The sequence below is a fragment of the Globicephala melas genome, chromosome 20, assembly GCF_963455315.2.
Source record: "Globicephala melas chromosome 20, mGloMel1.2, whole genome shotgun sequence".
NCBI classification, from domain to species: domain Eukaryota; kingdom Metazoa; phylum Chordata; class Mammalia; order Artiodactyla; family Delphinidae; genus Globicephala; species Globicephala melas.
The window spans coordinates 36,592,306-36,819,631 of NC_083333.1; the positions used below are offsets into that span (position 1 = coordinate 36,592,306).

General features: G+C 43.1%; 4 protein-coding genes across 16 annotated transcripts; all 4 read right to left on the reverse strand.

Annotated features, from left to right (window-relative positions):
- Positions 1–17,992: 17,992 nt before the first annotated feature.
- Positions 17,993–28,477, reverse strand: METTL2A (methyltransferase 2A, tRNA N3-cytidine). Of its 8 annotated transcripts, none has more exons than XM_030843142.3 (9): positions 28,345–28,471; positions 28,047–28,138; positions 25,973–26,331; positions 24,826–24,875; positions 24,431–24,491; positions 22,832–22,971; positions 21,252–21,358; positions 19,758–19,823; positions 17,993–18,897 (listed from the first exon to the last, which is right to left on the reverse strand). In XM_030843142.3, exons 1-9 carry the CDS (start codon positions 28,452–28,454, stop codon positions 18,743–18,745), a joined length of 1,140 nt encoding a protein of 379 aa, XP_030699002.1. In that variant the 5' UTR covers positions 28,455–28,471; the 3' UTR covers positions 17,993–18,742. The 8 variants fall into 8 exon arrangements, 5 of the variants coding, with proteins under 5 accessions (XP_030699002.1, XP_030699000.1, XP_030698999.1 ...); XR_004036416.2 differs by lacking the exon at positions 19,758–19,823 and adding an exon at positions 19,824–19,978 and having other exon boundaries at positions 18,775–18,897; XR_009560413.1 differs by lacking the exon at positions 19,758–19,823 and adding an exon at positions 19,824–19,994 and having other exon boundaries at positions 18,775–18,897.
- Positions 28,478–31,913: 3,436 nt separating this feature from the next.
- EFCAB3 (EF-hand calcium binding domain 3) lies at positions 31,914–116,306 on the reverse strand. Of its 5 annotated transcripts, none has more exons than XM_060291041.1 (26): positions 116,256–116,306; positions 101,260–101,397; positions 92,867–93,014; positions 86,013–86,117; positions 85,654–85,707; positions 84,887–84,991; positions 82,499–83,659; positions 80,261–80,314; positions 79,694–79,798; positions 77,992–78,045; positions 77,289–77,391; positions 76,722–76,775; positions 75,282–75,386; positions 70,656–70,709; positions 69,472–69,570; positions 68,210–68,362; positions 66,220–66,417; positions 60,928–61,018; positions 58,292–58,368; positions 52,311–52,454; positions 50,531–50,602; positions 49,335–49,455; positions 44,990–45,183; positions 44,458–44,642; positions 37,231–37,353; positions 31,914–33,932 (listed from the first exon to the last, which is right to left on the reverse strand). In XM_060291041.1, the coding sequence occupies exons 13-26, from the start codon at positions 75,340–75,342 to the stop codon at positions 33,612–33,614; spliced, it is 1,893 nt and encodes a 630-aa protein (XP_060147024.1). In that variant the 5' UTR covers positions 75,343–75,386; positions 76,722–76,775; positions 77,289–77,391; positions 77,992–78,045; positions 79,694–79,798; positions 80,261–80,314; positions 82,499–83,659; positions 84,887–84,991; positions 85,654–85,707; positions 86,013–86,117; positions 92,867–93,014; positions 101,260–101,397; positions 116,256–116,306; the 3' UTR covers positions 31,914–33,611. The 5 variants fall into 5 exon arrangements, with proteins under 5 accessions (XP_060147024.1, XP_069900627.1, XP_060147023.1 ...); XM_070044526.1 differs by having other exon boundaries at positions 75,282–75,422; XM_060291040.1 differs by having other exon boundaries at positions 116,194–116,274.
- A 5,066-nt stretch (positions 116,307–121,372) lies between these two features.
- ITGB3 (integrin subunit beta 3) lies at positions 121,373–175,484 on the reverse strand. Of its 2 annotated transcripts, XR_009560401.2 has the most exons (16): positions 175,376–175,484; positions 159,877–159,962; positions 152,074–152,269; positions 150,298–150,550; positions 148,939–149,101; positions 148,138–148,299; positions 146,213–146,308; positions 145,490–145,579; positions 144,633–144,772; positions 142,754–143,178; positions 137,186–137,408; positions 136,165–136,265; positions 133,777–133,896; positions 128,075–128,241; positions 124,356–126,584; positions 121,373–122,811 (listed from the first exon to the last, which is right to left on the reverse strand). XR_009560401.2 is itself a non-coding variant. In XM_060290772.1 (15 exons), exons 1-15 carry the CDS (start codon positions 175,440–175,442, stop codon positions 126,519–126,521), a joined length of 2,355 nt encoding a protein of 784 aa, XP_060146755.1. In that variant the 5' UTR covers positions 175,443–175,484; the 3' UTR covers positions 122,854–126,518. The 2 variants fall into 2 exon arrangements, 1 of the variants encoding a protein (XP_060146755.1); XM_060290772.1 differs by lacking the exon at positions 121,373–122,811 and having other exon boundaries at positions 122,854–126,584.
- Positions 175,485–197,545: 22,061 nt separating this feature from the next.
- On the reverse strand, positions 197,546–211,273 carry MYL4 (myosin light chain 4). Its single transcript, XM_060290422.1, has 8 exons — positions 211,251–211,273; positions 208,718–208,874; positions 205,611–205,638; positions 200,850–200,999; positions 199,220–199,393; positions 198,657–198,734; positions 198,066–198,110; positions 197,546–197,639 (listed from the first exon to the last, which is right to left on the reverse strand). The coding sequence occupies exons 2-7, from the start codon at positions 208,838–208,840 to the stop codon at positions 198,082–198,084; spliced, it is 582 nt and encodes a 193-aa protein (XP_060146405.1). The 5' UTR covers positions 208,841–208,874; positions 211,251–211,273; the 3' UTR covers positions 197,546–197,639; positions 198,066–198,081.
- Positions 211,274–227,326: the final 16,053 nt, after the last annotated feature.

Genomic DNA, 227,326 nt, shown 5'->3' on the forward strand with positions numbered 1-227,326 from the left:
AAATCCAAGCCTGAATCCTGATTCTGCCGGGTGACCTCTGGCAAGTTATTTAACCTGTCTGCCCTCAGTTTCCTCTTGGGGTTAATAATACCAACTGCCAAGGGTTGTCATCAGGACTAAGTGAGACCATCTGTGTGAGGCTTGCAGCACACAGCCTGGTGCTTAGCAGTGACGCCAGACGTGGAAGTCCCAGCACAGCGCTCGTGGCTCGGCTCTCAGGGGCTGAGAGGCTCCTCCCCTTGCCCTGGCCTTCTGCCTGCCACTGGGGAGCCAGTGATGATAGGCAAGGTCTCTGCCTTCAGCGGCCTGAGAGGCCTACTGTTGACAATGCTTTTAGTTTCTTCATCTATAAAATGGGGGTAGTGGTGCTAATCCTCCTTGGAGGATCAGGGAAGAGCCTAGCACAGAAGCCTGCAAATGCACTTTGCCGAAGGAAACGACTCTGGGAATATTAGATGCCGGTAGCAGCCTCTGGCTTGTCATTGGATGCCACGGCCCCTGCAGGCTGTCTTTAATAATAGATACTTTCAAATTCCTGAACCCGCTTCAAGCTATATTTGCTCACACACGGAGGTTTATTCAGTGTTAATCACATTAATGTGCTGTTTCATTTCACGCTGTGCAATGCCAGCTTCAGCGAGAGCCCAGAGACAGCAGAATTTACGCTCAAAGGGACCTCGTACTGCGTTTATCCAAGCGTCGTCAAGGCATCTCAGCGCCCCAGCAACCTCCGGGCCACCCCCCTGCTCCCCCAGGGGTGCCCTCAAGCCTTAAGCAGTCTTCCTTTCAAGTGTCTCTCTGTATCTCTTGGTTTTTACCCTCAATTAGAAACCTCTTAGGCAAGTGTCCAATTTTTACTAGCCATCTTTAATCCTTTAACAACCCAAACACATGCTATTCAGTAAAAGCTCTCCATCAGGTATCATAAGGGACCCTGAGTGAACAGGAGTTTGCAGGGTCCTTTGAGAGCCCCCAGTTCAATCCCCTCATGTTACAGATGGAAAAACTGAGTAGCAGAGGGGTAAGGACTTAAATCTCTCCCCTGTTGGCTCTTTCCCTAAGCTGATGAATAATCGCCATTCAGATCTTAAACACCAAACAAATTTGCCACTTTTTCTTTGGCTCTGCGCCTCAATCTGCTTGAAACAACCACTTGCCCTCCTGACTCTTGTCAGCTGAGAGCCTCAGATCCTACTTCCTGAGGGGTTGCCCCCCCTGCACCGATCCCAGGGCCCAGCGCAGCACCTCAGTGCGGTGTCCCCTCCAAGCTTGGGGCCACCCGTCGGCCAGCCTTCCCAAGGACTTTTTCCGGCACCTCTCACCCCTTTCTTACAACATCAATTTCTCCCTTTCCACGGGAACATTCCTGTCAACATACACTCTTGCTCTCATTTTAAACATTTTTGTGCAAAACCCTCCCTTGACCTCACGATCCCCTCCTGGTACTATACCATTTCTCTCCTTGAAAACTTGGCTGTTTCCACTTCCTCTACAACTGCCATTAACTTCTTTTTTTGTTTGTTTTTTAGAGTAAACGGTGTTTATTTTTTGTTGAATTTTTTCAATCAAATGAAATTGCTTAATTTAAAAAAACTTCTCTCTTTTCTCTTTAAATACTACAATTTCATTTTACCTCAGCAGACACCTAGAAACAAAACACTGGACCCACCAGAGAAAACAGGGCAATAAAAGCATCAGAAATTCAAATCAACTATGGAAGACCTACTGTTAGCTGGCAGCTCTCAATTCTAAACAGAAGTGTCCCAGAACCTATCGGGTTTGACAAAAGTTTCTTAGAACTTGGGATTTGGGAAAGTTGGACTCCAACTGAATTCTATTACAAAGAAGGAAATTAAGGTCGATGCATCAAATGAACACCCAAAGAAACATTTAAAAAATGTGTTTGAGGGACTTCCCTGGCAGTTCAGTGGTTAAGACTCCGTGATTCCACTGCAGCGTACGTGGGTTTGATCCCTGGTCGGGGAACTAAGATCCCACATGCCGTGCGGCCAAAAAAAATAAAATAAAAATATTTTTAACAAGTGTTTGACTAAAACTCAGTATGTGAGATTATTAATAACGTGTCCTCCTAGTTACTTTGTCCTGGAATATATATAGGTTATTTGTAGCTATCACTGCTACAATATCTTCTGAAAAATGCCAAGCTGTATGCAAGATCTTTTTGCTAAAGTCCAGACTGTCGACACTGATCTCGTCTTTTCTCTGCTTGCCCCTCACGCACACTGCTCAGTTTTAGGATAGCTTGGGGTTTGCTGTTTTCCCTCAAGGCCTCGAGTAACATCACACTTGCTGTTTCGGTCAAACATCCTGAAGAAGTTGTTGTAGGAGCCTGTTATAATGACACTGTCTGACCCATTCCACACACACTCAAAGTTATCAAAAATGCAGTCATTTTTGTAGAGGGAGCACAGCCTGCTGCAGAGGTAGCTGTGAACCAGGTAAGTCTCAGTGGGGCGGTTTTCCATGTTGAGATCCCAAACTTTGATGGTCAGATAGTCTCTGGTCATGATATACCTCCCACTGTGGCTGAACTTCACATCCGAAATCGGAGAGATAATTTCAGAGAATAACGACCTGTTGCCTGGATCTTCCGGCTCTTCAAAAACTGGTCATGGAGGGTCTCCGGGGAAGCAAGGGGTGTGGGGGGCAGCTGTGGTTCACTGTGGGGGCAAGGACACTGGTGGCAGAGGCACTGGGGACCAGTCATCTGCGTGAGCTCTCTTGGAGGCCGCCACCCCCGCACCACCCAACAACCTGCAGGCTCCGGTGCTGGGACGCCTCAAGCCAAACGACAAACAGGGTGGGAGCACAGCCCTGCCAGTTCACTCTTTCTATTTTTTTTTCTTTTTAAAATTTATTTATTTATTTTATTTTTGGCTGCCTTGGATCTTTGCTGCTGCGCGCGGGCTTTCTCTAGTTGTGGCGATTTTCGTTGCGGTGACTGGCTTTCTCATTGCGGTGTCTTCTCTTGTTGCCGAGCACGAGCTCTAGGCACACGGGCTTCAGTAGTTGCGACTCGTGGGCTCTAGAGCGCAGGCTCAGTAGTTGTGGTGCACAGGCTTAGTTGCTCCGCGGCATGTTGGATCTTCCCGGAGCGGGGCTTGAACCCGTGTCCCCTGCACTGGCAGGCAGATTCTTAACCACTGCGCCACCAGGGCTTCTGCAGTGGAAGTGTGGAGTCTTAACCATCCGACTGCCAGGGAAGTCCCTAGGAAAAATTTAAGCCTACAGGAAAGTTGAAAAAGTGTTAAAACAGCCCCCCACCTAGATTTTCCAATTAGCATTTTGCCACATATGCTGTCTCTCTCTCTCTAATAGATATATATAAACTATATATAAATCTAATACCTATATATAAACTATGTATATACCTATGTATATACCTATATATAACATAAATACAATTTATATAAATATTACATATATTATATGTAACATATACAGATATATATGTATAGTTTGTTATTGTTGAACCACTGGAAAACTTTCAGGCATCTTGCTCCCTCACCCCTAAATACTACAATACTACAACATGTGTCTCCTAAGAACCAGACCTCTCTCACGTTAACTGAAACTGCACAACTCAGATGGGACTCGAACCCATGGGCTGGGACTCGAACCCACTGTCTTTTAATTGAGATCACACACCAGGTCTCAGGACTTAATGAAGCTCAGATTCTTTATGTCTCAGTGCAGAAGTAATTCAGCAAGAGGCAAAGTGATAGGTAAGAAGTGGATTTATTTAGAGAGATACACATTCCATAGACAGAATGCAGTCTTCCTCAAAAGGCAAGAGCGACCCCAAAATATGGGGTGGTTAGTTTAGGCTGTTGTTTTTTTTTTGCCACATGGCTTGCGGGATCTTAGTTACGCGACCAGGTATTGAACCCAGGCCAAGGCAGTGAAAGCGTGGAGTCCTAACCACTGGACTGCCAGGGAATTCCCTGGGGTGGTTAGTTTTATGGGCTGGATAATTACATAGGCTAATTATGCAATTACCCAGCCCATAAAAGTGGGAGAATTATTCCAACTATTTGGCGGGGGAGGGCAGGGGTTTCCAAGAATTGGGCCACTGCCCACTTTTTAGCCCTTTATGGTTAGCCTCAGAACGATCCTGGTGCCCGCGAGTGTGCCATTTAGATGCTAATGTATTACAATGAGCGTATAATGAGACTCAAGGTCTACTGGAAGTGGAATCTTCCACCAGCTTGGGCCTAATCAGTTCTAACCAGTTTTTGTGGTATCTTCAACAGCTATGTCATTCTTTTAAAGGTTGTGCCCTGCCCTCTTCCCTCCTGTTTCTTTTTTTTGGCTGCACCACGTGACATGTGGAATCTTAGTTCCCCCACCAGGGAATGAAACCCCACCCCCTGCAGTGTAAGTGTGGAGTCTTAACCACTGGATCGCCAGGGAAGCCCCTTCCCCCTGTTTCATAACCACATACCATTATCACACCCAAGAAATTAAATGCTGATACAATAATCTAATATAAAGTCCATTTTCATATTTCTTCATTTGCCCCCAAAAGGTCCTCCATAGATACTTTTTTTTTTTTTTTTTTTGCGGTACGCGGGCCTCTCACTGTTGTGGCCTCCGCTCCGCGGCATGTGGAATCTTCCCGGACCGGGACACGAACCCGCGTCCCCTGCATCGGCAGGCGGACTCCCAACCACCGGCGCCACCAGGGAAGCCCCATAGCTACCTTTTTTTTTTTTTTTCTTTCTTCTTTTTTGCGGTACGCGGGCCTCTCACTTCTGTGGCCTCTCCCGCCGCAGAACACAGGCTCCGGACGCGCAGGACCAGCGGCCATGGCCGCGGCATGTGGCATCCTCCCGGACCGGGGCACGAACCCACGTCCCCTGCATCGGCAGGCGGACTCCCAACCACCGCGCCACCAGGGAAGCCCCCCATAGCTACTTTTTAATCCAGCTTTCATTCAGGGAAGAGGCCCACCCCAATTTAACTTTCAGATCCACCACTCCACCCAGAGTGTTCAAAGTCGGGTGACTTCTTTACCAAATCTAAAAAGCCCTCTCTGGCCTTGGCAGGGGGGTAACCCAGGGCAGTCTCCAATGTGGGCTTCTGGGTCAAAACACATTCGGTTCCCCCCCTCCCTTCCTTGCTCCGTCCCCTCTACCAGTCCTGTGAATGTTGGGGGACCCCAGGCCTTTGTGCTGGGCCCCTTCTCTCCAGTTCCCAGGTGGTCTCATCTAGGCTGGTGGCTTTAACACCAGCTGCATGCTGATGCCACCCATATTTCCAGCATCCAAGCTCTGACATCCCCCAACTCCAGACTGATGTACCCCACTGCTTTCTTCTCAGCATCTCCCCTGTGACGGGCCATCAACATCTCAAACTTAACATGTCCAAACTGAGGTCTTAACGTCTTCCCTTCTTTCCCATCTCAATAACAGCATCCCCCTCACCTATCATCTGCCCCGATTCCACCCTTCCCTCACCAGCCCCCCAACCACTGGGTCTTGTCTGGACCCCTGCTCCCTGCATCTTCCCCGCCGCCTCTGACGTCTGGTCCACCCTCAGGGGTCTGCATAGCGCGGGAGCCTCCAAACTGCTCCTTACGCTTGCCCCCCCCCCCCACCGGCACATTTTCCAGCATTGCTAATCTTTTAAAATTGTAATTCAGGTCAGACCACTCCCTCTTTTTAAAACCCTCCAACAGCTTCTCCTTGTAATGAGAAAACCCCCAACTCAGCGGGGTTTCTGAGGCCCTTGGTGGTCTAGTCCTGGCTTTCTCCAATCTACTCCACCATTCTTTCCGGTGACCCTACCCTGGCCTCCACTTAGTTCCTTAAATACCCAGGCTTTACCCCCTCGGCCCTTTTGTTTCTACAGGCTCTCCCCTCTGGCTGCTACGCCCTTACCCTGGGTCTCAAGGTCGGCCTGCCTGTTGGAGTTCGCCCCGGCTCTAAGCTCACGCCGCCCTCTCCAGGCAATCTCCTGGGGAGGGCTCTGATTGGCTTAGCTGGTATCACATGAACACCCTTGTCCAATCATCTGTGGCCAAGAACAGGTCACTGGGAGGAAAACACGGCTGCCAGGAGTTGCACTGGTTCCCCTGGGGGTTGGAGGTTTGGGGCAGGGGAGCGGTTTTGGGGGAAGAAGGTGGGCAATGTCTCTAAGTCTGCTCAGCCTTCAGTGCGCTTGGCCTCTCAGCAGCGCTTAACCTATTGGGAACTACCCCTTTTATTTTTCCAATAAAATGTCTATTTTAGCCAAAAAGGGCAATATATACTTACTGATAAAAGAGTTAAAAAATACAGAAAATAACAAGGGGGAAAAAAAACAGGATTACACCAGCTGAGGACAACCACTGTTAGCCTCCATCGGCTCTGTTGTCGCCTCCCTGGTCAATCTCCAGCCATGAACCTTGAACGGATCCTCACCTTCCACCGCTTCTGCTTTTTCATTGTATATCTGGATTCTTTCTCCCATTTTTTTTTTTTTTTTTCGGCTCTCACTGAGATATCACCCACTGCAATGGCTTCAACCAACCACCACGTTTATGCAGGTGATTCCCTAACTGAAATCCTTTCCCACCAATTTCTTGGTTTCAGATTTGTATCTGGCTGCTAGATGGCCCCACAGGATGGCCCCACAGGATGGCTGTGGGTGGCTCAAACTGGGAGGCTCTCCTTCCATACCCTGAAGTCTCTTCCTTCTTCTCTGGATTGAAGCCCTACTTATGGCATTGATGAAGTAAAATTCATATTCTATGGCAAGACGAGAAAAATTTAAACAAAATTTTTCTTTGCCTGTTTGGGCCTCCTCTCTCCCCTTTAGTGTGTAGTGTGCATCTGCATCAACCAGACCTTCTTAAGCAATAACCTTCCTTCTTAATCTTGTAGGGGGCCACAATGACCCACGACCCACTACTCACTGTGCATGTGTAGGTCTGGATTGTGTCAACTGTCAATACTACGTCATTTGATGTAGGACCCTTTGTCTCAAAAACTTATATAACTGTGCTTTGACCTCTAACTGATGGAACAGTCCTCAGAGTTTTCTGAAAGACTGTCTCCAGGGTTATAATCCTCAGGTTAGCTCCAATAAAATTTTCCATTTCTTTCTCAGAGAACTGTCCCATGTACCATCCTTCCAGAACAGCCACGATCCTGTCCATTTGCTGCTCTTCCCCCATAAATGGGTCTTTGTGAAATTCCATTTCTTTGGCTGGACACCATCATCCCATCCCCATCCACTTGGTAAACTCATCTTCCAAGACCCTGCCCAAGGGTTACCTGCTCTGTAACATCCTCCCGAGAAGTCCTGCTCTTCTGTGCTCCAGGAAAATGCCATTTATGGAAGTCACTTCTGTACAAATAAATGTAAAAAGCCTGGATTTTTTCCTCGATACCACGGATGCCACCGTTCCAAATTCCTGACCCACTGAGACTTTGCTCAAACAGTTAGACTGCCCTATATGCATACAGAAATGCTAAAGACTTTACACAACAATTCTCTCCACAGATGTTTCCCTGAGACACAGTGTGGGCTGGGCAGAGGGGGAAGGTAGAGTGAGGGGTTCACTCACATCTACCTCCATCAACTCTGCCCCTCCATCTGGGAGGCTGATGCCACCTGAGGGGCCTAGTCACACTGTGACTTTCATGGGCTCTGGGCACTTTTGATTTCATGAGCCCTTTCCTCCATTCATTAAAATTTTTTTTTTTTTTTTTGCGGTACGCAGGCCTCTCACTGTTGTGGCCTCTCCCGTTGCAGAGCACAGGCTCCGGATGCGCAGGCTCAGCGGCCATGGCTCACGGGCCCAGCCGCTCCGCGGCATGTGGGATCTTCCCGGACCGGGGCATGAACCCGTGTCCCCTGCATCAGCAGGCAGACTCTCAACCACTGCACCACCAGGGAAGCCGCCAATTTTTTTTTTTTAATAAATGTATTGGTATAAAAACAAACATAACCTAGGCTGCCTTCATTATCATATATTCATTTCCAACTATTCATTTTTTCCTTCTGTTTTTTTTTTTTTAATTTACTAAAATTTTTTTTTTTTTAATCTTTGGCTGCACCAGGCGGCTTGCGGGCTTGTGGGATCTTAGTTCCCCGAGCAGGGATTGAACCTGGGCCCTCCAGTAAAAGCACGAAGTCCTAACCACTGGAAAACCAGGGAATTCCCCTCTTCTGGTTTTAAAATAAAACAAATTAAAACGTTTTCAAGGGCCCCTGAAAGTATTGTGGGCCCAAGTCAATGCACTGTAGAGGAGATTGTGCCCTGTGCCTCATGAAGAAGCTGACTCTGGCTGAGGGCAACAACCTGAAACTCACTGAAAGCTCGAAGGTTTTATCTCCTCTTAACTGTTCTTTGAGACTTGAGAGATGTAGATTAATGCTTCTTGCTACAATCTTATCAAGACTCAGGGACACATGGTTATTCTCTCTAGGCAAAAGTCGCCAAGGGACATACCATCTATATAACTGCTAAATACACAACATACGATAAAGCGTGCCTTGCGCAAACTAGCCTTATAAATACATAATAGCCCACAGAGGCTGGCTCTCAATGCTGTCCCCTCAAGGAGTTAGGATGGAGTTATGGGGGCCGCTTGGGCTGCTGGATGATTATTATTGTTCATACCTGACTGACAGTTGAGGAAACTGAGAGGAATCTGGTCACTGAGCCAAGATGATGCAGAGCACAAATGAATTAGTGACTCCAGGATTTCCATCCTGGTCTGTGCTCTTATGAGTTGCTTTGGACAGACAGACAGAGTTTGAGGTGCCTGAGGGCCTTCTAGGGGAGAGAGACATCAGGAGGTATTTAGATAAACTAGTTCAAGGATCAGGTGAGATCCCTAGCTCGTGACATAGATTTGGGAATTATCCAAGTGTTGGTGGCATTTAAAGATTCAAAGTGGATCAGCTTGCTCACTCTGTTGCAATCTCTGTACCATGAAACCACCCTGAGTGGGCCCCTTCCCTTGGGGAGATGAGCAGCTTTGCTCTCTTGTGGGCTCTTACTCCCTACTCTTTCCCAGGTATGCCTGGCTCCTGAGAAACATTTACAGGGCAACTTCTGTCCACAGGCCCTGGGCTACCAGTTTGGGCTTCCATCTCCAGCCCCACTATTTCCTGCTGGATTAGATGCCAGAACTTGACTTTCCTCACTTTGATGCCTGATCTCTCTGTGGAACCAGCACCTCTGTGCACTCACCCACACAGTAAGTATTTATTGAGCACCAACTATGTGCAGGACACCATTGTAGGTACTGAGGATACAACTGTGCACAAAGTTGACAAAGTCTCTTGAACCCAAGGAGCTTATAGTCTAGAGGCAGGAGGCAGACAATAAACAAATAATAGTTCCAGGTGTCAGGAATACAATAAAGCCTCATAATGTGGCGTGAGTGAGGGCACAGGAGGGCTCTGAGGAGTGGCGGTGACACTGGTCAAGGTTGTTGGTGGGAAAGGAGTCTCAGAGGGGGGATGTTGCAGCTGAGCCCTGAATGAGGAGATGGTAGCGGCTGTGAGGAGATAGGGTGCGCGGAGGGCCCTTCCAGCAGGAGCAGTGAGCTGTGCAGGTCCAGGCTTGGTATGCCTGGAAGGCCCTCCTGATGCGGGGGAGGGGCTTGGAAAGGCAGAAAGAGCCAAGGCAGGCAGGGGGTCCTGCCCTGGGTGAAAGGCCCAACCTAGGGCCACCAAGGACCAGCTGACAAGATGGGAAGAGAAGACCCCTTTTTCCTGGGGAAGGAGAAAGAGGGAGGAAAAGCAGCAAGGAAGAAGCAGCAGCAGGATCGGGGCCCTTGTTAAAAAATTGTTAAGAATTTCAAGATGGTGACAGCAGAGCATTGAACCTGGTGAGGGCCCTTCTGAGCACGAGCATGGTGCCACTCAACAGGACACGGTCCATGACACTGGTCCCAACCCAGTGGAGACCCTTGGGAAGATGAGGCACGGAATCCAGGTCCTCCTTTCACCCCAGGCTGAGCCTCACCTCGTAGGCAGGGCCACAGGACACACGGTAAAGGTGGTGGGTTAAAATTTTCTATTTTGATGAAAATGTTGCAAACTGTACAATGTTGCAAAACCAACATAATTTATGTAACTGATTTCATGGACTTTTGATTACACTTCTGACAGTTGCAGTGTTCTTCTTTCCCTTGGGAGATCTGGGGCAGATGGGGCCCGGGAATCTCTCCTTCTCACAATAGGGTTAACCTCTGAGCAGGTGTGACATGTTCCCGGGCAGGCACAGTTGGTTGGAGCCAAGAATGTTTAACCCCCTATATTATGTCAAATATCATTTATATCAAACCACCCCTCCTTAATCTTAGGCTAATTACCTTATGATTAACACTAGTCCTCTGACCTTGGTAAACCATTTATTCTCCCCGAACTTCAGATTTCCTCATCTGTAAAAAGGAGATAATTATACTTCACAGGGGTGCTGTGAGGATTAAACATATGAAAAGCCTTTTTAGAGTATTAAGGTCTAAACAAATGCCAGGTAGTGTTACTACAGATCTGCTCAGTGGTTGCCTCACCCGTGCAGACAGGGGATTCGGGACAGCCACGGCTTGACAGAAGCCTCTCTTTGTGCCACTGACTCTGAGGCTCTGGTGTATTCTTAGCAATCAACTTCTGATCTTCAGTTTCTCAAGCAGCTTCCTTTCCTGGGGAGATCCCCTTGGCTTGTCAGGTATGCCTCAGATCACAGATCAATAATCCTGGTTTATATAAGAGACTCTCGTGAGTTGGGCTGCCTTCATAATTTTAATTGTCCCTAAATGAACCGAGAAGAATCCAGATCCTGGACCTGAGGGTCTGAAGGAGAAAAGTAATCATTCTCTCTAATTTCTTAGTGCACTTGGGTAATACTCTTATTAATTAGTTTTTTAAATTAATCGATAGTTGCGGCATGCAGGGCTCTCTAGTTGTGGCGCGCGGGCTGTAGAGCAGGCAGGCTTAGTTGCCCCGCGGCATGTGTGATCTTAGTTCCCCGACCAGGGATCGAACTTGAGTCCCCTGCATTGGAAGGTGGAGTCTTAACCACTGGACCACCAGCGAACTCCTAGTAATATGCTTATTAAAAGGTGCTAAAGGCAGATACTTTTATTACAAGAGTGAGCAATGGTCCCCTAAGCTTCTATTTGTGATGCAGTGTTGCCCATGCCGTGGGGTGGAGTCTACCAAGATCCTTAGGCCTTTGCAGTGGCCGTTCCTTCTGCCTTGAAGGCCCTGCCTCCACACATCCCATGAAAAATGTCACCTCCTCCAGGAGATCTTCTCTGCCCATCCCACCTCAGAGGGCCCTTTCCCCTACTCCGTGTCACCTCTCTATCCTCCCTACCCTGCTCGATTCTTCCTGGCATATGCCCACCTGACTCATGTTTTATAGGTTTACTGTTGGAATTGCCCCATTTAAGTGTGAGCTCCGAGAGAGCTGTGACTCTGCTCTGTCCACTGCGGTGTTTCCAGGCCTGGGGCTCAGAGCTTTTGACCAGCAATGGGATCCAGATAGAACTTATATTATTCTCGTTTTCATTGTATTTATTTTTTAAAAATACTTTTGTTCAGGACAAATACTTATTTTACATTTATCACAGTGATATTGTTTCCTTTAAAAATAAATTTAAGAATGTAATTTTAAAAGATCAAGTAAATAATGGTGGTGCCCAGATGTCACATAAAGGGTGCTCTGTGGATGCCTTTTGGGGACTCTGCTTGGTCTGTAAACCCATCCTGGCAACTGCTTACTCCTAACTGTGTGTGCGCGTGCAAACACACACACACACAGAGAAACACACTCATATTACAGAGACATCAAGCCTTAGGGTTGATGGTCGCCTCCTACAAGTGGACCAAGGAGCAGGGAAGGTCCTTGGCCAGACTGGGGAGTGCTGGTGAGTACACACTTCCCAGGGCTCCTGAGGCCCCTCTACCTTTCTGCCTGGGCGTCCATGAGACACTCTGTGTCCTCCTACCTTCTGTTTTCTCCCTTAAGCCAGCTTGAGCTGCTGATACTTGCAACCACAGTCCTGTACGCTACGGTCTTCTGAAGTTAAATACAAACTGTGTGCCAATGCATGTCTGTTGTCGGGGGTGGGGGCATGGCAGGAAAAAGCTATTTAGTCATTCAGTCCTCATGCATCGTGCACGACCGTGGGCCAGGTGCTGGCTACTCGGCTAAGTGCTGAGAATACAAAGTTCCCCCAAGGAATTCATCATTTCCTGAGCTCCACTGAGTGTCAGCCTTAATCACCCAATAAATGCTGAGCAATGGGAAGCAAGGCTGAGCAGGGCATGGGGGGCTCACTGGCGGCACAGGACATGAGGCCTTTCTCCAGTCCTGCTCCTCCCCGTGGAAGTGTTTAAAGTGTGGCTCCTTCTAAGGATTTTTTTTTTTTTTTGCTGCGCCGTGGGCTTAGTTCCCCAACTAGGGATTGAACCTGGGACCTCAGCAGTGAAAGCATGGAGTCCTAACCACTGGACCACCAGGGAATTCCTGGATATTTTAAGTTTTAATGGAGAAAGGAAGGTGGGGGATGAATGAATGAATGCAATTTGGGGCTTACCTCAGGGTGAAGATGCCAAGTTTGAGCCCTTGGTCAAGGTTACTGGCTACTGTGTCTCAGGGCCCCCACTGGAGCATGGAATCTGACTGTGGCTGTTTGTCCTGTAACCTGGTCATGTAGTACAGTCCACTGACTACAGTCAAGAGACAATCGATATCCAATCTTGCACCTAGAAATTCACTGGAGTAAAGTGAGGTGGCTGTGACACACCATTTTGGTGTTTTTACTCGCAAAATTCATCACCAGCACTCCTCCCACCTCTCAACCCAGGCTCCCAAATCAACCTGCACGCCAAATTAAGAAGCATATAAAAATGTGCAACGCATCGATGCAGCCCGGCACTGAAAATAGCAGCTGCAGCCACAAACCAAAAAAAGGCCTTTGTGAAGAGTGAAAGAAGCGGTTTGTCCTGAGTTCATCTTTTAAGCCACAGATAGAACCCCCTACTATTACTAAAGTAACGTCTTTAATCAAAGATAGGAATCAATTAGAGGAAAGTAGGATGTCTTAGTACATTAGATTTTCCTTTTCCTACTAAGTTTCCAAGGCCCTAATTTCCTAGTCAGAGCCAAGAGAGTATGAACTCACACGAAGGCAGGTAGTGGACCCACTGCATAGATTTGACAGCATTAGCAGAGGGCAGGTTCAAGATGAAGCACACAAAATCGGGCGATGAATCACTTCTGAGGTGTAAGAACCCATGGTCTCCAGGTGACAGTGTTACACCCTGACCCTGGGCACCACCTTCAGGAACACGGCTTCTAATAGCTCTGGTGCACCTGTCTCAAATTAAACTGTCCCTCATGTTTCAAACAACGTTGAATTTATCTCCTCAGCCAAATTAACACCACTTAAGAAGATCAGTTTCAGAAACACTTCTCTACTAGACTCGAATCTAAACCACACAACTTCCTGAGCAGTTTCACATGTGGAGCTACCTTCCCAGCCAACACAAGCACTTTTCTTCTTTAAGAGTATTGAGTCAGACAGACGTAGAGAACAAACGTATGGACACCAAGGGGGGAAAGTGGCGGGGTGGGGTGGGGTGGGGGGTAGTGGCATGAATTGGGAGATTGGGATTGACATATATACACTAATATGTGTAAAATAGATAATAAGAACCTGCTGTATAAAAAAGTAAATAAAATAAAATTCAAAAAAAAGAGTATCGAGTCAGACTGGAGTCAGACTTATAGTCCAGGCAGTCTGTATTTTTTTGAGTGGCACTGAGGTCATACTTTAATCTACCCTAACCATATTTAATTGTCCTCTGCCCCCCATTAGTGATTCCAAGGCTGAAAAATTATGCAAAGTCCCTTACAGAGTTCAAGTTAGCTTGACAGATAAAGAGTCAGAGAGCTTGGCAGGTGGCAGAGAGGTACAGGGAGCGGGAGAGGGGGAGGAAAAGGCTCAACTTTTATACCTAAGCCCAAGGCACAAGGCAGGTACTAGGATGATGGAATAAAAATTGTTCCTGTTGCTTTGAAATGCTTCAGCGATGCCAAAGGAAGGTTTTCTTGTTCTGTTTTTGAAAGCTACAAATCATTATTCATCAAATGAAGCCCATGATCAGGTGTACCAAATTAAGTGTCCCCAAACTATAATTTTTCTCTTGTGAGGAAAGCTGCCTTTACTGGAGTGCACAGACCAAAAGATAGAAAAGCCTTTTTGTGACTAGTTGAACCTTCTTATAGAAGTCCCACCAATTTTTTCATCTCCTGGCACATGGGATATGCTAATTCTTTGGCTTTTGCTGACCCACCTTGTAAAACCTTCTCTAAGTGGTCTTTGTTCATCTTCAGTTTCTCAATTTCACTCTTAATTGAAGCAAATTTCTCAATCACAGTATCTGCCACCATCAGCTTGTAGCGAGTGGTGTTGATGCCAGCACTGAGGCAGACCACCTCCTCTGCTGGGAGTCCCGTCACTGCTGCATGGATGGAGACCTTGTTGGAGATGCCCCCTCAGCTGGCTGGGTGTAGGTGACCTCTGAGGTGAAGTCTATCACAGCCTTGCGGACTTCTGCAAGGAAGGTCTTTAGTGGATCATTTAATAAAGCTGTTCTTCATTTCAAAAGACAAATGAAATACATTCCAGTGACTCAGTGTTTTCATTTTATTTTTAAAATTTATTTATTTTTGGCTGCACTGGGTCTTCGTTGCTGCGTGTAGTCTTTCGCCAGTTGCAGCGAGCGGGGGCTACTATTCATTGCGGTGCACAGACTTCTCATTGCAGTGGCTTCTCTTGTTGTGGAGCATGGGCTCTAGGCACATGGGCTTCAGTAGTTGTGGCTCGTGGGCTCTAGAGCGCAGGCTCAGTAGTTGTGGTGCACGGGCTTAGTTGCTCCGCAACATGTGGGATCTTCCCGGACCATGGCTTGAACCCGTGTCTCCTGCATTGGCAGGCGGATTCCTAACCACTGCGCCACCAGGAAAGCCCCAGTGTTTTCATTTTAAATAAATTCATTACAATGGAAAAGATGGGCGCTCCTTTACTCCTACCTTTTAAAACAGGTGAAACCAAGCAAGGTAGGTGTTAGTGCAGGGGCAGAGGGGTTGTGGTGGCTCTGTGGGGTGCTGAATCCAGGGCAGGAGGGTGTCTGGGTGAGGAGGGTGACTAGGTGAGGTAATGATGGAAACAGTGGCTTGGAGAGGGTGTCAAAGAGCCCAAGAGGTGAGAGGGCATCCATGTGTGGTGACAAAAGAATGGTTACATATGACTGGATTATCCCAATATGTTGAGGATTGTGGGCATTTGGGATTGTTGGAAAAGAGAACAAGTACAGAGAGAAAGAATAAAAACTAGAATAAATCCTGTGGTGTTGGATTGGAATCAAAGGTACTGGTTTGAACTGGTTTTCAACATATATATATGTATTTTTTTTTTTGCGGTACGCGGGCCTCTCACTGTCGTGGCCTCGCCCGTTGTGGAGCACAGGCTCAGCGGCCATGGCTCACGGGCCCAGCCGCTCCGCGGCATGTGGGATCTTCCCGGACCGGGGCACGAACCCGTGTCCCCTGCATCGGCAGGCGGACTCTCAACCACTGCGCCACCAGGGAAGCCCTCAATATATATTTAAGTACAGAAATACAGATGCATGTATGTATACATATACATATATCCCTGAGCTCCATCCACTGAGGGGCCTGGGAATAGGCACCACAATAGCAATGAGCACCCTTGGCTTGGTTTCTAAATACCTTGCTCTAGTAAAAGGAACTAGAACTCCTTGGGGGAAACAGCTGGTTCAGACTGGGGCAGAGAAAGGACAAGGTGAGCCTGGAACAACTTGTGCTTGAAGTGCTGGAATGGTATTTCATTTGTCCTTTGAAATGAAGAACAGATATATTAAATGATCCACTAAAGACCTTCCCTCAGCATCGCTAAAGCATTCATAACAACAGGAACAGTTTTTATTCCATCTTCCCAGCACCTACCTTGTGCTTTGCAGCTAGGTATAAAACCTGAGTCTTGGGACTTCCCTGGTGGCGCAGTGGTTAAGAATCCGCCTGCCAATGCAGTGTAAATGGGTTCGAGCCCTGGTTCAGGAAGATCCCACACACTGCAGAGCAACTAAGCCCATGCACCATAACTACCGAGCCTGCGCTCTATAGAGCCCGTGAGCCACAACTACTGAGCCCGCGAGCCACAACTACTGAAGCCCGTGCACCTAGAGCCCATGCTCTGCAACAAAGAGAAACCACCACAATGAGTAGCCCCCACGTAGCAACAAAGACCCAATGCAGCCAAAAATTAAATAAATGAATAAAAAATTAAAAAAAAAAAGCAGAGTCTTCCTGCTTCCTGCACATATCAAAAGGTCACAGAAGCATTTGAAGGGGCTCCCACTGGCCAAATCTGGGACAACATGAGCATCAATATCATAAAATATCAAAATGATAGTAATATATAATAATCATTGAGTAAAACAAACCCATGAGTCCATAAGCAAATGAATAGAGAAAAGGAAGCCTTCCTTATGGTAGAATGCCAACCAATAAGTATAGGAGGAATGTGGGATTCAAAAACATTACTTGGCTGCCATCATAGTAGTAATTCAGCCAAGAAACAGCAATAGATGCTTAAACTAAGGGGTAGAGTTTAACGAGGAATGGGATATTTAGTCTCAAAGCACTACCCTACAAAGTAGTTATTAGGAACTTTTCAGTGGAGAAACCCAGCAGGCACCACCCCAATTAAGTGATCAAAGTTAACACCACCACCACCAGGGTTCATCAAAATCATGGATCACAATAGCATCACTTCTGATATTCCTGCCCAAAATATGTACTTGAACCAAATCATGAGGCATTAACAAACCCTCAAATTTGAGGGCAGTCTGCAAAATAGCCTGTAATCTTCAAATGTCAAGATCATGAAAACAAACTTCAAGGATTGTTCCAGACTGAGAGACTGAGAAATGACTACTATATGTAACAGAAGGCCTTTTTTTTTTTGATGATAAAGGATATTATTGGGACCATTGGGAAAACTTGGTTACCTGTGGATAGTAGGATTTCCATGTTAATTTCTACTTCCATGTTAATTATCCACTTCTGATGGATATATTCAGTGATATAGGAGAACATCTTCAGTTACACGAATTACACAGTATAAAATATGCAGCAGTGTTGGGATATCACCTTGCAACTTACTCTTAAAAATGATTCAAGGGGACTTCCCTGGTGGCAGAGTGGTTAAGAATCCACCTGCCAATGCAGGGGACACGGGTTCCAGCCCTGGTCTGGAAAGATCCCACATGCCGCGAAGCAACTGAGCCTATGCTCTAGAGACCGTGAACCACAACTGCTGAGCCTGGGTACTGCAACTACTGAAGCCCATGCTCCTAGAGCCTGTGCTCCGCAACAAGAGCAGCCACCACAGTGAGAAGCCCGTGCACCGCAATGAAGAGTAGCCCCCGCTCGCTGCAACTAGAGAAAGCCCGCACGCAGCAACGAAGACCCAACACAGCCAAAAATAACTAAAATTCAATCTTTAAAAAAAAAATGGTTCAAGGGACCTCCCTGGAGGTCCAGTGGTTAAGACTCCGTGCTTCCACTGCAGGGTTCACCGGTTTAATTCCTAATCAGGGAAGTAAGATCCCACATGTCATGTAGTGTGGCCAAAAAAAAAAGAAAAAACAATTCAGAAAAAAGTTGACTATTCTCACAGTATTTCTGGTACTGTACTTCTCTGTAAGTTTGGAATTATTAAAATAAATGCTTATGACTTATATTTTTATAAATAAAATAAACAATTATGAGAATATTAAAGTTTGAGTTAAAAACCCAAAATGTAGGAATGAAGAATTGAAAATTCTTAATTCAGTAAAATGAAGAACACATCATATAGTTTGTGGACCATCAACGGGGGCGATCACATTAAAAAAGTTAACAGGGATGAAAGGCTCACATTCAGAAATGAAATGGCTAAAATGTCAGTCAAACATTTAAGGGCACACACAGAAAGACAATTTGCTAAAAGTGAAGATCCTTTTAATTTTTTTAGATGCAGGTTACTTAGATGGGGAAACAGTACTTAAAATTCCATGGAACTAAGGTCAAGCAGAGACCATGACCAACTACTTAACAAGGACACCGTATTTTGATGCTCTTTTTTTGAGTCAGGACAATATCCAAAGACAGGTGATTCTTCCTAATTTGTATCTCTGATGACCAATGAATGAGGCCTTTAGTCATCTTTGTATCAATTTCTTAGTCTAGGCATTTGAATCCCCAACTAATTTAATGCAACTTAGTTATTCACTTCATCATATATAATACTTACACATGGAAATAAATTCTTTGATTCCCATGAATAACATTTCAACTATTAAGTTACAAAATGGCAAGAAAGATTCTTTGAGATCTCCAAGTAAGAAAAAAAAATGAGAAAAGTATATACCACAGGGCTTCACAAATATGAAGCAAAAATGGTTAGAATCTTTTTTTGTTGTTGTTGTGTTTTTTTAAAAACATCTTTATTGGAGTATAATTGCTTTACAATGGTGTGTTTCTGCTTTATAAAAAATGGTTAGAATCTTGATATAAAATAATTCTTCCTAGGTTCAAATCTGTTGGAATCCTTGAATGGTTTAATATCTACAAGACACCATTTGTGGGCGTTCTTTTTAAAAAGCCCCAATGACCTCGCCTGTCAGGAGCAGGTGCCTCTCAGCTGGTGCTGGACAGAAGAGGCTTACGATATTTGCACTGAATCCAAACTCGGTACATTGTCAGTTGTTTCCCTCGATTCACTTGCAACCGGCGATCCACCAGGTTCTGAACCTTTTCCAGTCCAGCAGTAGTGAAAAGTGCGTCCAGTTCATCTAGTTTGGAAAGAGATGTTTATATATTTTCCCCTGAAGAAAAAGCACTGTGCCTACCACTTCCCACGTTAAATGGCACTCTGTGAGATTGCTGTCCTTATTTATAGATTTTAAATGGCTTGAGCAGTATTGTTTAGTTACACATGCAGTAGTGGCTTGGTAGCAGGAAGTCCACATTTAGGTAGGGGAAGGCAAACCATGAGTGAATGGCAGCCTGGAACCCACAGGGAGAACCTCTCTAAAAGTTAAGCTGATGAGAAAGAATTTTCTAGGGTTCTACGTACACCTTACAATTATATGCAAAAATTGACATATATGGCATGTCAAGGCCATTTTTTTTTTTTTTTTTTAGGAGAGAGGTTCCATCACTAACTAAAGGTTCAAAAAAGTATGTGACCTGACAAACGGCCCAGGAATGAAGTATTCATAAGGCACTGGAGGAGGAGGAAACCGGCAGCAGGACAAGCAGCAGAGGAGAGCAGTTCTGAGTTATACCTAGAACCCAGGGGGCCATGAGTTCACCGTAACTAAGGTGCACCTAAGGTACAACCCAGCTTAGAGCCTGAAACAGCTACAGTGGAGTCTTGCAAAATGGGCAGGTTCCTGTTTTGGACAAAGTGATAGAGAGGAAGAGCAGCCAGTAGAAGAGCAAAGGAGGGACAGAAGGATCCGACAAGCTGAGCCTACTTGGAGCAGTGAGTGGTTCAAGGTGGCTGAAGGTAGGCTGAGAGGTGGGGAAGGGCAGAGAAGAGGCTGCGAAAGATAGAAGGGGCCAGATGATTTCACTTCTGAAAGCACACGGAGGAACATGTAATCTGGCCCTGTGGGGGCTGTCAGCATAAAGACGAGTGCTTTCATACCTTGTGTGAAGAAGTACACTCTGGTGCCATCGCCTCTCACATAGAAATTTTCAGACAGACACTGACCTGCAGAGTGGTGTGGTAAAGACCAGAGAAACTTTAAAGCACTTCTTTGAATTTCATTGCCAATCAAATGTGCATCAAGATATCAATTTCTTGGGCCAAGAACGGATCCTTTTCTTGGTTACACTGGTACTTTGCAGGAATCTGCAATTTCTCTCCTACAAAGGAATGGTGCTTTGGAGAAGAGCAGCCCAAGGGGAATAATCAAACTTCAGTGTTAGCTAACACATGCAATTCTCAGCCCCCTGTTCTACAGTTCCGTTTCATGATGAAAATAGCTTGTTTTTCCCTCCCTCCCCGATTAAATAAATAGCGCATACACTTTGTTTAAAAACAGAAACAACTTTCTAAACAGCCTTCTGCCCCTCTAAAAACACGTTTAAAAAAACCTCAAGGAATATAGCTAAGTTTAAGGAAATCTGAGACAGCCACTATTCCTGTTTTAGTGACTGTCCTTTTGCATGTCTCTCTACGTACCCACATGCACATTCATAAATATGATCACATATATACTGTTTTTATCAAAGACACACACTTCCCCTCCTGCTGCTAAGCCCCCTGACCTTGTCAATTTAACAACCTGATATGTAATCAATCCTTCTATACCTTTTGAATGTCCAAATAATCTTATTTTTCCCCAGTTACTGTTATACATGGGATTAAGTTTAAAATACCCATGTGCACATTGCTTTTCTCACTTGGTAATATAGCATGGAAACCCCCCCAAGACCAGTGGTATGGGGTCTATCTCATGTGATATGCACAACATTCCCCTATCCAGAGGCAGTCACTTTGTTTCCAAGATTTTGCTTATCATACACATAATATGTGCTGGTTCTTGAATAAATCCCAAAAGGACTGTTGGATTGGAGAGATAACACTAGGATGCTTAAAGAAAGGCTGTAACCATTTCTATTTCTACCAATAATGGAAGAGTGTATCTCTTTCTCTGAATCAGCCAGCAATAGGTATCTCATTGTTATTTTTATTTTCTTGAAATTTTGGTTTCAGCCATTTGGATCTGCTCTTTAGTAAATCAACTCTAAAACACTTCTTGTCTGTTTTTTGGTGGGTCACTGATCTTTTCCCTTATCAATTTGCCAACAGCCCTGCTTGAAGAGCACTGACATTGTCTTTATCTGTTCCTTTAACTGAAAATATTTGTCCTCAATCTGTCATTTGTCTTTTAACTTTAGTGGCATCTTTTGCCATACCACACTTAAAAACTATTTATGTAATCAAATGCCTTTTTCTAAAAAAGACCTCCCTAACGCCTAGATTATACAAGTCTTCAAAAACATACCACCCTTATCATGTATTAAATGGCTTTATGTATGGAGCTATATAATTTGAGAGTCTCTATTTTATTCCACTAATTTGTATGACTATTCTTATGGCAAAACCGTTGTTTTGATTATAGTGGGAAAATACCTTTTTTAAACCGAAGCTGAGCCATGTCATAGCGGCCATAATCTCGCAGAAGCATCATCCCTCCAGGCTTCAGAAGCCTGCTTAGCCTGTTGATAGCGTTCTGCATCCTGTGGGGCAGCAGGGAACGAAGATCAGATCTCTTTAAGGATAGGGTTCCTCTCCCCTGTAGCATATCCCGAAAAGCCCTGAAATCTCCTCCGCTCTTGTTTCAGTTATAACCTGAGCACATGCCCAAACCTCTGCTGTGCCTTCTGCTGCCTGCTCACAACTGTGCCTCCGATCCACTGCCTTCAGTATGAAGAGGTCTGAAGAGGCCTGCTTCTTCAGCAGAGGTCCACCGTGGGGGAAGTTATATGCTCTCTGCCTGATTCACTTCCCACTCCTCATGGGGAAGCCAATCCTACACCAGGCTCCCATGGATCTGAGAGGACCCCTGACCACCCGGTATGGAGACTGCTAGTTGACCCATCTGCCTGCCCCACTAGGCCCAAGCTCTTTGAATGCAGCCTGCATCCTTCCATCTGTTAAATGAAGACTGAACCTAGAACTTACAATTTACATGGTGATACAGTCTGTATGCAAATGAGTACTCTGGGCAGACTGCTTTACACTTCTGACTGCACTTTCCATATACAGAGTCTCAGTGCAGGTTTCAGCTTTAACCACTGCAAAAGTATAAATGCTTAAAACTTACAAAAACCATTTGAAAGTCTATTTAAATACTGAATAATGAATTTTTAATTTTAATGTTTTGTTTCAGTCCATATCAGTTTTTAAAAGTGTACAGCATGTAAGCTTCTGCAATTAATGTTTAAACCATGCCAGGCTGTTTGGGCTGCCCTCCACCTGCCTTTATTTCTCACTCACAATATCCCTGTCAGGTCAGATGACACAATGCTATCCTAGAGGAAATGTGGGCTAGAGAAAGTCAGTCACCCCCCCACCCCCTGCAACTGCCCCGAATGCTACTGCCTCCTTGAGACAGTATTTCACCTTCGTCGGGACAACTGGCTGCCTGTCTAGGAGACTTTAATGGTATCTTTTAGGGTAAACCAACCGACTTTCCTTTTATCTAATTGTGATTTTACGGAATTCTCCTGTACTATAGTTTTCTGAAGAAGTTAAACAGAGAACACCTGAGTTAAACTTCACTGTAAATTTTGTGCTGTTAATAAGCTTGTTTTATTGAAAGCATTTAAAAGGCCAATAATGGGATGTTCTCTAATAGCTGTGGCATCCACAGTTCTAAGACATCATGCTATGTGATGGTCAATAGGAAATTTCCACATACCCACTAAGACAGCCCCCTCACTCTCTGGGGATGTTAAACCATAATCATGAGAAGAACCGAGCACTGCAGTCAACAAGCAGAGGTTTAGATGCTAAACCAGAAGTTGGACTCCAAGACAAATTTAGAAAAATAGTTGAGAAGCTCCTACTGCTCCTAGGATGGAGGAGCTTCTTCCTGCCTATCAGAACATTAATAAAATCCTTCTTATTTAGGTTCCAACTCTGACATCCAGGTCCCTGACCAAAGCTTTGTTTTTGCTATGCTACTGGCTAAGGGATCTAAAACTTACTTGTCTGGAATGATTGCTGAGAGAACAAATATGAGGATGATGACATCAAGACTATCCCCGGGCACTGGGTAACTCTTATCTTCATCACACAGGTCGTGAACAAAGGCAAAACACCGAGAAGGATCATATGCTGAATTTGTCTGCAGACAGATGGAAGAGAGGACACAGGCTAGAAAATGTTCACATAGCCTCAAGAAAAGCTATCTTGCTTTAAACATAATCACCGCCTCTTCCCACTGAGGAGATAGTCTTGCCATTATGGCAAACATTCTTACTCTTAGGGTAAGAATCAGGAACAACTCTAGGACCCTGTGGAATCTAACTGGTATGCTTAAAATGGAATGTTCCCAACTCCTCTAATTTTAGTCTTTATTCTGATGCGGAGTCAGATCTGAGGACTGGAAAATGACCAGGAAGGTAAGTGACCAAAAGGGCAAAGAGAAACCTCATAAGGAGGAAAACAAAACGTACTGAAAAAGCATGATTTAAACTCCTACTACAGCGTATTACACAGATCATAGAATTCTCCAGGAAAATCTCTCTCTCTAGATGTGGAAGATTTAACCTACAATTTATTATCATTAAATTAACTAAGGATAAGCCTCAATATTCGTCTGGTATAGGTTTGCAAGAATAGTTCCAGAAGTGGGAATTCCCTGGCAGTCCAGTTAGGGAATGCTTTCACTGTTAGGAGCCTGGGTTCGATCCCTGGTCAGGGAACTTAGATCCTGCAAGCCAAGCAGTGAAGAAAAAAAAAAAAAATCCAGAATTATTACCAATTCCTGAGCTCCTATGCTAGGAGCATCATACATTATTGTAACACGCACATTTTTAGGGTAACTTCCCTATCCACATCTCTCTTCTCCAAAAATGTGACTTTGTTCCTCATTGGCCACAGCTAATTGAAACAGGGCAAGTAGACTGTCAGCTGGGTTGAGTCAATCAGACTTTCTGGGGACTTTGGAATCAAGACACTGTCATTGAGGGGAGGTTTTGGGAACACGTGAAGAGGGGAGACTTGTAAGGGACTGGGAGGGGCAAGTATGCTGAGGCCAAGGCCACATGCAAAACCAGGAAAAACTTATTAGAGAAAGCTGGTCTGCAAAGAAAAAACAGAACAAAAGGCAAATGGGCAATGAGAGATAAGACACTGTGAACTTGAGGGAGGTATTGTGATAGGAGCGGGCGGCAACATCTCACCAGCCAGCCAGTTTGCCTTTGGTATCTGACACCTTTTCAGGGCTGAGTTTTAGTCCTGGCTACACTTTTCGCCCTTGAGTTCTATGACAATCCCTTTAGCTGAGTTTGTCTAGAAGTTTCTGTAACTTGTAACTCAAAGAATCCTGAATGAAATAATCATCTCATTTTAATCCTTAAAACATGAGTTTGGGTAGGTCAAGAGACCCGCCCAAAGTTTCACAGCAGGCAAGCAACATATTCTGTATTCACATTTGGCCCTTTCCTCTACTCCATGCTGTTTCAGTACATCTTTTACTTTCAGACCACAGTACAATAAGAAAATAGCTAGAGACCTTGATTTTTAGCAGACCCTTTCCCCTTTAAGTCAGTGAAAATTAGTGACAGGAGCACTGCACTTACCTGGACCAGTTCTACAGCTGTGGAAGAAAAATCACAACAGTAAACAAAGAGTCTTGGATCACTGAAATGGGCAGAAAAACAGCAGAACAATTAGATTACAAACTGTACTATGTCTATTCTCTTTCCTATGTAGCAGAGTTAAAATATGAAGGTACCATATATTAACAATGCAACAGGTTTAACGCCCACTAATTTCCCTGATGACAAAGATAACTCATAAATAAAATTAAGTCAAAACAATCCATAAATGGATAATGTAGATATCTAATCTCCTATAACCCACAATTCCCAATAACCACTATTACCACTTGGATGCAGTAAGAGTTCTAAGAAACAACAACCCCTCACTTTTCTCTTCTTTGCTGTCATGTAGTTAAACTTTACAACAAACTTACTTGTTAGTTTGTAAAATTGGAAAGACTGTGTTTCCCACACCACAACCAACCTGTAGACAGAAATGAACTATTAATCACAGAACTTTCCAAAGAATTAATTCCCTAAAGCTAGATAAATAATCAACAACGGATAATCTTGTCTAATTGTATTAGGGAAGGTGTAGTGACCAGAGCTACATAGTACCCATGACATTCCCTGCCCTTGACCTCGGGAACCCTTAAAGAGATAGCCATAAAAGATGAGAGCACGGGCTTTCACTAGCGGGAGGGAGATGGTCTGGAAAAAAGGGCATGGGCTGCTTTTACTTTCTGAGTTTTGGCAAATGGTCCTGTAAACAAAACATTTTCTTACTGAGCTCCACTATTTCATTATTGGAAAAATGTTTCTAGCAGACTGGGTTGAAAAATTCATGAAAGGAGGACCATGGCAACACTGTCCTAAATTCAGCGCTGCGTGTGGTAATAATAAAAACAGCACCATTTACTAAGGGCTTACTGCGTGCCAGACACTATTCTCAGTCATTTTACATACCTTACTTCAATTAACCCCCGTAACAACTATGAGGCAGAGAGAGGCAGAAGTCCCATTCTGCTGGGTAAGGGACTAGCACAAAGTCATGCCAGAGGACTCAGTCCCAAAACTAGTCAGCTTCTGGTGGAGTGTGTTGTCACTTCTGTGAACATTTGTTACAGTGGCCACCCTAGGCACTTTTTCAGGTCTAGCCTAGCCTCTGCCACACATCCAAACTGAGAAAACAAGAATTCTCCCACAATTGAGAGTAGGTACCACCGCAACTAACCTCTCCATCTCATAACTATCTTAGAAGTAACAAAAGTTGTCTTCTGACCTGGGACTCTTTACTAGATGGCAGGTACAGCAGGATGCTACAACTTCTGGATGCAATATAATGCTCCCAATAGCAGGTGATCTGTCTTTGTTTGCCATGACCACCAGCTATCTGGTCTGCATCTAGGGCATTTCATTAGTTCAAACACCTGGAGGTGTTTCCAGGCCAACATAAGGGTCCAGTCTAGTCAGGTTCATCAGTCAGAAGTTACTTTGGTGGTCAGCCTCTCTACTGCTACCCTATGTGCATAGTAAGACAGCCTCATTAAGCCCACTACCAGGATAATAAAGGGAGGTTACCTCCAGTATTCGGTAGGTGGCTGAGGATCCAGGAAACTCATCAGCACAGATTTCCAGGTGACGGAGTTTCTGAGTTACATTCTCTTCCACAGGAGGTGGCTGTGTTTTACGTCCAAGGCTGACTGAAGAACAACTGTGCTGTGCTTCTATTATTAAACCAGATCCATCCTCACTGCTTCTACACACAGGTACTTCACTCCCCTTGTTCTCTGAGAGCAAAGCCTTCAAGTGATTTTGGTTTTGGCTAGGTGCCAGCTCTGGGAATTCAGTAAAAAGCCAATGTCTATCCTTGAAAAACCCATTTTCATGGATTTTGTAGAAGTCATTCCAGTATTTGTTGGCATTGATCTCATAATCAACTGTAAATAGTTAAGAAAGAATTTTAAGAACCATCTCTCAATATTTTATCTGTATATAGTGTAAATCACCATCCTGCTTCACCAAAATTTGTACTAAAAGTTATATTCAAGTAAAGCCACAGTCTCAGAGCTGGTGGTCATTTAGTCCTACCACCTATCACACTTGAATTTGCTGTGTATCTTGTCCTTCCAGGGAGTTCAACTTCTGCCAGAGAACTTACTACCTATCAAATTTCCCCTCACATCTTTGGATGGCTCTTAACTACTAGAAAATCCTAATATTAAGCAAAAAATCTGTCTAATCATTTCTGATCAAAAGGTCCTACTATTTCTCAGGGCCAAAGAGAACAACTCTTTTGTATTTGAGGACAATTATTTCCCCTTCTAAATCCTCTTTTACAAGCTAAACGTCCCAGGTTCTTCAGTTACTCCCCATGTGAAATCAATGGTTATGATACAGGTAGCTCTTTACATTATGTTCCTCTGTCAGTGATTCTTTAGAGTGTGGAGCCCAGAAATAAATTCTCTACTACTAATAGAGACTAAAAATGGAAATAGAAAATGCTGACAAGAGGGGAAAATGTCTTCAGATGAGAAGAGATTTGATGATAGAGTACAGGAGAGACTAAGGCACGGACTATTTAAAAGAAAGCTGCTGTTTAACGTAAGCAGACCTAGATTTCAGTTTTTCCTTTTTACTAATTTATTATTTTTTTGAGATAACACTGGTTTATAACTAGATTTCAGTTTTCTCCTCTTTTCCAATACAGGGCCTTGACTAGTGTAGTAGGAGAATAAAAACCCGAGAAACTGGATTTCAATTCCACCACTACTAACTGCTTACCTCTGGGCAAGGCACTTAATGTCCTGAGGTCCAAGATTCTTTAACTGTAAAAAGAGGATATTGGACTATATGATTTTCAAAATCCCTTTCAACCTTAACTTGCTTTGATCTAGTCTTTGTCAAACTATGTAGGGTGAATATTTTGTAACCGGAATCTTCTAATTGTTGTTCAGAACTCTTTCAGTGGGTACTACTCTCCCATTCCTAGCGCTACCTTCAATTGTCACTTAGGACACAGGCCCAACCAGTCCTAGTTTTTTAGTATCTAGGGAGACATTGCAGTGAAATCATCCACCTCTGCAGAAGGGGCCTCTTTTTCTTTGGCCAGACTTATTTCCACTCTGCTTCATCCATCTTTCCTTGGCAGAAGCCCTAAATCCTCATAGCCATCACACAAAGAAAAGGCACATAATTCACTACTCATTAGCCATCCCCCCAACAATATTTAGAATCTGACCACTTGAATCTAGCTTTAATGGCAACATTTCCTCAGGCGAAGTGTAATGATGGAGAAAGTATCGATACACCCTCTAAGACAATCATGTGACCACACGGTTGCCACACGCCAGCCATATTAACAAGGATCTAGTCAACATAATTAAAGACTTAAATCACTAGAAAATACTATCAAGATGGTTATCTTCTTCCAAACAAAAAACCAAAACTAAACCAAAACACGCTCTACGCCCTAACAAGATTTTAAGGCGCAGCCCTTTCCCATCCTTGCCCATCCCCTCCACTCCCGTTCTACCTCCGAATTCTGTATCAGTCCACTAACAAAGACCCGGCGGCCTCGGTTCTCTGGCCTCTCCGGGAGAACACGTCCAGCAGTACTGGCTGTCTATACCACTGTGGGCCCACCTGGGCGCACCTTGTTTCTCCTGGCACACCCGCTGGGTACTGTTCTCCTGGACTTTCCTCTCCGCCGCCGCGGCCTGCTCTTCTGACCACTCCACACTGTCCCTGAGAAAATCAAACGGGTAGCTTAGGGGCCTCAGGTTCCCGCTGCGGGTAGGTGAGTCCATGGCCCCGGAGCGCCTCTCCCGTGGGAGGAGAGCGCCTCGAGCAGGGCAGCGGGACTCTGGCCGGCGGTCAAGGGTTTCTCGGAGCGCTCCACGGCGCCGGGACAGAGGGCGAACCGCAGGCCGGGCGAGGGGCAGGGCGGTTACCAGGCATTGTGGTGGAAGACGCGCGCCGGGTCGCTCAGAAACCGGCTCCCAAACTGCTGCCTCTTCCCGCAGACCGCGGTGTGTTCACCTTCAGTGTAGGAGGCGTCCATGACACCGGAGCCGGAAATCCCTACCTTTCCCTAACGCGAGCACTTCCTGCGAGGTCACGCCCCCTTCCGGAAGGCGAGCGGTCTGGGCGGGAAAAGACGGAGGCGGGGCGAGGCGAGGAGGGGCGGGGCGGGGCGGCCCTGGGGGCGGGGCGGCCTTGGAATTGGGCATCCAGGCGGCGCTCGGGGTCCGTCGGGTCGCGCGGGGCTCCTTGGGGAAGGAGAGGTGGCGGGGTGTCGCCCCAGAGTCGTTTGTCCCTGAAGAGGCCAGCGAAAAAGTGGGAGACGTTCTACTTGAGCCTCCTTTCTAATGCTGGGATCCTCTAACAGGTTCCCTAGTTTCCCTTAAGTTGTAAGGCTGGAAAAATCTAGAATCACTTTAAGAATTAAGGGTACCTAGTTCCACTGTAGAGCTAATGACCAAGATAATTGAGGAAGGTAGCAAGCAGGGTGACGAAATAGGGCAGTTTTCCAGCTTCTATAGTCAGATTATCACAGTGTGAAAAAGGAAAAAAAAATGTGTATACATGTATATTTAACAAGTATATATATAATAGTGTGGAACTATATATATATATTTTCTGGGGGAGGATATGAAATGAATTCTGAGAACACGAGGTTTATTCGTCAAATGAAATCGAATATCCAAGGACAAGTTTAAAAATATAACTACCTTTTTGGATTATCTGTATGAGAGCTTATTTGCACAATCAGAATTGTAATACATACACATATGTAGTTATATTAATGCATTTTCAGCCTTACATTTCTATTTTGATAATTACTACAAACTGATTCTCAAAAGAAGAAAGTGTGCTGTCAACATAAGGTAAGGTTAATTAAGAAGACTTCCAGAAGAGTGATGACTACCATTTGTAAGAAGAGAAGGGAAGAGTTAGTTATTTAAGTAATGTAGTACTAGGTTTAGCATACTGGTAACCAGTGATAGTTTAACTCCACTGCTTAGTCTTTCCATAGGCAAAACCAAGGGGAGCAATGAAAGATTCTATACCTTTCCCACCAAAGAAATGGGAACAAGCTCTAAACCCTCTGTAATCAGTAAGAAAAATACAGGAGTGAATCAAAAAGATAAGATAGCAAAGAACTTGTACTACTTTTTTTGAAGACAAAATACTTTTGCCATTCTCAAGGTCTTTTGAAGCATTTTGAACAAAAGCTCCTTTCCAAAAAACAAGTACAAGGATTTTTATCTTTTCTCAAGGCCTGCTGTTTGCAGATAAGGTGGTTGGTTTATATTTATTTTTGGCATCTTGTTCCTTCATCTACAGGCTTTTTTTTCCTCCCCACACCAGAAGCTGTTTGTGGTCCCAATCAACAGTCCCACTGCGTATCTTCTTGCAGATAGCTCACTCTCTGTCTTCACTTGAAGTTGCTTGCTATATTAGTTCCAATAATTAGAGCCATTAAAAATGTCAAGCAGGTCTTCCTTGGTGGCGCAGTGGTTGAGAGTCCGCCTGCCGATGCAGGGGACACGGGTTCGTGCCCCGGTCCGGGAAGATCCCACATGCCACGGAGCGGCTGGGCCCGTGAGCCATGGCCGCTGAGCCTGCGCTCCGCAACAGGAGAGGCCACAACAGTGAGAGGCCTGTGTACTGCAAGGAGGGAAAAAGAAAAAAAAAAATTAAAATGTCAAGCAACTTGGGCCTTTTAATAAAATGTGATAGAGTATCCTAAACTTAACTTTTATACAATTATCTTTGGTTGACCTGTACAACTCATTTTTCTCCATCTTTTTTTTTTTTTTTAATATTTATTTATTTAGTCGCACCGGGTCTTAGTTGTGGCATGTGAGCTCTTAGTTTCGGCATGCATGTGGTACCTAGTTCCCTGATCAGGGATCAAACAGGGACTCCTGCATTGGGAGCGTGGAGTCTTATTCACTGCGCCACCAGCGAAGTCCCTTTTTCCATCTTTTGAAGCACCTAAAATAATATTTCGGAAGGAATTTGGAAGACATGTATCTGTGAGTCCTCCGTGGTATCAACTGGACTGTAGTGTCAGCAAGCACTACCCTTTCAGAGGAGATAAGGGTCCCTCTGCTGGTGAGTGTTGAGAACTCTTCCAGCTCAGTGGGTGGCATGGGTTCAAAGCATGGAAAGGTTAAGAACTCTTAGGCTGGATTATTGCTTTGAGTGTTTAACCCTAGACAGGGGTAGTTAATTGTTTCAGGCTTTCATTCAATTCCAGTCAGTGGAAGTTCTGGGCTGTGTAAGCATGTGCTCTAGAGCTGAAGGACTGGTGAAGGTATCCTAGTGTCCTAATTTGCTCTCCTTAACAGTTTCATAGAACCTGGACAGCCTTCGTAGCAGCCCTAGATATTGAATAAGCTGGTTTAACAACGTTAATTTTAAAGCAGCTTTTGTGGCTTTTTCCTTATTGCAAAATACATATATGTTTATTGTAGAACATTTAGAAGATATAGATAAGACCAAAAAAAAGAAAATATCCCATCCTACCTTTAATTTAATCCATTAGACAGTGTTTTATATCCTTCCAGTTTATATCCTTCCAGTGTTTTTTTTCTAATTTATTTATAGAAATAATTTTTAAGTTAAACAATTTCAGAACAAACTGCTTTGTGCCCTTCTTTTTTTACAGTTTCATTGAAGTATAATTTACATACAATTAAATTCATCCATTTAAAATGGAAAATTTGATGAGTTTTCATAAAAATCTGTATTTGTGCAACCACCATCATAGTTAAGTTTTAGAACAATCCCATAACGTTCTCTCATGCCTTTTAGCAGTTGTAGTCTGCCTTGTAATTGTGAATATTATTCTTTTGTTTGAAATATGCTTTTTTGAAAAAAATTATTTAATTAATTTATTTTTAATTTTTGGCTGCATTTGGTCTTCATTGCTGCATATGGGCTTTCTCTAGTTGTGGTGAGCAGGGTCTAATCTTCATTGAGGTGTGAGGGCTTCTCATCGCATTGTCTTGTTGCGGAACACAGGCTCTAGGAGCGCGGGCTTCAGTAGTTGCAGCACGTGGGCTCAGTAGTTGTGGCGCATGGGCTTAGTTGCTCCGCGGCATATGGGATCTTCCTGGACCAGGGCTCGAACCTGTGTCCCCTGCATTGGCAGGGAGATTTTTAACCCCTGTGCCACCAGGGAAGCCCTGAAATATGCTTTTATGACATAATTTTAATGACCCTTGTATTGTTTTGTATAGCTGTATCATAATATATTGGACAATTAGGCTACTTTAAGTTTCTTACTATTAAAAATTCACCATGAGAAAAATCCTTATAACTAAATCATTTTGTACATTCATAATTCTTTTTTTTTAAACATCTTTATTGGAGTATAATTGCTTTACAGTGGTGTGTTAGTTTCTGCTTTATAACAAAGTGAATCAGTTATACATATACATATGTCCCCGTATGTCTTCCCTCTTGCGTCTCCCTCCCTCCCACCCTCATGATTATTTCTTTAGGATTAATTTCTAGAAGTGGAAGTGCTGAATGAATGGTTATAATTAGCTCCGTTATTAAGCTCTGGGAGGTCAGAGCATTTTATCTGTTTGCTCACTGTTAGATATCCAGGTCTGAGAACAGGGTCCACCACACAGTTTGCAACTCAGGAAATAATTGGTGAATGAATGGCTGAGTACCTGTTGCTATACTGTATTCCATCAGAGAGAGGCCAATTTATGCTGTCATCAACAGTGTGATAATTTAATAGAATATATTACTGCACATTTAAAATTTTCCAAGACAGATGTACTTAAAAATATTCTGTCCTGTTATCACACTGATCCAAGGAAATATTCCAGGAATTCTAATATTTTGGCATCCAAGTTAAATCTCTTAGGTTGCCTGTTATACTCACAGCCATACCAAAAAAAAAAAAATCTCTTGTCAAACCATAAATTTTGTCTTTTATTTAGAAAATATAATCACTTATCTATAATGTTATCTATTTTTGTCCCAAACATAACATTATAAAGACTGGCAAATATACTTAGACAGTTTTGAATATTCAAGGTAACACAAAATTACTTCAAGTTTATTTCATTAAACAGTTTTGGGATCCTTCACTATCTTCATTGTTTCTTACTGGCATGTTATAATTTTACATTATAAGCCACTGTCTCCATCAATATGGAACATGTATTTTCCTTTTTCTAAAAGGAAAAAAAAGTAATGGATGATATACACTTAAATATAAAATAATAAATTTTATATTATTTATATTTTTCCACAATAAAAAATTGCAACCCCTCCAACTTGTAATACAGTTATACATGTGCTCCTTTATTAACTGCATTAAAGAACAACAACAAGCATAATGGATGAGATCACCTTAAAAAAAATTTTTTTTGGTAAATACCTAGGAGTGGGACGGCTGGTTTTCTTGCTTATAAAATTCCTATCTAGCTATCCTTCATTCTGGGAATTTTTCTCCAGGCATACATAGCACTGATCAAAAATAACACTACTTTTGTTTAGCAATGGCCAGAAGTCTGGTCTGGAATCTTTTTTTTGAGTGATAAAACTTGAAAAGAATATTCTTTCCAACCAAAATCCATCTTTAATCACAACTACTACAAAACTGTTACTCACTCATTGACCTTAACAGTGAAGAGTGAGTGAAATCAGCTATTCTTTAGGGTAATCCAAGAGATCAGTCTGAAAGTGTGTGGCTAAGGAGCCTTACGAAAACCCAAATCTAATCAAGGTTCCTTGGGGGATTGCGAAATTATTCCCTGAAACTGAAGGGTCATTGTCATCTGCTGCCTCTGGCTTCTTTCACAAACGATAAAAAAACTAATGCCACTTAAGTCACATAAACTCAGGTGCTTATTGCTGAGAGGGCTGTTAGGAGGTCAGAAGGGCAGCCCTGTGCTGAGGTAAGTGCCAGCTTTGCTTTTCTCCTTCCTGCTGAGGCCCAGGCAGTTTTGAACCAGGTAGGGGCAGCGGAGTGCAGCTGGTTGCTAGGGGAATAACCGCAAGGCATCTATCTACTAGCAAGAATTAGGAAAGGGAAACCATACTATGACTTAAACTTTTTTACTGGTCAGAATTCCAAAGATGTCAACATTTCCAGCTGCTAAGAATGTATTAGACAAAAGCAAGAATAATTTTGATATCTATGAAAAAGTAGTTTGCAATGAGCTGTTTAGAAAATGTAGAAATTTCATTGTCGAAACCCTTTGAAGCCTTTCCATTTTCTTCTTCTTCCTGTGGCACACTCACTAATATCCGAAGAGGAAGAGAATGTCGAGTTGTGGAAGGAATTTCTATTCACACAGGCATCATATAACCTTAAGTCCTTTGGGGAAAGTAATTCTTGGCAGACATTCCAGGACCATGTATAAGTAGAAAAGGTGTCATAAAAGGACTCATTTTTACTGTCTATCCCAATCAAATCCCCTCGGATCTTCCGCCAGAGGTTTAGCATTTGTTCCCGGTGCTCAAGGGCAATTCCCAAGTTATAGGTATCTGTAGCTCTCTTTACCTGCAGTGAGAGAGCAGAAGTTTACAGTAGTTACCTTAAAATGTCTTTGGTTTGTGGACCACAATTCTAGATATCCCAAGAGTTATGTTCCCAGGTTACTTGAAAGTCACTGAATTTATATATTGGGTAGTGCCTCTTGAGGACATGTGAGTTAGGAGTTGATGGACAATGAAAATGTATTACTTGGGAATAATGAGATTTTAAGAAATTTTATAAGAATTTAAAAACACAGTAGGCTACAACAGGAGGAAAGTGGGATGGAGATAGGCTCTGGATATAATAGGAGTGCCAAGGATGGCACTCAGTCCAGCCTAGGGCAGGGAGGGAGAAGATGCTGAGCTGAGTAGGTCCTCAAGGACTTGATTAAATCGAGGGAGTGGGTGGTGATGGGAAGGTGTTCCAGGGAGAGGGAATAGCATAAACAACGGCTCAAAGGCAATGCATCCTGGAGCTGGTAGGGGGAGTCCAGGCACTTTGGTATTGCTAAAGTGTCAAATTTGAGGAGAGGCAGGCCAGGTGTTGTTGCTGTAATCAGGCCCTGAGACTTGTTCTCAGTGAGGTTGGGCATAGCCCTTTCATCAGTGAAAATCATGCTGTAGTGAAACACTTTTCTGTTAGAAGTGAGATAAATCCCTCAGTTGTATGGAGCAAAAAATATAGTTGAAAAACCCTGTCATCTCTGAGAAGGAAACATTCATTTCCTAAGCAGGACAGTGACAGGCTGGATCTTCTTTGGATTCATTCCTCACAGCAGCTGTGTGGAGGTTGGGTGGTGCTCTGAGGAAGGGATAATCATTGCAGGTTGCTGTTTAGGTAAAGCCTAATGAGGACCTCAGCTGAGACAGTAGTAACAGGATGGAATAAAGGGGACAGATGTGAAAAATCTTTGGGAGAATGAGAGTAGCCAGATTTGGTGATTGGTGGATGTGAGGAGTGAAGAAAAAGTATAAATTAAGGATGGCTCCTGGCCTTCTAGTTTCAGTGCCTGGATAGATGGTAGTATCAACAACTGAGATATGGAATCCTCAAGAATGAGCCAGTTTGATATAGAAGATGATGAATTCGGTTTTGGACATGTCCAGTTTGATATGTGGTGAGACAGCAAGGTAGAGATGTTCATCAGGCAATCGGTGAGATGAGGAAGAAGTACTGGAAAGAAGTCTAGGCTAGTGACAGCTAAGAGTTATCAGGTATATAGGTGGCAGCTGAAACAAGGAGGGTAGATTGAGATAGCTCAAAGGATACTCACCCTAGCTGTTCCTTTACTTAATGCAGAGATCCCCAATGTTCTGTTGCGACTGGGTTATAGGGATGCCAAATTATTGGTATTCTCAAGTTTCCTAGCCCTTGAGGCAGCTAGCACCTCAGGGCTGGAGGCCTTTGGCTATAAGCGACCTCCATTTACGCCAGTGTGAATTTATGCCATGATGAGACAGAGGTTGGGAGTCTACTCCTTTGCATTCTTGTGGCATGCTGTACTGACCTCCTGTAGTTCCGTTTATCCCAATGTATTATTACTGCTCCTTTCCTTCTCCGTGTCTCCCACCTTACTGCTAGCTCATTGAGGGTAGGAACTGTGTTTTTTATTCTGTGGTATCTCATAATCTCAGAACTTTGTTAACACTGGATAAATATTTACTGAACAAATGAATGTATATAATAATAAGAGCAGTAGGATGAGACTAGAAAACTAGGAACCATCAGGACTTAAGGAGGGACATCCCTGGTGGCCCAGTGGTTGAGAATCTGCCTGCCAATGCAGGGGACACAGGTTCGAGCCCTGGTCCAGGAAGATCCTACATGCCGTGGAGCAACTAAGCCCGTGCGCCACAACTTCTGAAGCCCACACGCCTAGAGCCCGTGCTCTGCAACAAGAGGAGCCACCACAATGAGAAGCCCACGCACCGCAAAGAAGAGTAGGCCCCGCTCACCGCAACTAGAGAAAGCCTGCGTGCAGCAACGAAGACCCAACACAGCCAAAAACAAAGACTTAAGGAACCTAAATGTCCATCGACAGATGAATGGATAAAGAAGATGTGGTTTATATATATACAATGGGATACTAATCAACCATGAAAAAGAATGAAATAATGCCATTTGCAGCAACATGGATGGACCTAGAGATTATCATACTGAGTGAAGTAAGTCAGACAGAGAAAGACAAATATCATATGATATCCCTTATACGTGGAATCTAAAAATAGATATAAATGAACTTATTTACAAAATAGGAATAGACTCACAGATGTAGAAAACAAACTATGGTTACCAAAGTTTGAAAGAGGAAAGGGGGGAGGGATAAATTAGGAATTTGGGATTAACAGATACATGCCACTATATATAAAATAAACAAGGGCCTACTTTACAGCACAGGGAAATGGAAAAGAATCTGAAAAAGTATATATTTATATGTGTATGTATAACTGAATCACTTTGCTGTACACCTGAAACACTGTAAATCAACTATACTTCAAAAAAAAAAAGACTTAAGGGATGAACCTTCAGGAAAGAGAAGAGAGAGGAAAGGACACAGAACTACAAGGAGAATTAAAGATGCAGTATTGTAAATGTTAAGGAAGTAGCAAGTGTCTAGGAGAGCCTGATCATTAGTGTCAAATGCAGAAGGGAGGTGGCATAAAATAAATACACCCCAGTCTGTCTCTAGAGGACAAAAGTTGCTAAGAAGTCAGGGCACAAAAGTAGACAGGTGGCACACAGTTGTGGTTAATCCACAGTTGTGAATTCTGAAGCCAAGCTACCCATGCTTATAATTCTGGCCCTATTAGTTTCTAGCTGTGTGCTTTTGGGCAAGTCACTTAACCTCTCTGTGCATATGTGTAAAATGACAAAGAGTAACAGTGCCTACCTCGAAGATTTGTTGTGATAAGTAAATGAATTAGTACCTGTAGAGCACTTGTAGAGTACTTATAGAGCACAGTGCCTGACACCTAGGAAGCATACTTAAACTACTATTATTACAATTATTCTTTTAGCTGCCATAATAAAGATGCATTCACTCATCACAATTCCCTGATTACACCACTCACTGTGACCGTTGGTTTACTGCCTTAATTAGTTGCTATTTCCAGCATGAAACAAATGAATGTCCCAGAAATGATGCTGGGTATGACTCCATAGGTGATTAGCAGGATGAATTATAACAGTTAACACTTGAACCCATTTGATTATAGAGCAAGAAATATCATTACAATGGATGAAAATAAGAAATGATCTGGTCTTATTTTAAAGACATAGCTGTCAGTGGTTTCTCTGAAGGTGTTCAACAGAGAATACTCACATGCTGTTTAATAGCAGCTGCATCAGCCACTGTCCAATTCTGCTTTTTCTTGAGTATTTGGTCGATGGCGAGGATGTCAGTTGGGTAGCCTGAGGCACGGTCGATAGACTTTGTATTTGCTGCCTTTATGAACATTTAAAAAGGAAGGTTAGTAATATATTTTAGTTGAATTATATAACAAAGACAAAAATACACGGAAGTGTATTGTATTATGAAAGGGTGTGTATATGATTTACAAGGTTATTTCTACAGCACTTGTCAGTTGTTTTGGGGTACCTGGTATAGTGCCATGCGTAAATGGGCATCTAGCAAACTCTCTTTCTTAATAGTGAAGCTTACTCATAAGAGGAGTATAGACCACAGGATGGTTTATGTTGGGGATGGATATGGAGGGTAGAGAGGAGTCAACTCCATCCTCACCCAAACTTCCAAAGCACTAAAAATGAATGTGCCCTCCACAAAGTACAACATATACTACTCCCAAAATTCTCACAGGGAACAAGCCATCTGTTATTTTTTACTGTTCCTGGGCTACTGAACAATGTTGGTGGAAATCATGTAAATATGCAGATTGCTTTCTTTGAAAATGTGTATGACCCAGTGTCATCCAGGCCCTCAGTATTGCTTGACATTACTTTTCTTCATTTGCTGTAAACTCTCTTACAGTCCTCATAGCGGCTGCTGGAAAACCAGACCTTCAAACTCCCTTAGCTGCGCTGCACTGGCTTGTGGGATCTTAGTTCCCCGACCAGGGGTGGAACCCAGGCCCTTGGCAGTTGAAAGCGCAGCATCCTAACTACTGGACCGCCAGGGAATTCCCCTAATATGAATTCTTTCAGCTCTTCTTTCCACCTTATGATTTCTCCATCCTTTAACCCATTTTTTCCCTCCTTCCCTCTTATATCTGAGAGTTTTTCTTAATTCCCAAAGTCTCCTCCTGTACCTTATCCCTTCAATTTTCCTCTTTCCGGGGCTGGCTTCATGGGTGTGTGATCTGTGCAGTTACACAGGACCTTATACTTAGAAGGGTCCTAAGTTTGGTTTAATGTTTTATCGTTGCTGTCTTTATTTTTATTTTTTTAAAAAAATATTTATTTATTTATTTGGCTGCACTGGGTCTTAGTTGTGGCATGCGGGATCTTTATTTGCAGCATGCGGACTCTTAGTTGCGGCATGTGGGATCTAGTTCCCTGACCAGGGATTGAACCTGGGCCCCCTGCATTGGGAGCGTGGTCTTAGACACTGGACCACAAGGGAAGTCCCTGTTGCTGTCTTTAAATTCTTAATTATTTTTGGACAAGGGGCCCTACATTTTCATTTTGCACTGGGCCTAGCAAGTTATGTAGCCAGTCTTGCCCCTCTCCTACATCTTCAAACATCTTCAGTTTCTCTTCTCTTTGAGCAGTGGTGTTCAGCTTTGGCTGCATGTTGGAACTTTAAAAAATACTGAGCCCTGGGCCCCGTTCCCAGAGATCTGATTTAACTGGACAGGGTTGTGGCCTGGGCACCAGGATTTTAAAAGCTCTCCCTGGTAGTTCTGTTTTGCAGCCAAGATTGAGAACCGGAGTTCTAAGGGTTTTTCCTCCTGGCTACAAATTGTGCTCATCTCTTATGTCCTGAAACAACTTTTTCTAGACTCTGATTCTACATCAAGCTATAGTTTCATGTTTCTGTTAAACTTAAATTTTTGTAAGAGGATTTGATCCCCCCAACCGCTCCTTTGCATTATCAGTTTCTGAAGATGCATAAAAATCTCCTACTGTACTTATGGATTTGCTTATTCATTTAGTATTTATTTTTACCATGTATAATGCCTTAAAAAGTCTAAAGCCAAAAAAAAAAGTTTAAAGCCAGGGCTTCCCTGGTGGCGCAGTGGTTGAGAGTCCGCCTGCCGATGCAGGGGACACGGGTTCATGCCCCAGTCCGGGAAGATCCCACATGCCGTGGAGTGGCTGGGCCCGTGAGCCATGGCTGCTGAGCCTGCGCGTCCGGAGCCTGTGCTCCGCAACGGGAGAGGCCACAACAGTGAGAGACCCGCATACCGAAAAAAAAAAAAAAAGTCTAAAGCCAATCCTTATTCTGTTAATTATCACCTTATCTGTTAATTTGCTAGGTGTGTACAGATTCAGAATAGTTATATCTTCCTCATGATTTAAAATTTTTTTTCCAAAAAGAAAAGGGACTCCCCTGGAGGTCCAGTGGTTAAGAATCCACGCTTCCACTGCAGGGGGCATGGGTTGGATCCCTGGTTGGGGAGATAAGATCCCGCATGCTGTGTGGTGCAGCCAAAATAAAAAATTAAATTAAAAATAATAAAAATTTAAAAATATGTATTTTTATTTTATTAAAAATTTTTTAAATTGAAGTATAGTTGACTTACAATATTATATTAGTTTCAAGGGTACAAACAATAATTCAATATTTTAATAGATTACACTCCATACAAAGTTATTATAAAATATTAACTATATTCCCTGTATTGTACATTACATCCTTGTAACTTATTTATTTTATATCTGGTAGTTTGTACCTCTTAATCTCCTTCACCTATTTTGCCTCTGTCCTCATCCTTCTCCCCTCTGGTAACCACTAGTTTGTTCTATGTGAATCTGTGTCTGTTTTATCGGTTTGTTTCTTTTATTGTTAAGATTCTCCTGATGATTTTTAAAAATCATTAAATAGCATCTTTATCTTTAGTTATATTTTCCTTAAATTTTCTTTTCCCCACACTAATGTATGGATAACAACTTATTTTGATTTGTATTTGCCTGATATATCTTCTTCTGTCCCTTTGAAGTTTCTGTGTAATAATTTAGGTGTCTCCCTTAAAGAATATATATCTTAAAATTAGTTTTTAAAAAATCAGAATCTTTTTTAATTTGAAAATGATCCTTTCTTCCTTCCTCCCTCCCTCCCTCCCTCCCTTCCTCCCTCCCTCCCTTCCTTCTTTCCCTTTTATTTTTTTAAACTGGTGTGTTTAATCTTTTATTGTGATTACTGATATATTTGGATTTTCTGCCTGTTTTGTTTTGCACTTTCTATTTTCTCATGTTTCTCTTTTTTCTTATTTTTTTCTTCCTCTACTGTTTTGTTATTCATTTTAGCTTTTAGTGATTGTCTTCACATTTTTAATACTTAAAATTAATGTAACAAATTATAGATTTAATCAATATCATAAGCCTCTCCCCAAACAATAAAAGGAATTTAGAAAGCTTTAATTCTGGGCACTGCCCTCCTCATCTTCCATGTTACCATGGTATACTATTTTAGTTCTTATTGTCTAATATTCTTCAAACCAGTACTTGTTTTTTTTTTTTTTTGTGGTACGCGGGCCTCTCACTGTTGTGGCCTCTCCCGTTGCAGAGCACAGGCTCCGGACGCGCAGGCTCAGCGGCCATGGCTCACGGGCCCAGCCGCTCCGCGGCATGTGGGATCCTCCTGGACCGGGGCACGAACCCGTGTCCCCTGCATCAGCAGGTGGACCCTCAACCACTGCACCACCAGGGAAGCCCAGTACTTCTTTTTTATTTCAGGGTTTTTTTAGAGGGTAAAACATGCACATGGTTCAAAATTCTGAAAGTATGGTGAGTATACACTGCGATCTCCCTGGCACTTTTCTCTCCCAACCCCCTAGTTTCCCTTTCTACAGGCAACCAATGTCATAATTTCTTGTGTTTCCTTCCAGCCCATTTTACAAGAAAAAAATGTCCGTATTTCATATTGACTTTTCCTCCTTTTACACAAATAGTTGTGTACTATTCATACTGCCTTGTATCTTGCTGCTTCCATTTGGAGATCTTTCACATCATTGCACAAAGAGTTTCTTAGTCATTAACATGGCTGCAGAACATTTCACTGTGTGTTTGGAGCCTAACTTAACTAGTCCCTATTAATGGTTATTTAGTCTCCCCCCCCCACCCCCCACCAATCTTTTGCTAGCAGAAATGACCCTGTAATGAATTACCCTTTTATGGGTGGCATTTGGAATATGTGCAAGGATATCTGTGTATCTTAGGTGGTATCCCAGGAGTGGAATTGCCAGGTCATGAAGGTGACAGAATATGCCACCCCCAAATATGCCACTTTGGCATAGGATTATTTTGAGCTAAAGGCACTTGAAAAACAGCAGGTGTAAGAAGGGTACACTGAGTTCTCCTTTTTTTTCCCTAAATACAGGAGATAAACCCCCCATATGGAAGATGTCCTCCCTATACCAGGAGGAAAGTAACATTCATATCATTAGGGACAAGGATTCAAGGCAAAGAGAAAGCTGTACAAACAAATTTTTTTATTCTGTTTTTTATGATTTTTTACATTCTTATTTATTTTTTGGCCACACTGTGCAGCTTGTGGGATGTGGGATATTAGTCCCCCAACCAGGGATTTAACCCAGACCCTCAGCAGTGAGAGCATGGAGTCCTAACCACCGGACTGCCAGGGAATTTTTTATGATTTTAGAAAAGTATTTTATTCTTATGCAGTTACTCTTAACATACCTTATTAAACTAACCCTTATCTTCCTATTCACTTCTTCACTCACTTAACTACCCTAGCCAAGCCTCTTTGTCTGGACACTTTTTCCTAATTTACTACTCTGTCCATTTCAGTACATAAGCGTTCAATTCTAATTGCTTCTTTGGGTCTTCATTCTCCCAGGTACATGTAAAATTTAATAAAATGTGTTTACTTTTCTCCATTTTAACTGTCTTATGTTAACTTAATTCTCAGGCCCTGCCAAAAACCTTAAGAGGATAGAGGAGAAATTGTACCTCCCCTATAGTCAAAAGGAACGAGGTCTGTCATTTTGGTAAATATTACCAAATTTCCTCTGTAGAGGTTGAATCAATTTAAACTCGTATCTACAATTTAGGAGTGCCCCATGTGTTTTTCAGTGTTTTGGTCTTGGGCAATCTAATATGGAAAGATAATATCTCAGGGTAGGTTTAATTTGGATCTTTAATGAAGAGTGAGATTGAATATCTTTTCATGTTTCTGAAAACTGTTCATATCCTTTGCTCATTTTTATATAGGTTAGTTTTTTCTAATCAATTTGAAGCTCTTTGATGTATTAGAGTAGTTAGCTCTTTGTGTTATGTGTTGCAAATGTGACTTTTTTGGCCATGTAGGGATTTTTCATCTTGAAGTACTTGAATTAATATCTTTCTATTAAAAATTACTTTTGTGTCATTGTTAGGAAGGCCTTCCCAGAGTTTCAGTATTTTAAAGATTTCTTTTATTCTCTTCCTCTTTCCATTTTTTCCTTTTACCTATATATCCTTGATCCATTTGGAATTTGTGGAAGGTGTAATTTATACATCTCAATTTTTTTCTCAGATGGCTACCTAGTACACTGTTTATTGAACAATCTATCTTTTCCATGTTGTATTGAAATGTCACTTTTTTTTTTATTTGATTTATTTAATTTATTTATTTTTGGCTGCTTTGGGTCTTTGTTGCTGCGTATGGGCTTCCTCTAGTTCCAGCAAGCAGGGGCTACTCTTCGTTGCGGTGCGTGGGCTTCTCATTGCGGTGGCTTCTCTTGTTGCGGAGCATGGGCTCTAGGCGCATGGGCTTCAGTAGTTGTGGCACGCAGGCTCAGTAGTTGTGGCTCGCGGGCTCTAGAACGCAGGCTCAGTAGTTGTGGCGCATGGGCTTAGTTGCTCTGTGGCATGTGGGATCTTCCCCGACCAGGGCACGAACCTATGTCCCCTGCATTGGCAGGCGGCTTCTTAACCACTGTGCCACCAGGGAAGTTCCAGAAATGTCACATTTTTTAAAAATTAAAATTCTCTGTATATTTTTATCTATTTTTGGATTTTATATTTTGTTCTTTGGACCTATTAATTTGACAATAGCTCCACTATTTTAATTATTGAGACTTTTAAATATGCCTTAATATTTAGTAAAATTACTCCCTGTGTTCATTAAGTTTTTCTTTCAGATTATTCTGACTGTTGTTATTTTTTGTGTATGAACCAGATTATTTAGTTATAAAAATCCTTTGGGTAAATTCAAAAAATCACACTAAAGTTATAGATCAAGCAAGAAAGAACAACATCTTTATGATGTCAAATATTGTAAATTGAGAACATGGTCTGCCTTTCTGTTTGTTCACATTTTCTTCTGGGTCCTTTAGGAGCATCTTAACCATTTCTTTATACAGATATTTTATATTCCCTAAGTAATCTCTAGGAGTTTTATCTCTTCTCTTACTATTTTAAATGAAGTCATTTTATCTTCTTATGTCTTCTAACTGGTTCTAACTGGTGGTTGTTTGTGTTGCGCCAGGGGACTCCTCCTTTCACTAAAAGCGCAGCCCATCCAGATTCTGGTTTTGTAGAGGTTTCAGTCCTAGCTGCTCACCTACAGGGTCCATATCTCCTGACCCTGAACAGTTATCAAAACCCCAACCCCTTAGGGAGGGTGGGAGGGAGGGAGATGCAAGAGGGAAGAGATATGGGGACAGATGTATATGTATAACTGATTCACTTTGTTATAAAGCAGAAACTAACACACCATTGTAAACCAGCTATACTCCAATAAAGATGTTTAAAAAAAGACATAAAAATAAATAAATAAATAAACAAACAAATAAATATTCATTCCCACTGGGAAATAAAAACAAAAACCCCAACCCCTAGCCATCAGGGTCTAGATCCATATGAAGGATCCAGATCCATGTGAAGCCCCATGAGGGCTTCACCTCTCACCTCTCCCTCAGCCACTCACAGGGTCATTTATGAACATACCATTCTAGCCTTAGGTTCTCTCTTCTTTCTGAAACAAAGGGGTCCTTTTCTTTTGAATGCATTTTTATATGTCACTTTATTTCATTTGGTATTTTTATGTGGTCACATGAGTCTGTGTGATGGGTTGGGCATGGTGAGTGAGTAGCTTGGGTGGGGTAGTGTTCATGTTAGCTCAGTTACTTTCATTCTGAAACTTCCATTTCTTGGTTTGTAATTGACATTTATTGTATATTAGATTAGATGTTGTAATGGACTAGATTAGAATGATAATATTATGTATTTTTAGTAAGTTTAACTATTTGTTGAAATTAAATGAAATATTTATACCTGGGCTTTAAATTTAGGAACATGGCTATGGAATCTGGTTTGAAATATCATGACTGAAAATATTTGTCATTAAAAAGCACATTACTAGTTCTGTTAAGTTAGAACTTGAAAACCTAAGTATTTAACTGATATGATGTAATATAAATCTCACCTGTGTTTTCCAGTCTTTTTTATGGAAAAAATAGTTCTCAAAGAAATTCAGAGGCTCCGTTCTCCTTAGCATTTCTAATTTCTGTATGTCTTTGAATGGCTTTCCCATCACCACCCCATCCACATTAGGAAACAGTGGAAAGACGGGTATTTTTGAATATGGGCTATCTGAAGGACGATTGCATCCTAAGAAGATAAAAACTGGTATCACAAATAATGTAAGAAGAAATTCACATAAAAGACATACATGTGGTACCTATTTTGCTCTTTGTCTATTCATCTCCTCAGAGGCCATGCCACCCCTTCTTCACTCTCCTGCTCCTACCACCCACACATCCACAGACTTTCAGCTTCATACAGGTGTCTGGGGATTCAGGTACATTTGCTTTCAAATGATATGTGTGACAGAGACCAGACACTCAGAATAGGCTGTGGCCTTACTCTTAAAGCACTTGGCATTTAGTATTTAATTCTGACCAGTAATATACAAATAAATCCTTTACAACAGTGGGGAGAGGACAAATGGCTCTTACTTTTGAGCTCTTCAAGAAATTTAAATAAATCCTTTTCTTTCGTTATTGCAATCCGGGCAGCATTAGCAAAGGCGGCTGTGCTTGAGCTTGGAGGTGTGCATATGTCTGGCTTAAATCTCCTTTTTCCATAACCTGTAGCATAAGGGCTCCACACCATTTCCGAGGTGGTTTCCTGGAATTTTCTTCGGAAATAGCTAGGAAAAAAAAAGTAATTCAGAGGTGGTTAAAAAGTGCTAAAGTCCTACTGAAAAAAAGTGCCTGAGTGTTGGACAGAAAGAAAAAAAAGTCAAATTGCAAGTTATATATGCTGAATGCATTCATTTTAATTTGTATATTCATTCAATATTATTTATTGAGGGCTTGTTTCTGTGACATTTATAGAACATCTACTGATATTTTCCACAGGCCATTTAATTACTTTATATATGCAGTCCCTGGGCTTTGCCTTCCTTCCTCTTCCCCAAGATTTCCCAGTCCTGTCTAGAACAATACCTATCGATTATGATCCATGTTAGGTTGCTTCTATGTCTTGGCTATTGTAAATAGCGCTGCAATGAACACTGGGGTGCATGTATCTTTTTGAACCATGTTTTTCTCTGGATATATGCCCAGGAGTGGGATTGCTGGGTCATATGGTAGCTCTGTTTTTAGTTTCTTTAGGAACCTCCATACTGTTCTCCATAGTGGCTGTATCAGTTTACATTCCCACCAGCAGTATAGGAGGGTTCCTTTTTCCCCACACCCTCTCCAGCATTTATTGTTTGTAGACTTTTTGATGATGGCCATTCTGACCAGTGTGAGGTGATAATTTACTGTAGTTTTGATTCGCATTTCTCTAATAATTAGCGATGTTGAGCATCTTTTCATGTGCCTCTTGGCCATCTGTATGTCTTCTTTGGAAAAACGTCTATTTAGGTCTTCTGCCCATTTTTGGATTGGGTTGTTTTTTTTTTTTTTAATATTGAGCTGCATGAACTGTTTATATATTTTGGAGATTAATCCTTTGTCCATTGATTCATTTGCAAATATTTTCTCCCATTCTGAGGGTTGTCTTTTCATCTTGTTTGTAGTTTCCTTTGCTGTTCAAAAGCTTTTAAGTTTCATTAGGTCCCATTTGTTTATTTTTGTTCTTATTTCCATTACTCTTGGAGGTGGGTGAAAAAAGATCTTGCTGTGATTTATGTCATAGAGTGTTCTGAATATGTTTTCCTCCAAGAGTTTTATAGTGTCTGGTCTTATGTTTAGGTCTTTAACCCATTTTGAGTTTATTTTTGTGTATGGTTTTAGGGAGTGTTCTAATTTCATTCTTTTACATGTAGCTGTCCAGTTATCCCAGCACCACTTATTGAAGAGACTGTCTTTTCTCCATTGTATATCCTTGCCTCCTTTGTCGTAGATTCGTTGACCATAGGTGTGTGGGTTTATCTCTGGGCTTTCTATCCTGCCCCATTGACCTATACTTCTGTTTTTGTGCCAGTACCATATCGTCTTGATTACTGTAGCTTGGTAGTATAGTCTGAAGTCAGGCAGTCTGATTCCTCCAGCTCCATTTTTTTTCCCTCAAGACTGCTTTGGCTATTTGGGGTCTTTTGTGTCTCCATACAAATTTTAAGATTTTTATTCTAGTTCTGTAAAAAATGCCACTGGTAATTTGACAGGGATTGCATTGAATCTATAGACTGCTTTGGGTAGTATAGTCATTTTCACAATACTGATTCTTCCAATCCAAGAACATGGTATATCTCTCCATCTGTTTGTGTCACCTTTAATTTCTTTCATCAGTGTCTTATAGTTTTCTGAGTACAGGTCTTTTACCTCCTTAGGTAGGTTTATTCCTAGGTATTTTATTCTTTTTGATGCAGTGGTAAATGGGATTATTCCCTTAATTTCTCTTTCTGATCTTTCGTTTTTAGTGTATAGGAATGCAAGAGATTTCTGTGCATTAATTTTGCATCCTGCAACTTTACCAAAATCATTGATCAGCTCTAGTAGTTTTCTGGTGGCATCTTTAGGATTCTCTGTGTATAGTATCATGTTACCTGCAAACAGTGACAGTTTTACTTCTTTTCCAATTTGTATTCCTTTTATTTCTTTTTCTTCTCTGATTGCTGTGGCTAGGACTTCCAAAACTATGTTGAATAATAGTGGCAAGAGTGGACATCCTTGTCTTGTTCCTGATCTTAGAGGAAATGCTTTCAGTTTTTCACCATTGAGAATGATGTTTGCTGTGGGTTTGTCGTATATGGCCTTTATGATGTTGAGGTAGGTTCCCTCTATGCCCACTTTCTGGAGAATTTTTATCATAAATGGGTGTTGAATTTTGTCAAAAGATTTTTCTGCATCTATTGAGATGATCATATGTTTTTTATTCTTCACTTTGTTAATATGGTGTATCACATTGATTGATTTGCGTATATTGAAGAATCCTTGCATCCCTGGGATAAATCCCACTTGATCATGGTGTATGATCCTTTTAATGTGTTGTTGGATTCTGTTTGCTAGTATTTTGTTGAGGATTTTTGCATCTATATTCATCAGTGATATTGGTCTGTAATTTTCTTTTTTTGTAGTATCTCTGTCTGGTTTTGGTATAAGGGTGATGGTGGCCTTGTAGAATGAGTTTGGGAGTGTTCCTTCCTCTGCAGTTTTTTGGAAGATCCTTTGGAGAAGGATGGGTGTTAGCTCTTCTCTAAATGTGTGATAGAATTCACCTGTGAAGCCATCTAGTCCTGGACTTTTGTTTGTTGGAAGATTTTTTAAAATTAATTAATTATTTATTTATTTGGCTGCATTGGGTCTTTGTTGCTGCATATGAGCTTTCTCTAGTTGCAGAGAGTGGGGGCTACTCTTCGTTGTGATGCGCGGGCTTCTCATTGTGGTGGCTTCTCTTTTCGTGGATCACAGGCTCTAGGTACGCAGGCTTCAGTAGTTGCGGCTTGTGGGCTCTAGAGCGCAGGCTCAGTAGTTGTGGCTCATGGGCTTTGCTGCTCCACAGCATGTGGGATCTTCCTGGACCAGGGATCGAACTCCTGTCCACTGCATTGGCAGGAGGATCCTTAACCACTGTGCCACCAGGGAAGTCCCTTCTTTCCATTTATATTTTAAGCTCCTTAAATGCAAATGCCACCTATTAAATACTTCTGATCTCCTTAGGAACCAGGTATATGATAAGTAACTACCACAACCATAATAACAATAAAAACACCAACATCTGCTAACATTTCCTGAGCACTTACTGGATATAAGCCGCAATACAAGGAGGTGGAAAAGAGCATGGTTTCTGGAACCAGACAGTTTGTGCTAAAATCTAGGCACCCCTACCCCTTTGGGCAGGTTACTTAACTGACCTGTGCTTTAGCTTTTTTAATCTGTAAAGTGGGGATGATAGGGCATATCAGTAGGTGAGGATTAAAATAAATAACGTGTGTATTCTATGCTTATTCTAGTTACTTTCACATAATAATAATTGCTAACATTTATTGAGCTCTTATGATTTACTGAGCACTTTACCTGCATTATCACATCTCACAATTTCCCTGTAATTGTGTTATGGGTATTATTATTCTCATTTTATAGATGAGGAAACTGAGGCTGAATGGTTAAGGAATGTGCCAAATTTGTGTACCAACAGCAGGCATTTAATAAATGTATTTGACTTGGAATGAAATGTAGAATGTTGTGCACCCTCTGTTCCACATCTGACCGAGGTGTAGGATAGTATAAAGAGATTACCTGTTGAGCAGCGGAAGGATATTTTACATTGTTGGTGGCATTCTGTATTTTTAAGTCTCTCTAAGTGGGATAGTAGAATGCTTTGAGAGAGTAAGAGTTGAAAAGATTGATAACAGAAACATTTAATTTTTGTAATACAATGATAGACATAGATTGAGGAAATGTATCTTTCGTGATATTTGCTGGAATAAACACATTTGGGTGTGAGAATGTTTCCTTATCCTCTATTCTCAAGTCTAATTCTGGCTCTGGTCCAGTCCAAAGACTACTTTGGGAAGTATGAAATTGCTGTACCTCATCCCAAAGGACCTTTTGACAGCCCCTGGTAGATCCAGTGTGAATGGGAGTATCTTGTATTCAAACTAGATTTCCAAGCTCACCCAAAATCATTCCTGGAAAAGTCTCATTCCTCTGGGATTCTCTAGCCTAGGGTAGGAGAAGCTGAACTTTTGGCTGTCTTATTGTGGCACATGACTATTTATTTGCCTATACACCTTCTCCTTCGTTTTGGAGCAGATCCGTGGAGTAGGATGTTTGGGAGAGGTGGCTGCCTTGTTAATATCCTCATAAATGCTGCCGAGAAGGTCGTTTTTGTTCTTTCTTTGCCACCTACCTTACTATTTCCATTAGAGCCTTTCTGGGTAAGGCTGAAGTCTCTACAAGCTTTGATAGGATTTCAAACAATAGGATCCCTGGGTTGCCAGCTAAATCTAAACAGCTCTCCGTTTCTGGAACTATGGAGGGAAAAAAAAAATTCAAAATGCCTTCTGAAAAAAAATCTATCATAAAAAGGATTAAATTGTTTTACTGTATATACAGTATTAATACCAAGTCAAGAACTACAGAATTATAGAAAAACATTCGAAGTCTGTTCTATTTGGTAAAAAGGTCATTTTGATTACTGAACAGACAAAATAATCATGGAATTTTAAATGAAATACTTTTAGTTCAGTGACTTCTAAGTAAATACAGTAATACATTTAACATAAACATGAATTATGTGTTAAGGACTATTGTTCTGTTCTTCTATGTAAAGGAATTGTTGATATACATACTTCTGGTGTGCAGGCAAACCCTTGTTACTATAGTGATACTTGAAACAGTAACTTCTGTTTATACTAAAACAGTTCATAGCTTATGAAAGGATGTATTTTTCAAAACTGTATACAATATTTGGAATTTGGAATGCATTTATCCTAGAAGACATGATATGAATAGGGTTAGATTTTCCAAGGCAGCTTGTTAAACTCATAAACAAACCGTTAGAGGACTAACAACAATAATTTGAGTACCTCCACTTCATTATAACCTTGTGTGAAAACATGCTCTCGAACCTCCAGCAGACTCTCCAGCCCTCACACTGAGGGCAGAGGCTTCACCAGGGTGAGGAAGATATTTTTCAGGAACAGTGAATTATCTATACTCAAATTTGCCTGAGAGAGAGAGAGAATTTTTCTTTTTCTAAAAAGACAATTTTTCTTCTGTAGGAGGAGTACCTCCCAAAGTAGCACAGGTACTGGTAAAGAATTAAAGTACTATAAAAGGTGACCAAAATTTTCTACACCACTGCCTGAGTGTTCTCATTGGAGTCCAAAAAGCAGCGTCTTCTGCAGAAGGACTTGATGCATTTAAGTTAAAATTCTAAAACTGTATCAATTTCCTTAGCAAATTTTGTTTTAGAGAAGCAGTACAAAAGTAAATCACATCCCAGACTACACCTTCCTGATTGGAGACCTAAATGAATAATCTTTACAGTGCCATGAATTGCAACTAACCATCTGCCATCTATTCAGCAATATTTCTACTCACCCACAGCCTTCAGGAAGCGGTTGTTATCTGTTAGCACCTTTATAAAGTCTGAGAAATTCACCTTCCCATCTCCTGCAACAGAGATCTAAAGCTCAGAACGAGGATATATTTACCTTCCCACTTCACTCCCACCTCTATATTTCTATTATTAGAATATGCCAGAGTTTTACCCTGTTTCCACTAAAATTAAAGGATAGCGAGTGCTATTAGAGTGTTTGTGTTTCAATGAAAGAATAAAAATTTGGGTAGAGTTAGTGGAAACAAGTGACACTTTAATTAAATGGTAACTGACACACATGGGATGCTGCTGATTGAATGGGGCACTGGCAGGTGGGTGAGGAGAGGTGCGATGAGGTACTGTGCTGAATATATATTCCACACAACATACCAGCTTGGGCTACTAGTCACTAAATCAGTATATTCAGGACTTCCCTGGTGGCGCAGTGGTTGAGAGTCTGCCTGCTGATGCAGGGGACGCGGGTTCGTGCCCCGGTCTGGGAAGATCCCACATGCCGCGGAGCGGCTGGGCCTGTGAGCCATGGCCGCTGAGCCTGCGCGTCCGGAGCCTGCGCTCCGCAGCGGGAGAGGCCACAGCAGTGAGAGGCCCGCGTACCGCAAAAAACAAACAAACAAAAAAAACCAGTATATTCAAAGAAAACATTACCTATATGCTTTAAAAATATCAATAAAAATGCTGTGGCATTTAAGATTCAATATAGGTGGGCTCTAATGATGGAAGGAAGATCTGTACTAAAATGATTCAAACAGAAACAAAGGGCTTGGATTTCCTTGGCAATGTAGGCAGATAGGGTAGGGGGTCCCGGAGGAAGAAAACTAGGCATAACTTTCTTGACATAAGAGAAGCCATTTTAGGCCTAAGCCATTTTGTCATCTAAGCCTGGCCACAGTGCTTGCCCTTGCAGAAGAATATGCCTCATAGTTAATGATTTGAAAGGAACAAAGAATGTAAGAACAAACTGGTATTACCAGGCCAGGAAAATAACTTAACCATATTGGAAACAACATACCAGTTGTAAAGACTCCCAGTTCTGTTTTGAAAGTTGAGATTAGCCTGAAGCACATTCCTGAGCTGTTTTGCAGAATCCAACCCCCCTTGAGCACTCAACCTTTACCAGAATACCTAGAGCCTAAGGAATGATGCTGCTGACCTTTGCTGACTCTCATAACCCCAATCAACTAGAGCCTGGACTCTGTCGACCTTTGCCCCAAATCTATGCTGAATTCTCCTCTGCTCCAGCCCCTTCATGAATATGCATGCTCCCTTAGCTTAAAACCTTCCCATTTTTGCTGTCTGGGGAGACACTGCTTTGGGAAAGATCTCCAGCGTTCTCCTTACTTGTTGCAAGTAATAAATCCTTCCTTCTGCTCTTTGGCTTGGTTGTGTCTTTTGCCTCAACACCCACCAAGAGGTGAAGCCAGTTTTTGGGTAATAGTAACAGGTTATTTTTGAAATTGCCAATGCCTTTGTATCTGTTATTTCAAGGCACCCTCCAAAATGTACATTAGGACAAGTAATCTGAATTTGACATTAAATACGACAGTCACTTTTCATTTCCACACAGGCTTTTTCAAAGACTAGCCCATTTTGTAGCATTAATTTGATTTCATAACTTGTATACCGATAACTTTAAAGAGAAACACATATATGTGCTTTTGGCAAATGAATGAGGTTTACTTCTCATGTTTGTGTAGTCTGAGAAAAAATATATATTTATAAAAATTTTTTATGAAAAAAATAATGACAAGTCAAAGTACTCACGATCAATATCAGCACATCTTAGTTCATTACAGACATCATGCTTGGTTAGATTCACTCCCAATTTAGCTAAAGTGCGCATCATTCCATGTAAATCAATACAGCCAGTTTTATCCTTGTTAAAGAAGTTGTAGGCATCTTGGAAGGCTGGGGAAATGGAATTAGGTTAGGACAGGAATAAATACATATTCTTATGGAACTAGAACAGATATTACCGTTGATTGGAGGTCATGTTCTGAAAAACTAGAGAAATTTGGGTATTTAGTAGACATTTCTTATAAAGGACAGTGTCCTTCCATGAGATTTGAACTAGAATAAACTAATTGGTGGAAAAGCAAATATATAGGCAAAATGGCTCTTGAAAGATGTTCATACCCTAATTCCTGGAACCTGTGAATGTATTAATTTACATGACAAAAGGGATTTTGCAGATGTCATTAAGGTAGATTACCCTGGATTATCTGAATGGGTCCCTTATGAAGCAAGAGAGATGTGGCAGATGAAGTGAGAGATTCAAAGCAGGAGAAGGACTTGACTCATTGTTGCTGGTTTGAAGATGGAGAGGGCATGTGATATGGAATGCAGGCAGCCTTAAAGGTCTGAGAGAGGCTCCTGGCTGACAGCCAGCAAGGAAGTGTTTTTGTTTGTTTGTTTTTCGTTTTTTTGGCTGGGTTGGGTCTTCGTTGCTGCGCGTGTGCTTTCTCTAGTTGCAGCCATCGGGGGCTACTCTTCCTTGAGGTGCGCGGGCTTCTCATTGTGGTGGCTTCTCTTGTTGCGGAGCACGGGCTCTAGGTGCGCGGGCTTCAGTAGTAGTGGCGCACAGGCTCAGTAGTTATGGCTCGTGGGCTTAGTTGCTCCGTGGCATGTGGGATCTTCCTGGACCAGGGATCTAACCTGTGTTCCCTGCATTGGTAGGAGGATTCTTAGCCACTGCGCCAGCAGGGAAGTCCAACCTTGTCAGTTTTGAGGAGTGTTGTTCAGGTACTTTGTAGAAGTCCTTCAATTTGGGTTTTTCTGATGTTCTTCTCATGGTTAGCCTGAGATTATGGGTTTTGGGAAGGAAGACCACAGAACTGAAGTGGTGTTATCATCATTTATTAAGGCTATCAACATGACTTATCACTGGTGATGGCAACCTTGATTAACTGGCTGAGGTAGTGTTCGTCAGATTTTTCCACTGTAAACTTCCTTCCTTCCTTTTTCATATTCTACTCTTTGGAAGCAAGTTACTAAGGGTAGTCCAGACTCAAGGGACAGAGGGCTCAGGGGAATGGGGAATTAAGCTCTACCTCCTGGAAGAGGTAATATCTACATACGTTATTTGGAATTGTCTTGTAAGAGAGGTTTGTCTCTTTTTCATTTAAAAAATTCAATCATGGGACTTCCCTGGTGGTGCAGTGGTTAGGAATCCGCCTGCCAATGCAGGGCACATGGGTTAGAGCCCTGGTCCAGGAAGATCCCACATGCCATGGAGCAGCTAAGCCCGTGCACCACAACTACTGAGCCCACATGCCACAACTACTGAAGCCCGTGTGCCTACAGCCCAAGCTCCACAACAAGAGAAGCCACCGTAATGAAAAGCCCGCGCACCACAACCAAGAGTAGCCCCTGCTTGATGCAACTGGAGAAAGCCCATGTGCAGCAACGAAGACCCAACACAGCGAAAAAAAAAAAATTCAATCATTTATTTCTATCACTAGGGGCTTAACGATATTTATTTTATACTTTGAGTTATAATCCAATACTATTCTGTTTATTTTTGTTGTTCAAACTGTTCCAGCTTTGGCTGTTGTGAGCTCTTTCAGGTTCATTTCTGTATCTCCTTGACATGCTCTTGTCCTTTTGTATTTTGAGCATCTCCTTACTTTCTGGTACTGCAAGATATTCCAGGTTCATTTTGTATATTCTCTGCCAAAGCCCTAGAATCAGCCATTTATCCAAGGAACTCTGATTCTTTGATAGGAGACTGACATTGGAAGTCAAGATTTGGGTGCTGGGTATGCTTGTTGCTATGGGGGTGTCAGTGCTTTTAAGTCCTCTCAGCAAACAGAGCTAGGAAATATATGCACATATACTAACCCATGTATACACACATATCATATTATTTCTTGATCTATCCATCTGCATCCATTAAGTTAAACATGAGTTCACACTAATGTCTCACTCTAATCCAGTTCCACTGCTTCACTTTAGCCTTCTCCCTTTGTTTATCTGAAACTTCCTACTCCAACAGAGAGAAACCTGGCTCCCACCATCCACCATTGAGTCACTTATTTATTCAATTGTCGTATACATGTACAACAGTTTCAGGATTGTTAATGTATACCCCTAGGAGAAACAACTTTACTAATTAGAGTATATTGTGTGTTGTTTATGTATAGCTCCTTTTGTGTTCAGTCTTACAGTTTCTAGTCAAAATGTTGTTTTCAGAGTTACATAGGTCAGCGCCTCCCTCTCCCCGACCTGACTTATATTTTAACAGGATCACTGTGGCTATTGTTAGAACAGACTTTTGTAAGGATTTGGGTAGAAGCAGGGAGACTAGCCTCAGGTAGGAGGCTATTGTGGGTGAGCAATAACAGTGCTTTAGACCAGGGTTGTAGCAGTAGAGGTGGTATAAATCTCGATATATTTTAAAGGTAGAGCCAATGAGATTTCCTGATGGATTTATTTTATTTATTTATTTTTTAAAATACACATTTCTTCATTTATTTATTTATTTATTTATATTTTTGGCTGCATTGGGTCTTTGTTGCTGCACGCAGGCTTTCTCTAGTTGCCGCGAGCAGGGGCTACTCTTCGTTGTGGTGGGCGGGCTTCTCATTCTGGTGGCTTCTCTTGCTGTGGAGCACGGGCTCTAGGCATGTGGGCTTCAGTAATTGTGGCATGCGGGCTCAGTAGTTGTGGCTTGCAGGCTCTAGAGCGCAGTCTCAGTAGTTGTGGCACACGGGCTTAGTTGCTCCACAGCATGTGGGATCTTCCCTGACCAGGGCTCAAACCCGTGTCCCCTGCGTTGGCAGGCGGATTGTTAACCACTGTGCCACTAGAGAAGTCCCTCCTGATGGATTTAGAGGTAGGGTGAGAACAAAGAGTCAAGGATGACTCCAGAGTTTTTCCAGAACAAGTGGAAGGATGAAATATCATTATCTGAGATGGGGAAGGCTATGGGTAGGTCAAAGTTTAAAAGTAAGAGGCTGAGGGGAGGGGAGGATGGGGAGTTACTGGTTAATGGGTCTGGAGGTTCAGTTTGGGATGATGAAAAAGTTCTGGAGGTGGATGGTAGTGACGGTTAGAGGACATTGTGAACATATTTAATGCCACTGATCTGTGTGAACTCTTAAAAATTGTAATTTTTATGTTATGTATATTTTACTACAATAAAAAAAAAAGAGTAAGAGGAACATATCAGGAGTTCAGTTGTATTTTTTTTTTTTTTTTTTTTTTGGCCATGCCGTGTGGCTTGCAGAATCTTAGTTCCCTGAACCTGGGACCCCGGCAGCGGCAGCGTGGAGTCCTAACCACTGGACGGCCAGGGAATTTCCCAGGAGTTCAGTTTTTGACATGTTGAGTTTGAGGTGTCTATTAGACATACAATTGGAGATGTCAGGTTGGCAGTTAGATATGAGCCTGGAGCTGGGGAGAGAGACCTGGCTGGACATATACATTTGGGAATTGTTGGCATATAGGTATTTAAAGCCTAAGACTAGATGAGATCACCACATGTGTGAGTGGGATGAAGAAGAGAAGAGGATCAAGGACTGAGCTTGATCAGGAATGATATACTAGAGAGTGAAAAAAATTGGTGTTGGAGAGGGGGGCACAGTTTCTTTGGTCGTATCTTTGAATTTGAGAGAGGAGATGTGATCTAGTCCACAATGGAAGGATTGACTTTAGATAAAAGTATAAAGTTCATTTGTGGAAGAGGGAGGAGGGCAGAGTTTGTGGGTACAGATGCTGGTGGGGGTAGATATGGAAGTGGGAGTCTGTGGAAGTTCTATTCTGATTGCAGAATCAGAATTCTCCAATTATAAAGGGGCAGGAAGCAAGGATATCAATTGAGAGTGAGGATGGTAGCAGATGTTGGGGATTTGGAGGTGTTCAATAAATATTTATAAAATGAACAAATTAACCTGTCATAGTGCTTAATCCTCACGACAACCACATTTTCTAGTTTCTGTATTTGATGCTTTGATATCTGGGGCCTTGCTGATCCTGGAGGGCCTGCCCCTCCCATAACTAGCCAGTTCCTAGCGATAGTAAAAGACTTGACTGTGAGTATGTTCTTCATATATATACAAACCAACCAGTCCAGAGACCGTATCCCCAGTCACCAACTTTCTTAGGCTCTTAAACTCTGGGCTACTGTTCCTCTGTCCTAATCACTGCAGGGCAGACAACTAGGGACAGCCCTGAAACCCAGAGCTCACTGAAATGATTTACCTAGCCAATCCTAAACCTGCTTATCCTGCCTTGTCTATTCCTTCCTGCAGAAACCAAACTAAGGCTCTTGCCCACTTCCCTCTACCCTTTGTCTTTTGACTGACTCTGGTGCTTCCCTCTTCATGGTGTGCTGTGTCTCTTACTTTTAGGGATCTCTGAGAATAAAATACTTCTTCCAGGACAGTTGTTTCTATGTCTGTATGTATAATACCTGATTAAAACAAATAGTGGGTACCCCTAAAGCACCAATGTATATTAATGTACTTCAGAAACCTTGAAGTTGTATAAAGCCATAAACTGTTACTATTAAGGCATTTAGTTCAGTTTTACAGTGAAAAATGAAGTTCTGATTCTGACAATCTTTTGTGTTTCCCAAACCAGCTTTCCCAGCAATAAAGGTGTTTTTTTGATTCCTGTCTCTTGGAGGAATGTCTTAGTTGGTTCCAAACTTGGAGGGGTGAAGCATTAACCTTCTCAGAACCCAAACACAGCCACGCTTGATTTTTTTTTTTTTTTTTTTAGTTTTTCTAGTGTGTCATGTTTTCCCTTTTCTCTGGGTCTTTGCAGATTCCACTCTTTCTACCCAGAACACTCCCTTCTGTGCTCTTTGTCTGATTTACTCATTATTCAGCTTTCGCTGGGACTTCCCTCCTATCCTTACTGAGACTAAGTTAGGACACTTTCTTTTATGCTCCTTTAACTCTATACTTTCCCTATCATAACTTGTGTCATGTTGTAATTTAAATGGTTCAATCAACAAATTCATGGTTTAACTGTCTTCCCTGTAAGACTTCCTATTAGGGCAGGGAACATGTCTGACCTGTGTTTCGCCTAGTACACTGTTGGCTTTAAGTAATTATTTGTTGTTTGGATGAATGAACTGTAGTGAGGGTAGCTCATTTTATCATTATAATTTTTTTCTATGATAAATTCTGGGACTTTAGTTGTGTTGATACTGCTTTGCTACTTAATTTCTATTTGACCTTATATTTTTTCTTCTCCACACCACAAGTTCTCCTTGGAATAAAAATATTTGGCCAGGACTGTATAAATTCTTGAAGATGTCTATTTGAAAGTAATCCCCCAGGACTTGCCTGGTAGTCCAGTGGGTAAGACACCACGCTCCCAATGCAGGGGGCCCAGGTTCGATCCCTGGTCGGGGAACTAGTTCCTGCATGCATGTGGCAACTAAGAGTCCTCATGCTGCAACTAAGAAGTCCGCATGCTGCAACTAAGAAGTCTGCATGCCACAACTAAAGATCCCACATGCTGCAACTAAAGATCCCGCCTGCCACGATGAAGATCCCACGTGCTGCAACTAAGACTTGGCACAGCCAAAAAATAAATAAATACTAAAAAAAGTAATCCACCTTCCTTCCCACAAATTAGACATTGTATCATAAAATATAGATATTTTTTGTTTTTAAATAACAGAGTACTGTAGACAACCTTTGAAATCCCAGATCTCCCTTAGAGAAAAAAAAATGCTAAGATATATTAAGGGGCTTTTGTTTATGCTTTTATTTTGGGATGGGTCTCATTACCTCGCATTTGTGAAGGGCTCAACTTCCTTTCTTTGTGCTGTAATTGGCTTGGCAGAGGTCCTGGTAAATCTTTATCCCTAAGAAAAGAGATACTTATTGAAACCAGCAAATATTAGTTCCCTTCATCAGTTTCTGCTGACTGGAGTGACTGTAAACATCAAAATATATCCAGAGTCACACCACCTAAGGGCCCTGTTACTGTCAATTGCCAATAGCTACAGGATGGACAGTGATGTTGGCCACTGAGGTCCACCTCTCCCCTATACTTGCCCATCAACCTTATCCCCTTAAAAAATCTGATTTCTCCTATTTTACAAAAGAGGAAACTGAGGCTCAGAGGGATTAAATAACTTGTCCTGAGTCACACAGCTAATAACTGGAAGCCCTGGGATTCAAATCCAGGTTTATTTGTTGCCAAAGTTGAAGAATATAAGCCTCACACTATTCCTATTGTTAGAAATATAAGTTGTTTCAAACTTTTAACTAGTTTAAATAATCTTATGGTGAATATACTTACAATGAAATTTTGTATTCACATTTATTTTACAACTTTGCTAAATTGTATTTTTACCAGAATATGAGAGAGCGAGAGCAGTAGATCGATCTCTTTCTTTCTCCCTCTCTCTCTCTCTCTGTCTCGATGTCTCTATATCAACCATATCTATCTATCTCTCATCAAGAGAGAAAAGTTCTGGAAAGTTTGGAACCCTAGGTGACCTTTTATTTCCTCAGGAAAATAAAATCTGGAAAAAGAGGAAAATATTAATACTTTGGGGATATTTTGTATATATCTGCAGCAATTTATTAGTTTAGGAACATAAAAATGTATTATGCAAAACTGGGTTTACTTATAATATGGTAATTTAATAGTAAATTTATAATAATCATAATTTTATGGATTAATTTTATTTAAAATACATTTAATTTTGATACTAGTAGAACTAAAAGTTTTAAGAAATATGTCATCTCTTAGTTTTTGTGCTTTTACAAGAAGCAATTAAAAAAGTAAAACTATAAGAAATACTAAACATGGTAGTTAAATAAAAAAATTATAGTTTATGAATTTAGTATCCTCTACAGTGTCTACTAGATTCAGCCTATTTTTAAAGAGGACCTGGTAAAATAGGAGGTGAAATGCACCATTCTCAATTTTTCTGACACGGAATTTGATCTAATTAGTCTTATTTTTCTCAGCTTTTACTATCATTGATATCTTCTAGTGTTTGCTTTTCATTACCAACTTGATGCCTTTACTCAGATTGGTTATTTTATATTTGTTGTATTTCTAAATATAAACAGATTTCTTTTGCATGATATAAAAGATGCAGTGGGGCTTCCCTGGTGGCGCAGTGGTTGAGAGTCCACCTGCCGATGCAGGGGACACGGGTTCGTGCCCTGGTCCGGGAAGATCCCACATGCCGTGGAGCGGCTGGGCCTGTAAGCCATGGCCGCTGAGCCTGCGCGTACGGGGCCTGTGCTCCGCAACGGGAGAGGCCACAACAGTGAGAGGCCCGCGTATCACACACACACACACAAAAGATGTAGTGGATGGAGAAATATGAAGTTCTCAAGAAGAAAGTAGAAGCCCAGGCAATGCAAGTTCTTTATTAGCTACGTTTAAAAAACCATACTCTTGGCAGAATTTCAAATCTTATCTTGGATCAAACATGGGAAATAGATTTTTTATTTTACAGTGTTTCAAAGGTTCAAAGAACTTTAGATTTGGAATGGACCCAGTCTAGCCTCTCATCTCATGTAGGAATTCCCTCTACATGTGGTATTATCTAGTCTTTGCTTGACTACTTTCAGTGACAAGGAAGTCACTACTTCAAAAGACAGTTCGTGATGAAGGGTAAGGGAACAATGAGATCAAGGAATTTGGCTGCTACAAGGTTGTGTTACCCACATCCTGATAAAAAAGTCTGTAATATATTCCTGTAGAATGGCATAGTCAAGGACACTAGGAAAAATATTCTCAAAGTGGCAAAGAAAATGGATAATTGTGAGGGAGGAAAGAGGCTTTTCTTTTTATGATCTGATAAAATTTGCATCAGGCTTTCATTTTCAGTCACTAGTGGCTACTGTTTATTGGAATTTGTAGTTACCAGGTTGAGAAAAAGCTATTGTTAATGTCACAGGCAAACCTCCCTTCCCAATTTTAGCTCAAGGTTAGTCATAGCTAATTTATCAGATTTCATTTTACTGGCCATTTTTGAGCTACATACTCTTTTTCTATATTCTGACACTTAGGGGTTTATGATCCTCTGAGTTTTTTCTCCTTTAAACTGGCACTTGAAATGTCTTAATGTGTAACTGACAACTCCTCTAGCCTTCTGACAACCTTCTTCTTCTGGGGTATTCTGTCCCCTCACACAAAAATAGCCTCTCATTTGGGAGAATAGAAAGAACTCTTTGTTTCTCTAATCAAAAAGTATATATACATATCTTTCTTTTCATAAAAAAATCTTTATCTTCAATTCAGATGTTTTGTTTTATAATTAACTTTATCACAGAATAGATATTTGAAGAACATTCTAACTTGTTTCATTATAGCCTTTATGAGTATTTAATATATTCATCACCTTAATAATTCTTTATCTTAATATATTGATCACATTAATAAATTCATTACTTACCTCTTGCCATGGAAGTTGGGTATTTTTGTTGAAGGATTCAGTTTAAGTTTTGCTTTAATATCAGAAACTGCCATGTGGCCAGTAACTCTGTCTGGAATTCAGAAGATACAGTTAAGGATCAAATCACAGATTAATTTGTTTATATTCTTTTACAACTTTCCCAGTTGGAGACCTGGAGTTTGAAGTCCAGGGCCTCATGGAATGGAAATATGTGCAAATGCAAGTTAGAGGCATGTGCAAAGTTGGAAGGCCAAGTGGACGGGTCCCTTTACTATCCCAAGATCTCTAAGCGAAACTTCTTGCCATTGCTCCTCCTGCAAATAGTATCATTCTGATCCTATATAAAAATAAATGGTAGAGCATTCTGCAAATATGTAGAAAAAGTTATTTAAAGACAAAATTTATTTTTAAAATGTGCTTTTCATCTCATAATTGACAGAGAATAAAATGTTATAGGATTTGCAAAATATTTACCTAATTGTTTATATCTTGGATAGCTGCTGGGTAGTAAGTAGATTTTCCCAGGGTTTCCTTCTGGGAGGTCCACCCCTGCCCTATCAGTTCTTATGAACCCACTGGTCTTTTTAAAAAATAAGAATGGGGTGGGATATAATGCTGTTTTGCTACCTTAGATCTCCCTGAATGGACTATTAACCACAAAGGACTCCCTAGTCCTTCCTTTCTACTTCTGCATAGTTTAAGAATCAGAACCTATGGACCAGAAGCTGGGTTGGTAGGGCTTCTCCCTTTTATTGTTGGTCTTATCTAATTATCTTTTTTAACATCAATTTATTTATTTATATTTATTTATTTTTGGCTGCATTGGGGTCGCAGGCTTTCTCTAGTTGCGGTGAGCAGGGGCTACTCTTTGTTGAGGTGAATGGGCTTCTCATTGCGGTGGCTTCTCTTGCTGCAGAGCACGGGCTCTAAGCACATGGGCTTAAGCAGTTGTGGCACATGGGCTCAGTAGTTGTGGCTCGCGGGCTCTAGAGCGCAGGCTCAGTAGTTGTGGCACACAGGCTTAGTTGCTCTGCAGCATGTGGGATCTTCCCGGCCCAGGGCTCGAACCCATGTCTCCTGCACTGGCAGGCAAGTTCTTAACCACTGCGCCACCAGGGAAGTCCTCTAATTATCTTTTTAATATATAGAGTGTATTAGGTAGTTCACTGACAAGAAAACTGGGTTGCTGACTTAGGAACAGCAGACAATCACACACTATTAAACCATGAAGAAAAAGTCTCTGAATGTTTGGTTAGAGTTCAGTCAATTTTCCTAAGTCTTTACCTCAGACTCTGGAAAACTGTTGCTTCTAAACAACTCAATTACATGTGCTCAAAATCTGGAAACCTATCACAGAGCTCGGAACTCCGGAGAGGCTTGACAATGTAGGCAGTTGAAAGGTGCTGTGAAATCATCCTCATGGCTTAAAATAATCATTACTTTAAAAAAACTACCTTCAATCTCTCACTGAGATGATAGATTAAAAAAAAAAGGTCTCCTTGTAGATTCCTACAAAATCTGGATATTTACCTACTTCTGGGTGGTGCTACTTTACAACTTCTGGGCTTCAGTCAGATCAAGAATCCATAAAGGGTTTGTTCCATCACACAACTGTGACCTCATTCACTTCTCAGGCTCAGGTCCAGGTAAGAATGACCCACAAGCTCCTTCCAGCTTTAGAGCAACTGTGATTTCAATGTGGTTCATTCGGCACCCTCAGGGTATGTGTGGGTATGAGTTACAGAATCAGAATATTTTGACACTGATTGGATTTTGGGGAAGGGGAGGTTTTTAAAAAAATTCTGTATTAATATATTTTCATGTTAAACATCGGTGAATTGAAAGTTGTTGAAGTAAAAAATTTTACCCAGTTCCCTTGGTTGAATGCTGATTGGGAACCATTTCATTGTTTACATCCAGAAAGAGGGAAAAATCAAACTCTCACAGGTTTTAGTCTATAGTGTTATCGAAAAGAGTGATTTTAAAAGAGCAATTAAGGAAAGTATTATGATTGTTTTAATCAGAAATTTTCAAGATCTGACAGGTCTCACGGTATTTAAATCATCTAAGCACAGAAGTTAGGAGTGTCTCTAGTCTTCATGATGGCTAAGCACAGATACCTCTGGCAGCAAAGGCTTAGCTTGAGCCCCCCAAGTTGTTTCAGGCTTCACTTGTTAGCTGCAATTCTAGAGATTTTCTATTCCTGCTCTGGGGGATTTATTTATTATGTGCATAATTTGACTTTTCCTTAGTCTGTCCAAACTTGTTATATTACCTTTCATTCTGGCTAGGGATACAGGGGAAAGAAAGAGAAGGTTTAATTTACAAATTACACAAATATTTAATTAGGGCCTACTATGTTAGGGGCTACCAAGACTTAAAATGAAGTTAATGACCACCATTCTACGTTCTGTTTCTATGAATCTGACTACTATAGGAACCTCATATAAGTAGAATCATACAGTATTTGTGACTTGCATATTTCACCTAGCATAGTATCCTCAAGGTTCATCCATGTTGTATCATGTATCAGAATTTCCTTCCTTTTTAAGGATGAATAATATTGCATTATATGTACCACATTTTAAGATAAAGCACTTATTTATCTGTTGATGGACACTTGGGTTGCTTCCACCTTTTGACTATCATAAATAATGTTCCTGTGACACATTGGTGTACAAATATCTCTTCAAGACCCTGCTTTCAATCTTTTGAATATACATCAGAAGTGGAATTGCTGGATCACATGGTAATTCTATTTTTAATGTTTTGAAGAAACATTGTTTTCCATAGTGGCCACCATTTTACATTCCAACCAACAGTGCATAAGAGTTCTAATTTCTCCACATCCTTACCAATACTTGTTGTTTTCTGTTTGACAGTAGCCACCCTGATGGGTATGAGGTGATATATCATTGTGGTTTTGATTTGCGTTTTCCTAATGATTAGTGATTGTGAGTGTCTTTTTATAAGCTTGTTGGTTATTATATATCTACTGTAGAAACATGTCTATTCAAGTCTATTGCCCAAGTCAAGTCTTTTTATCACTTGTTGTTGTTGTTATTGAGTTATGGGAATTCTTTATATATTCTGGATACTAATCCCTTATTAGACATGTGATTTGCAAATGTTTTCTTTCTGTAAGTTGCCTTTTCACTCTGTTGATTGTGTTTTGTTGCCTATGCTTTTGGTGTCATTTCCAAGAAATCATTGCCAAACCCAATGTCATGAAGCTTTTCTCCTATGTTTTCTTCTAATAGTTTTAGGTTTTGTGTGTAGGGAGAAGTAGAATTTTAACACGTAGCATGTAGCTCCTAGGGAACAGTAGTCTAGAGTGAAAGAAGAGCAAAAGCATGTAGAGTAATCATGGGAGCTTAGGAGACAAGGAACTGTTCAAGACTGCATGAAGTGAGATAATGGGAGCAAAAATGATTAGGTATTTGGGCTAGGGTTGGTTATTAGAACAGAGATTGCAAATTTGATCCCCATACAAGTTTTATTTGGCTTAAATAACATTAAAATTTTTTTTGAATTTCATAAATGAAAACATGGGTAATTTAAAAGTTATCAGTTTATGACTTCTGAAAAGCCCAAAGATCAGAGAACACATGGCCCCCATTCCTATTTAGCAATAATTGGCAGGAGCAGAAAAACTGTCACCCTTTTAACTGGAACCCAAGGTTTCCTGATTGCCACAGTCTCCCTCATTTTTTCTAGTCTCTTATACCCAGCATGTCACTCATTTAACATGTTTTATTTTAATACACTTATTTATTTATTTATTTATTGGCTGTGTTGGGTCTTTGTTGCTGCACGCGGGCTCTCTCTAGTTGCAGTGAGCGGGGGCTACTCTTTGTTGTGGTGCATGGGCTTCTCGTTGTCGTGGCTTCTCTTGTTGCAGAGCATGGGCTCTAGGTGCGCAGGCTTCAGTAGTTGTGGCATGTGGGCTCAGTAGTTGTGGCTTGCGGGCTCTAGAGCTCAGGCTCAGTAGTTGTGGCGCATGGGCTTAGCTGCTCGGCGGCATGTGGGATCTTCCCCGGCCAGGGCTCAAACCCGTGTCCCCTGCATTGGCAGGCAGATTCTCAACCACTGCACCACCAGGGAAGCCCTTAACATGGTTTTTGTGTATACATATACATCTTGATTGTTAAGCTAAGGGAGTCTAGACTTTAGCATTAGCATTGGGGAATTCTGAAGATATTTAAGTAGGGATGTTGCATAAATATAGCTGTTTTCTATAGAAATTAATTCAACCATATCAATCTAAGAATCGCCTAGGCTCATATTCCCTTCTGATTTTACGAAGAATAAAAAGGAAGTGACTATTAGATGAGGGAGAACATCTAGTATTAGGCTTCTTCCTATGCAGTACTGTTCACCAAAGGAGAAAGGGGTTTTATGGGAAAAGGTTATGTCTCAATGTGATTTATAATTTGTGGCCTCTGAAAACCTAACATTTCAGGGTAATGCCTAATTCATCCTGTATAGTTAAAGATATAAGAGCCTGGGCTTCCCTGGTGGCGCAGTGGTTGAGAATCTGCCTGCCAATGCAGGGGACACGGGTTCGAGCCCTGGTGTGGGAAGATCCCACATGCCGCAGAGCAACTAAGCCCGTGAGCCACAACTACTGAGCCTGCGCTCCGCAACAGAAGAGGCCGCGACAGTGAGAGGCCTGCGCACCGCGATGAAGAGTGGCCCCCGCTCACCGCAACTGGAGAAAGCCCTCGCACAGAAACGAAGACCCAACACAGCTAAAAATAAATAAATTAATTAATTAATTAAAAAAAAGATATATGAGCCTTAAGGAGAAGAGAATCTCACCAGTTACTTCAGTTACCAGAGCAATGGGAACTGGATTTTTCAGGGGGGAAAAAAGTAGCTACCTCCCTCTTAGAGATGCTGCCCCTGTAGGCGAATCAGGCTTTACAGGCAGATGCCCTTCACTTCTCTCCCTGGCTCTTTTGCTTTCACTAAGTGTGTAAGTACCTTGAGGTGAGAAGCTTAATATTCTATTTTCCCAACATTGGCTCTGTCCATTGAACATAGGTAGTCAATGAATGACTAGGGAAAGGCAAGATGTTCCTTCCTTTTGGGGCAGAGATTTTTGTGCTTCACCACTTCTCCCTCCTCTTAGGCTTTTCTCAAACTCCATCACCCACTTCAAGTCTGGTAACCTGGGTAGGCAAAATTCTCTGGGTTGGCCTAATCCTGATGAGCCCCACTTCCTCTCTTGCTCCCTCCTGACTAGTCTAGATTAATAATGGAGATATTTGCAGAAATTAGAAGGCTTACTCCTGGGACTTCCCTGGTGGTCCAGTGGGTAAGACTCCATGCTCCCAATGCAGGGGGCCTGAGTTCGATCCCTGGTCGGGGAATGAGACCCTGCATGCATGCTGCAACTAAGAGTCTGCATGCCACAACAAAGAGTCCACATGCTGCAACTAAGAAGTCCGCATGCCACAACGAAGATCCCATGTGCTGCAATAAGACCTGGTGCAGTCAAAAATAAATAAATAAATAATAAATAAATAAATTTGAAAAAGAAGGCTTACTCCTCTTTACACAATACCATTTAAGTTATTATGCATGCAAACCAACTAGTTATAATTTTTAAATTTAGTGTACACCAACAGGGATGGTTTTTGGAGCAGCAACTATGTAAATGTACAGCAAAAACCCCTTATTCCCATACCACCCAACCAAGTCAGGGAAAGCAAGGATGTGAGAGGGCTTACAAAATCACATATAGAGGCAATAAGAGGAAAAGGTAGAGAAATATGTGGCAATCACTTGCTCATCCTCATTGGTTTTTTCTTGAGAGTCAATCCAGAACGTCAGAAAATTTTCCTAGCATCAACTTAATAGCAAGTTATAATAATAGATTGCTTAACTCATGTTCTGCAGATCACTAACTACTCAGATTTTTAATATCTCCTCTTTATATAATATTTGAATCCATATGGATTTCATTTAGTTTCTTCACTAGTTCAACAAATATAATAGCATTTAGCCAGTCTCTTATTCATTCATCTGTTCATCTCAGGAAATGATAATTGCATCTTTCCAGGCCTATGCTCCATCCTCTGTTGAAGCCAAAATGCTTGGAATATGCTTCAATCCTCTTCTTTTGTGTTCTACATCTAATCCAATTCATCCATTTCATAAGTACATTTTTAGTGCCTATTATGTTCTCGGCCCTGGGATATCTATCAGGAAGTACTGTTGATTCCATCTTCAAAATATATATGTAACTCAACCACTCTCACCACCTCCACCTCTACTTCCTGCTCTGGGTTACTGCAAAGACCTCCTAACTGGTCTCCCTGCTTCTGCTCTTGCTGTATTCACCCCTGCCAAGTCTCTTCTACACAGGAACCAGGACAGTCCTTTAAAAACTTAGGTCAGATCATGTCCTATCTCTGTTCAAATCCTCATTTTCCTGTGTTACTCAGGAAAAAAACCCAATCTTTACAATAGCCTTGAGGGTTTATATGATCAGCTACTCCCCACACCTGCACCACCCCCTTCCCCCAAAAGGAACATCTCATTGCACAATCCTGGAATTGTACAGTGCATAGCTTATGTAGCTCGATGTGGTGGTCCCGTCCCCTACCTCTATGACCTTATGTCTTCCTACATTGCCCTCGCTCACTCTGTTCAGCCACAGTGGCCTCTGTACTCTTTCTCAAATATTATGAGCATGCTCTTGTATAAGGGCTTTTGCACTTGCTCTTCCCTCTGCGTGGAGTGCTCTTGCTCCAGATTTCTGCTCCCTGGTCTCCTTAGCTTTTTGCTTAAATGCCCTTTATCAGTGAGTCTTTTCTTGATTAACTTCCTCCACCTACAGTATCCCCTATACCCATTTTCTTTGCTTTATTTTCTCTGTAATCTCTGTCATACTATTATTTGTTTATTGTGTATATCTCTTCACTAGAAAGTAAGCTCTATGAGAGTAGTGAGCTTTGTCCCAAGCATGTACAGTAATACTTGGCACACAGTAGACTATGATTGTTAAGTGAATGGATACACGCATCCCTTCATTGCTTCAGCAGACACCTACTAACCGCAGGTACAGAGAATAAAAAGACTTACAAGATGGCATGTCTGTGTAGGGGATTAAGAGGTACAAACTACTATGTATAAAATAAATAAGGATACATTATACAGCACACGGAATATAGCCAATACTTTATAATAACTATAAATGGAGTATAATCTATAAAAAATTTGAATCACTGTGCTGTGCACTTGAAACTAATATAATATTGTAAATCAACTATACCTTGGGGCTTCCCTGGTGGCGCAGTGGTTGAGAGTCCGCCTGCCGATGCAGGGGACACGGGTTGGTGCCCTGGTCCGGGAAGATCCCACATGCCGCGGAGCGGCTGGGCCCGTGAGCCATGGCCGCTGGGCCTGCGCGTCTGGAGCCTGTGCTCTGCAACGGGAGAGGCCACAACAGTGAGAGGCCCGCATACCGCAAAAAAAAAAAAAAAAAAAAAAAAAGTGGGAGATGATCAGGTCAAGAGGAATGGATTTGGAAGGGTGAAAAGAACCTCTTCAACTGAAGAGAGGAGAAGGACATAGTATATCTTCCTGAATAAGAAGAAATGATTAACTGGAGAAAACAGAAAATGGAGATGTTTGCAATGAATAGGTTCAAATTTATCAAAATCATGATTTGAGAACATAATGGTTGTGTTTTATTTCCTACTTTCTGTTGGGTTTAGCAGAGAAAGTCAAGTATGTATTCCCTTCTTCATCCCTTAGTATAGTTCCTGGACATATTCAGTGATCAATAAATATTTGTTGTTTGAATAAATCAATATACAATCTTTTCTTTCAAGGCCAGAGCTGTACAGAAGCTTTCTAGAAACATCATTATAGTAAGAATTGATAATCCCCAAATGCTCCTAGATCATCTTTTTTGTATCAGAACAACAAAGAGGGTAATAGAAGTAAAAAGACGAGTCTAATCTAAAGTAGTTATATAACAGAAGAGCCAGCAGATAAGTCATGTAACTAGACTCAATAAGCAATAATAAAAATCTCAATAAGCAAACAAATCAATCAATCAATCCCTAACTCCTTCTGCTTTCCCTGTGTGTCTCTCCCTAATACTCATTTTTATTTGTTAATTTTAATTACTCTAATATTTTTCCTTCTTATTTTGGGGATGGAATCATGCCCTCAGGCACATAATATATTGGTTGTACTTGTGACTTAAGAAATGAAAGGCCAGGCACAATCTTAATATATCATTTCTTCATATTTTAGGTCTTAGATAGGCAAAGTGTGGACCTTGGACCAGCAGCATTGCCACCATCTGGAAGCTTGTTAGAAATGCAGAATTTCTTAGGCTCTACTCCAGACCTGAATCATAATCTGCATTTTAACAAGATGCCCAGGTGATTTATACACACATTCAAGTTTGAGAAGCATTGTTCTAGGTGACACAAGAAAGATAAGGATCATTTCTGAGAGGCTTATATACAAGATAACAAAGGTAACTTCTAGGAAGACAACAGAATTTAACAAAAAACTCACCATTGAATGTCAAATGAGGCATTAGTTTCATTTCTTCTTCTGTGAGCTCAACCCCCTCATTTGCTAGGAAGTTGTCTAAGTCCTGGATATCAATCACCTCTCCGTAGAAAAGGTGAGAAATAAATTGCAGAAATATTATATAACTGTCTACAAAGGATGAAAACACTATTTGTGCTTATATATAACATTACCCATGTATACCCAGAATTAACAGGAGGATCAGAAAAAAATTCTCTGTTTCAAATTCTGGTTCAGAAAATCAGAAAGTGGCTACAAAAAAAATAATTCACTGGTGGGTTATTGCAACCCATAGCAAATTAAGCTACATATAGGTATTTGGCTTTATTTTTTTCTCTTCCTCCTACCCCACTGGAAAATTCAGTTTTTTCTATAGACCAGTTTTTGAAATTTTATTTTTATTTATTTTTTTAAAAATGTTTGCCTAGTTTGCTTCTCTGAGCACTATGCATTCCAAGAATTTCATTCATCTCAACACAGTCAGAAGTAATTTTTCCTCATTCATTGTAAAATATAACAACATTTAAGATTATTATAAAGTGGGAAAAATATAATTCCACCACCCTATCACAAAAACCATTTTTAGGTTTTCATATACCAGCTTTCCATTATGAAAGCTGTACTTTCATAATGCAGAAATCTAATATACATACAATTTTGTATTCTGCTTTTCCAGCCTAATATAATTACTTCATAAACTTGCTTCCAAGTTGCTACATAATTTTTACAGTTAACATTTCAACAGATGATATCCCATAAGCCTGACTTACCATGATTTACGTGGTATTCCCATACTGTTAGATATTTAGACTGTTTCAAATTTCCCTGAAGGTCTTTAGGAAGAGATTTTTTTCTTTTATTCAATTAAATTATTTCCAGAGGATAAATTTCTAGGATTGGGGTTAATGGGGAAAATGAATAGTTCTGTGGCTCCTGAGATCTGTAACTATGTTGAAGAATTCTTTTGGGGAAAATGTCAGAGAATATTATGGGTATTGATATATAAGTACAGATTAATTACTGTTTACCCAATTTCAGTAGCATCCACAAAACTGGAACATATATGAAAGAATTTAAACATTTATAAGGGGATATATTTTTCTCCACCAATTGCAGAATATTAAGACGCTATTTATAACATCTTTTCATCATAGCTCGCAACTCACCCTTGATATAACAGAGAGCATCCATCAAATCATTCAGACCAACTGTATTATCACCTGTAAGGAAAGGGGAATAAACCTCAGAATCAGATAAGCAAATATTACTGAGACTCACAAAATTTAGGACGCATAAAGTTCTGAAATTATGAAGACCGTAAGAATTCACTAATTTTTTTCTAATTTTTCTTAGAATTTTATGATCTTATCCTTAGAGATAACAGTATTATCTTAGAAACAAAGCTTTCTATCTGTAATGAATCATTCCTGTATCTTCCTTTTTTCTTTCCTTTTATAGACTACTAGAATAAGATTAAATTAAGAAGTGATTGGTTACAGGTAAGTGTAGGGAGACAGGAAAAATAAACCTGACCCTGAGTATTTTTATTTAGTAATTAATCAACAAATACTTAGGAGTACCTTCTATGTGCCTGGCACTTTGCTAGGCTTTGGGGATACAAAAGTAAACATGCTGGCAGTGTTCTTGCTATTAAGGAGTGTACAGTCTGGTAGAGGGAAACAGACAACGAGCATGTAAACAAATGAGCAAAAAGGTACTGTTGTTCTGAGGTATTGTTAAGATGCTATCAAAGATGAAATAGGGCAATATAATAAAGAGTAATAGTGGGTGGGATTTTTTAGACAGGGAGCTGAGGGAAGGCCTCTCTGAAGTGGCTCTATTTGGGTTGAGGTCTGAATGATGACAAGAGCCATGTAAAGAACGGAGAGAAGAACATTCCAAGTAGAAAAATAGTATGTGTGATAGGCCTAAAATGGGAATGAATTTGACATGACTGAGAGATGGAGAAAAGGCCAGTGTGAAAGGGGCCAAATTATGCAGGGTCTTGTAGGCCATGATGATAAAGTTTGGATATTATTCTGGTTGCAATGGAATGTCACTGGAGGTCTTGAAGAAGGGAGTAACTTGACTTGATTTCAGCTTTCAAAAGATCACTCTGGCTGGTGTATGCAGGATGGGGAAATTGGAGGAATGAGGACTAGATAGTAGACTGTTTCAGTGGCCCAGGAAAGAGATGATGGTGGCTAGGGCTATGGGTACAGCAGTGGAGATGGTGATAATGGATGGATTCGGGACCTGTTTTTCAAGTAAAGCCTAGATTTGAATGTGGGATATGAGGGAAAGAAGAAATGAAACCTAGTCTCTTCTCCCCACCCTCCCCCTCAAAATTTGAAGAGAGAAGGTGTGAAATTGTCTCTGAGAGTGAGAAAGTGAATTTATTTGGAAAAGGTAGTAGGCACTTTGGCCACATTAAGGGCTGACTTGATATTCGTGGCCATTATGTGGAAGTGAGTTCTATTAGTGTAGTTTTGTGATTTTCTTCAGCAATGTTAAAGCTGTTCAGGGGCAAGCTTAGAGTAAGGTGATGGCTGGGTTTTTGCCAAGCAAGTCTGGTAGGAGTTTTGAGAGTTTGTAAGATTATATGATGTTGAAGTATTGAATCTAATTTAAGGAAGGAAGTGAGGACATACGGGGAGGAGTTGTTGAATAATGAAACAATGGTTGAGTTAAAGACATTGAAGGTCTCCTTGTGGCTGGAGAGTTGGAGTTCTATATTCTGTTCTGCTACAGCCTATGTTTAATAGCACCGATTCATCACATTCAATCGGTGAGTGAAATAATGTCACAATAATGTGGAAGTTGTATTGGTTCATAAATAATTTTTCCTAAGTAAGAGAATTAGAATTATAAACCTCAGCAAGAAAAGAAAAAATCCTGGGTTGGCTATAGCAGGGGCCCTCTCAGCTCTATTTTAATAAAATTAAACAATAAGTGCGTACAATGCATGAGGGGGAATCAGGTTCACTCGTTCAGAATTCTACTTCCATCTACATTATTTCAGCTGCATGTCAGCATTTCAACTCCTTTTTGGGTTGTGTGTAAGTGTGCATTTTTAAATGGCTTCCAGCCATTCTGAGCTGGTTATTTGGGCTTTTCCAACTTCCTCACAGTATCAATTTCTGCTTTTGTTAGTGCTCTGGTTACAAAGTGGCATAGATTTTGAGTGGGCTTCCCCAGTTTTCCCCATAAGCTCAGTTACTTTGGTGGGCAATTTTACAGAATGGGAGATTTCCAGGCATTCCTACATTGTGTTATGGAAGAAAAGTCTGCATAGTAAATGAACTGGAAGGATAAAGGGCAGAGAGTGGTTATATGAAATAAAGATTTTGGGGGTGATCAAGTATTAGGCGAGGACAAGGTTTAGGTCATCACCATGTGAGTGGTAGTTAAGGGAGGGGAGGAAAAGATGACTGAAGTTAAAGAGGTCAAGGAGCAGGAGGTCAGGATGTTGGATGGGTGACCTATACCAGGAGTTCTTAATCTAGGGTCCATGGACCCTGTATCTATAGATTTATAAAATTGAGCTCAAATGGAAAAAAATACATCTTTATTTTCACTAATCACTAACTTAACTTTAGCATTTTCTTCAATTATTCATGTAGTCCACAAACCATAGTAGTACTAGGAGAATCTGTGACGTTGTTACTAATATAAATCACTAACATTTTCATTTCATTTCAATGTATTGAGAAGTTGCTTATGCTCATCACTACTTTAAAATGACAATAATTATTAGACCTGATACTAGAACTTGTTAAATGTATTAATAAGTACTAATAATTTATATCTTTAATGTTTTGATAAATTATATTTTAATATAATTAGCTTCTCAGTAATCTTATGTATTTTATTTTATGCATTTAAAAATATTCAATATTATATTCAGACGTGGTCCAATTCATCAGACTGTCTAAGGGGTCTATGGCACAGTAAAGTCAAAAGCCTCTGATCTGTATGGAAGGTATTGAACTTGCCAAGAATAAGGACAGGAGAAGTGGAGGAGGAACCCAGTGAGCCCAGTGCTATTTCTTGTAAAATATTCTAAGTTGTATTTTACCTCATTTATTTATATAAAGGTCATAATTAGTAATAAGTATTTATTCTACTAGGACTTATATTTTTATAACAGGCAAAATTGATTCCTAGATCATAGAATTTCCTTTTCTTTTTCCTTTGTTCTTCAACATTTTCTCCATCTTCCCCATCATCTTCACCACTACCACTGTCATCATGACTAACATTTACTGAGTATTCTAAACACTGCATTAAGACCTTTATGTGTATTATCTATATTAACTTCAGGGCAAGAAGTGACCATAGAGAATCATTTAATTCAACTCCCTATTTTTCATGTGAAGACACTTAGATTCAGTAGGGTTAAATTGTTGGCAAGTTAGTGATGGAATAGGGACCAGGCCTCAGCATAAAGAAATACTATATACTACAGATGAAGCATGTAGGCTAGATTCACCAGGGAATAGGGAAGATTTTTTTTTCCCCCAAAATACTGCCAAATGATTTTTCCAAGAGCAATGGCAACTCTCACCCAAAATGTACCAGTAAGTTCCTTTCCCCTTACTCTCACCAGAACTAAGTGTTGTCAGTCCTGTTAATTTTTGCCTGTCTGAGAACTGAAAATATTTCTGTATCTTGTTTATTTTGTATTTTCATGATTATTGGTGAGGTTAAATATCTTTTCATATGTTATTGGGCATTTACATTTCCTTTTTCATGAATGATCTATCTGTATATTTGCCTATTTTTCTACTGTCAGTATGTTTTAATCAATGTATGAGGGCTTTTTCTACCTTAGGGATCTTGCAACCATTCTCTCCTAGTGCATCATCTGACTTTTGACTTTCTTAAATGTTCCCTTATTAACATGTTCCCTTATGAAATGTTCCCTTATGAATGAAATTTTTTAAAAAAATTCATTTTTATTTTAGCTCCTTAAGTGTATGGTATTCCCAGGCATGGCTGAGTCCTGAAAGCGACATTCCCAACATATCTTTTTTTTAAAAATTACTTTAAAATAATTAATTAATTAATTTGGCTGCATTAAGGGCGAAAGCTGGGGGGGGTGTGATGAATTGGGCGATTGGGGTTGACATGTATACACGATGTGTATAAAATTGATGACTAATAAGAACCTGCTGTATAAAAAAAAAAATTTTCCAATGTAAAAAAAAAGAGTTAACCTTATTTTAGTGTATGGTATGACTTATAAATCTGACTTAAGGTTTTGCAAATAGTCACTCATTCCAACACTATTTTTGACTAGTTCATTCTTTTCCCACTTGTATAAATTGCTACTTTTATCACAAAATAAATCTTCATATATTCATGAAAAAAAATTGGCTGCATCAGGAGCCAGTTGGCATGGGGGCTCTTCATTGCCATATGCGGGATCTTCGTTGTGGCATGCAGGATCTTTAGTTGTGGCATGCAAACTCTTAGTTGCGGCATGTGAACTCTTAGTTGCAGCATGTGGGATCTAGTTCCCTCACCAGGGATCAAACCCAGGCCTGCTGCATTGGGAGCACAGAGTCTTAACTGCTGGACCACCAGGGAAGTCCACCAACATATCTTTTTTTTTTTTTTCAACATATCTTTTTAAAAGTGTTTTTGGAGATAATATTTCTTCATGAGTCAGGATTAAGTCTTTCTATTTACATTTACTTCATTATGCTACTAAAAAGGCTGCTTTCAGCAGTTCCAATAGAAGGGCTTAATGTTTCTCTGAAGAGCATAATGATGTCTGTGACACTCACCATCAGCTGACAGTTGGGTCATTAGTTCCTCAAATTCCTCATCCTTGAGTCTAATTCCCATGTTTTCCACAAAGGAGTCCAGTTTTCTGATTTTGACCCTTGGTCCTTAAGAAAGAAGGGCATGGAATAAGAACAAGAGTACTGGAAAAAAAAAAAAAAAGAAGAACAAGAGTACTGATGCTTAAGAGTGAAAGATGCTAATCATGATCATGCATCAAAAACCCCAACTGGAGGGTTAAAGCACAAGGGCACAGAGAAACTATAACATATATATATGTCCCTAGATCTAATTTGTCTATTGAAAGTAGGAAAAAATGGAGAAATATAACCATTGAGACAAAGGTAAACAGTAAACAGTATTTATCTTTATGGGGGGGATTAGATCAGTGGGAAGTAGGGGACTTTCACTTTTTTAAAAAATTGAGATATAATTGACATATAACGTTAATTTCAGGTGTACAATGTAATTATTCATTATTTGTATATATTGCAAAATGATCACCACACATAGTTAACCTCCATTGCCACACATAGTTACACTTTTTTTTTCTTGTGGTGAGAACTTTTAAGATCTACCTTCTTACCAGCTTTTAAATATAAAATAAGGTATTATTCACCATATTCACCATGCTGTACATCACATCCTCATGACTTGACTTTTACTTCTTTATATCAGTTTTTGTAAGTGGTAGAATCAGATAAGTTTCTTATAGTATTTTGTGTTTTAAAATATTTTTTTCTAATTAAAATTAAAAATATAATTGTCTACATAGAATTAGTATAGAAAGTGAAAATAGGATATCTTCCTTAATGTCTATCCAGGAGACTCTGTTTCAGTTTTCCATGAGAGGTCATTAGAGAGGAATAGGTAACTCTAATGATTCATGATTAAAATAACCACCAATTTATACAGTTCTAGCCAGAAAACAGTGTTAGAAACTTCCTATGGTCATATACTTTAACTTATATTCTAATTGATTTTTTAAAATTAATTAATTTTTGGCTGCGTTGGGTCTTCGTTGCTGCATGCAGGCTACTCTTTGTTGCAGTGTGCAGGCTTCTCATGCAGTGGCTTCTGCTGTTGCGGAGCATGGGCTCCAGGCCCACGGGGTTCAGCAGCTGTGGCACGTGGGCTTCAGTAGTTGTGCCTCCTGGGCTCTAGAGCACAGGCTCAGTAGTTGTGGCGCACGGCTTAGTTGGGATCTTCCCGGACCAGGGATTGAACTTGTGTCCTCTGCATCAGCAGGTGATTCTTAATCACTGCGCCACCAGGGAAGTCCCTAACTTATATTCTAAAGGCCAATGTACCCAAAGAAGGATGATAGGTTAGGAGTCATAACAATGGATCAATAAATTGGCAGGAAGCAAACTTGGAATATTTAAAAGAAAATGCTAAGGATTTTATCTTTTACTTGCTCTTTCACCATGCTTTTCACTCACCTTTGAGGGCTTTCACACCTTTTAGCAATCTATTCTTATATATTTTTCCATCAGCTGTAATGTAAGATACAATAAAGAATAAAGGTTAAATGATGGCAAGGTTAACAAAGACAGCACAAAGACAACATAACACCCATAATTTCAGTGGGAAAAAAACCCTTCAGATTTGTTAGAAGTTATTCTATTTTACCCTCAAGTAAGAATGAAACCAAAGCTGAAGAAAGCTTTCACTGATATAGATCCACCTATTGGTTGAATTTAAAATAGTTTTATTTTCTTGTTTCTTCCTTTTTCCTTACTTCTGTTACTCCCTTGGTTTCCCTTTTTGCCTTGGCCATGATTTAGGTTAGGCAGTGCTCCCACAGGATAATTTAGCCTTTATGGTGGGAGATCAGTGAAAGATGTCAGTTTTCAGTACAAAAATGTAAGCAACAAGAACAGAGTTTCTTCTTGTGTGAGAACTGTGTTTTCCAAATAGGATTTATTGGATATACACATATATAATTTCATCAGTTTTCACACACAAGCCCATGACTCCAAGCTTCAAAGAATGTGCTAAATCCTCACCGTGAATTGGCCGTTTTCAGCAGCTCCTCATGCCCCTCAGCAGTGAGCACGAGCCCCACTGTCCTCAGCGCATTGTCCAGATTACTGACATTAACTTTCTCTCCTTTGGAAAAATGGGAATTGTTAACATGTAATAATTTTAGGAATGGAATAATTATTTCAAATTATGAAAAAGATTACCTATGTGGCATCATCTTTAATTAGAAGAGCAAACTGACAATGAAACTTGTTAAACTATGTAGACTAAAAGGACATGTGGGTGGGTAGATTGAGTCAGAAATAGAATTCATACTTTTAATTCAAGCAAAAGAAGAGCTTATATAATTCCAGATACAAGTCAAATGCCATTAACTTTCCTGAACTATTGGGTCTTCTGACACAGTAATAGTATTTCCTAGCTACCCCACAAAAACTTCACCTTGCGATTGGACAGTGTTGACCTATATTTTGGTTGTTTAAACAATGGTGAAGTGGAAAACATCATTGGTAAAAACTCCACAGAATATAGGTCCATTCAGGAAAAATCCCAAATCAAACAGTAAGATTATAAAACAAACATTTAACCACATTATATTTGGAGGGAGTCAACTTAGCATGTTAGTAATAGCCCAAACAGAAAACTACCATTTAAAAACATCTTTAAAAAAAAGCATTAAGGCCTTAGTTAATAATGAATTCCCTTTCACCACAGCTTCTTACTCACCTGTGAAAGCTTTTGCATCATCCATCGCCACATCCAAATCAACCATTTTATTCTCTGTAAGAAAAGACAATTCAGGCACAGAAAAAATTATTAGACTTAGAGAAAAATGATATGAAACATTTAAGTTGTAAAGAGAAAAATGATATGAAACATTTAAGTTGTAATATAAAGTGTTGGAATTCAGCTATTTTTCATGATTTTCTTTAGTAACTCTTTTAACTCAAAATAAGCAAGAAACAGGAAAGAAGATCAAAATGTTATTTAAAGGGGGCTTCCCTGGTGGCGCAGTGATTGAGAATCTGCCTGCTAATGCAGGGGACATGGGTTCGAGCCCTGGTCTGGGAGGATCCCACATGCCGCGGAGCAACTAAGCCCGTGAGCCACAACTACTGAGCCTGCGCGTCTGGAGCCTGTGCTTAGCAACAAGAGAGGCCGCGATAGTGAGAGGCCCGCACACTGTGATGAAGAGTGGCCCCCACTTGCCACAACTAGAGAAAGCCCTCGCACAGAAATGAAGACCCAACACAGCCCCAAATAAATAAGTAAATAAATTAATTAATTAAAAAAATGTTATTTAAAGTGAGCATCCACTTAATTAATATCACTTTTTGTATAGTATCAAATGACCCTTAAAGTAAAGATGAAGCAAGTTTAAAAGCAGTGCCTTCTAATAGGCCTCTCCCTTTCTTCACACCCAATAATGGGAACATATTTCAATAGACAAGATAGAATTTGAAAGTCATTTATTTACATAAGCATCTGACCATCAAACCTTAACAATATGCTATCTTCCCACTCTCTAAATTTTGTTTATGTTCCCCACTGCCACTCCCCAGGACTGTAAACTATTTGAGAGCAGGGATCATGCCTTATTTTTCTTTATACTACCAGGTATAACTTTTCCACTCTATAGTTCAGTGTTTTGCATATAGTTTGTGCTAGCTAAATGAATGAATTTCAGTGGTACAGAAATAGTCACACTGTTGGATTAGAAAAAATTATTCTGTCTTTGTTCTTGAATCAAGGATTCTAAAAATACTTTATTGGTAACAATATCTTTTCCTGTAGGAAGCATTTTGAGGACCCCTAGCTAATATGTGGGGACCATGATTCCCAGCATTATTAAACCCAGGGAGAGTGAAGTTTTAAACTACAAGCTAGGCCAAAACTGTTTTCTACATTAAGGCCAGATACAGGTAAGAGTAGCATAAAAGATGGTTCACTTTGATTGGCATATACTGGCTCTGCTGAAAGATATGCTGTCTGGCTTTCTGATGGAAGCTTATTTTTCATCAGGTTTTTATTCAAAGCCACTGGATCTGCATTTGAATCCAATAAGGAAATCTTAGGCTGGGGCTCATCCCTTAGTAATTTCTTCCTAATGAATTATCCTAACTTTGCCTCTTTGACATTTTTATCAAGCTTAATTGGTCTTATTGGGTCATTCATGAAACCTTATCTTATTAAATAAAGGTATACATGGGAGGGAGAGAAGAAGGGAAGGAAGATGTATGAAGCAAATATGGCAAAATGACAATACTTTTTAACTCTAGCCAGTGTTTGTTATATTGTCCTCTATTTTATATATATTTGAAATATTTCATAAGTTTTTCAAAGAGATTAAAAAAGAAGTGTACTTTCAGAAGCCCTCACATAGAAACCTAAGATCCCCCCTAGGTACAGTGGTATCTGAAATACCTACCATCAGCTGGCAGATGGGTCAGTAAGTCTTCATAGTCCTCTTTCTCAAGCTGAATTTCCATGTTCTCCATTAGCGTGTCTAGGTTATTGACACTGACTTTTTTCCCTTAGGAAAGAAGAGGATATACATAAGAAATACAAGCAGGTCCAAGAAGTGGAAGATGCTATCTTTGAGTATGCATTCACCCTAAACGAAGAGGGAAACAGTGGCCATTTAAACGAACCCAGAGAGTTAGTGTTGCAGTCAAGAAGAGAAAATGCTCTCTCAACACTGTACTGTAGCTTTTAACTGAAGTAATCATGGATGAAAAAGAATTAGACAAGTATGATGAATTGTGATAAAGATAATCAACCTAAATGAAATCAAAATTTTAAACTTGCTACATATTACTAACAATGACTTCTTCAAATGTAGTTATACCCAAAGAAGAACAGTAGGTTACAAGGCATAAATTCAGTATCAGTAAACCAGTAGAATATTGAAGTAGCAAGATTCTAATCAGAAATTTTAAAAAGCAAATGCAAAGCACCTACAATAAATTTTAGGTGCTGTTCTCATGATTCTTACCTTTGAGAGGCTTCACGCTATCCAGCAATCTTTTCTTATATACCTTTCCATCTCCTGGAAGATATGGTAAAATTCAAGTCAAAAGAAAAAGGATAAGAAACTCTATCATTTTATGAGACATTTTATACAATTCACCTAGAAATTTATTGTATTTCACCTTCAAATTATAACAAAAGGTTATATGTTCTCAATGTGGTCAGTCTAGCCTCTATTTGGAACACCTGGCAGTAGCTGATGCAGGCTACACACTCACACTCACACATCTTTCTTCTCATTCTTCTCTCCTTTAACTGCACTTTGACTCCTTTGCCTTTTTCTTTTTTCCTTGCCTATGCTCTAGACCCATGAGGCATTCCTATAAGTATATGTTTATATCTAATGGTAGATCCTATAAAGTGGTGATATTAAAGATAGATATCAACCCAAACAGTAACACAAAATAATACTGAAATGAGAAAAAAATTGTTTTCTAAACAAAATCTTTTCATAAACGGAGGTGAAATTCAACAGAGACAGAGAACAAGGGACACCTACCAGCCTAACCCAACCCCACAGGTGCTATCTGTCCCCAGAGTCCGCCATTCTGTGGTAGGAGTGTCTGCAGAGTTGACATAACCCTCAGCACCTGGCATGTGCCTGCAGTCGTCTCCATTACAGTCCATCTGCTTCTTTCTGTGTCTCTATCCTGCTCTCTCAAAGCCAATATCCTAAGAATGCTGCATTTCTCACAACTGGCCCCTTGAGAGCAATCTGGGGACAATGCTAGACATAGTGAGTTGCCACAGCCTCAGGTGTATGTGGGGAGGATTCAAATAGGCATTGAGCATTTGCTGCCCAGGGTGCTAATTCTGCCACCAGGGGCGCTAGCCCCCTTAGTGATGTGTAGGCTCTCTCTTGCCTGGGGAACAATTAGGGACAGGAACTATTGGGGCAGGAGACAGAATATCTACGTGTCGGGGTCTCTGAGATTGGGCAGGAGGTACAGGTGAAGCACAGGTTGGCCTCTAGGGTCTTTGTGGGCGAGCCTACACAGGTGCCCAGGAGGTAAAACTTTTGAGGAACTGACTGGTGGGGCCACTGACCAATCAGAATGGATATTGACAATATAAGCACATGGTCCTAGAGGTCCTCTGCTCTTAGGTGTTTACAATTTAGTTGCTGGATTGTGGGGAGATGGGAGGGCTACTGGAGGAGGGACTGAGGATGTGGGGTGCATTCAGGGGGCTACAGAAGAATTTAGCTGTGTAGCTGCTAAAATAAAAAAAAAGTTTATCCATTGGCTGAATAGAAAAGAGAGAAGTTTCTCACTTCTAAATGAAAACACAAGTAACAATAACAAAGTTTCTTATGTCTGAACTGCATTTTTCTTAGGGGGTTTCTTAGGGCACTGGACAGTTCTCACCCAGAAGCCCACAGTACCACATTTCCCTGAGCACCATGATGGTATGTTAACTACTCACTAGAGATTGGCAGAGTTTTTGACAGCATCAACTGTTCTTTTCCGGTGAGCTCGATTCCCATGTTTCCCAGCACATTTTTAAAGTCACTGGCTTCAACCTTTTCTCCTTTGAATCATGGGAATTGTTTCAGGTGATAATATTAAGAGATCTAATTATTCTAAATTATCCAGTACAACATTATTTTTTAACTGCAGGATGAAGTTTAAATATATGAGCTGACTTCACTTACATAGAGTTATTGTGAAATTCAGTACTTGAAAAGGTTTTTTAATTCAAATAAGAAGGTAACATTTTTATCCTGTGTATGGGTCAATATGGCATGGAGTAACAGAGGGGCAGTATAACTACCCAATAACTTATGATGGTAAGTAGAATCTACGTAATTCTACAGGCAAGTAATATCTCTGTAACTACTTCGTAACCTGAATTATAGAACTGACTGTTCATAGAGATCATATTTCCTGATGCAAAAACTTCATGTTGAGATTGACTGTGGTCACCTATATTTTGATTCTTTAAACACTAGAGAAATGAGAGCACATTACTGGTCAAAATATTAGACAAGTTAATACTCCTTTTGGAGAGTGCCCAAACTTTCCCTAAATCTCTAATCATCTAAACTGCTGTCAATAAGACAAAATTACCAATAAATAGGTAAAAGAGCAGAGTGAACTTACTAATGATGACTGGAGGGAGTAAACTACTGCTTTAAGAAGGTAATCCTCTATAAAGCATCAAAATCTCAATTTTATAACATCTTATACAAATTCTCACTCACCTGTAAAAGTGCTGCATCCATCAACACATCCAAGTCAACCTTTTCATCTTCTGTAAGAAAATTCAGAATTTAGACTCAGGTGAAGATAATAAGATTTGAAAAATTAAATACACGAAGGGAAAAGAGAGTCTCTTCAGTCAATAAGTGGTTTGGGAAAACTGGACCACTTTCTTAAACCATATACCAAAATAAATGCAAAATGGATTAAAGACTTAAGTATAAGGCCTGAAACCATGAAACACAGGCAGTAAGCTCTTCGACATTGGTCTTAGAAATTTTTTTTTTGGATCTGTGTCCTTAGGCAAGGGAAACAAAAGCGAAAATATTAAAATGGAACTACATAAAACTGAAATGGTTTTGTACAGCAAAAGAAGCCATCAACAAAATGAAAAGGCAACCTACTGAATGGGAGAAGATATTTGCAAATGATATATCAGTAAGGGGTTGATATCCAAAATATATAAAGAGGGACTTCCCTGGTGGTCCAGTGGTTAAGACTCCACGCTCCCAATGCAGGGGGCACGGGTTCGATCCCTGGGCGGGGAACTAAGGTCCTGCAAACCACCTGGTGCAGCCAAAAATAAATAAATAAATAAATAAAAATAATCAATAAATAAAAAGTATGGGCTATTTGTTGAAAAAAAGCAGTTACATTAAAAAAACAAAACCCCCCCAAAATATATAAAGAACTCATACAACTCGATATAAAAAAAAAAACCTGATTAAAAAATGGGCAGAGGACCTGAATAGACATTTTTCCAAAGAAGACATACACACAGCCAGCAGGCACATGAAAAGATGTTCAACATCTCTAATTATCAGGGAAATGCAAATCAAAACCACACTGAGATACCACCTCACACTTGTCAGAAAAACTATTATCAAAGACTAGAAATAACAAGTGTCCGCCAGGATGCAGGGAAAGGGGAACACTCGTGCCTATTGGTGGGAATGTAAATTGGTGCAGCTACTATGAAAAACAGTATGGAAGGTCCTCAAAAAGTTAAAAATAGGGCTTCCCTGGTGGTGCAGTGGTTGAGAGTCTGCCTGTCGATGCAGGGTACACGGGTTCGTGCCCCGGTCCGGGAAGATCCCACATGCCGCGGAGTGGCTGGGCGCGTGAGCCATGGCCGCTGAGCCTGCGCGTCCGGAGCCTGTGCTCTGCAACGGGAGAGGCCACAACAGTGAGAGGCCCGCGTATAGCAAAAAAAAAAAAAAGTTATGAAAGGGTTTAAAAAATCAGAAATAATGTCATTTTTGGAAAAACTGCTTACCTCTTACTAAGGCAAAGGCCCCAAGGGCCTAGAACAGTGCCTGACACATCATAGGCATTCAATTAAAGTTTTTCTTTCTTTTTTTTAACATCTTTAAGAATGAAAGAATGAAAGGTACTGGGGAGAGGGATGGGGGAGGGGCACTGTAGGGGTGGGGGGAAAAGGGTTTTTGTGAGATTATATGAAATCATGTGTGTGAAACTTCTGAAAATTGTAAAGCACCACAGAATTTAAAGAAACTTTAATTAAGTAAACAAAAGAAAGAAAAAAGAATGAAGGTACTACTAATTTGGAAAAACCCAGATTCATTGACTTGTGTAAATTTTCCATCTTTACTACTTCCTCAAGGGGGCAAGTGTCCCTCAAAATTTCCTGATAAAATTTTCTCAGTTCTACTAGCATGAGAACAGTCTTACATATGCCAAATTTAATTAATCCAGTTGGTAACTTCACTATACATCTTCTTAAGTTCACTAATTCTGTAGTCCATGGCAGTATAGCACAGTGGTTAAGAGATAGTTTCTGGAGCCAGATTGCCTGTCCACCACTTACTAGCTTTCTGACTTTAGGTAAGCTACTTGTTTTCTCTGTGCCTTAATTTCCTGATATGTAAATTTAGGGTTAAAATGGCACTTACCTTATAGAGTTGTTTGGAAGATTAAATAAGATTATATATGTAAAGTGCTTAGAACAGTGCCTTGCACATGTCAGGACTATATAAGTGTTGGTCATTGCTATCTAATGCTGGATTAGCAGTAGGGACACTGGATCATATGATTTTGTGAGTTCTTAATGCTCTGAAATCTGCAAAATCTCTAGTCTAATAAATCCTCCACATTCTTTTAAAAGAAAACCCAAAACCCAAAGATTACAGTCTTAAGTATTCTCGTTAGACCTTGGCATTTCCTATGGAGAGTGACACTTGCCATCTATATTGGGTAGCATTCTTGGTGATCCTTCTCAAGTGATAGCTATTTGGTTTCAGCTATGCTGAAGGCCTCACTCTTTCTTTTTCTTCTTTTCATATACATCCTATCTTTAGTCTTTCCAGCCCTGATACTGGCCTCATGTGCAAAGTTTTGCTAAGAGGTATATTGATATTCAAAACTCTCACCATCAACTGGTAGGTGGTCCTTCAATTCCTGGATTTCTTTCTCCTTGAGGTCAATTCCCATGTTTTTAATGAAAGTGTCCACCTTATCTAAAGATACCTTTGTCCCTTAGGAAAGAAAGGGGCAGATATGAGAAATATTTGTAATGATGTAAAGAGTGGGTCATTGTAGCTCATGCCTAGGCATCAATACTGTATAGAGAATAAAGAGCAAAGAACAAACTGTTCAAGTAAATATGGTTTGGTGTCTAAGTCAGGAATTCCTAACCCTGATCTCTGGGACTTGGAAAACTTTTAAGAGACGAAAGTGAGGGGTTAGAGGTATGTGGTAAGTCATGGCAAAGACTAAAATCAACCTTTATAAGTATGTCTGCATAGTAGGATTTGAAACTTGCTAAATTAATGGAGAACTATCCATCCAATCCATGGATTTACACTATCATAATCCTATACATTTAATAACATATGTTTCTAGGTGCTATCTCTGGAAATTGACTGAAAGGGGCCTAGTAATCTGAATGCTAAATTCCGCCCCCCCTCCCAGTGACTCTGATGTACAACTTTATTTGGGAACCACTGCTTTTGGGCTTACTGTAGTTAAACAATTTTTGGTGACTGTAGAGTACCTAAAGCTTATAAAGAATAAATACTGAATAATTGGGACAGCGGGATTAATCATCTGAAATATGTGAAATAGAAAGTTTTTGAAAACAAGAACAAAGCTCCATGATCTCAGTTTTAACTGCCTTTTCATCATACTTCTCACTCACCTTTAAAAGACTGCAATTCTTTCATCAATCTGTTCATATACACCTTTCTTTTGGCTGCAAGAAAGGGAAAAATTCAAGTCTCAGACAGCAGTGCAGATATTTTAAAATAGAATAAAACATGCATAATTTTAGAAACATAAATACTTAAATGTTTTATTCTAGACATTTATATTATTTCACTTAAAAGAATAAAACTCAGGAACAGAAACAGCTCTCAATTTGGTGAAATCATTTTGGTGGGGAAGGGGTGCATGAAAGATTCCTTAAATAGGGAGTATTAGTCACCTAAGTCCGTATACTCAAGTTTCCTTGAAGGCCACTGTGACTGTTTACCCCACTGTGATATTTTTAATGCTCACCATCAACTGGAAGATTGTTCAGTAATTCCATGCCTTTATCTTCTGTGAGCTCTATCCCCATATTTTGCAGAAAAATTTCCAGGTCACTAGTATCAACCTTCTCACCTTTAAAAAGTAAAACATGGTAATGGTTGAAAATTTGAAGAACGATGATTCTTTATTATTAAAAAAATGTCTGCATGGCATTTGTTGATTAAGCAATGAAGTAAACCTGGCAAGAATGCAAGCTATTGCTAAGATGTAATCTTGAGCTTTTTGGCGAAAACAATGATGATCAAAGTTAGGCTGTGAGTCAGTAGATGGAAACATTCATCAGAGTGAGAGAATACATCAATAAGGAAAACACTGCTATTAAAATATAATTCTGTGCACACATTAAAATCTTGGTTTTTTTAGAGTCTGCTTAATCACATATCATAGAACTACGCCGGGCTTTTCTCCAGGGCCTTCTTTCTTAACCCAGCCTGGCTCTCTGTCACATCTCAAAAATTTCGTGGCCTTGTCGTCCTCTGTTCTTAGCAGCTACCACCACCCAGTATATTTTTGGGCAGTTAGAAAGTTAGATGCAGTCTTCCAAGCTCGCCTCTTTTTTTGTGTCCCAGGAAAACGAGCACATAGAGATTTTTTATTTTTAGTGTTTTAATGTAAAGTGGTAGAGTGAAATAGACAGGGATCACCAAACTATCACAAGCATGGGTAAGGCATAAAGCTAACAAATTTGTTTGGTAACTAATTTGTTTTTTGGTTCCTGGTTATGAGGGTGGAAAGCCCCACTTACCCTTGCCCCCTGCAACTGTTTCCCCATCTGCTTGTAGGATGGCTATGTGTAAACTTTCCTTTACATGGCTCTTCTCTTTAGTTTGAAGATACAGTTTAGCAACAAAACAACAAAATGGTAATTGTGTGAGGTGAAGGATGTGTCAACTAACCTTATTGTGGTAAAAATACATGTATCAAATCATCACAGTGTATACCTTAACCTTAAACAATGTTATATATCAACTACAGCTCAATAAACCTAGGAAAAAAAAAAGAGATGCAGTTTAGGCAGGCAATTTGGACATCCTAATCATTTCCAGTTCCTGCAAAAGAAAACTCTGCAGTGCTACTATTGGTAGGAGAGTATCTGGGGAGTTAGCGAGCTTCTGCACAAGGGCCTGGGAGGAAATGTCCACAAGGGTTGTTTTCCCCAAGCTGCTTCAGAACACTTTTGTGAAGCCTTGGACCACAGGAGTCCTAATATTCCCCTGTAACCAGACAAAGGAATGGCTCTTCAGACACACAGAGCATCTTACCAGTCTGCTAACTTGATCAGGCTTTTGACAGACATCGGTCTTCTGCCTCAAGGTTATTATTCTAACCATATCTTTTATTTGTATTATTTCCACTCTCTAAAATGTAAGCACCTCAAAAATTTCTACGCTCTCTCTATATTTGAGTGTTTTACTACTCAAAATTTTCTTTCCATTGATAGCTTTCTTTTCCACCCTTCCTATAGTGCCCTCTTGGACTCTTTGAATTTCTCTGTATCATCAGTCTCCTTGAAGACTCTTACCTTCTTTCTTAACTGAACTTCGCCTCCTCCTAATAGACTTTTCTATTATTTTTTTAAAATTTAAAATTTTTATTTATTTATTTATTTTTAGAGAAAGCTACTCATTATTCTATATTCCATTGCCTTAGGCTTGGCATTCTCCTAGATTCCAATTGCTGCTTTCCAACAATACTCAAACCTTTCCTCTTTTGAGATTTATGGCTTTCTTTTTATTGTCACTTATTGACTTGGTCATTTCAGGAGTTTGTCCTATTACTCACAGTCTTCCTCTGCACTGAAACTCCTGGCAGCATTACAGGGAATTCCCGTCTTTTTTTTTTTTTTTTTTTTTTTTTTGCGGTACACGGGCCTCTCACTGTTGTGGCCTCTCCCGTTGCGGAGCACAGGCTCCGGACGCGCAGGCTCAGTGGACATGGCTCACGGGCCTAGCCGCTCCGCGGCATGTGGGATCTTCCTGGACAGGGGCATGAGCCCGTGTCCCCTGCATCGGCAGGCGGACTCTCAACCACTGTGCCACTAGAGAAGCCCTATTTTAATAACTTTTTATTTTATTTTTCTTTCTTTCTTTTTTTCTTCCTTTTCTTCTGAGCTGTGTGGCTGAGAGGGTCATGGTGCTCCGGCCGGCTGTCAGGCCTGAGCCTCTGAGGTGAGAGAGCCGAATTCAGGACATTGGACCACCAGAGACCAACTGGCCCCACGTAATATCAATCGGTGAGAGCTCTCCCAGAGATCTCTGTCTCAACACTAAGACCCAGCTCTACTCAACAACCAGCACGCTCCAGTGCAGGACACTCCATGCCAAACAACTAGCAAGACAGGAACACAAACCCACCCAATAGCAGAGAGGCTGCCTAAAATCATAATAAGGTAAAGGACACGCCAAAACACATCACCAGACGTGGTCCTGCTCACCAAAAAGACAAGATCCAGACTCATCCAGCAGAACACAGGCACCAGTCCCCTCCACCAGGAAGCCTACACAACCTACTGAACCAACATTACCCACTGGGGGCAAAACAATGGGAACTACGACCCTGCAGCCTGAAAAAAGCAGACCCCAAACACAGTAAGTTAAGCAAAGTGAGAAGACAGAGAAATACACAGCAGATGAAGAAGCAAGGTAAAAACCCAGACCAAACAAATGAAGAGGAAATAGGCAGTCTACTTGAAAAAGAATTCAGAGAAATGGTAGTAAAGATGATCCAAAATCTTGGAAATAGAATGGAGAAAACACAAGAAAAGTTTAATAAGGACCTAGAAGAACTAAAGAGCAAAAAAACATTGATGAACAACACAATAAATGATATTAAAAATTCTCTAGAAGGAATCAATAGCAGAATAACTGAGGCAGAAGAACGGATAAGTGACCTGGAAGATAAAATAGTGGAAATAACTACCACAGAGCAGAATAAAGAAAAAAGAATGAAAAGAATTGAAGACAGCCTCAGAGACCTCTGGGACAACATTAAATGCACCAACATTCAAATTATAGGGGTCCCAAAAGAAGAAGAGAAAAAGAAAGGGACTGAGAAAATATTTGAAGAGATTATAGTTGAAAATTTCCCTAATATGGGAAAGGAAATAGTGAATCAAGTCCAGGAAGCACAGAGAGTCCCATACAGGATAAATCCAAGGAGAAACAAGCCAAGACATATTAATCAAACTATCAAAAATTAAACACAAAGAAAAAATATTAAAAGCAGCAAGGGAAAAGCAACAAATAACATACAAGGGAATCCCCATAAGGTTAACAGCTGCTCTTTCAGCAGAAACTTTGCAAGCCAGGAGGGAGTAGCAGGACATATTTAAAGTCATGAAAGGGAATAACCTACAACCAAGATTACTCTACCCAGCAAGGATCTCATTCAGATTCGATGGAGAAATTAAAATCTTTACAGTCAAGCAAAAGCTAAGAGAATTCAGCACCACCACACCAGCTTTACAACAAATGCTAAAGGAACTTCTCTGTGCAGCAACACAAGAGAAGGAAAAGACCTACAATAACAAACCCAAAACAATTAAGAAAACGGTAACAGGAACATACATATCGATAATTACCTTAAATGTAAATGGATTAAATGTTCCAACCAAAAGACATAGACTGGCTGAATGGATACAAAAACAAGACCCATATATATGCTGTCTACAAGAGACCGACTTCAGACCTAGGGACACATACAGACTGAAAGTCAGGGGATGGAAAAAGATATTCCATGCAAATGGAAATCAAAAGAAACCTGGAGTAGCAATTCTCATATCAGATAAAATAGACTTTAAAATAAAGACTGATGAGACAAAGAAGGACACTACATAATGATCAAAGGATCAATCCAAGAAGAAGATATAACAATTGTAAATATTTATGCACGCAACATACGAGCACCTCAACACATAAGGCAAATGCTAACAGCCATAAAAGGGGAAATCAACAATAACACAATAGCAGTAGGGGACTTTAACACCCCACTTTCACCAGTGGACAAAACAACAAAAATGAAAATAAATAAGGAAACACAAGCTTTAAATGACACATTAAACAAGATGGACTTAATTGATATTTATAGGACATTCCATCTAAAAACAACAGAATACACTTTCTTCTCAAGTACTCCTGGAACATTCTCCAGGATAGATTTGTGATTTGGGTCACAAATCAAGCCTTGGTAAATTTAAGAAAATTGAAATCGTATCAAGTGTCTTTTCCGACCACAACACTATGGGTCTAGATATTAATTACAGCAAAAAAACTGCAAAAAATACAAACACATGGAGGCTAAACAATACACTACTAAACCAAGAGATCACTGAAGAAATCAAAGAGGAAATCAAAAAATACCTAGAAACAAATGACAATTAAAACAGGATGGCCCGAAACCTATGGGATGCAGCAAAAGCAGTTCTAAGAGGGAAGTTTACAGGAATACAATCTTACCTCAAGAAACAAGAAAAATCTCAAATAAACAACCTAACCTTACACCTAAAGCAATTAGAGAAAAAGAACAAAAAAAAACCCAAAGTTAGTAGAAGGAAAGAAATCATAAAGGTTGGATCAGAAATAAATGAAAAAGAAATGCAGGAAATGATAGCAAAGATCAATAAAACTAAAAGCTGGTTCTTTGAGAAGATAAAATTGATAAACCATTAGCCAGACTCATCACGAAAAAAAGGGAGAAGACTCAAATCAACAGAATTAGAAATGAAAAAGGAGAAGTAACAACTGACACTGCAGAAATACGAAGGATCATGAGAGATTACTACAAGCAACTACATGCCAATAAAATGGACAACCTGGAAGAAATGGACAAATTCTTAGAAAAGCACAACCTTCCGAGACCGAACCAGGAATAAATAGAAAATAGAAACAGACCAATCAAAAGCACTGAAATTGAAACTGTGATTAAAAATCTTCTAACAAACAAAAGCCCAGGACCAGATGGCTTCACAGCCGAATTCTATCAAACATTTAGAGAAGAGCTAACACTCATCCTTCTCAAACTCTTCCAAAATATAACAGAGGGAGGAATACTCCCAAACTCATTCTATGAGGCCACCATCACTCCGATACCAAAACCAGACAAAGATGTCACAAAAAAGAAAAATACAGGCTAATATCACTGATGAACATAGATGCAAAAATCCTCAACAAAATACTAGCAAACAGAATCCAACAGCACATTAAAAGGATCATACGCCATGATCAAGTGGGGTTTATCCCAGGAATGCAAGAATTCTTCAATATATGCAAATCAATCAATGTGATACACCATATTAACAAACTGAAGGAGAAAAACCATATGATCATCTCAATAGATGCAGAAAAAGCTTTCGACAAAATTCAACACCTATTTATGATAAAAACTCTCCAGAAAGTAGGCATAGAGGGAACTTACATCAACATAATACAGGCCATATATGACAAACCCACAGCCAACATCATTCTCAATGGTGAAAAACTGAAACCATTTCCTCTAAGATCAGGAACAAGACAAGGCTGCCCACTCTACCACTATTATTCAACATAGTTTTGGAAGTGTTAGCCACAGCAATCAGAGAAGAAAAAGAAATAAAAGGAATTCAAATCGTAAGAGAAGAAGTAAAACTGACTCAAAATAACTCAAAATTGAGTTATTTGTAGTGAGGTGAATGGACCTAGAATCTGTCATACAGAGCGAAGTAAGTCACAAAGAGAAAAGTAAATACCATATGCTAACACATATATATGGAATCTAAAAAAAAAATGGTTCTGAAGAACGTAGGGGCAGGATAGGAATAAAGAGGCAGATATAGAGAATGGACTTAAGGACACCAGGAGGGGGAAGGGTAAGCTGGGACAAAGTGAGAGAGTGGCATGGTCATATATACACTATCAAATGTAAAACAGATAGCTAGTGGGAAGCAGCTGCATAGCACAGGGAGATCAGCACGGTGCTTTGTGTCTACCTAGAGGGGTGCAATAGGGAGGGTGGGAGGGAGATGCAAAAGGGAAGGGATATGGGGATATAAGTATACGTATTGCTGATTCACTTTGTTACACAGCAGAAACTAACACAACAATGTAAAGCAATTATACTCCAATAAAGATGTTAAAAAAAAGTTAATGAATATGAAATATGAAGATGTAAAAACAAAGAATAGCTATCTGTTGGGTCAGGAAACTGGTAATAATTTAGACTACAAACCAGCCACATAGCAGAGTCACTGAGCTCCCAGTTCCCTGAAGATATTGATAAAGGCCTAACACATATTCCTCAGTTGTTTTTACAGGAAGCAGACACCCCTCAGATGAAAACTGCTATGCAAGCACATAGAACCCAAACCAATTAAAGCCAGAGGATTGGTGTTGCCTGAAACTTTACCTTGATACCGACCAATCCGAGATTGTGCACAAGCCATTCACACGCCCTGCAGCCCCCTCCCCGACACTGATTGTAAAACCTTTGTCTCCTAACCAACAACTTGGAGATGGTCCTAGGACATTGGTCCACCATCTTCCCAGGTTGCTGGCCTCCCAAATAAAACAACTTTTCCTTTTCCACCAACACTTGTCTCTTGAGTATTGGCCTTTCAATCAGCAAGAAGCCAAACTTGCTGGCCTCATCCAGTTACAGTCAATACGTATTTGATCAGTGTAGAGTAATAATATATTAGATATTAATATTTTTCTATAGGACAAACAATCTGAGCTTTCTTTATATTTCCTAAATGTATATATTGGCATATCAATCAGATACAAGGACAAATAAAGACTGACAGAAGATAAAACCATATATCTTTTAATTTTAGTATTTGGAATACTCACCATCAACTGTTGCTAATTTCAGTGCAGCTAGGAATTCATCTTTTTTTAAATTACTTTTCAAACTAGAAAGAGTATTCCACAGGTCAGGAGCACTCATCTTCTCTTTGCTAAGGTTGTGGAGGTTTTCAATAGCATCAGGCAATAAATACTAAAGGGTACATAAAACACAAGTTTTACAACATACTTGTCCAAGAAGTTAATACAGCAAACTATTATCTGGAATAGTTAGGAACTGAGATTTTTATGGTTAAGAAGAATAACAAATACAGTATAAATTAATTGCCAATTTTCAAATATTAAAGCAGAATAAAATAACACAAAATTAAGTATATCTTTGAAGATTATAAAATATTTCAAGAACTTATAATGTCTGCACCCCTAAATAATCATTATAAAGAATAACTTTCATTGAACTATAGATTTACAAAAGGCTGAATTCACAAACATGTCCAACTGATAAAACCATGAATTAAATAGCTTTTGCTATTCCCCAAAAAATTCTTTCCTGGATAACTACTTCCTCTTTAATATACCACTGCAGACCATGGAAGGAAATTTTGTTTGATTAAAATTTCAATAGAAAACCTTTGGAAAGTTTTAACAGGGGAGTGAAGTTATCATATTACAAAAGTATAAAAGATCACTCTGTTGCAATGTAGACAACGAACTTTCTGAAGATCAAGCAGTTAGGAAGCTATTGTAGTAGCTCACACACAAAAAAATGATAGTGGTTTCAACAAGGGTGAAAGTGATAGAGATAAGGAGAAGTGGACAAATACAGGATACATTTTGAGCATGAAGCTGAGAGTATTTAATGATGAATTGAATAACAGTCTAAGGGGGCGGGGGCCATGAAGAACTTATAGGTTTGAGACCTGAGCAACTGGGTGGAGAGTGGTATCAACAGCTGATATAGGGAAGACCAGGGAAAGAATAAGAATTCTTTTTCATACACATTAAGTTTGAGATAAATAAATAGGGTGTCAAAAGGATACAGATATTATTTTAAAGCAATAAGATCACTCAGGAAAAGCCTTAGAGAATGGGACTCAGAATGGAATCTGGGATCACACTAATATTTAAAAGTCATCCAGAAAAGAAGCAGCCAGCAAACAAGACCAAAAAGGAAGGGGTATATATACAATGGGATATCATTTAGCCACGAGAAAGAAGGAAATTCTGCCATTTGCGGACTTGAGGGTATTACTTTAAGTGAGATAAGTCAGACAGAGAAAGACAAATACTATAAGATCTCACTTATATGTGGAATCTAAAAAAGCAGAACTCATAGAAACAGAGAATAGAATGGTGGTTACCAGGGGTTGGGGAGTGGGGGAACTGGGGAGATGTTGGTCAAAGGATACTAACTTGCAATTAGAAGATTAATGAGCCCTGGGGATCTAATGCACAGCATTGTGATTATAGTTAATACTATATTATACACTTGAAAGTTGCTAAGAGACTAAATCTTAAATGTTCTCACCACAAAAAAGAAATAATATTTATGTGATGTGATGGAGGTGTTAGTTAAACACTACGGTGGTAATCATACTGCAATGTATAAGTGTATCAAATCAACAGATTGCACACCTTAAACTTACACAATGTCAATTATATCTCATTTTTTTTTAAAGGAAGAGCCAATAAGATGAGAGGGACATTAGGAGACTACAGTGTCACAGAAGACAGAAGAAGAGAAATTTTTAAGAAGAAACATATTAAAACCTGCTAGAGGTAAACAAGATGAAGACAGAAAATTGACCATTGGATTTAACAAGATGAGATTTAACTTTTCGTAAAAAGCTAGTATGAAGTGGCAAGGTCAAAAACCTGAATGAGTGCTTTTAAAGAGAGAACTGGCAATATGGTAGACTGAGAATAGCCAGATTCCCCTTCAACCTCAAAAATAAAACATATTCTAATACTAAATTAAGAATATCAATAAATATAATATTTGCTGGTGCTTACGCAAGCAACACATCAGGAACAGTCCAGTTCTTTGAGGGTGGCCACTCTACCACAGCTCACCCCCAATACACCCTGAGAGTCCACACAGGCCCCGCCTGCCCTGTGGTGTGGCTCCACAACAGGGTGGGGGCAGTGGAGGCTGGGGGCAGTGATTGGATGTGAAGGACAAAGTAGACTTGCACCCAATACTGCATCTGAGTGGAGTGACGGAAACAATTGCTGGCCCCTGCACAGGCAGCATATTGGAGATACCTCAGACCTCTGTCTGAGATCGATACAAGCCGAGAACCTGCATGGACTCCACTTGCTTCAGCTCTCCTCCCCTTTCAGGCAAGTGTCCCGGAGAAGGAAGAAGGGAAAGCACACACTTAAAGGGAACAGAGCCAGGCCTGGCCCAACCCTCAGGGCTTCTGCTTCAGCAACTTGGGATCAAACCCTGCCCTGATAGGGCAGGGATGGCCACTGAGCAGAGAAGTCCTACCTCACACCTCACTCCATCTCTAGCCCCTCCATCTCTAGCCCCACCCCTACGAGGTGATAGCTACCAGCACACTCTGAGAAAAGATGTGACCTGTGTCCATGCCAAATCCAGCTCTCCCACCAAAGGTATTGTGCACACCCTGTCTGTATAGGGATGCCCCCACATAAGAAAACCCCTTCAAGACCACAGTAGGTAACTGTTTTACCTAAACAGAGGCAGAGAAAGTTAAGCAAAATGAAAAGGCAGAGGAATTGCTCTCAATTGAAAGAGCCAAAGAAAACCCCTGAAAAAAATTAATAATGAAACAAATAAACAATTTACCAGATAAAGAATTCAAAGCATTGGTAATAAAAATGTTAACTGAATTAGGGAAAAGAATAGATGAACAGTGAAAATTTTAACAAGGAACTAGAAAATATAAAAAAGACTTAATCAGAAATGAAGAATTCAATAGTTGAAATAAAAAAAATACTAGAAGGAATGATTGGCAGACTAAAGTGATACAGAAGAATACCACCTGGAAAAAAATGTAATAGCAACTGTAAGTACAATAAACAGTTGAGAGATAAACATGAAGATGCAAAATATGACATCAAAAACACAAAATGTGGGGGAGGTGAGTAAAAACTGTAGACCTTTTAGAATGTGTTTGAACTTAAATGACTACCAGTTTAAAACAACCCAATCAAAAATTGGGCAGAAGCCCTGGATAGAGGTTTTTCCAAAGAAGACATACAGATGGCTAAAAGGCACGTGAAAAGAAGCTCAACATCACTAATTATTAAAGAAATGCAAATCAAAACCACAGTGAGATATCACCTCACACCTGTCAGAATGGCTATCATCAAAAAGTCCACAAATAACAAATATCGGCAAGGATACAGAGAAATGGGAACCCTTGTACACTGTTGGTGGGGATGTAATTTGTTGCAGCCACTGAGGAAAACAGCATGGAGGTTCCTAAAAAAGCTAAAATAGAACTACCATATGTCCAGCAATTTCACTCCTAGGTATATATTTGGAAAAACAGAAAACACTAATTTCAAAATATAGATGCACCCCAATGTTCATAGCAGCACTATTCACAATAGCCAAGATATGGAAGCAACCTAAGTGTCCATCAACAAATAAATGGATAAAGAGGAAACGGTATGTGTGTACACACACACACACAATGGAATATTACTCAGCCATAAAAAAGCACAAAATTCTGCCATTTGCAGCAATTTGGATGGATCTAGAGAATATGATGCTTAGTGAAATAAATCAGACAGAGAAAAACAAATACTGTATGAAATCACTTTTGTGTGGAATCTGAAAAAATAAAAGAAATGAATGTATACAGAAGAACAAAACCAGACTCACAGTTATAGAAAACAAACTAGGGGTTATCAGTGGGGAGAGGCAAGAGGGAAGAGGGGATGGGACAAGACAGCTGTATGGGATTAAGAGATACAAACTAGTATGTATAAAATAGATAAGCAACAAAGATATATTGTATAGCACAAGGAATTATAGCCATTATCTTGTAAACTACAAAAAATAAAAGTAAGTAAATGAATAAAAACCAAGATAAAAGAATAAAAACTAAAATTCTATGACAGCCACATGGAATGATCAAGTGGCTTACATAAAATCTGAATGAGTACACAATGTAAAAATATATGTCCAGTCATTGGATGTGCTTGAAATGGTTTCATTAAAATTATTTTCTATTGGCATTTACTTTAATTAAAAAAGTACTTGAAGAAAAAAAGTGAGAAAGGAAATATAACTACAGATATGAATAAGATATTATACAACCCTGTGCTAATAAAATTTTTTATCTCCATGAAACTGAAATTCCTAGGAAAAGTGCCTGACAATGCAAATAATCCTTGCATCCAATTAATCAATTGTGTTTCCTTGTATAGGAGACAAATTAAATTGATATATAAGGTAAAAATAGCTGTTACTTAAAGTGCACTATTACCTAATATGTGGCACAAAACAACGCATTCCTACTTTTAGCCCCAATCTTCAAAGTACTAATTTCACTCCAATATACATATATGACCTTACATTTTTTTACAGTGAGCTTCTTAGTGACAAAGACTGTCTTCTTCACCTTAGCACTCTCACAGCTTAACATATAATCTGGTACATAGTAATGGTTCAATAAATGTTATTGAATAAAGTGGAAGATGAAAAAAAATATGAATAGCTGAAACCAGAAATTCTGCATTATAGTACTCAGCTATGGTCACTAGATGGCATCACTTTCCCAAAGTAAGAAAACATTTTAAACCTTCCCAAAATATGAATTTCATATATGTGGTTCTAGCTCTTTATAATAAAGTATGAGGTTGAACAGTAAGATTATGATAGCTTTCAATTCATTTGCATGTGGAAGTTCTAGATTTAGGAATCAGTAATGGAGAAGATTAAGATCAAACATAGCACGAAGCCAGGCATTTATTTGCCTGACGATCTTTAGGATGGCTAGCTCTTCTAAAATCTGTCAAACCATTTAGTCCACAAAAAGCACAAGATACGATGTTCTAACATAATTTTTCAGAGAAGCGTTCCGTGTTGCTCATCATAGTATCAATGAATTCTTTAAAATTCACTTTTTTTGTTTCTGAAGGGAAAATAACACATTTTCTTCAGTATCTTCAAGTATTAAATTATTATGATAAATACTGAATTATATAAAATAAGTTATATATTCAGGGAGATAACATAATTATATCCAACAGCTAATACTAACCACTAAAGATATATGGGTATAAGGGGGAAAAGCAATTCAACTTACAGGCAAAAGCTAAACCCTGAAAATACCAAGAAAATTTGTCAAAATCCTTCTAGCCACAAGTGTACAACATTTTTAACTTTAAACTTATCTTGTCTTGGTCTTGCAACAACTCAGTAAAATATGTAGGTAAATATAAAGCAGAAACTAACACACCATTGTAAACCAATTATACTCCAATAAAGATGTTAAAAAAAAAAAACTACAATAAGATATCATCTCACACCAGTCAGAATGGCCATCATCAAAATAAAAAAATGTAGGTAAAGAATTAGTATGTTATTTTACATGTTTTAAAAAAACACATACGTGATATGATTTTTTTTTCTACGTTCACAGTAGGAAATGCAAGATCAAGAATTAGAAGCGAGCTCTCTTGACTCTCTGTTTCTTCTACATCAGGCTAACATTCACATTGATATCTTTAGTATACTGTTGAAACCATTAAACATCTTAATAGTCATTTTATACCTAGACAATGGCTTTCCTTGATTATGTATAACTCTTCATAATATCCCAACGTTAGAATGGATAAAATATTTCTAAGAATTTTCTAAGGCCAGATATAAAGGTTTTATATAAATATAATGAGCTTTTGATAACCCTAGTCCTTTGCTTACCCCACTGAGAAAAAAAATTCTAATGCACTGTAAAAAATACAGCACAGTATACTTCCTATTCCCAATATTAAAAATCTTTGAGCGTTTACTTCAAAGAGCACCAAATCACTTTGTATTCTTAGCCAAATTTTTGGAGACAAAAAAAAAGAGACCTTGAAAAGTTCTGGGGGAATTATAGAGTTAGTTAAGATTTACATTCCCTAACAGGAACATATAACTTTCTAAATATTTGCAACATATAATCGTTATGAAGCGTGATTATACACCAAACCACTGGGAAGCCACCACCCAGCTGAAGAAGATTATTAATACCATTGCCTCTGTGCTTTTCCCATTCCATTATCCTGCTTCCCCCACAAAGAGAATATTACTGAATTTTTAAAATTTACCAATCTTTTGCTCTTTTACATATAATTTGTAACCAGATAAATAAATTATTTTAAATTTTGTTTTCAAGCTTTTTTTACACTATAGCGATCTGAGACTTGCTTTTTTCATTCAATATTATATATCCAACAATCATCCATATGCTATATTGCTATGTTCATTTTCACTCATGTGTACACCATTAATATTCCATTATACAACAAAGGTATATACCACAATTTATACATTCTGTCACTGATCATGTTGTTTCTTTTTTTGTTGTTATTAAGATCAGTGTTGCCATGAACATTCTTGAATATGTCTCCTTGTAAATCAGTGCAAGAGATTTCCTTGAATTTATAGCTAAAAATGGATTTTTCTAAGCCACAGGGATATGAAAACCTTACAAAATACTACGTTTTTCAAAGTTGTTTTATCACTTTCACCATATTTACCAACACTTAGATTAACAGACAGCTTAATTTTTACCAGTTTAGTGCGTATAAAAAGTTATCTCACTGTGACCTAAATTTTGCATTTCCCTGATTACTAATGATATTGAGAAGCTTTTCATATGATTATTAGCAATTTGTGTTTCTTCACCTGGAAATGACTGTTCTTGAAATTTAGCCATTTTTCTATTGGGTTGTTAATTTATAGGGGTTTCCTATATATTCTCTACAACAATCCTTTGCTGTTATAAGTGTTGCAAATAATCTTTACTCAGTTTGTGGCTTGTTCTCCTTGTATTATGTTTTATTAAAGAGAAGTTCTTAATTTTATGTAACCAAATTTATCAATCTTTTCTCTTCTGCTTAGTGATTTTGTATTTTTTAAAAAATCCCTCCTAACTCTAAGTCAGAAAAATTTTCTTCTTTTTTTCCTAAAACTTTTACTGTTCACATCTGGAAATTATTACTGAATATGGTATATAGATAAGGATCCAATTCCATTTTTTTCATTTGAATAATTATTCCAGCACCATTTATTAAGTGGTGCTTCTTTTCCCTGCTGTGATCTAACACCTCATTATATATGTTGCCATATATGTATGTAGATAGATTTGGAAGTTCCTTATCTTGTCCTATTGGTCAATTTCTCTATCCCTGTGCCATTCTCACACTGTTTAAATTACTATAGCTTTATAACGAGACTTGACATCCAGGAAAGCTGGTCTCCTTCAACACCACACACACACACACACACACACACACACACACACCCCTACTTTTTATTACGAAAAATTGTAAATATATACAAAATAGAAAGTATATGGTGGACTTCCCTGATGGCGCAGTGGTTAAGAATCCACCTGCCAATGCAGGGGACACGGGTTCGAGCCCTGGTCTGGGAAGATCCCACATGCCACAGAGCAACTAAGTCCATGTGCCACAACTACTGAGCCTGTGCTCTAGAGCCTGCATACCACAACTACTGAGGCCATGTGCCACAACTACTGAAGCCCATGCGCCTAGAGCCTGTGCTCCACAACAAGAGAAACGACCACAATGAGAAGCCCATGCACTGCAACAAAGAGTAGCCCCTGCTCGCCACAACTAGAGAAAGCCTGCGTGCAGCAATGAAGACCCAACACAGCCAAAAAAATAAATAAATAAAATAAATTAATTTTTTAAAAAGAAAGTATATGGCAATGCACACTCATGTACTCTCCCTAGTTGCAAATATTATCAACTTATGGCCATTATTATTTCATCTATAACTTCACCCACCCCTCTACCTTACGCTCACCCTTTCTCTTTAGGAAAGTTGCTGCTATGTTCTACGGGCACCTAAAAAAATTGGTACCTTTATTGTGAATTGTCAGCTTTGACATAATAAACAGTCCTTCTTTGTCCCACTTAATACCTTTTGTCCTAACTTCTGTCAATCAGAAAGCAAAATCACAAACCCTACTTTCTTTTTGTTTGCATTTTTGCCTAGGAAAAAAAGGTGTGAAAAGACTATTAAGACTGCTTATTTCTGGACAATGAGATTTTGAGTGTCTTGCTGTACTTTTGAGTATTTTTGTACTTTTCAGTATTGGCTTAATTTTAATGGACTCTTTTTCTAACAAAGATTATAAAGTCATCATTCTGAGGAAAAGAATAGCAAACTGATCCTCTTTTCACATGCATCAACCCAATTTTCCTGAAAATATATCACTTACCGCCAGCTTCAGTCAACTCTGTGATCTTCTGAAATTCTGGCTTAGAAAGGTAAACTCCAAAATTTTGAAGACAAGTATTCAGATCCCCATAATCAATATTTTCATCTTTATCAATAGCTTTGATGATATCAGTCAATGCTGAAAATAAAGCAGTATGCTAATAAGCATTAAATATAAGTCAAAAGCAAAACACCAATAGTAAGACGAATTTTAGTTCTAACACACTAACAAAACATTAAAAACTTCAGAAATGTTATATGTGAGAAGCATTACCAGAATCTTTAATAATATGAAAATTAAGGGCTTCCCTGGTGGCGCAGTGGATAAGAATCTGCCTGCAAATGCAGGGGACACAGGTTCGATCCCTGGTCCAGGAAGATCCCACATGCCATGGAGCAACTAAGTCCATGAGCCACAACTACTGAGCCTGCACTGTAGTGCCTGCAAGCCACAACTACTGAACCCCATGTACCTAGAGCCCGTGCTCCACAATAAGAGAAGCCACCGTAGTGAGAAGCCCGTGCACCACAACGAAGAGTAGCCCCTGCTCACCACAAATGGAGAAAGCCCACATGCAGCAACAAAGACCCAACACAGTAAAAAATAAATAAATAAAATGAAAATATTTTAAAAATTAAAAAAAAGAAAATAAGTTATAAAATCAGAGTATGAAATATATTATTCCACTCTCCTATAGCATTTGTATCTAAGGAAGTGCCAATTTAATTGCACTAACAATACCACAACTAAAAATACATAGGATCAAAAATATTATATAATTTCCCCCATTTAATTCTCTAACAATTTAAAATTCCCTAGCAGTCTGTTTCTTAGTAGCAGAAACAGAAGTAGAAAACCTTCACTCTCAAATGATAAATTGGAATAAGCTTTTGTAACAATACATGGCTCAGTCATCAGTAAATTTATCTTAGTTTAACTTCTGTAAATATAAATTATTACTTGAAAACAGCTAGGCTACATGTCTTTTTACAATACTTTAGAACGTATGCTTCACAAATTTGGGCAGTATTCCCTCCATTAAATTTAAACTGATAAATTTTTACTGCACTGAAAACTTTCTTAAAAGAAATTACTTATAAATTATATGGATTAAGGAAGTTGACAGATGTGTGTATGTGAACTCTGGAACAAATTAAACTCAAATAAGTTTTCTCTAGTAGATTAGGATAGGTAAAGTGAGAGCTGGGCAGTGGAGAGCATTAAAGTCATTATCAGTAGTTAATCTTCAAGCAATCACTGGAAGTCATTATGGATTGCAAAACAAAGAAAGAATGATCAAAATGATTTCTGAACTAGATGATCCTTAAAAGGATTCTTAAAAAGATGATTCTTATGTGTAAATACATGGAATAAGACACCATGTTCCTATTTTGTGAAAGTTTCAGGTGAAAGTAATTCTCATTTAAAAGTTAACAACAGAGGAGTGACATCAGCAAGACAGTTGAGTAGGAAGCCCTGGACTCCCCTTCTCCCCTCACACACACTGATTCAGCAAAAATTCATGGATAAATTCCTTTTGTGAGAAATGAGAAACTAACTGAAAGGCTCTAACATCCCAGGAGAATGCAAAACCAGATTCATTGAAGCTAGTAGGGAGATGTGGGACACCCTTTTGCTGGAGACCCTGTCCCCACTGCAGCACCATATGATGTGAAAGAGACCCCTTAGCTCCCAGCTTCACTCAGGGGAAGATAGAAATTGGTTCACACGTCCAGCAGTCCAACTTTTCTAAAAGGCCTCCCCAGAAGACTGGCTTCTGTCTTGCCAATCTTGGAGCTCTGATAGGTCTAGTATAGACTAGTAGTCTGGGATAGAACAGAGGTGGTGACATAAGCCAGTCAATGCCAATGATCCTTGCTCAGCACAGAGTGAGTAGATATAAAATGCCAATTCTCAGCTTCCCCCTGGATAGCAAAAGAATTGATTCATGCATCCAGCACCCCAACTCCTTCAGGGCCTCCCAAAGGACCAGCATCTGTCTCGCCAGTCCTAGAGCCTGGGGAAGGAAAGAGTTGGTAGAGGTCCCAAGAATATTGGCTAGGCTAATTGGTAGGGGTATTCTCCTGTATAAGGCCAGTCTATGAAGACTAAGAGAGGTGCTTGCTTTGTGTAATGCACAGACTCCAACACAGAGAATCTCGTAACTCTAATAAAAAAGATAACTCTCATAAAGATGCTCGTCAAAATCAAGAGAACAATGCAAGAACAAAGTGAGAACTTCAACACAGAGATAGAAAATATTCAAAAGTGCCAAACAGAAATCATAGAGGTGAAGAACACATAACTGAAAATTTCACTAGAGGTGCTAAACAGCAGACTAGATCAAGCAGAAGAATGGAACAGTGAACTAAAAGACAGGTCACTGGAAAGAATTCTGCAAACAAACACTGATGAATAACACAATAAATGAAATTAAAAATTCTCTAGAAGGAATGAATAGCAGAATAACTGAGGCAGAAGGACAGATAAGTGACCTGGAAGATAAAATACTGGAAATAATTACTGCAGAGCAGAATAAAGAAAAAAGAATGAAAAGAATTAAGGACAGTCTCAGAGACCTCTGGGACAACATTAAACACACCAACATTCGAATTATTGGGGTCCCAGAAGAAGAAGAGAAAAAGAAAGGGACTGAGAAAATATTTGAAGAGATTATAGTTGAAAACTTCCCTAATATGGGAAAGTAAATAGTGAATCAAGTCCAGGAAGCACAGAGAGTCCCATACAGGATACATCCAAGGAGAAACACACCAAGACACATATTAATCAAAGTATCAAAAATTAAATACAAAGAAAAAACATTAAAAGCAGCAAGGGAAAAAACAACAAATAACACACAAGGGAATCCCCATAAGGTTAACAGCTGATCTTTCAGCAGAAACTCTGCAAGCCAGAAGGGAGTGAGAAGACATATTTAAAGTGATGAAAGGGAAAAACCTACAACCAAGATTACTCTACCCAGCAAGTATCTCATTCAGATTTGACGGAGAAATTAAAACCTTTACAGACAAGCAAAAGCTAAGAGAATTCAGCACCACCAAACCAGCTTTACAAATGCTAAAAGAACTTCTCTAGGCAGGAAACACAAGGGAAGGAAAAGATCTAGAATAACAAACTCAAAATAATTAAGAAAATGGTAATAGGAACATACATATCGATAATAACCTTAAATATAAATGGATTAAATGCTCCAACCAAAAGACATAGCTGGCTGAATGGATACAAAAACAAGACCTGTATATATGCTGTCTATAAGAGACCCACCTCAGACCTAGGGACACATACAGACTGAAAGTGAGGTGATAGAGAGATAGTCCATGCAAATGGAAATCAAAAGAAACCTGGCGTAGCAATTCTCACATCAGACAAAACAGACTTTAAAACAAAGACTATTACAAGAGACAAAGAAGGACACTACATAATGATCAAGGGATCAATCCAAGAAGAAGATATGACAATTGTAAATATTTATGCACGCAACATAGGAGCACCTCAATACATAAGGCAAATGCTAACAGCCATAAAAGGGGAAATCGACAGTAACACAATAATAGTAGGGGACTGTAACACACCACTTTCACCAGTGGACAGATCATCCAAAATGAAAATAAATAAGGAAACACAAGCTTTAAATGACACATTAAACAAGGTGGACTTAATTGATATTTATAGGACGTTCCATCCAAAAACAACAAAATACACTTTCTTTTCAAGTGCTCACGGATCATTCTCCAGGATAGATCATATCTTGGGTCACAAATCAAGCCTTGGTAAATTTAAGAAAATTGAAATCATATCAAGTATCTTTTCCGACCACAACACTATGAGAATAGATATCAATTACAGGAAAAAAATCTGTAAAAAATACAAACACATGGAGGCTAAAGAATACACTAATTAATAACCAAGATATCACTGAAGAAATCAAAGAGAAATCAAAAAATACCTAGAAACAAATGACTATGAAAACATGACGACCCAAAACCTATGGGAGGCAGCAAAAGCAGTTCTAAGAGGGAAGTTTATAGCAATACAATCCTACCTTAAGAAACAAGAAACACCTCAAATAACCAACCTAACTTTACACCTAAAGCAATTAGAGAAAGAAGAACCAAAAAATCCCAAAGTTAGCAGAAGGAAAAAAATCATAAAGGTCAGATCAAAAATAAATGAAAAAGAAATGAAGGAAACGATAGCAAAGGTCAATAAAACTAAAAGCTGAGAAGATAAACAAAATTGATAAACCATTAGCCAGACTCATCAAGAAAAAAAAGGGAGATGACTTTTAGAAATGAAAAAGGAGAAGTAACAACTGACACTGCAGAAATACGAAGGATCATGAGAGATTACTACAAGCAACTACATGCCAATAAAATGGACAACCTGGAAGAAATGGACAAATTCTTAGAAAAGCACAACCTTCCGAGACCGAACCAGGAGTAAATAGAAAATAGAAACAGACCAATCACAAGCACTGAAATTGAAACTGTGATTAAAAATCTTCTAACAAACAAAAGCCCAGGACCAGATGGCTTCACAGCCGAATTCTATCAAACATTTAGAGAAGAGCTAACACCCATCCTTTTCAAACTCTTCCAAAATATAACAGAGGGAGGAATACTCCCAAACTCATTCTATGAGGCCACCATCACTCCGATACCAAAACCAGACAACGATGCCACAAAAAAAGAAAAATACAGGCCAATATCACTGATGAACATAGATGCAAAAATCCTCAACAAAATACTAGCAAACAGAATCCAACAGCAAATTAAAAGGATCATACGCCACGATCAAGTGGGGTTTATCCCAGGAATGCAAGGATTCTTCAATATACGCAAATCAATCAACGTGATACACCATATTAACAAATTGCAGGAGAAAAACCATATGATCATCTCAATAGATGCAGAGAAAACTTTTGACAAAATTCAACTCCCATTTACGATAAAAACCCTCCAGAAAGTAGGCACAGAAGGAACTTACCTCAACATAATAAAGACCAAATATGACAAACCCACAGCCAACATCATTCTCAATGGTGAAAAACTGAAACCATTTCCACTAAGATCAGGAACAAGACAAGGTTGCCCACTCTCACCACTAGTATTCAACATAGTTCTGGCAGTGTTAGCCACAGCAATCAGAGAAGAAAAAGAAATAAAAGTAAGCCAAATCGGAAAAGAAGTAAAGCTGTCACTGTTTGCAGATGACATGATACTATACGTAGAGAATCGTAAATATGCTACCAGAAAACTACTAGAGCTAATCAATGAATTTGGTAAAGTAGCAGGATACCAAATTAATGCCCAGAAATCTCTTGCATTCCTATACACTAATGATGAAAAACCTGAAAGTGAAATTAAGAAAACACTCCCATTTACCATTGCAAAAAATAAAATAAAATATCTAGGAATAAACCTACCTAAGGAGACAAAAGACCTGTATGCAGAAAATTATAAGACACTGATGAAAGAAATTAAAGATGATACAAACAGATGGAGAGATATACCATGTTCTTGGATTGGAAGAATCAACATTGTGAAAATGACTATACTACCCAAAGCAATCTACAGATTCAATGCAATCCCTATGAAACTACCACTGGCATTTTTCACAGAACTAGAACAAAAAATTTCATGAGACACAAAAGACCCCGAATAGCCAAAGCAATCTTGAGAAAGAAAAACGGAGCTTGACGAATCAGGCTCCCTGACTTCAGAAAATAGTCTGAAAAAAGCTACAGTCATCAAGACAGTATGGTACTGGCAAAAGAACAGAAATATAGATCAATGGAACTGGACAGAAAGCCCAGAGATAAACCCATGCACATATGGTCACCTTATCTTTGATAAAGGGGGCAAGAATATACAGTGGAGAAAAGACAGCCTCTTCAATAAGTGGTGCTGGGAAACTGGACAGCTACATGTAAAAGAATGAAATTAGAACACTCCCTAACACCATACACAAAAATAAACTCAAAATGGATGAAAGACCTAAATGTAAGTCCAGACACTATCAAACTCTCAGAGGAAAACATAGGCAGAACACTCTGTGACATAAATCACAGCAAGATCCTTTTTGACCCACCTCCTAGAGAAATGGAAATAAAAACAAAAATAAACAAATGGGACCTAATGAAACTTAAAAGCTTTTGCACAGCAAAGGAAACCATAAACAAGATGAAAAGACAACCCTCAGAATGGGAGAAAATATTTGCAAATGAAGCAACTGACAAAGGATTAATCTCCAAAATTTACAAGCAGCTCATGCAGGTCAATATCAAAAAACAAACAACCCAATCCAAAATGGGCAGAAGACCCAAATAGACATTTCTCCAAAGAAGAAATACAGATTGCCAACAAACACATGAAAGGATGCTCAACATCATTAATCATTAGAGAAATGCAAATCAAAACTACAATGAGATATCATCTCACACCAATCAGAATGGCCATCATCAAAAAATCTACGAACAATAAATGCTGGAGAGGGTGTGGAGAAAAGGGAACCCCCTTGCACTGTTGGTGGGAATGTAAATTGATACAGCCACTATGGAGAACAGTATGGAGGTTCCTTAAAAAACTAAAAATAGAACTACCATATGACACAGCAATCCCACTACTGGGCATATACCCTGAGAAACCATAATTCAAAAAGAGTCAAGTACCACAATGTTCATTGCAGCTCTATTTACAATAGCCAGGGCATGGAAGCAACCTAAGTGTCCATCAACAGATGAATGGATAGAGAAGATGTGGCACATATATACAATGGAATATTACTCAGCCATAAAAAGAAACGAAATTGAGTTACTTGTAGTGAGGTGGATGGACCTAGAGTCTGTCATACAGAGTAAGTAAGTCAGAAACAGAAAAACAAATACCGTATGCTAACACATATATATGGAATCTAAAAAAAAAAAAAAAAGGTTCTGAAGAACCTAGGGGCAGGACAGGAATAAAGACGCAGAAGTAGAGAATGGACTTGAGGACACGGGGAGGGGGAAGGGTAAGCTGGGACAAAGTGAGAGAGTGGTATGGACTTACATATACTACCAAATGTAAAATAGATAGCTAGTGGGAAGTAGCCGCATAGCACAGGGAGATCAGCTCCGTGCTTTGTGTCTACCTAGAGGGGTGGGATAGGGAGGGTGGGAGGGAGACGCAAGAGGGAGGAGATATGGGGATATATGTATATGTATAGCTGATTCACTTTGTTATAAAGCAGAAACTAACACACCATTGTAAAGCAATTATGCTCCAATAAAGATGTTAAAAAATAAAATAAAATAATTTTAAAAGTCCATATTCAGATATGAAAAAAAAAAAAAGATTAAGACTCTCAACTGACAATGTTAAATTCTACCTGAGTCTTGTGCTCCTGAAAAACAGTGAAAGAAGAATTCCCTCACCCTTTTGTGTTCTGGATAATGGCTGACTGGAAATAACCACCCCTCCTCAAAAGATTTAGATAAAACTTACCACATACCCCTCTTGTTTACCTATGACAAGGCCAAGCACCTTCAAATTTTCCTTTCTTTGCCTCATAAATGGTTAGCTGAACTGTTTTATCCTCACCAATTAATCAGGACAAAATGCTTATTAACTAGGCTTCGGTTAAGCTTCTCTCCTCCAAGCCCCTGAACTTTGGCCCACCCTCAGCCTGAGCCAGTCAGCATGCAACCCCTCCAGAAAATAGGGCTGGCCTCTCAGTAAAATATTCTCTGATCTATTCATCCGATCATTCCACTCTAACATTCCATTTCCCCATATCCAGTTCTTCCTAGCCTTGTTTACTCCTCTCTATAAAAGAAAACCCTTTTAATCACTTAGCTGTACACCTGAAACTAACACAACATTGTTAATCAACTATACTCCAATATAAAATAAAAATTAAAAAATAATACTACAATAAAATAAAACAAAAAAGAAAGAAAAGAAAACCCTTTTTCCCTAAACCTTGGAGATGCTTGCAGATCTTATGGTCACAGCGTTCTCCCTATTGCAATAGTTCCCCCCCCCACACACCGCTCCTATTTCAATAGTCTCTTTCCTCCCTTACAATAATCCTTTTGAATAAAGTCTCTCCATACTAAGTCCTGATTTGTTTTTATTGACACAATACTGGCCAATACATAAGAATGTCCCCTGAATCGCAGATAAGAGGGCTAGAGAAACTTGGTATCTTTTAAATTACCTTTTGATTAGACTGCCATGTTATTAATTACATTGTCTACAACCTCTCATGTAGGTTTAAATCCTTTGGTCTCCTGGAAAATTGTCCCTGTCCCTTTCCTAAAAAATACTCTCATCACACATCACAGATATCTTGATACTACATGGGTTGCTGGGATGAGAGTTCAACATATATCCACTAAAAGAGTTCAAAGGTCACCTCAGTTATTAAGCAAGATCATATGACTATGTTGCTATGAATCTGCTTACTGATTATGGGTGTGAGGTAATGTAAACTAATTTTTAAGAAAGAAAAGGAAGGAATCTTTAGAAACTGTTTTGAAAAATACCTGGCAAAATAAATGTACTTTAGTTTCCATCTTTCTGTTTAGAGGTAAATTCTGCCCTTAAGGCCTCAAAGAACTTGATGAACAAGTGTGAATGAACAGTAGCACAAAATGATTTCCTGCAGGGACTTCCCTGGTGGCGCAGTGGTTAAGAATCCGCCTGCCAATGCAGGGGACATGGGTTTGAGCCCTGGTCCCGGAAGATCACACATGCCGCGGAGCAGCTAAACCCGTGTGCCACAACTACTAAGCCTGCACTCTACAGCCCATGAGCCACAACTACTGAGCCCACGTGTCACAACTACTGAAGCCCGCACACTTAGAGCTCGTGCTCCACAACAAGAGAAGCCACTGCAATGAGAAGCCTGTGCACGGCAACAAAGAGTAGCCCCCGCTCGCCGCAAATAGAGAAAGCCCACGCAGCAATGAAGATCCAATGCAGCCAAAAATAAATAAATAAACAAATAAATAAATTTATTTTAAAAAATAATTTCCTGCAAAAAAAGAGAAAAATAAAAAATCATATCCCTGTTTACGAGACATAAGTAATTATATTTAACTACCTTAAGTTATTCTTTCAATGTAACACTCACTTATAGTACGATACCTAATAGACATTTCCCAACTCAGATATATATACAAAAGCTAGAAAAGGCAGTTAATAGATCATAAATCACAGGAGATCATCCAGTCCCTTAACTTTACCTTTGTAGTATAAGGAGGAGAATAGAAATCCAAATTCAAATGTCGTGAAAAGCAGAAAGTTGTTATATGTATTTATTCAAATAAGCCCAGTTAAGCAGAACTACTAACATAGCCAGTAATTGCTAATGCTATTAAATACTTACTGTGAGACATTATGATAAACACTCTGACCTGCATTATTTCATTTATTCCTGAAAACTACCTTGCAAGGAATTATCATTCTCTCTATTTTACAGATGATGAAAATAAAAACTTAGATCAAATTGCCCAAGATTCCACAGCCAACAAACAGTGGAGTCAGATTTTGAATTCAGGCAGCCTAACTCAAGAGCCTGTGGTCTTCAGCACCACACAACATTGCCTCTCAAAACAATACTATTGCAAACAAAAACTGTTTTAGCCAGTTCTACACTATGTAAATGTGATAACCAACTTTAGAAATTTAGAATTTCCCAAATTTTTCACAATACCTTTTACTTATATCTGAGTCACATTTGATGAGTGGTTTATTACATTGGTAGTGACATTACATTGTTCGTCGCAATTATTAGTATCTTTTTCATATTGTGAAGTTGAACTGCAAATATTAATATTCTGTCTAATAGAGAGATAGTACTTTAAAATAATTTATTTCTGTAAATGCTATTGTAATTACTGTTGAATGTGGTATGCCCAACATTCCTGGAATTCAAAACATGTTAAAAATAAAATGAAACCACATTAAAAATACCTATCTCAGAAGACATTAGAAGGCTGTACAGGTTTCCCCAGCAACCCACTCTAAACTTCTTGGCATAGCACTTACTTACTGTCTTCATTTTTCTTATTGTCTTCATTATTCAACTGGCATTAATCATTTGCCTTGTATTTTTATTTAATTATCACATGTATAGCTCTTACACCAATTAAAGCCTAAATTTCTAAGGAATGGGCTGGTATCTCATCATTCTTTGAATTATTTCTCACAGAACCAAGCACAGTGCTATAGACATATTGTAAAAGAAGGAAAGAAAGAAGGGAGGGAAGGAGAGAGGCAGAGAAGGAGGGAGGGAAGGGGAGGGAAGAGGGAGGAAGGGAGGAAGGAATTCTGTCCCTACTGAGCTTACTCACCAAGAGCTCTTAGGTCATTAAAGTACTCAATTAAGCAGAGTAAGCACGATTTAAATAAATTTTGAAAGGAAGAACTGTTTCATAATTATTGATCAGATTATCAAAAAGTTGGCAGGGCTCAATCTGCTGGATAAATCAGATACCACATAAGTCTCTCCAAGGTAAGAGAAAAAATAGCACAGGGTGTCTCTTTCCCATAACTGACAACAGAATTGTTTCTTAACTCTTTTAATCCTATGACATATATGTGAACTTGCAAGGGAAAACCAAGGAAAGTGAAAAGAGTCGTATCCCTTTTCTCCAATCCATTCATCCCTCCATCCATGAATTCAACACATATATATTGCAACATGGAGGACACCAACTACCCTAAGAGGAGCCATTTGGGTGTTATGATACGGAAATAATGTCCTTGGAGTGAGTTCAAGAGAGAATGGGGGACAGAAATTGGAGACAGCCAGAAGAGATGACTTAAGGAATTATTCTATAAAGGGAAAGAGAAATGAGGTAGTAGCTGAGGGGTCAGAGTGGTTATGAGGTTTTAAGATGGGGAGAGATAAAGAAATATTCATATGCTAATAGAAATAATCTAGTGGAGGAGCAAAAATTAATCATATAGGAGGGGAGAGTTACTGGAACAATATTCTCAAGTAGGAGAAAGGAAATGGGATTTAGGGCAGAAGGGGAGGCTCTGGCCTTAGCTTAGCACATATTCACAGTAGTAGGAGACATGGCAGAGTAACTGGGCATAATTACATGTAGAGTAGGTGAGTAGGTGTGGTCGTGGGAGCTTGTGGAAATCATCTCTGATTGCCTCAGTCTCCTTAGTGAAACAGGAAGCAAAGTAATCAACAGAGAATGAGGATGTGAGAGGAGGAGCTGGAGGTTTGAGGAGAGAGGCATTGTTACAAAATAGTCATCTAGGAGAGTGGAAGAAGTAATAGTCCAATCAACTCACACCTGTCGGAATGGCTATCATCAAAAAGTCTACAAATAACAAATGTTGGCGAGGATGTAGAGAAAAGGGAACCCAAGTACACTGTTGGTAGGATTGTAAATCGGTGCAGCCACTATGGAAAACAGTATGGAGGTTTCTAAAAAAAACTAAAAATAGAACATGATCCAGCAATTCCACTGCTGGGTTTGTATCCTAAGAAAATGAAAACACTAATTCAAAAAGATACATGCACCCCAATGTTCATAGCAGCTCTACTTACAATAGCTAAGACATGGAAGCAACCTACGTGCCCATCAAAAGATGAATGGATAGGGCTTCCCTGGTGGTGCAGTGGTTAAGAATCCGCCTGCCAATGCAGGGGACACGGGTTCGATCCCTGGTCCAGGAAGATCCCATATGCTGCAGAGCAACTAAGCCCATATGCCACAACTACTGAGCCTGTGCTCTACAGCCCATGAACCACAACTACTGAAGCCCACACGCCTAGAGCCCGTGCTCTGCAACAAGAGAAGCCTCCACAAGGAGGAACCTGTGCGCAGCACAAAGACCTAATGCAGCCAAAAATAAATAAATAAATTTATTTTAAAAAAAAGAAAAAAGACGAATGGATAAAGATGATGTGATGTGTGTGTGTGTGTGTGTGTGTGTGTGTGTGTGTGATGGAATATTACTGAGCCATAAAAAAGAATGATATTCTGACATTTGCAACAACATGGATGAACCTAGAGGGTATTATGCTTAGTGAAATAGGTCAGACAGAGAAACACAAAGACTTCATATCATCACCTATATGTGGAATCTAAAAAGAAAACAAATGAATGTATGTAACAAAACAGAGAACAAACTGGTTATCAATAGGGAGAGGGAAGTGCGGAGGGGTAAAATAGAGTTATGGGATTAAGAGACACAAACAACTATGTATAAAATAAATAAGCAACAAGGATATATTGTGCAGTACAGGGAAATATAGCCATTATTTTGTAGTAACTTTGAATGGAGTATAACCTATAAAAATATTGAATTGCTATGTTGTACACCTGAAACTAATATAATATTGTCATATAATCAACTATACTTCAACAAATAAAATAAAAAAATTTAAAGAATGGGCAAAACTAATAAATGGTAATATAAATTTTAAAAAATAGAATTAATAGCCCAGGGGAATCTGATATGATCGCTGGACAGCTTGAAGGGTCCCTTTAGGTAAGTGATCATGAATTTAAAGTGAACAGTAATCATGGTTGTGTGTTTTCCTCCAACCATGTTCATTGCAAAAATGCTGAAACTCAGTAGGCAGAGATCTAGATTAAATCTAGGGTTATGATTTAGCCAAGAAAGTAAAATGAACTGAAAAGGTGGTAAGGGAACTGGGGGCAAATGCAAGGGAGTGGTTTTAATTACTGACCATGAAACAAACTGAGTAGGTGGGTGGGAAGTAAGGACAACAGAGAATGGGTGACATTTAAAAAAAATTTTTTTAACTAAAGGTAGGAATGTGATGGCTGGAGAATGCAGCATGTTGAGATAACAGAGTTTCAGTTACTGGTAATATAAGACAGAAGCTATGAAGGGAGCAAGTGACTGAGGAAAGGTGAAATTATTGTAGGAGAGGGGGGCAAGAACTGAGAGACCAGATATTCAAAGGATCATCTATGTGAATACTAAATCACAAGAATTATGACAGAAGTATTGCTAGAGTGGTAGAAAGCCTGGAGCTGAAATTTGCAACAAGGAGTAGTAGTGCATGGTATAATCTGATGTGAGGTGCAAAACTGAAAGTTTTGAGAATGGGAGGAAGAAAAGTCTAGAAACAGCTATGAGAAGCGCGAAGGGCATCTATTCTGGCAAAGGTCCCAGTGGTACTAGGACAGTAAGAGACAAAAGAGTCACCAGCAGCCACATCCTGTATTCTGCCCACCACACTCCCCCCCACACACCATCCTTTCTCATTTTCCTTTGCTTCTTGGTTGTCATCATCTGACTCATCAAAAACTACCAAAAAGAAGTGAGAAAATTCAAAACTCTCTGATACATCAAAGGTATTTTTTTAATATCATGACTGATTCATTCCCTATGTAGATCAAGCTGTTGTATTGTTACTAAATGGTTTTCCAGTCCTTGGCAAAGTATAGAATTTTCAAAATTTTGTAACTTAAAAGATATATGTTAGGGACTTCCCTGGTGGTCCAGTGGCAAAGAATCTATCTTACAATGCAGGGGACGGGGGTTCGATTCCTGGTCAGGGAACTAAGATCCCACATGCCACGGGTCAACTAAGCCCGCGTGTCACAACTACTGAGTTCACGTACCTCAATTAGAAAGCCCGCATGCCACAAACTACAGAGCCTACGCGACCTGGAGCCCACGCGCCACAACTAGAGAGAGAAAACCCACAGACCACAAATAGAGAGAAGCCCGCGTGCGGCAACTAGAGAGAAGATCACGTGTTACGACGAAGAGCCCGCATGCCCCAATGAAGATCCCAAGTGCTGCAACTAATACCCGATGCAACCAAAAATAAATTAATTAATAATAATAAATCTTTAAAAATATATATATATGTTAAGGGCTGGGGTGGGGGGTACTCCTTGTTTGATGTTACATGACATCACAGAATCCATAACAGAGCTAGAATGATCTTAGAAATCTTTCCAGTCTAACCCCTTAATTATTAATTACACATGAGGAAACTGATGCACAAAGAGATTGTGATTTGCGCACACAAAGTACATAAGAAAATACACAGTAGCAAATTTCAGGTCTCTGACTCCTGAATTCAGGGATAGTTCAGTAAAACTCCATTGCTTCCTAGTAAACAGAGAGGCAGAGCTGAGGCAGAAAACAAAGAGCTTCTGACTCCAAAAGCCCAAAATAAGACTTAATTTTGTTTAGGGCCTTAAGGTTTACATTGCGCTTCCACAGTTGCACCTTCTCCCTTGATGAATTATCATCACCTCCACAGAATAACTGACTGCTTCTCAGAGGGACATCCCCTCACAAAGTACCTTCCACTCTTTCCTTCCACACCGATTCCCTCACGAGCTGCCTCACTCACTCACTCTTCTCCACTTTTGTTGACGGCACACGTCCATTAAATGCAATTGTATAACCACGTCACTGCATCTACTGATCACCCCCAATCGCCACCTTTGTTTAACAAATATTAAGTGAACATCCACTTCATGCAAAACCCCGCGCGGTGGAGGATTCCAAGGGGCCCTGCTCTTGTGAAGCTTATGACTTCTTTGGGAAGAAAAGCAAGTAGACAAGTAGACAAGAAAACCACCTGCGAAGGTGGCAACAAGTGCTCTAACGGAGGTCTAACTATGCGAAGGAGCGGGGAAGCCTCCCCGCCACAGTGACCGCCACCCTCCGAGAACCACCACCATTTCTGAGGGACTGCCGGCTCCGGCCCAGTCATCCCTCACTCTGCCCCTTGACTGTCCGCCTCGTCACCTCACTGCCCTTTCTGGAACCTTCACTCATCTCCGGAACTGTTCTACTTTGTACCTCACACCGCGTGGCCGTCTTCTCTCCCTCAGCCTCAGAGGCTGTTCCTCCCCATCGCCTTAGCGGGTCTCCCCTCCCCACCTCTGTCCCCTGAAGGTCCCACCGTCTGCCCCCTACGACTCCCCAATCTGTCCCTCGCTCCCTCAGGTGTCTGCGGGTCCTCACGCGGGTGCTTCAGCTCCTCGGCCCCTCGCTCGGCGCGACGCTCTCGCTCCACCTCCTTCCCGGGCTCTGGCGCAACGAAGCCCCGCCCCCGGGTCACCTGACCGCCCTGATGCTCCGCCCACTGAGCACCCGGCGCTGGGTGATCGCGGGACCCAGGCTTCCTCGGATGCCGCCGCCACGGCCGCCTTGCAGGGGCTCCGGGGCTCCGGGGCTCCGGGCAGCGGCTGAGGTCGCCGCCGCCTCCGCCCGGACTAGAGAGCGCTGCGGCCGCACCCGTCTGCCCCACCTCATAAGGGCCTGTGACCTCACCCGGCCGGGGGTCGGCGGCCTGGACACGAGTGGCGGGGCTCATCTCCGAGCTTTCTCTCCTGCACCCTGGACCTCGATTTCTCCCTCCATCCTACACGCTCTCTGCTCTTCTGGTAGCTGTGTTCATTTTCCGGTCCGCTGTCCTTCCCCATCTGATCCCATTTCAATGTTATCTTCTATCCATCCTTTGAATACCTCCCGCCCTCCCTTTCTTCTAAAGCATTCCATCCTCCTTCGCTTCTATTACTTAGTAATGGACAGTGGCTCCAAGCCGTTTGTCCCACAACCTTACTGAGATTTGTTCTAGGCTGCCCTTCCGAGGACTAACTCTACTTTTGGAACAGATACTTTGTTTTTTTGCTGAAAATCAACTTTTCTTTTCATGCAGATGAACTGATATTGGTGAAAGAAAATACACAAAGCAATTGTTCATGGCTTTCCGCAGGAGTCCCTAAAACGTCGTATAAATCCAATTCGATGAAATTAATCGTCTTTAAGGTTTGTTAAAGTTGTAAATGCTCTGTCAAGCAGAGTGTTTTGAAAATAGACCACGATTTAAAGTATCTTTTCTTTACAAACATATAGGTAACATTGTTCACATTGATCGATCCAACGTGAGCTCTCTCCATTATTTACATGCGGCGAACAGCATGTGCTTTAGAGGCAGATGTATCCAAATTCAAATCCTGTTTATTCATTGCACCTGGTGGGGCAAATTACCCATGCTATCTAAGCCTTAATTTTCCCTGGATTGTGATAACTCAAAACTGTATGTGTAGTACCTAATATGTTACCATAGTTAATTCCTTCAGGGATACTGCTATGATCATTTGTACCTTAAACCCTGCTCTGTAGGCATTCTTTAGTACGTTCAAAATGTATACAGTTTATCTCCCTAAATAGTCCATATGTAATCTGAGTGCTGAGACCATGTCTTTTATTTCTGTAAATACCCGACTCTCCATTCCCTACTTCCCCACCCCCCCACCTTGTTTACAGTCACCTCTATTAATGACTCAGCCCATTTTCCACCAATTCATACAGCATCAGTTCCAAATGTGTAAGGACTCTAATGGCTGCAGTCTGTACGCTGATCAACAGACTATGAATGCTTTAAAAATCTCGAACACTTGTAGTTTTTTTAGCACTACATCTATTCATGAGCTAGTTAGGTACTGTATCAGTCAGTTTCATAGACCCCCCCCCCCCACAATAGCACCAACTATATATTAGTTAGGATTAGATTCTTTTGCCAGTAACAGAAAATTCCTAAATAATAGTTGACTAAGCAAGACAGAATTTTGTTTCTCTCTCACATTCAAGAGGTTCAGAGATAGTCACTCCAGGGCTAATGTGTACCATAGTTGCAGGTACATAGGCTTCTTCTATTGTATTGTTCCACTGGCTTCTGTTCCAGGGGTGATTTAATGGAGCTACCTCAGGGTATCTTTCAATCAGACTAAAGACTCTAAAAATTTTAAGGTTATGCTTCTCAGATCTTCTTATTTAAACAATAGGGCTTCTAAAAAGCTTAAGGCTTTTTTCCTTCGGCAGAAGCTCAAGGTAGAGAAAGATTTATCTCAAAGATACTTATGGATATATGGCTTTTAACTCATGGACTGAACCCCAGTAAGATTCACAGGAAATTCACAATTTTTAAAGAGAATTGTACTGTCAGAAACACTGCCAGCTTGGCCTCAAAGAGACAGAGAGAGTACAGAAAGAAAAGAGGCCTTTGGACCCTCATGTTCTATTAGCAGGGAGCAGGCTGAGAAAACTATTTAGGTGCAAACCATGGGCTACCTTTCATGAAAAACGGATGACTTAGAGGCTGTAACAAAGAGCCTACAGGGTAGAACCTAGAGCCAAGGAGAATTATTCTGAGGCCTTGAAGGTGGAACTGCAAACCTGTACCTGAGTGAATTTGAGAATTGCAATGGGCCAGGAACTTCTGCGCACCTCCTGTTTTCTGTTGGAACAGGAGTGTCTGTAGTAGTTATCCCATCTGTCCCACCATTTTACATTGGTTGTTGTAGGAAGGAAGCATATAGCTTCTTTAGTTCACAGGACTTCAGATTGAGAGGTACTCAAGTAGCTGTATATAAGGAATTCACCCAAGAAGCCTATCTACCCCTGGATGTATTTAGAGGATAAGACTCTGGACTTTGAGCTGATGCTTGTTAGTCTGCGACCTTGGGAGCTTCCTGGGGTGAAATCTGAAACCAGCCCCCCACATGAAGGGCAGGGAGAGACCAAAGAAAGAGGCAGACCACTCCACATTGGTAGGTGGCAGGTTTAATAAGCAAGGGAACCTACATACGAGGCTTGTCTTGGGAGGCTGCAAGACAAGTAGATTTCTGCACCCACCCACCAGAACCCTGAAAGTTTATATAGAGGCTCTGGGAAGCAGGGAGGGGCAGTACAGCAGTAGAGGATTAAGAAGTACAAACTATTATGTATAAAGTAAGCTAAAAGTACAGCACAGGGAGTATAGCCAATATTTTAAAATAACTATAAATGGAGTATAACCTTTAAAAATTGTGAATCACTCTATTGTAACTTATATAATATTGTACATCAACTATACTTCAACAAAATTTTTTTTTTTAATTTTAAGTTTATATAGAGGCTTTAACTAGGTTCAGTCATATATAACATCTGGACAGTCTCAACAACACCTTACTGTCTCAAGGCTACGTCCTTGAAAAAGTTCCCACTGTGGAAACAGTAGGCAAAATGTACATTCCAAGGACAGGCGAGGAAGTGAGGAAGCTCCAGTTGGCCAGGTTCAGCTTGTGGGTCATCCAGCAGTCTCATCTTCTTGATTACCTCCTCCAACAATGCTGTAATAGGGTAAGACTTGGGGGGCTTGGGAGGGGTGAGTTTATTTTGCATGTGGGAGGACTATAAATTTGTGACCACGGGACTTCCCTGGTGGACGAGTGCGTAAGACTCCACACTCCCAATGCAGGGGGCCCAGGTTTGATCCCTGGTCGGGGAACTAGATCCCACATGCATGCCACAACTAAGAGACCACATGCCACCACTAAGAGACCACATGCCACAACTAAGCAGTCCACATGAACAACTAAGAAGTCTGCATGCTGCTGCAGCAAAGAGCCCGAATGCTGCAGCTAAGACCCGGCACAGCCAAAATAAATAAATAAATAAATGTTTTAAAAAAATAATAATTTGTGACCAGAGGGTGGACTGTGATGATTTTTAAAATATGTCCACAAATACTTTGATGCTTGTATTAGTTTTCCATTGCTACTGTAGCAAATTACCACAAACATCATGGTTCATGGTAAAAAACAGCAATTTTTTACCTTACATTTATGGAGGTCAGAAGTCCTAAATGGGTCTTACACGGCTAAAATCAAAGGCTGCATTCCTTCTGGAGGCTCTAGAGGAAAATCCGTTCTTACCTTTGCCAGCATCTAAGGGCTGTGTTCATTCCTTGACACATGGCCATAACACTCTGACCTGCTTCCATGATTACATTTACTACTCTCATTCTGATACTCTTGCCTTCCTCTTATAAGGACTCTTGTGATTAAATTAATTCTACCCAGATAATCCATGATAATTTCCCTATCTCAAGATACTTAATTACATCAACAAAGTTCTTTATTCCATGTAAGGTAGCATATTCACTGGTTCTGGGGATTAAGATATGGATATTTTTGGCTGGGGGTGGGAGTGGTCACAGGCAATGGTTTTGTCTACCACAAAGTTTTTCTTTTCAAGAAGAGGCATCTAGTTCCCTCCCCTTGAATGTGGGCTAGATTTAGTGAGCTATTTATAATAAAGAGTATGGCAGAAGTGATGATGTGACACTTAAAAAAACTAATAAAAGACATGGCAGCTTTCTCCTTGCTCTCTCTTGGATTCCTCACTTGTGGAAAAGCCAGATGACATGCCACGTGAACACTCAAGCAGTCCTATGGAAATGTCCTATTGTCTATAGCCAGCATGGAACTGATGCCTCCTGCCAACAGCCATGTGAATAAACCATCCTGGAAGAGGATCCTCCAGCCCCTTTGAACCTTCCGTTGACTGCACCTCTGGCCAACAGCTTGACTACAACCTCTTGAGAGACTCTGAGACAGAACCACCCAGCTAAGCCATTCTTGAATTCCTGAACACAAGAAGTGTGTTTGCAAGATAGTGTTTGTTGTTTTAAGCTGCTAAAATTGTGTGGTAATTTGTTATACAGTAGTAATCCCCTAGGTCACATCTTGATCCATGATGTCTGCTTACAGTCTAGCCATCATCTCTACATTCCAGCCTGCAGGAAGAAGGAAGGGGAGAAGAAAGTCACGCTCCCTCCCTTAAGTGGCACTTTCTGGAAGTTGTGTGCACCTCTTTCATTAACATCTGTCAACAGATGGCCATCACACACCTAGCTTCAAGAGAGGCTAGGAAACAGTATTTATTCTGAGCAGCCATGTGTCCAGCTAAAAATTAGGAGTTCTAGTACTATGTGAAAAGGTGAAAACAGATACTGGAGCACAATTAGTAATCTCTGTCACAGTGGGTGATTATAAGGGTACCGAAAAGTAAAGTCTGGCATAGATCCATCAACATTTTTCCTTTTTCTTAACAAAATATTTCCATCGGCCATCACATGATATTTATACAGGCATTCACTCTGACCTCTCCAAAGAATCATGCCTATTGTGCTTGAGTCACAAAAAAACTAATATATTAGGTAAAACACAATGAATTGTGAAACTTTTTCCTTTCAAAGATATTTTCAGGGACACTGTTAAAGAATAATTTACAATGGAGGTTTTGCCTAAAGTCTCTTAAATTTCCTAAATGTTGCTTTCTAGATACTTACATTCCGTGTGCATTCTTTGGTGTACTGTCAGAAAATACACAGCTAATGAAAAATATTTCCTCTATGCAAGAGGCTGGAGAGACATCACTATGACATTAGCAGCTGCAAGGAACACAGTCATGTTCCTGATCTATAATTTTCCTTTCACACACAATCCATTCTTGGATACCCACAGTAAGTGGATTTTTAAAATTTTATTTAACAGCATGGTTAACCCCGATCAAAAGGTTTAAAACTGCCTCCTTGTGTGCTTTAATCAAACTAAAACAAATTAGGAAAATGTATTTCCAGAATATATTATATTACAAAACCAAGTAGAAATTATTTTTCAACAAGTATTAAATAGCTTATCTGCAAAGCATATATTATTGTTTCCTTACATCATTGTGAAAAACGAGGGCATTGTAATTCCAAGAGAATCTGCTTATAATTGGTCCCAGTGGTCATTAGATGTCTATTATAATAGAATTCAAACTACAGAGGTCAAGAGTTAAAGGATTACACGTATACTTGACATATTGCTTTCCATCTCATTTTCACATAAAGTCCTCCATTTTCATCCATTTAGTCATCAGTTACCATGACGTAAATAAAACAATGAATCTTACAAAATTTCACCATATAAGGACTCAGTCTAGGTTCACATAATCTTTTTATGATGACATGTACTGTATTGTGTTTTTAAAAATGTACATTACGTAAGGAATGTAAGACCCAAAGGCAAAGATAATAAATGTTCTATAAAGTACTTCAATGCCACACTGTCAGTGCTTAATAAATTTTAAATAGCAAAAAGTGAAGTTACAAATTCTAAAGTCTTATTCTGGCATCCTATTGGATGATACTGTTAATAATTAAGATTTTGATCCTATCTCCTGTGAATTAATGCAGTAAGAGTATTTTTTTGCCTCAGCTTGGTACACACAAAAGGTTTTCTTCTATGCCAGCCAAGTATCCTGTTAGCGTTTTTTTTCCCTGTGATTCTGATCTATTCTTTTAGTTTTTCATGGGAATTTGTGGCTGTGAGTGAACCCAATAAGCCTGTGATTACTTAACTTGGAAAATGGATTGAAAGTAGACTTTCATTTTGTGTGGGTAGATATTTGGTTTTCTTAATCTATCAGCCAAGGTATGTTCTTAATCCTTTAGTAACTGAGCTGACTTATTGTAAACTTCTTTCTAAGCCAGAAAGGATAGGTATGTGATTCCTTAAATCAGTGGTTCTCAAACTTGAGCATGCAAAAAAATCACCAGGGGGACTTAGATCATCTGGTCCTAGGGCTGACACTTTGAAACCCACTGCCTTAAATAAAAGTTGGAGTTTGGAAGAAGTTGATTCCAAGCTTCATGGATGACTTTGAGGGGTTCAAGACTTCAGTGGAGGAAGTCATTACAGGCGTGCTGGAAATAGTGAGAGAACTAGAATTAGAAATGGAGCCTGAAGATGGGACTGAATTGCTGCAATCTCATGATAAAACTTGAACAATGAGGAGTTGCTCCTTATAGATGAGCAAAGAAAGTGGTTTCTTGAGATGGAATCAACTCTGGGTGAAGATGCTGTGAAAATTGTTGAAATGACAGCAAAGGGTTTAGAATATTACACAAACTTAGCTGATGAGAAAGAAGCAGCAAGGTTTGAGAGGACTGACTCATTTTGAAAGTTCTACTGTGGGTAAAATGCTATCAAACAGTATTGCATACTACAGAAAAATCATTTGTCAAAGCAAGAGTCAATCAATGTGGTGAACTTCATTGTTGTCTTATTTTAAGAAATTGTCACACCCTCCCCAGTCTTCAGCAGCCACCACCCTGAACAATCAGCAGCCATCAGTATTGAGACAAGACCCTCCACCCGCAGAAAGATTAGGACTCGCTGAAGGCTCAGATGATGGTTAGCAGTTTTTAGCAATAAAGCATTTTTTAATTAAAAAATAAAAAAATAAAAGTTGGGCATTTAAATGGTCCTGTAAGTAATTTGCCATTAAGCCTTTATTTTACTAATTTATGCTTCCTGCAGACAAAACCTAGACTAAATTGACAGTTCTGTTGAGATTATACAAGTTCCTAAAAAATCTCCAATTAAAAAAACAAAACTCTGACTCTCATAACAGTAAAAATGTACTCATTTTGTTACTAAAGTCTAAAGAAAAGCTCTAGGTTCCAAAACTAACTTCAGTTCCCGGAATCGTCATCATTCTGTTACATTTGGAAGCACACTTGTTCTAAAATAATCATTTGTGAGGCAATGACACTCTTATTCACCCAAAGGAAACAGAAATAACAACACAGGAAGCACTGGGCAGCCTTAAGCCAATTCTTTTTGGAAAGCACATTTAATTCACCATTGCACAACTCAAACAGAGGAGGTGGTTAGGAAGTCAGGAAGGTAATTTCAACCAGGAATATTTAACAAAGAGAAATATCTTGAAATCATGAATGTTCTAGGAATATCTGAGAGGTAAAGAACTGACTTCTTATGTGACAACTTGTCAGGAATGTTCAAAATTTCCCATTATTGTCCACAGACCCTGAGATTGAACGTAAAATATCTCCAAAAGAGCTAGGCACAAATAACTTCTTCGGGCTGTTTTGTCTGAGGCTAAAATACTATTTTGATGTTCACCCTACACAATGCCAAAACTGACTGCTCTTTGCTATCTCGGGAGCACAGCTACAGCTTCTCCCCACATACAAACAGTACTGATCTTCAAAGACTATGAGCCTCATTCCAGAAACTCAGACAAGATTCTTACTGTTTTTTTCATCCTTTGAATACATGTTCCTCCTCCTTTGATACAGTTTCTTCATATAAACCATTTTATCTAAAGAAAGTGACCAACTGTTACTCCAGTGGAGTCTCTTCTCAGTAGCCAAAGGTTATAGTTAGATTCTAAACTTCTTGGATTCATGATCATCCCTCCCCGTTTATCCCTCTACAACATTACCATCCTCAACAGGAAGGTGTAATCCACGAGTGAGGCAGGGCTCGGTCATCTGTCCTGTTCCTAATCCCAAGGCTTATTCTCAATGTTAACACATGGATACAGAAGACACATTGCAGCTCCTTCTTATGGAGTCCTCTTCCCCAATTCGTGGATGAAACCATGTGCAAAGTGAACAAAGAAATAATAACTAAGTGGAGCTTAAGTGCTACACCAGGAGATGTAACTACCAACAACAGTTGGAAAAGGGGTTCTGTGAGATGACAGAATGAAGCTTTTTCATTGAGAAAGGTGATATGGGATGACACCTGCTCTTGCCAGAGCCAGGTCTCCCAACTGAAAAAACAAACAGTATCAACATCCCACAGAATCCTGACTGCATGTCTGATGCCACAGTAAGTCCCAGCATCACAGACTATTGATACTGAAAGAGACCGCCTAGACTGGCTGGTCCAAACCCATCATTTTTCAAACTAGAAAACTGAGCCCCAGGAAAAAGAAAGTAACTTGCCTTAAGGTTAAAGTTCCTTAGCTGCAACACTGAGGCCAGGACTTAGATTTTCTGACCATCAGACCACTGTTTTTAGGCCCTCCCCTTTTTCTTGGGGAGTGGTGGTGGTGGTTAACGTTGAACGAATGTAAACACCAATGGAGTTTTTCTGCTTTTGCTAGAAAAAAAGAACAGCCCATTTACCTCCTCCTGCTTGGGAAAGGTCCAGCATGTCCATGTGTCTATCCCTGCAGGCTTCAGGGATGAGAGAGCCCTTACAGACCCAGCAACTGGGCAGCAACTTGCTATGAATGACGCCAAGTGGGAGTGTCTGCATCCAGCCCAGGTCTGTGTGGCTTTTCACCCTTTTCTTCTTCATCATCAAATAAAATTACAAATATAATGCAAGTGTGTTTATATCTATGCTCCTTTAGATTAAACAAGCCTCATCATGGTTTCAGGTGCCCCAATGAGAAAAATAAAACAAAATTGCACTTGTGGCCTCTCAGATTAAAGACTGAGCTAAAATGAGGTTGCCCGGCCCATAGGAGAATGGGCCACACACGCTGATACGACTGGCCCGTCATTCCACCCTGGCACTTATGCCCAGCAGACTCAAAGACCCGTGGGAATGACGCCTTCACAAGACACCCAAGAGGTAGATAAATGCAATCAGCCCCATGGGTGGACGCAGCACACAGAAGCACAGGGTTGGGTGTGTGGAGGTGCCTTGGACACGAGACAGAAGGCCTGAAGGGTGAGGCCAGACCTCTGGCTCTAACCATAGCACTCTCCCTGGAAGGAAAAGCTTCTGGTCATGAGAGAAATTCCCAGTATGTAGCAAATGTCTATAGTAGTGAGAGGGTGGAATAGGAGGTAAAGAGGTGTTGCTGGTCTAAGGGTGACACACTTTTTCTACACGAATCACTAGGGTAGAGCTGTCAATGAGGCAAATCTGAAGGGTTAGGATTATGAACTGGGGAACTCGGGCACCTTAACCCCAGGTCATGCATGACCCGTGGGTGACCCTGCCATTCTCACTCTCAACAGACCGAAGAATAGGTAGCAAGGACTTCCTTTAGGAGAGAACCATGCTGGATTGAGGTGATGGCAAAGACAGGCAGCTCTGATGGTTCAGCTCTCCCCGGATTTCTCCTTCTGCCTGAGGGAAGGGAGAGGAGCTAGGGGCATGGATGACACAGCAAGGCTGCAAAGCCTGGCAGTTCCTACCAGAGCTGCTGAGAGTCAGGCCCAAGAACCACAAACACAGGGTAAACCAAGGTCCCTTTCTCTGAAATGAGAGGCCTTGGCCCTGCCCTCCTCTTTAAGAGAATGGCCTGAGAAGGAAAGCTGGCTTCCCACTGAGGTAATGAAGAATACCTGCTCAGCTACTAGGTCACCCTCAGGTTAAGCAGGTAGACTCCCTGAAGGAGGCGTTCTGAGGACAAAGGCGAGGAGCTCTGCTTATCTGGGACACATCACAAGTTTTAAGTTACACACTCTCCCACACGCAGCACACTCACATGCACACACGCACAGAGACCCACATTCTTCCAACCCACCCCACTCCAAGCCCCCAATTCCGCCCCCACAGGTATTGCCCCTGTAAACACGACAGCAGAGACACCCGCAATCCTGGGACAGTCTGATAGTGATCTGAGGATGACTGCCTGTCATTAAGTGCCCCGATAGGTGATGTTGGTGAAGGTGGACGTGGCCTCTTTATACAGTGGGTTGTTGGCCTGCGGAAAGAACAGAAAAGTGTCTTACAGCAAATTCCTCAATTCTTCCCTACCCTCAGGGTTTACACGTCATCTGAGATGTTGACCCAAGACACTCTTCTCTGGGATACACCATCGATGGACTGCTTGATGCTCATGGTACTCACACATTTGCTCTTAAGGAGGGAATGGATAGGAAATAAGAGGACAGATAAAGTGGAATGCTATCTTGCCACCATGCCTAAGGGGTTAAATTCAGCCCATCACTTTTGGTGATCCCAAAACACTACAAGATAGTTTTTAGCCAATACTTCCTATTTCCTCCCTCCCTATGAACTCTCTCTTTTGCCTTTCTCCCTTTTTTTCTTTGTTGTGACTGTGATTGGGAGTGTGGGCAGAGAAGAGAAATGTAGCAGGTGGTGGCTGGAACATATAGGACCACATTTGCTCAAATAATTCTTAATCTGTTTTCATCTCATCCCTCAAGCACTACCCACAAACTGTCACGTTATCAGGAAAAAGGCCCTCACAATAATTTGGTTTCCCAAATTATTTTCTAACAAAAAGAGACAATTCCCATTAGGTCTAGTAGTCCTTAGTGGTAGCCTCAAGAAACAGAGCACATTCTCATGTGCCTCAGAGAGTCAGGATTTCTACATCATCTGAACAGAAACATCTCAGTTTCTTGGGACCCTTGAGTACAATGGCCTGAGGTCACCATCAAATGGGAACAAACTTTCAGCCTAACCTCAGGTATTCAGGGAGTCGGTCATTTGGAAGGTCCAGAAAAAAGTTAAAATGTGGAACACGAGCCAAAGGAGAATAGAGTAAACTTAAGTATACAGAAGGTTCTCCATAAATGCTTGTTTGACTGGATTCAATCAGGATAAACTTCAGGGAGCGTACTTTTAAGAGGCTGACCCAAAATAATTCCTATCATAACCTAATTCCCTCCCACAATCAGGAAAGCTGCTTAACTTCTCTATACTCAGTTTCTTGGTCTATAAAATGGGAATAATAATGTTACCTACCACACAGGGCTGTTATAGAGATGAAATAAATTAATACGTAAAAAGCATTTAGAACAGTTCCTGGTAAATCCTCAGTAAATGTTAGTTATTATTATCTGTCTCTGTTTGTCTTTAATGCTTTCATCAATAGTGTATCATGTATTACTATATGTCCTCAGTGTAGGATTCTCAAGTTTGTCCTGTCTCCCTCACTCAGAGAATAAGTTTCCTTTTCATCACTTCGCAGTGTCCAGAGCAGAGCTGAGCCCTCTCTGTGCTCAGCTGGTACTCACTGATGCGGTAGAGAGAGAATCGGGTGGTTTCCAAGAAGCATACGGACAACAGGACAGTTAGACCATCTCTCAATTTCCAGAACAGAGGCTAACTGGGAAACTATGGTGCTGGCTGATGCTGGCCACCCTAAATAAGCATCTGCTGCTTCCTCTTGAGACCCTTGAACCAGCGACTTAGGACAATGCCCAGCTCAGCCCAGCCTCTTACTGTGTCCCATTTGGCTCTGGCTCTCTCTTCCTCAAATTTAGCAAACTCCTTCCGGTCATGGATGGTAATGAGGAGCTTCCAGATGAGCAGAGTAGCAAGGCCGATGAGCAGAATGGCCCCCATCACTGAAAGCAGGACCACCAGGATGTCAGGGCCCTTGGGACACTCTGTCAGGAGAGAGCACAGAGCAGGGTGGTTGGCAATGGAACAGGAATCATTCGAATTGGCTATAAATAAGATCTTCTTGACAAAGTAATGAAGTATTGGGTTGGCCAAAAAGTTCGTTCGGGTTTTTCTGGCCAATGTCATGAAAAACCTGAATGAACTTTTTGCCCAACTCACACTAGAAAGTTATCTAAAGGGAACAGGACTTATAAAATAAGCCAATTAATTTTTTAAAGGAGGGGGGTACAAGCTTTAGAGCAGCAATAATCTGTCCTGATTGTTTTAAATGAGAGGTTGTTAGTTGGTCACCCACAGGCGGAATCTAGCCTACTGTGTGAGTCCCCACAATTGGTTTTTGTTTTTTAATTTTTTTTAATAAATTTATTTATTTTTGGCTGCGTGGGGTCTTTGTTGCTGTGCGAGGGCTTTCTCCAGTTGCGCAAGCGGGGGCTACTCTTCGCTGCGGCGCGCGGACTTCTCATTGCGGTGGCTTCTCTTGTTGTGGAACACGGACTCAAGAGTGCAGGCTCAGTAGTTGTGGCGCATGGACTTAGTTGCTCCGCGGCATGTGGGATCCTCCCGGACCAGGTCTCGAACCCGTGTCCCCTGCATTGGCAGGTGGATTCTTAACCACTACACCACCAGGGAAGACCCACACAGTTGTTTATTAAAAATTTGATTTTGTGGGCAACATTGAATAGTCAGGAGATTCTCCCCTTAGAATTTCAGATTCTTCTTCTCTTTAAAAAAAAAGTCAAAAGACCTAGAACCACTGAACCTATATTTTTATAGGGTTGTAAATGGCTAGGGCTGAGGAGCAGCTGCCCCTTTTAGATGGGACACATTTTTTAGTTTGCCAGACTCCTCACTACTCCCTCTTTTCTCCACTAAACAGAGGCAAAGTGTGACTTGCCATTGAGTCTGTGCCACTGTGGGCTTTGGAGCCAGACTGCCTGGGTGTGAATCCTGGCTTTCCACTTACTCTGCTATGTGACCTTTGATAAATTATTTAACCTTTCTGGTGTCTGTTTCCCATTTCTCCATCTCTAACAGTAATAGCCCTGACTTCAAACCTTTATTATGAGGAATAATTAAGTTAAATATATCGAAAGAACTCAGAACAGTGCCTGGCAGAGCCAGTGCTCGATAAATATCAGCTCCCATTATTACTGGTGCCCCTGTTACACGTGGCTGTTTTCCCTAATTTACTTACCCAGCTCCTGTAGGCATTTGAGTTAGCTGCCCTGGTTCAGATATCTAACATCCCCGAGGGCTGGGAACCAATGACAATTTTAGCATACTTTGAGACTAGGAGGCTTGCCAGCCAAGACAATATTTTGGGTTTCTTCCCAAAATATTTAGTCATCCAAAATCCTAACCCTATTGAGAACCGACTTCCTGTTCAATCCCAGTCAACAACCAACATAAACAGAGGTACGTCACCCCTCTGAGGGCCAAGATGAGTATGCTCTGAATAGCTCTGCTTCCCATCAACCACAGACGTCTGATGAGTGACCTCGCTCCGGTAACTTCTCAGGTGTTATGTAATTAGGTGTTTGTATATGTGAGTACTGATGGGCCTGGAAAGGAGTCACACCTACCTTCCACACTGTTTCCCACCTTCTTCTCTAAACATATACACTATGCTCACCACACACTACCCAAAAACAGCCACCACCAGAATCCAAGCTGGCTATTTCCCATCCCACCAAATTACAAGCTGTCTATAATGAAAGAAATGTCTGGAGAGAGGCTGTGAGGTTCCAGTGTCCGAGGTCCTAGGAGTGAAGGGCCCCCGTTCTTCTGGGAAAAGCAGTTACGAATTCTCTGGAAGACTGAGGTGGGGCTGATCCTCAAACCTCAAAGTGGAATCTCTTCAATTTTACATGTCAGTACAGGCAGGACAGGTAGAATGCCAGATCTTAAGGGGAAAAATTAAATCTCTTAACCATCTGTCCTGAGAGGGGTGGATGGCAGGCTTCCTGGAAGCAGACACAAGATCAGGCGGTCTCTGGAGAGCCCTCCCAGCCACAGTGATGATGGCCCACGGCGGGTGATGACCCAAGGTCAGGGAAGACAGGGTAGGGTTAGCAGACTTGACAGACTAAAGTACAGGAAGTCCAGTTAAATTTGAACTTCAGGTAAACAACAAATAACTTTTTAAGTATGTACCACACATTGCATGGGACATATTATATTTTATCAGGCAACACTATCTGGAAGTGACGAGGGCTCAGCTCAGGGGAGCTCATAACCTGAGGGCTGAACACCACTTGGCCAACGCCAAACTCTGGTGGTGCCCTCTTCACTGCCCTGCAGTGGCTCAGCCCTTCAAAAAGGACATCTGCAAGGACATGAGTTAGGGAAGAGAATGAGAATAATCTCCTCCTACACTCAGGGCCCCAGACGCTACCTTCTACTAAAAGCCAGAGACCCTGAAAATGATTGGAGGTTGGGGTGAAAGGAGAGGCAGAACTTGGAATTCCAGGACTACAAGGTAGGAAACGTAGGTCTAGGGTCCCATCTCCTAATGTGGAGGAAGGGGTCTACTGGCAGTAAGCCTAAAAAGTTACCCTCCACTCTGTTAACTAGTTATGTGTTACCATCCCAGTTATCATCATCTTCGTTCCCCACAACTCCAGGAAGTAGATTCCAGTCTCAGAATACGAGGTCAAATGATTTGGTAAGTGATACAGCAAGAGCACCAGCCGGATTGTTATAACAAAGAGATGAAGTAATGTTAAACCCCAAAGCAGGAACACACTGCCCTTCTGTAATGAGAAGGGACAATGGTACAGATCGGGAGGGTGTGGGAAAATCCATTTAATGTGTTAACACAGGTGGATGGGAAAGTGTGAGGAAGTCATGGCCAAACTAACCTATATCTGCTCCCCCAGAGAGATATACCCAGATTCCTCCCTCTCCACTTCCCCACACCAGCCTTCCCTGAGTCACAAAATAAAACTAAGGTGATGCCCTTTCCTTACCTTCCTTCTCCCTTATAAAGGATGAGAGTTCTGGAAAGGCTGATGAACAATATCACAAATGGGGACCCCATGCTTTCCTCTACCCACGGGGACAGCAACACCCTGGGTGACATAGATGTAGCCCTCTTCCCACCTTCAACCCCTCCCTTCTTTAAGCAGCTAAAAGTCTGCCAACAGATATTAAGATGTATATAAGTCTGTCTGTCTCCTAGGAATAATCAGTCCTATTAATTCATTCAAAAACTGTGTATTAGGTATCTTCTCTGTAAATGACTGAGCCAAGTATGGGGATATAACAGTAGATAAGACAGACACCATTCCTGTGTTCATGGAACTTATGGTCAGCTGAGGGAGACAGCCGCTGTGGAGAACAGTATGGAAGTTCCTTAAAAAACTACAAATAGAACTACCATACGACCCAGCAATCCCACTACTGGGCATATACCCTGAGAAAACCATAATTCAAAAAGTCATGTACCACAATGTTCATTGCAGCTCTATTTACAGTAGCCCGGAGATGGAAACAACCTAAGTGCCCATCATCGGATGAATGGATAAAGAAGATGTGGCACATACATACAATGGAATATTACTCAGCCATAAAAAGAAACGAAATTGAGCTATTTGTAATGAGGTGGATGGACCTAGAGTCTGTCATACAGAGTGAAGTAAGTCAGAAAGAGAAAGACAGATACCGTATGCTAACACATATATATGGAATGTAAGAAAAAAAAACTGTCATGAAGAACCTAAGGGTAAGACAGAAATAAAGACACAGACCTACTAGAGAATGGACTTGAGGATATGGGGAGGGGGAAGGGTAAGCTGTGACAAAGTGAGAGAGTGGCATGGACATATATACACTACCAAATGTAAAATAGTTAGCTAGTGGGAAGCAGCCGCATAGCACAGGGAGATCAGCTCGGTGCTTTGTGACCGCCTGGAGGGGTGGGATAGGGAGGGTGGAAGGGAGGGAGACGCAAGAGGGAAGAGATATGGGAACATACGTATATGTATAACTGATTCACTTTGTTATAAAGCAAAAACTAACACACCATTGTACAGCAATTATACTCCAATAAAAAAAAAAGCAGCAATTTGATAGTGTGATGAAGGCCCATCTAAAGGGAAGCACAGCTGCTGTGAGAATCAAACAGGTCACCAAATCTAGTCATCGGAATGGAGGCTGGAGGAGGTCTGAGATGGCTCATCAGGGGACGTGATGCATCTAAAGCAGAAGCATTCAAACATTGGGGAATATGTCACAATTGCCAGGAGCATTAACAAAGGACACAGAGGCATAGGCCTGTGGAAGCAAGACAGGGCTCAGGACTCTGGATTTTTTAACAAGGGAACATACAAAAGTTTGAGAACCACTGCCCTAAAGCAGGGGCCAGCAAACGACGGCCCAGTAAGCCAAATGCGGCTGGCCACCTGTTTCTGTAAACGCAGCCAGACCCCTTCATTTGCATATAGTCTATGGCTGCTTTCCTGTGTCAGAGTTGAGTAGTCACAGCAGAAACCACCTGGCCCACAAAGCCTAAAATATTTAATATCTGGCGCTTTACAGAAAAAGTTTGCTGGCCCCTGGTCTAAAGGATGATTTGAAGAAACTCCTATGGCTGTAAAGAATGTCCAGCGACCGACTGATTTACCCTCTGCCTTCAGAAATTGTTCCTTCACTCCTGAAAGTTCTTGTCCACCCCTCCCATCCCCAACGCCCGCCACACTGTAGCCTTTATCCCTCTGCAGTGTCATTACCGATTTACACGCCTTTCTCCCCCATGGTCTGTGAGTACCACATCTGCCTCATTTACTGTTATAACCCCAGCACCTAGCCCACTGCCTGATATATAATAAGTACTCAAGAATATTGTCAAATGATTCATTACTTAGTCCGTTGTTTAAGGGAAAGAAAGGAGATGACGGAAATAAGGGGAAGCAAGCGAATCTACCATGCTGGATGGTGACAAATCTGTGGTGGGTCTGTGTGTGACGGGACGAGCTCCCCTGCTTCCAGAGGGTCTTGAGAACACGAGGTAAGTTTTCAGCGTTCAAGGCAGCCTCGGGCCGGTGCCTCAAGCACCTAACCACATCCTGTGGTGAAGCTGGCAAGGGCAGCTTGCCCTCAAACCTCAGGCCTTCCTCTGAAGCAGCAAGCAGGTTGCTCTTGGCAACAATTTAACTTTTAGAAGAGCAGATGCCTTGTGCTGGAAAGTGCTAGCATTGAAATTCCTTACTTCTTAACATTATCAACCTCGAAAAACGCCATGCTATATATACTCTGTTCCTTGATGAGCTCCATACCTCCCTTCTTCCTCTCCTGACCCACCTTCTTATTTTTCTATCTCCTAAATTAGCAAGTAAGTTCTTGCTAATATTTGTGTTTATATACCCCCACACCCAGATAACAGGCCCTGACTTATCACTTGTAAGGTCAGGTTTAACCTGGCTGCCTCTGTTTAAGAGGAGTGATGGGTGGAAATAACTGCCTAATATTGGTCTCCCTCTCCCTGCGGGGCAGGGTTGGGACCCTCAGGGTTCACTCACCGGGCTCTTCTACCACATACAGGATGGACTTTCCACTGGAGTCTTCATAGTACTGGAATCTGACGACACAGTCCTCCTCATTCTTGTAGGTACAATTCACAGCATCCTTTCCAGTGTCCTCTGGGGGAGGGGGAAAGATGGGAGGATGAAAAACAAGGCAATTCCAGAAAGAGGGAGCCATCCCCAAAGCCAGTCATGGAACGTCTGGGAAAGCAGGTGACAGGATGTCACGTATGCCTGACGTTAGGCAAGATGCCTAGATTCGAGAGGGCTGTGGTGCCTGGCAATTGCCTCTGGATGACCCTCGCTGACGTACTTTGTCCCTCACAGGCCCTTTTTGGTTCTTATTCTTTCCTCTGGAAGGGACATGACATAAAAGCATTACATAATCTGATTCAAAACCTGGCTCTATCACCTACCGGCTATGTGATCTTGGCTAAGTTACTTGACCTCATCGAATCTCTCCCTTCTTCTAATCGAAGAAAAGATACCCTCACTCACAGGGATGGTTGAGAATCAAACAGCATGAAGTCAACTACCCAACACACAGTGGGCGTGCCCTTCCCCCTCATTCCTTTCTCTACTTGCTCAATGATTCTCAATAGTTTGTTTACTCAGCCCTTATATTTCTTCTATTGCTGCTTCCAATCCAGTGTTCCTCTCCAGAGACATCTCCTCTTCTCTGACTCCCATCATGTTTTGTTGGCTTCATCCCTTCTAATTCTAAAACCTGTTATTCTGACTGTGAAACTATGGGCTACCCTCCACCAGCTGCACTATGCCCCTACAAGATTAAGCAAAGGTGCCAAGGTCACACAGCAAATAAGTGATGGAGTAGGGGTAGGACATGAGTCTCAAAGCACATCCTATGGACTTTAACTCAATATGCCTTCAGTAAACCAGTAGTATTACAGGACAGTGGAAAGAGTAAGGATTTCAGGATTTAGTTCTGATCTTAACTCACCACTCATTTGCTTGGACAAGTTACTTAACTTTCTTGAGATTCAATTCCTTATCCTCAAAATGAAGATAACAATAGTACTAAGTTCTACTTTACTAGGTTGTTGGGAGAAGAATAAGATAATGTGCATGAAAAGATACTTTTATAATTTGTATGAGTTATAAAATTCCATAAAAAGAAGCATTTATTTTTATGGTTATCATGGTGGGGGGCTGGGGTACTTATCGACTAACTTGGAATACCCATCTGGTCTAGATGATAAAAATATCTCTGGGCTTCCCTGGTGGCGCAGTGGTTGAGAGTCCGCCTGCCGATGCAGGGGACGCGGGTTCGTGCCCCGGTCCGGGAAGATCCCACATGCCGTGGAGTGGCTGGGCCCGTGAGCCATGGCCACTGAGCCTGCGCGTCCGGAGCCTGTGCTCCGCAGCGGGAGAGGCCACAACAGTGAGAGGCCCGCGTACCAAAAAAAAATTCTGTTCCATCTAAGCTAATCATAGGAAGCCTGGTCTCCTCCAGAGGAAAAACTGTCGCTTAACTCAATCCCCAAATCACTACCCTCACTCCAGCCCCACTTTTGATATTAGCCAAAGGGTCCAGGGATCTAAGTCTTTCCCATAACACCCCACCCAGAAGCTGGCTGGCTAGCTGTGTCTTACTGTGGCTCTCACTGAAAATGTGTTTCCTGCCTTCATGGCAGATCACCATCTCCAGAGAGATTGCCATCTCCTGGCACCGCCCAATGCCTAGCTGGCCCAGATAACCACGTCAAGTATGTGACAGCAGCAAAGATCATCTCCTTTTAAGTCAAGATGAAATACAAACCAGAATAACAGCAGGCAAGAGTTTTGCTCTCCATCACGTTTCTATCTGCCTTACTCCAGGAGGGGCTCTGGGGAGCCAAAAGGGCTTCAGGCTAATGATTTTGGCTACAAATCCGTAAGGGCGAAGGTTTCCCTCTAAACCAGCAAAGCTGTATGCCTGGGCATTGCTTAACACTCTTAGTTAGATAAACTTAGTAAATGATTACTAGCCTACTAAGCTAAGATTATCATGGGTAACCACTTCCTCACTCTGTGCCTCAGTTTCTTCATCTGTAAAATGGGGTACATTATCTTCCTTTCCTTGGGGTGGTAAAGTTAGGGTTGCCTGATTTAGACATACTTCAAAGGGTATTTGCAGGATTTTGCTGAGCCCGTAGGCTCTGGGAAGCAGAAGGGGAAGGGACTGCTGAACAGATAAGTAAAGATGCAGGAGGACTCTCAAGAAAGCCAGCTTTTAAGTGCCTACTGTACATCAGGCCTGCACAACATGCCTTTGAGGTAGGAATTACTCTTCCGTTTTACAGATGAGACTTGGATAGGTTATGGGATTAAATCGGAGAAATTTAGAACGTGGGTGTGTGCAACTGTGTGACATGCGGAACTTACTAAGCTCCTTCACAGGCTCAATCTCATCACGACAGTAACGGCTGCAGGTATTCTCCTCGAATAGGGCTCCTCGGTTAAATTTCTTACACTCCACACACTCCCTAAAGGAGAGAGGACACAGGCATGAAGGCAGGGAAAGAACAAACCTCAATGTATTTCAGTCTGGCTCTGCCTGCCATACACCAGGAAAACTGTTCCCCCCCAGAAAACAAACACAAACATCTGTAAGACAGTCCTGGGGTCCCAGATAGTCACGTCTGGAGTTCGGGGTGGGAGTGCCCTCCTCACCTATAGGAAAGGCCAGGGAGGCAGAGGCCCCCGGTAACTTCATTAAACTTCTTTATGTCCCATCCAAGACTGTGACAGGAGGGCAAACCCTACGCCACTTCTGGGAGCCTTAAAGTCAGAAATGGTCTCATAATTTGGGGGCCCGGTGCAAAATGAAAATGTCAGGTTCCTCATTCAAAACTTAGTAGGAATTTCAAAACAGTGACAGCAGAACATTAAACGAAGTGTAGAGCCCTTCCAAGCACGGGGTTCTGTACAAATGTGCGGGCTGCACGCCCATGAATCCAGCTCTGCTAAAGTAGTAAGAGAAACAGCAGCGCCACAGGCCTGGGCCAGCAGGGACTTCCTCTGACGCCCAGATGAGGGACATTTGCAGCGGTGAACTCCTCCTGTTTCACATAGTGTCCTCCGTAACCCCAGCCCCACATCCCGCACAGAATCAGAACACGAGCACTGGAACACTCCCCAGGAGTCACCTGGTTTAGCCTTCCTCCCAACTCAGGGATTCAGGATCCAGCCTAACAGAGAGGCTTCTCCAACAGCAGTCCAGCTGGTCCTACTCTGTCCCCTTCACGCTTGGCTCTACCTCCAGTTTTTCCCCAAGTTTTCAATGGAAAGAGGAATGCTAGTCATTTGCTGTAACAGACTCCTCTCCCTAAAGCTTTGGTGAGTAAGAGAGAACCTGCACAGTCTGGGGGACCCCCAGACACCCAACTCTCTCCACCTCACTTACTTCTTAAAGGTGCAGGCATCAGGGCAGGTGGGACACTTCTCACAGGTGTCCCCGTAGGAGCCCGGCTGGATGCAGACGCAGCTGCCGCATTCACACTTGCCCCGCCCGCTGCACAGCAGCCCATTGCTGGACATGCAGGTGTCCGTGCGTGTCGTACAGTTGCAGTAGTAGCCGGTCCAGTCGGAGTCACACAGGCAGTCCCCACAGCTGCACTGGCCATGGCCTGAAAACACACAGCCCAAAGAGGCAGACCAGCCAGTGAGGCCCCACCCCAGGACAGCATCCTGGCTTTACCCCTCCTCACACTGCCACACTTTCACCCCCACACTGAGCCGTTAATCATCTTCTACACTGTCCTCATAGCCTCATGCTTCTCTGCATGCTGTTCCCTCTGCCTAGATGCCCTTTCATCCTGTGACCACTACCAAACTCCTACTCACCCTTTAAAGCCCAACCCAAATCTTCCTTTCCCTCTGTAACTTTTCCTGACCTCCCCAGGCCAAAGCAACTGTCTGCCTATGTGCTCTCCCAGCACTTATAAATACCTCTATTTCAACCCTGATGTTCAACCCATTTGCTTGCTTATCTGTTTCTCTTTCTGGATTGTGAGCTCCCTGATGGGGGAGCACATATCATATGCATTTTTCCAACAATAGTGATTAGCATAACATCTGGTACAGAGTAGGCATGCCATTAATGTTTATTTATCCATCCATTCAACAAATATTTACTGAGCTCATACCACAACCTGCGCACTGGAGACTCAGCAGTGAACAAGACAGGCAAGGTCCCTACTATCATGGAGCTTACATCCTAGTTAAATTCCTGGAAATTCACACAAACCTCCACCAATATGTGCCCTGGGTTGTATTATCTTAGTATTGCAAAGAGCTGTCAGCCCTAGTAGGAAAGACCTATTCAGTTTCCTACATGAGTATAGGAACGGGACAGAGAGACTAGGGTGGGGGGTTGGGCGGCTTAAATGTAGGCATTAACTCTCAACACTATATTCCCCTAATATTCATCTACCAATGAATATTGGTAAACTTGGCTCCTAAACCCTACAGAAAGGTGACTCACTCTGCAGGATTCTGAATCAGGAAGAAGTGGGTGAATAATAGAAATCTGATTGTTAATCAGAGGAAAGGCAGGGAGCAAGGGGGAAGTAACCTGAATTGGTCTGAAAACCATGCCACTGTGTGAGCAGATGGGCCCCAAGATGGTGGAGGAGAGGGTGGTACACAGCCAAGCTCAGATAGCAACTAGCTGGCAGCCCTGTCCCCGGTGACCCCGGTGGGTCTGATAAATGTCCATTGGCCACTATGGGTCCCCCTGGATGGGTATCACCCACTACAGGATGAGTGATACCAGCATAATCCTCTAGGAACCACACCGGCATTCAAGACTCAGACACACCTTCACTGTGTGTGTGTCTGCTTCCCAAGAAGGAAGGGAAATACAACCTCACCTGCCCCAGCTGCCAGGGACATCTAGAGAGTAGAGCTACCGGGCTGGCAGAAGGGTGGAGAAAGAAGAAGACTGCATTGTGAGGTTGGGTTCCCTGGCAGTATAGCTTGTGGTGAGGATTCTTGTTCCAGTGACTTACTGGGGAAGCAGAAGGGAAGGAGGGACGCAGGACAGGGCAGGAGGCAAAGGCCGGCAGGAATGCGGTCTCATCCGGAGACTCCCCGCAGCCTGATCCCACGGTGGGCTCAGGAACGTGAACGGTACCACGATAACCTTGAGGCAAAGGGATTGGCTTTGTGTAACCCCACTGTCCATCAGTCATCAGCCAAGCTCTGAGAGCAATCCAGGCCCTGTCAGCTGAATACAATTCTCCAGAGGAGGGGCAGCTGTGAGGTACTATCAGTAGCCCTACCAGCAGCTGGGGGATGGGTGGGCCAGCCAGCAGAGAGGGACCCCACAGTGTCCACTACACCCAGCTTCTGGCCACACCTCCCAGAAAAGACATCACAGAGGCCTGGCAGCACTCAGAGGCCTCCATCTCCTCTGAAACGCTTGTCCCATAGTGTTTCCTTTGTGAGGCTAAACAAAGCGATCTTTGAGAAGACTTGGGCAGGCCAGCCAGGGAGTGAGGTTGGGAGTGGAAGTGGCAGGCCAGTGCCACTAGGCTGACTCCAAGGCCCCGGCAGGGTCAACCCTTAAAAGGAAGCCACAGTGTGGTAATGTCACAGGACTGGCACCCCTCCAGCAAAACGGGTTCACAGGAAAGTCAGGGGAGGAGGGTGGGAAATGAAGAGAAAGTGTAAGAAAGAAGAGGGAGGTAGGGAAGAAGGCAGCGGGGAGCGGGGGCGGGGGGTGTTGGGGTGGGTGGGTGGGGTGGGGTGGGGGGGAGGGAGGAGGAAAGGGAGGGGCCGGTGTTCCAGGTCAGAAGGAATGAAGTCACTCTCTCTATATAGCTTGACCTTCTGGGCTGATGCCTCACTCCACCGCCCTCCTTTATGAGCCAGCCCTTCCTCTGACTTCCCACCTCCTCCATGAAGCCGCCCAGGCCTCCCCTGTCCACAGTGAGTCTCTCTCCGGAGGACTCCTATAACACCCACTTCCAGGATCAGGGAGGTTCTGCCTCTTGCTGTGAATTCTCCTTAGGTAAGTTAATGGAGAGCAAAACTGTCTTTTTCATGCCTCTTTATCCCACAACACTACGGCACACAGCACAGAACCTGGCTCACGTGGGTGCCTGATCAATCTATGTTCATGGATGTGGCAGGTGGAAGAGTCCCTTGACGACAAGGACGCACGCCCTGACGTTTGAGGGGTGCTGAAACTGTGCGAGCACGAAGACCATGCCTCCGGTGGGGAGGAGAGGACAGGGACGTCCAGGGGTTGAAACAATGGCCAAGGCATAGTGCTCCTGCCTCATGAGCCCCTGCTTGAGCAAAGAACAGACCAGGGCTTCCCTGGTGGCGCAGTGGTTGAGAGTCCGCCTGCCGATGCAGGGGACACGGGTTCGTGCCCCGGTCCGGGAGGATCCCACATGCCGCGGAGCGGCTGGGCCCGTGAGCCATGGCCGCTGGGCCTGCGCATCCAGAGCCTGTGCTCCGCAACGGGAGAGGCCACAACAGTGAGAGGCCCGCGTACCGCAAAAAAAAAAGAAAAAAAGAAAAAAAAAACAGACCAGGCCAGCAGCTCTGGGCAGGGACAATGGTGAGCTGGGCTATAAGCCTGGCCAGGTCAGGAATCATGCATGAGCCCCGTTCACCCATATGGACCGAGGGCCTGGCACAGAGCAGGTGCTCAGGGAGCATGTGTTCCTGACTGTTTGTCAACGGAGAACATGATCATGGCACCACAGGGTCCAGATCTGAGGCCAGCGGGCACCCAACACCCTGGCAGGAAGGGAGAGGGAGGCCTCTGAGAAGCTGCAGCGGCTGTCCGGGGTTCCCTCGTGTAATTGGCAGGAGCACACTGAGGACGGGCTGTTCTTGCACTGCTGGGAGGCAGGAACCAGCGCTGCTGACCCCGGCAGCTTTGTTTTGTGGCTTCAGTGTGGCCGGCAGCCAAAGGAAACACACTCTGGCCGGGGTCCCTCCCACATGCCTCAATCAGACCAGGAACAATCAGGCCACAGAGGAGCAGAGGACCTCCCTCCATCCCTGGTGCCCCGTAGGCTATGCGTGGGCCTCTCCTAGGGTAACGCTCTTCCCCTCAACCCCAAACTTCTCCTCATGGGTCTCCCATGTCAAACTTAACCATTCCCTTTGGAAACTAGAATATGATGTAAATCCTATTAAATATTAGAAGGAACTGAAATTTCTGCCTCACACCCTAATTCAGATTGATCTGTGTGTATGTGTGTGTGTGTCTGTGCGTATCTGATCTCTCTTTCCCATAATCTCTCTGATACCATTTTTCTCCAATCTCTCTCTCGAATTTTGCTGGCATGAGTAAAGGAAACAACTGTATAGCACAGGGAGCTCTACCTAATGCACTGTGGTAACCTAAGTGGGAGGGAGTCCGAAAGGGAGGGGATCTCTGTATGTGTACGGCTGATTCATTCTGTTGTGCAGTGGAGGCTAACACTATACGGTAAAGCCACCACACTCCAATACAAATTAATTTAAAAAAATGAGTAAAGGAAACAATGTTGCAGATAACACATAGGAGCCGCTTTTGTATTACTTGGGCTTTAGCACGACACACATTTCCATTCCTCATCAGGCTTTCTGAAAGGCTGACGTTAAAGTGAACATCTGGGTAAATTAGCTCAGCCGGTTAGAACCCCCATGCAAGTGAAGCCAATCTGGGTCATGGATTTGATCACCCCAGAAGCCGATTATAATCTCTCTTTGATTGGCCACACAAGACACCCACAAAGCAGTCCCAACCAATTTGCACATATCTCCAATCTCTCTCTCACAAGAGGGATTAAGCCACAGTCCACTACACCCCAGCAGAAATGTATCCCCAGTGCCCAGGAACAACTCAGACTGCCTAACTGCCTCTGGGAGTGTTGTCACTGTGTCTGCAGATAAAGACTACATTAACACTGGCTGGACTTCTTCTAGCTGGCGAAGTACCCCAGGAGTGGGCTTTGGGGCAAGGTGAAACCAGCTTCAGATTACCAGTGGGCCTCAAGATTTCACTGAATTTTGTAATGAGAAGGACAAAACGCAGTACCCTGCAGGTAGAAGGACTCAAAGTCATAACCCCCAATCTGCAGGCTGGGACTCTCTACGGCAGTGCTATCCAATAAACATCTGTGCTGTTCAAAAGGGCAGCCGCTAGCCACAGGTGGCTCCTGAGTGACAGAGAAATGAAACTTTTTCTTTTTTATTGAATTTGATTTAGATTTAAATGTACTTAAACTTTACTCTTGATTAATTTCAATTTAAATAACCACCATATTGGACAACAGCGATCTAGAGTACAAAAAGTAATAGTATATCAATAGTGATAACAAAATAGTACCAACATTTAATAAGAGCTCACTATTTTCCAGTCATTGTCTAAGGACACTGGCACATTAAATGAGCTCCAGTATCTTGCATGTACACTACCATTTTCCACGTCTTCTGTGATGAAAAAATAAATGCATGTAAAATAATTGTTTGAAAATAAATAAATGTTACTAACTTCATTACATATTCTGACATCATGTAGTTTCCAAACCTAGATATACTAAAAATTTAATTACCATCAGTCAGTGATTTTTTTTAAACTTAAAAAGGGGTTGGTCCATATCCTCGAAAAGATTAGGAACCAGTGACAAAATACTAGCAGAAGGGCAGATGAAGGAAAAGAAAAAAAACTATCTTCACTTTCAAGTTTCCCTACGTCTTCCCACCCTCTTCTAGGAGAGAAGCCCCAGGAAGCAGATGCTCATTTCTCTTCCTTGTGCCCCTCGAGGAAGGGCAGAGGGAGCTGAGAGGATTAAAGAGAAACTCATTTCTGTTTCCTGCCATTGGAGTGGCACACCATCTACTCGCTCTGCCCCCGGGCCTTCCTGTGCCCACCTCAAGCCCTGGCCTGCATCCATTTCCAGAGGCTGCAGACGTGTGAGTGTGTGGGGGTACCAGGACGGGAGGGGTGTGCAGTTCTACTCACCTGAGCACATCTCCCCCTTGTAGCGGACACAGGAGAAGTCATCACACTCGCAGTACTTGCCCGTGATCTTGCCAAAGTCACTGCTATGGCAGACGCACTGGCCACAGAGACACTCGCCCCGCTGGCTGCAGATGGGCTGGCCCTCCCGGGGGCTACACTCGTCCTGCTGGGAGGGACGGTAGTCCTCTTCTGAGCACTCACACTGGGACCCCAGCCAGCCAGGCCCGCAGCGGCACACCCCACACTCAAAGGTCCCGTTGCCGTTGTTGCAGTGGTGGCTCTGAGGCTCAGCCTGGGCCTGGCAGGCACAGTCACAGTCGAAGGTGACCTGGACGGTGAGGCTGTCTTTGAAGCCCACAGGCTTGATGGTGAAGGACTTCTCCTTCTCCTGGGGGCAGCCACGCACCTTGGCCTCAATGCTGAAGCTCACCTGGATGGAAAGTAAGATCGCATTCAGACACAGGTGGACCCTGTTGACACTCCAGCCCCGGAGGGAAAGAAGCTGTTCCCTGCCCTGCCCGGGAATACCCAAACTGGGCGTCCTGTCCCCCAGCAAGCTGGAGTTCCTCAGCCTTCCCACCACCACGGTCTGCAAAGCCAAAGCAAGAGCCTGGGGATAGTTGTGCAGTTGGGACATATCTGGCTGGGTGTAGACATGGTTTACAATCACAAGATAGCTTTTTTCTAAAATTCCATATGTGAAAATAAACCAGCTCAAGCAGAAAAGAACCTTTGATCTTACAAACGCTCTGCCGTGGCCAAATAAGCTAGTGGGACTGATTACGTAATATCATCAGGATATACAAAGCACTATTTCACACCACACAGTGGCCAACCACAGGCTCAGAGTCTACTGTGCAATTTCCACAAAACATTTCATCACTTATGCAATCAAACATGTTTCAGGCCAATATTTTTTACATAGGGTGTGTGCACATGTGCCTAGAAGATAGAGAGATGGATGGATGGAAACAGATATATAGACAGAGATGATGTAGATATAGATGATATAGCTATAGATATCCCCTCTTTTTTTCCACCCCTTTCACCAACCCCTCTCCCCTAACGCAGAAGCAGAGAAGAACCAGCCACTAAGGAAGGAAAACTATAGACGGACTGGAGAGGCAAAATGAACATTTGCATTCTGACGTTCCAGGAGGGTGGGTATTTTGTGTGTGTATGTGTTTATTTTTTTTTCCTTTTAATTTTTATTGGGGTATAATTGATTTAAAATGTTGCGTTAATTTCGAGGGTGGCTATTTTTTTTTTTTTTTTTTTTTGCGGTACGTGGGCCTTTCACTGTTGTGGCCTCTCCCGTTGCGGAGCACAGGCTCCGGACGCGCAGGCTCAGCAGCCATAGCTCACGGCCCAGCCGCTCCGTGGCATGTGGGACCTTCCTGGACCGGGGCACGAACCCATGTCCCCTGCATCGGCAGGCGGACTCTCACCCACTGCGCCACCAGGGAAGCCCAAGGGTGGCTATTTTTGCCTATTCTGTTTGCTGCCGAATCTTCAGCAGCTGGAACAATGCCTGGCACAAAGTCGGTGGTCAATAAATATTTATAGATGACACTGCTGTTTTACCTTGTGAAGCAAAGAAAGGCATTACCTTAGGGGAGGCTGGAGACCAGTTAGGGGCTGTGCATAAACAGAGGTAACCTAAACGCAAGTTTTTAAAAATCCTGATGGTGAAGTTACTTAACGGATAGAGAAGGTTTAGGCAACAGAAGCCTCAGAGGAAAAGGCTGGCAGCTCCATTACATCTAACTTGTAAGGACGTTCAGAAAGAAGGTACAGGGAAGGAAGGGGCGGGTGCCCACAGACGCTCTGGGGCACAGGCTAAGGTCAGAGCTGCAGCCTCAGCCCCTGCCCAGCCCACCTCACCGTGTCTCCAATCTTGAGTCCGACACAAGACTTAAGGCCTGGGATGACCTCGTTGTTGAGACAGGTGGCGTTGAAGGATAAGGACAGCTCCTCAGGGAGGTCACGCACTTCCAGCTCTACTTTAGAGCGGATTTTCTGAGCAGAAAAGGGCAAGAGAAGATAAGAAAATGGGCTGAGAGGAAATGAGTAGGAGCCAATTACATCCCAAGCAAAACCTCCCAGATGGTCCTGGACTCACCTGCAGTGCCAGATGCTGAGGTCCACCTGCAAGCTGCCAGAGCATCCCTAGGAGCCTGTTTCCTGCTATATTTCCAGCCCAAGACCTGCTTTCTCTCTTTCTCCACTTGCTTCTAGGTGAGTCTGGGTAAAATCTAAACTAGCTACGCCCTCCTGCAGGACTCACGGACGTGTGAGAAGGGAGTGCTAATACTGGTCACCTTGGCTAGTAGCACTTTCTACCTGATCTTTCATCAACCTCACATTCCCCATGGTTCAGCTCCCTCTCTGCTCTATTGTTGGAGCCCAGATCTCCATCACTCTGTACCCGCCCCCCTCAATTTCAGGGCCCTGCTCATCCTCATCACCATCCCCATCCTCTCTCTTCCACCTTCTCTAAGCTCTTCCCCCATTGTTCCTAAGCCTCCTAGGCGTTCCTTTCTGAGCCGTTTCTATCTCGGAAGGCTGCAGTCCTCCCAGTGCTGGCTATCACTTCCTGGCCTCTGGAAGAAGAAGAGGAAGGCGGTGAAAGCTGCATGGTGGACTTGCAGCCAGGACTCCCAAATCTGAGCCCTCCTGGGTAATGCCAAGTGAAGTGGACTCTTAGCAGGCCCATTCCCAGTGTAAGACACTTACCCCGTAAGCATCAACAATGAGCTGGAGGACATTGCTGGAATCAGTAGACAGGACCCCCACTGTGGTCCCTGGGATGAGCTCACTATAGTTCTAGAAAGGAAGACAGAGATGTCCGGGGATGACTGATGAAGCTGGTGGTCTCCAAAAGCCCTCCCCAAATCAGACTGAGGGTCTTGAAATGAAACTTGAGGGAAGGATGGGATTTTTTTTTTTTTTTTTTTTTGTGGTACGCGGGCCTCTCACCGCTGCGGCCTCTCCTGCTGCGGAGCACAGGCCCCGGATGCGCAGGCCCAGCGGCCATGGCTCACGGGCCCAGCCGCTCCGCAGCATGTGGGATCCTCCCGGACCGGGGCATGAACCCGCGTCCCCTGCATCGGCAGGCGGGCTCTCAACCACTGCGCCACCAGGGAAGCCCAGGATGGGATATTTTACTTGTCACTGCCAGGAATATATCTAGCAGTTTTTCAGCACTGAGCAAAATTATAGAGAACCTCTCACACCCCTCTCCCCACTGAATTACTCCCCTCCACCACTGCAAACATCAACACACCTATCCTACTAGGTTCAAAGTTAGAGGAGAGAGACCGTCGAGAGGAATCATTAGCTCCTGGGTCTTTCCTAGTTAGGGACCATGGCCAAAGCTGGTGTGGGCTGGTTCCCTGAGACAAGTCCACCCATCACAGGCCCCACTCCCACTCCAGGAAGCCCCAAAGGCATAGTCACCTGGTAGAGATTGACTACATTTTCAGTCACTGCAAAGATCAAATTGATGTTTTTCTGGGACAGCTTCTCGGTCATCAGCCCCAGAGAGGGATAATCCTATGAAAAGAGAGGATGTGATGGTTAGTTAAGAAGTCTATTCACATACATCCATGAATTCTAAGCCTTAGGACTTGGGTGGTTTGGGCCATGGCCCTGACAGTGGTGGGATTTAAACCTTTTCACCCCATGACAATGTGAGGCAAACACAAACCCAGTTGTGAACTCTAAGGATAGATAAAGAGGTACAGGCTGGTAGTGCCAAAACTAAGCACCTCTGTCTTCCTACTCAAATTCAATGCATTCGTACCAAGGAGCAGCTTCCACGGGTCAGGTACTGCCAGACCTCGTTGTTTTGAAGCTTCCTCTCATTTTGCAGCTACTGAAAAATGCCTTGGGTTGTTGCTTGCAATCCTTCACCATGTGGTCTCAACCTTCCTTTCCAATCATTCACCTCTCTCCCCCTTCTACTTACCACCGAGCTGGCCCACTGTCTTTCTCCCACCTCGAGTGGCCTTCTTTTTGGTAATGCTCCTCCTTCCTTAGGACCCAGCCCAGGTCCCACCTTCTCCAGGAGGCCTTCCCTGATCATCCCAGTTCATGACGAGCTTTCCTCTTTTGAATACCTAAAATCCTCATCAACTATTCTATCCAGTTAGCTGTAATCATGCATCTTCTGTTATTGGTACCACACCTCCTCAACTAAACCAAAATCTCCCTGAGGGTGAGACCTTATATAGTCTTGTTATCTTGGCCCCTGGTAAGGCCCTGCATAGACTAGGTGTCAATCGTTACAGACTCGCCCATTGCCTGGTAGTGCTCAACCTGTATATGGCTGACACCAAAGAATTCAAGCCAAAATGGGGGTGCTGGTAAATTATGAACATGTCCCTGGAATCCTAGACCTTTCAGGGAGCTCATGAGATCATGCAACTCAGGTTCCTTTTCACAGCTGTACCTTTAAGCCCCCTAGATGAGGCAGTTGCTACACTGTCTTTAAGAAATGAAGAGTTCACACCTCTAGATACTCAGAGTGGCAGCATTCTGCAGGGCTCTACGTTCTCTTTATGGCTTACTGCAATCCCTCCTGTTTCAATGTAAACTCCTCTCCTCTTATTTAACCTTCTATGGTTAGATGAAAACAACTTATACAGAAAACAACTTATAAGAAGTCTTCTCATACAGAGCAGTGATTACCAGAGGGGAAGGGGCTGTGGGGAGGGAGAAATAGGTAAAGGGGATCAACTGTATGGTGACAGATGGAAACTAAATTTTTGGTGGTGAGCACGCTGTAGCGTACACCAAAGTAGAAATATAATGTTGTACCCGTGAGACTTATATAATGTTATACACCAATGTTACCTCAATAAAAAATAAATTAAAAAAAAGTCTTCTCATGGATCAGCTAAAGCATCCTTTAGCCTTCTTTTATTCCAGCTAAAGGACTCTGAGCCCTTTAACGTTTCCTCACAGGACTGGCTTTCTATGCTTTTGAGGATCTTTGTCTCTTTTTCCTCTGTCTTCTTCCAATAACCACAAGTGAGCATGATATTCCAAGAGGGGCTAATCCATGCACAGTCGACAGGATGGCCTGCTTTCCAGCTGGACCTGCAGAAGTCCTCTGGGTCCACTCCGGATGCCATGACGATGCTGCTGGTGCTGGAGGCAGTGGTAACACCGACCACAGCCAGGACCATCTCTAATGGCTGTACAGGTGGTACCCTGGATGAGGGCATCCAGTAGGTGGGAGAGGTGAGGGCGGGCTGAAAAGAGCCCTGAGCCTTGCCCAGAGGAAGGGCTGCCATTTTCATATTCACACAAAGACTGTCTGGGTTAGGGCAGTCCTGGCCATAGTGAATAGGAACCATAGGTGGTACCGAGAATCTCACCATGGTAGTGGAGGCAGCATAATGGTTGTCACTGCCCACATGACACTGCCCATCGTTGGGCTGGACGATGCCTGCCAGCCTTCCATCCAGCGCTATATGGGTCTTGGCATCAGTGGTAAACACCAGCAAGTGGGAGGCATCATTCCTCCAGCCAATCTTCTCCTGTTAAAAAAAAAAAAAGGCAAAAGAGAGACAGCAACTTTAGCCATGTCACTGGTACAAAACAAAGACCCAAGAAGCTCCCCATCTGAAGGGCTAGACAAGTTGTCTTGGAGAAGGGCCTCAGTCCTAGTCCTTGGAACATAAGCTGGAGTTTTCCAACTCAGGGGTTTCTGTTCTCTTAAGAAAACAGTCTCAGGGCTCATTACTTCAAGCAGCTGAAAGACACCTACTTCAACTCCAAAGAGAACTTCTTCAATGATAATCACATGGCCCATCTAGAAACCCATCTGCATCTGCAGAGCTGGGTTGGGCTAGAAGAAATCCCATCTGGACATCTGCCCACTTTGCTGAGGTTAGGTGAACCCAGCCTTGACTCTGATACACTTCCAGAAAAGATCCTCTCCCCAGAAAACATCTGGGACCACTGAGGTTCCCAAAAGCATCAGCTCTGGCCAGGGAGCGGATACAAGCAGAGGCTGCTGATCGGGAGCAACCTGTTGCTCAAATTGTACAAATTGTACAAAGCTCTGCCTAGTTCCTATCTCGTAGTTCACATAGAAATCCCCGCAGTTGAGCCACTTCCCGCCCCGTTTTGATCTGCACCACCCACACCTGGCACTCCATGCCCTCCAAACCTACATCACAGACGGTAGCCTGCATGATGGCATCAAAGCCACCCTCTGGGGCATCTCGGTTTCGTGACACACTCTGCTTCTTCACCTCCTCATTGAAACGGGTCACCTGGTCAGTTAGCGTCAGCACGTGTTTGTAGCCAAACATGGGCAAACAGGTGGTCTTCATACTGGGGAGGGAAGGAATGATTTAAGCAGACATCTGATGGAAAAGGCTGCATGGGGAGTGGGAGGGAAAAGAGGGGGACAGATATAGACAGTGGAATGCCCAGGCGAGTTCTATACAACTACCATTACCCAGACAGGTTAGACTCCAAACCCTTCAAATTACGTAGGCATCACATTGACCTAATCTCCAGCTAGATCAGAGGATAAGGGAGCGAACTGTGGAACCAGACTACCTGGGTTCAAATCCCAGCTCCTTGACTTACTAGTCATGGAACCCTAGGCAAGCTTCTCTATACCTAACCTATAAAGAAATGGGGACATGATAACACATATCTCATAAGAGTTGTGAGGCTTAAATGAGTTAATAGATGTAAAGCTTTTAGATCAGAGTGAGGCTCTAGTTGTTGTTGCTATCACTTTATATTTAACACTTCTCTAAAGTAACATTAACACAACAACAAAGCAAAAGTTCATCAATAACTTAATGTCCCTGAACTATCAATAAATTGATAGATCTGTGCCGAACAGGAGCATTTCTGTCCCCAGTCCAATGGTTTGTTTAACTGATGGCTGACACAATTTCTGGGGAACCTTACAATCCAGACAGAAGGTTAAAAAGGCACATCATATAACTCTCGAATCTAAAAAGTAAATTCATACCTCGTCAGGCTCGGTAACCATCACTTTAAATTATAACCCATGGACTTGCATAGTCTCCAACAAATAAATAAGCCATTCAGTTGTAAGTCCAACTCTCAACAGAGGGACACATCAACTTATGCTCTTAGAAGGTTCAACAAATATCATTTCCACTCTTTCCTATGCCTCTAGGACTTAATTTCTTGCATTTTAACCCTGCAGGACTCATATCCTGGATAACGAGGACAATAGCAATGGAATCGATCATTCTGAAATCATAACTCCTCTATCTACTTATACTATTTATTCGTGGCCTAGACCAAGAAGCTGATGGATTTCCTTTCTAGGTCTCCAAACAGTCTTGGACTCTATTAATACAACACTCCAGATCAATGGGTTGGCCCACTTGCCGGACAGGGAGACCATGGTAGAGAGGAGATATGATTTGGCCAGAAGGCAGCCAACAAAGCTACCCTAGACTAGAAAGAGGAAGCAGGACTTGGATTTGTCTGGGGCAACGGGGAGAGATGCTGCCCTGGCTTCTAGAAGAGAGACTTACTCATAGCAGGGGTTTCTGAGGGCCTCTGGTGGGGAGATGTACATGTATGGTGAAACGGGCTTGTCCACAAAGGCCCCGAAGCCAATCCGCAGGTTACTGGTGAGCTTACGCATCTGGGAGGCCAGCTTGGTGCCCAGGTTCTGGATGTTCCACAGATCATCCTTCATGGAATAAGACAGGTCCATTAAGTAGTAGATGTCCACAGGGTAATCCTCCACCTGCCGAACTTGGACGGAGAAATTCTTCGAATCATCTGCAAGGCAGAAGGACGTTAATTCTTCTCCTCTTCTCCCTCTAAGACTTAAGTAGATTTGGACACAGCTGGGATGAAGTCACTTTTTTTTTTTTTCCCCGCACCACTCATCTTGTGGGATCTTAGTTCCCCGACCAGGGTTTGAACCCGGGACCTGGCAGTGAAAGCGCCAAGTCTTAACCACTGGACCTCCAGGGAATTCCCTGAAGTAACTTTTTAATCAAACCAAACTTGAAAGCCCTGGTCCCTTTTCCTCTCCCCTTGCAATTCTATTCCTCTTCCAATCTCTTGACCCTCCTACTTTTAACCTCTTTTTTTTTTGCTGTACGCGGGCCTCTCACTGCTGTGGCCTCTCCCGTTGTGGAGCATAGGCTCCGGACGCACAGGCTCAGCGGCCATGGCTCACGGGCCCAGCCACTCCACAGCATGTGGGATCTTCCTGGACCAGGGCACGAACCCGTGTCCCCTGCATCGGCAGGCGGACTCTCAACCACTACACCACTAGGGAAGCCCTTAACCTCTTCTTTTCCATTCTAAAAGTCTCCACCCTCTCTAAATCCTCATCTGTCTAGTCCTCTGGGTCCCAAGGGTCTACCACCCTGAGTCACAGACGTGTTGGCAGTTATTACACTTCAGGCTCTGTAAAAGGTAGGAACTATGTCCCACCCTTCTCTGAATCCCATAGTAACCAATATACGCCTTGCACGTAGAAGGTACTTTCTTAAATTCTTGACTTAATTGAAAAGTCAAAATGAGTGCTTCAGAAAAGCCTGTCTCTGGACTTCCCTGGTGGCGCAGAGGTTAAAAGTCCACCTGTCAACGCAGGGGACACGGATTCAATCCCTGGTCTGGGCAGATCCCACGTGCCACGGAGCAACTAAGCCCGTGAGCCACAACTACTGATCCTGCGCTCTAGAACTGGCAAGCCACAACTACTGAGTCCACGTGCCACAACTACTGAAGCCCGCATGCTGAGAGCCCATGCTCTGCAACAAGAAAAGCCACCGCAATGAGAAGCCCGTGCACTGCAACAAAGAGTAGCCCCCGCTCGCTGCAACTAGAGAAAGCCCGCATGCAGCACAAAGACCCAACGGAGCCAAAAATAATTTTTTTTAAAAAAGCCTGTCTCTTAGCCTAATCCGTCCCCCCTCTGAAGGTCTCCTGCCCTATTTTCTGTGCCCCCATGCATGCCCTGCCCCAATCTTACATGGAAAACGAGCTTACAATTTGCTTTCTCATCTTAGACTCACTTGAGCCTCAATAGAAAGCTATATGCTGGGTAAAACAGGCATTGGGGGAAAGAAGAAACAAACATTTTTTGTGTACCTACTAAGTTAGAAGGGTTAAGTAACTTGCCCAAAGTCAAATAGCTAATATATGGAAGAGTCAAGATTCAAACTCAGATCTTCTGACTTCAAGTCCCCAAACCTTCCACTTTCTTCCATTCTCCTACCCACACTTCCCTCCACATCCTTCTCTTCCCACCCCAATTCCACTGTGAGCTACTTCTGCAGGATCCCCACCTGGCCGTAGCCGGAGTGCAATCCTCTGGGGACTGACTTGAGTGATCTGGGAGCTGTCTCCAGAGCCCTTGTCACTGAGGGGCCTGGCCTCCAGGATTCTGGCCTCGCTGATGGGAAACTCGATGGACTCCAGGGCGCAGTCATCCTTCAGCAGATTCTCCTTCAGGTTACAGCGGGGCGAGCCCGGAGGCAGAGCCTGTAAGACGAGAGGAAGCCCTGTGATCAGAGCTACGGTGGTTCTCTGCTTCCTGCAGGCTCTGCCACATCCCAGCAGCCTAGAGCTTACCCAGCACTTTGGAGCTAAACCAACATAAATGAACTCGTGTGGGCCTTCCTAAGATAGCCCCTAGGCCTGTTGTACAGAAGGGGGAGACTGAGGCATCAGAAAGGTTGGGTGAGTGCCTGCTCATGGATGGGTAGGTAGGAAGAGGAACAGTACAGTAAGAGGCCTGTTGGACCAGTGTTTTTCAAACTGTAAAATGCAGCCCACCTGTGGGTCTCAAAAATCAATGTAGTAGGTCTCAACCACCAATTTACTAAAATGCAACATAATAGAATAGAAAGTATCGAAGTGTGTAAGTGGTAAAAGTAAATATTGTTTTGGGAAAGGTTTATTTATTTTTTAAGTTGAAATCTTTTTTAAGCTTCTTTTTTTTAATATTTAGTTTTTATTTTATTCATTTATTTTGGCTGTGCCAGGTCTTAGTTGCGGCACAAGGGATCTTCATTGTGGCAGGCAGGCTTCTTAGTTGCAACATGCGGGATCTCGTTCCCCCACCATGGATCAAACCCCGGGCCCCCTGCGTTGGGAGCGTGGAGTCTTACCCACTGGACCACCAGGGAAGTCCCGGGAAAGGTTTATATGTTGGGGAGTAGGGTATAATGTGTATAATAAATAATGATAACAATGTATGTCTTTCTGTAGGTGAGGGTCAAAACAGTTTGGAAGGCACTGTGTTAAAACGCTGGCTGGGGTGTGAGATCCACGAGGGCAGGGACTATGTGTGTCTCATTTCCCCTCTATTCCCAGCACACAACGCGAGACTGACAACTAAGTGATGGGGGGAGGATATGGGGAAGCAGCAGAGAGTAGGCGCTAAGAGCACAGATTGGCTGACACTACATCTCAGCATTGCCTCCTCCTAGCTGGTTACTAGGGCGAGTCACCTAAACTCTCCAGGCTTCGCTTCCTCACCTATAACATGAAAATAATAATAGCCCCAGCTTCACAGGGATGTTCTGCAAGACCATATAAGACAGTGTGTGTAAAACACATAGCACGGTGCCTGCCATAGTGTAAATGCTCAATAAATCTTAGCTATTATTGTAAGATGTTCTATAAATAGTTCCTGGATAAATTAATTTTGAATACACTTCACAAGCTCAGGCAAATCCCATGATGTCAAGCCACTGATCAGAGCCTGTCCTATCACTTTCAGCTTCCTCCCTCACCCTGGCCAAATGGCAGACTGAGTGCCCTTCCAAACACCCCGGTGTGTATCCCACAGCCCTCTGGGGCTCGGTGTGCGTTTCCACCTGAGTATTGAACGGGGGACATGCTGCATTGGAATGAATGCTAGAAATCAGGAAATGGGTTCAATCCTAGGTCTGCCACTAACCAGCCTGTGACCTCAGATAAGTCATTTCACTCCACTGAGCCTCAGTTCCCTCACCTGTTCACCCCTGTTAAAGGGGTTAGATGACATGGTGTTCTCAGTCCCTTCCTGCTCTGACATTCAGCAAACTTAGCCAGCACCGTGTGGGCGCAAGCCCATAAGGGCTTCTTGCCAGGCTGGGGGAACTGCCTGCAAAGCTAGAAAACCCCTCCTTGGACCTATTTCGAAATATCTAGGCCTTCAACCCCACAATCCCCCACATCCCTACCCACCCCCTCTCACAACCACTTCCAGAAGTCAGCTGAATAACCCACACCAATATCCCAGAACAGCCAGTGTTAACATTTATGGAGTACTCACTGCATGTCAGGTACCAGAAGAAGCACTTTACATGGATTATTGCAATCCTCCTGATCACGGTTCTGGAATGCTGGAATTATTATTATTTTACAAATTACAAACCTGAGGCTTGGAGGTTTCACAAATGAGGAACCCAATCTTACAAGTAAGAAATCGAAGGTCTGGAGAAATTAAGTATTTTGCCCAAAGCTACAGAGCTAAGAAGTGGCAGAAGTGAGATGCTGACTGGATTGTCTGACTGTAATTATCCTCATAAAACGGTACGTTGTATTGCATTCTGTGTAGAGCGGGAATCAAGGCAGAGAAGCAGGAATGTAGAAGAAACAGTCCCGGGAAGAGCCACACCTGAGAATGCACCAGGTAGGGAACAGGATGCAAGATGGGGATACGGGAGGTGTGGGAAGGATAGATAACATTCTGCCTTCTCAGCCCCTCAGGTGACTGGAAGCCATGTTTCCAGGAGAGGGACTGGGCCACAAGGAGACATCCATACTCAGAAACTCAGGACTCTAGCTTAAACCCGTCCCGATGCTCGACGCCCCTCTCCCACTCCTGCCCAGCCCTCCTCTGATAGGCGGAAAGGCTTCCCCATGTGGATGGGACCATGAACACCACCAACAGTACTACAGACTGAATGTGTGTCCCCCCAGAATTCATATATTAAACCCTAATCTCCAAGGTGGTGGTATTAGGAGGTGGGGTCTTGGGAGGTGACAGGTCATGAGGTGGAGCCCTCACGAATGGGATTGTGCCCTTATTGTAAAAGAAGGCCCCAGACATCTCCCTGGCCCCTTCCACCATGGGAGGACACGGTGAGGAGACGGCCATCGATGACGCTGAATTTGCTGCTACTTTGATCTTGGACTTTCTAGCCTCCAGAACTGTAAGAAATAAATGTTTGTTGTTTAGCCAGCCTGCCTGTGGTATTTTTGCTACAGCAGCCTGAACGGACACAAATGACATGAGGACCGCCCTCGCCCGGGCAAAATGTGGAAAGAGCTTCCAGAAGCCAGCAGCTTCCTTCTTCCTCTTCACGGGTCTGAGGTAGAGAAACGGCATCAGCAATGGGAAATGGTACATGAGACTTAATCTTCCTGGTTCAGAAGATCCCAACAGGACATCAGAGCTCCTCAGAGAGATGAAGATGCCCTCCCCTCACCCACCCAGGTCCCTCTGCCAGGGACAGAATGGCAGAAGGGAGAACTCACGAACACTGCACGTTTTTGTGCCCCAATTCTTGTAGCTTCTGTCCATCTCTCCCAACCCTTCTCTCTCAGGAAGCAGTCTCTTTCTTGCTCAAAAAACTCCCTACTGTATCTCTGATTCCAGGGTCCCACAAAACCCCAGAGAGAAAACCTTCCAAAAAAGGCAATGACTGGATGGACCGAGATGCCCTGAGTTGCTGATCCTTTCCAGGACTAAGACAGATGCTGAAGGAGAGAGAGGGAAGGGGGAGACCAGGAAACAATGAGAACAGCAAGGCCATCGTGTATCTTCAGGCTGCATCGGTGCAGGGAGAGAATATCTCGGCGGGGGTTTCCTGACCCCCACTTCCTAACGTGGCAGTGTTTATTAGAAGAAAGTCTGAAGTGCCAAGCCTTGCTGACAGTGCTTATGGTTTGTTATGAATTTCCGAAGAAATCTAAACACTAAGAAACAAAAACTGTCTCCTTCCCTCCCTCTCTGGCCGCTGACATCAGGGGTCAGGCCTGCTCCTCAGCCACGCTCGCCCTGAGAGCCTGCTGTCCCGAAAGGACACCAAGGCACTGACCTCAACACATCTGGGCCACATTCCTTTCTTAATCACCCAGGCTGAGAAGGTAAAAGGAATGTGTCCAGGTTACTCGGAGAGAAAGCTGGAAGGAGGGGGGGAGGAGTGTTCAAGTTCCAGTTACCAGTGAAACCAGATGTTACACAAAAAGGGCAAAGATAACCAAGACCCAGGGGAAGAGCCAGAGCACAGCAGTGGGAGGTCCCAACCCACGTGCAGTGTGAGCTGAACTCCCGCCCTCTCCTGGCGGGAATTCAGCTCCTAGTCCCATTCTCCATTAATCCCATTTTAGAAACTGGGAAAGGACAGCATGAATAACTGTCATTATTCTCCTTATTTCACAGGGTTGGACAGGGGATAAAACTGTGAATGGGAAATGCTTTCAAAATATAAAAATCTCAACGGAAGTCAAATATACTCAAATCCTTTTGATCTGATAGAAACAAATAGATTCAAATAGGCGACTCTTTCCTACTATTACCATTCTAACTACTGCTATTATTGCATACTCTTTCTTGGAGAACAAGGAACAATAGGTCGTGGTACATTTTATTTCCCCAGAGTGCTAACAAATGCCTCCAATCCAAAAAATGAACATTGTTCTCTTGACATCTGGTAAGGACAAGAAATCACTTGAACATAGAGAGACAGAGGTGTGGAGGGGACAGAAAGGAGAGGAAAAGGAAAGCATTTTAGTTTATGGTTATTGATACTCACACCCCACTGTTTACAGAGGGAGGAGCACTTTTAATATTATGCCTTTTTTTATGATAACAAATTGGGGCAAAACACTCAAGATGAGAGTTTGCCCTCCAGATTAAGAACAAAAATAGGAAGAAAGAAAAAGCAGCAGAGAAGTGAGAATGAAATTATATTAGTCACTAAAAAGGAATTAAACAGTGGCCTAAACCTCCCGCCACCAAAAAGGCAGAGAAGAAAAATGAGAAGTAAGTCCTATTAGAGTCTTCTTCTTTGTGGGATCCAAACCCTTTCTTCTTGTTTTATCCATGGATGTCAGGCTGAGTGTGAGCAGGTCTACCTTCTGACGTGCACTCACGACTATGGGAGAATTCCTAGTATTTCTCTCCACATTAGGGTTGCCAAATTTGGTAAATATTTGGGATATACTTATACTAAAAGTATTTGGGACATACTTATACTAAAAGTATTTCTTGTTTGATTCAAATTTAACTGGGGTGTCCTGTATTTTATCTGGCAACTTTAACTTCAGCTCCACCCATCATGACCCCAATGATCAGCCCCTTCAATTAGCAATATTTGCCAAACTTGCTATTGTAACAACCCATTCTGATGCAACAGGTTCAGGGTCCATCCTGGAAACCCTTATCTTTAACAAGCACCCTAGGTGATTCTTACCAGCAGGCAAATTTGGAAGGTTCTAGATCCCAACATGATGCCACCAAGGCCAAGACCACAAGCTGAACCTCTCTGTGAAGCCAGCCTCTCTGCTAGATTCACAGTCCAGAGACAGCACACCACCCCAACCCGTATCAGTATCCAGTCCCCCAAGAACACACCCTATGCAGATGAGCCCAAAACTCTGCACTCATCCACATTGGCTATGTTTTCCTATTACCCAGCCAAGGGCTTGCTATCCACACCCAGAGCTGCTGTCCTCCAGGACCAGGGAAAGCTGAGCCCAACCAGTTGTTTTTCCAGGCACTGCCAACTCTGCCTGTAACAGCCAAGGTAAGAGAGGCAGGAGCAGAGGGCTCTCCAGGATTGATTATTCAACAAATCACATGCAAAGTGGCCCAGATGGTTCACTTTTGGTTTCTAAAATCAACAGCCAAGACACTTTCAGCAGTTAAACTTGGTCAGTGCAGGGGAAGCCCTCAGGAAAAAAACAGCAGTCCTGTTCAAGTTACAGTCCGGGATTCCCACCTCCCATTTCTCCCTGGTTGACAAATGTTAACCCACACTGGTCTCCTCTGCTACCCTTCCTCCCCTCTTAGATAACTGTAGTCATTCACTAAGCCCTTGGCCCTCCCGCTTCCCCAGGGTGCTGAGAACTCAGCAAAGGCCAGGAGGATGCTTGACTAACTTCCTGTGTCCCCCTCCCCCTCCCTAGGTCCTGTCCACTGATTCAATCCAGAGCAATAAATGTGACTTTATCACTCAAAAAAACCAAAAACAAAAAAAACACTTTCCTTTTTAAATTCCATCCTCCTAGAAAATATCTTATTGGACCATCTATCTCCTCTCATTAGTTTTCTTTGGTCCTGGATACACCCGTCTTCTCTCTGACTCCATCCCCCATCCCTAGGCTAGTCCTACATTATATTTTGATCCTACCTGGTACCTTTCCCACCCTCCTTCTTCCCTCCTCCCACCTTGGTATGCCCCATGGGAAAAAATTCACCACGGCCATCAATAAATATTCTACATATATCTCCAAATTCTGGTCACATGACCTAAGGGCTTTGTCTGGTCAGGCCTCAGCATGGCCTCAGCAGGCCAGTTACCTGGCTTGTTCCTATGCAGATCAAGACAGGTGACAGACATTCCAAGAATCCCAGACTCCTCTGAACCACAGTTTCTCCATTTTGTCTTGCTTTGGGTTGAAGAGAGGGGAGCATCTTTTGAGTGATACTAGGGCTTCTGCCCTGGCTACCCCTCTGCTCCAACCAGCTACTGGCCATCCAATCCAATGAGGCGCCCTCCCCATCCAGCTCTCCCTTCTTCGAGGATTCAGCTGCAGAATTCCAACTTCCTCGTAAAAGAAGCTTAATAATATCACGATGGTGACCAAGGGAAGGAGCACACGGCAAATGAGAAGGGAGGAGGCCACATCACACTTGAGCAGCCAGTTCAGCCCAGAGGGGTGGAGAACCTGCGGGGGTGGAGGGGAAGGGCTCACTCAACCCAGCCCCACCCCCAACTCCCAGCCCCAGGGAATATCTCATTTGCTAAATGAAGTCACTGTGGCCCAGATGTTGGGCAGCTGCCTCTGGAAGCAGTTCTCGTGCTGAACTGCTCAGAGGCCAAAGCAGTGTGCTGGGCTGGCCTCTGTCGTTCTGGCTGTCCTCTCGTTGAGGGATAAACACAGCCTCTCGGCTCCCACCCCCCACCAGCCTTCCAGGGAGGTTGCCTTTTTAGGAAACTCAGCAGATTGGGAAGAGAAGCAGAGAGAATGAGGGCCTGAGTTAGAGCAGTCACGGAGCTGCAGAGGGCAGGGACGGAGAGGGCACCTCAGGTGGCTGACACGCAGCCAGGCCAGGAGCTCAGGTAACCACCTGCCGGGGACCAGGCCCATGACTCAGCCCCAGACTCTGTGATCACTGGACCTTCTCCAGCCACACTCACCCCCCAGCTCTTGCCAGCTCCAAATTCCCATCCCAGCCACAAACACAGCCATTCCCTCAGACACACTCATTCCCTAGGGCCCCAGACACAACAAATCCTCTGCCTAGACACAGCTAACCCTTTCCTGTCACCCTCCGAGCCTCACCAAATTGGCCCAGCTCTTTCATTGACACCTTCCCAAGAGAAGGAAGGAAGGAGAGGAAGAGAAGAAAGGAAGGGGAAAATGTAAAGCCATGGGGGTCCAGTCATCAGACAGGAAAAGGGAAGAGAAGAGATCCTCTGTCTAAACAGCCCCCCACACAAGCGCAAAATCCCTTTCTTGCTTGCCTTTTAAAAATTCTGGAATGTTCATAAGCCAGCATCCCCTTTGTACCTATAACCCTCTCATGCCTCCCTTTTTGAGACCCAAGGCCCTGCTTCTCGGGGGTGTTGCACCCCAACAAAAATCAAGCAAAGTGTGGTAAAGGATGGCAATGGCTACACAGAGGCCAGCAGGCCTAACCACTCTGCCTAAGGCCGGGGCCACGCAATACACTCTGGATGGCATTCCAGCAACAGCCCATGACAGCTCCCTTCGACGGCCATCAGTGGGAAGGCTTCTCCCTAGTTTTGCTCAGAAGGGACAAGGGGCTTGCATACTTAGGAGGAAGGAGATATCCCCATGGGTCTGTCTCTACACAAAAGCAGCTAAGTCTGGGGAAGAAATAAAGTCGGATATCTGCTCCTTACCTCATCTGAGCACCAGGCACACATGGGACTCACAGCCAGACATTGCTGGCAGGAGCTCACGCCTCGTGTGGCACAGATGTTGGGCCCTGTAACAGAGAGACAGAGGCATTAGTATCTCATCTGACATGACAAAGTACCTGGTCTGCCCCCATCCTTTCCCAGCTTTCCCAAATGCCCAGGTTTACAGCTCTCAGATGCACACAAATACACCTTACCCATCCCATGGACATGTACCAAACACAGGCTGTTTGGTAAGGGAGAAGGAGAATGAGGAAGGTCAGGAGAAACTCACCACAGCCCTCAATTGATGAGGTCACTGTGATGGCAAGTGATGGAGCAAGTGTCAGATCATAAATGACGGAAAGGCTTTAATTAACAACTGATTTGACACCTACATTGTACAAATGAAAATCTCAGGCCCAGAGCCATGGCAACGTACCCTCTCTCCAATTATTCTAGTGACTTAGTCACAGCCGCTACACAGGGAATTCAGAGCCCGGATGCACTAACATTAACACACGGTCTAAATATGGGGGTGGGGGGTGACCGCCATGGCAGTGTCCTACTGGCCTGCCAGGGGAAAGCAAATCTTCTCAAGCTTCCCAATACATATATCTTGGGATCCAAGTATATAGAATGCTTTAGGGAAAACCGCAGAAATATTAGAAAAAGTTGACTGATACAAGCTGGAAGAACATGGAATTTTGGAGTTGGAAGACCTGTATTTGAATTCTGAATGCTCTTCTTACTAGGTGTCATGACCTTGGTCAAGTTAGTTAACCTCCATGAAGTGATGATATCTGTCTCATAGGATGTGGGCAAAGAAGTCAGTGAGGTAAAGGAGAAGCAGTGGGTACACTACAAAATGCCACTCAAGTGTGAACAGTCTTCATACTGTCAAAGGACAGAGAAAAAGCTGCAGGGAGGAGCAGAGACAACCAGAGGCATGAAAAGAGCCTTGAGAAGCCCAACCAGGAAGCAAACCCCAGACATCTGCCTGGACGGAAGCCCCCATCCTCCCTCCTTCCCCCAGCTTAGCCTTCCTGGCCTCAGTCAGGTAAACCTCCAGAGCCCCAGGAAGGCCTTCTGCAGTACAGTCAGCCCTCCATATCCGTGGCTTCTGCATCCGCAGATTCAAACAACCACGAGTTGGAAATATTCAGGAAAAAAATTCCAGAAAGTTCCAAAAACCAAAAGTTGAATTTGCCACGTGCCAGCAACTATTTACATAGCATTTACACTGGATTTACAACTATTTACGTAGCATTCACATTGTAGTGTAAGTAATCTAGAGATGACTTATAGAATACAGGAGGATGTGCAAAGGTTATATGCAAACACTGAACTATTTCTATAAGGGACTTGAGCATCCTTGGATTTTGGTCGTCAGGGGAGCTTGGAATCAATCTCCCACAGATCCCGAGGGACGACTGTGCAAAGAGCAGAATGAGGGAGACCCATTCCTACTGTGACCCAATTATCTTGACAATTACTTTATCCAATTTTCCAAAGTGGCCCTTGCCCCCAGTTTGTAAGACCAGCAAATATATCTGGGGGAAATCAACCTCATCACTGGGATGTTTTCCCAGTGTCCCTGAAACTTCTTACGGAGCTGTCTCAGTCCCTTTTATAACAGCGTGGCTGAACTCCCTTTCAACATCTGGGGAAAATAAAAAATAAAAAAAAAAACACCCAGCAAATGCGTGTGTACACACATACACAAAATATTGTTAAGAAAAATTATCCAAAATGTGGAAATAGGCAAAGGGAGTACTGGGTGTCCTTTCAAGGTAATGCAAAGGGTTGACCAGTAGACCCACCATGCTTAGGGATTATCTGATTTTCCAGGGATGTGTACCTTTGTTTGACTTCTATCTTATGATTCTGTAAGAACAGAGGTTGACCTGTAGAAAACCAACAACAATGGAGAGCAACGTATATGATTCTTATCCAACAGCAACGTAAATGATTTCTGTCCGGTAGAAAAGGTAACCCCCAAAGGTTAAGGTTTATTGCCTTGTAGAACATTAACCAATTTTGAATCTGTTAGGTAACTGATTTTGACTGACTGACTATAACTCCCTTACTTGAATTCTCTTTTGAACTAGTCAACATCTTATTGGTTCCCTCATTAAGTTGGATGAAATCTTTGACACATGTTCATTTTATAGTTGTATGAGAATCATACTTTTAACTCTTTGAAAATTGCACTTTAACAGTATCCATCTCAGGGCAGAGTGACCTAACAGAAAAGGTACACACGCAGTCAGCAGACTGTGGTCCTAACTGAGTCACCCACTAATAATATAGTCTTGGATGAGTCATTTAATTCCTCTCAGCCTTAGTTTCTTCACTCCAATATTCCCAACTTATAATTATTTATGTATCTGCCTTAACAGCACTGCCGCTCAATAGATTTTAAGCCTCTTGAGGCCTGTCCTGACCAGCCCAGCCTCAGCCCTTGCTCAAAGGAGATGCTCAATAAATATATATTAGAGCAAATTGAGAGGTATTGTACTAGATCAGTTTTGTTTTGTTTTTTAAGCAACTGAGCTCATTTCTCCAAATTATGCATACAATTCCAATATAAAACAGGCAAATGGGTTGAAACTGTTCCTTGGGCAATTTAAATTCTCATTGTTCTCCACAAAACACTAGATTATACGTGGAATCCTTGAAGCGCCTTCTGGAAGCCCCACATTTCCTCAGAGCCCTGAGTCTGTCTAACTTCAAAGACCTTTCCCAGGACTTCCCTGGTGGCACAGTGGTTAAGAATCTACCTGCCAGGGCTTCCCTGGTGGTGCAGTGGTTGAGAGTCCGCCTGCCAATGCGGGGGACACGGGTTCGTGCCCCGGTCCGGGAAGATCCCACATACCGCAGAGCGGCTGGACCCGTGAGCCATGGCCTCTGAGCCTGCGCGTCAGGAGCCTGTGCTCCGCAATGGGAGAGGCCACAACAGTGAGAAGCCCGTGTACCCCCCAAAAAAAAAAGAATCCACCTGCCAATGCAGGGGACATGGATTCGATCCCTGGTCCGGGAAGATCCCACATGCCGCGGAGCAACTAAGCCCACGTGCCACAACTACTGAAGCCCGCGTGCCTAGAGCCCGTGTTCTGCAACAAGAGAATCCACTGCATTGAGAAGCCCACGCACCGCGATGAAGAGTAGCCCCTGCTCGCCACAACTAGAGAAAGTCCGGGTGCAGCAACAAAGACCCAATGCAGCCAAGAATAAATAAATAAATTTAGTTTAAAAAAGGCCTTTCCCAACCCTAAGATTCTTCAAGTGATATGCTACTGCGAGCCCCTGAGTAACCTCTGGGGCTCCAGCCTCTGACGGACTCCAACCTAAGCATGCCATACAAGGACTGCGAGGTGGAGATTACGGCAGTGGCTCCAGACCTGGCCCTACGGCACCAAGGCCACCTCTGAGCTGGGGTGGCCCTCAGCCAAGATGGTGGCCATCTTCCATCTTTCTAATGGAAGAAAAGTAGCCAATCTTCCCAGAGCTGCCAGATTCAGAATGCCTGAATGTTCAGAACCAGCAATGCATCCAGAGGGCCTCTCCCTTCACGGGCTGCCTGGCCGGCTGTTAGCTCACAACCGCTCTTTTCTCAGCCAGATGGGAACTCATCCCCCTTTTACTGCCTTATTGGAAGAGTTCTGAGAGAAGCACAGCCTGCACTATTTTAGGCATCCCCTTTTGAAGTTTCCATGAGAATCTACATCCATGGGAGTACTTCTGGACATAAGTGACATGGATTTTCGGTAGGGAGAGGAGACGCACAAGATCGCAGGAAGCGTCAGAAGAGAGAAGCGGGCTGTGGGAGGTGTGGGCGCTGTCTAATTATTTTTTGAAAACTTTTCCCAGTCTATCCATTTAGCCATCCATTCATTCTCAAATTAGCATTTCCCCATGAGTCCTTGACTCATAGCCACAAAAGCAAGCCTTATCAGATGTGAAATAAACAACAGCAGCCCCACCCCCACCCCCGCAGTGAACGGGCAGTCCCTGACCCCAGAGGATGCTATGAGCTGCTGGGACTTGTTCTTTAGGAAGTCATGGCTGGGGAGTCACGGTTACCCAGCTCCCCTTACCTCTCCTTTTTAATGAATCACAGGTTGATTTCATGAGAATCAATGATTCCCCCCCCACCCGCTTCCTGGGATGCCCCCCACCAAGACCTGCGACCAAGGGCAGGTTCCCCAGAATGCAGTGGCTGAAAGCGACTGACTCATCAGAAGTCTCTGTGCCTGGGCCATGCTGATTCAACGAGCCGCTGCTCTGAGGCCACCCCTCCCCCAAAACATGTGGAAGGAGTTTGGGCCTCTGTTTCCAGTCATTCATAAGGCCTATGTTCCTGCTCAGCCTCGGAGGCCCAGACTTGGCTCTGCTGGAGAATCAAGGGTCTTCATCAGAACTTTGTCACTGAAACAAATTAACAACCCTAGCACCCATTTTCTTGGACAGCTTAGCCACAGCGAGGCAACAGGAGGACTGGCCCTGGTCCTCCCGGTGTAGTTATAAAGCAACCAATCCCTGTCACCCTCTGAGCAAAACAGCTGGCAAGACAGAAAGTTCTCCATAAAGGCTGCAGCTGCTATGGTTGCTATTGTTTTTATTGTTGCTGTTTTTATCCTGAGGCCCAAGCAGTTGAAGGCAGGGGATCAAAAGTGACCACCTGGAGGAGTGGGATAGGGAGGGTGGGAGGGAGGGAGACGCAAGAGGGAGGAGGTATGGGAACATATGTATATGTATAACTGATTCACTTTGTTATAAAGCAGAAACTAACACACCATTGTAAAGCAATTATACCCCAATAAAGATGTTAAATATATATATATATATATATATATATATATATATAATCTAGGAGGGATGGCCAAGAAGAGAAGGCCAATTAGAAAACATAGACAAGACCAGCAAAGAACTTTGCCTGGAAAGTAGAAGTAGAAGGCTGTGGTTTGACACATCAGCCCAATTCACAGAACCAGAAGAGAGACAAAGGGTGGGGAAAATGGAGGAAAAAAAGGGAACAAGGAAGGGAGTTGGAACCAGTGGAAGTCATGATGCGTCAATGAGAGCTATTTTGAGGATATGCTGTCCAATTAGACAGGATGTCAGAACACAGGAACGGGCCACCCTAGTGAGGCCAGGGGACTCCAGGAGAGGGCTCAGTCAGAGGGAGAGGTGTTCAGTGGAAGGGAAGACTGTCCATACCGCAAACACCATGGGCATCTCTCTTACTATCTGCAGGGAGGAGTTCTGGCCGGGGTCTCCAGCCCTGCCACTGACCTTTGACTAGTGACTTCTCAGATAGGTCCATGGGGACACTGGGTGACTCGGGCAGTGCCTGACCTTCCATTGCAGTCACCTGGCTGGGTGAGTCATCCAAGAACAAAACAGAGGCTAACGGTGCTGTGGATGCAACAAGTGGTTTCTCTAGAACAAGCTGTTAAGAAAGTTTATCTTATTTTTGTTCTTTCATTTACATGCAGCAGCAGCTCAGTAATCCAAGGAAGGGGAAGAAGGCAGGAAGGTGGGATTCAAGGTAACACATACCTCTGTGCTCTGAGCAGAAAGCTTCAGTAAGCATCTCCCAAAGCAGTAGGGAGTCCAAACTACCGTACAGGAGGCAGGCTGATTTCAGGGATTTTCAAATGTTTAAAAAAAAAGTGCATCAGAGCCAATTAAATATGGTACTTAACATCAGAAGCCGTTTGTGTACAATTTGCCTCGACCAATATTAAAATGTGTTACAGGTTGAATTGTGTCCCCCAGAAAGATATGCTGAAGTCCTAACCCCCAGTACCTACAACTATGATCTTATTTGGAAATTAGGTCTTTGCAGATGTAATCAAGATGGGGTCATTAGGGTGGGTGCTAAACCAGTATGACTGATGTCCTCATAAGAGGAAAACACCACGTGAAGACAGACAGCGAGAACGTTGCCGTATAAAGACAGAGGCAGAGATTGGAGTGATGTAGCTGGAAGCCAAGGAACGCCAAGAGTTGCCAGCTACCACCAGAAGCTAGGAAGATATGAGGAAGGAGTCCATCCAGCGTCTCAGAGGGAGCATGGCCCTGTTGACACCCTGATTTCAGATTTCTAGCTTCCAGAGAGAATAAATTTCTGTTGTTTTAAGCCACCCAGTTACAGCAGCCCTAAGAAGCTAATAATACAAAATGGATTTGCATTTCCATAGCATATATGACATGATTTTGAGAAACACTGCTCTGAACTACTCTGCATGATTGAAAAAAGCCAGCCTAACCATTTTGTAATGGTTAACCCACCTATGGATAACAGAAAAGTGTTTACTCTTCTTTTATACTTTTCTACTAACATATATCAATGGTGTTGGCATTCATTCATCCACTCACTTACTCAACAAATATTCACTGAGTACCTACTTGTGTCTGGCACTCTGCTAAGCACTGGAGACACACTGATGAAATAAACAACCCCCTTACTCTTGTGGAGCTTAGAGTTTAGCGAAAATCAAACATGCTCAACAGAAAGCCAAAACATACACAACGAAAAAGTACAATTTCAAAAAGTGGCAAAGGCACTAAGAAAATAAAGCAGGACAAAGCATCGGTAAGGGGAGGGTGTCTCCTTTAAAGAAAGGCCTCTCAGAGTGACATTTCAAAATGATATGAAGGAGTGAGTCATGGGAAGATCTAGGGGACGAGTATTCCAGAAAGAACGCACAGCAGCTACATGGTCCTCAGCCTCTTAAAAAAACAGCAGGAAGAGAGAGGGAAGAGGAGAGAGATAGAGAGGCGGTTGGAAACGCAGTCAGAGACCATAATACTGGGAAGCAGTAGCCATGGTAGGGAGTGTGGCTGTCATTCTCCATGTGGTGGGAAGCCGCTGGTGGGCTGTGAGCAGAGGTGAGCAGAAGATCATCCTGGCCACGAAAGCAGGGCAGACAGTAGGGGAACAAGACCAGAAGGAGACCAATTAGGAAGCATTACAACCATCCAGGCAGCAGATGGCAGGGGGCTGGATTTGGATGGTAGTGGTATCCATGGCATGGTTAGACCCTAGATGTTCTCTGAGGACTTGCTGATCCACTGGCATGAGGGACATGACCGAAAGACAGGAAGGATTTCTCCCTGAACAAGTGGATCCCCTTGGACAAAGTTCAAATGTACTGACCACTGGCCATGCCCTTTCACTGACCTTTCTTCAGCCAGTAGGCCCTGCCCTTGTAAGCGAAGCCAGAACATGTCTTGTTATCATCTCCAACTGGGATAATTAAGTCGCCATGTTTTATGCTGAACACTGCATAAAAAGGATAGAGTCCTGTCTTCTGTGTAGTTATTATCTAAAATTAACACCCAGCCCCTGGAAAACACCCTGAGGACAGGGGGAGTAAAACAATGAACAGTGTAACAGTGGATGTGGTGGGGGAAGCATGGTGGTGGGACAGCAGACAGGAGACCTCAGGTCTAAAACCACTTTTACAGCTCCACTGGCTGTGTGACCTCAGGCACGTCCCTTCATCTCTCTGGTGCTCTCTCTAAGGTCCAGTGTCACATCTCTATTCGAGAACTTATAATTGTTCCCTCCTATTTAACGGGTGCAACCCAGGCACATCAGCCAAGCACTGGAGACCTTCCTTTCCCCCATGCTCCCAAATATGGGCGGAACACTTACCTCACGAGTTGTTAGGATTAAACGAGATAACACAGATGAAAGAACCACGGATAGCAGAGTGGATGCTCAGTAAATGCTGGTTTCCTTCCTACTTACCTTCATGCAAATAACTTCCTGCACGAGGAATGCCCATCCCCCCCACACCCCTACCCGCCTCAGGGTCAGATGAGAGAGGGTCCTTGGTCTCTACAGGATACAGTGAAGAATCACTGGCCAGGAGACAGGAGACCCCACCAATGACACTAAACTAGTTGTGTTATCTTGGGCAAGTCACTTCACCTCTCAGGACCTCCCTTTGTGCTTCTCTGTAAAACAAACGGTATTAGATGAGATGATTTTCAAGCTGCCGCCCGCCCTGGAAGTATATATATTCCGAACAGAAAGCATCAACAAGCTGACTAATACTCTAGGAAGCCTAACATCCCAGGGCCCCAGAACCCTCAAACATTGCACACATGTCCGTTTCTTCCTAACAGCCTAACTAATATTTGATTCAAATGTTGCATCTCAAGTTCTGGAAAATTTTATCAGCACAGGCCCCACCTCCCATCTGACTCATTCAGTATAGAAAAGAGGCAAGCCCATACCAAGTTCTGTTTGAGGCCCAGCCCAGCAGCACCCTTTTGGTGACCTCCTTGGCATTCAACTGTCCAATTCTGCTACTTTTCCTCCTGAGGCTCATATCTTGTGGGTATAAACAGCAGGCGGTGGTGCTGTCACCAGCCCTTGCTTCCAGCCTGTCTTGGTAGGAAGGCAAATTGGTCCCACCATTTTGGAGGACAATTTGGAAAACCTATTAAAATTAAAATTTAAAATATTCGTGTCCTTTGACCCAGCAGCTTTCGTTTAAGAAATTCAGCCTGCAGAAACACTTGAACAAAGGTGCATAATAATGAACAAGGATGTCCCCTGCCGCTTTATCAGTAGTAGCAGATAATTGGGGGTGATCCCAATGTCTACTAACAGGGAATTGGTTAAGAAAATTCAGGTATATCCACATAGCAATATGCCTTCTGGCTAGAGTTACAGCTCTTGGCATAAATAGTAATGGAAGGCCATGCACTGATATAAAAAGATGCTCACGGTATATTATTAAGTGACAATGATCCTACTGTGGATGATTCTGCTTGAGAAACAACAATAATGATAAATCATTATATATGGTGACATATACATAGGAAAAAAATTCTGGAGTAACTGTCAACAGTGGTTATCTTTAAGTACAAGACTACAAGGGACTTGTACTTTCTACGTTATTCTATTTCTGTACTGCTTGACTTTCTTTTTTTTTCCAGCCGTGCCATGCAGCTTGTGGCATATTAGTTCCCTGACCAGGGATTGAACCTTGGCCACTGCAGTGAAAGCGCTGAGTCCTAACCACGGGATGGCCAGGGAATGTCCTTGAATTTTTTTCCCCCCACAAAAAGTTGAATTCGTTTTATAAGCTCAAAAAAAACCTAAAGCTAATTTTAAATGTCTTCTCTTCTGTCTCAGTCTCTACATTTGCATTCATTTAAAGGTAGGCTCCCCAGGGCATGCCAGGCTCTCTACAAGCAAGCACCTTCAGCCCCAAAACCCAGTAGCCTCTTGGAATCCCAAAGCTCAAGGGGAACTCCAGAAGTAACTTGGCCAGCCCGCTCCCACAGCCTTCAGGAATCTCCCAGGAGAGTGTGGTCTAGTCTCTATCTGTAGGGGTCCCAGAGTGGGGGCACCGCACGCCCTCCTCTTCCACCTTCCCAAGGAGTTGGTCAAACCTGCCCCTTGCAGGTGGCTCCAGCCCAGGTTCAACCTGGAGGAGTTTATCACGTGCAGTGGCTAAAGCAGGGGGTTGGAATCATCAGCGGTTCTCACAGACCTGGGTTCCCTCTATCCAAGAATCCCATCACCAAGCAGATTTAGGGTTGACGACAGGGACTTTCAAAGTGGCTACTGAATGTGCCTTTTGCCAAACTTCTGGAGCTTTCTTCCAGGGCGAAGTTTTTCAAGCTTCTTTTTAACTGCAGACCTCCCTTTTTTCCCCCCAAAGAAATCCTTATACGAACTTCCACACTATTAATCAGCTAAAGGAAAAACTTCTCCAGCTGGTGGTGGGGAAGGGCAAGAGCAAACCAACATCTCTCCCTTTGACACATTCACCCGTTTGCAGCCCTTGAGACCCCAAGAGCCTGAGGCCCAGAGGTAAGATGACTTGTTCAAAATCACCCAGCAGATTGACAGAAAAGCCTGTAGGGCCATGAATTGCATATTGGTTTCTCAATTCCAGACCCACAGTTCTTTTCATCCTGAGGGGTTTTTCTCTATATGAACAAAAAAGTGGCTTTTGTTAAGTTGAAAAAATGTAACACAAGTTTAGGTAAAAGAATAGACATACACATGAGAATTATTACATATATACATACCAATGAGAATTATTACATATACATATTACATATGCAAGTTTAGGTAAAGGAATACACATACCCATGAGAATTATTGCATACATTATTACATAATGCAATAATTCTTGCATTATTACATATGCAAGGATTATTACATATGCAAGATTTTACAAAAAATATGAATAGAACACACCATCTAATTAACAGTGAACATTAGGGGGGAACAGAATTAGAGGGGAACCAGCCATTTACTCTCCAACATGTGGCTTTCATATAAGGAGCACATATCACCTCATTCACCCCGTGAATGTTTAAATAGCTTTACTAACTGAACTAAGAAATGCTGGCAGGGAGGAAGAGAAGTCTTTTTGTGGGAACATGAAAGAAAACCAGAAAGGAAGACTTACGGTGGGTTGTTTTTTTCAGAGATGCTACCCCAAATTTTAAAAGGTAGAACAGCCCCAGTTTACTTAGCTTCTAGCTCCAAAGATTGTGACATACCATATTTGACCACATTTGATTTTAGGACCAAGGATAATAAAAGTGCTGGCTGCAAATGCATCTATCCAATTTCAAAATTTAGAAATTGAAAGCTGGATCTGGGTTTAACAGATATAGCCCCCTGCTTTCAGGGTAACTGTCTCAGAACCTGAGGAAGACAGAGTAGCCTGGGATAACCTCTTAACATTCTGATATACGCAACAACATGGATGAGTCTCGAACATATTATGCTAAGTGAAAAAAGCCAGACTTGGGCTTCCCTGGTGGAGCAGTGGTTGAGAGTCCGCCTGCCGATGCTACGGCACACGGGTTCATGCCCCGGTCCGGGAAGATCCCACATGCTGCGGAGCGGCTGGGCCCGTGAGCCATGGCCACTGAGCCTGCGCATCCGGAGCCTGTGCTCCACAACGGGAGAGGCCACAACAGTGAGAGGCCCGCTTACCGCACACACAAAAAAAGCCAGAATTGAAAGGCTACACACTGTGTGATTTCATTGATATGACATTCTGTAAAAGGAAGAATTGTAGGGACAGGAAACAGATCTGCCAGGAAATAAAGGCGGGGAAAGGAAATTGTTGACAAGGAGCTCAAGACAACTCTTTAGGGTGATGGAGATATTCTGTATCTTGATTATGCTGATGGTTACTTGACTGAGCATTTGTAAAAATTCATAGAACTGTACACCTAAAAAGGATGAATTTTACAGTACATAAATTACACCTAAATAAACTAACTATAAAGAAAAGAGTGTTCCTGGCGATACTGTGTGCATGCAGAGAAAGGCAGATTTTATAAATTTTTGCTGCAGTCTCCCATTTAAATAAACACCAGCAGTTCACACAGGGAGAACAGGCAGTGTCATCTTCCTGCTGCCACCTGCACTTCCACTTGTGACCTGAGCTCCATCAGCCACAATGATTGTCCCACTCAGAAAGGGCCAGGGGTCAGGAGAAGAGAGAAGAGGCGATGGGGTGACGCAGCAGGCCAGCTCTGTGGGCAGCAGAGGGGGGTGGGTCAAGCCAAATGGTTGATCCCTGAAGCCGCTCAGTCATTCCCCCATTTAATTATCTGTCTGCTGATTCATGAGTTGTGGTTCCTGTGGGCATGTTTCCTGGCTATCCCTGCCAACAAGGGCAGAAGGAGTCTTAGGGCTGGGAGGGGATAATAACCAGAGATCCTGAGTGGGGTGGGGAGTTGTCGAGGGGGAATTTCTACTAGGAAATTCCAGAGTCATATCCAGACTCCCCCTCGTCACTGTTGCCTCCTTGCCCCAATTATGCTGTGCCCAAGAGACCTCAGCTGCTCACACTCACAATTTTGAAGGTGGTAAAGAAGAATGCTGCCCTCCTGTGTATATTCCCCCAGGAGGTGGGGGAAAAAGCAAACACTTCACAGAGGATCCCCTGAGTTTCCAGCACCCTCAGAGCAGAGGTCTAAATGGTGCAAAAGTATAGAGGTCCAAATGCCCAAAGAACTCATGGGCTTGGCTGTATTCTAATATCCTCCAGAATGCCCAGATGGAGCACTTGAGGATCGTCTATGAATGAATACAGACATTCAAATATTGGGTATCTTAAGGTGAGGCACATCTCCTCTAGATGCCTTTTCATAGCTTTCCATAGGTACGTATTTTGCCACCTATGTGTCAGCCACTGGGCATAGAGTGTCAAACAAAATAGACATGTCCTTCTTCTCAAAACCTGTGAATGTATTTTACTTTCCTCTTTTCCCAGGGATAGAACTTAAGGTTTTCTCATGGATAAAGCAAATGTATGGGCCTCTCTTCCTCTTGGACTCTTCTGTGAATTCTTATTGCGACAGAGCGGCTGAGATATGCCAAGCCACAAATGCAGAACGGGTTGAAATAAGGAGGAGTCCCCTGTCACATAGCCATGGGAAAAGGGATCCCATGGGTCTCATTTAGGAACCTGGATTGTATTCATGCATGAAGCAGTAGCAGCCTTACCTCCAATACATTGTAGTTACCAAGGATAGGAAGAATAATGCCATTTATTGAAAACTTTTTTTGTGCCTTTATCTCATTTAACTGGCACAATCATAGAAGTATTATTTCCTCCACTTTACAGATGAGGAAACTGAGGACCCAAGAGATTAAGTCACTTGCCCAAAGTAAGACATAATAAGAGGCAAAATCAAGAATTAAACCCACATCTGATTGGCTTTAAGTCATAGCTGTCCCCTTCCCCAGCCAACAAGGCTTCCTCCTATGTCTCTCCAGGCTCTGAGGGCTCCTGCAGAGGGTTTCAGTTGGAGAGTTTCCAGAATATAAATCAGGAGGAGAAATCAGCACCTCAGCTCAGAACTAATCAATTTAGATGGTGATAGCAAACAAAACTTGTCACTCAGTAGGTCTCAGATTAGAATAAAGAACCATATTTGGGGGCTTCCCTGGTGCCGCAGTGGTTGAGAATCCGCCTGCCAATGCAGGGGACATGGGTTTGAGCCCTGGTCCGGGAAGATCCCACGTGTCGCGGAGCAATTAAGCCTGTGTGCTACAACTACTGAGCCTGTGCTCTAGAGCCCGCGAGCCACAACTACTGAGCCTGCATGCTGCAACTACTGAAGCCCGTGCCTAGAGCCCATGTTTTGCAACACGAGAAGCCACCGCAGTAAGAAGCCCGCACACCGCAACAAAGAGTAGCGCCTGCTCGCTGCAACTACAGAAAGCCCGTGTGCAGCAACGAAGACCCAGTGCAGCCAAAAATAAATAAATTAAATTAATAAATTTATATAAAAAATAAAAGAACCATATTTGGGGAAGCCACAAGACCCAAGAGTTCTTGAGTGAAACTAAAAAGATCACCTTTGCACATAAATTCCAAAACTCAAGTCTATGCTCAAACAACCTCTCTATTCCCCATACGAGACTCTCCCACTCTGGGGTGGCCTCTCTGTGCCACTGCCACCCAGTTCTGTCTCTGTCCCTTCAACACTGTGTATCCCAATATAGCTCTCCAACTCTCATCCTGCATCTGCTTCCCAGGGATCTGATGTTACCTGCAAGCCAGCCCCCAACACTGAGATGGGGGATTTAATGACAATTGCAACTGCTTTTACGGGGGGCTTATTACTCTGGAGGTCTTCTCTAGAGCCCATGCTCTTAAATATGACTCTATCCTGCCTCTCAGAGGGAGTCTGAGGCTAGCTCAGTACAACCTATCACCACTTCTGGAATCACCCCAATCACAACAATGAATCTGTGAACAGATCCCCAAGAGGATATTTCATGCAAACTTAGGTATGTCAATGCAGTGGAATCCTCTATGTATTATTGAAAAAAAAAACAGATCGACAAAAGGTATACTCAGGGGTGGAGAAAGAGACACCAAAATAACAAATACGCTCTTCATTTCACTAATTGATCCAAGCACCATGCTAGGCTCTATCTTGTGTTACCTTACTTACTTCTAAAACTGTAAGAAAATATAATGATTAGATTCAGAAATCATTCTGAAATTCAGGAAGCTGTACATGTGGAAAAAAAAAAGCAAAAATGTTTTAAGTTCATGGAAGCAGGCATCTCCGTAGGAGACACCTGAACTGCCTCTGGATTTCTCCATTCAGACAGCATCTGAACCAAGGCTCTAACCTCTCCCAGGGCTGAATGCTGGAGATTCATAATTCCATGCCACAGTCATCAGGCTGCTCACTGCAGGCTAAAGACATCAGCTGACCTGTCTGAGCATCTGTCACATGGGAAGCTTCAGCAGTAATAACTTAAACAGCCCCCTATATATTATCTCTAACTCCTTCATCAAGTTATGGGTCATAAATTGTGATGATTTCATGAGTGTATACTTATCTCCAAATTCAAGTCATATACATTAAATATATACAGCGTTTTGTATGTCAATCATACCTCAGTAAAGTGGGTTTTTTTTAATGATGCTGTTGCCCTCTCCTGCACAATCTCTTATACATGCACGAATCTTGAAGGAAGTCATCAAGTATTTATGAATAGCTATGTTCGAAATGGCCTTAGCAATAAATCTTACTTTTTAAAAAATATCTAAATTGCCCTACAATGAGTACTACTCTTTTCACTAAAAGTAGGTATATGCACACTTGTGCGTCCTCTGCAGAGAAACACAGAGGACCAGGAGCCAGCGTTCTCCCTGGGAAGGTCACCCAGGCTCCAGAAAGATCACGGGCAGCACCCTTGGGCTGTGCTCTGCTCTGCCCCTCGCAGCACCAAGGAGGCCGAATGCCAACTGCCTTGGCAGCTAACAGTGTGCGCAGCAGCAGGAGAGACAAAGCCAGGGAGCCAAGCCAGCTCCAGGGACCCCTGGCGTAGCAGCTCGCATACAGTGGAGATTTTTCGGATGCTGGGTTTGTCCCGGAAGCAGAGGCACCGCTGCCACCCGGGGACACTGTAGGAGGCAGAGCCCTCATCCTCCTCCGAATCGTTCCGGCGGGGAGCCACCAAGCAAAAACCAAACAGAAACCTGGGAGAAAGTGTACACAAAGAGAAAGGGGAATGTCGAGTAACCGGCAAACCCGGGGACGCACACACTCTCATCCGAGAAGCTACAACCGCATCCCTCTGCCAACGCGCGGGAACAGCCCCGGGAAGCCCCAGCTCGCCTTGGCTTCCAGAGCCAGTCTGCCTTCGGAGGGCCGGGACCACCTGCGATGCGCGCAGCCGGGGCTGAACTCGGGGCTCAGAGATGCGCCCACCTCACCGCGCACGTTGAGACCGCCCGGAGCAGGCGCCTAACCTGGCTAAGGGCTTCGGTGTCCCGGAGGACCCGCCCCTAGGTAGCCTCTCGCCTTTCCCACAGCGGGGCCCGGAAGGTCCCCAGCTCCGGGCTCCGACGGCCCCAGGCTGGCCCCGCGCACTCGGAGCGCAGCCGCGCAGGACCCGCCCGCCCGGTTTCCCCGCTCGAAGTCTGCACACTTGGCTGCGTCCCCGCCGCGCGGGAGCCTCACTCACCTCCGACGCCGACGCCCGCCAGCGCTCCCAGCACCAGCACAGCGGCCCACAGCGGCAGCGCTCGCATCTCGTCCGCTGGCCGCCGCGCTCCGCCTCGGCCGCGTCCTCCAGCCCCACAGCTAGCAGCGGCGCCCGCGGCCGCTTTTCCCGTGGCCGAAGGGGAGGGGACGCAGGGGGTGGGACGCAACGGGGCGGGCCGTGGACTTGCGCTTCCTTCCCTCTGGCAGTTTTCTGGACCCTCCACCGCATGGGGGGAAGTGAGAAACCGCCGCTCGTTTCTCGCCACTTCGGCTCAGCCGGCGGGGATCGCCGGCGGGTACGCAAGGCAAGACTGGGACCGGGGAGAGGGGGGCGGGGGTCGAGGTCGCATCTTCCGCAGACATCCTGGTCCCAGGGTGCGCGCTGGGCACTTGGAATACTTAGAACAACCAGGAGCCTCTGGCACTTTTTCCTGGAGACACCCACGCGGCTTTCTCTTTCCCCTGAATTCCTTGGGCACTTGCCCTCTGTACCTTGAGTTTTGGTCATTCACACATTCATTTAATTGACAAACCTGCTGAATGCCTACTCTGTGCCAGGCCCCGGTTTAGTCCTTTATTATTCACTAATTTTTATCTTGGGTTGGTTCGGTTTTCAGGTAAACTGTAAACCTCTTGAGGACAGGACCACATCTCAAGCTGTGTAAGCACTTGATGTCCAGAAAGGGCCTTTCTCTACAAATACTTGCTTGCACAGGGTAAGTATCTGATAAACGTTTCAAGACACAGTCAATATACAACCTCCACTCAAACTCACAGGCTTTGGAGCTTTATCTTACTCTCTTCAAAGGCCTCCTGCCTCTGCCGAATCCTACCTATTGCTCTCTGGGTCCTCCCCAAACTAGAAACTTCAGGAGGCTCAAAGGGGCAAAATGCTAGGGCTATGAGCAGGAGGCCACCAGTGGCAGGGGCTGGTTCAGGCTGCCTGGATGGGAAACTCTAAGGATGATTAAAAACAAGGCCTGAAGACTTCCCTGGTGGCGCAGCGGTTAAGAATCCGCCTGCCAGTGCAGGGCACACGGGTTCGAGCCCTGGTCCCACATGCCACAGAGCAACTAAGCCCGTGCGCCACAACTACTGAGCCCATGTGCCACAGCTACTGAAGCCCGTGCGCCTAGAGCCTGTGTTCCGCAACAAGAGAATCCACCGCAGTGAGAAGCCCGTGCACCGCAACGAAGACCCAACACAGCCAAAAATAAATAAATGAATAAATAAATTTATTAAAAAAATAAATAAATAAGGCCTGAGGCATCAGGCAGGATTTGGACATCTCTCCAGCTCTTGGGCTCCCCTAAAGGCTTTCAGGCTGCCCCTGGGCTTCCCTAAGCCCTCTCCTGAGACACACAAGATACCTGAAAACTGGCCCTGCCTCATGTCCAGCCTCATCTCCCATCCTAGTCCAAGAAGATACTTAGCATTCCCGAACACGCCATGCCTCTCTGTCTGATTGATCTTACTTCCTTTTTCCACCTGGAAAATTCCACTTCTCTTTCAAAACATCTCAGATGTCACTTCTTCCATGTAATCTTATCTGATATCCCCCTTCCTTCTGCCCCACCCTCAGCAGAGATGGGCATTCCCTCCTCAGACCTCCCAAACACTAGGATACACCAAAAGAATAGCACACATCAGCAGAAGTGTCACTAGCAATTTGCAAGGAGGCAGGGGAGGAGCCAGCCCACAGTGGGTAGATGGGCTTCCTGACCTGAGGACAATATACCTCTCCTAGCTGCTGGAAGGCCTCTAGGTCAGAAGCCATTTCAACAGTGTTGCCATTGCCCTGGTGCAAAATCCAGATCACACAGCCTGGTTACATCTCTGCCTCGATATTTACTTATGTGTTTAATTCCCATATATATATAACCAGTCTCCCATTCACCTAGGTGTCTCCTCAGCCTAGCTCTGCTGGTGCCAACCACTTGGGGTGGGCACCAGCCCAGAAAACATGCCATCCAAATTTCCAACCCCTTCAGCCTGAAGAACTTTCTTTAGCACATCTTGTAATTAAGGTTCACTGGCAGCAGATGTGCTCAACTTTCATTGGTTTCATCCTCATTTTTAGTGATATTTCTTATATAGAGATTTCTAGATTAATAGGGGTTTTTTTTCTTTCAGTACTTCAAAGATGTTGTCCCACTGTTATCTTGGCCTCCACTGTTTCTGATAAGAAGTCAGCCATCATTTATTGTATTTTATTTATTTATTTATTTATTTTTGGCTGCGCGACACGCAGCTTTTGGTATTTTAGTTCCCTGACCAGGGATCGAACCCTGGCCCTCGGCAGTAAACGCACAGGGTCCTAACCATTGGACTGCCAGGGAATTCCCATCATTTACATTCTTGTTCCCTTGTCTTTTCCCTCTGGCTTTTTTTTTTTTTAATCATTTACACTTACAGAAAAGTTTAAAAATATTAGAGAGTTCCCTTTTATTCTTCACTGTTTCCCCTATTATTAACATTTGGATTACCATATTGTAATTATTGAACACAGGAAGTTAACATCGATATGATACTATTAACTAATCTAGACACAATATTTGAATTTTGCCAGTATTCCACTAACGTCCTTTTTTTGGTGTAAGATCCAATCCAGGATCCCATATTGTATTGTCATCATGTCTCCTTAGTCTCCTTCAATCTATGACATTTTCTCAGTCTTCCTTTTCTTCTCATCACCTTGACACTTTTGTGTCAATTATTAGGCCAGTTATGGTATAGTATGACCCTCAGTTTGGGTTTGTCTGATGTTTTCTCATGATTGTATTGAGGCATTCTATACAAGAATATCACAAAAAGTATGTGCCTTGTCATTATATCAAGGGGTACATGATGACAATACATCTTATTACTTACAGTGTTAACTTTGGTCACATGGTTAAGGTGGTGCCTGCCAGGTTTCTTCACTATAAATAACTATTTTGCTCTTTGTAATTAGTAAATACTTTATGAGAATATAATACTGCAATTCTATGCAAATATCCTGTTTCTCTTCATACTTTCACCCACTAATTTTAGCATCCATCAACGGTTCTTGACTGCAATTAGTTAGTGTGATGGTTCGTTAATAGTGATTTTCCACTTCCATTTTTCCTTCTACAGCTATTAATTGGTATTCCATAGTAAGGAAGACCTGCCTCCTTCTTCCTCACTTTTAAAATTCAGTTATTTATTTGTATCAGTATGAATTCATGGGTATTTATTTTATTCTATGAGTTATAATCCGATACTATGATTTATTTTGTTGCTCAAACTTTCTCAGTTTGACTCTAGCTGCTTTTAATGTACTCTTTATCTTTGGTTTTTAGCAGCTGGACTGTAAGATGAATAAGTGGTTTTCTTCATACTTATCCTGCTTGAGGTTGGTGAGACTCTTGGATATATAAGTGGTTTATTTTTCACCAAATATAGGAACTCCTTAGCCATTATTTCTTCCAATATTTTCTCTGCCCATTCTCTCTCTCCTTACCTTCTGAAACTCCCATTACCCATATTTAGATGTTATCGAAAATAAATTGTCCCACAGGCCACTGAGGCTCCAGGTTTTTTAAATCATTTTTTTTTGTTTGTTTTTCAGTTAAACAGTAATCTCTCTTTAAGTTTCCAAACCCTCTCTTTGGCACTCTCTAATATGCGTTAAGCCTAGCCATGAAATTTTTCAGACATTGTGTTTTAAGTTCTAGAATTCCCCTTTGCTTGTCTTTCATAGTTTCAGTTTCTCTGCAGAGATTCCCCATATCTTCAATAATTATGTCTATATTCTCCTTTAAGCCCTTAAACATGTTTACAACCACTATTCTAAAATTTCAGTCTGCTAATTCTGACTCATCTCAGGAAATGTATCACTTTATTGCTTTTTTTTAAATGGTGGGTCCCAATTTCCTGCTTCTTCATATGTATAGTAATATTAGATTATATACTAAACGTTGTGAATTATTCATTTCAGAGTGTATATTGTCTTCCCTTGAAGATTATTGAGTTTTGTTATATTAGGCAATTAAATTACTGGCAGGTTATCTTGACAGGTTGGTTTTATTCTTTTTCAGGGCTGGTCATTTAAAATTTTATCCTTAGTCTTAGGGTGTGTTTTTGTTTTTTTTTTTTTTACTGTAGAACATGGTCCTTACTCCTAAGGTATGGACTTTCTGTATCACCTAAGCACCCAAGTTGTTTAGTGAGATCTTTTCATTCTGACTGGGCTAAAACTCCAACATCTCTAAGCCACGTACAACCTCTAGTGTTCTCGTCAGCTCTCAGCTGCTCTCTGCTAAGCCTTATAGAGTCTCATCATGTGCATGTGCAGCACATCCCTTATCCAAAGACCATGGAGATCACCCATGCAGATTTCTGGGGGCCCCTCTCTGTTCGACTCCCTCCTCTCTAAAAGCCTTTCCCACAAATTACAGCTTCCTCAGCAGCCCTGAACTGTAATCTATGCACTTCACCTCAGTGAGACCATCATGCACTTATTAGCCTCCACCTTCTTGCACTGCAGTCCAGAAAGTTCCCCCAGGCAGAAAGCTCAGCAGATGTAGGGCTCATCTCATGTGTTTCCCTTCCCTCAAGGATTATAATTCTGCTTTGTCATATTCAATGTCTAAAGCAGTTTCTCATATATTTTATCTAAATGTATTGTTGTTATCTGTGGAAGAGCAAGTCCCATACCAGTCACTCTGTCATAGTCAGAAGCAGAAGTTCTGTGATTATTTTTCCACTCCACCTCTTCCACCATCACCTCTCTGTGGTAGACAGTGAGATCCCTGAGTGCTTATTATCTTTATATTCCCCAGGAGGCTCTCAGTAAAAAAAAGAATTTCTTCCTATTTTTGCCTTCTTAGCAGCCCTTGATAGTTAATTTTAATAAAATATTAATTGAACAACGATTTGTCTATTCTGTGATTTGCCCAAGTGACATACTCCCCAGGTGATAGGACTATGGAGGGGTATCCAGTGCATGACGGATAGATCTTCTCCAAGATCCATTTAGGATGCAAGAGGGAATTCCCCAGTGGCCCAGTGGTTGGGACGTGGTGCTTTCACTGACAGGGCCCGGGTTTCTCCCTGGTTGGGGAACTACGATCCCGCAAGCTGCACAGTGTGGCCAAAAAATAAAAAATAAAAATAAATAAATGTCTATGATGAGACAGTATAAAGAGGAAAATTAAAAAAAAAAAAAAAAGCAAGAGTCACAGTATCTGGCTCCTTGATTGACCTTGGCCAGGCTGACCCCAAGATAGGAATCCTTTCCCTGTGCTCTCATCAATAGTCTGCCCTCTTGGGGAAGCCTCACTTTTATCCAGTTTCTCGTTGTCACCCCTATAAGTTGGAGGAAACACTTTTGTGGCCATTTCCTGGACCTCTTGCCTTCAAGGTCATGCTTATTTCCCCTTTGTACTAAGAGTCAGAAGGTTCCCGGATTCAGGTCCCTGCCCCACCTCTTACTAGTTAAGTGATCTTGAAAAAGTCTCCAAGAAGGGAACCCTCCTACACTGTTGGTGGGAATGTAAATTGGTACAGCCACTGTGGAGAACAGTATGGAGGTTCCTTAAAAAAACTAAAAATAGAGCTACCATATGATCCTTCAATCCCACTCCTGGGCATATATCTGGAGAAAAACACGGTCCGAAAAGACACATGCACCCCAATGTTCATTGCAGCACTATTTACAATAGCCAAGATATGGAAGCAACCAAAATGTCCATCAACAGAGGATTGGATAAAGAAGATATGGTATATATATATATCATCTAAAAAAATGATACAAATGAACTTATTTACAAAACAGAAACAGACTCACAGACTTAGAGAATGAACTTATGGGTACCAGGGGGAAGGGAGAGTTAGGGAGTTTGGGACTGACACGTACACACTGCTATATTAAAAATGGATAACCGACAAGGACCTACTGTATAGCACAGAGAACTCTGCTGAGTATTACGTAACAACCTAAATGGGAAAAGAATTTGAAAAAGAATAGATACATGTATACGTATAACTGAATCACTTTGCTGTATACCTAAAACTAATACAACATTGTTAATCAACTATACTCCAATATAAAATAAAAAGTTAAAAAAAAAACATGATCATCTTGTTTAAAAAAAAGTCTCCAAATCCTCTCTATACACATTTTCCTTATCTGTAAAAATAACTATCCGTTCCCTGCCCTTTTCCTCACCCCCAAACCCACGCTACCCCCTCCCAACACACACACACACACACACACACACACATACGCACATTTATGAGGTTCTAGAAACCAGGGATATGAAAGCCTTTGGAATCTGAAAAACACAGAGGAAGTGTTCTCATTATTGTTATTATTTGTGGAGCGATTGTAGGTCTATCAATGCAAATTCATTCGTCTAGTGAAGGAGACTGAGTGTAGAGTAAGTATATTGGCTCAGAATCTTCTCCTCCTACACATTTGTCAGTGGCTCTTCTGTCCATTGAGAGAGAGAGAGATGATAGAGCTGTTCCTTTGGCTTAAAGGAAATGGGCTTTTCAGAGACCACACTCTGACTTAACAATGATATAGCTTGGAATTTCTGGGCTCTGGGGAGCTGTCTGAGAAAGTACCCCTAGATTTTTATCAACGTTGTGGAGGGATGAGCTCAGCCTTGGCATTTCACATTCATTCACAAGTATGTATTAGGCACCTGCTGCGTGCCAGGTGATTCTCAGCATACTGAGGATGTGGTAGTGAAGAGCCCCAGGCCCCGCCCTCCTAGAGCTCGAGCCCAGTTGGGCCTGAGACAATCAAGTTCTGTCTGGGATTGCATCCTCAAGTGAGGAGACCATCCTCAAGTGATGAGCCAGACCTTTCTCTGCTGAGAAGAAAATGTAAGAACCCGTGGACTCTCCATCCCAGCTCAGCACACAAAGTACTGCCTGGCCAAGGCTGGATTCAAGCTCTGTGCCCACAGAAGGCATCACATGGCTGCTCACACCCCATCTCAGACCAATCCAGACACCCTCCCCATCCAACCCCCAAGCCATGGTCGCCTCGTTCTAATAACAGAGCTGCTTCTTGGCTTCTGGACCCAAATACCTGCTCTGGCATCTTTCTAAGTTCCCAGTCACCCTCCTTGGGGCCCTGCTTCAGTGAATCCAAACTTGCAGCTGGGCGCCAGACATGTTTTTTTGTTTGTTTGTTGTTTGTTTGGGGGGGCGGTGTGGTACACCGCATGGCTTGTAGGATTTTAGTTCCCCAACCAGGGATCGAACCCAGGCCACGGCAGTGAAAGCTCAGAGTCCTAACCACTGAACCACCAGGGAATTCCCCCTCCAGACATGTATTTTAGACTTCTCAGACCCTCCTTGCCTTCCTAAGAGACAGAGTAAAGTAAGGATTGCCTGTACAAGAGTCAGGTGGCCAAGAATTGAATCCTAGCCCCACTATTCATTAGCTCAGTGACCCTTGGCAAGTGGCTTAACTGCACTGAGCCTCAGTTTCCCCATCTGTAAAATCGGGGTTCACTGGAAAGAATTAATGCAAACCACTTAGCACAGTGACCGGCCTGCAATAAGTATTCAATAAATGTGAACTTTTTTTCCCCCTTAGGATCAACTCATCTATGCTGGATTCCTAGTATATCCCCACATTCTGCCTACAAGTCAAGATACCCACTGCTTCATAGTTGTTGCCTATCACTAGCCCCCTGGGCTAGTTGAGGTGAGCTGAATTGAGGCAGGAGGATGTTATGGGCTATGGGCATGGTCCTTGCTGGTCAAACTGACCATCCTCTGCTGTAGCTCCTGGGTCAGGTCCCCTGCCCCTGTACCAACCCATGGCTGATTCTTGGCATAATCAGTGCTGCTGGGACAAGTACCAGATTGTCCCAAGCTCATGGACCCCTCTTCTTGCCAACACCTAAAGCATCAGGGCTCTTCTGAAGCCAGGGACAGAGTTTCTTCACCCCAAGACCTTGGATAAGTTTCAAGGGATCTGTGAACCCCCTCTAATAGGCAAACGTTTGTGTGATATATGTTTTCTACAGGAATAGTCCTTAGTTTTCACTAGCTTCTTAAACGGTCTGTGATTCCACATGTTAAGAACCATCGCTTTGGGGGAATCCTAGAGTCTAGAACCCCATGAGGCCGGGAGGCCTTCTTCTGGGCCTCTGAGGACTCAGAGGGGCCCCAAGTGCAGCCAGTGTCAACAGTATCCACAGTTCCCTGCCACCACTCCAGCTTCTCTGTACAAACAAGGGCCAGTCAATGGGCCCCCGAATCTGCCTGAATCCATTCCCCAATCCCTCAACAGGGAGGGTTAGCTCCCCAGGTCTCCAGCCAGAAAATGGCCTCCCTTCCCCCTCACCCCCACTTCCCCTCACTGTGATGAGCTGCTTACCCAGGTCCTTTTCCCCCGAGTGTGATTTCCTTCTGAGGGAGAGAGCTAGGATTTGAGAGCGCCTTCTCTGTCCCTGATCTGTATCCAGAGTTTCTTCCAGCCACGGCTTGGCGAGACAGGTTCTGACAGAAATAAAGTTCACGTAAGTCATGCTCTGGGAGGAGCTTCAAGATGGCGGAAGAGTAAGACGTGGAGATCACCTTCCTCCCTTCTTTAAAATAAATATCATTTGGGCTCTCCTGGTGGCGCAGTGGTTGAGAGTCCGCCTGCCGATGCAGGGGACGCGGGTTCGTGCCCTGGTCCGGGAAGATCCCACATGCCGCGGAGCGGCTGGGCCTGTGAGCCATGGCCGCTGAGCCTGCGCGTCCGGAGCCTCTGCTCCGCAGCGGGAGGGGCCACAACAGTAAGAGGCCCGCGTGCCGCAAAAAAAAAAAAAAAAAAAAGATAAATAAAACATATATATCCTTCTTTTTGTATACCGCCTCCTTTACAAATATTGATCATCTCTCTTAATCCTCATGATAACTCATTTTACAGAGGTAGGAACTGAGGTTAGGTGGGGTGATGGGACAGTTATTATCTTTGTTGTTGTTATATTAGCTGCCGTTTATTTTGTAATTTTTATATACAAAATACTATGTTAAGAATCTTTTCATACTTTAGTCAGCACAAAATAGACATGGGAATCCTGATTTTACAAGTGAAGAAACAGAGGCTCCGAGAAATGCGATAATTAGCTCAAGAGCACCTAGGTAGTACGTGGCAAAGCAGGGATTGAGAAACAGGTCGGTCAGACTTTACAACCCACTGTCTCCCCTGCTATAAGTGGGACTATAGGTTGCCAGACACCCCCAAATGTTTCAAGTGGGCACTGCTATGTTCGTGGGAGAAATTCCTATTGGAATAAAGGAAGACATTAAATTGGGAAGTCCATAAAGAAGTTTTCCCTAGGGATCCTGCAGCCCAGGCCAAGTCCAGGACTTCTGCACACATAGCCCAAGAAGGCACACAGAGCCTTTCCTCCAGAAAAAGCCTTCTCCCTGCTCTCCAACCGCCTAGCGCTGCTCTATTTCCAGGTCCTGACCACTTCCTGTCTTAACGATTACAAGAAGTTACCAGCCATGACCAGCTGACTCCTGAGATATGACAGCTACACCGGAAGAACCTGGTCATTAGACCAAGGTCTGGGGCAAACAGAGGGCCCCTGGGATTCAGCTTTTCCCTGAAAGGATGACACAGAGTGGGGTGACTGTGAGCTCGAGTATGATCGGCAGCATGCCTCACTTCCCCAAGGCTCTGGCTGCTTCCAACCCAGTAAGGTCTGCAATCCTCAGCCCGGACTTGGAAGCCCCAAGGTCTGAGGAAGGAGTGGACGTGGAGAGCCCACACCTCGTGCCCTCCAACCAGAACCCCTGGCAGGAGAGCACCTCGACCTCTCAGGCTCCCCACCCTTCTCCCCTCTTGCTCCAGTCTCCTCCCCTCAGGAGCTCAGTCACCTGTGACTACCCCAAGGGTTGCGTTCCCCATCCCCGGATAGTTACCTGCAACCACCTCTCACCTGTCTTCCTGGCCCTGTGTCTTTGGTCCTTCCCTGGGAACTCTACACTCTAGCCATCCCCTAAATGTTCAGAGGATTTTGCCTGTGGTAAAACCTTCAGACTGGGACCATCCTAGTTAAGGAATGCCCTGTTTCCTTTGTCCAGATCACAGAATGAACCTCTATTTCCTACTGCCTCAGGATTCTACTGGGCAATCCGTTAAGCTCAGATGACAGAGTGGTGACAAATTCATAGCTAACATTTATCGAGGGTTTATTATGTGCCAGGCGCTGTACTAAATGCTTCATAGATATTAGCTTGTAAAATCCCCACAATACCCCTGAATGAAATGGGTGTTGTTTTTATCCCCATTTTACAGATGAAGACACTGAGGTGCAGAGAGGGAGAGTCGTTTGCCCGAGGTCACTCACTGGTGTACTGTAGTCCTCAGTTCCAAACCCTGGCATTCTGGTTTCAGAGCCCAAACCCTCAATAATCAGGAGCCTGGTGGTTAATAATGGACATTTGGGACACTGTGGCAGGTGACCGTGAGTGTCCTTTAAGGCAGGGGGACAGAACTCTCAAAGTCCTTCAGAAACTAATTGTAGCATGGCAGAAGATGGAGAAGCACATGGTAGAACTGTCAAAGGTACATGAAATTAGTTACATGGGTTAAATAGCGTAAGTCCCTGGGTTTCCCTGGTGGCGCAGTGGTTGAGTGTCCGCCTGCCGATGCAGGGCACACGGGTTCGTGCCCTGGTCCGGGAAGATTCCACATGCCGCGGAGCGACTGGTCCCGTGAGCCATGGCCGCTGAGCCTGCGCGTCCGGAGCCTGTGCTCCGCAACCGGAGAGGCCACAACAGTGAGAGGCCCGCGTACCGCAAAAAAAAAAAAAAAAAAAAAAAAAAGCCTAAGTCCCTGCCCTATTTATGTGTGGCAGTTTTTCAATTGTATTCTTTATCAAGCTAGAAAAGGAAACCAAATAAAAAATATGAGTGATTATAGTGCAAGACTACTCCTAACAAGTCCAAATTCCCAGAAAAAAAGAAATTTAGTAACATGTCCGCCTTAACTGCCAGCCACGTCACGCAAGTGGCTCACTGCCTCCCCTCTCTGCCCTCAAATGCGCTGTTCCTGCTCTGTCTCTCCCCACAACAACCCTCAAGCTTCATCTCAGTCAGATGCCCCAGATGCCACAAAGAGAGGACCAGAGGCTGGGGTCGCTGGGGAAGAGCCCCTCATCCCACCTTACCAGCTGGAGCCCAAAGCAGCCTTCCCCATTCTTTCTGAGGTCAGATTTTAAACTCCTGTTCCCTGGGAATGGTCTCTCACTGACTTCTTGTCTCTGGTCACTTCCTTATCCCAAATCACCTCAGTTTTTCTGCCTTGATTTTATTACGTGCTGGTTTGATTTTTTTTCCTTTTAACCTGCTAGCAGGCTTGCACCAAGGAACCTGGGTGCTTGGCTTTCTACTTCCTTGTGCACTCCTGTCATCGGGACATTTGATGGCTGGAATGGTACACGACAGCCAAATAAAGACAAGTTTTGAGGAGAAGGGAGAAAAAGAAATCAGACTCCTTAGAGAAGAGAGGGACTTCCAGAATATCCTTGACTCCTTTACTTCAAAAGGAAACTAAGCGAGTTTCCTGGTGGTCCGGTGGTTAAGACTCTGCACTTCCACTGCAGGGGGCATGGGTTTGACTGGGCATGGGGCGGAGCCTGGAGGGGCCGAGGAAGGCAAGTGCACTGTAGCTGGTGCTTACGAGCAGAGGTGGGTCTGAAGCTTCTGCCCACTCACTGAGTGCCCTGATGGGAGTTACTTAGCCTCCACCAGCCTCAGTTTCCTCACCTGTAGAATGGTGATAATTGCACCTGCCCCTTGAGGAGTCGCTGGGAAGAGTAAGCATACAAAGCACGTGAAGCACTTGGAAGAGCGTTAAGCACAGAGTAATTATGCAGCACAGGGAGCTGCTATTATGATGAGCGCCATTTCTCTCTCCACTGTTTCCTGGGTAGTTCTATCATTTGGGGATTTCCCAAAAGAATAATAGTTCTTTCATTTTCCTTCTTTTGCTAGAGCTGTACCCACTACCTAGAATACCCTTCTCCCCCACAGATTTAATAATTGATTCCTTACTATGTTATAGATGCTGTTTTTGTTTTGGGGTTTTTTTAGATTTTTAAAAAATTTTTATTGGAGTATAGCTGATTTACAATGCTGTGTTAGTTTCAGGTGTACAGCAAAGTGAATCAGTTATACATATACAGGTGCTGTTTTAAGTGCTTTACATGGATTAACGCCTTGGATCCTTGTGATAACCAAATGAGGTCAGCACTACTATTATCCCCATTTTGTAAATCAGGAAACTGAGGCTTGGAGACCTTGCCCGGGGTCACACAGCTCATGAGTGTAGACCCATCCTGACCCTGAGACTACGCTCTTGACTGTGGCTCTCTTCTGTGAGTGTGTATCCAAATCACCCCCATGCTCCATGGTTTCAGGGCCAGTCCCTCCTCCTCCAAAGAGCCTCCTATGATCTCCTAACTGGAAATAATCCTGCTTTTCCCTTTAAAATTCCCCCACTTCTTTGTTAGTATCTGTCTCACAGCCTTTGCCTTCCACTTGATGTTTTTGTATCTGTGCCCCATATATATCTTAGCTTACCTATCAGTCCTAAGTGCAAGGAGCAGGTCCTATTCAATTCTATAAACCCCAAAGTCCTGGCAAAATGCCAGCTGCCATTATAAGAAACTAGACACTGGCAAAATAGCACAAAGACTAAATTCTAAATCAGAACAAAACTTGCAGTACCAGCAATAAAGTGCACTCAGTAAATAATTGTAAAACTAACTACACAAGAGCTCTCCCCCCATTCCAACTGGTAACCAAGTTTTAAACACTAGTTCTTTGACCTCTGGCTTCTCCTTAACATGTAGGGCACAGAAAGGCTGCAATGAGAGCTGAAAGGTGGGTGGGATGGAATGGGAGAAGGGGTAGGGCCAAAGTGGTCATTTTTAAAAATTTCCTCGAAGCCTGGGGGCTGGGAAGGGGAGGGATCCCTAATAGACCAGCACTGCCAGGTGTGCTGTTTCAAGTCCTCAGATGCCCAGACCGAAGTTTCACACTCCACAGAGACACTCAGGACACCCTCAACAACCTGTCCTTACACCGACCACAGCCCTTGGTTATGAAATGACACATTGATCCCTAATAACTAATATCTTATGAGATTTACATAAATGCAAAATGATGGAGAGTTTTTAGAATCTCTCTACATGCTCTTTTGGGTATGACCAAAAATTTGTGAGATGGGAATCATCGCCATTCGACAACGGACTCTGTTCTAAGAAAGGTAAAACTGCTAGGAGAGCGGGCATGTGAGTGCAGACCATCAAGAAGATTCATATCCACAGGGAACCCACCTGTCTGAGGGAGGAAGCCCAGCGGAGGCCATCGGAGTCTGATCAAGGAGAGAGGAACCAAAGGGACCATGGGGATGTGGTGAGCCCGTGAGCCCGCGGCTCCAGCTGGGGGGTGCACGCCCACGTTGGTTCAGCAGAGTCTGGAGCAAGGCTCAGAGGGGTGTGGTAGCAATGCTTATTCAGCTAAAAGCAGGGCCACAGAGGGAGTAAAAGTAAAAGGTGGAACTGCCTCTCTAAACCTAAGTGTGACCCAAGGAATGGCTGGGGGAGAGGGGGAAGTGAAGAGGGTCCTGAGAGAAGGAGATGTGCTATTTTAGAGGTCGTGGTAGCCCGGCGGAAGGCTGGCCACAGCAGATGCAATGTCAAAACATTCAGAGGAAAGATAAACAGAATCCCACAAAGGCTCTCAAATAGCAGTCCTTAACCTTTTTTGGGTCTCTGACCCTTTTGAAAATATGATGAAAAGTACAAATTCTCGGGCTTCCCTGGTGGCGCAGTGGTTGAGAGTCCGCCTGCCGATGCAGGGGACATGGGTTCGTGCCCCAGTCCGGGAAGATCCCACATGCTGTGGAGCGGCTGGTCCCGTGAGCCATGGCCGCTGAGCCTGCGCGTCCGGAGCCTGTGCTCCACAACGGGAGAGGCCACGACAGTGAGAGGCCTGCGTACCGCATAAAAAAAAAAAAGTGAAATGCAAACAATTCAATAAGGAAACAGGTGGGGAAGGGGCTCTGAAGAGGCTGGTGGAGCTGAGGAAAGAGAGTTCAACAGCGTTCTTATCCAGAATAAACGGAAGGTGGGGCAGCCAAGGGCTTGTTATGAACATAACGCTGTGACATGGGGCTGTGAGAACAAGGTCAAGAAGGCGTGAGTCCCAAGCTAGGTGAAAATTTTTTTAACGGTAAAGTTAACAAAAATCGGCTGCACTAAGGTTCAGAGCAAGAAATACAGAAAAGGCACAGTCCTCAGTGCTACATGTGTGACATTTGCAGAACTCTCCAACCTCTCTTTGACCTCAGTTCCGTCTTTTCTGTCAAGAAGATTAATTTCCAGACTCTAACGTGGCAAACTACATTGCTAAGAGGGAACTGAGGCCCAAGATAGAATGCATTAGACAGCAACCGGCCACATGAAATGGGTTCAAGAATCTCAGTGTGGAACAAGCACCGGCTGGGAGGTGCTGAGCTGAGAAAAGAGGAAACGTCAACTTCTATCACGGGGAATGGTCTTAGGTCTTTTCTGGGTCACTTTGGAAGACAAATCCAGGATCAGTGGATGGAAATTTCAGGGATGTAAATGTCAGATTCCTACTAAGAACAATAGAAATGATAGTTTTTCCCAAATGGAGTGGGCTATCTTAGGAGGTAGTGAATCTCGTGTCATGGTAGGTATTCAAGTGAACACCGGACGATCATTTTACAGGACTTTTATGGAAGGGTTTGAATTAGAGGTCTCTTCCAACCCTGAAAGCCTGTGATTCTGTGGCCCAACAAGATTAGGGGAGAAAAGAATGAGTACTTTCCCAGCTTACACTGAATTTTTAAACTTTGCTTCTCTACCTCTGAATTGGTAGCACCTCACTCCAGAGTGTGACCCCTGCACACCCTTCCACCCTCCCTCTGTCATTCTTCCCTTCTTCTTGCCTCTTGTCCCATTCTCCAGTTACTTTTCTCACTCTTCTTTTATTCCTCTTTATTTCTTTTCATGTAAATCCTAAAAGGCAGGGACTGTGATTATAGTTGGCAAAGAAGAAGGCACCCTCTGCTTCCTGTCAGGAATCACACTCTCCGGGTTCTTGTCTATTTATATCCCATCCCATTTATATCTCACTCCTCTTCCATGAAGCCCTCCCTGGCCATTCCCTGAGATCCGAGGGCTATGATCCCACACACACCTCTCCCTCAATTCTTAGACACATACTGCCTGGTGTCCTTTCTTCTATTTTGCCTTATAACATAGTTTAAATTTTCACCTGTAGATCATTCTTACTTCCATAGAGTATAAACTCATGGAGTGAAAGACCATGAGTGACTTTCCTTTCTTTTTTTTTTTCAACTTCAAAAAAAATTTTTATTTATTTATTTATCTTTGGCTTCATTGGGTCTTCGTTGTTGCGCGTGGGCTTTCTCTAGTTGTGGCGAGCGGGGGCTACTCTTCGTTGCAGAGCGAGGGCTTCTCATTGTGGTGGCTTCTCTTGTTGAGGAGCACGGGCTCTAAGCACACGGGCTTCAGTAGTTGCGGCACATGGACTCAGTAGTTGTGGCTCACGGGCTTTAGAGCGCAGGCTCAGTAGCTGTGGCACATGGGCTTAGTTGCTCCGCGGCATGTGGGATCTTCCCAGACCAGGGCTCGAACTCGTGTCTCCTGCATTGGGAGGCAGATTCTTAACCACTACACCGCCAGAGAAGCCCAGCTTTGCTTTTTATCTCCCAAAGCATGTACAACTGTGCACTCCATAGTTATTTTGAGTGAATACTTTCTACCACTTAATATTCTAAACACATATACATGGGGTGAAAATAAAACAAATGGACTAGAGCTGAGTACAGCAAGTAGTTAGTTGAGTTCTAAATGACCCATATCAGAGAGCTGGGAAGAATATTAAAGATGATCTAATCGGGCTTCCCTGGTGGCGCAGTGGTTGGGAGTCCACCTGCCAATGCAGGGGACGCAGGTTCGTGCCCCGCTCCGGGAAGATCCCACATGCCATGGAGCGGCTGGGCCCGTGAGCCATGGCCGCTGGGCCTGAGCGTCCGGAGCCTGTGCTCCGCAGTGGGAGAGGCCACAGCAGTGAGAGGCCCGCGTACCACACACACACACACACAAAAAAGATGATCTAATCAACTTCCTTATTTTTCAACCTGTGGATCAGAAGCTGAGTGTGTATGTGACTTAGGAGCACAACTGGTCTACATGCCAGGTTTCCACGTGTCCAGAACAGTGTCCTCTCTCTGACCCCTCACTGCAAAACCTTTGTGGAGGTACTGAAACAAGCTCACTAATAGTTGTGAGTCTTTGAAAGTGAATAAAACCCCCATTTTTCTGAAGGCACAGAGATGGACCAAGTGACTTCTGAAGGTTCCTTCTAACCCAGGCTGGGAATCAGTTTTGCTCTCATTCCCACTCTGGGGTGTCCTTTGGAAGCGTGATGCTGCAATTGTGCCATCCGGTGGTATGAGGCAGACACTGCACCGCCAGCAATCACCAGCGTACATTCTACCTTAAGAGCCCAAGCTACCAAAGAGAGCGTGTAGAGGATGCCCAACACCTGATGGCACTTAGCTAAACGCTGCAAAGGAAAGAGCGTAAGTCTCCTCCCTGCTCCTGCCTTGGCTCGTTCCCTCTGACAATGGGAACTTTAAAGGAAACTACCCATCCTCTCTGACATGGAGCAGAAAACTCTCCGCAACATTTGTCCGCAGGGTTTAGGGTGGGAAGGCAGCTGCACCAGGGCCATGTTTACTGTACCAATCCCCGGGAGGCAGGAAGCTCAGCCTATGGGCACCTTCAGTCATCTTCCCCCCACAAAAGCAGCTGTCTCATGTCCCATCACTTGCCGTCACCCTGTCAGGACTCACGCCATCTTTAGCTCCAGGCTGGAGCCCTCCTTCAATCCACCCAAGAGCTGGGACACCCCTCCTCCTCCTCCTCCCACCCTTACTCAACCTCCTATAGTGCTATCCTCTCACGTCCACAGTCAGCCACCCCACAGGGTGGTGGAAGGGACCACAGTGGGAGCAGCCCTTTTCCTATAAATTACATGGTCCACTATGGGACTTAATTGTGTCCCCCAAAATTCATATGTTAAAGCCCTAGCCCCCAATCTCCAATGGGATGGTACTTGGAGCTAAAGACTTTGGTAATTATGTTTTGGTGAAGTCATGAGGGTGGAACCCTCAAAATGGGATTAGTCTGTCTATCTGTCTCTCTTTTTCTCTCTCCTCTTTTTTCTCTCTGTGAGGATACCGCAGGAAGGTAGTCATCTGGAAGCCAGAAAGAGTCCTCACCAGAACTCAGTTATGCTAACACCCTGATCTCAGACTTCCAGCCTCCAGAACTGTAAGAAATAAAAGTCTGTTATTGAAACCACCTGGTCTATGGGGTTTTGTCATAGCGACTCCAGCAGACTAAGACATGGTCTGAGTCCCGGTTTGAAATATTGGAAGTCAGTCCAAAGAAAATCTTGGAAATAGTTCACCTTTTACCCATACCTCTTCCCAGATGGGGCGGTGCCGAGTCTTACTGATGGGCCAGGCAGGAGGCGGCCGGGGCAGAGAAAAGGTGACAAGGAGGACAGGCGTTCTTCGGTCTTCAAATGAATGAGCCCAACACCATAAGGAGGCCAATAAGTCATGCCAGTTCCTGAGGAGGGTTCACCAAGTAGGAGACCTGAGGAGACAAGGTGGCTGAGCTGGAGCAGCCATCGGGGCCATGAATAGAGGTCACACATCAATGTCACAAGATAGAAGGAGCTTAGGTCCTGAGGACTTCATGCAGAGCGGCTGCCATACCAGCCCTAGACTGCCAACCTCCGGACTTCGGTGGGAGGGGAAAACGCACTTTCGCATCTTAGAAGCCGCTGTCTTTCGGTCTCCATAACCCACAGCCAAATATCAATATACTCGTAACCGACGCTGCCTTCAATAAACGTTGGCTATTATCTGCCACACGATACAATTATTTAATGTCTGTCTTCCCACTAGACTGTAAGCTCCATGAGGGCAGGGACCATGTCTGTCTGGTTCAGTGTATTCTCAAGGCCCAAACCAGTGCTATACACGCAGCAGGCACTCAATCAGTGTCTGTCCAGTGAGTCAGTGACCCCCTGCTCGTGCCCTTTTCCTACCTGAGCCTGAGCTGCAGACTTGGGGCATCTTCTCCTTTAAGGTCTCACTTAAAGCCCACCAAGGAAAATCATCCCTGTCATACCTCACTTCCTTCTGCTTCGTGCAGGTCCCTTGGAACTTACCCTGTGTTACGTAGATGAAGTTGTTCTGCTGTTGTTGTGATGCTCATTCTCTAGTTAGTGCCCTGATGCTTATGTCCTTGCTTAACTGGATGGTAAGCTACTTTGGCAGGGAAAACACTTTCAGTTTTTCATCATTGGGAGCTTAACCCCAATTCCTCCTAAGTGTATATAGTGGGGGCTTCCCTGGTGGTGCAGTGGTTGAGAGTCCGCCTGCCGACGCAGGGGACATGGGTTCGTGCCCCGGTCCGGGAAGATCCCACATGCCGCAGAGCGGCTGGGCCCGTGAGCCATGGCCGCTGAGCCTGCGCGTCCGGAGCCTGTGCTCCGCAACGGGAGAGGCCACAACAGTGAGAGGCCTGCGTACTGCAAAAAAAAAAAGAAAGAAAGAAAAAATGTATACAGTGGACAATAAATACTTTGTGGAGAAAGGGAGGAAAGGAGGGAGAGAGGGAGGGAGGAAGGGAAGGAGGGAGGAAAACCTGACAGGGCCCCAACACTGAGGAGGAATGTTAGCATTTCAAGTTGGGGAGGGTGACTTTTAAAAAGGAGAAATAATGGGGAGTTCCCTGGTGGCCTAGTGGCTAGGATTCTGGGCTTTCACTACCATGCCCCGGGTTCAATCCCTGGTTGGGAAACAAATCCTGCAAGCCACACGGCACGGCCAAAAAAGAAAATAAATGAAATAAAAAATAAAAAGGAGAAATAAGTAAGGTCAAAAAGGAGCAGGCAGAATGGTAGGAGGCAAACAAGAGAGAAGAATCCCAAGAGCCTAACCTGGAAAAAATTTCAAAGGCAGGTTGGTGTGTGTCAAAAGATGGGAAAATGTGGGATTCCGGGGACCTGGGCTCATCAGTCATTAGCTGTGACCTTGGGTAAGTCAATTCTCCTCTAAAGATCCATTTCCTTACTTTCACAGTTAGCAGGTCTGACTCAATCAGGGGTCTTCTGGTTGTGCTCCAAGGAGCCCAGGTAGAGGCTCCAAGACGCTGGCATCTGGGCCTCACCTCCTCAGCCAGAGAAGCTCTGCTCCCTTCAGATTCATGCATTGGCTTCTGCACAGAATTTAGTTTGAGCAAAAGGCTACGGAGCTAAAACCAAGTCTGAAAACCACTGGTGTTAACAACCCCGCTCACAACTACATAAAGATCTCAGGTTTTATGGTTCAACAGTTCTCTCCCGAAGCTGGAGCCCCTCCTCAAGGAAGAAAAGTGCACATGGGTCTTGGTCTCATCTTCCCAGCCAGACTTTAGATTCTGAGAAGACTGAATTTGGGCTCATGGTTCTCAGCTTCCCATGACAACTTCCTGTTTGGGCTCATGGAATCTCAGCCTTGGCTGGATCATCATCAAGAAAAGATGTTTCACAAAATTCTGTGGCTGGATGCCCTGACAGGGTAGCAGAAAGGTTGTGAGAAGGAGAATCTAATCCACCTTGGGTAGTCCTCAGGGATTTAAGGGACGCCCATCCAGGGGTTGACTGGGCCCCTGACTTCTGGCATGTGTTCTGCTCACATGTGTGTCTTTATTTTTCTTAATTTTTTTTAAAGGGCTCATGAACATGTAATTTTTTTTATTTAGTTTTTTTTTTATTATTTTTTTCTGTGTTGGGTCTTCATTGCGGTGCACAGGCTTCTCATTGCAGTGGCTTCTCTTGCTGTGGAGCGTAGGCTTTAGGTGCGCGGGCTCAGTAGCTGTGGGTCACCGGCTCTAGAGCGCAGGCTCAGTAGTTGTGGCGCCTGGGCTTAGTTGCTTCACGGCATGTGGGATCTTCCCTGGCCAGGGCTCAAACCCGTGTCCCCTGAATCGGCAAGCGGATTCTTAACCACTGTGCCACTAGGGAAGTCCCCTCACATGTGTGTCTTTATTTTTTTTATTATTTTTTTAAAGGGCTCATGAACATGTAATTTTCTTTTATTTAGTTTTTTTTTTAAATTTTTGTCTGTGTTGGGTCTTCGTTGTGGTGCGCAGCCTTCTCGTTCAGTGGCTTCTCTTGCTGTGGAGTGCGTAGGCTTTAGGTGCGTGGGCTTCAGTAGTTGTGGCACGCGGGCTCAGTAGCTGTGGGTCACCGGCTCTAGAGCGCAGCCTCAGTAGTTGTGGCGCATGGGCTTAGTTGCTCCACGGCATGTGGGATCGTCCCTGGCCAGGGCTTGAACCCGTGTCCCCTGAATTGGCAAGTGGATTCTTAACCACTGCTCCACCAGGGAAGTCCCCTCACATGTGTGTCTTTAATTTCATTACATGCTCTTTCTCCTTCTTCCCAGTCTCTGGTTTCTTGTCTTCCTCCTTTTCTCACTTGCCTCCCTGCACTACCCTGCCCTCCCAGCCTGAGGCCTGTGCTCCCTCTGAAGCCCTGACACTTTCCCAGAGTCCCGGGTACGGAGTCGTAGGTTTGAGCAGGCAGTCGGTGAGATGCCCAGAACAAGCAAGGCTGAATCAGGCACCAGAGGCTTTGCTCTCAGGGGAAGAGACACCTAAAGTGCCCACATCAAGATATAAACACTGGGACTTCCCTGGTGGTCCAGTGGTTAAGATTCCGAGCTTCCAATGCAGGGGGCATGGGTTCGATCCCTGTTTGGGGAACGAGGACCCCGCGTGCCATGTGGCGTGGCCAAAAAAAAAAAAAAAGATACAAGGACCATAAACAAAATGTGGTACCTGCACACATACAGTAGAATACTACTCCTCCTTAAAAAGGAAGGGAATTCTGACACTTGCTACAACACGGATCAACCTTGAAGACATTATCAAAGTGAAATAAGCCAGTCGCAAAAAGACAAATACTGTATGGTTCCACTTACATAAGCTGTCTAGAGTAGTCAAATGCATGCACAGAGACAGGAAGTAGAGTGGTGGTTGCCAGGGACTGGGGAGAGGAGGAAATGGGGATTTATGGTTTAATGGACATAGAGTTACAGTTTCATAAGATGAAAAAGTTCTGAAGATTGGTTACACAACAATGTAAATATACTTAACACTACAGGACTGTACACTTAAAAATGGTTAAGATGGAAAATTTTATATTATATGTATTTTACCACAATTTTTTTCTTTTTTAAAAAAAACTTTTTATTTTATATCGGAGTATAGTTGATTAACAATATTGTGTTAGTTTCAGGTGTACAGCAAAGTGATTCTGTTATACATACACGTGTATCTATTCTTTTTCAAACTCTTTTCCCATTTAAGCTGTTATATAATATTGAGCAGAGTTCCCTGTGCTGTACAGTAGGTCCTTGTTGGTTATTCTTTTTTTTTTTTTTTTTTGGCTGAGCTGCACGGTATGCAGAATATCCTAGTTCACTAGGGATCGAACCCGCACCCCTTGCAGTGGAAGGGCAGAGTCTTAACCACTGGACCTCCAGGTAAGTCCCTAGTTATCCATTTTAAGTACGGTATTGTGTACATGTCAATCCCAAACTCAACTATCCCTCCCCCCAACCCTTCCCCCTGCTAACCACAATTTTTTTAAAAAGAAGAAGCAGGTGGCTTCTTCCTATTTGTCACCTGGACGGGACATAAGGTGGAGAGTGAGCCTTGGAAGGAAATGAAACTCCTGATTACAGCTCCTCAAATGCAGGCCCTTCCTGAGCTCTCTGCGCATGGTCTGGCCCTCATGTTTCTAGATCTCTGGGCTCTGGCCCTTGTCCCCCAGCTCCCAGTTACTGCTTATTTCTCTGAGGAATATGCATGAGGCCTCAGGTGACATTATCACACACACTCACAAAAACCCAACTCAACTAGTTAATTCATTTAAAAAAGCAACTCAGAGACTGGTTGGAATCAGGGAACTCGGCACAACCTTGCCGGAGCTGTTTATTTACGGGGACGGCTATGGGCCCATGAGGTCCTCGGGGCTGCGGTGCAGTGGAGAGTCCAGGACTCCAACTCCAGCTCAGTCACTCTGGGCCTCTCGTTAACTCACCTGGGCTAAGGCCATGGGCCAGGTACCTGAAAGAAAGCACTAGATGTACAGGACTCTACCTCACTCTCCATACCCCAGCCCCTGATCACAGACCCCACCCCTACCAGGACGGCACCAAGCCTGGGCAGGAGGGCGCAGGGGGTGGTCAGGGAAGGGAGAAAAGAGGAACAGGGTCAAGGGCACCTGGTACCTGGCTCCTCACACACAGGAGCCTATACAGGAGGCCCCTCCTGAGGGAATGGTCTTGCCTTGAGAGACCCCAGAAGAGGCAGAAGGATGTGACTGATGAAGGTCAAGGTTAGGTGCAAAGACCAGGGAGGGCAGGGGGCAGAGCAGGAGGTGACAGGAGCACTTAGAGGGCAGGGGACTGATGGGCGGGGCCAGGCTGTTCTCCGCCCCCTGCAGTGCCCTGTGGGGCCCCAGAGGGACCCCGAAGGAGAGGCTGCACTCACCCTGGAGGGGTCTGCTTCACCCAGACATGATGTGCTTGACAAAGGCTGGGAAGGAAGACGGAAATCAGCCACTGCACTTGGCCCCTCTCAGCCCCTTAAACCTCTTCTCCCTGCTCTATACCGCCTGACCTCAAACCTTCCCAATACCCTTTCTTCAGAGCATGATTCTTTCCCCCATTTAGGGTTGATGGGGAGAAGGTAGAAGGAAGGAAGAGACATAACCACTGCTCTGTGTCCATTCTCTGTGCTGGTACTTGACACAGATGAAATGAGCTACATTATCTCTGCCAATCCCCGCAAACTTGGGACAGGGGCCAGCATCACCCCATTGCTCAGATGAGAAAACCAAGGCTCGGAGAAGGTAAGTGACTTGCTCAAGGTCACACAGCTGGTATATCACAGAGCTATCTCCGAAATCCATGCCCCTTTCATTACACTGTGATGTTCACTCCCAGGAAAGAAAAAGAACAATGTCCACTGGGAGCTCACCAAAGCCCCAGGGGTGTGCATGCTCCCTAGCCCCTGCATCTGCTCTGTTCTGCAGCCCAGCCCAGCCCTGCGCAACCGGGGAAGTGCAGCATGAGCCGATACCTTCGTAATTGATGCAGCCATTGGCATCCTCCTGCCCTGCTAACAGCTGCTCCACTTCAGCCTCAGTCATCTTCTCTCCTGGGGCGGGAGACAGTGGGCACTTAATTACAGATGGGCAAAGGAGGCACAGGCCAAACCCAAGCACCCCCTTGAGTCTGATGGCTCAAGACTTCCTGGGTGTAGGAAGTGGCCATACCAAAGCTCCCCCAGAGGCTTTGGAGGGTGGAGCCAAGGGTCTTAAGGTCCTTCCTAGTCCCCAAGGTCTCTCCCTCTGGCTACAGCCACCAGTGGGTGAGCAGACCAGGGCCCCAGTGACTGAGGCAAAGACAAGGACAGGAGCCCTGGGTCCCACCTCTCAGGCCTCACCCCCGCTCGGCCAACCTGCTCTCCTCTCCTTCCCACCCTGCTGAGCAAATCCAGCTGGGGAAGCAAGACAGGCCTGGATCAGGATGTGATCCTCAGGACGCAGGGACCCCCATGTCTTCCCAACATATGCCACTTGGTCACTTCCCACGCCTCTCTTCCCCCTGCCCTTGGGCTCCACCTCTGCCCAGCTGGCATACCCAGGGTGGCGAGGACGTGGCGAAGCTCGGCGCCCATGACCGTGCCGTTGCTCTCCTTATCAAACACGCGCAGCCCCTCCACGAAATCCTCGTAGGTGCCCTGCTCCTTGTTGCGGGAGATATGCTGCAGGATGGGCAGGAACGTCTCAAAGTCCAGCATCTTGGTGTTCATCTCTTGCGGCGGGGACAGGGAAGGAAAGGGAATTCGACGTGAGCTCGAGGGAGCAGAGGGTCAGGATGGGTCTCACCTGGCTCTGCCAGGCTAGCCCGCCCCTGGCAGCACCCAGAGCTCAGCCGCCGCCACTTCTGGGTGGGGCACCCCGTCAGCAATCCTGGAGGGCTCAGAGGCCTGGGAGCCAGGCAGGAGCTGACTCTGGGCACTCTTCTCAGTGAAAGGACTAGGGCAGGAGGGAAGAGGGACCGTGACTCCACCCAGACCTCTGAGCTCCAGGTGGCCAGCAGGGCAGGGAGCTGAGGTGGCAGCAGTAGGATTTGAGGGACACCAAGGGCCACACAGCGCAGGCCTCACATTCACAACTTAGACTTCTGACACGTGACAGACTCCCAGTCACAAGGGTAAACTGACAAAATTTCAAAAAGAAAATTTTGCATAACTCCAAATTTGGGTCCCATCACTAGACCAACAGTGCCTGGAGCAACTCTGAATCAATTTACTACTAACCAGTAAAATGTGTGATTCTTGTGTGACTAGCACCCTTCTCCCACATTGTCATGTGTTAAAAGCTTTAATTTAATAGAGGTAAACCATTTTTGAATACCTCCAAATGTTGGCATTGCTTTCTTTTATAACCCAGGAACCTCCTACAATGGAAGTGCCCAGATATCTTTCTACCTCTGAGAAGCCCTACTGACACCGGTAGACTCCTTCCTCTGGTCCTTCTGGCCCACATCCTTCACCCCCAACCAGTGTCTTCACCAGCAAGAGCAGGAGGGGAAGGGGCCAAACCAAGGAAGGGGGTAGAGCCAACATGGGCCCCAGGAAGCCTCCAGAGATGGTCCACCCTGGCTGCGGGCCCCTGCCCAGGTCTGCCTGGCCCCGTCCTCTCAGAAGGACATGTGTGTTAGGGCAGCTGTCAACTTGACTGCCATGGTGACAGGTGACATTCACAAATGTTGCCACTTGCACCACATTCTAAACTCTCATTCACCAAAATCTATCAAATACAAACGAGTGAAAGAAGCATCATTATAGAGTTAATCTTGAGTCTGCTGTAATTTATATTAAATGAATAATTTGCAGTCCTCAGTGATCTAACCATCATTAGAAGGAGGACAGCTCAGCGCGGTGACACCTCGACCACAATTTGCTGGTGGGGAAGGGGGGGGCGCTGCTCAGTTATCAGCTTCCCTCCAAGCTTCCCTGCCCCATGTCCCCGGCACCCTCGGTGTCACAGGAAGACACTAAAGAAGCAGAATGTCGTTCCTGCTCCCCAGGAGCTCCCACCCTCACGGGGAAAACAAGAACAAGCCCAAGAGAGAGGGTCAACTAAGTGCCAGGCGCTTCCAGGTAATTCTAGCAATGGGAGGAGGGTAACCTGGGGAGGGTAGGTTTGTCTTGAAGGGAGAGAGCCCCAGGGGCGGCGGGAGACACCACGAGGCCCACGCTGACCTTCCGGCTTGGGCTTGCCCAGGACGCGCAGCACCTCGGCGTTGGTGGGGTTCTGGCCCAGGGCCCGCAGCACGTCCCCGCACTGCCCGTAGGTGATCTTCAGCTCTCCAGTCGGGGTCCGGTCAAACAATGAAAAGGCCTCTTTGAACTCTGCAGAGAAAAGACTGGCTGCAGCCCCCGGGGCCAAGCGAAGGCGGTGGTTTGGGGCTGATCAGTCTCCACCCGCGCTGTGGTTGAGAAAATATTTCAGTATTTCCCTGCAGCCATCATCCCAGCCGCTCCCTGTAACCCATCCCCACCCCATCTTCTGACAACTAAAGAAGCATGCTGGAGCCCCACGACCTGTTCCAGCGCTGGGCCTGGGATCTCTTCCATCGATCACTTGTCACATCATTTGAAGTCTCCCCTGCCCCCGCCCCTCCCACCCACCCATCCTTCCCTTTGCAGGTGAGGTGGCTGACTGTTGAAAGAGGCAGGGAAGTGAAAAGGGCACTGGCTGAGGAGTCAGGATTCCTGGGTTCTCCTCTTCGCTCTGCCAAGCAGCACCGGGCTGGGTCTCACTTTCTTTGCGCACGCGCAGAAAGTAAGGCTCCACCCCACCCTCCCCTCCCTGTTACTACGAGTGTCAAAGGAGGTGGCAGTGTGTGGAAGCACTTTGCAAAGTGACAAGACCTGTTCAGAAGTCAGCTAATATCAGTACTGCCTGTTCCAGGCTGAGAGGGGGCTCCCAGGCTGGACAAGGTGACCTGGTGGAAACAGTCAGCCCGCCTCAGCTCTACCACTGACCCGCAGGTGGCCTCGGCCAAACTCCTAACTCCCACGGGCCCTCTGTTTCTTAGCTCTAAGTAAGGATACAGTGTCCACCTGTGTGGGCTGCTGGGGGGATTACAAAGCACTCCAAGCGTGGTGTCTAGCATGTGGTAAGGGAATCAACACATGGTGGTTATTATTATATTTCCTAGTTCTGGAGCCAGACTCCCAGAAGAAGGTTCCAGGGCAGGTGTCCAAGGGGCAAGGCTGAATGAAGGCACTCCTGGGCCCTTTGCAAAGAACCTTAATTCCTAATCAATTTGGATTCAACCAACTCGTCACTGGGGATAATATGGACTGGGTATGGCATTGAAATTACCTTATGCTACCGGCGACAAAACGGTTTACTAAGCAGATTAACAATATAAACCTAAGAAGAATGTGTGAACTACTTAGGAGAAAAGCTGCTTTTAATCCTCTCTAAGCACTTTAGAAACACTTATTTCCTTTGATGCTGCATACGGATTATTCACAAATCATTCCACATATCAAAGCAGGTTCCCCAAGACATTTACCTGCCACTCTTTATTAGGCTTTGTATGAATTTCAAAGATATAAAGCTGCCTGTCTTTCAAATTACTAACTAATTGAGTTCAAATTCTGTTTCCATTGCTTAGTAGCTGTGTGACCTTGGGCAAGTAAATATTTAACCTCTATAAACCTCTTTTCTTCTATAAATGGCACCTACCTCATAGGGTCCTTAAATTACATTCAAATAAAATACAATAGTGTGCGCATAAAACTTTAACTCTGTGTCTTAACACAGAGTAAATTCTCCAACAATGCTGTTAGTAATCTCTTACTGAGGTTAATCCCAATTTTACCACTTAACTGTGTGATCTTGGCCAAGTCACATAACCTCACTGAACTTTGTCCTCTGTCAAAAGGAATAGCACTGACCTCACAGCTTTGTTAGAACCATTTAATTTTTTTTGAACTTTTAAAGCAATTAGCGTGGCTTCTGGCACAAATTCATTGTTCAATAAATATGGCAGTTGAATCTGAACTCAGACTTTTTGATCTTCTAATTCATTCAGAAGAGTGAGGGCAAACTTAATAAAAGTAGGAGTCTCCACTTAAAAGAAGAATGATATTTAATAGAAGGATGGAACAGGGGGGAAATAACAGGAGTAATGACCTATGATTTGAGCACTTACTGTGGGCCAGGCTCTGAGCTGATAACTTTGCATGAATTATCCCGTTCATCTTTACAAAGACTTTATGCTATAGCTATTATCATCCTCATTTATAGGCCACTGCAGATGTGACTTCCAGCCAACTATTAAGGAAACCAAGTGAGGAGGAGGAGGAGGAGGAAGAGGCCTGCTGCACCAGCTAATGTTCCAGACCACTGGGAAGGCTGGTATGCACATAAAAACCAAACACTGAAGTCTAGGATAGCTACTAGGAGGAAAAACAAGCCCAGTGTGATCTCGAGGTATATGAGAGATGAAGTTCATTGTCCCAGAAGAAACTTCTGAAAGATCTGTAGTAGGGAGCTGCCTGCTAGAGCAGTGAACAATGGTGGTGATCCCTTTCCAGAAGGATATGGAAATATGGGCCAGAGAAGGAAGTCAGGACTTAGAAACTAATTTCTATGAGAAAATAAATAAATAAATAAAAGAAATTGGAGCCATATCACCTGGAGATCATAAAGCCAGGAAGGGATTTGATAACTGTCTTCAAATAGATGGAGGGTATCTAGAAGATGCTGAAGAGAGTCACAGAATTTCTGAATTGAAAAGAACCAAATACCCTCACTTTGCAGATAAGAAAATCCAGCTTTAAAGAAGTGACTTGCTCCAAGTCTCATGGCCAATAGTGGCAGATTTAGGGCTAATTTCAAAGTCTCCTGGTTGCAGATAACGTTTTCCAAGCAAAACAGGAGAAAACCATCTTCAGTTTCACCAAAGAGCAAATGAAGAGATAGGAATAAAATTAAAGCAAAAACAATTCCAATCCAACCTAAGGAACGATGCCTTCAAAGTCAGAGGGATGAAAGGCTGGAATGAGTTAGGCCCCAGCCCTGAATATCTTCACAGAGAAAAGAGGCAACCAGCTGTCTCAGTTGGCTTTGACCAGGATTCCCATTTGGGAAATGAAAATTTTTTATCATTAGTTGATTTTCTAGTCCTCATGGGTACCACTGTGTTTGTATATACACTGAGTATATATATATATTTAACTAAAATGCATTAAAATTTATTTTAAGAATTTCACAGTGCTCCAAACTATTGATGGAAAGTGACTGTCCACAGGGTATTGCAAAAATGGAGTTGGACTCGGTTCACTTGTTTCAAAATGCATCTGCCATCTCTCATGCCCTATTGGTGGGTAACTGGCATCACTTTTTTGGAGGGAAACTTGGCAGTAACTATTAAAATGCACATATCCTTTGACTCATTGCTAGGAAGATCCCCTGGGGAAAGCATTATCTACCCCAACTGGAAACAACCTGAAGGTCTATCAATGTGGGCCTGATTGGATTAAAAGGTGCATCCGTGTGTGAGAATCTATATAACTGTTTAAAAGAATGAGGTAGAACTGTTGGTGTTAAATATAAAAAGATATTTAAATATATTATTAAATAATATGTACTATGTTATACATTGTTCAACCCAAATATATATTAAATAAAAGATGCAGGACAGTATGCACCACATGACTCAATTTGTATAAACTTTACACATACATACATACATACTGGTATAACATTATATGTTTTTTAATCAAAGGATACACAGACCTATTGACAATGATTGTTTTGGGGAGAGGGGATCAGTATGAGAGGAAAGCAAGGGGAAAATAGATATTTTTAATTTTCTTTATTTTTAAGTAGTATATGATTTTTTTTTTACCATGTTCATGGATTCGTTTGATTTTTAACGTATAGTCTGTGCTTAAAATCAAGGGGTTGAATCAGGTGACCTTTCAAGGTCCCTTTCAATTCCTATGATTTTATGTCCAGGAGGCATTTGGTGGGGGAAACAAAGGGATAAGTTGCAATGAAGGTGGATCCCAGCTGTAAAGCAGATATCACTTGATGAAATATTTCATCCTCAAAACACCAGACTCCTACAGAAGAGGGCTGAGGGGCAACAATTAAGTTGGAGGGCGGGAGGTCTCGAGGCTTGTCTTGAAGCTACACTTAAGAATACTTATATTAAGTTGAGAAAACAAATTGTCTTCATCAAAGACGGAGAAGGGCTGATGGAGATCACAGGTGGACTAAGGCACCCTCAAGTCACCGCTGGTCCTGCCACCATTAGCGGGTGAGCATCTTGGCAGACTTCAGGATGCAGGGAGAGGGAGCTGGTAACCTGAGGAGGGCTTTCCAATAACAAACCAGAAATGAGGACTTCTAAATATCTTGGATAGGAGATTATAGAGTGGAGGGAAAAAAGGCATTTTTGCTGTGCATCTATTATGTTCCAGGCAGTCTGGCAGAGTAGTTCAGAACTCAAGTCTGGAATCAGATTGCCTGAGTTAGAATCCTGGCTCCACCACCAACTGTCTGTGTGAGACTGGGCAAGCCACCCAACCTCTCTGTGCCTCAGTTTTATCACCTGTAAAGTGGGGTGGTGACAGTCCCTACCTCACAGGGTTGCGGTGAGAATTAAATAAACTAATCCACGTAAAGTGCTTAAGTAATAACACGTAGTAGGTGAAAGTGAGCAGAGAACACACCTATACTTGCTATTTTGCGTAACTGTTTTCCAGTCACGCCTTTGTGTACCCTGACTCAGATACGGGTTTGCAATGATGAAGATGATGATGTTGATAGTGATGGTGGTGATTGTGATGGTGGTGACAGTGATGATGGTGGTTGTGATGGTGGTGATTATGAGGGTGGTGATGGTGATGATTACTATTATGGTGGTGACAACAACTCCTCCCCAGGAAGCGCAACAGAGAGAGTGTGATGGGATAGGTGGGGTCGCTAGTACTCACCTTCGATCTGGTCAGCAGTGAAGTCTATCTGTGGAGAGAAACACAGAGGAGTGAGGGGACTCCTTAGCACTGGGACTGCTAAGGCCTTCCAAAGGAAGCAGAAGCGGCTTCCGCAGCAATCGGGTCACCTCCAGCAGACACTGATGAGGACGGAAGGAGACTACGGGCTGAGAGTCAAACACCGACCGGCCTCCTGACAACTGGGCCGCAATTGACAGGCTGTCAAATAATGCAGCCTCCAGAGCTCTCTCAGCACCACTTGTTAAGTGATGGCTCCAAATGAGAGGGAAAGAGAAACACTCTGAATAACTCTAGAACCCACACTGACTCCCTATTATAATTCCTTTGGGTCGAATGTAAATTCCGTCCCAGCGGCTGTAAACAGCCTTCGCATCCACCCCTTCAGTCTCTCCCCTTTCTACTTGATGCTGGCTTTCAACCCACCTCCTTCAACAGAGCCTTCCCTCACCCCTTCCATCCCAGCCTCTCCTTCGGCACACATCCCTCTCAGGCGGGCCCTGGATGCTTCCTAACTGTTTTCCTGTCATGCCTTTATGTGTACTGTGATTCCTTGAAGCCAGGGTCCCAGCAGGGCAGGGGATTTGCCAGAAAATGCCTGGCATAGAGTAGGCACTCAAAATATATTTGTTGAGAGGAGTAAATTTTGGGTTTTCCCCCCTAAATTCAAATCTGAGTACAGAAGAAGAAGGTGGAAGGCTCTGAAGATGAATGACAATGAACAAGCATTAGTCATTATTTTAACTTAGGATCTTGCATGTTACTTCATGGTCCTTATCTACCACCACCACCCCCTAAAATCCCCTCTCCGCTGGTGGTGGTAACCAATCCTGGAGCATCTTCTCTGTGTGCCACCATTCCCAGTCCTGATTCTGCTGCTCTGTGCCCATCCAAGTCTGACCTTGTTAATGAGGACCACTGGAGGTGGCTGGAACGAGCTAGGAGAGCAGAAGAGGGGTTACACCGTGTTGGGAAGAGAGCTAGCTGTACCCAGGAATGGGTCAGAAAGTTAAAGAAACCCTCTAAATGGGGTAAAGGATGCTTTGAAGGAACCCTCTGGGGAACGGTGCAGTTTGCCTTACTTTGCGATGATTTAAGCCCCAGGATTAAATGTGTAAGAGAAATTAGTATAACGACATAACATCTGAATATATGGTCATAACCACACACATTGGGCTTAAGTTTACTTTTGCTTTATTTTTATTTATTTATTTTTTTTGCGGTACGCGGGCCTCTCACTGTTGTGGCCTCTCCCGTTGCGGAGCACAGGCTCCGGACGCGCAGGCTCAGCGGCCATGGCTCACGGGCCCAGCCGCTCCGCGGCATGTGGGATCTTCCCGGACTGGGACACGAACCCGTGTCCCCTGCATCGGCAGGCGGACTCCCAACCACTGCACCATCAGGGAAGCCACTTTTGCTCTATTTTTGAGCAAAGAATCTTCTAAGCAAAGGAACTGGGTAAAGTATAATAATAGTGAAAATAGTCTTCATGAAAAATACCTAATTTTTTTTTCCGCTTTAAAGCAATTTCAACAACCCCCAGAACTACAAAATCCAGGCATGGAAAAGAGAATTGCAACCAGATGTGAGAAACTGGGGAAGGTGGGTGCATGGAGGGAAGTGATAGGCCCAAGAGAAGGGACTCGGATGATAGCACTAGGCAGCTCTTGTCCAGTCTAGGCTGTCCCACGGGAACAGTGCGTTATCAGAACAACTCAGAAATCCAGGTTTCCTGAAGGGGGAGATTGTCAGCTTTTCTTGCTAGGCTTTGTCCAGAGAGGGAGCGATGTATGACCTAGAAAACCTTCAGGTACTTTCAAGGTCTTACCCTGTGCCTCAGTTTCCCCAGAGTGTCCCATCTCTTGGCCAAGCCAGTTCTGCTTAACTTCCGCCCCTTGTAGGGACTACCATAGATCAACCCCAGGGTTCTGGGCACAGTGGCAGGGTCTCCCAGGGCTGTGGGTACTAGGAAGTATCCTGAGAGGGCCAGGGAGGGTCATCCAGTTAGAGCTCTGGGGGCTAGTTTCTCTTCCTCTTTGTCACAGAAGCAGGTCCTGAGTTCTAATTTTGATCTGATTCCTCACCACCCCCAGCCCTGCCCTGAGGCTGATATACCCAAGAGCCCACCACTCCCAACCTGCTATTAATAGCCCTTCATACCAGTAGCCACTTGACCTCTTACATTCTGGTGCCAAAGCTTAAAACTGCTTCAGTCTCCAGAGGCCTCTGACCCCCTCCTTCATTGGCCCATCCCCTCCCCGTGCCATTCCTTAAGCAGCTGGGCCAGATAGCTGGGAGGCCTAAAATGACTGAGTCAGCAGGCAGGGTCTACACCAGCTCCAAGGAGAGGAGCCTTTCAGGGTGAGGGGAGCGTGGTGGGGCAGAGAGGGAATAGGGCTATGGCGGCAGAGGGAGTCTGGCCCAGCTCCTACACCAGGTTAGAGGGAGGGTCTCGGCCTGGGCTAGGCTAGGCCACTGCGTGCTCCAGATAGGAGCCCAGGCTAAGGGCACAGAAGGAGGGGTCCACCGGGGTGGGGAAGAGGAGAGAGAAGCAGGCTCTTCTCATCTTATCTAGGGCCTCCCTGCCCTCACCACCCACCCAGTGCAAGAGTCTTTGCATGTGAAGCCTTTCCCAGACCCCAGCACCCAGGGAGCAGTGCTCCCTCGCTCTTTCTATCACCTACTCCAAGTTACACTGGAAGTTATCATTCTGTGTCTGTTCTCCATAAGATATCACACAGTCTTTTTTACTTCACTATGGTGGTCCCCACAGTGCCTTAAAGAAAGTTTAGATGGTTGGTTGGTCGTACCGCCCTGCCATTCCCGACTTTGCTGGGCAAATTTGGGATGACAGAGCAGGGCTTCCTCAGACAGAGCAGAAACCTGTTCTTGAGGGGAAAAGCCTGCAATCTAAAATAGCCCTCACCAGCCCCAACACCTGCTCCATGCCCCATGGGACCCTGAGCGGGGGATGGACACTGCAGCCCTCACCCCGGTCCAGCCCCCGTGAAGTAGATTTCTGAGCTCCAGAGCAAAGAGCGTTCTGAATGTCATCCCCACCCCCATCCCAGTGGCTGAGGCTCACTTACCTTTACACTCTTGGGATCAAAGGCAGGTTCCTTGGGAGGCTCGGGAGGTGGGGCCGAGGCCGGGGCTGGGGCTGAGGCTGCCTTGGGCGCTTCCTTCTTAGGCTCAGGCTTCTTGGGAGGCATGTTGTCTCGTTGGGCTCTTCCACAGAGGTGGGACCTAGGAAGGAATCGAGAGATGCGGCGCCCAGGAGCTGAGACGGGAGACTGGGCTGCCTCCTGCCCTTTTTATCCTGGGCAGGAGCCCCCACGGAGGGGCTGGGTGATCGCAAGAGCAACTGCTGCTGACTATAAAAGGAAGAAACACCAGCAGGGTACAGCTGACAACTGTGCATTGTCACCAGGTTTGGGGCTACCAGCCCCCCTCCCCCTCCCCCTCCCCCCACACCTCACACTCCTCACGACCTCCACCTGTGGGTCAGGCTGACCCCTTCCTGCCAATCGGTGGACACCCAGAGGGGCCAGGGAAACAGACCCTCTCAAAAATGCCAGAGTCCAGCCAGAGAGATGAGCTGACTTGAGCAGTTGATAACCCTCACACAAAGCCCAGGGGAGGGTGAGGCTTTTTTTAGTCCCTCCTGAACAGAGGCAGCCCACTGCACATTCCTTTTAAGCCAAGATCCTTTAAGCTGAGAGCCACTCTGGGGCCTCAGCTCTGCCCTGAGGTTCAACTCTCTGGCCTGGCGCCCTGAAGCACCAGCTGGTCCGGCCAACTCACACTGTCCCACACCCTCCCAATCTACCGGGTGAAACCCTGCGTTTCCCAGAGCAGGCTCCCCAGGAACTCCACAGACCTCAAATCCCTGGGTCCACCCCACAACTTCAATCATCCATTCAACAAATATTGAGCACATAACTTGTGCTGTGGAGCCAGGGTGAGAAGCAGAGAGGTTGGCTGAAAGTCGATGAGACTGAAGGTAAGGAAACTGGGGTCTCGTTTTTATATACTGTACCTCTAACACATTCTGTGCCCCGTGTTTGTGTGTGTGTGTGTGTGTGTGTGTGTGTGTGTGTGTGTGTGTGTGTGTGTGTGTGTGTGTGTAGTACTTACTGTGTATCGGGCACTGGTAGCTGAGTGCTATTCATACAAAACCTCCTTAAATCTTCACTGCAGTCCTATAAGTAGATATTATTACTCCCATTTTACACATGAGGAGACTGAGACTAAAACTGGCCAAGTAACAAGGCCACTCAGCTAATTAGCTATAAACTGGGATTAGAACCCAGGTATGTCTGATTCTAAAGTTTGTGCCTGAATCATTGATATTATAATCCTATGGGGGGGGACACATATATATTTGTGGGTTCATCAGATAGGTCAGGATGAATACCACTAAAATGTTAACAGGAGACACCCCTAAGGACTCAAAGGGTAAGGACAGGAGGATGACAGCAATTTGCAGTTTTTACTTTTTTCACTTCCTGTATTAACGGAAGTCTTTACAACGAGCATGTACTGTTTTTATTTTAAAAAAAAAAGTTGAAAGTCAAAAAAAATTGTTCAGAAAAACAACAAAAAGCTTATCCACTGCACAGACTTGCTTTGAACTGAATTGTATGGCTCTACATTTCAGAGGATGAAGAGAAATAAAGCTGAGAGAAGCAGAAAAGTCACTTTGCCTTTCTAGGTTCAGTTTCCTCTCCCATAAAGCAAGATTGCTAGGGACTTCCCTGGCCGTCCAGTGGTTAAGACTTCACCTTCCAATGCAGGGAGTGCAGGGTTCCATCCCTGGTGGGCGAACTAAGATCCCACATGCCTCGCAGCCAAAAAAAACAAAACATAAAACAGAAGCAATATTGTAACAAAGTCAATAAAGACTAAAAATATACATTAAAAACAAACAAACAAAGAAAACAAGATTGCTAGACCACATAACGCCTGGTGCCCTGGAGCCCACATCTGCCCATTCTCTGGGTTCCCTAAGCACAGGCTCCAGGTCCCACATCTTTCAGAGGCAAAAGGTCCCTTAGAGATCGTCTCATCCCGTCTGGAGTGACAGGTGAGGAATCTAAGTCCCAGGAGACTTCGGAGCTACGGCGAGACATTCAGTTCTTCACAGGCGGAGCTTTGCCAGCTAAGCCCGGCTGCTCATGTGCGGTGCTCCTACACCACCCTGCCGCTCCTGTACCCTGCACGTGCTCTCACCGCCGGTGAGCAGAGAAGCCTTCAAAGAAAACTGAGGCAGGAAAGGGGGGCAGGTCTTGCCCAAGGGTACCCTAGAGCAAGACCAGGAAGCAAACCCTAGGCCAGTCCCGGTCCTGCGCTGGTCCGGCAGCTCCTTCGCTCTTTTCCCCTCCCCCCTTCCCCTCTCCAGCCTTCTCTTCCCTCCGACTCCTCGTCTCCGCGCTCCCGCGTGCCTCTGCTTGCACCCTTCAGTATTCCCCGGCTGTTCTCTCCCTGACTACCTCCTTCCCCAAGGGGCTTGGGAGCTCAGTTTGTTGGTCATGAGGAAGGAGGAAAAGAGGAAGCCCCGCCTCTCCTCTTTCTCTACCCCCACCCGCATCCCCTTCCTGGACTAGGTGCAGAGATACTCACACTGCAGAGAGCTGCAGGCCAGAAGCTGCAAGAGCCAGACGCTACTAGTCCTGAACGTCAAGACGCTTCCCCTCTCTGGGCCCCAGCTTCCTCATCTCTAAAGTGAGAGATAGTCAGGAGCTTTCAATGTGTTCGACAGACACTTACGTCTTCCTTAGCTTGCTTCTGGCTGTCAGGGACACAGAGGGGCCAGGTCTTGGGGCTCTCCCATCCCCTGCCACTTCAAACAGCACCACTCCTAGGTGTTTTATATACTGGAGGTCCCATGGTCATTTCGTAGGAAATAGTTCCATGATTTAAAAGTTCAAAAACAACCAGTGAATGAGATGTTGAATAGAAAAACAAGGTATTCTAATCATTCTATGAAGAAATATGATCCCCAAAAGACAGGCAGTTGTAACTCTGTCTTTTCATTTCTTTTCTTTTTCTTTCTTTCTTCTTTCTCCTCTTTTATTTATTTATTTTTTTTAATTCTAAAGCGAAACAAAATATCCAGACTGCTTGGGAGCAGAGCTCTGAGGTTAGAAAACTGGGAGCGCAGAATGGGGCTGGAGGATCTGAAAACGTGGAAAGAGTGTGGACTTTAGAGGCAGACAAGCATAGGTCTGAATCCTGGTTTTGCCATTTCTAAATCTTGGGCCCAGGACCCTCAGGACCTTTAACAGTGCACATTTCCTTCTCAAGTTGTTGTGAGATTTGTATGAAGAAATGTTAGCTAGACACCACAGACCATCTCTGGCATATAGTGAACAATCATAGCTGGCAATTTCACTTCGTTTTCTGAGCCAGAGGAAGCTAGAGGTGTGCTCTGGTGTCTCAGGTTTCCTGGAAGGAACACCAGGAGAGGGGCCCACAGGAGGGAGGAACGAGGAAGGTGGCCGTGGCTAACTTGATTGTAAGGTGTGGGTTTAGGAAGCAGAAAGAGGTGGAAGGGAATGGGGGAGGGGAAGGGCAGCAGCTGGGTACCCACAGTGTGAAATATTTGTGGCTCAGAAAGCATGTAACTGGTCCCTGGGGCCCGGCAGCCTGCCTGTCAGCGACACTCAGACGAGGAACCTGGCTGCCTGAAACCTCAGTGGGGGAGGAGATGCTCCTCAAATCAGTTTCTGATTCTCTTTAAGCAGCCCCAGCTAAAGAAGTGGCTGGTACTTCAGAAGCTACTAGAGGGGAGCTGTGGTTTCCCAGGAGCTGTGTCGAGAATCAAGATACCTGACACTAGCCTTGTTATACTAAAACCCATGATGCCCACAGTTCATGAGACCCCCAAGAACTGGAGTCAGAGTTTTCACTTTCTTCTGGTCCTCATTCTGCTTCACGGCCACTGACTTTCACCTTGCAATTTCACCCACCTAGGGTACCCTTCACAGGACCTAGGGCAGGGTTGACCAATCAGAGCAAAGGAAAGGAAGAGAGACAGAAGGAAGAGGCAGAAGTGTAAAGAGGCAAGCATAGTAGCAGGTACTGGTAGCCTAACTACTGCCTCTGGGGAGGCATCGAGTGGTCCCCAGCCAGAGCTGCTCCAGCCACTTGAATGCTGCCACTGGAAGAACCTCACACTCAGTAGATGGAAAACGCAGAACAGAATTTCACACCAATCAGCTTACACCACATGTCAAATCTGGACAAACGCACAGAAGAGAACTGACATCAGCCCTCCTTTGGGCTGGGCTTCCACACACTCACACATCCTCCTCCCTTCACCTCTAACCATGTAGGGCCTGTGTCCTGCCTGCCTGGGATCAAATGATGCTGACAGTGTGCCTGGCTGTTAATGCTTTGTTCTTGTCACCTCCCCCCGCCTCTTCCAGACAGTGTCTCATAAGCTAGACATCATGGGGCAAAGCCCTGGCCAACACTACATTTATGTGTCTCTGTAGAGGACTCTGCCGCAAGGCAGAGGTTAAGAGGGCCCACTCAGGACTTAAGAGTTCTGGGTTAGAGTCCTGATTGATTTGTCCGTTAGGCAAGCTAGTTAAACTTCTTTCTGTCTCAGTTTTCCCATCTGTAAAATGGGGCTGCTAATATAACCTCACAGGGTGATTGTAAGGATTAAATGAGTTAATACAGATGCTACACTTAGAGTAGTGTCCAGCACAAAGCAAGTACTCAAAATCCTTAAGCTTGACTGAACCAGTGTGACTGCTGCTCCCTCTCCCAAGGGCAACTACGAAAGAATTATAAACAGAAAACACCAAGAAATGAAGAAAACTGTGAGATACCCCTTGGGTGAAGGGGGGCCCTGTTTTGAACTGGTGTGGTGTGTGGTAAAGGGGTGGCTTTGGTTTACGGCAGGAGGTGGCCAGGCATGGCTGTGGAATGATAAAAAAAGAAGAGGATCTCTGGAGTTCTCATCTGTCTTTTCCTCCACCAGTGTCTTAGAACAAACAGTGATGTGCCTGCCATCACCTTCCTGACTCAAACTGCTGATCCAGGTGCTGGTAAGAGTAATCAGGGCACTGAAGACGCACTGTGCTTGTGAGGATCCAATAAAAAATAGGAGGGGAAACCGAACTTCGGACAGTTGTTTCCCCTCCTCGCCCCCTAAACTCTCATAGCAGGAGAACTGCAATCTAAGAAGTACTTCCCCTAAGGTTGCTTCTCCCTTGGGAGGTGGGGACAAAAGGTGAAGCCTTGACATGAGGAGTTATTTAGTGAGGTCGGGTCTGACTGACTTGGGAGTTTTGGTGCTTGAGGTTCTCAGTCTTACGGCTCATTCACCCCTGACCCTCACCCCCTGAGCTAAATGGCACTGGTACACATTGTTGAACAGAGCAACCTATGTGCCCATGGGCCAAATAACAAGACAGGTGAGGAACACAGCTAATTCAGATGGATACAACCCACTTGATTACAGATTGTACCTTAAGTAGAAAGATGACAACAGATAGACCAAGATTTTAAAAGTAGCTTAATAAACATGCTTAAAGAAATGAACATATTACCAATACGACACCAGAACAAGAAAACATAAAGAAGAACCAAACAGAAACATCACATATAGAAAATTATAATAGTTGAAATTAAGAGGGACTTCCCTGGTGGCGCAGTGGTTAAGGGTCCGCCTGCCAAACATGGGTTCGATCCCCGGTCTGGGAAGATCCCACATGCCACGGAGCAACTAAGCCCGAGCGCCACAACTGCTGAGCCTGCACTCTGGAGCCCACGAGCCACAACTACTGAGCCCGTGTGCCACAACTACTGAAGCCCACGCACCTAGAGCCTGTGCTCCGCAGCAAGAGAAGCCACCCCAATGAGAAGCCTGCGCACTGCAATGAAGGTAGCCCCCACTCGCCACAACTAGAGAAAGCCCGTGCACAGCAACGAAGACCCAACGCAGCCAAAAATAAATAAATAAATTTAAAAAGAAATAGTTGAAATAAGAAAAACAACTTTAGTAAAACAAGCAATATGTTAGGTATAAAAATAACTAAAATAGAGCACACGATAGATATGAAAAGCAGCAAACTGGACACAGCTGGGAAACATATTAGGGAATTGAAAGACAAAAGAGAATGTCTCCAGGAAGGAAAAAAGAAAGGCAAAGAAATAGAAAAGCTGGGACTTCCCTGGTGGTCCAGTGGTAAAGAATTTGCCTTCCAATGCAGGGGACATGTGTTCGATCCCCGGTCGGGGAACTAAGATCCCACATGCCACGTGGCAACTAAGCCCGTGTACCACAACTACTGAGCTTGTGCTCCTCAACAAGAGAGCCCACGTGCTGCAAACTAAAGAGCCCATGCATTCTGGATCCCTCACGCCACAACTAGAGAGAGAAAAAAACCCCACACGGCACAACTAGAGAGAAGCCCGCGCGCCACAGTGAAAAGCCCGCACCACAACGAAAGATCCTGCACGCCTCAACAAAGACCCGTCATGCTGCAACTAAGACCTGATGCAACCAAAAAATAATAATAATAAAGAAAAAATAGAAAAGCTGGGCTTCCCTGGTGGCATAGTGGTTGAGAGTCCACCTGCCGATGCAGGGGACGCGGGTTTGTGCCCCAGTCCGGGAAGATCCCACATGCCGCGGAGTGGCTGGGCCCGTGAGCCATGGCCGCTGAGCCTGCACGTCCGGAGCCTGTGCTCCACAACAGGAGAGGCCACGACAGTGAGAGGCCCGCGTACCGCAAAAAAAAAAAAAAAGAAAGAAAAAAAGAAAAGCTAAGAAATATGGGGGATAGAAGGAGTACTGCTTTGTGATTTAGGAGGGCAATCAAGCTAAGTATACATCTGAAAGAAATCTCACATGAATTCATAAGGTACATGAACAGGATGTCTGCAGCATGATTTGTGGTAGCAGGAGTTGGAAGCAATCTGGGTCTCCATCACTGTGAATGCCTGGGTAAGATGCACCATGTACCATGAAAGAATGTGTAGCAGTTAGAAGCAAAGGATTAGATGCATACACAGAAGAAACATAGTGATAAGTAAGAAACTGAATGAGGTATAAGCCACGATAATATTTCTATAAATTAAAAATATATGCATACAATCTCACTGATATCGTATTGTATATGAACAAGCTAAAATTGAAGCTCCAAGGAGAGAAAATGCTTATTTGCCACTTAGCTGGATAGGTACAAGAATTTATGGTAAAATTGAAACTTCTCATAATGCAAATCAATACACATTTTTCTAACATAAACACACAGGATATTTTAATTGTAATCAACAGTCCTATGTAAATTGGCCGCAAAAATGACAAAAAAGTTTAAATGTTTTGCTGGTGTTAATAAATCTTAGAGTTGCTTTCCAATTTATGCAATATCTCTTTGAATTTCATGTTAATAATTCTGATTGACACAAGAATTGGTAAATTTACTTAACTTGCACATAGTTGTGAAACTGACATGCTTTTGCTTCAAAGTCAAATCAATGAAGCAATTTATAGCACAGGGATATCAGCTCAGTGCTTTGTGACCGCCTGGAGGGGTGGGATAGGGAGGGTGGGAGAGAGGGAGACGCAAGAGGGAAGAGATATGGGAACATATGTATATGTATAACTGATTCACTTTGTTATAAAGCAGAAACTAACACACCATTGTAAAGCAATTATACTCCAATAAAGATGTTAAAAAATAAAATAAAATGAAGCAATTTTTTCAATTTGGATGCAAATATTAAAAGAAAATGATTTTTTTGGTATTTGATTCAGTTACTGGAAAATTTTAAAGTATGTTTGGAACAACTCATATACATGAATCTACTTTTCAACTGTGAATTTTATGAAATCTAAATACAGATCAAATATTTATGATGAAAATTTAGCATTCAAATTGAGATAATGCTATAAGAGTAAAACACACACTGGATTTTGAAGACTTGGGACCAAATAAAAAACAGAATGTAATATATCTCATTAGTAATTTTTTATTGATTACATCTTGAAATAACATTTTGGGTACACTAGGTGGAATAAAATATATTAAAAATCTTAAAATACATGCATACTAGAAACATTACCTGTTATTCAAGAACACATACAAAAGAACACACACACATACACACAAAAGAACACATACAAACAAAAGAAATACACATTAAAAATATCTGATGGTTGCCTAACGTTGTAATGTTGAGCGTTGTTTAGATGGGAAGGGTAATGAGATTAAAGGGAATAAATAAACAATTAAACAAGAGAGGCCTTGCATGAACCATTGATGAAAGAAGGCTATAAATCAAGTAGAGTGTTTAACCCAGTCCTCTGTATCTAAGATTCCTTGCCACCAAGGAAGGAGGAAAAAAGCAATGAGTCACCTGAAGTTTGAGACCCTTAAGGCCCAGAGCACCCAAGGTAAAGGCAGAAAAGAAGTAGAAAGGTGTCTAAAATCAAAATTTCAAAGACCATGGTAGCACCAGCTCTCAGAGCACTTAAATCGTGTCCTCAAACTTCGTTTCCTTGGCTGTTTTCGTTCAGGTGGAGAGTGCTACATATGCTTGGCCTCATCACTCAACAGTCAGCCTAAATGGTTGAAGCTATTTTCTGTGCTGAGATCAAAGCAGTGCCGCCTGGTGACATATCTGCGAACTGAACTGTGGGAGGAGGATGCTGCAGGGGCCCAACGACAGGTGGGTTAGAGTCTGCCTGAGGACCGAAAACAGAGCGCAGGACAGCTGGTGTTTGGCAAAGCGATTTACAGATGAAAAGCAGCAGAGAGCAAGTTGGAATCCTCACCAGTCATCCAAACTGCATTCTCCCAGACATCCTGACAGCTGCAAGGGGCTTTAGAGACCCAGAGAAAAGGGGGTGACTTGCCCGAGGTCACACTGTGAGTCACGGCAGACCTGGGACAAGAACCCAGGACACTAAGGCGACAGTGGGAGCTGGAATTGCTGATAGGGGTTCCCTCTGGGAGAGGCCTGGCACCCAAGGGAGCATGGAAGCAAGAAGGCATCAATGAAAGAGCTGGCCTGGTGCCTACAGCATGGATGGCTCTCAGTAAGGAGGAGGTGATTCAAACTCCTAGCAGGCACTTGTTCTCAGCATTTGGGGATGTGCTTTCAATGCTAGAGATGATTCTTTTTTCTCGGTTTCCCTTTCCACCAGCTTCTTCTTTTACTTCTTGAATTCTGACTGCCCCCCTAACACTCCATTGGTAACTTGTCTGTGGCTACATCTGTGGTCTTAGATATCTCTAGGCCTTCTCTGCTGTACTTACAACACCAAAGATGTCACTGACCCTCCTCTCCTTTATCTCCTTTATCTACATTACTCTCATTCACTCATTCGACTAACACCTAATGAGCACCCACAGTGTGCAGGTACGTTTACTAAGATGAGTGAGAGGCCTCCGCTGGCCCCAAGGAGCTCACTGTCTGGTGTGGAGGATGCAGATATATAAACAGAGTTTTAATATAATGATAAATAGTCTCACAAAGGTTTTACAAGGTATAACATAACCCCAAAAAGAAAGCATTTAGTTCTACCCGAAAAATCTATATCTCCAGTGCCAGCTTCTTTCTTAAATTGTTCAAGCTTCACATTTTCAATTGACCTTTGGACATTTCTCACCTGAGGCACTTCAAACTCAGTATGTTTTAAACCTAGCTTATCACCTATCTCCCAAATCAAATATTTGTGACACAAAAACAGACCAAGAATAATAACAAAGTCTATTTAAGACCACTATGGTGTATACTCAAGACTGGAATAAATCAAGTCTGTGTTTAATCCATTGTTGTGCAATTTATTTAGAGAACAATGAAAGTCTCTCTAGAAACTAGAAAAGGGAGAAATAAAGAATCTATTATTTGGTTGGTGTCCTCTCCAAGTGATACAGATATTTTTTTCTCTAGCAGTCAGACATATATGTCCCTTCTGAGGATAAGTAGATAATAGCCAGTAAGATCATTCAATTAGCTCTTTTGGTTTGAAGTCTATAGTCACCAAGCTGCCTTCCGGTTAGAATCTTAATGCCCTCAGGAGAAGGAATTGGATAAGAATATTTCTCACTATAAATGAGTAATTCAGAACCATTTCCATTTTCCATCTTTTTTTCAGATTCAACCATCTAGGATCCTATCATAATAGAAATTCAGAGCTGCCTAGACTCCCTAGCAGCCTCTCTGCTGTATTCCTGGTCCCTACTCTCTCCTCCAATTCACACAATCCTCAGCTGTTAGCATAATCTTTCTCACATTCCATTCTCATGAGGTCACTCCCCAGCTCAATCACCAGCAGCAGCTCCCTTGGTCTATTTTATCAGTCTAAAGTCATCAGCCTGGAACCCAAAGCTTATCAACTGTCCCCAACACCATCATTTCAACCAAGTTTATACAGCCTCCACTCCAAACAAGCTAATTTGCTTACCGTTGATCTCTTTCCCTTTGAGTCTGCATAGCCCTCCTAGCCAAGATGCATCTTCTGATTAGCCTCAACACTTCAGACACTGCCTAGACTTTAAATCCCTCAAGGACGTGTAGGCAAGGCCAGCATGTTCTCTGGGTCCAGAGAGGGGAGTCAAAAAAGCATCAAGTTATGACCAATAAGAGATAAGCTAAGTGGTCAAATCATTCAATCCTCAGATATTCCAAAAATGTTTGTAGATTTATAATATTTTAATATCCCTTCATATTTGTACAGGGCACTGTGCTAGGTGGTGGTGATATCATGGAGAGTCAAAGTCCCTGCCTACAAGGAACTTACAGTAAACAAATATAATTAAAATTACCATACATACTATGAAGGAAAAGAATGACGACTCTGTGAGAGAGAACAATAGGATGGAGCTAATTCGAAAAGATACATGCACCCCAGTGTTCATAGCAGCACTATTTACAATAGCCAAGACATGGACCCTACTTAAGTGTCCATCAACAGATGAATGGATAAAAAGATATGTGTGTATATGTATATATATATAATATATATAAAGGAATATTACTTGGCCATAAAAAAGAATGAAATATTACCATTTGCAGCAACATGGATGGACCTAGAGGATACTAAGTGAAGTAACACAGAGAGACAAATATTATATGATATCACTTATATGTGGAATCTAAAAAATAATACAGATGAATTTATTTACAAAATAGAAACAGACTCACAAGGTGTAGAAAACAAACTTATGGTTATCAAAAGTGAAAGGGGAGGGAAGGGATAAATTAGGAGTATGGGATTAACAGATACACACTACTATATATAAAATAGACAAACAACAAGAATTTACTGTATAGCACAGGGAACTATATTCATTATCTTACAATAACCTACGATGGAAAAGAATCTGGAAAGGGCTTCCCTGGTGGTGCAGTGGTTAAGAATCCACCTGCCAATGCAGGGGACACAGGTCCAAGCCCTGGTCCAGGAAGATCCCACATGCTGAGGAGTAACTAAGCCTGTGCACCACAACTACTGAGCCTGAGCTCTAGAGCCCATGAGCCACAGCTACTGAAGCCCGCATGCCTAGAGCCCAGGCTCTGCAACAAGAGAAGCCACCACAATAAGACCGCGTACCACAATGAAGAGTAGCCCCCGCTCACCACAACTAGAGAAAGCCTACGCACAGCAACCAAGACCCAATGCAGCCAAAAATAAATAAATAAAATAAATAAATTTATATATAAAAAAAGAAACAGTTAAAAAAAAGGATCTGGAAAGATATATATATATATATATGAATTTCTTTGCTGTATACCTGAAACTAATGCAATATTGTAAATCAACTATACTTCAATTTTATAAAAAAAGAAAAAGATAGGATGAAGCTAATAATTTAGATTAGGTAGCACACGGAATATTCTGAGGAGGTGATATTAAGGCTGAGGCCTGAAGGATGAGTAGACTTTAACCAGTTAAAGAGAAAGGGAAAAGTACTTTAGGAAGAAGTAATATTTGTCAAGGCTTACACTTTAATCACTCAGTCAATATTTTTTAAACATCTACTAAATATGTAATGCTTTTCAAATAACAGTATGGAGAAATATAAGACTTGGCCTTCCCTTAGCGAGACAAGACATAAATAGAATAACCAATTGTATTAGTCTGCTCAGGATGCTATAACAAAATACCACAGACTGGGTGCCTTAAACAACAGAAATCTATTTTCTCATAGTTCGGAGGCTAGAAGTTCATGATCAAGATGCTAGCAAATTTGGTTTCTGGTAAGAGCTCTCTTCCTATCTTGTAGTTGACTGCCTTCTCGTCATGCCCTCATATGACATTTCCATGGTGATGTGCATGCACAAGGGAGGGCAGTAGAGAAAGAGAGTGAGCTCTCTGGTGTCTCTTCCTATAAGGACACTAATCCTATTGGATCAGGGCTCCACCCTTATGATCTCATTAACCTTAGAGACTCCATCTGCAAATACAGCCACACTGGGGGTTAGGGCTTCAACATATGAATTGGGAAGGGAGGGGGACACAAATATTCAGTATATAACATCAATCAATAAACAAAAAATAATAATAGGAACAGGTATAGCACAGGGAACTCTACTCAATGCTCTGTGGTGACCTAAATGGGAAGGAAATCTTAAAAAAGAGTGGATATCTATATATAGATATAGATATGGATATATATATATATATAACTGATTCACTTTGTTGTACAGCAAAAACTAACACAACATTGTAAACCAACTATACCCCAATAAAATTTTTTTAAAAATAATAATAGGAACAGAATGAGTTTATTCTATTCGTTCATTAAACAGATAAGAATGAATACCCATCATGTACAGGCATATCTTGTTTGATTACATTTTGCTTTGTAACCTTCTACAAATTGAAGGTTGTGGTAACCCTGCATCAAGCAAATCTATTGGCACTATCTCTCCAACAGCATTTGCTCACTTTGTGTCTCTGTGTCACATTTTGGTAATTCTCACAATATTTCAAACTTTTTCATTATTATTATATTTGTTATGGTGATCTGTGTCCAGTGATCTTTGATGTTACTACTATTAATTTCTGAAGTATTTTTAAACTAAGGTATGTACATTTTTTTAGACATAATTCTATTGCACACTTAATAGACTACAGTACACTATAAACATAACTTTTATAAGCACTGGGAAGACAAAAAATTCATGTGACTTGCTGTGTTTTGCTATTTGCTTTATTGTGATGGTCTTGAATACAACTCACAATATCTGCAAGGTATGCCTGTACCAGATACTGTATTAAGGGTGGAGAATACATCCTGCAACAGGCAAACAAGGCTTCTATCATGGAGCTTACAGGCTAGATAGGAAGTAATCACAGTAAAGGGCAATAAGAATAATGACAAGTATGTTAGCACTTGAGCAGTAGCAGGGATAGGCAACCTATCCCTGTGTTCCAACACATCAGAAAAAATCTAAAGAAGTATAAAAAAACTAAAGAAGTATATTTGGAGGATGGGCAGAGATAGCCAAGTGAAGAGTGGAATTAGAGTGTTCTGGACAGAGAGAGCAGTATATACAAAGACTGGGGCAAGAAAGTGGGTCAAGAAGTTCCATGTAGCTGGTGTAGGGGAGAGAAAAAAACCTTTTCCCTCTATCCTCTTATTTTCAGGATCTGGGGCCCTGCAGATTAAACTGACAAAAGACGGGTTAACAGAATTTTTAAAAACAACATTTTAGGGCTTCCCTGGTGGCGCAGTGGTTGAGAGTCCAACTGCTGATGCAGGGGACATGGGTTCGTGCCCGGGTCCGGGAAGATCCCACATGCCTCGGAGTGGCTGGGCCCGCGAGCCATGGCCGCTGAGCCTGTGCGTCCGGAGCCTGTGCTCCGCAACGGGAGAGGCCACAACAGTGAGAGGCCCGCGTACCGCAAAAAAAAAAAAAAAAAAAAAAAAAAAAATCAACATTTTATTTACACGTGCAACATGCATACACGTGAGCGAATTCAGTGATAAGTGACTCAAAGAGGTGGTTAGAATTTGGGGCCTACCTATCATCTTAGCAAAGGGCAATATATTTGTGGAGAAGTAACAAGACAAAGAAACAGGGTTTGGGCCTCTAGGGGTGGTAAATTGTAGAAAGGTAAATAGATGGGGAAATGAATGGAAGATAAAGGTTATTTTAGTAAGGGTTTTTGGTGCAGACCCAGCTCGGTGCCAACCCTCTGTCTCCAGTGATAATGGTTGTTTTCCTGCTCCTTTTACAGGAGAGGGGAGGGGATACACCTTCACAAAGGGGAATTTATGTCATGCTTTTAGGCAGATAGGGGGAGGGCAAAAAGATTTATGTTTGCTGTCTTAATTGCTTTCAGTTCAAAATAATCCTCATGCCAAAGTGGCATTTTCTGATCCCCTTCACTGGAATATATATTATAAGAGGGAGACAGGCGACTTAAGGCTGAATGAGGAGGCAGAGACTAGACCTTGGACAGCCTTGTAAGACTAGTTAAAGGGTTTGGACTATTTCCTGAGAACAATGGGAAATCCTAAATTGGGGCATGTAAAAAGTTAATAAACTGAAACTTCAATTAAAATGGAGTTGGGAGACCAGAAGAGGGCGTGAGAGCAATAGCAGAGCCCAACAGGAAGAAGAAAGACTTCCTCTTCTTTCCTGGCAAGAGCTCAGCCAATGAGAGACTGTCACAACTCAGCCAAGGAAGAGCCATGGACTTTTTGTTTACTATAGCCCTCCTGACTTCCTTTTCCCCTCTATAAAAGAGTTCTTCTCCATTTTTGTTGGGGACTTTCACATGGCTCACCATAGTTGCAGATCCTGAATTGAACTTTGCTGATCCCCCAAAAAACATTTTTTTGCTGAAGAAATAACTGTTAGTCTATTTTTATTAATTAATTTATTTATTTATATTTTGGCTGCATTGGGTCCTCATAGCTGTGTGCAGGCTTTCTCTAGTTGCTGAGAGCGGGGGCTACTCTTTGTTGCGGTTCGTGGGTTTCTCATTGTGGTGGCTTCTCGTTGCGGAGCGCAGGCTCTAGGCGCACCGGCTTCAGTAATTGTGGCACGTGGGCTCAATAGCTGGGGCTTGCGGGCTCTAGAGCTCAGGCTCAGTAGTTGTGGCGCACGGGCTTAGTTGCTCCACGGCATGTGGGATCTGCCCAGACCAGGGCTCAAATCTGTCCCCTGCATTGGCAGGCGGATTCTTAACCACTGCGCCACCAGGGAAGTCCCAGTCTATTTGTTTTAGGTCAACAGTGGGGAGGCTTAGCGAGGGGGGTCCTGACATGATTAAACTTGTTTTTGGAGGTAGGTGAGACTTGAGGAAGGAAGAGACATGAAGGTGTCTATTTAGGAGGTAAAATTAGTAGGGCTCTGAGACTGGATGTTAGGGCTAAAAAAAGAGAGTGGTTTCAGGTTTGGACGATGGAGAAACTGGGATAGGTAATATTTCAAGTAAGGTAATATTTCAAGTATGAGGAACGAGGAGTTCCATTCTGAACAAAGTATTTGTGAGACATCCAGTTGACAGCTAGGCATTTAGGTCTGGAGTTCTAAAAAGAGTCTGGCTGGAGATACAGATTTTGGAACAATTTTAGATAAAAAATTGAGGCCATGAGAATGAAAGAGTTTGCCTAAGAAGAAGGTGTAAGATGAGAAGGCCTAGAACTGACCCCTGAAGCATTCTAATGTTAGGGGTTCTGTAAAGGAAACTGATAAAGAACAGAGCAGTAGGAGGAAAACCAGGAGACTGTGTGATCAGAGATGCCAAAGGAAGGGGGTGACTTGAAGAGAGAGAAGCGAAGATGGTGGGGGAAGCTTCACGGTCAGGTAGTACAAAGTGGATAAGAGGCAGCGTACAACAGGGACAAGAGAAGCGTACAGATAAGGAGGACTGAAGGAATTCAGAAGAGTAAGCTTGCTCTGGCTATACCAGTGGGCCTGCACCTTGCCAATGATACCATGTCTAGTTTCTTGAATAGTTCCCTAAACCCTGGTTTCCAAATCTGATTGAATATGAAACAGACCAAGAGGCAGGCTAAGGAAAAGGATAATTTATCATGTTTGGAATAATGCTTATTGTAACCTAACTCTACTTGCCAGCTAAAGATATGTTGATAATGGGTGATGGCAGGATGCTCAAGTGGTTGCTGGACAGTGAGTTTAAGTAGGTCAATCAGGAACAGAAAAGGAAGTAAAAATGCTCTAAAAGAGTCCATCAAAGCACAACTTCAAACAATGGGGTCTGAATGGGCACAAAACCACAACAGATGTGTTAGCCCAGTGAACAATGGTCAGAAAAGAGATGCTCTTTATTAGAAAAAAGAAAAAGAGGGCAGGGGGGTGGGGGTGAATTTTAGGCAAATTCTAAGCTTAAGAGCCAGAGTGCTAAGCATCACAGAGTCTTTAAATGCTGAGCCTAGACACACATTTTTACACAAAAAATATCATCTTTATATATCCTGTGTTGTGAGTTCCTACATTTAAATTTACAAGAATCAAATGCACAGGTACAAGACACAGCAGCATGTTGTGTGAAACAGCGCTATGTGTGTAAAATAACAAAAAGCTTAGCATGAGCAGTCATGTGACTGTTATGCACATACAACTTTAGTCCACTTTAATAGAAGTCATCCAGATAGTAAAAGCAATAGTCCTATTGCCTTCTGAATTCATTTGACTAAATCTGGAGTGCTGTGTTCAGTTAAAACATCACATTTTAAGAGTAATATCGCTTACCCACCCCTGTCTTTCCATTCCCACTGCCAGTCTCTCATCTCAAAGATGGTCAATCCTCCCATGGCACAAGCCTTTTGCAGTGTCACTTTGCCATTCCTCCCATCTCCTCCTGTTGAGACACAGGCTGGCCCTGTGTCTTAATCTGACCAATAAGAAGTGATGGGGTTTGACTTACAGACCTAGGCCTTAAGGGGTCTCACTGCGTCCGTTTTTGCCTTCTTGGTTGCCAGCCGCCAAGTCAAGAAGCTAGGATTAGACTACTGACTGATGAGAGGTCATGTGGAGGAGAAATGAGGGGCTCAGCCAACAGCCAGCACCAAGGCCCCAAACATGTGAGTGAAGCCATCTTGGATCTTCCAGCCCTAATCAAGCCAACGATGGTAATATTCTGTATCTATGCTATCCAGTATGGGAGTCGCTAGCCACATAAGTGTATTGAGTCCTCAGAATGTGGCTAGGGCATCTGAAGAGCTTCATTTTTAATTTCACTTGAATTTAACTAAACTGTAGCTAGTGGCTACCACACTGGACAGTGTAGAACACTATTTCCACTCTAATTCATCCAGCATAATCCTGCTAACAGAACAGGGCATATGGCAGCATAAAATCACCTTAGCACCTACCCTTTATGGGGCTATAAGTACACAAGCAGTGACTAGAGATGGCTGGTGGTAAAGGTTATAGCTCTGTCAACTGGTGTTTAAAACAAAACAAAACACTCCCCTGCAACATCACCCAAAGGAAGGGAGTGACCCATTCTAATCTGATTTTATCTGCATAAAATGTGAGAACCAGAAAGGGAAATTTCCACACAAATGGAATATACCATTGAGTCCCACATCTACCCTAGAGATGTCCTCATTAGGACAGCAACCTTTAAAAACTGTTTTCTTCAACCATATGGTTACCAAAGGGGAAAGGGAGGAAGAGAGGGAGAAATTAGGTGTGTGGGATTTGTAGATACAAACTACTATACACAAAATAAGCAACAAGGATTTACTGTATATCACAGGGACCTATATTCAGTATCTTGTAATAACCTATAGTGGAAAAATAATCTGAAAAAAGAAAATATATCTGAATCACTTTGCTGTACACCTGAAACCAACATGATATTGTAAATCAACTATACTTCAATTAAAAAAATATTGCAGAGACTGTTTTTCTCATCTACCAAAAACCAAAATTTTAATAGTTCCCTGTTCACACATTTCGGGGGTAGGGGGAGCAAGAAGGAAATCTGAGAGCCTCTTATGTGTGTTAGACACAGTCACATACATTAATGTACGTAGTTCTCTTAACGGTGTTTTTTCAGACTAAGGAAATAGAAGTTCAGAGAGATTGTGACTTGCCTAAGGACCTAAAGCTAAGTTAGTGCCAGAGATAAAATTCAAATCCAACCTCCGGATTTCCCAACACACCACAACGCCTCTCTTAACAAGAATAAAAATTTCTGCTCTCCTGAGATTTTCCGTGATCTGGCCACCTAAACACTCATTTCCAGTTAATGTCTTAACTCTTACCAGATTGATCTCATTCTGCATTCTTTCACTTTCTCCTTTCATTTCTTCTAAGTCTACCCACCCTTCAAAATCCAGTTGAAGTCTGAAACTTTCTTCATCTCAATGCTAATTAATTTCCCTTTCCTCTGAATTTTTATGTCACTTATAATGGGCACCACATAATGTAGCATTCTTTGTTACATTACTTTTCGTTAAACAGACCGTAATCTCTTTCAGGACAGAGGTCATACTAAATCTTTGAAGAATGGCAATCTTTCCAATTTCCTATTTCCCTTTGAGCCATGAATAGGTAGTTCTGGAATGGATGAACGACCTAAACTCAACAGACAGATACTTCTTGATTAATTAAAGTCAGCCCCAAACTCTCGAGTTTAACTCTTTGCTTAATCTACCACGCACCAATTAATCCAGCAAGGTTGAATAGCGAACCGAGAGCTCGGCCCGGCCACGTAAGGCTCCCAGCGGACTCCCGCA

Bases quoted from the DNA above. Each gene is read 5' to 3' on its own strand.
- METTL2A (XM_030843139.2), bottom strand. From the start codon at position 28,454: ATGGACGCCTCCTACACTGAAGGTGAACACACCGCGGTCTGCGGGAAG. The intron at 26,332-28,046 runs GTGCGCCCAGGT...AACTATTTACAG, and splicing joins GGTGTGCCAGGAGAAACAAG to TTGATTATGAGATCAATGCC. The intron at 24,492-24,825 runs GTAAGTTTGTTG...TGCCCATTTCAG, and splicing joins CCAATTTTACAAACTAACAA to TGATCCAAGACTCTTTGTTT.
- EFCAB3 (XM_070044527.1), bottom strand. From the start codon at position 75,342: ATGGGAATTAGACTCAAGGATGAGGAATTTGAGGAACTAATGACCCAA. The intron at 52,455-58,291 runs GTAATGAGACCC...CCATTTCCCCAG, and splicing joins GAGCCCTTCACAAATGCGAG to CCTTCCAAGATGCCTACAAC. The intron at 45,184-49,334 runs GTAGGTGGCAAA...TTTTTTTCCTAG, and splicing joins GCTCTAATGGAAATAGTAAG to CTATTTCCGAAGAAAATTCC.
- ITGB3 (XM_060290772.1), bottom strand. From the start codon at position 175,442: ATGCGAGCGCTGCCGCTGTGGGCCGCTGTGCTGGTGCTGGGAGCGCTG. The intron at 148,300-148,938 runs GTAGGTTTGGAG...TTTTTTTAACAG, and splicing joins TGCAGGCTACCGTCTGTGAT to GAGAAGATTGGCTGGAGGAA. The intron at 146,309-148,137 runs GTGAGATTCTCG...CTCTTTTCATAG, and splicing joins ATGCTGCCTCCACTACCATG to GATTATCCCTCTCTGGGGCT.
- MYL4 (XM_060290422.1), bottom strand. From the start codon at position 208,840: ATGCCTCCCAAGAAGCCTGAGCCTAAGAAGGAAGCGCCCAAGGCAGCC. The intron at 205,639-208,717 runs GTAAGTGAGCCT...TTCTCTCCACAG, and splicing joins TTGATCCCAAGAGTGTAAAG to ATAGACTTCACTGCTGACCA. The intron at 198,111-198,656 runs GTATCGGCTCAT...CTTCCTTCCCAG, and splicing joins TGGCTGCATCAATTACGAAG to CCTTTGTCAAGCACATCATG.